General features: G+C 42.3%; 3 protein-coding genes and 2 long non-coding RNA genes across 12 annotated transcripts; all 5 read right to left on the bottom strand.

Moving 5' to 3' along the window:
- Positions 1-398: 398 nt before the first annotated feature.
- NSG2 (neuronal vesicle trafficking associated 2) lies at positions 399-65,473 on the bottom strand. The gene is made up of 5 exons (XM_020897960.2): positions 65,293-65,473; positions 64,230-64,385; positions 48,605-48,688; positions 5,727-5,837; positions 399-2,211 (listed from the first exon to the last, which is right to left on the bottom strand). The coding sequence occupies exons 2-5, from the start codon at positions 64,356-64,358 to the stop codon at positions 2,020-2,022; spliced, it is 516 nt and encodes a 171-aa protein (XP_020753619.1). The 5' UTR covers positions 64,359-64,385; positions 65,293-65,473; the 3' UTR covers positions 399-2,019.
- A 9,863-nt stretch (positions 65,474-75,336) lies between these two features.
- On the bottom strand, positions 75,337-115,145 carry C14H5orf47 (chromosome 14 C5orf47 homolog). Of its 5 annotated transcripts, XR_011491273.1 has the most exons (7): positions 114,931-115,145; positions 105,466-105,551; positions 103,599-103,698; positions 101,664-101,702; positions 89,384-89,457; positions 86,042-86,123; positions 82,791-83,660 (listed from the first exon to the last, which is right to left on the bottom strand). XR_011491273.1 is itself a non-coding variant. In XM_070476825.1 (5 exons), exons 1-4 carry the CDS (start codon positions 115,115-115,117, stop codon positions 101,683-101,685), a joined length of 393 nt encoding a protein of 130 aa, XP_070332926.1. In that variant the 5' UTR covers positions 115,118-115,145; the 3' UTR covers positions 89,288-89,457; positions 101,664-101,682. The 5 variants fall into 5 exon arrangements, 2 of the variants coding, with proteins under 2 accessions (XP_070332926.1, XP_070332927.1); XR_011491274.1 differs by lacking the exons at positions 82,791-83,660; positions 86,042-86,123 and adding an exon at positions 75,337-76,542; XR_011491275.1 differs by lacking the exon at positions 103,599-103,698.
- A 23,001-nt stretch (positions 115,146-138,146) lies between these two features.
- Positions 138,147-206,714, bottom strand: CPEB4 (cytoplasmic polyadenylation element binding protein 4). 3 transcript variants are annotated; one of them, XM_020897895.2, is made up of 10 exons: positions 204,153-206,714; positions 186,438-186,519; positions 166,721-166,771; positions 155,521-155,544; positions 153,642-153,815; positions 148,700-148,789; positions 148,221-148,339; positions 146,496-146,610; positions 145,194-145,375; positions 138,147-142,543 (listed from the first exon to the last, which is right to left on the bottom strand). In XM_020897895.2, exons 1-10 carry the CDS (start codon positions 205,275-205,277, stop codon positions 142,316-142,318), a joined length of 2,190 nt encoding a protein of 729 aa, XP_020753554.2. In that variant the 5' UTR covers positions 205,278-206,714; the 3' UTR covers positions 138,147-142,315. The 3 variants fall into 3 exon arrangements, with proteins under 3 accessions (XP_020753554.2, XP_020753562.2, XP_020753568.2); XM_020897903.2 differs by lacking the exon at positions 155,521-155,544; XM_020897909.2 differs by lacking the exons at positions 155,521-155,544; positions 166,721-166,771.
- Positions 206,715-215,532: 8,818 nt separating this feature from the next.
- On the bottom strand, positions 215,533-219,520 carry LOC139038208 (uncharacterized). The gene is made up of 3 exons (XR_011491136.1): positions 219,408-219,520; positions 217,631-217,767; positions 215,533-215,966 (listed from the first exon to the last, which is right to left on the bottom strand). It is a non-coding gene; the product is annotated as an uncharacterized lncRNA (long non-coding RNA).
- An 853-nt stretch (positions 219,521-220,373) lies between these two features.
- On the bottom strand, positions 220,374-226,348 carry LOC139038209 (uncharacterized). 2 transcript variants are annotated; one of them, XR_011491138.1, is made up of 4 exons: positions 226,180-226,348; positions 225,613-225,683; positions 224,858-224,999; positions 220,374-220,418 (listed from the first exon to the last, which is right to left on the bottom strand). It is a non-coding gene; the product is annotated as an uncharacterized lncRNA (long non-coding RNA). The 2 variants fall into 2 exon arrangements; XR_011491137.1 differs by lacking the exon at positions 220,374-220,418 and having other exon boundaries at positions 224,732-224,999.
- Positions 226,349-280,251: the final 53,903 nt, after the last annotated feature.

Here is a 280,251-nt window from a genome sequence, read left to right on the forward strand (position 1 = left end):
ATCAGCGTCCTTCTCAATCTGTTGGCTAACGGCCAGATGGCACTGTCAGACTCTTCAAATGCCAATGTCTGTTTCCACATCTGACTCTACCTCCAGACTTCAGGGGGTGAATACGTGTCATCTGGGGCGGGGTGCCCCATACCCAGCACAGCCTGGCCCTCTGCAGGTGCTCAGCAGATGCTCACAGGATGAAGGATGTTGGGCTGCAAGACAAGAGCCAGCTGCATCTCTTGGTCCTTGCCTCTGACCTCAGCATCATTTCAGGCCCCACAGGCGGAGGATGGAGGTCCCCCCATGTCAGTTCCAGCCCCAGCCTAACAGGACACCCTGCCCCCTGCATCTTCCCCACCAGGCTCACCGAGCAGAAGATGAAGAAAAATGCAAAGGAAGGTCAAGACTCTCAGACACATCTATCTTTATTTGTTTCCTGTCAGAAAAGTTCAAGAATTACACCAAAAAATACTTCAGCCTCTGCTACCTACTGACAAAAATACACCACAAAATTATAAAGCGCTCAGCAGTTTCGCTAGGGACAATTTGTTGTTCCACTTTAGATGACAAATGAATTTACAAGTGACTCGAGGTGACTGGAGGGTGGGGGCGGGGAGAGGAACAGTCAAATGATAGCTTTTAGCAGAATAGTTTGAGCTATGCTAGTCTTATTACCCAGCTGTTGTGTAGGATGATTTCAGCATCATAGCAAGCCACTAAAAAAAATGCCCTTTAAATGGCCTGTTCAAGCTTCATGGGAAAACAGAATCATATCTCAAATAGCCAACTCTCCCAGCCAGTTCTGGCTCTGCTGGGCCCACAGCCAACACCACACAGAGGGGGTCTCCCCAAAACATTAGTGGCAGAGCTGTGTGGGAGTGCCTGATGTGGGTGCAAGGCAATGGGTGGCCTGGGCCATGCCAGCTGTCGCCTCCTGGTCAGAAGCTCCTAGAAGCAGATGGGAAAGTGTGGCTTGTGCCCCTGTCAACCCAGTGAAGTGTGCACGAGACGGCCACGGTTCTCAGTTTCCCTTAGAAAAAATGACTTAGCATTGCTGAGACCCAATCAAAAACCTCCCTGGCTGTCACCTGGTCACGACCCTTCCTGTTCTTCCTGGTCATTATCATTTCAGGAAACAACAAACCGACAAAAACGTTAAACTTGGGTGCGGGGCTTACAGCTTGGCCAAACGTCACCTGCCCGTCCTGCCTTCTTCATCCTGCAGTCCCTCTTTCCTCCTCTTTCCACCCCTGCCATCTCCTAAACATGGGCAGCACCCAGTGTAGGGCTAGAAACTCAAGAGAAAGGCAAAGAAAGCCTGCCCGCTGTTCAGTGTTTGCCTCTATCCTCCGCATCCCCAGACCATGCAGCCCAAGCCCCGTGCCGATGCCCATACAGACAAGTTTATCCTCACTTTGCAAAATACACATGGTTGAGGCTTTTCTCTCTGGGTTGTGTGCGACCCTGCCTTACAAACGCCAAACTCAGTCTTCTTTCTAACTTGACAGTTCCTAACTTTCAGCGTTCCTCCTCTGCAGGCCAGAGGCCAAGCGAGCAGACTGCCGGCCTCACCCGCATTCTGCACCTTCCGAAGCCCACCCTGAAGCAACCATCCCCCCCAGTCTGAGCAGCCCGGAACGTCTGTGCTCTTCACCACCCTTCAACACACTCCAGATGCAGCCAGTCTACAAATTTCATGTTCGTTTTCTTTCTCTCCTTTCCTGTTTTTAAGTTTTCCTAACAAATAATAAGCAGTGGCTTTGAAAATATCTTACATGGGAACAGTCAACACGAAACATGCCTTTGTACATGGGCCTGACTCGGGGACGAATCAACGATACCAAAGGACAAAAAGAAATACTGATTCAGACAACTCCAGTGCACGAGATTTTCGGTGAGCTCCCCCCACCCACCCCGGCCCCACCCCCGCCCCCATATCCCAGGAGTACAGTGTTGTCTTGTAACTGGAGCTCGGCTTAGCCAGCGGGGTTCCCCTCCCCACTCCCCATGCTGGCTGGGCGGGGGCCTCTAATGGCCCTGGGTCTTGGGCGGCTTGGGCTCGTGGATGACGGCAGCTGCTGACAGCCACGGCCCGATGGCCCGGGCGGTGCTCTGCTTGGCCACGCTGTAGTGGCTGATGACCGTGTAGAAGCGGCTTCTGGAGCTGGGGTCCTGGGATGAGTAGTAAGCATCCAGGGAGGCCGGGATACAGCGCTTGTGCTGGGGAAGAGAGAGACAGTCAGGAGGAGCTCAGCGAATGCTTCCCACCTGCCCTGCAATGAGGCCACCCCATCTGGGGGCCCCAGCCAACCCCGGCTCGCAGCCAGCCGGCAGGGGATGGCATCCGGCCTGGGCCTGGTACTCGTCAGAACTTCCTTCATGTCATCACCATCACCATCATCAAAGCTGCCACCTACAAGAAGCCAGAAGAAACTAACCTGATGCTGGAATCGTTCCCAGAGGTGGAGAAGGGCTGAGAGAAATGGGTCAAGGGGACCAAAAGGTAAGAGTTTTCAGTTATAAAACGAGTATGTCCTGGGGGTGTAATGTGCAGCATAGTGACTACAGTTAATAATACTGAGGTGGATATTTGAAAGTAGCTAAGAGAGCAGGTCTTAAAAGTCTTCATCGCAAGAAAAAAATTTGTAACTATGCAGAGTGATGGATGCTAACTTACAGCAGTGCTTATTCTGCAGTATTTACAAATATTTAATCATTATGTTGAACACTTGAAACTAATACAATGTTATATGTCAATTAAACCTCAATAAAAGGAGAAGAAATAAAGGAAGGGAAGGAGGGAGAGAGAAAAAAAGGAAGGAAAAGGAGGGAGGGGAGGAGGGAGGAAACTGATGCCAATACTAATTCAAGGTCAACGCCTTCTGCTTACTAACTGTAGGGATACAGTGGACACTGTTGATAGCTCTTCACCTGGCTGATTCACTCAGCCCCTAACTGCTTCACTGGAACACTGCCTGTAGCCAATTGCTGTCCATTTCTTTTCTTTGATTGGATATTAATTACTCTTTCTTCTTATATCAAAGCCTTGGTTCCTAGCAACATATAATTATATATTTGCATTATCCTACAATATCAATCCAGTGGTCCCAAAATAACAGCAATATGATGAGTAACAGACTACTGAATTTTGACTACATCATTTCTCTGCAGCTCTCTGTGTCCTTAGAATATATTCCACTGAGGGCATAGAGTCAGTATACTATATTATACAGTCATTTGGAGCAATTATTTTCTTGGTAAGTTTAATCCTCAACTTGATATACAGCTGAATATTAGCTTGGTTTTAATTTCAGGACTTTTTTTTTTTAATTTAGTTTTTACAAACATGTCAAACAGTGACACACATCCAGGACAAATGCATATCAAGATAAAGCCAGAGAAGCCTTGGCTCCTCATTCCTATTTCTTCTGTTCCCTCCCTGCCCACCTGACTCATTATATTTCTTAGTTGGTTTTTTTTTAAATTTATCCTTCCAGAATGTCTTTCTGAAAATATAAGCAAACATCATTCACTTTCCCTTTCCTCACTCAAAAATAGCACCTTTTTTTCTTCACTCTTATCCCAGAGGGTATTCTCTCTCTATGTCTGGAGACCCCCTTACTCCCTGTTGCAGTTGTTTGGAATTCCACATGCAGACACATCATAGTTTATTCCACTGTCTCCTACTGACATCCCGATACTGATGGTGGTTGCTAGTCTTTCAGAACCCCAGCTTCTAACGCCTAAGAAGGCCATCTTAGGAAGTCATCTAGCAGAACCAAAGGACATGTGTTTTTAAGGCAGAACATTCCCATTTGATTCTCTCACTTTGGAACGTAACAGCAGTGATGTCTTGGAAAACTCTCAAGACAAAATGCTCTTAATCTCCATTTCCTCAGATGCAAAATGGGGGCAATGAAACCTCCTTTTCAGAATGGGTGGACAGCTCAACTGAGATACTATTTATGAAAATGTCTAGGAAGGAAGGTGACATCTAATTGGTACTCAGTAAGTGGTAACATCAATATTCGTGTCAGCTCTGAACTAGATTCTAGCTTTTTTACCTCTAACAGTTATTGCCAGCCCATTCTCTAGCAGGCCCTTTACTGTCTTGATTTTACTTAAATTCTCTCCAAAATCTCGTGGGCAGACATCATGGGTGCCCACTGCAGGCGAGAAACCTGTGGCTCAGAGGGGCGGGGGGAGGGCTGGGGGGTCCTGCAGTCAGTTCTGTCTTTCAAGGGAAGGCGTGCGATCAGACTGGGGGAGAAGGAGGCCCAGCTGCAAGACGGGAGAGACCACCTCAGAAGTTCTGCTCCCTGTCTTCACATCTCTGCAGGGACAAGGAATCAGCCATTAAACCAGGATCTCCCCAAGGCGCAGTGATCTACTTCTTTTTTTTTTTTTTCATTTATTTTTATTAGTTGGAGGCTAATTGCTTTACATCATTGCAGTAGTTTTTGTCATACATTGAAATGAATTAGCCATGGATTTACATGTATTCCCCATCCCGGTCCCCCCTCCCACCTCCCTCTCCACCCGATCCCTCTGGGTCTTCCCAGTGCACCAGGCCTGAGCACTTGTCTCATGCATCCAACCTGGGCTACTTCTTCTTTTTTTTTTTTTTTAGGTGTAAGAAACTTTTTTTTTTTTTTTTCCATTTATTTTTATTAGTTGGAGGCTACTTCTGACTTGTAGTCCCAAGCCGGCCTGCCTCCCTTTCCCACACTCTGGAGAGCGCCCTCTACTGCCTACTGGAGACCAAGTGCTTCATGAAAGCGCGAAAACTTCCTGCCACACACAGGACTTTTTCATTGTGATTTTATAATTTCACACCAAAATGTATTGTAAATACACAGCATTTTAGAGAGTGAAAATAATTTTAGATTGCCACCATCAATTTTGCTTTGATGTTACTTCTATATTTCTTTACACTTTTTAAAAAAACATATTTCAATGCCTTTATTGAGTGCATAAAGTTTTCTTTTTTACTGAGGTATACTTGACTTACAGTACTTCATAAGTTTCAGGTGTATAACAACAGGAGTCACAGTTTCTAAAGGTTATACTCCATTCATAGTTGTTATAAAATAGTCTCTACTCCCCATGCTGTACAAGGTATCATTATAGCTTATTATTTTATATACAGGAGTTCATACCTCTTAATCCTCTACCTCTATCTTGCCTTTCTCCACTTCCCTCTACACACTGGTAACTGAAGTTTGTTCTCTATGTCTGTGAGTCTGTTTCTTTTATGTCACATTTACTAGGCTGTTGTATTTTTTAGATCCCACATATAAGTGATATCATACAGTATTTGTATTTCTCCGTCTGATTTATTTCACTTAGTATAATGCCCTTCAAGTCCATCCACACTGCTGTAAGTGGCAAATTTTCTTCCTTATTTATGGTTGAGTAGTATTCCATTGTGTGTATAACAGGTATAAAACGTGTGTGTATATACATCACACACACATGACATCTTTATTCATTCACCATTGATGGACACATAGGTTGCTTCTATGGCTTGGCTACTGTAAATGGTGCTGCTATCAACATTGGAGTGCATGTTATCTTCAAATGAGTGTTTCCATTTTCTTCAGACACATACTATGTTTTAAACAATTTGCAGGGAGGTTACCATACCCAGAATTTCAATGCCAATGAAAAGATGTTGACCCTCGAACTGAATTGGACGGTCATCAGGAGCCACTCCCCTGCCAGAAGCCCCTTACCTTGTAGACAAACCCCTCTGGGCAGCTGTGGTCATAAGTGAAGGCTTTGTAAACCACCAGGAACACGATGCAGGCGAGGAAAGCTAGGGCCAGGCTGACGAGGATGGTGACCTGGAGAAACACAGAACAGAAGGCTCCAGCCTCAGCTTGCCTGCTTTCTGTCCACACATGCAGCCTTTCAAACCTAGAGCTGGTAGGAAGCCTGGTATGTTAGAAAAGGTAGGGGGTGACCAGGGACCCCAAGAACCAGCTCATTCTCAGCTCTGTCACCAACCTGCAATCTTTGAGCCTTGGTGTCTCCGTCTTCCGATACTCTCGGAAGCTCCATCTTGGCCCCATGTGTGAGGTCCGCTCCCCTCCCCATGTACTTTCCCTGTTAATTTTGTGTTGGCAGGGGTTGATCATGAAGCCATCACTTTCAGTAATTCTGCCTTTGATCACCACCTCCCTGCCACTACTGAGTTCCAATCTCAAATATCAAAGCTTATGCTGCCTCCACTTGGATGTCCAATACTCACCTGAATTGCATTCTCAAACCCCTGCTCCCCTCCCATCCTGCTCCACCCATACTTTCCCATCTCAGAAAATGTCAACGCCACCTTTGCAGTCACTCAGGCCAAAGAATTTGAAGTTCTCTCTGACTCTTTTCCTCACACTCTACTTCCCAGCCACCAGCAGAAGCTATCATTTCTGCCTCCAACATGGATCGCTTCTTACGCTCTCAGGCAGCTTCCCGGGGGCCAGAGCCATCATCACCCCTTACCGTGGGACTGCAACTGCCTTCTCAGCAGCGGCCTCCTCGACCCCTATGTGCATTCACACAGTAACCTGAAAACTCCATTCAAAATCTAAGTCAAGTCATATCCTCTTTCTGCTCAGAAGCATCTAATGGTCTCCAAAATTGCTCACAGTGAAAGCCCAGCTCTTGACCATTATCAACAAGCTTTAAAAAAATACAACACCAAACCAACCAAAGGCACCATCAGGTTTACTGGAAAGGATGAAGTGGTTAATTTCAGAGGCACCGTCAGGTTTGCACTGGCCCCATGCCACCACCTGTGTGCAAAGTGGTGGGGTAACCTCCCTGATGCTGGGCTTTGAGTATTATATACTGAATTTTTTTCTACATTACTTTCAAAGCTGGTAGCCTTTTGAGTCAGTTGGCCTAGAAATATGGCAGAATTCTTGTCATGGAGAGAAGGCTTATTTTGATTTGGAAGAAAAATAAAATCATCTTGGGGTGAGGGGAGGTCCCTATCCTATCTCCTTCCCACCTCAGGTCATGGTTTATAAGGACAAGAAGAGATGGGATTCTGCATTGCTCCCAAAGGAGTCATATGTTAGCAGCTATAAATCCTGAAAGAAAGGAATATGAAGAGGAAAAGAGGAAGATGGATATGGGATGCAATCATTTGAATCCTATGGGCAGGCACTGTCCATGAAATTCCTCTGCATGTGGATATGAAGTTTCAGGTTAGCGGACTATTGTGATATAAGAAACACATCTATTTGGTCTTGTTCCCAGCTCCTGACACGGAGTTAAAACCCTTATAATTTCCTACATGAGAAGAGAAGGGTAGCAGAATCTTTTGCTCTAATATTTGGTTTTTGTGACCAGTTCCTGAAATAATTCCAATTCATAAAAGTGAAAGGCATAAAAGTGAAAGGAGCAACTTTTATTATTCATAACAATCCCTTTCAACTATACCTGAGTTAATGCTATATTATGTTATGAGGTGACTTTTGGAAGGCCCCTAAGACTGGGGAAGAAACCACTGATAGGAAGGTTGTAACTTAACTGCCTCCCTCACCTCGGAGGGAAGAAAGAGGGGCTGGAGAGCAAATTAACCACCAGCGGCCAATGCTTTAATAAATCATGAAGGCTTCAGAAAACCCAACTGAAGAGGCTCAAAAACCTTCCAGGTTGGTAAACAAGAACACATCCATGCCTCTGAGGGTGGTGCACCCCAAACTCCACTGGGACAGAAACTTCCTGCTCAGGAGCCTCACCCCATGTATTTCCTCATGAGGCTGTTCATGTGTATCATTTAATATCCCTCACAATAAATCAGTAACAGTAAGTAAAGTGCTCTCCGGGGGTCTGTGAACCATTCTAGCAAATCATTGAGCCGGTGGGGGAAGTGGTGGAGAGCCCGTTTATAGCCTGAGATTTGCGAGTGGCATCTGAGTGGACGCGGGCTTGTGGGACTGAGCCCTTGACCTGTGGGGTGTGTGCTAACATAGGACAGTTAATGTCAGAATTGAGTGAAGTCATAGGGAATTCAGTCAGCCTCCACCAAGAATTGGAGAATTGCATGGTGTGGGGAAAAACCACACGTTTGGTGTCAGAAGCAAGGGTACAGAGAAAAAGCATTTTTCCCTTTTATATGGTGACAGGTGAAATTCATTTCCAAATGACTGCACGCACAACATGCTGTCCGCCCTCTCCACCGACCCCTCTCCAAGCTCTCTGCTGCGGCCTGTTGCTCACTCGCCAGCCTCCTGGCCAGGGCCGGGGTGGTGGCAGCTGACGGGGGAGACGGTACAGCGTGCAGACTGGAGTCCCCCAGCAAGTTGTGGAGAGAGAGAGGTCAGGGGCCAGAACTGGAGCAAAAGGTGCCCCAAAGATGCATATCCTACTTAGACCCCTAGGAATGGCATGACTACTACAGGGACAGAGACCCCCAGACCACTGCCCAACACTGGGGACCTAGGAGCACCCAGTGAGCAGGCGTCTGGGGCACAGACATAATGGATTTTAAATGCGCAGTCTTCCCAGTAACCAAAAGGTAGAAATAGCCCGAATGTCTATCAACCGACAAATGGATACACAAACTGTGGTCTATCTGTACAACAGACTATTATTCGGCCATAAAAAGGAACGAAGTTCTCATACAAATGCGGGTGGGCTTTGAAAACATGCTAAATGAAAGGCCACATACTCTATGGTTCCATTTATATAAAATATCCAGAATAAGTGAATCCATAGAGACAGAGTGCAGACCGCAGGTTGCCGGGAGGATGGGAGATGACTGCTGACGGGGACAGAGTCTCCTTTTGGGGTACTAAAGCATTTCAGAACTAGATGGAGGTGACAGTAGCCCAACACCGTGAATGAACTCAGTGCCACTGGGGTTTTCACCCTAATGCTCTTAACTTTACGTCGTGTGGATTTTACCTCAGCGTTTTGCTTTGTTTGGCTGCACCGGGTCTTACTTGCAGCACATGGGATCTTCAGTCTTTGTTGTGGCATGTGGGGTCTTGTTTTCTGACCAGGAATCAAACTCAGGCACCCTGTCCTGGAGTGTGGAATCTTAGCCACTGAGCCACCAGGGAATTTCTCCTACCTCAACTTTAAAATACATGCCCCGAGCTCCGGCTGATTCTGTCAAAGGGACCTTAAGCTCCTGCAAGCTTCCGTCACCTGAGCTCCCCCAAGACTGGGACAGACACGCTCAGAGACACCTCCACGGGCGTGCAGACCTTGAACTTGCAAAGAAAAAGTCAAGAGCTTTTGCGCACCCTGCCACCACCGCCAGCCTGATGCAGGGTCTGGGAGAACCCGCGGACAGCCCCCTCCTAATGGCCATATGCGGCTCCAGCCTGTGAGCAGAGAGCCGGGCCTCTCTGCGACTCGGGGGCAGGACAAGACTCCAGCCAGGGGTCTCCAGCGGTCCTGGCCCCCGGCAGCCCGGTGAAGCTGCTGGGAGCTGGAGAGGGCCCTGCAGGCTGGCCGTGGGACAGGTTCCCTTACGGTGGGTTTCTTTTTGTGTTTGGGTTGGAAGGGGGGGCCTCTCTCATTCCTAACGGCCCTGAGCTAACAGCCCTGAGCTAACAGCCCCACCAGCAGGGGCAGTGTCTGACTCACCGCAGCACTCAGGCTCCATCAGCAGAGCATAGCACATGTTTCTGGAAAAGGACAAGAGAGGGAGGGAGGAAGGAGAGAGGGAGGATCCTACAGAATTCAGGGCAGATGGCTGGACGGCCACCACACGGTGCGCTCTGATTTGTCGGGTCAGGGATGGTGGACCCAAGGCGCTCTCCAGGTGACATCAGTGTACAGCCAGACACGAGAACCACTCCTCCAGGATGACTGGGTCTGAGGGGTTTTGAGCTTATGATCACCTGGGCAGTGCTTTAAACCATCCTGACCCGGCTCCGTCCAGACGATTTCAGAGTTCCGTGGTGTTTGCCATGTGCAGGCAAGCGTCAAGAAGGGTTGGCACAGAGCGGGGCGGGCGTGCGAGGCACGGCCACAGGAGTCAAGGGTCTGACGCTGGCCGGGACGCCAGGAGAGCAGCCCACCCCAGGGGAGTCTCCCGAGCAAGGCTCACTTCTGCCGTGCCTTCCGCAGCCCAGAGTGAGGGGATGGGAGGCTGTTTTAGGCAAAGACAAGCCTGCCTCCCCACACTGAACCTTGGTAACTTCTGAAACAAGTTGAGGTTGGTCATCGCTTAGGGGCCTCTGGAGGTCAGCGAGGTCAGGGCTGTGAGCTGGGCACGAGTCTTCTCTCGAGGTCTCACAGGCCACAGGGTGAGGGAGAGGCGGCCCCAGGACAGAAGCCCTTGGAACACAAGCGTGGCGCCATGCGGGAGGGCGCCAGCCCGGGGGGCCACCAGACCTCACCAGCCTGGGCGCCGGGGGTCAAGGAAGGCCTCCTGGGGGAGGTGACTCTGGAAATGACTTCAGGGAGGGATGCCAGGGCAGCGGAGGAAGAAGGGTCTGAGCAGCAGAAGCCGCATCTGCCACAGAGCAGACTGGAGCTGTTCGAGAAACACCATACGGGGTGTCACGGCTGCTCCAGAGGATGGACGAGAGGGGGAGATGGGCCTGGGGCAGTGGGTGGGTCGGAGAGAACAGGTAAAGAAGGACCAGGCTAAAACTTAGGCTTTAGCTCCAGGCTGGCAGAGGGCCCCTTAAGGTTTTAAGCAGGAAAGTTGACAGGATCAGAAAGATGGTAAAAGGGGGAAGTGAACACAGAGGCATACATAATTTGGGAGGGGCAAGGCTGGAGGCAGGGAGGCTGCTGGGGAGGCTGATGTACCAGGGCATGGCCTAAACGCTGAGACCAGACCTGGCGTTGTGAGGGTGGAAGGGGCCGACAGCTTGAGGAGGCCTGGGAGGTGAGGAGAGTAATGTGAAGAGGGAGGAGGAGGGGCTGACTCTGCGGAGGAGCTGCATCTGGATTCTTATCCTGGGGGGATGGGGACACCACTGAGGTTTCTGACTGGTGCCAGGCTGAGATTTTTCTGAAGGCGGGTCTCCACAGGGCACCCTGCAGGCAGCTACACTCTCCGTTTCAGAGGGATCAACCTCATGGAAGGGGGAGGTCCCAGTGCCTGGTCCCGGGGCTGGGGGGAGACAGAGGGCCTGGGAGAGGAGCCCCTCCCCTTCCCCACAGAGAGCCTCAGAGCATGGAAGCCGGCCATACTTCAACATCGATTGGCTCGGTTTATGCAACTTCCCTGCTTGCAGATGGTGGAAAGCCCTTGGCTTTACGTCTCGGATGCAGCAGCCCAGGATTAGAAATAAACAAGTTCCTGGCGCTGGATTTGAGTTTCCTTGGAGATGTGAACCTCCTGCTCCCCGTCTCCCTGCTCATCCGTTCGTTCCCTCAGCACGTGGGGAGTGCAGAGCAAGGAAGGGTCAGACGCTGAACAAGCAAATCACCTGATTAAAAAATGACAAAACCAAACTCGAGCCGGATCTGGATGGTGAACAGGAGAGGAGCCTGAATAAGGGGGCGGGGGCAGGAGGGGGAGCCCCACACAAGAACCCCCTGGGCCAGAGCCGCCTTTGAGGCTCAGCCTCAAAGCCTGAACAGAAGAGGAGCTCAGGGCCTGGGAGGAGGAGTTGCCTGAGGTGGGGAGAGAGCCCTGAGGGGCGGCCAGGGCTGTGGAGACCACGATCACTCTCCGACCCGGGAGAGCAGCTTCCTCCCGCTTCCATCGGCTGCTTTCCTGGACACATCCGGTTCAGCCTGGCCTTCCCTGCCAGGCTCTAGCCTCCTGCTGGGAGGGCCTCGGGCAGCCAGCAATCTCATCCTTTTCCTCTGTGCCTGGCACCTTGACTCCATGAGGGGACCGGCATTTCCTGAATAGAAATGCTGAATTGAATTAAGACCCAGAGTGCACACACACACACACACACAAACGTGTGCACGCACCCCTCTCCCCAGACACACACCCAAAGATATGTAACCTGCCACAAATCACACTGTATGCGCATGGGATGGGATGGGGCACTGAAACATCTGTTCTTCTCCAGTCACTAGTCTCAACCCCTTCCACCACCCACACACAGGCTCAAACTAAAGACCCTTAACCTTGGAAAGAACCAAGGTGTGGGATAGCTTCAACTAAGACCTACGCCAAGATTCCTCCTCCAACTTCTGACCATAGGTTACGGAGAGAACCACTTCAGTATTCTTGCCTTGAGAACCCCATAAACAGCATGAAAAGGCAAAAAGACAGGACACTGAAAGATGAACTCCCCAGGTCGGAAGGTGCCCAATATGCTACTGGAGATCAGTGGAGAAATAACTCCAGAAAGAATGAAGAGACAGTCAAAGCGAAAACAATACCCAGTTGTGGATGTGACTGGTGATGGAAGTAAGGTCTGATACTGTAAAGAGCAATATTGCATAGGAACCTGGAATGTTAGGTCCATGTTTCAAGGCAAATTGGAAGTGGCCAAACAGGAGATAGCAAGAGTGAAAATCGACATTTTAGGAATCAGCAAACTAAAATGGACTGGAATGGGTGAACTGAACTCAGATGACCATTATATCTACTACTGTGGGCAGGAATCCCTTAGAAGAAATGGAGTAGTCATCATGGTCAACAAAAGAGTCTGAAATGCAGTACTTGGGTACAATCTCAAAAATGACAGAATGATCTCTGTTTGTTTCCAAGGCAAACCATTCAATATTGCGGTAATCCAAGTCTATGTCCTGACCAATAATACTTAAGAAGCTGAAGTTGAATGGTTCTATGAAGACCTACAAGACCTTCCAGAACTAACACCCAAAAAAGATGTCCTATTCCAGTCCCTAGGGGGCTGGAATGCAAAAGTAGGAAGTCAGGAAACACCTGGAGTAACAGGCAAATTTGGCCTTGGAGTATGGAATGAAGCAGGGCAAAGGCTAATAGAGTTTTGCCAAGAGAACGCACTGGTCATAGCAAACACCCTCTTCCAACAACACAAGAGAAGACTCTACACATGGACATCACCAGATGGTCAACACTGAAATCAGATTGATTATATTCTTTGCAGCCAAAGATGGAGAAGCTCTATACAGTCAGCAAAAACAAGACCGGGAGCTGACTGTGGCTCAGATCATGAACTCCTTATTGCAAAATTCAGACTTAAATTGGAGAAAGTAGGGAAAACCACTAGACCATTCAGGTATGACCTAAATTAAATCCCTTAAGATTATACAGTGGAAGTGAGAAATAGATTTAAGGGACTAGATCTGATAGACAGAGTGCCTGATGAACTATGGATGGAGGTTCGTGACATTGTACAGGAGACAGGGATCAAGACCATCCCCAGGAAAAAGAAATGCCAAAGCAAAGTGGCTGTCTGAAGAGGCCTTACAAATAGCTGTGAAAAGAAGAGAAGCGAAAAGCAAAGGAGAAAAGGAAAGATATACCCATTTGAATGCAGAGTTCCAAAGAAGAGCAAGGAGAGATAAGAAAGCCTTCCTCAGCGATCAATACAAAGAAATAGAGGAGAACAATAGAATAGGAAAGACTAGAGATCTCTTCAAGAAAATGGGCACAGTAAAGGACAGAAATGGTATGGACCTAACAGAAGCAGAAGATATTAGAAGAGGTGGCAAGAATACACAGAATATACAAAAAAGATCTTCATGACCCAGATAATCACAATGGTGTGAGCACTCGCCTAGAGCCAGATATCCAGCAATGCGAAGTCAAGTGAGCCTTAGGAAGCATCACTGGGAACAAAGCTAGTGGAGGTGATGGAATTCCAGTTGAGCTATTTCAAATCCTAAAAGATGATGCTGTGAAAGTGCTGCACTCAATATGCCAGCAAATTTGGAAAACTCAGCAGTGGCCACAGGACTGGAAAAGGTCAGTTTCATTCCAATCCCAAAAAAAGGCAATGCCAAAGAATGCTCAAAGTAATGCACAATTGCATGTCATATACTAGTAAAGTAATGCTCAAAATTCTCCAAGCCAGGCTTCAGCAATACGTGAACCATGAACTTCCAGATGTTCAAGCTGGTTTTAGAAAAGGCAGAGGAGACAGAGCTCAAATTGCCAACGTCCATTGGATCATCGAAAAAGCAAGAGAGTTCCAGAAAAACATCTATTTCTGCTTTACTGACTAAGCCAAATGCCTTTGACTGGGTGGATCACAACAAACTGGAAAATTCTGAGAGAGATGGGAATACTAGACCACCTGACCTGCCTCTGGAGAAATCTGTATGCAGGTCAGAAAGCAACAGTTAGAACTGGACATGGAACAACAGACTGGTTCCAAATAGGGGAAGGAGTATGTCACAGATGTATATTGTCACCCTACTTATTTAAATTATATGCAGAGTACATCATGAGAAACGCTGGGCTGGATGAAGCACAAACTGGAATCAAGATTGCTGGGAGAAATATCAATAACCTCAGATATGCAGATGACACCACCCTTATGGCAGAAAGCAAAGAAGAACTAAAGAGTCTCTTGATGAAAGTGAAAGAGGAGAGTGAAAAAGTTGGCTTAAAGCTTAATATTCAGAAAAGTAATAAGATCATGGCATCTGGTCACATCACTTCATGGCAAATAGATGGGGAAACAGTAGAAACAGTGGCTGACTTTATTTTTCTGGGCTCCAAAATCACTGCAGATGGTGACTACAGCCATGAAATTAAAAGACGCTTACTCCCTGGAAGAAAAGTTATGACCAACCTAGATAGAATATTTAAAAGCAGAGACATTACTTTGTCAACAAATGTCCATCTAGTCAAGGCTATGGTTTTTCCAGTGGTCATGTATGGATGTGAGAATTGGACTATAAAGAAAGCTGAGCACCAAAGAATTGATGCTTTTGAACTGTGGTGTGGGAGAAGACTCTTGAGAGTCCCTTGGACTGCAAGGAGATCCACCCAGTCCATCCTAAAGGAAATCAGTCCTGAATATTCATTGGAAGGACTGATGCTGAAGCTGAAACTCCAATCCTTTGGCTACCTGATTCGAAGAACTGACTCATTTGAAAAGACTCTGATGCTGGGAAAGATTGAAGGCAGGAGGAGAAGGGGACGACAGAGGATGAGACAGTTGGATGGCATCACCATTTCAATGGACATGAGTTTGAGTAAACTCCAGGGAGTTGGTGATGGACAGGGAGGCCTGGCGTGCTGCATTCGATGGGGTCACAAAGATTCAGACATGGTTGAACGACTGAACTGACTGAACTGAACTAAGTAGAGAAGAGGAGAAGAGAATGGCAACCCACTCCAGTGTTGTTTCTTAGAGAATTTCATGGACAGAGAAGCCTGGTGGGCAGTCCATAGGGTTGCAAAAAGTTGGACACAACTGAGTGACTTTCACTTAAGGAGAGAAGAGAGGAAGAGCTTACAGCAGAGCATGCAGCCAGGTGCTCTGGCAAAGGTGTGCTGACGCCTCAGTCATCACGCCCATTCTCAGTGGTCCACACTCCAGAGACTGATAACAGTAGCAGTAGTGGTTGTCATAGTAACAATAGGTGCTGGGAGTGACTGGGAAATTCAGTCAGTTCAGTTCAGTCACTCAGTCGTGTCTGACTCTTTGTGACCCCATGGACTGTAGCACACCAGGCTTCCCTGTCCATCACCAACTCCCAGAGATTGCTCAAAGTCATGTCCATTGAATCAGTGATACCATCCAACCATCTCATCCTCTGTCATCTCCTTCTCCTTTGGCCTTCAATCTTCCCCAGCATCAGGGTCTTTTCCAATGAGTCAGTTCTTTACATCAGGTACCCAAAGTATTGGAGGAATACTGGGAACTTACTGTATATTAATAGGACCACCATCATATGAAGAAAATAGAATTCTTAACCCCATTTTGCTGATGGAGAAACTGAGGCTCTAAGAGGTAAGGTGACTTGCTTAAGGTCCCACATTTAGTAAAAGATAAGTCTGGCCAATGTCCTCAAGGACACCTTGAACTCACCATGCCAGAACCAGCCTGGTGTCTTTGCCTCAGCCATGGTGGGAAGTCACTCTGCCCACCTGCCTCCGGAACCTGCCTTCCTGCAGCCGATCCTGCCATCACTCACTGGTCTCCTTGAACCCCACCCTGGTCGGCCACCAGCTCCCGGAGCTTCTGCCTCCAGCATGGTGTGTTTGTCTCTCTCCACTATCTTCATCATAACTTACCTGGGTGGGACCAGCATCCATGCAGCGGCTTCCTCAATGCTTCCCTGACCTTCACCCTCCTGGCTTCCCAACCACCCCAGACTTTCTAACAAACCAACCTCGGCATGTGGCTTTCACGTGAATGAGCTGTCACAACTACAGGGTCAAGTCTGAACCCCTTATGCAGCAGACAAGCCCCTTCCTGGTGGAAGCTCAATGTGCCCCTTCTGCGCTGACCCCTCCTCTATTGCCTGATGGCATGCTCATTTCCCCACCTCCAAGCTCTTGCACCTACTGGTCCCTCTGCCCTGAATGTCAGCCTCCCCTCCCAAGTCCATCAAGCCCCTGTTCATTCTAGACCTAGGCCAACTTTCTCCTCTTCCCCAAAGTCTTCAGGTGATATTTAGCCACAGCTAAATATTTAGCAGATATTTATCTGCTCACAGCTCCTGAGACACTTCTCCCAGAGCACTCTACTTAACCACCACCTGTATGCCTCCCCTCCCTAGAGACAAGGTACAGTAATACTTCACATTTCCGTTTACTAAGCACTGATGTCCAGGCACTCTTCTCATCACTGTATATGATTTTATTCTTACAACAGCCCCATAAGGTAGTACCTTTTCATTTCTTTTGACTAAAGTGCAGAGAGGATATACTGTTTTCACAAGGTAACACAGATAATTAAGTAATACAGTCAGGAGTCTATCTCTGTGAAGTATGGCCTAGGTTTTTAGTCTATGATATGTTCCTCATAAAGCATGTATTCACCAAATACTAACTGAGCACCTACAACGTGCCAGAGAATTCCACACGCTGAGAGCAGAGTGCTGAGAAAGGGACGTCCCTGCTCTCCTGAAGTGTACCTTTAATCTGTTTCAACAAGTGTCCACTTCTGTTCAGAGGACTAGTAATTGTATCTGCCCCTCAGAGTTCTGAGGATTAAATCAGATGGTGCATGGGAAGCCCTGTAGTGTGCTGATGACCTCTTAAAAGATAGGTCCACATATTAATTACCAGAATCTGCAAATATCATCTTACTTGGAAAAGAGGTCTGTATGGATGTAGTGAAACTAAGGGTCATGAGATGAAATCATCCAGGGCTGTCCAGGTGGGCCCCAAACCCAAGGACAAGTGCCCTTATGTGAGACACACAGAGGGAGACGAACACAGGGAGGGGAGAAGGGCGTGGGGCTAGAGAGGCTGAGAGCGAAGGGATGCAGCCACGAGCCAAGGGATGCCTGGAGCCTCTAGAAGCTAGAAAAGGCAAGGACAGATCCTTCCCTAGAGGCTTCAGAGAGAGCTTGGCCCTGCCAGCACCTTGATTTTGACTTTCTGATCTCCAGAACTGCAGAAGAATAAATTCCTGTTGCATTCATCTAGTGTGTGGCAACTGGCTGTGACAGCCCCAGGAAACTAACCTGGTGTCTTCCCACACTGCCTGGCATAGGGGTACAGATGTGTGCTCCCCTTTCTTGCCGTGTCATCTGCCACGCTCTTCAGCACACACTTCAAGAGCTCCAATCACTCAGGAAGGCTGCCATTTCTCAACGCAGATTTCTCTTGTATACATGTCCAGCGCTTTTTCCCTTGGAGAACTCCTATTCATGCTTCAAAACCCGACCCACAACATCTCACCTCCTCTAGGAAGCCTCCCCTTGCTAGCTTGTGTTCTCACGACACTTTGCTCTCCCGTCATCACAGAGCACTCAGCCCACTGTACCATGACTATCCAGACTGTATCCTGTTTGCCTCTGTGGTCCAGTGTATGACTTGGCACAGATCAGATTTCCCATCCCACATTCTGATTTTACACCTCTTTCTTCATTTTTGGCACAAAGTACCACCTTGAGTGAATTTTAGGGCCCCTTTTAACTGTTCCACACCTTACGAGTAACCGGATAAAATCACTGCATTGAGCCATCTGAGGCAGTCTGTCTGATGCTGGGAAATGGTTAGCTTTTCCCATGAAGCAAACTCCTTGTCTGCCTGTTGTGCCCTGAAAAGATGAGAAACTTCTCTCTGATGGCTGAGAGAACTAGGTTTGTCATTCTAGGCAATGTCCATGCAGTTTTCTGCTGTAGCTGTGGCCCCATCCCAAGAAGGTTCCCATTCTGCTTCAGATTCTGATAAGCTGTGTGACCTTCCACAAGATGCTTCTTCTCTCTGAATTCCTATTTCCTCTTCTGTTGAATGGAAACAAAAATTCCACCCCACAAGATTGGTGTGATGATTGCACGAGATGATGCCTGTAAATTACCTGGTCTTGTCCTGGCCTGGGCTTAACCGATAATAGCGGTCACTTACTGACTGCTCAGTAAGGTACTGGGTACTGTGTCAAGTGCCTCCTATATAATATCTCCCTTAATCCTGATGGCCCTATAAGCCTCATTATTACACCCATTTTACAGCTTTGCACACTGAGGCACAGAGGCATTAAGGTACTTGTCTGAGTTCAGGTGGTTACTGAAGTAACAGAGCCTGATTGGAATTCTGGAACATCAGCTTCTGAAGCCCTCAACCCTAAACGCTACCTTAACAGACCTTTTGATTTGCATTTGTTTGTAACAGTGCAATGAAGCAAGATGATGTGTATGGTAAACTTATTCCAGGAAGATAACGTCACAGCAGACATGAAACCCCAGGAGTGAGGAAGAGAGAAGAGAAAAACAAAAAACTCTTCCACTGTCTGTCAAGCCACGGCGCTGATCTAGGACCCTCATTATGCCAGGAAACATGAACTTCATTAACATTCATGTACTGCACCATCTCAGCACCATGATACCTAATAAACCGTCCTTCTTTATGAAGAATGCAAACCCTGGAAACCTCATACTAATAGAATCACTCACATCAGAGAAATAAAACTTTGTGGAGAGATAAAAACAGAGCTGCCCAACAGATATTCATCTTCCGTATGTGACAGCTGGAACCTCTAGAGACAGAATTAGGCCGCCCGGCGCCTTGCTCCTGGCTCGGCCCCAAAGATCCTGACAAAAGGGCTTGAGTAGAAAGTGTGAGAGGATCGCCAAATCCATAAATTCTGCCCAAATGACACCCTCTCCTACCCCTCTCCCTAGCACCAAACAGTGAATGGAGTAGAGTCTCCAGATAGTCTCGTCTTAAAGTCCAGATCCGACTCTTACTTGCTGTGGCCCTGGGCAAGTTGACTGCCTTTTCAAATCTTCAGCTTACTTCTTTCCACCAGCTGTTGTGAAATAGAATTTGATCGTGCCTGAAGCCCTAAAGCATAGGCCTAGCCCAAGCCAGTTTTCCTGGTGGCTCAGACGGTAAAGCATCTGTGTACAATGCGAGAGATCCCGGTTCAGTCCCTGGGTCGGGAAGATCTCCTGGAGAAGGAAATGGTAACCCACTCCAGTACTCTTGCCTGGAAAGTCCCATGAACAGAGGATCCTGGTGGGCTACAGTTCATGGGGTCACAAAGAGTCGGACACGACTGCGCGACTTCACTTCACTTCACTTCAGCCTAAGGTAATGACCGCAGTTAGCATCCAGAGCAAACACACACACATCACTTTGTTTTCTGGCAAATCTGCGGGGAAGGTATGAACACTAACTCAGAAGCCAGCTACCTAACCATATGTATTCTGCCAATAAATCTATAACTGCGTTAGAGTTTATTTTGACTAAAAATGTATTGTGTTATAAGAACAAAATGGGAGATCCAAGAGGAGAAACACCCGTTATGATGCTGCCACCATCTCAAGTCCATTTCTATGTGCTTGCTATTTGTTTCTGTCCACATGACTCCCTGCATAAGTCCTGAACCCCCTGCTCCTTCTCATTTTACCCATTCGTGGTCCATCCAACTTTTTCTGATCATGTAGAACTTCATCACAAGCTGAGTCCAGGCCATCCCAGAACAAGACAGGTCTCTCATCTACAGAATGACTCCAAATCATTACACTAATCTGCACAAAACTGCAGGAAGTATGCAACAAAGATGAGTACTACAAACGACAAGTCACTCATGTAAAGGCAAAAATGATAAACTAATGCTTCTTATTGCCACCAATGCTGTTGCTATGGTTGCACGTTACTAGAGTTAAGTTTAATTCAGTTATTTCCTCAGCACAAGGACCACTGTGTGTTACACTGCATCACCGTCACCTGGGACCTGACCTCCCAGACTGACAACAGCCCCTCAAGAGTGGGCGGTGCTCTTTTAGCTTCTGGGGCCCTGAAAGTAGGCATTAGTCCTGGGCCCTGCACCCAGAGATCTGGGTTCCTTTCGTCTGTGCAACACTCAGAAATCAGCATTTCAACCTAAGTCCAGGAGGTTTGGATGCAAGTGACCTGGAGCCTACAGTCAGATCAAGACAAGGGCCACCATCCTCTGTCTGGCTTCTGAACAGAAGGCAAGGACCGTACATCCTTGAGCGTCAGATATTCAGCACAAAGAGGGTCTCCCTCAGTCCCACCCAGGGCCCTGTAAAGTGGGTACTGCCCACATTCCTGCTTCTCAGACGAGGAATCGGAGGGCTGTGGAGGTTGTACAGCCGTCAGGACCTCCAAACCATCAGTGGGAGAGCGAGACCCGGAAGCTGGGTCTGAATGGACCTAAAACACATTTTCGTCCCTTGGCACTGCACTGCCTTGATCCTCTGGTCCTGCTTACCTATCCCACAACACCAACCACTGTGACCCTAGGAGCCCTCTCCCACACACACAGCGATGCACAGATACACAGATACACACACAGGCAAATACAGACACACAGAGACACATGCAGACAGAGAGACCGTAGACACACAGACATACACACACACACACACGCAGACACACACACATGCAGACACATACACACACGCACACACATACACATGCAGACACACACACATGCAGACACACACACATGCAGACACACACACACCCCAACACCCAGAGACAAAGAAACACAATCACACAGACACACACAGACACACACAATCCCAGGCTCTCTGCTGCTGGCACACCCATCCACTGTCTTCCCCTGGAGGGTGTCTCTCCGACACCCCAGGAAGCCATCCCAGACCTCTCCCTCAGGAGGGGGGCCTCTCTGGGCTCCCCCAAACTCCATCCTGGCCACTCTCATGTGCTGCTCCATGTTATCATGACTTCTAACCCATCAGCCTGCCCCACCACACCATGAGCCTCTCGAGGGCCAGGACTGTGCCTCACCAGCCTCCAGCCCCACTCTCAGCCGGGGCTCAGCACCAAGAGCACACGAATGAGCTTTCAAGGTCTCACACCGCTTTGCTTTTGCCAGCCCAGAGCCAGGCCCAGCATGGGCAGGCGGTCCCCTCCCCCAGGGTACCGGCCACACACATCCTGGCCACAATCAGAGGTGCATCACTGCCTCACTGCAGCCAGCTGAGCCTTGTCCAGACACAGCCTGCATCTTCATCTCCATGGAGCCGCCAGCCCTGCAGCCCAAACAGCCTGTTCTGTTAAGCTACTTTCATTCCTCAATCCTCTTTCTTGGCAGAAGAACTGATAAAAAAAAAAAATCAGGTCAGCAAAATTGGTTTGGAAAATTAGAAATCATCTTCTCCAAGTTCCCATGTGTGGCACGGCTTGGATGCCAGCGGGGGTTCTGAGCCAGATAAGCTTCTCCACGTCTTCCTGTAATTCCTGCAAGGCTGAGTGCCAGTGCCTGCCAGTAACACAACAGCACACGCAGAGGGATCGCCTCTGTGCAGAAGGTGGCCACGTTTGGGGGAGGCAGCATTTCTGCCTCCATTCAACTCGCTACTTGTGTCCATGAGAAGGAAGGGATCTCTACCCAATCTTCCACCTCCTCACTCCTCCCGCCCTACATATATACATGCGCGCGCACACACACACACACACACACACTCCCTACCTAGGAGGAGTCCTGGAGGAGTTTTCACAGAACACAGTTAACATAGCAGGCCTGAGACTGCTTCCCTTGTGAAGGTCCACTTGCTAGTTGGCACCCAGGAATTTGGTAACAGGAGGGTTCCCATGATGTTCCCCTCATGGCTCAGATGGTAAAGAAACTGCCTGTAATGCGGGAGACCCAGTTTTGATCCCTGGGTCAGGAGGATCCCCTGGAGAAGAGAATGGCAACCCACTCCAGCCTTCTTGCCTGGAGAATCCCATGGGCAGAGGAGCCTGGCCGGCTACAGTCCACTGGGTTGCAAAGAGTCGGACAGACTGAGCAACTAACCTTTCCCATGAGTCCCAGAACTAGTAAGAAGGACTCGCTATGCCTACACTCTACAAACAACATGGTTTATGCTGAACACCGCGTTTTCCGGAGTTCAGAACTTGGGTACATGCAAGTCTGCTGATGTGACCCAGCTCCCAGCAGAAACCCTGGGCACTGAGTATCTCGCTAGTTCCCTGGTCCACTACTCTCCATGCGTGTGCTCACAACCCCTTGCTCGGGAACGTGAGCATCTCCCGTGTGACTCCCTTAGGAGAGCCCTCCACCAGCTCCCGCCTGCTTTCCTCTGGCGTGATCCCTGCACCTTTGTCCTTTGCCGCCTATGCTTGTATCCTTTCACTGTAACAAATCACAGCTGTACTATAGCTACACCCTGAGTCCTGTGAGTTCTTCTGATGAATCCTCCTCCGCAGTGACCTCTGATACGGCTCCCTTGCTGTCCCCTTTTTGGTTTCCCTGGATCTTATTTTTCAGAGCCTTGCAGCAAAGGTTACACATTACTGCAGATGCGCTGCCTTAAAAGCAGCACCAGGTTCCAGCTGTAAACCTTTCCCTTCCTTCCCCCAGCACCCAGACCCCATGAACATCTCTTCTTTGACTCCTTGCCTTATGGGTCAGGATGGAGGTAAATTCTCATTCTTCCTACATGGGAGGAGCCTGTGCCATCTCTTTTCCATCCATCCTTCCCCTCAGCTGCAGCATCTTGACCAAGGTTATCACTGGGTGAGACCGACACTCAGAATTAGGAACAAACACTCTCTCTCCTGACTTCCGCCTCAGTTTTCTCTCCAGGGACAGTGAGTATCCATCAGCATGAGATCCCCCCCTGGGGTGAGGGTGGGAAAAACAGGCTGAGAAGCTAGAAAACCACCTGCGCCTCCCATCCTGAGCCTCAGGCCCAGCTGTGCTCAGGGGTGAAGCTGTCTCTTGGATTATCGGATGCCTGGCAGGTGAACATGGTAGCTCTTCATCTGCCGTTTGGGGTCCATCCTTATGTTCAGATCTCCTTGGCAGGAGCCTCAGAAGGAAAGAGTGGAAGGATACTGCACTAAAAACTCTCTCCAGCCCTTGTCAATCTACAGCTGTGGGCGTGTAGGCTGACCCCTTCAGCCAGCTGACTAGGTCAAGGCTTCACCATTCTCACATTCCAGTCGCACCTAGAAGCTGAATCTACCCTCCAAGTACAAACGTTCAAAGGTCAGCCAAGTACGTTTCAGTGTGGCCTCAGATGGAAAGTTTTCCATCATCCTGTTCTGTCTCAATAAAGAGAGAAAAATGGGGTAGTGGCCAGAGCCTTGAGTTGGAAGCCAGAAGTGCCAATGTTGGTATTCTAATCCCACTGCCTCCTGGTTCCCTTTTTACATTTCCTGGGTTTCAGCTTTCTCATCTGGAAACTGGGATCCTAATAACTACCTTGGAGCATCAGTGTAAAGATGATACGAGATCACTCAGTGAAAACACACCTGGCACAGAGCCAGTGCCCAGAGATGCGTGTCCTGAGGATCCAGAGAGAAGGAACACATCTCAGGATATAAAACCGTGTGCCCTCTGACTGTCCCACTGGTCCACGATTTCAGCGATCTTTTTTCATACCAAACAGACACATCCACTCAATCAGTGCTAAGGAATTCATTCTCCTATTTGGGACTCATCAGACTCACACACATAGCTACGAATGGGAAAAAACCAGAAGGACCAAAACAAAGATGTATGGTGTTTTTTTTTTGGATGTTTGAACTAATCAGAAGAAAAGAAACTGTTTCCTTTGGGTTTTATGAAACAGGCAACCATCACTGCTAGCCAGAGCCAGACCAGCGCCAGCGCAGACTCTGAGAACACACACCTTCTCCACTGGCAGCTCCCACTACTGCTACCCGGGTGACTTCAGACAAGTTCTGTGACATCTCTAAGGCTCAGTTTATTCATCTATGAAATGGGAGTTACAGTGATCCCTAGTTCCCAGAGGCTTTGAAAGACAACATGAGGTCATACAGATCACCTGCATGGCTTTGGTCTGAAGCAGTGTTCAGCAAGTGGCTTCTAAGTGAATGTATCAGAATGCTTTCTATTGAAATGTTATCTCTCAGGTAGAAATGCCAGCCATAAAATGGCAAGACAGGTCTGGAGGGTGAACATCTGTTCTATTTACTGCTTGTATTCTGTTTAACTCCTCAGTTGGGGTCAGTTCCTAGGGAAGGAGTTGGTTTTGCTCCCATGAGCAAGATGATTTCATTGGAAAGGGATAAGATAAACAGTAAGAATGAATGAACATGGTATATATATATATATATATATATATGAACATGGTATATATATATATATGTAATTTATTTCTTATTAATAATTTTTAAAACCTAGAAGATAGGTCTTATCATTTTTTCCTGTTTTATAAATGAAGAACCAAAGATCCGAGGAAGTGAAGTCACTTGCCTAAGTAAATTCAAATAGTGAATGAAGTAGATTTTGAACTCAGGTATCAGTCCCAAGGCTGTGTATGCAACTCACTTCCTCTGGAATGGATGCTACCAGATTAGCTGTTTGGAATACAAGGTTCTATCCCAAACCAAAAAGATTATGTATCATACTGGTTAGTCAGTTCCCCATGAAAGCCCCCCAATATCCATTAAAGAAGCCTATTATCTAGGGCCCCAGTGGATCCCGTTGAGTAAATTGCCTTCTGAAAGGAAAGGGAAAATGAAACATCTGTGGCCTCAAACTTTATACAAGCAATAATTCAAGGGTCTCTTTCAGAACGCAGAGAGGACAACTCCCAACAGAGGGAGGGGCAGTAAAGAAGCGTGAACCTGGCCAAAGCCAGAAATTCATTAATATCAGCGGAACCCTTGAAAGAAAAAAAGCACAATTTAAATTGGAACATTCCAAAGCAATAACTCATTTTTCAATTTAATTTGCTATTGGCATAATCATTAGAAAGAAGAAATGGGGGCCTGGGGCCCAGTTTACGTAGGAGATAAATCTCTGACCTCCTGAAGCATGTTTTCATTTTGAAAGTGCAAACCCTTGCTCAACTTGGATCAGAGGACATTAAGATCTTTGAGAGTAAACTTGTTACAGGTTGGAGAAGCTGAGGGCTTACTTCACAAGGTTGGGTCTTTATCAGTCAATTAACAAAGGCAAATATAGAATATAGATCTTAACCAGTATGCATGTGTACATGCTCAGTCACTTCAGTAATGTTCAACTCTTTGTGACCCCATGGACTGTAGCCTGCCAGGCTCCTCTGTCCAAGGGATTCTCCAGGCAAGAACATTGGAATGCATTGCCATGCCCGCATCCAGGGGATCTTCCCAACCCAGAGATTGAACCCATGTCTCTTTCGTCTCCTGCATCAGCAGGCAGGTTCTTTACCACTAGCGCCACCTGGGAAGCCCCTTAACCAGCGTACCTAGATTGAAACAACCTAACAAAGGGAGGAGTCGATGTTTCCTGGTCACCTGCTCTGTGCAAGCCAGGTAACTGAGGGAAGAGGGCCAGGTGTGGGGACTGGAGGGAGAGGAGGGGACGTGCCGCATGCACATGGGGCAGCTGCCCAGTCCCTGACGATTGTCAAGGATGGGAATGAGGCCCTCGTGTGACTGGTGTTCTGCTTTTTCCAGAAAATACGGAGATTCTGTCCATAAGTAAAATGTCTCAATCTTCAAACTGGGGGCAGCTGATACAACACTATGCTTCCTTTCATTATTCATTGTAAACCTTTCAATGACTCCGTAAAGTCAGTCTTTTAAAACCTATTCTACAGGAAATATGGTTCCAAAAAGTGGTTGGTCCAGGGTCAAACAGACAGCAATGGTTGAAACCAGCACATGCTCCCAATTTGTTCTGAGAGGGAGGTGCCCAGGTCTAAGGGGATGAGCTGGGGAGTGTGACTGGTCTGGGGCTGAGTGGAAAGTCAGTGAAAGTGGAAAGTCAGTGCACCAAAAATATCTGTGACATTGTGTCAGGAAAGGTGGGGATTAGAGGGGTCTAGAGTGCATTCTAGAAAACAGCTGAAAGTACTATCTATGCATGGAGGAAGGATTGGGGGTCATGGAGAAGGAGGACCTAATATTTATTAAGCAACTACTAGAAGCTGCACCCCAGGCTCTATATGCATTGCTTTATTGAATCTCCACACAAGGCCGTATATTGCCACCATGCTTATTTAACTTATATGCAGAGTACATCCATCATGAGAAATGATGGGCTGGAGGAAGCACAACCTGGAATCAAGATTGCCAGAAGAAATATCAATAACCTCAGATATGCAGATAACACCACCCTTATGGCAGAAAGTGAAGAAGAACTAAGGAGCCTCTTGATGAAAGTGAAAGAGGAAATTGAAAAAGTTGGCTTAAAACTCAACATTCAAAAAACGAAGATTAAGGCATCTGGTCCCATCACTTCATGGCAAATAGATGGGGAAACAGTGGCAGACTTGATCTTTTTGGGCTCCCAAATCACTGCAGATGGTGACTGCAGCCATGAAATTAAAAGACGCTTGCTCCCTGGAAGAAAAGTTATGACCAACTTAGCATATTAAAAAGCTGAGACATTACTTTGCCAACAAAGGTCCGTCTAGTCAAAGCTGTGGTTTTTCCAGTAGTCATGTATGTATGTGAGAAGTGGACTATAAAGAAAGTTGAGCACCAAAGAATTGATGTTTTTGAACTGTGGTGTTGGAGAAGACTCTTGAGAGTCCTTTGGACTGCAAGGAGATCCAACCAGTCCATCCTAAAGGAAATCAGTCCTGAATATCATTGGCAGGACTGATACTGAAGCTGAAACTCCAATACTGTGGCCACCTGATGTGAAAAACTGACTCATTTGAAAAGACCCTGATGCTGGGAAAGATTGAAGGCAGGAGGAGAAGGGGATGACAGAGGATGAGATGGTTGGATGGCATCACCGTCTCGATGGACATGAGTTTGAGTAAACTCTGAGAGTTGGTGATGGACAGGGAAGCCTGGCGTGTTGCAGTCCATGGGGTCACAAAGAGTCGGACATGACTGAGTGATGAACTGAACTGAACACAACTACTTGAAGATGTTATTATTCCTGTCTTCCTGCGGGCACTTCCCAGGGCCACACAGCCAGCCCAAGGTGAACCTCTTCATTCTAACATTTACTCGAAACACCTGGGCTTTAGGCAAGGAGAGGCCTGGAACTTCCACTGCCATGTGGTCAACCACCAGCATTTTGTGAAAAACAGTCCGGGACAGAAGGCCTCACAAATCTTACCAGGGTTATTTTGCACGTAGTAAAACTGTGTAAATTAAGATGTCGCAAAAGCCTTGCTATTTCCAAAGGGAGGGATTGTAGCTACAAATCTGTCCCAACGTGCAGGCAAATGGGCTCTGAGCAGACAGATCATGAAGTTTGTTTACTGCTGCAATGATTATGACTTTTATTTATTATTAAGAAATGAAAGGCATCCAAGGGTCCAGGGTCCACGGCAGGTGACAGTCCATTCGTGGCTCTGCAGAGACTGGGATACAGGCATCTGACAGGGAAGCAGTTTCAGGCAGTGAGACAGCGAGCCAGGCGCTAGCACCACACTGACCTGGATCCAATCTCTGCTCCACCACGTACTGGCTGTGTGACCTCAGCAGGTGAAGCCACCTCTCTGAGCCTCAGTCTCCTTATCTGCAAAAATGGGATTGATTATAATACTCACTACCAGGCACATTGGTAGGACTCCCAAGGACACTGGGTGTAAAGCTCCCAGCAATGCTGGATATCATCACTGCCATCGTTACTGAAGTACATTCCATATACAGTTGCCCATAAAGCCACCTGCTTGACATCCTGTCACTAAAATAGCAGGATGCCTGGACCTCTTAATTTCATCAAAACGGTCTGTTGAGTCACAGCTTTAATTAACTTTCCCATGGTTTCACTGGGAAACCATGTTACAGGCCCTTGTCTTTCGTCCCTTCTCCCTGGCTCCACATAATGGAAGTTCATGTCTCTTATAAACCATTCTGACTCTACACAGATGAGTAAATCGCTCATAGAGCTACACACGCAACCAGCCTGCAACACTGCAAGGCTTTCCACAGAGCATTAAGGAGGCAAAGGCTTGGAACCTAAGGAAATCACATTCCTTCAATAGTTCCCTACAGTGGCTGCAATCTGGGTCCCCGCTTTGAGAGCTTATTCAACTGTGACCTCAGGCCGTGTCTTCCCAGCACCCCTGGCAGGGTGAGCTGGGCTTGTGACCCAGAGCAAAGAGTAGGTGTGCTTCACATATGTGAAGCTGCTCTTTGCAGGGTTGCTGGAAACCATGGGGCTGGGGGTGAGGTTCAGGTCAGGGCTGCTTCCTGGATACAGAAAATAAAGCAAGACAGGATATACCGAGAGGGCAGGATGCTCTGAGCTACAGGCTCCGTGGTGGGAAACCGCAAGCCAGCTGAGAAAGCTTGTGTGGAACTTGAATTTTGACTGAGCTGTTTGCTCCTTGGGAATCCCAGCCCTTGAGGATTCATCTTGGTAGACCCTGCGTTTGCCTGCAGTGGGTGCAAGATAAATCAGTGCTTAGTAAATAAATGCCCTTAACTAGTTTCATTCATCTTATTTTCATTACACTCCTATCTTTTTCCAGAAATAATTTAAGGCAGCTTACAGGCTACATGATTAGTAATCACTAACATTTGCTAAGTGCTGCCAATATGCTAGGTTCTGCCCTAAGCATTTTATATGGTTTCCTCATTATGTCTTTACAGCAATCTTTTATGATAGGTATTATTATTATTGTCCCCATTTTACAGATGAGGAAAATAGGAACACAGTAAATGGAACATCAGGAACAGACCCTGACGCTGGGAAAGATTGAGGGCAAGAGGAGACGAGGGCGGCAGAGGATGAGATGGCTGGATATCATCATCGACTCAATGGACATGAGTTTAAGCCAGCTCTGGGAGATGGTGAAGGACAGGGAAGCCTGGGGTGCTGCAATCCATGGGGTCACAAAGAGTCAGACATGACTTAGTGACTGAACAACAACAACAAAATGGAACAAGGATGGGTATTCATCGGAAGCAGGTGTTATAACAGTGCCTGTACTTGCTGCAGGGGGCAATACATTGGTGCAAGGCATTTTAGAAGCCAGGCCAAAGGCAGGAACTGGATTCACAGTAACATTCAAGAGTTCAGAAGATAGAAGCAAACTGATTGCTCAGAAGATGCACAAATTGCTCCTATCTAATATGTGTGGCCATGGGGAAGTCACAAGTCACTTCTTTTTCATCCTCTGGCTTCTTGGTTTTTGGTTGTTGTTTTTTTTTTTTTTCTTCTGTTCAAAGAGAGTGATTACAATAATGTCCCCATCACAGAGCAGTTACAAAGGTCAAAGGAGATGATAAATGCAGCAAGCCCAGTGCCTGGAACCCAAAAGCTGTTCCATCAATTACTCACCCTGTCATATTTCTGGCCTTCTCTCTCCTTCCACTTATTGAAGGAGGCATCTTGGAGCCTGGGTGTTTAACTGTAAAGTCATTGGCAAGACTGCCTAGCCAGTTCATTATTGCCTAAAAAGAAGAAAGGAGCTGTGCAAGGCTTTTCAAGCATCCCTGCTCCTATATTTCACGAGCAGTAGGCAGCCGAATGGTTCAGTGAGTTCCAGTCTGGGCCCTGCTTAAATCCACGTTAAAATGGAAGGTGCCTCTTACTCCCCATTATAGCGCTGTGCCCTAGGATGCTCAGGAAAGTCATGCTTTCCATAGTCTCCTGCAGCCAAGAAATGCAATTGATTTTCCTGGCCTCATTTTCATATTTTAAAGAACTGTGTCCCCAGAGCTCCTCAGAGAACTGAAATGGGGAAAATCTCACCCATATTTTACCGTGTAACCCAAAGACTAATCATGCACCCGACAACAGATCCTGGTGGGACACCTGGTCCAGAGCAGGGCCAGGACGAGACTAATGGGATGCAGGATGACACATGTGTGGCCTCTGCCCTTACGGGAGGGCTCAGGAGGCAAGGCGAGCACTGTGATGGGGAAAGCACTGTGATGGAAAAGGGGATCCTAAGCCAGCCTGGGAGGAGATGGGGAAAGTAATTCAGGCAGAGAGGACAGTCTGTGCAAAGATATGGAGGTGTGGGCGGTACATGAAAGATGAAGCTTAGAAGGTAAACAGAGCAAGCTCAAGAAGGAGCATGGCTGTCAGACTGAAGAGTTTATTCTGAGCATTGGAGAGCTAACAGCTATTTCATATCTGGTATTCACTGATATGGCTCCACTGTTTTAAAATGAAATTGAATGGATGGGTGGAGATTTAATTGGAGGGGATGAAACTGCAAGGTAGGAGAACCAGGCAAAGGCTCTGAAAATAGTCCAGACCTAAACAAGTATTCCATGAGTGTCTTCTTCACAGCCCAGTACTGAGTTACTTTGGGAAAAACCAAAAATAAAGAGAGAGAGATAAAATGACTGGGTGCCAAATGTATTTCAATACTTTACATATCTTGTCACATTTAAGTATCACAAAACAAGATTAGTACCTCTATCTTACAGGTTAAAAAGCCTGAAGTTCAGGGAGGTAAAGAGAAGTGGTTCATACGGGGAAAGCCCACGATAAGGTAGGTCTAACAGGCTACACGCACTTCTGGCCAGAGTCAGAACTGGGGCAGGCTCAGATACAGAAAGTGTGTTAGTCGCTCAGTCGTGTCCCACTCTCTGCAACCCCATAGACTGTAGCCCGCCAGGCTGCTCTGTCCATGGGATTTCCCAGGCAAGAATACTGGAGTGAGTTGCCATTTCCTTCTCCAGGGGATCTTCCCGACCCACAAATAGAACCTAGGTCTCCTGCATTGTAGGCGGACTCTTTACCGTCTGAGCTACCAGCCTGCTGCTGCTGCTGCTAAGTTGCTTCAATCATGTCCGACTGCGACCCCATAGACGGCAGCCCTCCAGGCTCCTCTGTCCCTGGGATTCTCCAGGCAAGAATACTGGAGTGGGTTGCCATTTCCTTCTCCAATGCATGCATGCACGCTAAGTCGCTTCAGTCATGTCCGACTCTGTGCGACCCCAAGGACAGCAGCCCACCAGGTTCCTCTGTCCATGGGATTCTCTAGGCAAGAATACTGGAGTGGGTTGCCATTTCCTTCTCCGAGCTACCAGGAAAGCCCCTCAAAAACAGAAAGGAAAGACAATTTGTTGCATCTCTGTGTGCAGCTTGGAATGAGAAGTTATAGTCTCGATCCAAAGATGACTAATGTGTGCCTAAAGGGTGATCTGTAAACACAGCGCCCCGAGCTCTATTAATATTCAATGATAAATGATGTTGCTTTCAAATCAAATTCACACAAATGGAGGTTTCAGCTGTGTGCCAGCATCCCAGGAACATTAGATTGGGGGCCGTGCCTGGTACTTCCATGAACCACCTACATACCTTCCTCAAGGATGGGGACATGGTGGCTACTGTCTACATGTTGACTGAACGAGGCCACTACAAGAAAAATTACTAAAGGGAACCACAATTAGGAGACTGTCAATGAGTGCACTTCATATGTCACCTTTTAAAGCTTTAGAGAGATAGCTGGGTACAAATGGAATTTGTTTATTTTTAATAACTCTCCACTTATTTACTGAAAATGACCCACGCCCTCCCAATAACACTAAGCCAAGTGATTTTATGGGTTAACTTTGTTTTATAAAAGGCTCAATGAATCATTATTTCTTGGCCTCTTCCAATTTTCTAGAGCATGGAGAAAGGAAAAGGTATGTACATTCTCTTTACAAAAACAGCATAACTCTAATAACCTTAACTTGACAAAAATGGCACACACACACAAAAAAAGCTCAACAAAACTTTACATTATTATTAAAGTAACAATTTTAAATAATGTATTAGCAAACAGAATTCAGTGATACACAATGACCAAATAGGAAGTGTAAGAGTGAATTAATATTCAAAAGTCTATCAGTATAATTTGCAAGATTAAAGAAAATGAACCATATGATCATCTCCATAAATGCAGAAAGGGCTTTTGAGGGGAAAAAAAAAATCATCAAAATTTATATGGTGAAATGCTAGAAACAGTAGATCTAAAGTACTGACCAGTGTAATTAGATAAAAAAAATGGCATTAGGAGCCTAATAATTTCAAAGAGGAAATAACATAAGAAAACTAAATATACCAAAAAGGAAGCAACATTAATATTATGGGCAGAAGATACAATTATATATGTATAAAAGAAAAAGAATCAAATTTTTAGAAAAATTATTAGAAATGATAAGAGAAATTGGTAACTGTGTGGTAGCAAATAAAAGTACAAAATATAAAGCATCTTTATTAAATATAAGTAATAACTAAGTAATATAAGTAATATAAGTAATAACTTAATAAAAATTAAGTTAGCAAATATAACAGAAAAGGGCCTTTTATGATACCAACAAAAATTAGGTAAAATACTTTGGAATAAATTTAATACGAACTGTAAAGATGATTTTAAAGTTTAACTGAGAACCTCAAAAGGAGATTTTAACATATGCAAAATTAAATCTTATTTGATATCTCATGCATAGAGTCTAAAAAATTGTACAAAACAGAAATAGAATTATAGATGTAGAAAACAGTCATGGTCACCAGGGCTGAAAGTGGGGGGAGGGATAAATCGGGAATTTGGGATTGACATATATGCACCACCATATGTAGAAAACTAATAAGGGCCTACTATATAGCATGGGGAACTCTACTCCATACTCTAATGACCTATATGGGAACAAAATCTTAAAAAGAGTGGTTATATGTATATGTATATGTATAACTGATCTACTTTGTTGTACCACAGAAAGCAACACAACATTGTAAATGAACTATAGTCCAATACAAATTTTTTAAAAATAAATAGACTAAATAAAGATGTAGTCCTCTTCAAGTTAATCTTTGAATTCATGTAACCCAAATTTAAAAGTTAACAGGAGTTTTGGACCTAAAGATACATTAATATGTATCTGGAAAAGTAAGTGTGCAAGAATGGATTAAGAGTTGTTAAAAAGTGGAAGAATACAGATTTTTAAGAAGTATTATAAAACTATTAATTGAAATAATTTGGCATGTCTCCGTTATTGACAGCAAATAATTGTCAGATCCATGGAAGAAAAGAGCAGAGAAGTAAACTCAAATGCATGTGCAATGTCTAAAAAATGTGACATGTCAAGTCAAAGGGAGGAAGGATTAAGGAATAATCATAGATCAACTGTCAAACTGCCATTCAAAAAGAAGTAAAATTGGACTGACTCCTACTCTACTGTTTACAAATTCCAGATGAATCCAAACATTAACATAAAATCACAAAAGTAGCAGAAGAAAACATGAGTTTATGGTGAGAGAAGGCTTTAATTTTTATAGTGTCAAATGTACCCATAATTTCCTTTAAGCCCTGTGGAGTCTATGATTAATTTGAATTAAAGCAAAAGTAAGAAATACTGCAGGCTGAAGAAAGAAGTTGTACCACAAACAAAACAAAAAGGCAAAGGACAACTGAGACAATACTAAGTTAAGTGAGAATGACTAAGTTCTCAGCTTCTGGAAGAGGCCATGCAAATCACTAGGAAGTGATTTGCAAGTAGTCTGACCAAGCAGGATGTGTTCCAGGAAGGATGCATCAAACAGTCAATTGGTATGCGGGAAAAGGCACGCTCTCACCAGTAATTGAAAGACATACAAACCGAAGCAAAGGTGAAGAGCCATTTTCTACCCATCAGATTGACGAAACTTTCTTTAAAATTTAATTTAATTTTTGAAGTACAGTTGATTTACAATGTTGTGCCAATCTCTGTTGTTCAGCAAAGTGACTCCATTATACATATATAGACATTTTTTAATATTCTTTTCCATTACTGTTTATCCCAAGGAAATATATCCAATCTTCCAGTGAAACTGTTAAACTTAATTAAAACAGATGCTGGCAACATGGGGAAAAACACATTCGTAGGCACAAAGGAGGGTGTGTAGATTCTTGGGAACTTTTTGGAAGGTAATTTGGCAAAATTTATTAAAATTGAAGACTCACATTCACTCTGGAAGCTTTTACAATAAAGATTCTCATACCTTACAATTATACTTGTAAAAATATATGAAAGATGTGTGTGTGTGAGTGTGTGTGTGTGTGTGAAAACACACATACTAGGAAATCTATTGAAGCAGAGCTCTTAGCAGCAAAAGACTGAAAGCTAAAACAATGGGGGACTGATTGAGAAAGATTGCAAAAATCCTCAGTCTACAGTCACTAACAAAAATAAAAAAGGAGCCCAATGTTCTGATGTGGAAAGATATCTGAGATACATTATTGAGAGAAAAAAAAAAGCAAGGTACAGAAGAATGTATATAAAATGGTCTCATCTGAGAAAAAGAATATCAAATGTGCATATGCACATATAAATATGTATGTATATGCTGGTGTGTAAAAAATGCCTCTGGATAGAAACATAAGGAGATGTTCCAGGCTATTCAATAGAGCTTTCTACAATATGGTAATGCCCTGTAAAACTGTCCAGTATGGTAGCTGTTAGGCTCAGGTGATTATTGAGCACTTAAAATGTGGCTTGTGTGACTCAGGAATTACATTTTGAATTTTAGTTTATTTTTATTAATTTAAATATATATAGCCACACATGGCTAGAAGCTTTCAATTTGGATAGGACAGACATGGACAAGGGATAGTTTGGATGCAAAGGATTATGGAGAGAACGGGAGATTTTTTTTTTCAGTTTTTGTCTTTCTATGTTGGAATTTTGTGCATGTACTATATGTATTACTTTTTTATAGTTTAAAGCAAATTTTAATTATCTTCAACTTCTTATCTGTGTAAAGTTTTCTCTACCCAGCAATCTGAGTCCTCTTCATTGGGCATTTCCTACACAAAATCTCCAAAACTTTTGCTTTATTGATTTCTCCCAGTTTTATTATATCCCAGAGATATAATTGACATATGGCACTGAATAAGTTTCAGGGGTACAGCATAATCATTTGACTTATACACCTTATGAAATGACTGCTACAATAAATTTAGTGAACATCCATCATCCTGTGTGAATACAAATTAAAAGAAAAAGTTTCTCCTTGTGATGAATACTCTTAGGATTTACTCTCTTACCAACTTTCATATATAACATACCACAATGTTAATTATATTTATCAAGTTGTACATTACACCCCTAGTATTTATCTTTTTATAAATGGAAGTTTGTACCATTGAGTACCTTCATCCAGTTCTTACTCATATTTTAAAAGTTACTGACCCCTAAGGTCCCAGGGTCAATAGTCATAGTAGAGGATTCAGAAGTGAACCAAGGGTGGTGTCTGTCCTCAAGAGTCCAGGCTTTCATAGGGCCATAGAAAACACATGTAAGAAAACAACTTCAAGGAGGAGATCAAGTTGACAAACTTCCCAATGAGTGAGGTCCTAGAGGAAGAAAGGGCAGGCCCATTGCTGACAGTGGGGAAGAGAAGAGGGGCTGTTAGAACAGGCTTCACACAGAAGGGGATGCGTGAGCCAGCCTCTGAGTTGGAAAGGTGCATGCTAGACCACGGCAGAGAGAAAAAGCATTCAGGGTGGAAGAAACAGCTGTTTGGAGGAGTGGACGCAGGATAGGACAGACCGTGTCCAGCATTCCATGAGTAATTTAGGTTGGTGGGAGGGGTGTGAAGTGAGAAAGGAGAGGAGGCTGAAGAGATGAGAAAGAGCTTCTAAGGCCCGGGGACAGGAGACTAAGGAGATTAGATTTCACCCTGAAGACCAGGGGAAGCCTCAGAAGGGCTTTAAGCAGGAGGGAAAAGTGGTCACATGTGACTCTCAGAAGAGACAGACACTGGCTAGGGCCTGGAATGTCAAAATCAAAGACAGGCTGAAAAGTGAGGGATACAGTGGAAATATATACATGACTTATTTTTATCCTACCTATAAAAACAATAAAGCTACTTATGGATTTAAAATTGCATTGTGTACATTTTACTTTGCCTGTGAACAATCACCTTTGATCCATTAAGTGTTATGCAGTACCAAGGGAAAAGAAAATTCAAAAGAATTCATTTTGCCCACAGAAGTGACTATCTCGTATTTTATCAAGTCCCTTAGGACCTTGAGAGGTCTTGTTTTTACCTTTACTAATTTTTCTAGGGCTTCAAATCTCCAGGAGACAGCTAGGATAAGAAACTGAATATTCAACAAATCTGACATGTCATGGTGGGGTGACAGGGGTGTAATTCCCATTTTCAGACCAATAAATACAGTGATAAATCCTGGACCAAGTTTTTCTCAGCCTCAGCACTATTGATATTTTGGGTAGGGTAATGCTTCATTGTGGGGAGCTGTCCTGTTCATCACACATTATTTAACAGCATCTCTGGCCTTCCTTAACCCACTAGATACCAGTAGCACAGATACACGCAGACACACACACAGTCTGGTGACCACCAGAAATGTCTCCTGGGGAACAAAGTCATCCCTGCCGGAAAGCTCGGTCTTTAACATCTCAGACAGAAGAGCCTTTGGGGACCACCCCACTCAACTTCCTCATTTTACAGACGAGAAAACTGAAGCTCAGAGACTGAGGCTAGAAACCAGGTTTCCTTACTCAGGTTAGAATTTTTTTAGAGATCAGATATCTTTTTTCTTAGCCTCAGAGAAATGCAATTTTTAAAAAATGTTGGAGGAATTTTAAATATCAGTTTCACATGGATGGACCTAGAGATTATCATACTAAGTGAAGTCAGACACAGAAAGACAAATATCATATGATATCACTTATATACGGAATCTTTAAAAAAAAAAAAAACCGACAGAAATGAACTTATTTACAAGGCAGACTCACAGACTTAGAGAAGGTACTGGTTACCAGTGGGGAAGGAGTGGGGATAGGGCGAGACTGGAAGTGAGGGATTGATGTGTATACACTGCTGTATTTAAAATAAGATAACCGACAAGGACCTACTATACAGCACAAGAACCTACAATAATAGGTCCTTGATGGTTATCCATTTTGAATATAGCAGTGAGTACATGACCTTCCCAAACTCCCTAACTATCCCTCCCCCTCCAGCAATCATAAGTTCATTTTCTAAGTCTGGGAGTTTCTTTCCGTTTTTGTAAGTAAGTTCATTTGTGTCATTTCTTTTTAGATAAAAGAATTTGAAAAAGAATAGATACATCACTTTGCTGGATACCTGAAGCTAAAACAATATTGTTAACCAACTATGTTCCAAAGTAAAATAAAAATTAAAGAAAAAAGATAAGAAAAAATAAAGCAAATTTAGCTTCATCTAGCTGAATATTCATTTGTTTTTTCTCGCTCCCCTCTGTTCACCTCTCTCTCCTTGATATAAATTATTCAGCCTAGAATTTCTATTTACTTGTTTTACTAGATACAAATGCTAACAAAATTAATAATAATAAAAAAGATTATGAAAACATCCATACTTCTCTAATTCAATACTTTTCTTTTTTCATTTGCTAACAGTGAAGAGGTCAAGGGGAAGATGTCTAATATATATATCTGAGTGTCTGTGTGCCAGGCTCTCTGCCCAGCACATCCTAAACACAGCTATTCAACAACCCTCAGAGGGGGCAGTGGCAAGCTCACTCGTATGCCTAAAGAGGAAACGGAGGCTCAGGGAAGTAAGGTGACATGCTCACACAGCCAGGGAGTTCTCAAACCGGCGTTGGGACTCAGGTCTGCCCGACTGTGTAGTGAGACCGCGCTCAGGGTGTGGAGACTTAGAACGGGTTCACGATTCCTGCCCAAGAGAGAGCTGAATCCCTCCGGAGAAACAGACTCCCCCGCAGCCGCTCGGATCACAGAGCTGAGGAGCTTGCCAGCATCTCCGGGAGGAAGCCAGGCCTCTGTGGCAGTTGCTATGACGACTAGTTTTCCTATAATTACAGAACATGGTGGTGACACGACAAAGCTGCACAGACAATCACTTTGTTAGGACCTGTCTTCCTCTGACAGCTCCAGGAGCTTAAATATCATAATTTTTTTTAAGTCCCATTTAAAACAATCATGCATTACAGCAGCAGAGGCCCAGAGAGTGAGCAGGCCGGGAGATTAAGCCTCCCACTGTGTCAGGGGGTCAGGAGGCAAGCCTCATGGCAAGCCATGGGGAAAACAGCATTCTCCCCTGGGAAGTGTTTGCTTCTCTTTTTTCCTTTGGATCAATGCTTTTAGGCCTTGGCCAAACAGGGTATTCAAAGAGAAGGAAAAAAGAGAGCCAAAGAAAAATTGGCCTAATGCTTGGCAAATAACAGGGATAGGCAGCAAAATGTTAGTATTCTAGTAAACCACTTTTCAGTTTAGTTTAATTTAGCCAATTCCCCATATGTGCGGGGTTTCCTGATTTGGAAGCTGATACAGACAAAAGAACACACATACAAACATATATGCACATCATAGACAAACATACCCCTCTGAGCCAGAAAGCCTGACTCTGTACCTTATTAGCTGTGTGACATTGAGCATCTTAACTAACCTCTCTGATTCTCAATTTCCTTACCTGTACATCAAAAACAATGCCTACTTCATGAGTTAGGGTAAAGATAAAATGGAAAATGACTAGCAAACTACACAGCACATAATAAGAGCTCAATAAAATCAATCAAGTAAAAATAATAATTTTTTAAATCTTGTTTTACTTTCCATGAACATCTATCTTCCTTTTATTATCCTAGAAGGGGATGTGAGAAAGCTTTATGAAGCCCTTCACTACTTTCAGCAACCCAGTCAGGTGTCACGGGAACTCCAGGTGAAGTCAATGTACCATCTCGGGGAATGATGGGTGCAGGAAAGGCTGGGACTCTAGGGCTCTGGGTGAGAAAGTGATGTGGGGAATCAAGGGCAAGTTTCAGAGGAGGTGAGGTCTGGTTTGGGTCACAGGCCAGAGGAAACTGCATGGGCAAAGGCCAGGAGAGGTAAAAGGAGAGGGGGCTTTGTAGAACTGGGAGAGGTCTGAACGCTGAGAACGCAGGGGGATGCAGCAAGGCCCGCCTTTGGAGAGCCTGCAGCGCTGTGCTAAAAACCTCACGCTGCTGCCGACAGGAAGTGGGTGCCACCAAGGATCTCTCAAGCAAGATCTGGTGACCGTCCTAACTGCACAAAGGTGGAAAGGGGAAGGTGGGATGACACTGGAAGGCCAAAAGCTGGTCTGGTGGAAAGGGTGGGCAAGAAGAAAGAACTGAGCCAGGGTGTTGAGGCAGAGGGCCTAGTGAGATGGAGCCAGGTGTGGCTCCCCACTGCGACCCACCCTCGGTGGAAGCATTCCATCCAGTCGCATGACCGGCTTGCCAGAAATGAAACTATCATGATGACAGGAGGAAATTCACGTTTCTGAAGCTTCTGTGGGGCTTATGTTATCTCATTTTGTCCTCAGGCCAGGCCTATAATGCAGACAGCATTGTTTCATTTTATAGCTTGGGAAATGCAGGTTCAGAGACATGAAATGACTTGCTGTAGTTCGTACAAACCCACAGTGTCAAACCTCCAACTCACGGATTTCCCCTTTTCCATATTGCCCTTCACACAAGCGTGCTGGTTAATTGCCCTGGGCTGGGAAAGGAGGGTGATGCATGATTTAGTGTTTGCTCACTTCCATGGTATAAATATTCCCCCAAAGCTTGGTTACAAACTTCCAACAGTTTAACAACTCGTGTGCAGACTTTAAATCGGCCAACTCCCTCAGGAGTCCCACAGGAAATAAAAATACTCACTAAATTCTAGGAGTCTTCTATACTAAACTTACTAACGAGTCACTCGCTTTATTACAGCATTTACGTGCCAGTGTTTGAATCACCGAGAATGAGAACCTGGCAATAAAAGCAGCCCAACCATTAAGCTCTGGAGTGGAGCTGTCATTGAATCACCCAGTGCTTGCGTGTGCCTCACACCCTGAGCACAATCCACCTGAGACAGCGCCACAGACGTTTTCTCTCCCAGGGAAATGTTTTGTAAAAAAATAAATAAATAAGCTGCATTTGCTTTTCAATTCTCAATAATATATGTTTCTCAAGGTTACTCCAATAGTACAATTTCATGAGGCCAAGAGAAAGCACCCAGCCATAAACACAGGCTTGCATCTTTGTTCTGATTTTCAATAAAATCCTAGCCAGAAGTGCAATAATAAACATCAAACACTCTTGCAGCCTTTTTTTTCCACCAAGCACTCACATGCAAATTCTCTTCGTGCCAGATAATGACTCTGCTCCTAACCCAGCAGGCAGTGTTTTTAATAACTTACCTAAAGTGTTTCTCAAAATTAAAAAAATAAGAGAGCAATAAAAACCAAGACAACAGATAATAAAGTAAAATCGCTTATCTCCATTTGCTGCTGTCAGCAAATATTAGAATCCCGTCAATGGAAGGCAGCCCCTGGGATTTTGATGAAAAACTGGAAGAAGCAAATGGCAAAGCTATAAAAGAGGTCTCACCTCCCGGGGAATGTGATATCAAGAAGAGGACATCTATGAGAATGTGTCATCGGCAAGAAGCTTAGAAGCAAAGATATGGCCCCAATTTTAAATAAAGATATTGAGAATGAGGCAGCCAGAGCTCTGGTGTTTATCAGCATGGAGTTCTTCCATCAACCATGGGGATTTTTTGTTTGTTTGTTTGTTCATTTACCTGCTCATTTATTAAAGATATCATTTGGTGCCTAGGGTGGCCAAGCATTCACTAGGCTTTTGGGGTGCAAAGATGAAGAACATACCCTTAAGTCAGTGGGAGACACAGCAGGTAAAGTTGATGCTAACACTGTGTCACTGGAGGGTTATACAGCAGGCGCGGGAACCCCGAGGGGGAAGGGCAGACTGCGCATGGGTGGGCAGGCAAGCCTTCCCAGGCAGGGCCATTTGAGCTGGGTGCTGAGGGATGAGAAGGGAGTTTGCCCAATGGTGGAGGCGGGCAAAGATGGGGAGGCATACGACGTATGTTACAAGGAAAGGACCAGGACTTTGGGCAGGTGAGGGTGCCTGTGGAAGCCGGGAGATGGTCAGAAGGACGGCAATGTCGTCACAGGATACACGCATTAGGAAGAATCTTCCTTTGGGGAGAGAGAAAAATGGGCAGGAGGGGGCTGAGAAAATAGGCAGAGGGAGCTGGAAGGAGGCTGGGCCAGGAGATGATGAGTGGAGACAGAGACCAGAGCAGAAAGCATGGTTCCCAGAGTCTTGCAGGGGGGAGAGGGGCCTGGACTCTGCCGACTGTCAGATGCGGCCACCCTCCTGGGGAAACTGGTTCTGGAATTTCACTGTGTAGTACTGGGGGGAAGGTGAGCAGAGTTGTGGCCTGAGACAGAGTGCCAACATCCCCAACCTTTGGCCAGAAGAGGAAGAGAAGAAGGAAAGAGGTGACTGGCCGCTCAATGGGCCCAGCAGCAGCCCCTGGCTGTGGTAGCTGGGCTCCCCTTCCCTAGGCAGCAGCTTCCCTCGCCCCTTACACGCAGCCAAGGCCCCTGCTTACGGCCTGCACGTGCAGCCTGGCTCCACAGCCTCCTAGGCATGGAACTCGGGGAAATGCCTGGCCTCTGTGAGCCTGTTCGCCTCACCTGCAAGCAGGGTGACAATCTCACCAGCCTGCTGTGCTGGGGTCATACACTGGGATATCTTACATAGTGCCAACCACGGGTCAGGTAGAAAGCAGAGCACAAGTCTCAACGCTGAGTGCATCGACAAATGGATGGAACAGTAAGTCAATATCCTATTAGTCCTGAACCTTCAAATGGGTATGTTTCTTTCTGTTTTGTTGGTGTGCTGTTGCTGCTTGTTTTTAGTAACGGGCCACAGACACCAACTCTTTAAAAACTGCTAACTTCTCACTTCTAACTTTCCCCCACCAGTTTCATGTTAATGTGTCCATTCACCTGACAGGAATGGTGAGCTCTGGTCCCTTTGCACTGATGCATCCCTTGCATTCTGCATGCTCCCCACTGACTGTGCTCAGGGTCTGGTCTGCAGGAGCCCTCAGGATCTTTCCCCATGTACCTGGACACCCTCCAGTCTGAGTTTGCCCAGGACATACTCACCAGGGGCAGGTTTTCTGAATCCTGACTCAGGATGCATTATCAAGTATGGATGCTGTTCAGTTCAGTTCAGTCACTCAGTCATGTCCGACTCATTGCGACCCCATGAATCGCAGCACGCCAGGCCTCCCTGTCCATCACAAACTCCTGGAGTCTACTCAAACTCATGCCCAATGAGTCGGTGATGCCATCCAGCCATCTCATCCTCTGTCATCCCCTTCTCCTCCTGCCCTCAATCCCTTCCCAGCATCAGGGTCTTTTCCAATGAGTCGACTCTTCACATGAGGGGGCCAAAGTATTGGAGTTTCAGCTTCAGCATCAGTCCTTCCAGTGAACACCCAGGACTTATCTCCTTCAGGATGACTGGTTGGATCTCCTTGCAGTCCAAGGGACTCTCAGGAGTCTTCTCCAACACCACAGTTCAAAAGCATCAATTTTTCAGTGCTCAGCTTTCTTCACAGTCCAACTCTCACATCCATATATGACCACTGGAAAAACCATAGCCTTGACTAGATGGACCTTTGTTGGCAAAGTAATGTCTCTGCTTTTTGATATGCTATCTAGGTTGGTCATAACTTTCCTTCCAAGGAGTAAGCGTCTTTTAATTTCATGGCTGCAGTCACCATCTGCAGTGATTTTGGAGCCCAGAAAAATAAAGTCTGACACTGTTTCCACTGTCTCCCCATCTATTTCCCATGAGGTGATGGGACCAGATGCCATGATCTTAGTTTTCTGAATGTTGAGCTTTAAGCCAACTTTTTCACTCTCTTCTTTCACTTTCATCAAGAGGCTTTTTAGTTCCTCTTTACTTAATGCCATAAGGGTGGTGTCATCTGCATATCTGAGGTTATTTATATTTCTTCCGTCAATCTTGATTCCAGCTTGTGCTTCATCCAGCCCAACATTTCTCATGATGTACTCTGCATATAAGTTAAATAAGCAAGGTGACAATATACAGCCTTGATGTACTCCTTTTCCTATTTGGAACCAGTCTATTGGTCCATGTCCAGTTCTAACTGTTGCTTCCTGACCTGCATACAGGTTTCTCAAAAGGCAGATCAGGTGGTCTGGTATTCCCATCTCCTTCAGAATTTTCCACAGTTTATTGTGATCCACACAGTTGAAGGCTTTGGCGTAGTCAATAATGCAGAAATAGATGTTTTTCTGGAACTCTCTTGCTTTTTTGATGATCCAGCGGATATTGGCAATTTGATCTCTGGTTCCTCTGCCTTTTCTGAAACCAGCTTGAACATCTGGAAGTTCTCGGTTCACGTATTGCTGAAGCCTGGCTTGGAGAATTTTGAGCATTACCTTACTAGTGTGTGAGATGAGTGCAACTGTGCGGTAGTTTGAGCATTCTTTGGATTGCCTTTCTTAAGGATTGGAATGAAAACTGCTGAGGCGGTCCCAAAAGACTGGGTGGGGCTCAAGTTGCAACACCCCTGACACTCACTCTATACTCTACCCCTTCTGAGAACTGAGAACACATGAGTGGGCCACTGTGACGCTACCCTCCAGGACCAGAGGCTGAAGTGGGGCTGAAGGTACCAGAGCAGCGACAGCACAGTAGTATGCATGACCCCCTTATGACCTGCAGAGCTCAGAGGGGGCATCAGACTTGGAAGATCAGGGGAGGCATCTCAGAGGAGGTGACCCTACAAGGACACAGACAAGAAGTTGGCTGGCATCTTCTTATCTAAGCCACACGTTTACAAGCTCCTCCAGAGCAACGCTTTTGCCTTACACTTCTGTGTGTCTCCCAGCAACACATCCAGTGCAGCCCAGAGTAAATTTGATAAAGACAAAGAAGAAAGGGGAGAAAGGGCAGAAAGGGAAGAAGTCAGGCAAGCCACAGCTGGGCAGGGTGTCATCGAAGTTTAGCAGAGAAAATGGGTTATGGAGCCATAGTTCTGGGTTCTTATTTGTCCTTAAATGTCCTCACTGCGTGGCCTTACCAGACACTTCTTTGAGCATCAGTCTCCTCATCCATAAAACGGAGGTAATAATAAGAGTAGTGATAATATAATAATAAAAGTGGTACTGATAATAATAAGAGTAGTAGTACATAAGGTTGTTGTCAACCTGAAAAGTGGATATAAAGGCATTTTTAACTAGTACTAGGATTATTCATGTTATAACTGATGTGTTGAGAAGTAACTTACCAAAAAATACTGCCTGCATTCCCCAAGAGGCAAAGAGGAGGCTTCCGAGGTCACTGTAGAGAGCCCAAGGCAGCCCATGGGTTCTGACATTGAACTGGCTACTCTTTGAACAGTTCCTCCAGGTTTATCCAGCCACTTTCCCAGGAGGAAAAGTCAGGAAAGGGAGGACCAGGTCTGTCTCAACCAATTGTCAAAATCCAGCTAATTAGGCAGGAAGCTAAGAACCCAGGATGAAGGAACGGGATCTGAACAGGAAGAGAATAAAATGATCATTCGTTGAGAACTAGAGTGCTCCAAGAACTTACACTTCGGGCTATGTCAAGACTGTGTCTCAGTTCATTGATGAGGAATCAAGAGCTCAGAGAGGTGAAGAGAATTCCCAACGTCATGAAGCTAAGAGGTGACAGGGACATGACCTCAGCTGCCATGTGAATCTAGTCCCAAAGTGGAGGTGTTCCCTAGAATACCTCTCCTCAGCTTAGCACAGCTTCCAAATGCAAGACTCAAGTTTCTTCTTTCAGGTGAGCCTGGGGACAAACAGCTCCTTCCAGAGCAAAATCAGCTTCAGAAGAAACTCCAGCTCCCAGGACTAAGAAAGAAGGCGGGGCTTCTCTCTGCATGCTCCCATCTTCTCAAAGAAGCCTGGTGAAGGTTCTCGCAAGTCTGTGACCCTTGGCAATGACTGCAAGAGCCTTCAGGTTAAAAAAAAAAAAATCCAGGCAATTCTTTCAATCTTTCTCCATTCATCCCTCCCTCCCTGCTCTCTCCTCTCATTCTCTCTCACTGTACAATTGCTATGAGCTGATCTCCCCGGGTCAGGTTTGAGCTGTGAAGTCACAAGCTGTTCCACCTCCTCAAAGGTACTGGAATGAGGGTCGGATGCATGTGTCATCCCCATGGTTACTTCTGCCGTGGGTGATATCCTGGAGGGGGCGCCTGGCCATTGTTTATCAGCCTTATGATCTCTAAAATGAATTGGGAATTCTCTGACTTTAAGCTCCAGTTCCCTAGCCTCAATTTCCATCCTGAGCCCCAGACCAGTTACATCCAAGGGTGGCCAGGCTGCCTCCCCCACCCACCTCTCCCATGGTACCTGCATACCCTCCACTCAATGTGCTCCCCACTGTCCAGTCCCCCATCTCCTATCCAGTCAGCCAAGCCAAGCACCCAGGAGCTCCTGATGGAGCCCCTGATTCTCCAACCAGGAACAAGTCCTGCAAGTTCACCTCCATAATAGCCCACCTGGATGCCCGAGTCCCCCTGCAGCTGACGCTCAGACCCTCAGACTCCTCTCAGGCACCACAAGCCTCCTTAGACTGTGGCATCAACCATCACCCCAGTAGAAACATCCTCCATGCGGCCCAGGGGGAGCTCTCACTAAGGAAGTGAAAAGCTGGGCAAATGGATGCTCGCAGGTTTACAAAAGCAAACAAATTTGCTCCATCCCCCCACTTTGTTCTGAGTGGTGGGGCCCTCCACCCACACCAGTGCTGACAAAGGACTGACCCGAATCCCAGCACCCTTTTTCCCACCACCAGGACCAAATGAGTCAAGTTGTGGGGTGGGGGCGGGCTTCACAGGCCCTGATCCCTGATGAATTACTCATTTTTTCTCACTGGCTGACTCATTTCTGCTCTAACCCATAGTTACCTATGGCAGGCCGCATGGATGAACAGAAAGTCCCGGCCACTTGCTCCTGGGGGAGCAGGTTGCATTGCTGCTCTGAGCTAAAGTTCCTCTTGAAAAAAAACAGGACTATATCAGCCTCTCAGGGACCCGTGGGCCACAGGACTATATCAGCCTCTCATGGACCCATGGGCTGCATGCTATGATGTGATGTTTTACTGTATGATAAAACAGCCACATCACCAGAAGTTGTCAACAAAGAGGAAACAAAAACAAAACAACGTGTTCCCAACACCACTGCTGATGACACAGACACAGATGATATTCATTTCTTTCCTCTATATACTTGTGGTTTTTTCATAATTCCAATCATAGAAAACATACAGTTTTACTCTCTGCTTTTTTCACTCAACCTCCTCTACAATAAGTATCTGCCCAAATTATCACATGTCTTCATAACCATCATTTTAAATGATTGCTAAGTAAGGATTAATTCCATCAAAAACTGTAACACTCTATTTGGTAAAACGAGCAAAATTTTTAGATGCTTCTAATTCTTTTCTGATTATTGTAACAAGTCATGCTCTTGTGGAATTGGGAAAGTAAAAGAAAGAAGAAAATATCTCATAAGCCCATAATTCAGAGTAAACTACTCACCCTGCAAAAGTGGTTCTTAAAAAATTGCTGAACTAGTCCATCCTATGCATATGGTCTTACATATGGAATCATGAGAAAGTTGCTGAAAACCTAGCATTGTTTCAATGCTTTGAGTTTATGAAGAACACTGCAGTAAACATTTGTGTTCATATATTGTGTACCAAGATACTCCCACCCTCCCCACATGGCTACCTGCTGGCCCTTGCAGGTAGGTACCTGCACGCAGTTCAGGCCAGGTCCAAGTTCACTGGGCCCATGCTGTGTGCCAGACACTAAAGCCGCAGTCCGAAATAAAAGCAATCCTTGCCCTATAAGAGGGGGTCAACACCCAGGGAAGCCCCACATGCTGGGGGATGTACACAGAGGCGCCGTACTCTTTCCCAGGCTCACACTCCCAGCTGCTCTAATATAGATTTAGCAGGGAGAAAGACAGGGACCAGAAGCAGACCAGTATATGTACCCGCATACATACTCCAATCCCCAGACAAGCAACCAAGGATGGTTTTCACGTCCAAAGCCCCGGAGCCACAGTTGACACAAAATAGCTGTGATTAGTCATGTATTTCACCTGCTTTGCATGTATCCTGTACATCATCCTCACAGTAACCTTCTGGTATCTCCCTTCGATAAGTGAGGTTTACTGACTTGCTTGGACTTCCCAAGTAGATCAGTGGTAAAGAATTCACCTGCCAGTGCAGGAGATGCAGGAGACGTGCATTTGATCCCTGGGTCAGGAAGATCTCCTGGAGAAGGAAACGGCTACCCACTCCAGGTTCTTGCCTGGGAAATTCCATGGACAGAGGAACCTGGTGGACTACAGACTATGGGGCTGGAAAGAGTCGGACATGACTTGGCAACCAAACAACAGCAACAACTGACTTGCTTGTGGCCACATGGCTGGTATGAGGCAGAAATAAGAGCTCAAACCCAGCCAGACTGCTCCAGCATCCATCTACAGAACCACTTATTCTACTGCTTCCATGGCAGATTTTGCCTCCAAAATATCTTTTAGGTCTCTAATCCACTCACCATCCTTCTCTAAGCCACTGCTGGTGTTTGAACTTGGACAAATGCAGTAGCCCAACAGTCTCCTCATGCTCCCTCTTGCCCACTACATTCTGTCAATCATGTAAAAGCCAATCTGTGTTTTCTAAAAACCAACTGTAATAATGTCCTTCTGTTACCTGAAGTCCTTCTAAGATTTCTTCAAAAAAACCCAAATTCCTCCATACAGCATACGAGGCCTAGGATTGTCTGCCCTCTGCCCATTCCTCCTGCCTCCTCTCTGCCTGCTCCCCACGCCTCTCCCAGAGCCCTGATTCACCACCCTTATGCCTATTCAGTGTTGGGTCCAACTCCCCTCCAGCCTCAGGGCCTTTGCACAAGCTGTGCTCTCCTCAGCCACCTAAGCCCTACGTGACTTCCCCACGGTACTCTCCTGAAGTTCCTCCATACATCCTTGCAGAGCAGGTTTCATGGCTCCTTCATGCAATTCATCACAGTGATATATACTCCTCAGTTCTCCTAGTAACCCCTCCACCAAGAAACAGAAATTCAACCATCCAGTTTTTACCACTAAGTCAACTTTTCTCTCCCTTTGTCTTTTTTGTATTTGTTGCAATCACCCACTGTCTACAATTTGCATTTCTTTACACATTTCCATCACATTTCCTGGAGGCTGTGACAGAAAGGCAGAGACAGGAACCAGAAGTAAAAGAAGAAATGAGACACATTTAACAATTATCAGCTTGTCTGAACATTTCTGGGCAAGAGAGAGGCTAATTCATTCATCCTCAAGAGGCAGAGATTTGTTATTTGACTAGACTCAGTGACTGACATGCAGTCATTCTGTTACACCATCAAGACACTGACCGTAAATTCAGCAATTTTCGGCACCCGGAACTTCCCTTTGTTCTTCTGTTCAGGCTGATATTCTGTTCTTGTCTTCACAATGACCTAAAATGATCAACCAGTGTTAGCACACATAAATACTTGGAAGAGTTTTCTGTTCCTTTTTTTTTAGTAATTAGAACTTACTATATATTGCATAAAGATCAGAAAACACATACTTCCTCAAACACACACAAGAAAATTAAAAATTCAGATTATCCATATTTTCCCATTCCAACAGAGACAACCATAGGTGACAATTCTGGTCACACTTTTTCAGACGTTTTTACATGCATATGTATGCATTATATTGTATTTATGTATTAGCTATTTATACAAATATACTTTTGTGAAATGGACTGGCACTTCATTTTATCACACAACACTACACTAACATTTTTTTCCATGTTGACAAATACATGATTTCAGTTTGCCTTTTGATGTTGCTTAATATTTCATTGTATGTGTAACTATAATTACTCTAACCAGTATTGACTGCTGAACATGTAGGTTGTTTCCACAATTTGGATTATCTAAGCAAGTTATGATGAACATCTTGTAGCTAAACTTTTGCACATATACTTAGTTCCAAATTAATTTAGAGACTTCCACAAAATGAAATATAAAGGTCTATTGAATCTATTGTATCATCTTATTTTTCTTAAGTCTGAATATTTTGCAGAGGTGGCTAATATCTTTTTGTGATAAGCTGTCAACCTGCCAAGACATTTATGGAACTTCATCCCACTGTGTAGGCAAAGTGGAAGAAAAAAAGAAACTTCACAGATAATCAATAACTATTGCTGCGTGCCACAGTGTTATGGGGAACACAGGAGCTGTCTGAGCCTTGGGGTCTCATCTGTAAAGTAAAGACAATGATCATAATCATAACCCCTATTTAACAAGATTGTTTTGAGGGTTAAATGAGATGATAATGGGCAATATTTTTGGAATAATTTATTATGTGCCAGGGCTAGATCAAGCTCTCCATATACCTTATCCACAAACCACTACTATTTCCATTCTCCTGAAAGGGAAACTGAGGCACAGAGCTGCCAAGTCACATATCCAAGGTAACACAGCTCTAAGGAAGCAATCTTGTAACTGTGATCAGTCTTCTCATTAGAGCTTAAATTAACGGAATTTTCACTGAAAATTTCACTCCGAGTTTTCCTAGAAGTGAAAGTCAAGTGTATGGACTCCTGCAAGAATTCTATGAAGAATGCTCTTTAAGGTCTCTGAGGCATACTGTGGACAAAATACAGCTCAAAAAGGAAGGGGTAGGGGAGGAACTTCCGTGATTGAACATCTCCTGTGTGGCACTTGGAAAACACTGCTCCCTCCCTGACCCATGGGATTCATTTGCAGATGTAAATTCTGTACCTGTGCCCTCTTTCAACTCTGCTCCTCCAAATAAAAAGTGATCCCTGGCTTCCTTAAACAAAGAAATTATACAGTCAAACAAGGGTGAGGGGTTTGTGGGGAGAATGGGGTCAGAGAATGTTTGATTTTTTTCTATCTCCTGCTCAAAAGAAGAAGAAAACAGAAGCCTCCTTGCCACAAGTAAAAAAATATCCCTCACGCTTTGCAAATGTACTATACGGCAGGCACTGGGCACTTGACAGGTACCATCTCACTTAATTCTGTGTTGTGGGGCAGACACTGACACTGTCACTACTGTAGGGAGGTGAAAGACCACACAATGTGTTTGAACCCCAACTCCAGCACTGAGCCTGCTGTGTCTTGGTTTTCTCATCCACTAAATGGGAAAATAACCATAACTACCTGGTTGGGTTTTTAGGAGGCTTAAATGAGTCACTATAAGTCAAGCACTCACATCGTTTATTCAATAATAAATGCTTTTTTGAACACTGCCTCTGAGTGCTGCCAAATGTTTTTCCAATAGATGTCTGAAGCAGATGCAGTTTGGGCCTGACTTGCACATGTCAACCTGTAGGCCCTCCCTATCCAGTCCTTACACAACAACACAAGGATTTCTCAAGAGTGATGCTCTTCAAGCATGGTCTAAAAAAGGGGGCTTTCAAGGATGAATATAGTTTTCCTGAGTGAACAAGCCAAGACATTTTATGCAAAGTGAACCACATGGTTTAAGAAACAAAAGTGTGAAACAGCATGTAGTCTACATGTTTGGATGCTTTGGTGTCACATGAACTTCGATGTGTAAGTAAGAACTGAGAGCTAATATAACTACAAGAGCAAATGCAAAAGCACAGCCCATAGCCTGTGCTGTGTACTTAGTCACTCAGTCATGTCCAACTCTTTGCAACCCCATGGACTGCAACCCCACTAGGCTCCTCTGTCCATGGGGATTCTCCAGGCAAGAATACTGGAGTGCATCACCATGCCCTCCTCCAGAGGATCTTCCCAGCCCAGGGACTGAACCTAGGTCTCCCACACTGCAGGCAGATTCTTTACTGTCTGAGCACCAGGGAAGCCCAAGAATACTGGAATGGGTAGCCTATCCCTTCTCAAGTGACTAAACACAGCACAGCACATCCCTTCTCCTGGGGATCTTCCTGATCCAGGAATCAAACTGGGGTCTCCTGCATTGCAGGTGGATTCTTTACCAGCTGAGCTACCAGGGAAGCCCTTTAGAGATGGCTGTGTGGCCTCCATAGGCTAGCTGTTTCTATTAGAAATGCACAATATTCCGGGAAGGGCCAAATGAAATATATTAGTGTTTTGTGAACTTAAAAGACACTCTACAAATTGTAGTGATTAAAAATTGTTGGGATAGTACTAGATCAACTGGCAGGTTATGAAATGTATAGAAAATTTAGATGTCTGATCATTTTAAAAAATATTTACATACTGGAAATTAATTTCTTCTCCCAATTCTTCATGTTATATGTATACATACATGTATATATTTATATATACATGTATTATAATACAACTCAGTATCTATTTCTAAGCTTAGTGAATTTCCTGGTCAGTGTGCTATGTAACCCATACAACTTGGGGCAGTAATAGCCTTTGCCTTTTATGCTAGACAGCATTCGAAGGTAGTCCCCAAACTTCGCACCCTATCCCCTCCCCCATATAATCTCCTTCCTCAAGAGTGTGGACAGGGCCCATGAATATGATGGCATAGTCACTCCCAGGAGTATGTTATGCCATCTAAAACTCCATCACAGCAGACTGGAGAGAGGCTCCTTCTGGCCTTCAAGAAGTAAGTCAACACGCTGGAGAGGGCTATGCAGCCAGTGCGTGAGGGTGGACTCTAGGAGCTGAAAATGACCTGGGCCATTAGTAAGGTCATGCAAGAAAATGGCACTTCAGTCCTACAACCACAAGTAACTGAATTCTGCCAATAATTGGCATGAGCTTGGAAAAGGACCCCAAGCATCAGGTAAAATGCAGCCTGGCCAATACACTGACTCCAGAACTGTGAGACCCTCCTGAGCAGACAATCCACCTAAACTGTGACTGGACTTCTGACCTATAAAAACCTGTGAGGTTTCTGACCTGTGACATGATAAATTTGTGTTATTTTGAAGTACTAAAGCTTTGGTAACTGGTTACATAAAAACAGAAAAACTAAAATTCCTCCCCACATTATCAAGTCCATCTCAACCATCTCTTAACTAGACTTCTTCATTTCTAGATCCTTAGCCATCAGAGTCATCTCGAGCATCACACATCAAATATGAAGAAACATTTGCTGCTTAGTCTTCCCCTCTGCCCTTCTATTTTATAGACATCTTTCTCAAAACTTCTCAAAGAGCTCTAGACCATTTATATCATTCCATGTAAATTTAAAAGACCTTATGCAGCAGTCAACATGTTGAGACAGGGACAAAGCTAAACAAATATTACTGCTGAAATGAGACAATGAATAACCATTATAGGCATACCATTCTGCTATAATTGCCATAATAAATATTTTGTGGTTCCTTCTCTTGTATCCACTCCCTTCTTCAATCAAAAGCCCCCAATCCTCCTTTCAAGAGCCCTGTCCTATGTGATGGCCATGTGGTTTGGTGGAATTGTTGACTTCCTTGAGGGTAGGGATGGTCCCTAATCAGATTGGGCCAATCAGAACATACTGTTCTATTGATCACAAAATTTGATTGGCTCAGAGATGCACATGTTATCCAATTTGGATCAAAGTATATGAGGCAATACTGACTGGGAACTTGGGGGAAGAAGCCTCCTTACTCTTTATGAGTGTTCCCTAAAGAGTATGGTCTTCCTCCAAATTGTACAGTGAGAACCTCATTCTGAAATAGTTGATACACTTGTTGCTACTATGAGGAAGAGCCAGGATGAGGTCAAAGGCAGAATATAAAAGAGGACAGAGTCAAGAGGAACCTGGAGAAATGGATGTGAGCCCTGATGACATCTGCCCTCTGGATCATGCCATGCCTGAAACCAGACCCACAGTGAACCCTGCAGGCATGGGGCAGGGGTGGGGGAGTCAAATCTTACTCTTTGGGCCTTAATCCAATTTATGCTGGGTTTTCTGATACTTGGTGTGAAAAGCTTTCTGTCTGATACAAGTGTGTTCCAAGAAAAATGAACTGAAAAACTATTAGAATTTAGTAAGATGGCCAAACACTAAAATCATAACAAAAGCAATAGATTTTCTTGGCATCAGCAAAAAAAAAAAAAAAATCACCTCAGAAAATGATGGATCCACCCAAAGATACATACAAAAATGTTCACAACCACTTTTTTTCATGATAGCCCAAACTGAGAACAACTCAAATGTCTATTAACAGGAGAATGGATAAATTGTGGTTTATTCATAAGATGGAATGTTACACAGCAATGCTACACACATGGGTGAATCTCACAGGCATTACATTGAACTGAAGAAATCTGATGCAAAACATTTTTTATATCCTGTGTGATTTCATTTATATCAAGTTCAATATAAATAAAATAATTTTATATTATCTAAACAAATATATATACTATATATAGTACATACATATAACACACACACACACACACACACACACACATAGTATCCCAATTACCTTTTACAGTAATAGGAGAGATGCTGAGTTTAGTAGAATTGGGGTCATAGCCCTCCACATCCCGCTTTGCCCTGAACACCTAAGTGATGTTGCTTATGCTCTGAATGAGTCTCTAATGAAAACACTTCTTTTGGCTTCAGAACACTTCCCAAACCACCAGGTTCAAACTAGATGGACAGACAAGGGGGCCCCTGACCCCATGTCCATCCTCAGTTATCTGCTCCTCCCTTTAGCTAAGTCATTCTTTGTCCAAAAGCAATCCAGGTGATATTTTACCTTTGCCCCAAGGAAATATTAGCTTATCAGAACCCCTTCTCCACATCAAAAGCAGGTCGGTGCCTGTTTGCCTGGAACAAACCGGCAGTCCTCTGCACTGGTCTTCTTTGAGCTCCTGGCTAGGTTTGGCAGGCGTGCTCACTCACTCCCCCACACAGGTCCTCCTCCCAGGCCCCTGGTCCTCTTCCTGCTCACTGACCATCCCTCCTCGGCTTCCTCCTCAAGTCCCGCCCACTCTGCTTAACCCCTCAGCGCTAGAACCTCTCAGGGTTAGGTCGCGGGATACTTCTTTCCTTCAAATTCCTTCTGAAGCTTCTTACTCCTATCACTTCAAGCTCCATCTTTATTCTCGTAAGTCTCAAATTTACATCTCCAATTCCGACCCTATTCAGCATTCAGATTACCCTACTGGCTGTTTGCCCTTGGACAGACACACCTGAATTTATCACGTCCACAGCAAAGCTCTTGGGTTCCCTGACTCACCTTCCCCAACCATCTTGCCCTTGACATTATCTTCCTTGTGTAATCCCTAGCTAAGAAAACAGCAGCATGATAAGCCATGTTTATGTCAAGTCATATACAGGAGTCTCCCATGATCCCTCCCTTCCCTTCAGTCTCCAAACCCAACCCACCACTAGTCTCCGCTTCTTCAAAACTCTCTCAAATAAACCCATTTGTCCAGTTATACTGCCCTAGTCCAGAGCATCATCCTCTCTCCATGAGCGTTTGCTCTGACCATCTTCCATGCTTCCATCCTTGCCTCCCAAAATCCAAACAAAAAGAGCTTTCTAGACGATGAGAGCATCAGCCAGCAAACATTCAGAAGACACCCAGGAGGCTGGACCTGGGAGGACCACAAAGATGCAGTTTAGAGTGGACCGGGAGAAGCAGGTGAAGTGAGGGGCAAGCCAGGGCTCTGCATGCCTTGCCTCACGCATTAAAGGTGGACTTGTGATAAGTGAGGAGCTAAGGAAGGTTTGTAAACCGGAGAGTGGCTTTCCAGGCAGGCATTACAAGCAGAGGAGAAGCCTCTGGCACAATGGAGATAGACTGGAGAGATGCAGAAAGCAAGAAAAAACAGCCCTACAGTTACTGGAATCAACCAGCTATTGGGCATGTCATGAAGCGTGGTGTGCTGTTCCCGTGGACTGGCGCCAGAAACAGATCCTTTCTATAAAAGGAGACATAGTAACAGTGACTTTTTTTAGTACTATGAAGGAGAAAGCATAAGAAATGTTAGCCAATCATTATTAATTGTACCTTGGAGGAATCAGCTTGCTTATGCAAAAAAGAGAGAAAAGAGAAAACAAATTTGGTAAAAGGTTCTATTTTCTGCAGTTGAAAAAAAATGGAGCAAAATGGAGCTCTGAGCTAACTTGATTAATAAATGAAATGTAATGAAAAAGTGGGGAGAGGGGAGGAAAAATTCTTTCTACTTGTTTTTATTAAAAGTAGGATTTTATAGATACTTGGAAGAATGAAACTCCTGGTTTTCAAATATGGTTTTGAATTTAGGCAAAGGAATAAATTTGTTTTCTTTTCATATCAATACATCAGCCCCTATTGTTCTGTTAGCAGTTCATATGAAGAACATAATTTAACATAATTGGCATTGTGAAAATGGGATAAATTATTCATCCCAAAAGGACCCCTTGTCTGGATATATTCCCCCTTCTCTGGCAAGGCCAGATAATACATGGTGGTTCAGATGGCGCAAAGTATAGATCATAAAAATTTAAAATACTACTTCCCAGGATTATCAATAATGAAGAGGTTCCCACACAAAGAGGCTCTAGGATTGGCAGGAACAATAAATAAAAGTGCAGAAGTGCTGACAAGGAGCATAATTGTATTTTTATGAGCTAGACTGGCACAGGCCAGAAATAGATCTAAGCTGTACCTTTCAGCTCATTCTTTCAGCAAAGAAAGAAGTTAGGAGCAGGACAATGAAGGGCTAGCCACTATGCCAGACACAGTGCTACTCATGTGTACTCATAAAGTCTCATACCCATCCCCCTGCTTGTAGCATTCTCTCTGACCCTCACATCTCTCCTTTAAGATCATTATTATTCCCATCTTTCAGATGAGGAAATTTAGCCTCAGAGATTTCAGTCACTTGCCTATGATCAAATGATAGGTAAGTGGTTGAGCTGGTATTCAAACTGAAGAACATGATGCCCTTTTCTATAATTTTTAAGGTACCGTTATGTGCCTGGCACTGGACCAAAGGCTTTACATCCTATATCTCAGCCAATCCTTTCAATCACTCTGAGGAAGGAGAGAGTATCCCCATTTAACAAGAGCCAGAGTCTCAGGGAGCAGAAATGACTGCACAACCTCACATAACCACTAATGGGCTGACTCAAGGCTTGAGCCTGGGCTTCTGGCTCAGATCAATTGCCACCAGTAAGGTCATCATTCAAAAATCATAGCACTCAAACTCTGATCCTGTGGCACCTGATGCTCTATCAATGCTACTGAATGAATGCCTTAATGAGTGAATCCTGCACCTAAAGAGACAAGGTAAAGCTACCCCAGTGGGGCCTGGGTACATAGCTGGGAACCTTCTCCCATTTACCACCTCGCTCCTCAACTCATACTCCATCTCTGGGTTTGAGTCTCTCCCTGGGCCCTTGAAGTTTGGTACTAGGCCCAGAACACAAGTAAGATGTCGGTGTTCAAAGAACATTAGTGGTAGTACTGTCCCATCCCACCAATCCACAGACGGGAACATGGCAGCCCAGAGAGGGGAGGGATTTGCTGCCGGTCACTCAGCAAGGGCTCCAGTATGGACTTGCTGACTCCCAGTCCAGGGCGCTTTCTGTGGGCTCAAATCTCTTTTCCTTGCTGGGCCTTTGATTTCTCAGGGCAGAATGGAATATTGGCCAGGAAGGCCACATATGGATGGACTAGCCCAGAGAGTCTCTGACTCTTCAACTCTATGACAAGGCATATAGCTGGGGAAGATGAGGGACTCTTCATTGGGTCCCACAGGGACTGCCAGCTCCTGCGCTGAGCAGAGGCTAGTTGCCTGGGCTGGAGTCCCTACAGCAAGGGCCATAGCTCTGCCATCCAGACCCATTCTCTCCAGGGCAGAAGCCCAGCCCACCTCACTGTTCAACCCTTCTTGCACCCCTGTGCACTCCAAGAAAAATGACCCTGCCTATGGGACTGAACTGATGATGATGATGGTAACAACAATCATGACAACAACCTTGCATTAAGCACTTACTCTGTGCCAGGTACTGTGATAAACACTCGACATGCATTTTCTCATTTTACCCTGTAAACACTTCTTAAAGGAAGATACTACTGTCCTCATTTTAACAAGAAAACAGAGGGACAGAGCGGTTAGTAAACTTGCTCAGGGTCACACAGCAAGTAGGCGGTAGAATTAGGATTCGAATTCCAACTGCATTGTTACAATGCATGTGCCTCTATATAGGCCACCCTTTATTTTCAGGGACACTGGCTCGCTGTCTCTCTGTGCGTGAACCTAAGCAAGTAAGGCACTTCAGCTCCCCGAAATCGCTTCACCATCTGTGAAATGGAGGTGATTTTTAAAAATATATATATATATATATATAATTTGATATATTTTCGTGGTAAAAAAAAATAAGTATGAAACTTGTAGAATTATATATATACATACATATAGTCTTCAAATAGGCCCCAACCACCCCATCTGTAGTCCCTAACCATTCGATGGTTTTTTGGGTGTCTTTTCAAGACTGTTTTATGAGTTATAAGAATGAAACATACACCCCTATTTCCACAAATGGGGCTCCATGCTACATTCTTCCAAGTTGTTTTAAAGGAGCAATGTGTCTGTTGCTTTTTCCACATTAGCACAAACACAAGCAAATCTGTCTCATCCTTATAACAATTGCTTACTTTTCCACATCCATGCACTATAGTTTATTTAACCACTTCATTCTCATGGAACATTTGTTTAACCACTCCAATATCCACATACATATATGGCTTTGCAGATTCAAAAAATATATCCATAGGATAAATTTCTGCCACCAGTAGCAACATACCCATCAAATGGGATATGCAGTTTTAATTTATAAGCAATGTCCAAATACTAAAAACCACTGCATCAAGTTATATAACCAACCAGAGTGCAAGAAGATCTGCTTTCCCCTAGCATTAGCAACACCAGGCATTATCACTTTATTTATTTATTGCCAATCAGATATGTAAAATGTTATGTTCCATTTAAAATTATTATGTTTTAAATTACAAACAATTTTTAATCTGCTTATTGGTCACTTTCTGTCTATTTGTTAGAATCACCTAGTCAGAGCCTTTGCCCCAATTTGGGGGCACAATCTGTCTCTTGTGAGCCCCTGAAGAGCAGAACAAGGGGGCTCTATCACCCTGGAATCTGCAGGGATGAGCATTTTCTGCTTCCCAGGGAAAAGCTGATGGTTCTCTGATCCTGTGTATCAGGGAGAAAAATAAACCCTCTGGTAAAGCCAGGACAAAGTCCAAGAAGGCATGCAGGACTCAGTGACAGGAGCAGTATCTCCTTTGCTCCTTTCTTTCCAGATCTGCCCCATCGAACCCCTGAACCCCCACCATTATCCCATCCTTCTCAGCAAGTTTTACTTTTATAGTCATCCTCCAAAAATGTCACTTTAGGGAGACACAGTCTGAATATCCAAGGAGAGAAAGGAAACTATCACTGAGCCCCATGTTTGTATCATTAGATAATTTTCACTTGTTTTCTCTCAGTAACCCTGTTAGGTAGCTATTATGCTCATTTCACAGAAAGAAAAAAAAGGCCCAGAGATACCAAGCAACTTGCCTAAAGCCACACAGTACATGAATACTGTAGCTGAGATTTGAATACAAGTCTCTAGGACAACAAAGCACATGTGGTCTACCACACAAAATGTGAAGTGTGCCAAACATTAATAATTGATCTTTTAATGTCTGCATTCCTTTCCTCCCACAAGCAGGTGAGCCAACCTCCTGTGGGACGTGTAAAGATTTAGTAATGAGTAGAAAGGAAAGGAACAAACTGCCTAGAGCCTCACAGCTGGCTTTGCTGAATACATGATTCATCTGAGCCTTTGCCAAGGAGGGTTGTGCCTATCTGGCTTGCTTTCATGGGACTAACCATCCTTTAGCTGGCATTTCCCAGACTCCTGGGTACAGATCTTGGCTGCACTGTTTTCTTTTGGTGTGTCCTAGGATAGTATTTTACTTCTCTGAGCCTGTTTTCATATGGACATACTGGTCATGACCTCATAGAGGAGTTGTGCAGTTATCTGGGTTATCGTGGTCACGTAAATAAACCAAAGGCCCATCCTGGAATTTGGTTTCTACAGATTGATGTTCCAGCTTCTCAAGAGTTTGCTCCCATGGCCTGGAAAGAGCTACCAAACTGCTTAGATTTAAATGGATTAACTAAGCCTACTTTTACACTAGGCAAGGGGCCGGGGGTCTCATTCAGCCATCATTTCCAGTTTCCCACCATATGCCAGAACCAAGGCTACAAAGATGAGACAGAGCCAGGACCTTCAGGCCTAGCGGGAAAAACTCCACAGGGCTGACCCAGCACTGTCATAATCAATCTGTCCATCTCCCCATTTCTATCGCCAATCACAAACACAGCAGAGACTTTCCAGTTGATCTCCTGCCCTCCACTCTTTTCTTCCCTGACTCATGGAGGGGAGGGTACAGCTAGAAACCCAGTAGCCTCTCTTTGGGGGAAACTTCTCTTTTCCCATTCCAACAGAGACAACCATAGGTGACAATTCTGGTCACACTTTTTCAGACATTTTTACATGCATATGTATGCATTATATTGTATTTATGTATTATCTCATTTGGAAGATGGATTGGAAGAAAGGAGGAAGAAGAGACCAGGCTGTAGGGTAGCCCACAGCAGCCTGAGGGATCTCCCTAAAATAGAAATCTGATTCTGTTACTCGACTTCCTTAAACCCCTTCCAAAAATGTACCACGTGAACCGCTGTCCACTGCACCTCATGCACCACATCCCTCCCCCCTCACTCAGCGCACCCAGGCAAGTTTACCTCCTGACCACCCTCGGGGTCTGTCCGCATGCTGACCCCTCTGCCTTACCCCCCTCACCTACCCACTCTCCAGCTCTCAGCCAGGGATCCTTCTTCAGAAGACTTCCCTGACCACTGTTCCACCATAATTAAGCCCTCTTAAGTCTTAGCCTTTACAATCTAGCACCTTACTCTTTTCTTAGAAGCCCATCTTACAAGTTGCATCTCTGAACTTGTATTTGTGTGCTGGCCTGTTTGAAGACCCTCTTTCCCACTGGGACTAGAAGCTCCATGAAAGCAATGATCATGCCTGACTTTTCCTGGCTGTGTATGTATAGCCTAACATAGTGCCCAGCACGTAGAAGGTGCCCCATGGAAATGCTGGATGAGTGAGTTCCTTCCAGCATAGTGAGTATAACCTTTGCTATGATTATGAGTGGCCAGGGAGGGTGTCCAGGAGAGCTGCCACGAGCACTGGCTTATCAGACAGGAAAAGGGACAAGCAGGGCCTTCTGGGCAGAAGGAATGGCCTGGGCAAGGAGGAGGGAGCAAGAAACACCCTGGAGAGTATGGAAAATTCCAGGGCTGGTTTTTCAACTTCAGCACTGTAGACATTTTGGGCAGGACAATTCTTCAGGGGGGGGGGGGGGATTTTGTGCATTGTAGGGTATTTACCAGCATTTCTGGCCCAGAGCACCCCCTCATTGTCACAACCAAAAAGTGTCTGCAGACACAGCCAAACGTCCCTCTAGCGGGGAGGGGACTCACCCCCTGGCTGAGAACAAAGGCTCGAGGTAGCTCTGCCACGCTGGTGCTCAAGGTACCAAGTGAGAAGTGGTAGGGATGGAAGCCGGTGCAGCAGGTGGTGGAGGACCTGGAGTGTCAAGGTCAGGACTGGAGGACTCTACCCTGTGGGGAGCACTGCAAAGGCTTTCCAAGGGAGAAGGACTGATCACAACTCTGGGGGCACTACCACAGGTGTGGTGTGGAGGACTGCTCAGAGTGATGGAAGAGGTGGGGGAACAGCCACCTTAGGAGGGGCCTCCTCTCCCAAGGCAGGCACAGCTCTCCAGCATTGGCGGGGGGGAGCACTGGAGTCCATGATGTCCTCTTTCCAGGATGGCCCCAGGCCTCACCTGCAGGTCCAAGGGAGCACAACAGGGAGCCTCGGCCAGGGATGAAGGGATGTAGAGCCTGAGGAAGCACTGCCTGGGGTGGGAAGCTTCTCGTTATTGAAGGCAGCAAGGTGCAGAAGGGGAAACCGAGGTGTCAGGGGCCCTGGACTTCCAAACTCAGCTCTTCCACTCTCTCTGTGAAGCTTGGGCAAGTCTATTGATCTGAGCCTCAGTTTCCCCACCAGTGAAATGGGTGCACTAACACCCACCTCATAGGGTTGCTGGGAAGATTAACTGAAACCATAGCTGTGAATGCCCTGCATGGCCCATTTCTAGCCCAGAGCTTCAGACATACTCATCCTCTCCACTTAGCCTCCAAAACCTTTCCCCCAGAAGCTCACATTCCATACAAAGAGTATTCAGTGGACAAATCTAAAAATAATTGGCAGTATTACACGCCAAAGCACACTCTGTATTCTACGTTTTCAGGAAGAAAATTCATTATATTGGGGTCTAATATACGTCTTTCCAATAACCTTTTAGTTTTAAACCCTCACCATCTGGCTGGACCTAATGAGAGAGCTGACAAATGTGCCAGAACTCTCCTCGCCTGCTCGAAAGCCCTGTAAGGTTGAGTGCCCCCTCTACCCATGAGGAGGCTGAGGCTGAGCCAGCTGGCCCCCTATTCCTGCTGAGGTGGAAGTTTCTAGAACAGGACTGCCTGGGATCTGGGTTCTCCAGAAGGCTTACCAACTCTGGGATTTGGGAAGTGACTTTATCACCATGCCTGAGTTTCATCATCTTTAAAAACTGGATTAAAGGAGCAATTCCCTTATTAGATCCTATTAACTACTGAAAGGTTGAAAGAAAATTCCGTGTGTGTGTGTATGTGTGTACCTCTGACTTAGAATCTAGCATAAGCAGCACATGAAAATGATAGTTATTATTCTCTTACGGTTAGCTTTGTGCCAGGCACTGTCTATATAAGGCCAGATCTAACACTGCCCCGACTAGCATGAAGTAGGTGTGGTCCTCCTCACTTCACAGAGGACACTGAGGTCCACTTGGCATGAAGACTCTGTCAAGAACACCTGCCAAAGTCTGAGAGGTGCCCCGGGGGATGTGTCCATTCACGGATTCTCACCCGTCAGGATGCACTGGTTTCCCTTCCCATGCATGCAAATCCATAATGTACTTTATCTTCTTCAGGCTTTGGGGCAGTTTTCTAGCACATCTGGACTGGCTTAGTGGTTATCAGGCACATTTCTTGTCTCAAGGAGAGAAAGAAGTCCTTGGAGGTGGGACATGGGGTGAGGAGTAAGGGGTGACAGAGACCATGATATCTCTGGATGACCCGCAGGTGTGGGTAGAGTTAAGGGCAGAGGTAACCTCACCACAGTCCCTTTTCCCTGCATGCTTCTCAGGGACGTAAAGATCCTTGAGACTAAAGGGGAAAGATTCTTCCTAAAACTTCGCAAAACCTTGAGTGAATATCCCCTCTGTTTCTCCTCAATTTTCACTACATCTGCAATTAAATTCCAGCAATGCCACTTACTCCTCTGTGGGTTTGAATAAATCACCAAATTTCTCTGATCCTCCTCCACCTTTTGCCTGGGAACGTGGATGGATGTATAATCCCTGGGTAATGTGCATCTAGCACAGTGGTTCTCAACTTTGGCGGCACACAGGAGTCCACCTGGGAAGGTTTGATTCATAGTGATGCTTGGGTCTCACCCCCCAGAGATTCTGATATAATTGTTCTGGGGTGTGGCCTAGGTATCAAGATTTTCAAAGTTTCCCCAGTTAACTCTAATATACAGTCACAAACTGAGAACCTCTGCTATACAGGTAACTAATACCCAATTAATCTTACTCCTTCACATTTCTTTAGCACTAACTGCCTGTTAACAAATTTTATTTTCAAAAGGCCTTATCAGTTTCTCAGGATGGCTCAGTGACTCTTTATTTCTGGAACCCCTATGCATATTTTCATATTGACAACCTCTGCACTTTCAAAACAGATGACTCAGCCCTCAGCCAATCAGCCAGGCCCTTTATCTAGCTTTGGCTTCTCTTCTGTTCATTGGATAGAGCCAATTGGTTAAGACACACAATGCCCTCCTGGAGATGCCAATGAGAAAATCAAACAAATGGAATGATCCATTGTTCACTCTTCAGCTAGGGAACTTCATCATTTGCCTCCTAATCTATCTCTTATGGCATGCAAAAGCTCACATTATAAAACCCCAAGTTCTCTCAGAAGGATCTTAATATCGCTTCTCCCACCTGTGCTCATAGAATAACTCCCCCACTTTTGTATAAATGCTCACCTCCATTCTTCATAGACTACTCCCATGTCAGGAGATGTGCCATCAGCCAGTCACTCATTTCCAGCCACGCCTCCCCAAAACACACTCTGTTCCAGTCATGCTATTTCCCAAATGCCCTCAATGCTTTGCACACTTGTGCCCTTTGCCTTAAACGCCTTTCCCTCCAATGGCCTACCTGGGAGGATTTCACTCACCTTTAAAAGCCAAATTCAAATGTTCCCCTCTGCAGTGACCTAGCCTGTCCTCCCAGTTCCCTCTCTGCCACAACAGAATTCAGTTGTTTTCACCCCAGTGATCTCACAGTCTTCATAATGCTCGGGCATTGCATTTACCATGATGCTTTATATTAATTTAAGTCTTATAATGATGAGGGATTTTGTAACGTGTGTTTTTATAACCAACTTCCAGGGTAGAAACAGGGCTTTAGCAGGTGCAAACTAAATGCTTGTTGGACTGTATCCAATTCTCTCTCCTCAGATTTGTAACAGTCAATTTTTAAAACATCTTCCCCAAATAATCAAGACCATTTTCTTTTTCTTCAAATTTAGAAGCGTATTAGTATTCATTCACTATGATAAAACTTTTAAAAAGAAAGATTAATTTTTTTGCCTGCGTATGTGAACAAAAACATGAACAAGCACTTACCATAAATCTGAAACATCGTAAGAGGTGTCATGTCTCTAGGAGGAATAACTACATTTTACAAGAAAGGGAACGGATCTGGCTGATAAGGGAATGAAAGGGTTTGAGGGAGGTGGAATCTTTTTTTTTTTTTTTTTTTTGCTGCTTTATTTCCTGAGATGAGGGGAGCACGGGGACTGCTGATGAGGAGCAGAGCACCTGCTTTACCTTTTCCGGAGCAGGCAGCTGTAAGTGATTAACCTCCAGGGGAGTGATGAGAGGGACGGTCTGGAAGCCATCCTCAACCGAAGGTGGTTTGGCTCCCTTCTCACTGGGGTTACTGTTCAGCTTCACCATTCTGACGCCTTTCTTCCCAGACCAGACCTAAGACAAGCAGGAGAATTCTAGTTACAGTGGGGAGTGAGGCAGGAAAGAGGGCTGACGACAGAGAAGACAGCGCTGCCCTCAACAGCTCCACTCTGGCGGCTTCAGCATAGACATCAGGCATGGATCTTCCACTAGATTTCCTGACATGATCCCTATTATCCAGGAAAACTTCTTTAATCATCAAGAAATGCCACCTGCCAATGGCACTTACCAGCTTTCAAATTTGAGAAACTCAAGGAGAATTCCAGTCTTACACACAAAATATACAACCTTAAAAAATATAGCCAAGACACCACAGCTAACATAATCACATAATCTCAGTGGAAAGCTAATTCTTAGCGAAAAAAAAAAAATCCTATTATTCTGGGTCATCCTGCAGTATGATAAATTTCACCTTACCATCTTGATTGCTATTTTATTATATTTTGGGTTTTTTCCCCATTAATCTCCTGAAAATACAATAAATACATTCAATGCCTCTTGTGTAGTATACCCTTTTACACAATATGTAGGTTGTACAGGAGATACAATTTCTTAAAACAAAAAAGGACTGGCTGGAACCTGATCCTGTTATTCAGCCATGGAATGCCTCCATTTCCTCAATAGCAAAGGGCCATATTTTTTTTTTTTTTTTTTTTTTTTTGTTCCATGGAAAGTTAGCAACCCCCGTATTCCAAGATTGCCAACTAAATAAACAAATCACATTTATTTCTTTACAGCTCCCTTGGAAGTCAAACGGGGTTCTCACCCCACCCCCAGAAGCCCAGCACAACTGAATTTTTCTTGTCAATCCTGCTGATTAGAACGTTATTAGACAAAATAGGGTTGTTGTCGGGGTGAAAGGGATGGGCAAGGGTTGGAGGATATTGGGGAGTGGCTATAGCAAAAACGAATGCCTACTTACCGTGCAGCACTCTTGGGGGTCAGAGCAGATTCAACCAGTATGAAGAGGAGGAGGACGGCCAGGAGTCCTGCCTCCTCAGCCGGAGCTTGTGGTGCTGAAAGGACAGCGCCTTGCGTGCGTCTGGATAGGGAGCTTCTGAGAGCGAGGCGCCAGCGAGCGGGCTTCTGGCAGCTGTCTGCCCGCTTGCTCGCTCGCTCGCTCGCGCCCCCTCCCACCGGGAAACGGGCTCCCACACCATCTGTCATCTGGCACCACCTGCTGTTTCTCATGCATGGCCACAACCACAGCATGGGACAAAATGGTTTCAAGAAAGTGGGAGGGATTCTGGCCATTAAAAAAAAAAAAAATTAATGAACACCGTAGTATTATACAAGCAATCCTTGAGCCTTTAGAAAAACTGGAGGAGGCGGCATATTCATTAGGAAAAGGGACCACTCCGAAGATTTTCCAGGACAATATTATGAAACACAGACTTGTTTAGGGCTTAACACCGTGCTCTGATCTGTATATGGGAAGAAGGAGAACTAATATTTATTGAATATCTCCCATGCGTTGGGCCCTTTTCCAGGTTATTTCAGACTATTTCTCTCATTTGCCAATTGTGATTTATAATAGTGCCTACATGATGGGGTTAGAGTGAAACGTGAATGTGATAACTTGCAGAAAGCATTTAGCTCAGAGCAAGGTGCATGACTAGCGGTGCATAAACATAAGCACCTTTCCTCACAATGCTGTGATCATGCAGGTCAGCTCAGGTCACAGAGCTAGCAGAGCACCAGGGATCTGAGCCCTGATCCACCGCTGTCAAAGTCTGTATGCAGTCCACATTACAGAGCTTCCAGGCTGGTGTCTGGAATCAGGGAGGGCAAAGTGCTAGAGTCAGTTCTACGAAGTTCCGGCTGTGGGGACATTTTGAATTCACTCTCCAAGCCCTCTTTATCTCTGATGTGGGTATAATAACATCTCACTCGCCAAGCAGTTGTGAACATGAGAAGAGATTGCACTCAGGGAAACCCCTTTCAGCTCAGGGACAGGATTCTGAATGGTTGAATTGTTTCATCCCTGGAGATTGCTCTTACATGCCCTTTCAATCCTCTGAGGTCAAGACTGTTTCCACTAGTTTCTCCCAGATGTATCCACATCACCATTGGCCATTCATTCCCAGCTGAAATGCTGTTTATGATGTGCTTCATAAGGTCTTGGTGTAAGTAATAGCCTCCTCTTTCACTGTCAAAAGTATCCCAGCTTGCACGATAAATTATTTGGTCACCTTGGTTGGTGTTCACATATGGAGCATAGCATACACACTCCTAGTTAAAATGCCAGGAGAAAACACATATATTACCTGTACTGTTTAGGAATGAAGTGGATGTATGTGTGTGTGTGTGTGTGTGTGCGCACGTGTGCACACGCACGTGTATTTGTGTATAGAGAAAGAGATGTTTCTGAGACAATAGAGGCTATATGACATCAGAGCTGAGTAGGACACTTTTATTAATAGAAGAATGCACACATATGAGAGGGAGGTATTCCAATAAATGTGAGTCCTCCATTCCCTGCTTGTCCAAAACCCTGGTTGATTTTCACGTGCAGGCACTAAGGACAACATAATGGAAGTAACTGTGAACATGTGTACTTGATCCTATTACTGCTGCCTCCAAAGGAAAAGGGAAGTCCCTTTAACACAGCTTGTGACAGATTCACAAGCAGAAAGCCACAGGTCCTGAGAATTTAGTAAGGTCCAGGATAAGGACCTGCCTCATGTAAACTCCAGGATTCCTGATATTTGAGGCCAGGAGAGAGGGTGCAAAAAGAAATAGGGGGCTGGAGTGATGTAGAGAAGCCCCTTGTTGGAGAATGATATGAGGGGTGCTTAATATAATGGACAATTATTCTCTTGTAGAGCCCTGGAAAAGATGTTTGACAACAGACAACAAAAATAATGACATTTTGTCATAAGGTTCTCCAAGTATGTATATGTAGATATAGTATATGTCAGTAAGTGAAGGGTAAAGGGACCAATCTGATGGTATTATTTCTGTATTCCACTTGAAGTGGTAAAGTATTGATTCCAATTAAACTGTAAAAATTTAATTATGCTTATTGTAATCCCTAGCATAACCAAAATATACAAAGGTAAAGCCCAAAATGTGATATATAATTTAAATGGAATACAAAAAAAAAAAAGTTCAAATAGCCCCAAAGAAGGCAGGAAATGGAACACAGAATACTGGGTCAGGCTTTGGCTTTCAGCTCAGAGGAAGTCACAGTGCAACTCTCTTCTCTCCTCCCACATCTGGGTCTGTCTGACACCAGCTCCCTCTGTCATGCTGCCCAAGTTTGACCCCAATGAGATCAAATCCATGAAACTTAGGTTCAACAGTGAAGAAGTCAGAACCACATCTTCCCTGACCCCCAAGAAGGATTTCTGGGTCTGTCTCCTAAAACAATGTTAGTGATGACATCACCAAGACAACTGTTTACTGAAGGGTCGAAAGATTACAGAGAAACTGGCCTGACTCAAAAGAGACAGGTGAGATTACATCTCAGCTCTGTCACTTGCTATATTTCTGATTTTAGATAAAAGTTACCTAAACTCTCTACTCCTCAAGGTCCTCATTGTAAATTGAGAGTACTAGCAATAATTCACAGGGTCATTATAAGGATTGGATAAGTATATATATATATATATATATATATATATATATATATATTTAAATATATGGGCTTCCCTGGTGGCTCAGATGGTAAAGAGTCTTTCTGCAATGCAGGAGGCCTGGGTTTGATCCCTGGGTTGGGAAGATCCCCTGGAGGAGAGCATGGCAACCCACTTCAGCATGCTTGCCCAGAGAACCCCACGGACAGAGGAGCCTGGTGGGCTACATTCCATGGGGTTGCAAAGAGTCAGACATGACTGAGTGACGAAGCGCAGCACACACACGCACTCACACTCACACTGCATAGAACAATACCTACAAGTGAAAAACAAGTATTTATTCTTATTATTCAATTATTAGATAATCATGTTTTATAACTATCTTTCAGGGCTTTTTTTAGTGTTATAACCTACCAATTTATTTTTAAAAATTATTTTCTTATTCTTAACTCCCTTATTTTTATCCCATTTTTCTGTTTTGAGCTTCCACAGATAAATATCTAATTTTGATTTGCTTTCTGTTTTATAATGAAAGAAATTAATGCTATTACTTTCATGTATCTCTGATTAGAGATGCTTTTTATTATCCTCCTTCAAATAGTGTATAACTGAGTATTTGCTTCTTTGACTCAAGTCATTCAGTAATATAGTTTTGTTTCATTTTAATTTTTAAATGCTTGACTTTCACTGTTGCTAATTTACATCTCTTGAGACTAGTTTCTGGTTTCACTGCATGTAGTCCAAGACTGTTTTCTGTACGTTTTCTGCTTTGGGGAATGTATTAAATTTTCTTTGTAGCCTAATGTATGAACTATTTCAGCTAAAATCCTCTGAGCATAAGGAAAGAAGTCATATTCTATATAAATACAGATTATTATACATAACTATTAAGTCAAGTCTCTTCTTTCAGTTATTTAAATCTATATTCTCATTGATTTTTTTGCTTATTTATCTATCAAGAAATGAGGGGTGTTGTTATTTTCCATTACTGTTGTGATTTTTCTCCTTGATGCCACATCTTATGGGTTTTGATTATAGATGTAAAATAACCTATTAGTCATAATTAATGTTTCATGATTTGAATTCTTGTCTGTATAAAATGTAATTGCAAACCTTTCCTTCTGTAGTTTGTATTTTACTCTTCCAAACAGAGGAAAACAATAGAATGGGAAAGACTAGAGATCTCTTCAAGAAAATTAGACATACCACAGGAACATTTCATGCAAAGATGGGCACAATAAAAGACAGAAATGGTATGGACCTAACAGAAGCAGAAGATTAAGAAGAAGTGGCAGGAATACATAGAAAAACTATATTAAAAAGATCCTAATGACCCAGATAACCATGATGGTGTGGCCACTCACCTAGAGCCAGACATCCTGGAATGTAATATCAAGGGGGCCTTAAGAAGTATTACTACAAACAGAGCTAGTGGAGGTGATGGAATTCCAGTTGAGCTATTTCAAATCCTAAAAAACAATGCTGTTAAACTGCTGCACTCAATATGCCAGCAAATTTCAAGAACTCAGCAGTGGCCACAGGACTAGAAAAGGTCAGTTTTCATTCCAATCCCAAAGAAAGACAATGCTAAAAAATGTTCAAATTTTTGTACAATTGCACTCATTTCACATATAGCAAGATAATGCTCAAAATCCTTCAAGCTAGGCTTCAGCAGTACATGAACTGTGAACTTCCAGATGTACAAGCTGGATTTGGAAACAGCAGATCAAATTATCAACATCTGCTGGATCATAGAAAAAGCAAGGGAATTCCAAAAAAAAATCTGCTTCATTGACTATGCTAAAGAATTTGACTGGGTGGATCACAATAAACTGTGGAAAATTCTGAAAGAGATGGGCATACCAGACCACCTTACCTTCTTCCTGAGAAATCTGTATGCAGAACTAGAAGCAACAGAACCAGACACAAAACAACAGACTGGTTCAAAATTGGGAAAGGAGTACATCAAGACTGTATATTACCACCCTGCTTATTTAACTTCTATGCAGAGCACTTCATGTGAAATGCCAGGCTGAATGAAGCACAAGCTGGAATCAAGATGGCTGGGAGAAATATCAATAACCTCAGATATGCAGATGACACCACCCTAATGGCAGAAAACAAAGAGGAACTAAAGAGCCTCTTGATGAAGGTGAAAGAGGAGAGCGAACAAGCTGGCTTAAAACTCAACGTTCCAAAAACAAAGATCACATCATCGGGATCCATCACTTCATGGCAAATGGAAGGGGAAAAAGTGGAAACAGTGACAGATCTTATTTTCTTGGACTCCGAAATCACTGTGAATGATGATTACAGCCACGATATTAAAAGACACTTGCCCCTTTGAAGAAATGAAACTAGATGATTTGATGAAACTAGACAGCATATTAAAAAGCAGAGACATCATCTTGCCCACAAAGGTCTGTCTAATCAAAGCTATGATTTTTCCAGTAGTCATTTATGTATGTGAGAGTTGGACCATAAGGAAGTCTCAGGGCCAAAGAATTGATACTTTTGAACTATGGTCCTGGAGAAGACTCTTGAGAGTCCCTTGGACTGCAAGGAGATCAAACTAGTCAATCCTAAAGAATATCAACCTTGAATACTCATTGGAAGAACTGATGCTGAAGCTGAAGCTCCGACACTTTGGCCACCTGATGCAAAGAACTGATTCACTGGAAAAGACCCTGATGCTGGGAGAGATTGAGGGCAAGAGGAGAAGGGGGCGACAGAGGATGAGATGGCTGGATGGCACACTGACTCAGTGGACATGAGTTTGAGCAAGCTCCGGGAAATAATGAAGGACACTTAAGCCCGGTGTGCTGCAGTTCATGGTGTTGCCAAGAGTCAGACCTGACTTAGCGACTGAACAAGTATTTTATAATTGAACACTCTTGATGAGGTCACTTTAAGTAACTTTTTTAATATGAGAATTTAACTCCTTATAATTAACACTTACCATGATGTGTATTGTCTTATACTTATTATAATTTTGATAGTTCCTTTTTATTTCCTTCATTGTTTTCCTACAATACACTTTTGCTACAGTAACCCTACATGAACTTTTTTCCACCAGTGATTTGGAAGACACAAATAATTCTTTAAAATAATCTCTTCAGTTGTTTTTTAATATGTCAAAAAAAATCTGAATAGACATTCATCTCCTAGTCTTCAGAATAAAACAAATTATTTTGATACCCACTACATGTAAAATGAGATAATTAGCTCACATGCATTTCTTCTCCTTTCCTGCCTCTCAGTTCTCCCATATTTATCAGATCTTAAACCCAAGTTTTTATTTTCACTAATGCATATTTTCCTGCTTTATTTCCATTTCCTGTGACACTCTTGTCAGAATTGGAAATGGAAGAAAACTGAATACAACGTGAGCCATTTTCCAATGGGCTCGATGATGATTTATCTGAAAATAATAATTCTACATACATAAGTTTCAAAGGATCTGTGATGCTTCTGTGATTGGCTTTCAATATATCTTAGCACTTAAGAGTTTTGTTTGGTTTCCACGCATAGATACACCTCCAATGAAAAAGATGATAAAAGCACTTTAGATGTCTCATTATAAATCGTGTTGTCAGTTTAAGAATGTATTCAAAATTTAATAGTATGATAGGAACATAAGCTTTTTAGAAATCTAAGAATCTCCCAGAGGCAAGTATAAAAGGGAGCTATGCCTATATTATTGCTAGGTGCTCTACATTTAAATTTCAAATAACGGCAGTCAGAAAACTATGAAACGCTTAAGATTCTCTTTCTTCTTAAAAAGGGAAGGGGACATTGCCTACTTTTGATTTAAAGGGAAAAAGGACAATGAAGAGGCAGAAAGGCAAATGGCAGAAAGGCCAGCCCACATTTCTCCTCTGATTGGCTAGAAATAGACAAAGGAGACACTAAAGGAGGCAAGCCCTGGGGATGAAAATTGACATCAGCTTAGTTCAGGCAGGAAGGCTCACAAAGAACCATTCCAATTAAGGTCTGGGGATCCACCTAGAAAGAAATAAGCTGATAAGAACAAAGGCTTTTTGAGGAAGTTTTTGAATTTTGCCTGGAAATCTGTCTTTAGAAGGCATTCCATGGGACTCTTTTCCTATTAAATGATCGATCCAGTTGTCCATCTCTTCCAACAAAAGCTTCCCAGTCTAAGTTGTAAAATTAGTCCCAATCAAGCAGAGTTGTGGGACAGATTCCTCCAAACGCTGATTTTCAGTTTTGAATGCAGAAATTTTACTCAGGAGTGCTCTCAGGAAAAAGAACAGAAGGGAAGAAAGTAGAACTGGTTAGAGAGAGAAATTGAACAGTGAGACAGTCTAGAAGAAGCCCTCAGCCAACATCAACACGTACCTATAAAGCTGGGATAAGCCCTTTGCAGTTGTGCTGAGTTGAGATGCTGATGAGCGCCCTTCCCCAAGAGGGCAGGACATTGGCAAGGTGTCACTCTTCAGCCAAGGGAAATTTCTGGAGAGGGTTAATAGTTAAGGCTGTTAGCTAGCAGATGAGGAACAAAGGCCGGACTTCCCAGCCTGAAGGGGGGATCTATCTGGGAGCCTGGCATCCACCACAGGCTCTGTCCTCGTCTGTCTTCACATCATACTTCCTCATGTGACCACCACACCCTGAGACTTCAAATGCCATTCATATATTTCTAACTCTTACATTCCAGCAGACAGATTTCTTCTAGACTCCAGACCCTATCTACAGCTATTTTCTTGACATCTGCACTTGAATGGTACACAGGCACCTGCATCTCAACATGTCCAAAACCAAACTCCGGATCTCTCCCTCAGAACTGCTCCTTCTCCTGTATTGTCTTTCAGTGAATTGCCCCATCGTCCCCATTGCTCCAACCAGAAAACTGCGAGGAATTCCTGATGCCCTCCTCACCTTACATGCAAGCACCAAGCCCTGACACCTCTCCCCCAAGGGTTTCTCCCAGCAGCCCACCCTTCCCTCTGTCCATGAGCATCCCCAAGTGCACTCTACCTTCCCACCCAACAAGCTTTCCAACAACCGTGCTTTCCTCTCCACCCACCTGTTCTTTAGACAGTGGCTCAAGCAACTTCTGTAAAATAACATTCTGGTAGTGTTACTTCCTTGCCTAAGGACCCTTGAGAAGTTTTTCTTTTTCTTTTTTTAAATAAAGACCCAAATCTCAAACTTAAGACTGTAAGGCTATTTTATGATTTCTCCCCTGACTACTCCACAAACTTCACCTGCTGTCAGTCTTCCCCTTGAAAATGAATTTCAGCTTTCCTGAACTTCCAAATATACACTCCTTTCCGACCCAGGTTTTCCAACCCAGGTTTTATTTTTCCGGGCTCCAAAATCACTGCAGATGGTGACTGCAGCCATGAAATTAAGATGCTTGAACCTTGGAAGGAGAGTCATGACCAACCTAGACAGCATATTAAAAAGCAGAGACATTACTTTGCCAACAAAGGTCCGTCTAGTCAAGGCTATGGTTTTTCCAGTAGTCAAGTATGGACGTGAGAGTTGACCATAAAGAAAGCTGAGTGCCAAAGAATTGATGCTTTTGAACTGCAGTGTTGGAGAAGACTCTTGAGAGTCCCTTGGACTTCAAGGAGATCCAACCAGTCCATCCTAAAGGAAATCAGTCCTGGGTGTTCACTGGAAGGACTGATGTTGAAGCTGAAACGCCAATACTTTGGCCACCTGATGCAGAGAGCCGACTCATTGGAAAAGACCCTGATGCCGGGAAGGATTGAGGGCAGGAGGAGAAGGGGACAACAGAGGATGAGATGTTTGGATGACATCATGGACACAATGGACATGGGTTTGGGTGGACTCCAGGAGTTGGACAGGGAGGCCTGGCATGCTGCGGTTCATGGGGTCACAAAGAGTTGGACATGACTGAGCGACTGAACTGAACTTCCAACCCAGGTGACTTCCCACCTGATGTACCCCCTGTGGTTTGCTCTTGAGGGCATGCCCTTTCCCACTCCTTTAATTAACTTGTTGTGAGTCTTCAGAGTCACTTAAATATTACTTCCTCAGAAAAGCCTCCTCTGAGACGCTAGACTATATCAACTCCTCTTGTGCTCCTTCCTCTATGCCTAAATACCTTTTCTCAAAAATACAACATATGATTATCTACGTAAATATGGTTTAGTGAGAGTAGGGACTGGGTTCTTGGAACCTAAATAACAACAACCAAGGGGTGAATGGGTGAATCTTGGTTCATCCCATATTGTGAAATAGTACCCAGTCCTTAAAAATGTAATAGAATAGTGAATAACATGGGAAGTGTTTATAACGTTGAGTAAAAAAGAGGAATCAAAGTTGTATTAGGTATTATGATTTCAACCATGTGAAAACATAAACACTGAAAAAACAATTACTAAAAAGCAAAAAAATTATGTAATGGGATAGAGGTGCTAATTTTTGCTACAATGACAATCATATTGCAATATATAAATGCATCAACCTAACATGTTGTACATCTTACACTTACAGTGTCATATGTCAAATATATTTAAATTTTAAAAAAGGACTGAAAGGAATAAAAATGCTTATAGCTTTTTTTCTGGATGGTTTATGGGTGATTTAAATTTTAATACTTTTTGTTCATCTCACCAAAACACATTATTTATTTTTAAATCAATCTTAAAAAAATGAATAATTTCCTGCTAGAGAAAAAAAAACTACCAAGTTCTAGAAACATAAAACACTTTTCAAAACAGTGAGTGTACAGAGAGACTAGTAAGCCAACATGGTGAAATCAAATGGCTAAATGTAAGTTCACTTGGTGTTATGAAAGACCTATGGGAAATTTCTTTTATTCCTCTGTGATGTACCAGAGAGGAGTAATGGATTATAAATATCTATTAATATTTTTTTCTTCCAACTTTATTTATATATAATTAACAAATAAACATTGTTCATATGTAATCAATGTAGTGTGTTAACATATGTATACATTGTGGAATGAGCACCACAATCAAGCTGATTAACATATCCATCACTTCATGTAGGTTCCATCTGTATGGGGGGGATAAGGACACTGAGGATCTACTCCCTCAGCGTATTCAAAAACATGGTACAGTATTATTGACTGTAGTCACCATGCTCTACATTGTATCTCCAAAATGTATTCATCCTGAATAACTGAACTTTTTATGCTTTGATCAACATATCCCCATTTTCCCCTCTTCTCAGCCCCTGACAAATACCATTCTACCCCTATTCCTATGAGTTTGACTTTTTTAGATTCCACATATAAATGAGATCAGGCAGTATTATCTTTCTGTGCCCGGTCTAATCAGTCAGACAGTTCCCTTTTAAGGTAGGTAGATAGTGTAGTGAACATGAGAGTGCAGACATTACTGCGAGATATTGACTTCATAAGTGGGACTGCTGGATCATATGATAATTCTATTTTTTATTTTATTAGGAACCTCCACACTGTTTTCCATAGTGGATGAACATTTCCATCAACAGGGCACAAGGGTTCCCTTGTCTCCACACACTTACCAATATTTGTTACCTTTTGCCTTTTTGATAACAGCCATCCTAGCAGTGTGAGCTGGTATTTCATTGTGGCTTTGATTTACATTTCCCTGATGATTAGTGATGTTTAGCAATTTTTCATGAACCTGTCATTCCTGAAGTGCAAGAAGAATTTGAGTGACCCATCCCAAAAGATGGACTATGTATCTATCTACACCAAGGAGTGAGAGCTTATATTTGCAAATTCCAATGAAAAGTTCCTTTTTGTAGAGAAATTTCACTTGCTTGACTTTTTACATCCATATTAAAGAATGGAAGAAAAACTGTCCCTGTCTCATATAAAAAAGGCCTGCCTCCTTCTAATCCATTCTCAAAGCAGTTGCCAAAGTAGTTCTGTTAAATGTTAGTCCAGTCTTGGCAATTCTCTGCTCAAATCTTTTTAATAGCTTTCCATCTATGGGAAGTCCTCAAAACAGTATACTTCACTTCTCTCCCCTCTCCCCTCATCTTCTACCTTACCTTTTTTACTCCAACAGAACTCTTCCTATTTTCCTTTCCTAATCTCTAGCCTCTCTGGTCCTTGAGCTCTACCCAAACGTTCTATGCTGCTTCTGCATGTCTGACTTTCTTACTTTGTGCTTTTATCTAAATGTAACCATCTATGTGATGTCTTCTCCTCATCTCCCTAATTAATAGTGCATCCCTTGACATAACCTCATCTCCTTGATTTTTCTCCATAGCATTTTTTTCTTACACTGTACATTTTAATTATTTTATGTCTTTCCCTGCAGATATGGATTTTTGCATATTTTGTTCACTTCTGTTTCCCCAGGCCTAGAACAGAATCAGGAGCATGATATGGATTCAGCAAATATTACATAAATGAATGAATGAGTGAATGAATGAATGTCTCACTGCAGTGAGACTCATATAAGTTAGGGCTGATGTCACCACTCTCCCACAAGCTCTGCCCTAGACCACTATATACTGACAGTTGAAGATTCCCACCTTCAGGCGGGAGTGGGTAGTACGTGTCTGGTAATGATCTGGTATGACTATTGTTGAGATAATTTCAGTTTTCAATTGGTCTCTGTCTCTTGATGTCCAGAAGACTGCATTTCATGGTGACTTTTTTTAAAGAAATTAAAAGATCAGGGTCAGAGAGAGTATTTCCTCTCTGGCATATACATGACTTTTAGAAAGCTCAGAATAAAACAAATGAATCTCAATGACAGTCAACAGTATGTATAATATTTTAAAAGTAATATTAATGGAATGTTAAAAGTCTAAAAAGATTATATGCAACATAATGTCCTCATTAGAAAACTAAACACATAGATTTATAATGCAAGGTTTAAAAAGATATATAATTGCAATAACAATAAAAATCCATAAAAAGCAAAACCCATATGCATGGATTCAGTATGATAGTTATCTTGAGTAGAAGAGGTAAGAAGAATGGGTTGGGAGGTACTGGACAAAATGATTAGTGTAAGTTATTTTCAAGGTAATATTTTGATGGTAGGCTCACAGTTGCTTAATGCATTATTAAAATAATTAAATTTATAAACAGTGCTGCGATGAACATTGGGGTACATGTGTCTCTTTCAGATCTGGTTTCCTCAGTGTGTAGCACTGTTTATAACTGCCAGGACATGGAAGCAACCTAGATGCCCATCAGCAGACGAATGGATAAGGAAGCTGTGGTACATATACACAATGGAATATTACTCGGCCATTAAAAAGAATTCATTTGAATCAGTTCTAATGAGATGAATGAAACTGGAGCCCATTATACAGAATAAAGTAAGCCAGAAAGATAAAGACCAATACAGTATACTAATGCATATATATGGAATTTAGAAAGATGGTAATGATAACCCTATATGCAAAACAGAAAAAAGAGACACAGATGTACAGAACAGATTTTGGGACTCTGTGGGAGAAGGCAAGGTGGGATGCTCTGAGAGAACAGCATTGAAACATGTATATTATCAAGGGTGAAACAGATCACCAGCCCAGGTTGGATGCATGAGACAAGTGCTCGGGCCTGGTGCACTGGGAAGACCCAGAGGGATGGGATAGGGAGGGAGGTGGGAGCGGGGATCGGGATGGGGAACACATGTAAATCCATGGCTGATTCATGTCAATGTATGGCAAAAATCACTATAATACTGTAAACTAATTAGCCTCCAACTAATAAAAATAAATGAAAAAAATAAAAATAAACAAAAAAGATAAAATAAATTTATATAAACATAATAATTTTTAAAAATATAATTACATACACAATTATATGAATACACAAAATTATATCTAAATTAAATATTTTATTATATTAAATATAATAAAATTAAATATAATTTTAAATTATAAATTTAATATAAATATAATTATTTAATTATATTTAAATGTAATTTTAATATAGTTAAATTAAATATACTTTTATGTTTTTATAAATTAAATATAATTTTATCATAGTTAAATATAACTGTTAAAAATAACTAAATAAAAATGGGCCATGCACTGATCATTAGAATGTCATGAACCAAAGATTAGTGATGAGTCCAATCTCTATTTTTGAGATCCATATATCTGACAGGGAAGAGATTAAAGTGGTTATAGCGACATCATAACATGAAATTAATTATAATCAACTGGAGAGTCAATGGACCAAATTTCTGAATTCAACTTAGTATGTACCAGATTAGAAAGATCATCACTCCCACTCTTAATGGAAAGAAAGCTGCATATCTGCAGAATCACAGTTTTTCTTTAATTCATCAGATTTCTGAGGTAGCCATCCAACCTACTGTCAGGGAGTGTTTGACGGAGGATTCCTACGTGCTCTCTCTCATGAGTCCTGTGTCCCTCTTCAAGCGGAACAGCACGCTGCTCCCAGGGACTGAGGTCATTGTGTGAGGCAGGCTTGGGTCTCCTTTAGTAAACATTCTCTTTAGGACAAAACTGCTTAGTCTTGTTCCCCTTTCTTGAGATATGGATTGTCTCCTGACCTTGTGACTAACATCACCCCTTGTTCCCTTGGTAACGGTTGCTGTACATTTGGTTTTCTGATCTCTATCATTCCCGAAAGAAGTTTCTTGTACCACAGCCTATATATACTCATAGAAAAATGACTAAAGCACCTTTGCTCCATCAGAGCTTAGGTCCCCGGGTCTTTTTTTTTGTCTCTCTCTCTTTCTCTCTTTTACTTTCTTATCATCGACTCCATACCACCAGGTTCCAGTCCATTAAAGGACCCCAACAACCTACTTACTCGAAATCTGAGGAAAAACAGGCACGTCCAAGAAGAGACAAGATGCCAGCATTTTCTTACTTAGGGTAAATGCCAGACATTGTACAAGTTGGCAAGAATAATTCAGCTTAAAAGTGAAATGGAAGCTAAAAGCTGAATGTGAGCCAGTGTGAAAGTACAGAATCCCCAGAAACCACATACAGGAGAATTTTCACCTACTCAAAGGTCTTCTATTCACATTTTCATTTATTCATATATCTTACCAGGTGTGCACAAGAAAGACTTTAGTCAGAACAGAGATCACAGACTTAGCAACTAAACAACAATATGGTATAGAACTTGGACAGGAAAATAGCAGCAGTGCAAGAAAGGCACAAAATTCTGTTCAGACCCTTTTATCCTGTCTTCCCTCCAAGCAAAATAATTCTGCACTGGTTGATCCAAAAACTAAGAGACACACAAGCAAGCAAGGGAAAATCCCACACACAAACAAATCAAAAGAAAAAGATTCATATGTGATACTGATGTTGGAATTAACAGACAGAATTTAAAATAAGTCTGATAAACAGGATAAAGTCTCTAGTGGAAAAGATAAGAAATCGCATTGCCAGATAAGGAATGTCATCAGAAAAATAAAAAGTAGAAGAAGGAATCAAGTGGAAATGCTAGGAATTTTTAAAAATGCTAGAATTAAACATGTTTAATGAATGTGAAAGAGGAGAGTGAAAAAGTTGGCTTAAAGCTCAACATTCAGAAAACTAAGATCATGCCATCTGGTCCCATCACCTCATGGGAAATAGATGGGGAGACAGTGGAAACAGTGTCAGACTTTATTTTTCTGGGCTCCAAAATCACTGCAGATGGCGATTGCAGCCATGAAATTAAAAGACGCTTACTCCATGGAAGGAAAGTTATGACCAACCTAGATAGCATATTAAAAAGCAGAGACATTACTTTGCCAACAAAGGTCCATCTAGTCAAGGCTATGGTTTTTCCAGTGGTCATGTATGGATGTGAGAGTTGGACTGCGAAGAAAGCTGAGTGCCGAAGAATTGATGCTTTTGAACTGTGGTGTTGGAGAAGACTCCTGAGCATCCCTTGGACTGCAAGGAGATCCAACCAGTCCATCCTAAAGGAGATCAGTCCTGGGTGTTCATTGGAAGGACTGATGCTGAAGCTGAAACTCCAGTACTTTGGCTACCTCATGTGAAGAGCTGACTCATTGGAAAAGACCCTGATGCTGGGAGGGATTGAGGGCAGGAGGAGAAGGGGATGACAGAGGATGAGACAGTTGGATGGCATCACTGACTCAATGGACATGAGTCTGAGTAAACTCCAGGAGTTTGTGATGGACAGGGAGGCCTGGCGTGCTGCGATTCATGGGGTCTCAAAGAGTCAGACATGACTGAGCGGCTGAACTGAACTGAACTGAATGCCAGTAACAGAGATGGAGAATGCCTTCTGAAGACTCATCAGTAGACTTGACATAAATGATGGAAAGAATCAATGAACATGAAAATAAAGCAATAGAAATTACACAAACTGAAAAACAAAGGTACAGAAGAATGAAAAATTAAAACAAGAGCATGCACAAGCTGTGGGACATCACATCTCTAATATATGTGTAACTTGGATACCAAAAGAGGGAAGAGCAGAACTGAAGAAATATTGAAAAGGTAATGGCCGGGACTGTCCCTTAAATAGAAGGAAACTCTTGACGGCAGCCAGAGACAAAAGAAAGTTCCTAAAGGAACAAACACAGAAATAACAGCAGACTTCTCATTGGAAACTATGCAAGCTAGAAGACAATGGAGTGTCATCTGTAAAAATGCTTAAAACAGAAAGTTGTCCCAGAGTTCTATACAGGGAAAATATTCTCCAAAAATGAAAAGAGAATTTTTTTTCAGAAAAACAAAAAATAAGAGTAATCACTACCATCAGACATATAAGAAATGTTAAAGGAAGTTCTTCAGTCAGGATGAAAACAGAAAGAAACTTAAATTTCTTCTTGATAAAGATCAGTAGAAATGCAAAAATGACTGTAAGCATGTAATTCACATTTTTATTATTTTTAATTGCTCTAAAAGATTATTTGAAGGTAGGAGGAATAATTTAAGATGTATATTGAAAACCCTAGAGAGATCACTAAATTTTTCTGAAGAGTTAATAAATAAAAAACTGTGATAGGTACACTTCTAAGATGGTCACTAATGATCTCCACTCTGGCATTCACCTCCTCAGGTAATTGCTTCCTCCTGAATACAGGAGAAACATAGAGACTTGCTTCAAACTAATGTAACTTTTAAAAAGTGATGAAATATCACTTCTGACAGGCTATAAAAGACTATGATTTCCACATTGCTAGCAATACTTTCTGGAGAAGGCAATGGCACCCCACTCCAGTACTCTTGCCTGGAAAATCCCATGGATGGAGGAGCCTGGTGGGTTGTGGTCCATGGGGTCGCTAAGAGTCGGACACGACTGAGCGACTTCACTTTCACTTTTCACTTTCATGCACTGGAGAAGGAAATGGCAACCCACTCCAGTACTCTTGCCTGGAGAATCCCAGGGATGGAGGACCTTGGTGGGCTGCCGTCTCTGGGGTCGCACAGAGTCGGACATGACTGATGTGACTTAGCAGCAGCAGCAGCAGCAATACTTTCACTATTTTGAAGAGGCCCACATTACAAGGAATTGAGGGTGGGACAAGAAGGGGACAACAGAGGATAAGATGGTTGGATGGCATTATCAACTCAATGGACATAGTTTGAGCAAACTCTAGGAGACAGTGAAGGACAGGGAAGGCTGGTGTGCTGCAGTCCACGTGGTTACAAAGATTTGGATATAACTGAGTGACTGAACAACAACAATAAGCTAATAACTAAAAAGGAACCAAATGCTGCCAATAACCAATGAGTGAACTTGGAAGTAGATCTTTCCCCAGTCGAGCCTTCAGATAAGACCACAGATGCTGAGCTGATACTTAGAGGCCTTGAAAGAGACCATGAAACAGAGTATTCAGTTCAGCTGTGGCTGTATTCCTGACTTATAGAAATTGTAAGATAATAAATGTGTGTGTTTTTAAGCCACGAAATTTGGGGATAATTTGCTGTAAAGCAATGGACAACTAATATGTAAGCCAATAGTTGAAATAAAATGGAATAATAAAAAAACTCCCAATCTAAAAGAAAACAGAGAATCAAAAGAGACCGAATCACAAAAAATAGCTACTTAGGTGGTAGACTTTAATCCAATAACATCAATAATTGTACTTATTCTAAATGGCCTAAACATACCAATTAAAAGCCAAAATTTAAAAACAGTTATAAGCTTTCTACCCAAACCATACTTTAAATATAACATGGACACATTGAAGGTAATAGCATGGAAAAAGACACACCATTCAGTGACAAGCAAAAGCAGACTGATGTGGCTGTGTTAACATCAAACCAGACTTCAGAGCAAGAAGCATTACCAGGAGTAGAGATACTACCTAATAACAGAGTTATCAACTGACCTTTATCACAGGTCATTACAGTTCTAAACATGTATTCACCTTACATTTTATGAGAATAGCATTACTGTGATACCAAAACCAGACAAAACATTGCAATAAGAGAAAACTATAGATCAACACCCATCATGAATATAAAGGCAAAAATTCTCAACAGAATAATAGCAAGTCAATTCTAATAACATACAGAAAAGGATATCACATCATACCCAAGCAGAGTTTATCTCAGAAATGCAAGGCTTGTTCAACATTTGAAAATAAATCAATAGAATTCATATTATAGTTGTATGCACTTCTCTCAAGCCCCCAACTCTCCCTTAATCTCTGGAAACCACTCATCTATTGTCCATTTCTATAATTTTCCCATTTCAGGAATGCTATATAAATAGAATACAGTATATAACCTTTTGGGACTTTTCGCTTGGCATAATTCTCTGGAGATTCATCAGATTGTAAGTATCAATAGTTTGTTTCTTTGCATTGCTGAGTAGTATTCCACACTTGTTTAGTTATTCATCTGCTGAAGGATATCTGGATTGTTTTCAATTTGGGGCTATTACAAAGCAAGCTGCTTTGATTATTCATGTACATTTTTCTAATTTGATGAAATCAAACTTACTTGCTTTGAATTCTTTGCTTAATCCTCTGTCATGAAGATTTTCTTCTATATTTTCTTCTAAACATTTTATGGTTTTACATTTTACATTTAGATCTATGATCCATTTTGAGTTATCCTTTTTTCTTATTGCTTCATTATTTTATTCACTGGATCATTTTACCTGGAGTATCTTTACACCTTAACATGTAATTAACACTTGAAAATAAGCCAATTGTACCAATCTTTATTTTTTTTCAAAATCATAGACCATTGTTAAAATTTGATGACACTGCTCCAAATGAGATGGTCAGGGCCTTGCCTGCACCCCAGGAATCCATATATTCTCACCACGAGTCACTTCTATAATAAATGAATGATTGGGTGTGCTGTTTTCAACTCTGCTCTTTTCCCTTTCCAGTATCTTTCATGGCCACTCTGGAGGAGGACTGCCATGCTACCACCACATATACTGGCTTGCATTCATGATCAAACCAATGCATCCAAAAACGAGAGCTCAGACTTTTCCTGCTCTTCCAGCTGGTTGTACTTTATGAGACTGCCCATGTGGCCATGAGCTGCAAGGCAGGGAGTGGAGCTAATGCAAATGATGCAGGCGACCTACTTGCTCACGAGCCTTGTGTTCTCCAGTCCTGCTTAGTCTTCCTTCCCAGATGTGGTATTTCCATCTGATGATAGTGTGCTGCAGGTATTCTGATTTTTTTGACTAGATAGGTTCAACAGAATTCTTTTCATAAAGTGAAGTTTCAGATTCAGTCTTTGGTGCTTCATTACCATGCAGTATCTCTCTTCCAGAACCCCGAAACATGTTGGAGCTATTTCTCAAAAGGTATTTTATTTCATTCTGTAGATATAAATGTATAATTCTATTATAGTTTATATTCCTATGATGGCATGTGTTAAGCTTTTCATAAGCTTCACACTACCTCTCTTCCCACTGAAAGTATCTCCAACACCATAGGGTCTTTCAAAGCTTAGGACCCAAGCAACATGACTGCTTACACCACAGCCTGGACCTACTGCAGAGCTCTTTCCCACACTGGGTCACGAGGTCCTACTCAAAGTTGGCAACCCTTCTACGTCACTTAATACATGGACCAGGTCAACATTCCTAGGTGAAAAATATATTTCCTCTAGAATCAAAGCCTACCACCCATGTGCTTCAACTTCTGTGGCAAAGGATTCAGTATACATTTTTATTTTTTTTCCCTTTGTTAGGGATATCTTGGCATATTTCTGACCACTGGACCCTAAAAACATCAGTGAAGTTTTCTTCATTGGAATCCTAAAATCTTCACTAAAAATTCAAGAAAGTCTTTGAAACTTTGCAGTTTATTTTACACACTCTGAAGCACAGGTGCATTGTCAAGGTTTTCAGAGTACTAGCCCTGTTTGTTTGACTTGCCTGATCAGCATTATTAATGTTAATGAATCACTGTGATGTTTTGTGGGATGACCAAACAGTCTGGATCCCTTTGTATTATAATATAATGAAAGGCAGGAAAGTTAACATAGCCCTAAGGCAAAACTAAATGAATCCTGTCTGCCCTGCATGAATACAACTGTCTCTGACCCTTTCTGATTGGGATGGAAAAAAATTCATTTGATGCATCAATAGCTACATATTGTGTTCCTGCTCCACCAAAGATACTTTTCTAGCACAGCAGCTGCAAAATGGGCTACTATTTGGTTAAGTCTGAGGTAGTTTACAATTATTCTCCAGGATCCATCTAGTTTCTTCAGGGGTAAGACTGGTAAATTTAAGAGGCATGATAGGAATCACTATCCTCGAATCCTTTAGATCTTTAATGGTGGCACTAATCTCCACCACTCTCCCTTCATCCCACAGAATATAATCTTGCTTTTCAAATTTAATATCTTGGCTGGGGAAAGGGGGATGTTCCAGACATATCCACTTGCCGTTCCCCACTATGAGACCCTTACCACAAAGGACAAGTATTTGGTATGGAGATTACTCCAACTACCAGGTATATCAACTGTATACCTGAGGACTATGGAAACCATTGAGTAGTTTTTCAGATCTTAACCAGGATTCCTGGTCCTGAGATGCCCCCACTCTTTGGAGTGGCTTTGAAGATGTTTTGGAGCTCCAGAGTTCAAGTAAACTCAAAACATGTCCAAGAATCCTGAGTATTCATCTTTCCCCATTTACCCAAAAAAGTTCCCCCATGTCTATGAATTCTTTATTAAGTATAGTCTTATGTTTCAGCCCCTTTGATCAGCACCTTCAAAATCCAATCCCTGGGGTATGCTCCTTTCTCATGACATTGCATGCTAACTAACTCTTAGAGTTCCTTCTGTTTGTAATCTCTTCCCTGCCTTATCTGGCCTAGCTCTTTTTCAGTTGGCCTAGTAGCCAGGAGAGGAGGTGAGAGCAGCTCCTGAGGAGGACACACACTGCCTTGAAGAGGAGGGGCTTCTACAACACTTTGAAGTGCAATGAAAGGGTAGACTACCTTACAAACTCCAGGGGTTCAAGGGAATCTGCAGAGCCAACACCTTCTGGGAAACCCATCTAGATAGGGCAATTATATATTCCAGGGCCTCAGATTTCTCCAACCTGGGCCTTGACTTTGTCACAGGTCTGGGAACATCATCCGGATAGTGCCATTACATGTTTCAGGGCCTCAGATTTCTCCAACCTGGGCCCTGACTTTGTCACAGCAGACCTGCCTTAACTATTTATTCATCTATGGAGCTCTGCAATTTTAGCTCTAAGATCCTGTTTGCCACTTAACAAAGTTTGCTCTTCCACTGCAACAGACAAAGACTTTTCAATAAACTACCAGAGAGATGCACTGGTCCTTACATTTATTCTTTAACTGTTTGTTAATGGACATAGAGTTTCTTACGATCCTGTCTGTAGGGTGTTAACACAGCATAGCAGTAACCAGACAACTGAGCTATATTTGAAGCATTACTCGCCCTGTATCTTTCAAACGTTTGGATCAACACACCTGCCAAGACATTTACTTCACTGTGAAGTTTTTCGAAGAGACCTCAGGTGAAATCTTTAAGAACAGGACCATCACCATGTGCCAGAGACTCTCCATATTGCACACACCATTCAAGGAGTGTTGCCAGATTGATGGTAAGTACACCATCCCAGTGCCCCATCTCACTGCCTACTTTATCAGACCACTCCTGACATCACCACTTCTCAAAAACAGAAACCAAGACGAAATTAGATGTTCAAATACTTACTGAAGAAATGCCTGTGAGGGAAAACTGAGAGAGTGTCAGGGGAGGCTAGGAGAGCCATCCCACCATGGCGAAGGACTGATCTCTGCAGGAGAAAGGGGTAAGGAAAGAGAGTTGGGTAGGAAAAGTCTTAGATTCCCTCTCTCTGCTGTGGTTCTAAGAGACTTTCAGCAAGGCAAATGCGGAGTCAAGGCCCATTTCACAGAAATGTGCCTGCCTTAATATCCCCTCCATGCTTAATGACTGGCTACAAGCAAATAATTGGGAAACAAGGGCCTCATGCAAATGCAGCACTCAATTTGCAATAAAGTTCAGGTAGGCCATCAAGTATGTCCTCCATGGTAGAAAATCTTTGCAGCATATTTACATAGGTGCCATGGATATATGGTCCCTGGCTTAGGAACTTATGATGCTATTCCAGTGGTATACCACTGCCCTTCAAGCGTCCTCTCTGTAACAAAAGGAGCACCAGTGTGCTTCCACCTCCATTTCCACAGGCTTGGCTCCCAAACTCAAATCTCGTCTATCATCACTGTGCATGCTTAGTCGCTCAGCAATGTCTGACTCTTTGCGACCCCATGTACTATAGCCCACCAGGCTCCTCTATCCATGCGATTTTTCAGGTGAGAACACTCGAGTGGGTTGCCATTTCCTTTCCCAGGGGATCTTCCCAATCCAGGGATCAAACTTGTATCTCCTGCACTGCAGGCAGATTCTCTACCCACTGAGCCTGAGGGAAGCCCTTACTCCGTGGGTATAGAACAGAGAAACAAACTAAGCTTGTATTCAGCACTAGGCTCATGTGATCTTCCCAACCCAGGGATCGAACCCAGGTCTCCCGCATTGCAGGAGGATTCTTTACCAGCTGAGCCACCAGGGAAGCCCAAGAATACTGGAGTGGGGAGCCTGTCCCTTCTCCAGCAGATCTTCCTGACCCAGGAATTGAACCGGGGCCTCCTGCACTGCAGGCGAATTCTTTACCACCTGAGCTATGAGGGAAGCCATGTCGCATAAATATTGACACACTTCATAAATTAAAACAGACTACTATGTCAAGTAGTATAACTTACATAAATATAAACCTACATTGAAGTGAATCTAACATCTTCATTTACATTCATCATAAAACTTTATGCAACATAAATTGCAGTGTAAACAAGTAATTGTCTCATTTTACAATGATTTAAATTGTATAAACTAAAATTTGAAGCTTTACCCAAGAATTTAGCAGCCAGAACATTTGCCCAGTACACTCCAAAGAAGTTGCATGACCCTCCCTGCTAGGGCACCTTTGGACACTGCATGGCAGGCAGGACCCATTTATTCAGGCAATGTGTCCTTCAACTGGAAGTAGTCGATTTGGTAAAGACGCAACAACCCTAGGCTGGTCTAATCTCATGAAATAGTCAACTTATAACTAACATCATGAATTATCTTACAACCCTTACATCTTGTACCACTTCATGAGAATTCTATATTTTTGTCACTCTATAATGTCATTGTGAGAGAAACGAGGAAGCTCACTCTCTCAGTACACTCAAAAAAATGCACATCACTGTTATCATCCTGGATTAAAAAGGGGGACCTTTAATGCAGGGGTAAAGCAACAGTTAGAACTGGACATGGAACAACAGACTGGTTCCAAATAGGGAAAGGAGTACATCAAGGCTGTATATTGTCACCCTGCTTATTTACTTATATGCAGAGTACATCATGCTAAATGCTGGGTGGATGAAGCACAAGCTGGAATCAAGATGGCTGGGAGAAATATCAATAACTTCAGATATGCAGATGACACCACCCTTATGGCAGAAAGTGGAGAAGAACTAAAGAGCCTCTTGATGAAAGTGAAAGAGGAGAGTGGAAAAGTTGGCTTAAAGCTCAACATTCAGAAAATTAAGATCATGGCATCTGGTCCCATCACTTCATGGCAAATAAATGGGGAAACAGTGGAAACAGCGACAGACTTTATTTTCTTGGGCTCCAAAATCACTGCAGATGGTGACTGCAGCCATGAAATTAAAAGATGCATGCTCCTTAGAAGAAAAGCTATGACCAACCTAGACAGCACATTAAAAGCAGAGACATTACTATGCCAACAAAGGTCCATCTAGTCAAAACTATGCTTTTTCCAGTAGCCATGTATGGATGTGAGAGTTGGACTATAAAGATGAGTGCTGAAGAATTGATGCTTTTGAACTGTGGGGTTGGAGAAGACTCTTGAGAGTCTCCTGGACTTCAAGGAGATTGAGCCAGTCCATCCTAAAGGAAATCAGTCCTGAATAGCCATTGGAAAGACTGATGGTGAAGCTGAAACTCCAATACTGTGGCCACCTGATGTGAAGAACTGACTCACCGGAAAAGACCCTGATGCTGGGAAAGATCGAAGGCAGGAGGAAAAGGGGATGACAGGATGAGATGGTTAGATGGCATCAGCGACTCAATGGACATGAGATTGAGCAAGCTCTGGGAGTTGGTGATGGACAGGGAACCCTGGTGTGATGCAGTCCATGGGGTCGCAAAGAGTCGGACACGACTGAGTGACTGAACTGAACTGAATTTACTCAGGGAAAGAAACAACGAGTGCACATGGAGCTTGATGATGAGAAAACATCCTTTTGTCTCCTTCCTCCTACATTTTTAGCTCCAGTCTTTTATACAATTTAGGGAGAGAGACTGCATCAGTAAAAAAGCAGAACTGCTAATAGGCACTAGAAGATTACTACTAACATTGAATAGAAAAACAGGGACTTCACTAAAAAACACTTCTAAATTATTTTCAAAGTTCTAAATCTCTCATTTATCGACTTAAAAATGTATCTAATTAGGAGCCTAGAAAGGAGAAGAATGTCTTTGATCTCTATCCAACATTTCTCCAAAATACTCCACATTATAATATAGAATTTGCATAAATTTACTAACTTTCCCTCAGATAAAAAGATGGCTTAAATAACTATTAAACACCTCAAACAATTTCTATGTAAATGGTAGGTTTTTATCATAATTGAGGAATTTATAAAAAGTGAGGAAGCCAAAAATAATTTAAGTGAATCCAAATTTAACTTAATTAAAGCTATATGAAGAGATAAATAAACAGCGGCTGCAGATTCATTATTAAAAGGGAAAAGTTGACAATTTAAAATGCATGCAATTATACTGATATGTTAATTTAAATTTTATGTAAAATATTAATTTTAATGAGTATGGAATAAGTATTAATTCTCAAAATAATACCTGTATGCATATAACAACATTTAAAATTTTTATTAATTTTAAAAGAAACACTAATTGATAAAAAGCATAGTTTCTTCTGCTCAACTATTAAAAGTTTTAATTCCAACAAACCATATAATTATGACAAGTTAAAATTCCATCTCTTCATAATCTTCTTTGGTAACAGATCCAGAAATAGGTTAAACCTAAATAAAAGAGGACAAAATTGAATTCTTGTTAATATAAAATGTCACAATTAGTAGTTACTGAAAAATTGTAACATTTCTAATACAGCAAAGCAACAGTTTGCCACTCCCTGCACTTATTGTTTTGATAGCTTTTACTTTCTCTGTGTGGGCTCATTTGCTCAGTCATGTCCAACTCTCTGAGACCCTATGGATTGTAGTCTTCCAGGCTCCTTTCTGTCCATGAGGCTACCCCAGCAGGAATACTGGAGTGGGTATTCTCAACAAGGGATCTTCCCAACCCAGGGATCAAATCCAGGTCTCCTGCATTGCAGGCAGATTCTTTACCATCTGAGCCACCAGGGAAGCTCCCTTTTCTAGTTGACCATAAAAAGCTTCTGAGGGACTCAATGTGTAACTCATATTTTCTTCTCCTCCCCAGTTCCTGTCAATACCCTTGGTGACTTCAACAGTCCTAATTACAAGAACTGTGCCACAAAACACTATGCTACAGGCCTTTATCACCAGGCCACTCCAGCCACTCACAAGCAAAGTCGTTGCAAGGATGGTCACTGTCAACACTTGGAATTTTTGCTTTACTTCTAAGTGTTGGAACTCTTAAACAAATGTTTACAGCTTTTCATACTCCTACACTGTCACTGAACAAGGTCAATGCCCCCCTTTGAACTCAGTCCCTTTGAGATCAGCCCCTTGATCTCCTGCAAGCTTCATTTGTATCCCCTCTGTCAATCATTTCTCTCATTACTCCTAATTATGCCCCTAGGATCCCTCTTCAAGAGCCTGAGACTTCCTCTTCATCCAAGGCATTGCCCGGCATTGTTCTCAGTCCTCTCCTCTCCCTCCTTCCCCACGCTGAGGTTTCATCTGCACCTACTTCTAGAACTGCATATGGCCTTTTTTGCAGTATTAGTATCACACAGGCTCCAACACTTCCAATTGCTTACAGTTTTCACCTGAGTCCCTACTGTTTGAAAATCCTACACGCCAAAATAAAACTAAGTAGGTTCATAAAATCAATTCTTTCTTTTGACTTCCTTATTTCTTACCTACTCATTCTCAAACCTTAGTATCATCTACATATTTCCCTACATCTAGTCACTTGTCTCCTCTCCACTTTTCTAGTGCATTTCACTTTTCCCTTGGACTGCTATTACAATCCCTAGATTTTCTTTTTCACCTTGTCTTGCCTCCATTCCACTTTTTCACAAAATGACATCAGATTCTTTTCAAAATGCACACCTGATCAACCCACTGCTTTGAAACGTCCTATACTGACAATGTACAAGATATTTGCATAATTTCTTATCTTTTCATAAAATACTTACTAATTATAGAAAGAAAAAGAGTAATTATGTATAGTAGAGAACTGTACATCTTAACAAATAAATCAAAGTTAACATCCTCAACAAGAGATAAATGAAGACCACATGACTCCTGATGTGAAGTTCTGAGAAGAAAGTAACATTACTTATATAATGTACCAACCAAAAATGCAAAATATGAATCAAATCAGGAGAATGTATCAGCAAGCCCAGATGGATAGACTGAAAAATAATTGGCCTCAGTTCAGTTCAGTTCAGTCACTCAGTCATGTCCGACCCTTTGCCACCCCATGAATCGCAGCACGCCAGGCCTCCCTGTCCATCACAAACTCCCAGAGTTCACCCAAACCCATGTCCATTGAGTTGGTGATGCCATCCTGCCATCTCATCCTCTGTCGTCTCCTTTTCCTCCTGTCCCCAATCCCTCCCAGCATCAGGGTCTTTTCCAATGAGTCAACTCTTCACATGAGGTAGCCAAAGTACTGGAGTTTCAGCTTCAGCATCAGTCCTTCCAATGAACACCCAGGACTGATCTCCTTTAGGATGGACTGGTTGAATCTCCTTCCAGTCCAAGGGACTCTCAAGAGTCTTCTCCAACACCACAGTTCAAAAGCATCAATTTTTTGGCGCTCAGCTTTCTTCACAGTCCAACTCTCACATCCATACATGACCACTGGAAAAACCATAGCCTTGACTAGATGGACCTTTGTTGGCAAAGCAATGTCTCTGCTTTTTAATATGCTATCTAGGTTGGTCATAACTTTCCTTCCAAGGAGTAAGCGTCTTTTAATTTCATGGCTGCAGTCACCATCTGCAGTGATTTTGGAGTCCAGAAAAATAAACTCTGACACTGTTTCCACTGCCTCCCCATCTATTTCCCATGAGGAGATGGGACCAAATACCATGATCTTAAGTTTTCTGAATGTTAAGCTTTAAGCCAACTTTTTCACTCTCCTCTTTCACTTTCATCAAGAGGCTTTTTAGTTCCTCTTCACTTTTTGCCATAAGGGTGGTGTCATCTGCATATCTGAGGTTATTTATATTTCTCCCGGCAATCTTGATTCCAGCTTGTGCTTCTTCCAGCCCAGCGTTTCTCATGATGTACTCTGCATATAAATTAAATAAGCAGGGTGACAATATACAGCCTTGATGTACTCCTTTTCCTATTTGGAACCAGTCTGTTGGTCCATGTCCAGTTCTAACTGTTGCTTCCTGACCTGCATACAGGTTTCTCAAGAGGCAGGTCAGGTGGTCTGGTATTCCCATCTCCTTCAGAATTTTCCACAGTTTATTGTGATCCACACAGTCAAATGCTTTGGCGTAGTCAATAAAGCAGAAATAGATGTTTTTCTGGAACTCCCTTGCTTTTCTGATGATCCAGCAGATATTGGCAATTTGATCTCTGGTTCCTCTGCCTTTTGTAAAACCAGCTTAAACATTTGGAAGTTCTCGGTTCACGTATTGCTGAAGCCTGGCTTAGAGAATTTTGAGCATTACTTAACTAGCATGTGAGATGAGTGCAATTGTGCAGTAGTTTGAGCATTCTTTGGTATTGCCTTTCTTAGGGACTGGAATGAAAACTGACCTTTTCTAGTCCTGCGGCCACTGCTGAGTTTTCCAAATTTGCTGGCATATTGAGAGCAGCACTTTCACAGCATCATTATTCAGGATTTGAAATAGCTCAACTGGAGTTCCATCACATCCACTAGCTTTGTTCATAGTGATGCTAAGGCCCACTTGACTTCACATTCCAGGATGTCTGGCTCTAGGTGAGACTCTTCAAAATTGTCAATATCATAAAAGACAAAGAAAGACTGAAGAGTTGTTACAGATTAAAGAATACTAATCTGCCTGCAGTACGGGAGACCTGGGTTTAATTCCTGGGTTGAGAAGATCCCCTGGAGAAGGGAATGGCTACCCACTCCAAGAAACTTATGGACAGAGGAGTCTAGTGGGCTATAGTCCATGGGGTTGCAAAGAGTTGGACACAACTGAGTGACTAATACATTACATTAAAGAGACATTACAATTAATATGATACATGACCCTTGATCAGATCTTCTGTAAGAAAATCCCATTAAGGACATTAATGGCACAAGAAAAAATTGGAATACAGACTATAGATTTTATAAAAATTTTATATCCATGTTAAATGTTCTGAATTTGATAATTATAGTGTGGTTGTAAAAATAAAGATATCCTGGCTCTTAGGATATACACACTAAAGTATTAAGGGGCAAGGCTTTACACACATACACAGAGAAAGAGGAATGGGGAGTAGGATAATGACAAAGCACATGTGGCAAGATGTAAAAATTGGTGAACTCAAGCAAAGTGTATTCTGAAGGTCTGTGTATTCTTCTTGCAATCTGTATATACATTTGAAATCATTTAGAATAAATCATTTAGAATTCATTAAGAAACCATTCCCTGTTTCTTCATTGCCTACCGAATTAAGTACAAATCCTTGGCCAAGTATCCAGGTGAGTCAACTTGAAACAAAGTTTCAGTATACCGTATACCCTTCTTTACTATGACTACTTTAAATAAGTTTAATAAAACTGTACATTCCTAAACACTTTCTTGGACTCCATGAATTTGCTGATGTCCATATACTCCCTTCCCCCACATTCTCACTTAAAAAAGTCTAATTTCTCTTCACCAAAGCCCGTCTTACTTACCTTCTCTACTACTTCCAAAACCCTACCAAACTGGGTGTAACCTATCCCTAAGAATTGAAAGAGTCCAGATGATAAGTAAACCAGGGCACAAATGGAAAAAAAAAAAAAAAACTAAGGGGGATGACATGATCAGTTTAAGCCATATGCCATTTATTTTTTTTTCCATTTATTTTTATTAGTTGGAGGCTAATTACTTTACAACATTGCAGTGGTTTTTGTCATACATTGAAATGAATTAGCCATGGATTTACATGTATTCCCCATCCCGGTCCCCCCTCCCACCTCCCTCTCCACCCCATCCCTCTGGGTCTTCCCAGTGCACCAGGCCTGAGCACTTGTCTCATGCATCCAACCTGGGCTGGTGATCGGTTTCACCCTAGATATACATGTTTCGATGCTGTTCTCTTGAAACATCCCACCCTCGCCTTCTCCCACAGAGTCCACAAGTCTATTCTATACATCTGAGTCTCTTTTTCTTTTTTTGCATATAGGGTTATCGTTACCATCTTTCTAAATTCCATATATATGTGTTAGTATACTGTAATGGTCTTTATCTTTCTGGCTTACTTCGCTCTGTATAATGGGCTCCAGTTTCATCCATCTCATTAGAACTGATTCAAATGAATTCTTTTTAATGGCTGAGTAATATTCCATGGTGTATATGTACCACAGCTTCCTCATCCATTCGTCTGCTGATGGGCATCTAGGTTGCTTCCATGTCCTGGCTATTATAAACAGTGCTTCGATGAACATTGGGGTGCACATGTCTCTTTCGGATCTGTTTCCTCAGTGTGTATGCCTAGAAGTGGTATTGCTGGGTCATATGGCAGATCTATTTCCAGCTTTTTAAGGAGTCTCCACACTGTTTTCCATAGTGGCTGTACTAATTTGCATTCCCACCAACAGTGTAAGAGGGTTCCCTTTTCTCCACACCCTCTCCAGCATTTATTGCTTGTAGACTGTTGGATAGCAGCCATCCTGACTGGCGTGTAATGGTACCTCATTGTGGTTTTGATTTGCATTTCTCTGATAATGAGTTATGTTGAGCATCTTTTCATGTGTTTTTTTGCCATCCATATGTCTTCCTTGGAGAAATGTCTGTTTAGTTCTTTGGCCCATTTTTTGATTGGGTCATTTATTTTTCTGGAGTTGAGCTGCAGGAGTTGCTTATATATTTTTGAGATTAATCCTTTGTCTGTTGCTTCATTTGCTATTATTTTCTCCCAATCTGAGGGCTGTCTTTTCACCTTGCTTATAGTTTCCTTTGTTGTGCAAAAGCTTTTAAGTTTCATTAGGTCCCATTTGTTTATTTTTGCTTTTGTTTCTAAAATTCTGGGATGTGGGTCATAGAGGATCCTGCTGTGATTTATGTCGGAGAGTGTTTTGCCTATGTTCTCCTCTAGGAGTTTTAGTTTCTGGTCTTACATTTAGATCTTTAATCCATTTTGAGTTTATTTTTGTGTTAGAAAGTGTTCTAGTTTCATTCTTTTACAGGTGGTTGACCAGTTTTCCCAGCACCACTTGTTAAAGAGGTTGTCTTTTTTCCATTGTATATCCTTGCCTCCTTTGTCGAAGATAAGGTGACCATAGGTTCGTGGATTTATCTCTGGGCTTTCTATTCTGTTCCATTGATCTATATTTCTGTCTTTGTGCCAGTACCATACTGTCTTGATGACTGTGGCTTTGTAGTATAGTCTGAAGTCAGGCAGGTTGATTCCTCCAGTTCCATTCTTCTTTCTCAAGGTTACTTTGGCTATTCGAGGTTTTTTGTATTTCCATACAAATTGTGAAATTATTTGTTCTAGTTCTGTGAAAAATACCGTTGCTAGTTTGATAGGGATTGCATTGAATCTATAGATTGCTTTGGGTAGTATAGCCATTTTGACAATATTGATTCTTCCAATCCATGAACACGGTATATTCCTCCATCTGTTTGTGTCCTCTTTGATTTCTTTCATCAGTGTTTTATAGTTTTCTATGTATAGGTCTTTTGTTTCTTTAGGTAGATATACTCCTAAGTATTTTATTCTTTTTGTTGCAATGGTGAATGGTATTGTTTCCTTAATTTCTCTTTCTGTTTTCTCATTGTTAGTGTATAGGAATGCCAGAGATTTCTGTGTGTTAATTTTATATCCTGCAACTTTACTGTATTCATTGATTAGCTCTAGTAATTTTCTGGTAGAGTCTTTAGGGTTTTCTATGTAGAGGATCATGTCATCTGTAAACAGAGAGAGTTTCTTCTTTTCCTATCTGGATTCCTTTTACTTCTTTTTCTGCCCTGATTGCTGTGGCCAACACTTCCAAAACTATGTTGAATAGTAGTGGTGAGAGTGGGTACCCTTGTCTTGTTCCTGATTTCAGGGGAAATGCTTTCAATTTTTCACCATTGAGGGTGATGCTTGCTGTGGGTTTGTCATATATAGCTTTTATTATGTTGAGGTATGTTCCTTCTATTCCTGCTTTCTGGAGAGTTTTAATCATAAATGGATGTTGAATTTTGTCAAAGGCTTTTCTGCATCTATTGAGATAATCATGTGGTTTTTATCTTTCAATTTGTTAATGTGGTGTATTACATTGATTGATTTGAGGATATTAAAGAATCCTTGCATTCCTGGGATAAAGCCCACTTGGTCATGATGTATGATTTTTTTAATATGTTGTTGGATTCTGTTTGCTAGAATTTTGTTAAGGATTTTTGCATCTATGTTCATCAGTGACATTGGCCTGTAGTTCTCTTTTTTTGTGGCATCTTTGTCTGGTTTTGGAATTAGGGTGATGGTGGCCTCATAGAATGAGTTTGGAAGTTTACCTTCTTCTGCAATTTTCTGGAAGAGTTTGAGTAAGATAGGTGTTAGCTCTTCTCTAAATTTTTGGTAGAATTCAGCTGTGAAGCCATCTGGTCCTGGGCTTTTGTTTGCTGGAAGATTTCTGATTACAGTTTCGATTTCCTTGCTTGTGATGGGTTTGTTAAGATCTTCTATTTCTTCCTGATTCAGTTTTGGAAAGTTATACTTCTTTAGGAACTTGTCCATTTCTTCCAAGTTGTCCATTTTATTGGCATAGAGCTGCTGGTAGTAGTCTCTTATGATCCTTTGTATTTCAGTGTTGTCTGTTGTGATCTCTCCATTTTCGTTTCTAATTTTGTTAATTTGGTTCTTCTCCCTTTGTTTCTTAATGAGTCTTGCTAATGGTTTGTCAATTTTGTTTATTTTTTCAAAAAACCAGCTTTTAGCTTTGTTGATTTTTGCTATGGTCTCTTTAGTTTCTTTTGCATTTATTTCTGCCCTAATTTTTAAGATTTCTTTCCTTCTGCTAACCCTGGGGTTCTTCATTTCTTCCTCCTCTAGTTGCTTTAGGTGTAGAGTTAGGATATTTATTTGACTTTCTTCTTGTTTCTTGAGGTAGGCCTGTAATGCTATGAACCTTCCCCTTAGCACTGCTTTTACAGTGTCCCATAGGTTTTGGGTTGTTGTGTTTTCATTTTCATTCATTTCTATGCATATTTTGATTTCTTTTTTGATTTCTTTTTTGATTTCTTCTATGATTTGTTGGTTATTCAGAAGCGTGTTGTTTAGCCTCCATATGTTTGAATTTTTAATAATTTTTTTCCTGTAATTGAGATCTAATCTTACTGCACTGTGGTCAGAAAAGATGACTGGAATGATTTCAATCTTTTTGAATTTACCAAGAATAGATTTATGGCCCAGGATGTGAACTATTCTGGAGAAGGTTCCGTGTGCACTTGAGAAAAAGGTGAAGTTGATTGTTTTGGGGTGAAACGTCCTGTAGATGTCAATTAGGTCTAGCTGGTCCATTGTGTCCTTTTAAGTTTGTGTTTCCTTGTTCATTTTCTGTTTAGTTGATCTATCCATAGTTGTGAGTGGGGTATTAAAGTCTCCTACTATTATTGTGTTACTATTAATTTCCTCTTTCATACTCGTTAGTGTTTGCCTTACATATTGCGGTGCTCCTATGTTGGGTGCATATATATTTATAATTGTTATATCTTCTTCTTGGATTGATCCTTTGATCATTATGTAGTGTCCATCTTTGTCTCTTTTCACAGCCTTTATTTGAAAGTCTATTTTATCTGATATGAGTATTGCGACTCCTGCTTTCTTTTGGTCTCCGTTTGCGTGGAATATTTTTTTCCAGCCCTTCACTTTTAGTCTGTATGTGTCCCTTGTTTTGAGGTGGGTCTCTTGTAGACAGCATATATAAGGGTCTTGCTTTTGTATCCATTCAGCCAGCCTTTGTCTTTTGGTTGGGGCATTCAACCCATTTACATTTAAGGTAATTATTGATAGGTATGGTCCCGTTGCCATTTACTTTGTTGTTTGGGGTTCACGTTTATACCACCTTTCTGTGTTTCCTGTCTAGAGAAGATCCTTTAGTATTTGCTGAAGAGCTGGTTTGGTGGTGCTGAATTCTCTCAGCTTTTGCTTCTCTGTAAAGCTTTTGAGTTCTCCTTCATATTTGAATGAGATCCTTGCTGGGTAGAGTAATCTAGGTTGTAGGTTATTCTCTTTCATTACTTTAAGTATGTCCTGCCATTCCCTTCTGGCCTGAAGGGTTTCTATTGATAGATCAGCTGTTATCCTTATGGGAATCCCTTTGTGTGTTATTTGTTGTTTCTCCCTTGCTGCTTTTAATATTTGTTCTTTGTGTTTGATCTTTGTTAATTTGATTAATATGTGTCTTGGGGTGTTTCGCCTTGGGTTTATCCTGTTGGGGACTCTCTGGGTTTCTTGGACTTGGGTGGCTACTTCCTTCCCCATTTTAGGGAAGTTTTCAGCTATTATCTCCTCGAGTAACTTCTCATGGCCTTTCTTTTTGTCTTCTTCTTCTGGGACTCCTATGATTCGAATGTTGGGGCGTTTCATATTGTCCCAGAGGTCCCTGAGGTTGTCCTCATTTCTTTTGATTCTTTTTTCTTTTTTCCTCTCTGCTTCATTTATTTCCACCATTTTATCTTCTAACTCACTTATCCTATCTTCTGGCTCTGTTATTCTACTCATGGTTCCCTCCAGAGTGTTTTTGATCTCATTTATTTCATTATTAATTTTTAATTGACTTTTTTTTATTTCTTCTAGGTCCTTGTTAAACCTTTCTTGCCTCTTCTCAATCTTTGTCTCCAGGCTATTTATTTGTAACTCCATTTTGTTTTCAAGATTTTGGATCATTTTTATTATCATTATTCTAAATTCTTTTTCAGGTAGATTCCCTATTTCCTCTTTTGTTTGACTTGGTGGGCTTTTTTCATGTTCCTTTACCTGTTGGGTATTTCTCTGCCTTTTCATCTTGTTTAGATTGCTGTGTCTGGAGTGGGCTTTCTATATTCTTGTGGTCTGTGGTTCCTTTTTATTGTGGAGGTTTCACCCAGTGGGTGAGGTTGGATGATTGGTTTGTCAAGGTTTCCTGGTTAGGGAAGCTTGTTTCAGCGTTCTGGTGCGTGGAATTGGATTTCTTCTCTCTGGAGTGCAATGGAGTGTCCAGTAATGAGTTTTGTGATGGGTCTTTGTGTTAGGTGTGACTTTGGACAGCCTGTATGTTGACACTCAGGTCTATGTTCCTGCGTTGCTAAAGAATTTGCGTGGTATGTCTTGTACTAGAGCTTATTGGCTCTTGGGTGGTGGTTGGTTTTAGTGTAGGTATGGAGGCTTTTGGATGGTCTCTTATTCCTTAATGTTCCGTGTAGTCAGGAGTTTTCTGGTTTTCTCAAGTTTTGGGCTTAAGTCTCCTGCCTCTGGATTTCAGTTTTATTCTTCCAATAGTCTCAAGACTTCTCCAACTATACAGCACTGATAATAAAACTTCTAGGTTAATGGTGAAAAGATTCTCCACCGTGAGAGACAACCAGAGAGGTTCACAGAGTTACATGAAGAACAGGAGAGGGAGGAAGGAGATAGAGGTAAGCAGGAGGAGAAAAAGGGGACTCAAGAGGAGAGAGACAGATCTACGCAGTTATCTATTGCCAAAGTGTTCTCTGTAGCCCAGACACCCACAAAGATTCACAGAATTGGATTGGGAAGAGAAGGGGAAAGGAGGAAATAGAGGTGTTCTGAGGTAGAAAACAGAGAGTCAAAAGTGGGAGAGTAATCACCACACTCCTGAATAGAAATGGGAACTGAATATTGGATTCTTAAATATCCAAAATTTATATCACATACTGAAAAACAAAGATTAAAAATCTAGTGTAGAGGTTAGACTCTTTGAAATACAATATTTAAAAACAAAAACAAAAACATACAAAAAAATTAGAAATGTATATGAAGTTTGGTTTAAAAATAGGGTTTCTCTCTTTTTTTTTTTTGGCAAGGTTATAGTGAAATGAAAATGAAAATTAAGGAATAATAGAGGAGTATTAGAGGACTTTAAAAGGAAATAGAAGAGAAAAACAAGAAAAAAAATTTTTTTTTCCTAATTAAAAAAATCGTAAAAATATATGAAAATGAAAGTTGAGGAGTAATGGGGGAGTAATAGGGAATTTTAAAAGAAAATAAAAGAGAAAAAATAAAAAATAAAAAAAAAGGAAAGAAAAAAAATTTTTTTTTAATAAATTAAAAAAAAATACATATATATCTAGGAATTCCTCTGGAGTTGTTGCGGTCAGTGTAGGTTCAGTTCAATTTCAGATAGCTCCTCTTTCCAGCTTACACTTCTAGATAATCTATAGGCCCCTTCCGGTGTAGTCGGTGTTACCTTCAGGGATTTTAATCTGTTGCACCGGTCCTTTCTGAAGCGGTTCCCTTTGTTTGTTTTGGCTTCTCTTCGGTGTCTAATTTCCGCCCTGACACAGGCGGGCGGAGGTGATCTCTTATTTAGGTTCGCTAGTTCAGTTCAGTCCTGCTACTGGGAGGGCGGGGCGCTGCAGACAGATACCGCTCCGTGTGGGTAGCACTCACCAGCCACACTGGGTTTGCCCCGCTCACGGGTGTCAGTGCTTTCCCCGTCTACACTGCTCAGGCTCCCGGCTGTTCTATATGGAGCGGGCCCTGCGTTGAGTGCGGTTCCAGTTTTCTGGTACTCCACAAAAGCGCGGATTCGGTTGCACCTGCGTTTTGTGCCTTTCCTGGCCTGAGCGGCCCAGGCAGCCAGAGGCTTGGGCGCACTCTCTCCGGGTACGGCGCACTTTTCCCCTCTGCGACCCGAGCGCGCGCCGCCAATCGGGTCTCAGGAAGTCTTTAGATCAGCCATATGCCATTTAAAAGTAAATGCAGAACAGCCTAAAGAAATTCAGAGGGACTTGACCAGAGGTCAGAAGTGAAACAGATATTTAAGGGTCATACACCCAGAAAGAGTAACTGAGCTACAAAACAGGTGAATTATCTCAGAATAAGTATGTGAAGAAAGAATGTGCATGCTAAGTCGCTTCAGTCATGTTCAGCTCTGTGTAACCCCAGATGGATAGACCGAAAAATAATTGGCCTGCAATCTTCAAAATTGTCAATATCATAAAAGACAAAGAAAGACTGAAGTGTCGTTACAGGTTAAAGAATACTAATCTGCCTGCAGTACAGGAGACCTGGGTTTGATTCCTGGGACTGTAGACCACCAGGCTCCTCTGTCCATGGGATTCTCCAGGCAAGAATGCTGGAGTGGGTTTCTATGCCCTTCTCCAAGAGAGCTTGCCGACCCAGGGATAGAACCTGCGTCTCTCATGTCTCCTGCACTGGCAGACAGGTTCTTTACCGCTGCCTACTGCCACCGGAGAAGCACATGAAGAGAGAATGGGACCAATCACTCCAATAGCAGCATTTGTTATTAGATGGAAGCAAAAAGGACAAGGAAAAGACAGAGAGAAATACAGTGAGAAAGGTAGAAAGAGAACCATGACACAGTCTTTAATATTATAAGTAAAAAAAAAATTTTTGAAGGAATAGTAGTAAAATAATATTAAATGTGACAGTATGTTCAAAAAGAAAACAGAACTAAGCAGATACATGAACAAAAATAAAAAAACAAAAAAAGTTGGATCATAGAGAAAGTAGTTTCAATAGCACTGTGAATATGAGGCCTGAATGAAGCTTATTAAATTTCAATAAACATTTAATAAATGCCTTCTAGGTGTCAAACACTGGGTTTAAAAAAGCAAACAGGCTGAAATTAGGCAATGGGTATACACTAAAGGTTGGCGATGGTAGAATGTAAAGGTGAAGGGGAAAGTCTATACCTTTTAATTTTTATTTAAGTGTGTTCTTACCAGAAGATGACAAGAAGATTCATTTTGTATCTTTTGAATCTAGGAACAAGATAAAGTATAAGGAAAATTCAAGTTGGTCTCTGGCACTGGTTTTTCCATTAATAAAAATATATTAAGGAACAAGAATTATAATACATTTAAAAATATAATTATTAGCTTCTATAATCCTATTTAAAATTGTAATAAAATAATGAATTATCAAGATACTTTTCATTTATAACATGCAGCTTCTGGAAAATACAGCATATCAATTTAAGTTGCTAAATAATCCTTACAAGACCATTAGATCATTTGATGTTTAATAGAGGGCCTATTGTTGCTTAGTCCCTCAGTCATGTCTGACTCCTTTGTGACCCCATGGACTGTAGCCCACTGATCATGGGATTATCCAGACAAGAAATACTGGAGTGGGTCGCCATTTCCTTCTCCAGGAGATCTTCCCAACCCAGGGATCAAACCCACATCTCCTGCTTGGCAGGCAGGTTCTTTGCCACTGAACCACCTGGGCTCAGAAGGCCTCCTGCTGAGGCACAGAAGAATTTAACGAGTTCAAGGGTATGGCCAGAGCAAACTTAGATGCAATCTAGTGTGTTTATTAGAGTAACTGGATCTGGATTAACAGAACAGTGTCGATATTTCTGCACATTTTTCTGCCTATACAAGCATCCTTGTCACCTAAGAAACCACTGACAGCTTTTTCCTCCTAATTCCCTCTCTTGCCTCATTCTCTTTCTTAACTAGATAAGAAAAGCAAAGCAGAGTATCACTAATGTGAACATTAGTATAAATACCATTATTGCAAACAATTTATGCTATTATGAATGCAATATTATAAGAATAGTAATGAGTTTCCAGTGTTATATTGCTTACAACATTGTTTTAATTATCTTATGAAAATATTTCTCACAAAATCAAACTCTGCAGATTTATAGACTGTCAAAATAAAAGTTGTCACTGAGTAACGATACTAAAAACCTACAGAAACATTCAGCATGGTAATATATGTATTAGGACATGCATGTGAAGGAAAGAAAATCACTTATGATTAAGCAATTCATGTGTCACTATTTGTTACATAAATTTTATCCAGCTTAATTGTTTGAGAATCCAGAACTTCCAATTACTTTAATAAACATACTAAATAACATCTAATTTTGCTCTGACCACAACATCAACTGATGCAGTTTTAAACATGGTTTAATTTATGAACTGTTTTCCAGGAATGAAATAATGACATCAAGGCTATAACTCAAGGGCAGATTTTGCTAAATGCATTAAACTGGACTGCAGCATCATGAAAAGGAAGTGACTGTATGAAATAACACAGAATATACACTATAATATAGTTAAAATGTTTTTCTTCATCTATATGGATGAGTTTTGTGACCCGGCTTTCCCGGAGGCTCAGACAGTAAAGAATACATCTGCAATGCAGAAGACCTGGGTTTGATCTCTGGGTTGGGAAGATCCCCTGGAGAAGGGAAGATCCCCTGGAGGAGGAAATGGATACCCACTCCAGTATTCTGACCTGGAGAATTCCATGGACAGAGGAGCCTGGCAGGCTACAGTTCATGGGGTATCAAAGAGTCTGACAAGACTGAACAATTTTCACTCACTCATTCAAATTCAGATTTAACAAAAATATTTCAGATTTAAAAGACAAGCATGTTTCCTTGGCTCAGGAAGTTCCAGTCACCATTCACTTTCTGCACTCCTCCACACATACCTATACCTGTGGTCTACTCTACATTTAGAGCTTTACAATGCTTTCTACTTTTAATTATAATGAACAGTGATAAAATGGTAGCCTTGATTCTACAGTTCTGTGCATTGAATATGACAATGAGGGAAACTACTGGTCTAATGTGATCCAAGGGAAATAAAGTATTAGAGAAGCCAGCTCTCTTTAATACAATGAAAATTGTGTTTACTTACTTTTACTAGACAACTGTTGGCATTTCAGCCTAAGTCTGTATTTCTCATTTTCTTTAAGCATTTTTGAAATGACTTTGTACACTCCATTCCATACTAAAACCTTCAAAAGATAAGCACAGTTAAGGAACACTGAGCAGAGAATGCAGACTACAGTGTGATGCAGACAGCTAGGAGTAAGTCAACTGTGGTGACTCAAAGCCATTCAGGCGTGTCCAACTCTTTGCAACCCCATGGACTATACAGTCCATGGAGTTCTCCAGGCCAGAATACTGGAATGGGTAGCCTTTCCCTTCTCCAGGGGATCTTCCCAACCCAGGGATCGAACCCAGGCCTCGCGCATTGCACGTGGATTCTTTACCAGCTAAGCCACAAGGGAAGCCCCAAGGCAACCATGATATTTGATATCTGATTTGATATTATCATTACAAAGCACTCAGAGACCTAAAAATTAAACAAAATTTCTTTTCCATATTCACTGAATTCTCTGATATCCTTTTCTAACTTCTTAGTATTTCCTCTCTGTAGTACTTCAACTAACTTGTCCTGGGGACTTCCCTGGTGGTCTGGCGGTTAAGACTCCATAGGAGGCAGTTTGTTCCCTGGTTGGGGAACTAAGATCCTACATGCTGCATGGCATAGCCAAAAAATTAAAAGTAAATAATTGGGGAAATGTATAATAAATAAATAAACTTCCCTGGATGATGTCAAGGTCTTTCAAAGGCAATGTCTAGTAAGTTCTATGGTTCCATCACGCTCAATTTTGTTTTGAAAGGTAGTAAAAATAATAAATTTCTATTCCTATGTCTAAACCACTGGGCCATGATATGATTTTTAGTGCATTTTATTCTAGTTAATAATTAAACATTTCTCCTAGGACATACCAAAGCAAACTTACTAGAGAGCATGAATATACTAGAATAGGATGAATGGAGACCACAGAAGCAAACATAGAAATCTAGGCTCAAATCCTAGCTTAACCACTTAACCCATTGCTTAATATCAGGCAAGTGTTTTAATCTCACCTAGGAATAACTTCATACACTGGATTATTAGAAATCATGAGAAATACACATAAAGCATTTACACCTAGTGTCTGGCCCACAGCAGTTATAGGCAAACACTGGCTACTGTGCAAGAGGAATTGGTTCTTAGAAGAAAAACTTCTCAGTATAGTGGGAAGATTAAATGCTCACTCAAAATACACTTGCTGAAAGAGTTAGTCACTTTGAATGCTATTCTATACCATATACGGATTAGAAATCAAACAAACTTAAAATTCAGAAATAATATAATTTATGTGTCATTATCAACTAATGATTTCTTTAAACTGAAATGTAAAACATATGGTGGTAAACAAAGATTAGTACAATAACTGATCTTGAATATGTTTAAAACACTGAAGTTACCATGACATGTGGACAACTAGACAAGAAAATGGTTCAGCATAAAGGTCCATGCTTGCCAGATTTCCTGCTAGAAACAGCGTATATCCCTTGTCCTTAAAAGAGCACTGTGACAACAATATAGACACCTTTTACTTTTCTGTGAAATCCATGATTTTCTTATGTTACATTGAGTTTGTTATATTCTATGGAATATGTACTTTCATGCTTTGAAAAAGCTTGCAGTTATACTTTGATTAAAATGTATTTTATATCTTCAAAAACAGGAAGGGATATTCTTCATGGTTAATACATATTTTCAAACCCACTTTCATTTCTGACAATTCTAGTTTTCTCATTTCGGTAAACTAAATTTTTCAAAAGATGGAACTATTTTTAATGTCTTGAGTTTCTTCACACATTTGTATTTAAACAGGTTAATCTAAAATTCAAAATATCACTCATTCCCCTGTGCAAAAATATACCTTTTTGTTCTTCTTCATTATTTTGGAAGTTTCACTCAAAGGTATGGGGAAGTCAAACTTTTTAGCTAAATTCTTCTGGGTTAAACCTAATTTTAAAAAAACAGAGAAAGAGAGAAACAAGGTAAAATATCAAGTCAGCACATACTTTAAAGAATTCACTATCCTGATAATTAACTACTATAAATGTCTCAAGCTTTCTTTGGGGATTTTTACACTTGTTGATATATTTCAGATGACTAGATAATAGCAGTTTACCAATTAACTAATACTATACTAGAAAAAATAAAACAAGAAAACTAAGGGTAAACTATCTAATGGCGCCTAGATCTCCTTCCTTTTCTAATTTGAAAGGTGAGTCCCAGAAAAGTTTGCAAGAGAGTAAACAAATACCAGAAAACCACATTTTTCCCCAGGCAAGTGCACGCGCACTCTCTCTCTCTCTCTCTCTCTCTCTCTCTCTCACACACACACACACACACACACACCCCTGTGAGGCAAATATCTACCTGCTCTTCAAGACTCAGCTCATATGTCACCACCTTTCTACAGCCTCTCCCCTCAAACACCCACAGCCCTTGCTTCCAGAGACACTTTGCTCAAGGTACTTAGCCCAATTTTATAGCCTATGTTTATACTGTTTCCTTCACCATGAGGTGACCTTCTGGTGGGGCAGTGTCCCTGTGGGTATTATTCATCTATCTATGCTACCAGACACACAGTAGGTTCTAATGAAGGTTTGTCAGAGTGATAAGCTTCCTGACTGTACACAATAAACCATACTGCCTTCCCAAATATTAACTGAGAAGAAAGCCTAAGGGTTTGTGTATCCAAAGACAAAACTGAAGCACAATGAGCATGTGTTCCCGGAAGTGTTTATGTTTGTTCTTTTGCCTGCAACACCCTGTATGTAGCCCAACACTTCCCCACCTTATTCCTGCCATGCCACCAGTCTCTACTTGGGCTTCTTCGACTCATCCAGTATTTAGCTTTCCAGGGGCAGAGGGCCTTCTCTGATTTCACAAAGCACCCTATGCTCAGTTACCACAGGATTTAGCATGCTGTTTCCCTGTGAAATGTGTTCTATTCATTAGAAGTCCAGTAGTATAGAAGTTAGATACACAATAAATATTCTATTTGTTGAGTGAAACAGAGTACGTCCTAAACTGGCTTGTCCCCGTTTGTGAGGAACAGACCCCTGATCCTGAGTGGGGCATAGATAGAGCACTAGCGAACATGAACTCACATCAAGAGAAACTCTCTCTTTTGAATTCTTTTTCAATCTTCTGATTATATCAAGGAGAAAGTCTGAGTTTGGAACTAGTATGTCATTTAAACTTTTCTAAGACTTGCTTATCTCTCTTTATGACTGCAGCAACTTCCAGAAGACAACCTATTTGGCTAGAATTTAATAATATTGTTTTCCCTGTATTAGATTGTTTTTAGTTAATTTCTATTTATGGAAAATGATACATGCTTTCCACTGAGGTAATGATGTAAATGTGTTCTAAAAAGAAATTCAGTTGGGAGGGAAAAATGCACCTATTTAAATAAATATATTAAGTAAATGACAGTACAGATGTACAGATATAACACAGGAAAAAAACTTAAGTTTGGGAAACCCTGCTCTTCATATACCCACGTGTATCCTTCCCTCTAAGTGCCTACAACCTTTGCAATACTGTACTTGTCTCATTTCCAAACATTTTCTGTTTGTAAGTCTTACCTAACCTAGATGTATATACTCCTTGAGGTCAAGATAGGCACCCTCATATCTATCTGCATTAGTTAGGAATATAAAATACGTCAAGGAGCATAGAGAAGAGAAAAGGAAAAAAAGGCAACATCATTTCTTCTACTTATTTTGGGCACTTTACTGAGACTATGGCTCCACTGTATACCTAGATTTTATTCCAACTTATGCTTCAAATCTGTCTCTACTCTTTGCAAACACTCTGATCCAGTCTAAATATATTTTCCTCCTTCCCTAATCATTATCATCACTGATCCTTACTCGGAGCTTTGCTTACATGTTTTCCCACCTATAATCCCCTACTATCTCAGGAACATGGGTAAATCTCACAGAGCCACATCCACCACCAAAAAGCTTTCCTCAATTCCTTCATCCCCCAATTATTCACCACCTCCACAGCATTTATTTGTACCTCCACAATAGCATTCATCATCCTCTACTATGTATAAGTGAAAGTCAGTTGGAGACTCTTTGAGACTCCATGGACTCTGTCCATGGAATTCTCCAGGCCAGGATACTGGAATGGGTAGCCTTTCCCTTCTCTAGGGGATCTTCCCAACACAGGGATCGAACCCAGGTCTCCCACATTGCAGTCAGATTCTTTGCCAGCTGAGCTACCAGGGAAGCTCTACTATATATAAATTATGGCCATATCTCCCAAGTTCTGGAGAACATAGAACCAGCTTGACTTATGAGTCTTGCCTGAAGCATTAAGAAGAGTTACTGACTTGCCAGCCCCTGGATTTCTAACGGGCTTCCCAAGTGGCACAGTGGTAAAAAAAATCCATCTGACACTGCAGGAGACAGAGGAGACACAGGTTTGATTCCTGGCTCAGGAAGATCCCCTGGAGGAGGAAATGGCAACCCACTCCAGTACTCTTGCCTGGAAAATTCCATGAACAGAGGAGCCTGGCAGGCTACAGTCCACAGGGTCACAAACAGCTGGACACGACTGAGCACACACGCACGGACTTCTAAACTACAATACATCTCACATACAGCTTATAATGGAGAAGGAAATGGCAACCCACTCCAATATTCTTGCCTGGAGAATCCCAGGGACAGAGGAGCCTGGTGGGCTGCCGTCTATGGGGTTGCACAGAGTCGGACATGACTGAAGCGACTTAGCAGCAGCAACAGCTTATAAGCTTATCTTCCAGAAGTATATGGTGTGTGTGAGTAGCTCAGTCATGTCCAACTCTTTGAGACCCGATGGACTACATCCCACCAGGCTCCTCTGGCCATGGAATCCTCCAGGCAAGAATACCAGAGAGGATAGACGTTCCCATCTCTAGGGGCTCTTCCTGATCCAGGAATCAAACTCAGGTCTCCCCCATTGCATGCAAATTCTTTACCATCTGAGCCACAGGAAAGCCTATGTGTTTCTGATAACGTCACTCCACCATTCAAAAATCTGCATTAATCATAAAATGAGTCTCCAAGGCATTCTACAACGTGATATAAAGCTTATTTCTCACTCTTTCAACAAATATTTAGTGTACAGACACTGGGATGATCACCGTCTCTTTCCTCAAGCTACTTCCGCTGAATGTGCCAACATTTACTGGCATGTTACTCTCTATGTCAAACCCTGTGCTATGGACTTTGCATGCATTACTTCCTTTAATCGTCACAGTTACTCATTAAGGTAGAAACTATTATCCTGATTTTATAGAAAAGGAAACTGAACATCAGAATAGTTAACTAACTTAGCCAATATTACACTGCTAGTAAATGAGAGAAGCAAGATTATGGCTTTATGACTGCAAAGTCAATGCTCTTGAAAATACCTACCATCCCACTAGCAATTTCTCCATTCATATATCTTGATTTCTTGTTTGTATGTCTCTATTTTCCTGAACTATCAAAGACCTTCCAAGTTGTCTCTCTCACAGCACTGATGCCTGCTAGCTTGCATTTCCATTATTCACGAAAAGTCCTTTGAGAGTAAAACATTTGCCTGAGTCATCTATGCCACTAGCACCTGACCTAGTGTCTACAATATGGCAGATGTTAAATAAATGTTACTGAATAAATCATTTACCTTTGTTCCTTACAGAGAGCCAGGCCTAAGTATTCAATGAATGCCCACTTAATGTTAATATTAAATACACCCAAGAATGATTAAGACTTAAAACACTTAAGCACTCTGGCTTGACTGAAACACAAGTCTACCTCAGGACCTCTTTCCCTTGACACTATTCTTGGTTTCAAATGCACAGCAGAGTGGTCACCAAAGTTAATGGGTTGATCATCCAAGCAGCTGCCCAGCACGGAAACTTCAGACTTGGCCTTTTCCCTCTTGCAGTCAGTCGTCAATCCTGTTCACACCACCTCCACCGCTACTGTCTTAGTTCAGGCCTTTTATACTTCCACTTTATCACTGTCTCAAAACTGGTCTCTGGCTTCCATTCTCTCCCACTCTCACTCACTCATAGTTATCTTTCCCCCAGCTCTGATCATGTCACTCCTGCCACAAAGGAGCAGCAAAAAACTTCAAAATTTCAGAACCAAACTTCAAAACAAAATCGAATCATTGTCATCTCCTACCCCAGCAGGGCAGCCAACTAGAGGAAAGCCATTCTAGCTCAGCACAGAACAATTACAAGAGCAGAGAGTTGGTTTCACAATCTCAGCTCTTTGCCATCCTGTCGTTTCTACCTAACTTATGTGGGGATCTCCAGTACTAATTTATGCATCCTTTCCCTTCTCCCATGAGCTTCTTCATCTGTTTTTCAATATTCTTCATTTCCAATCCACTGTCTTAATGCTGGCCTATTATTTCTCTCTTTGATCTGCTGGTGCTAATGCAATACTGGATCCATTTTATTCTTTCCTCTCTTCCTGCTCTCTCCTTTTTAAAGTTGAAGAGCTCACCACCATCACCATACTCCTAATTTCTAGAATGAGTCTTTTATCTGTTTCTATTATTCAAAGAAACTGGAAACCTAATGCTAAAATGTCTTACACTAGTCCTAATTTTTTAGATCACCAGTATAGGGGCCAAAAAATAAAACTCCAAAACAAAAAACCTGAGCACCTTTTAACAATGGGACCTTTGGAGGGATATGAAGTCTAAAATAGTGCCCCTGATGAAGAATCTCTGAAGGTTTCCCATCATAGCTGATTCTCAGGAAGTTACACACAGTACAGTTTTATACTTCTCAGTTATCAAAATTAAGTCAATTAAATTAGCAAAGTAAAATTAAGTCCTGAGTAAAATTAAGTCCTGAAAAGATAGCAAACAAAATATTCGTGTATTTTTCAACTTGGGCTTTAGTCTTGCCTGCCTGCAACTCAATCTCCTCTACACAGCATGAAATAAGTAAACCTGTTCCTACTATTTCTCGTGTTCAAAACCTTTCAATGCAGAACTTCTGGGTAGCTACAGTCAATAGCGGGGGGAAGGGAGAGAGACAGGGTATAGTAATAAACATGCCAAAATTTCTCCCCAAAAAACTTTACAAGAATTCTTCACAAAACCATACCCCCAGCATTACTTGAAGAGAGAGAACGCTGAAAATGCAAAATTAATGTAAGTAAAGTGAGAAAAAGCATTAAATCACAGCACTATGATTCTATTTGTTTAAACCTCACCCTAAGCAAGGCTTTGTGGCCATCAGGAAAGACAAAGGAGAGACACTAGAAAAGGTGCCTGCAAGAGAGCTGGAGCAAACAGCAGAAAGATGAAATCCACCCTAAATCTCAAAATACTATTACAGAAGATAACCAGGCAGATCACAGCACACACTACAGGAAAGAATTTCAATGTGTGATTTAAAAGGCCAGACACCACATAAAGGACCAAAAGCCTGCAATTTAATGGGACTGATTTGGTTAAAGCGGCAAGCATGATTTAAAGGAAGAAACACCAAAGGATAGTCCTCTCTCTTGCCTTTTGGAGGAGAAAAAGAACCAAAAACAGAGTTCATGAATTGGGTCACAAAATAAACATCAGTAACATTCATAAAGTAGAGACATTACAAACAACATTCTGATCACAATGCAATAAAACTAGAGCTTACTAGGAGAAAAGAAAGAAAAAAGAAAAAGATCTGGAAATTTTTTAAAAAATTAAATCTATTAAGCAACTCTAGAGTGAAAGTGGTAATACAAACTGAAATTACAAAAATGAAAAATTTTTAAGTGACAATAAAAACATTATATATTAGAATCTATGAGATTTAAAGTAGTAATTAATTCCTTTCAAATAGGAAGTCTGTCCCTAAGTCGTGTCCGACTCTTGCAACCCCATAGACTGAAGCCTGCCAGGCTCCTCTGTCCATGGGATTCTCCAGGCAAGAATACTGTAGTGGGTTGCCATTTCCTTCTTTAAGGGATCTTCCCAACCCAGGAATTGAACCTGGGTTTCGTGCATTGCATGCAGATTCTTTATCAACTGAACTAGGAGGGAAGCCCATTTATTAGAATCTATGGGATTTAAAGTAGTAGTCAGAAAGAAAACTCAGGCGCTAAATACTTTTATTGACAAAAAGGAAGGAAAAATTAAATTTTTTGCTCAAAAGCATAAGGACAAAGTAAACCAAAAGAAAATACACATAAGGAAATAATGAAGCTTTATCTTTATTATTTATCTTTATTATTGAGAAAGAAATTAGAAATATAAAATACCTAATTAACAAATCAAAATCCTCTGTTTTAAAAAATTAACAAAATAAACAAAACACTGGTGAACTTGATCAAGAAAAAGAAAGCATATACATCAAAAAATGAAAAGGGGGAACTAACCATTGAAACACAAAGAATTTTTAAAAATCAAAAGATGCTACTGAGCAGACCTCTATGCAAATAAATAAAACAACGAAATCAATAATTTCCTGGAAAAATACAGATTAACAAAATTGGCCCAATCCAATTTGAAAATGTACAGAGACCAATTTCCATAGAAGATACAGAGACAATTATTAAGGAATTATCCCATAAAAACTAGACCCAGGTGTTTTCACAAAAGAATTCTACCAAATCTTCAAATACCAAATAATCTCAGTGCTCTATAAACCATTCCAGAGCATTGAAAAGAAAGGGAAAGTTCCTAATTCCTTTTATGAACTAAGTTTAACTATGATACCTAAACTAGATGAAATAAAGAAAGAAAAACTGTCTCAAATTCCAAACCAAAAATCCTAAACAAACTGTCAGCAAACGGACTCCAACATCATATTAAGAAAAAAAAATGATAACCAAGCAGGATTTATTTTAGGAAGACAAAGTTGGTTCAATCTTAGGAAATCTATTATCATATACTATATTAATAAATCTAAGGAAAAAACATTATCTCCAAAAATCTAAGAAAGTCTTTGACAAAATGCAACATCCATTCCTGGTAAAAACAATGAAGAAAATAAAAACTGAAAAACACATTTTAATGTTTTAAACATACAGGCCTTAGTCTTAAAGCCAATACTCTATTTAATGGGGAAAAACTAGAAGCATTTCCCGTAAAATCAGGAACAAGACTAGGATGCTCACTATCCCTACTACTATTCAACATTCTATTCATGGTATCAGCCAGAGCAATTAAACAATAATAATTTAATAATCAACTGTGGGCATAAAAATAGGTTAAAAATAAATAGTTATATCTATTTACAAATAATATAATAGTATACCCAGAAAATCATGAGCATTAATGACAAAACTAATTCAAATAATAGAATTCAATGAAGTACTAGGATCAAAAATTAACATACAAAAATCAACAGGCTAGGAACTTCCCTGGTGGTACAGTGGATAGGAATCCAGCTGCCAATGCAGGGGACACAGGTTTGACCCCTGATCTGGGAAGGCTCCACATACTATGGAGCAACCAAAACCCTGCACCACAACTACTGAGGCCTGAGTGCCTAGAGCCTGTGCTCCACAAGAGAAGCCGCCACAATGCAATAAAGACTCATCTCCACTCTCTGCAACTAGTGAAAGCCTGTATGTAGCAACAGACTCAGTCCAACCCAAAAATTAAAAATCAATTAATATCATTATGTTACTTGAAAGAAGCAAATCACAAAAGTGCCCATACTGCATGATTCCATATATACGAAATGTCCAGAATAGGTAAATCTGTGGAGACAGTAAATAGTTGAGTGCTCGCTTAGGGCTGGGGTTAGGTGCAGTGAGAGGAAATGATGAGTGACCGCTAAAGGCTACAGGGTTTGTTTGGGTGGAGGTAATAAAAATGTTCTAAATTGATTGTGATGATGGTAGCACAACACTATAAAAAAAATCATTGAATTACAGACTTTAAATGAGCAAACTCAGTCGACTGTGAATTATATCTCAATAAACTATTAATTTTTTTAAGTACAGCTAAAGGGATGGGCTCTCAAAAGAGAAGCAGGACTTACTGAGGTGATGTGCATGTTCTAGATTATGACTAAGGTGGTATACTACCCAGTGTATATCACAGTGTATGTCAACTCTCCTCAAACTTTTTTTGTTTTTTATCAAGAGGTCTTACATACACAAAAAATGAACATTCAGAGGACATTATGGAAGAAATCACATTCACGACCATATATAAGATCAAATACCTAGGAATAAATTTAACAGGATATATGAAAAACCAATAGAAGAAAAAACGTTTGAATATAAAACATTCCTGAAGGACACAAAGTGAAGAGAAAGTTGCCCAGTCACGTCTGATCTTTGTAACCCCATGGACTGTAGTCCATGGAATTCTCCAGGCCAGCATACCGGAGAGGGTAGTCTTTCCCTTCTCCAGGGGATCTTCCCGACCCAAGAATCCAACCCGGGTCTCCTGCTTTGCAGACGGATTCTTTACCAACTGAGCTATGAGGGAAGTCAGGTACAGTGCGGAGAAGGCAATGGCCACCCACTCCAGTACTCTTGCCTGGAAAATCCCAGGGACGGCGGAGCCTGGTAGGCTGCGGTCCATGGGGTCGCTAAGAGTCAGACACGACCGAGCAACTTCACCTTCACTTTCCTGCACTGCAGAAGGAAATGGCAACCCACTCCACTATTATTGCCTGGGGAATTCCAGGGACGGCGGAGCCTGGTGGGCTGCCGTCTATGGGGTCGCACAGAGTCAGACACGACTGAAGCGACAGCAGCAGGTGGAATGAAAATATAAAGACATCCTCTCCTCTGCTTTCAAGGAGGAAGAGACAGCATTTTAAAGATGTCGGTTCTCCTTCGGCTAATAAATTCAATGAGTCCTAAAAGGAATACGGACACTTAGGCCCAGGCCCCCCATCATCCTGAGAGACATTAGTGGCTCCTTCCAATAGCCTCCCCTCTCGGATTCGGATCTCAGACTTATCTCAAACGACCTTCATGGCACTTCTGCGGCTTCTCGGGGCAACGCCGACGCACAGTTCGGACTCGTCTCTCCGTCCCCAGACTGACAGGAGGGCCGTCCATGGCGAGTGGCCCACTGCCCTTGGCCTAACGGCCGCAGAGCAAAACGACGAACCCGGAGCCGCCCACGGAGGGGCGGTGGGGCCGTAGTGTGGCGGCGGGGGAGAGACTGAAAAGCCGACCGTTCAAATGACTCGAGCCCCCGGCAAGATGGCTACTGAGACGGGTGGAGGGATCAGCGGCCCGCGGGCCCCGCCCACCCAGCCAGCCGCTCCCGCGGCACGCGCCACCCGCCTGCGCCTGCTCGGCTCGCTCGACGCCGCGCGGGGGAGCAGGCCGCGAGGGCCTGAACCGGAAGCAAAGGGGCAGCTCCGCAGCACCTGGACTCGCCGGCGCTGCCGCCCGCGGCTTCTCCTGGCTGTGGCCGTCCTTGAGCCTGGCGTGCCTCGGACCCTGGGCCCTGCGGCCGCCCAGCGGAAGGACGCCGCCACACTGGTGCGAGCCGAAGCGGGTCACGTAGACGAAGCGCGCCCGGTCCCGCTGCAGCTCCCGGCGTGCCGCTGCCATCTCTGCCTTCGTCTCGCCTCGCGGTCCTCAATGACCGGCTCTGTGAGTCCGGGGAATGGACCACTGGGTGTGTGAAGGAGGGGGGGGCGGACCTGACGGAGCGGACCACTGTGTGCGGGTGGGGGGGGGCGCAGAACCGAGGGACTCGATCGGCAGTTGTGCTGGGGCTGGGGGCGGTTGGATGAAGCCTTCGATCACGGTGCACCGCACAGGAGATGAGAGGTGAGACTCGGAGGTGGCAGGTGGGTTAGGGAGGGATCAGGGTGAAGAGAGACCAGAGAGCCCGGTCCCTGGATGGGCGGCGGGGAAAGGGACGTTTGGACCACTTTGCTGGGACAGGGGCACAGGCGGGTCTTTGGTTGGGGGTTGATGGTATACCACTCATCTGAACAGTGGTGTTAAGAGTTTGGAGACCAGATCACTTGGGAGTGGGGAGCAGACCATGTAGAGCGGGCTTCTCTGAGGAAAAAAACTGAATCAAAAACAGGGTTGGGGAAAGGAAAGATACTAAACCAGTGGTGCACCCCTCCCCGTGGTCTGAGGTTGGGCAGATTTCAGAGTGAGGAGCTAGCCCTGAACTTAACTGGTCTGGAATGTCAGCCAGATGAAGATGGGAGTCTTGGGGGAAAGGTGGAGCCGGGAGACAGTACTGTTTGATGCCAAAGAATTGTAGTGTGGCCTTGGTCTGGCATGTGTTCTGCTGGGCCATGAGCTTCAAGAGACCCTGTGCAGAGAGGTGATGGGCCTGAGGCCAACATCTTACTCAGGTAGTCCTGAAGCCTGTCAGGGTTTAGCTGCTGACCAGCTGGGTTATTTGGGCAAGCCACTGTCCCTGTCTGAGCTTCTGGTTTCCTCAGATGTAAACTCAGGATAATCTGGTAAAGATATACCAAAATGAGGCATATTAAGGACCTGGCACATAGTAAGAGGCAATTCCTTTAGATTTAATATTCAGTTCACATTTATTGGGACTTCCCTGGTAGCTCAGATGGTAAAGCGTCTGCCTACAATGTGGGAGACCCAGGTTCAATCCCTGGGTCGGGAAGATCTCCCGGAGAAGGAAATGGCAACCCACTCCAGTAGTCTTGCTTGAAAATCCCATGAACAGAGGAGCCTGGTAGGCTACAGTCCACAGGGGTCGCAAAGAGTCGGACACAACTGAGCGACTTCACTTTCTTTCTTTCTTTCATATTTATTGAGTATATACCCTCTGAAGTATCAGTTCAGTTCATTTGCTCAGTCATGTCCAACTCTTTGCGCCCCCATGGACTGCAGCACAGCAGGCCTCCCTGTCCATCACCAACTCCCAGAGCTTGCTTAAACTCACGTCCATCGAGTTACTGATGCCATCCAGCCATCTCATCCTCTGTTGTCCCCTTTTCCTCCTGCCTTCGATCTTTCCCAGCATCAGGGTCTTTTCCAGTGAGTCAGTTCTTCACATCAGGTGGCCAAAGGATTGGAGTTTCAGCTTCAGCATCTGTCCTTCTGATGAATATTTGGGACTGATTTCCTTTAGGATGGACTGGTTGGATCTCCTTGCAGTCCAAGGGACTCTCAAGAGTCTTTTCCAACACCACAGTTCAAAAGCATCTATTCTTTGGCGCTCAGCTTTCTTTATAGTCTAACTCTCACATCCATACATGACTACTAGAAAAAGCATAGTTTTGACTAGATGGACCTTTGTTGGCATAGTAATATGTCCGCTTTTAATGTGCTGTCTAGGTTGGTCATAGCTTTTCTTCCAAGGAGCAAGCATCTTTTAATTTCATGGCTGCAGTCACCATCTGCAGTGATTTTGGAGCCCAAGAAAATAAAGTCTGTCACTGTTTCCATTGTTTCCCCATCTATTTGCCATGGAGTGATGAGACCAGATGCCATGATCTTAGTTTTCTGAATGTTGAGTTTTAAGCCAGCTTTTTCACTCTTCTCTTTCACTTTCATCAAGAGGCTCTTTAGCTCTTTGCTTTCTGCCATAAGGGTGGTGTCATCTGCATATCTGAGGTTATTGATATCTCTCCTGGCAATCTTGATTCCAGCTTGTGCTCCATCCAGTCTAGCATTTCTCATGATGTACTCTGCATATAAGTTAAATAAGCAGGGTGACAATATACAGCCTTGGTGTACTTTTCTGATTTGGAACCAGTCTGTTGTTCCATGTCCAGTTCTAACTGTTGCCTCTTGACCTGCATACAGATTTCTCAGGAAGCAGGTCAGGTTGTCTGGTATTCCCATCGGTTTCAGAATTTCCCACAGTTTGTTGTAATCCACACAAAGGTTTTGGCATAGTCAGTAAAGCAGAAGTAGATGTTTTTCTGGAACTCTCTTGCTTTTTTGAAGATCTAATGGATGTTGGCAATTTGATCTCTGGTTCCTCTGCCTTTTCTAGATCCAGCTTGAACATCTGGAAGTTCACAGTTCACATACTGTTGAAGCCAGGCTTGGAGAATTTTGGGCATTACTTAACTAGCATGTGAGATGAGTGCAATTGTGCAGTAGTTTGAGTATTCTTTGGCATTGCCTTTCTTTGGGATTGGAATGAAAACTGACCTTTTCTAATCTTGTGGCCACTGCTGAGTTTTCCAAATTTGCTGGCATATTGAGTGCAGCACTTTCACAGCATCATCTTTTAGGATTTGAAATAACTCAACTGGAATTCCATCACCTCCACTAGCTTTGTTCATAGTGATGCTTCCTAAGGCCCACTTGACTTTGCATTCCAGGTTGTCTGGCTCTAGGTGAGTGAGCACACCATCATGGTTATCTGGGTCATTAAGATCTTTTTTGTATAGTTCTGAGTAATCTTGCCACCTTTTCTTAATATCTTCTGCTTCTGTTGGGTCCATACCATTTCTGTCCTTTCTTGTGCCCATCTTTGCATGAAAAATTCCCTTGGTATCTCTTATTTTCTTGAAGAGATCTCTAGTCTTTCCCATTCTGTTGGTTTCCTCTATTTCTTTGCATTGATCACTGAGGAAGGCTTTCTTATCTCTCCTTGCTATTCTTTGGAACTCTGCATTCAAATGGGTATATCTTTCCTTTTCTCCTTTGCTTTTTATTTCTCTTCTTTTCAAGTTATTTGTAAGGCCTCCTCAGACAACCATTTTGCCTTTTTGCATTTCTTTTTCTTTGGGATGGTCTTGATCCCTGCCTCCTGTACAATGTCATGAACCTTCATCCATAGTTCTTCGGGCACTCTGTCTATCAGATCTTATCCCTTGAATCAGTTTGTCACTTTCATTGTATAATCATAAGAGATTGGATTTAGGTCATACCTGAATGGTCTAGTGGGTTTCCCTACTTTCTTCAATTTAAGAAGAAAATGGTCTACTGGAGAAGGGAATGGCAAATCACTTCAGTATTCTTGCCTTGAGAACCCCATGAGCAGTATGAAAAGGCAAAAAGATAGGACACTGAAAGATGAACTCCCAGGTCGGTAGGTGCCCATTATGCTACTGGAGATCAGTGGGGAAATAACTCCAGAAAGAATGAAGGGATGGAGCCAAAACCAAAACAACACCCAGTTGTGGATGTGACTGGTGATGAAAGTAAAGTCTGATGCTGTAAAGAGCAATATTGCATAGGAACCTGGAATGTTAGGTCTATGAATCAAGGCAAATTGGAAGTGGTCAAATAGGAGATGGCAAGAGTGAACATCAACATTTTAGGAGTCAGTGAACTAAAATGGACTGGAATGGGTGAATTTAACTCAGATCACCATTATGTCTACTGCTGTGGGCAAGAATCCTTTAGAATAAATGAAGTAGCCCTCATAGTCAACAAGAGTCCAAAATGCAATACTTGGATGCAATCTCAAAGACGACAGAATGATCTCTGTTCATTTCCAAGGCAAACCATTCAGTATCACAGTAATCCAAGTCTATGCCCCAACCAGTAATGCTGAAGAAACTGAAGTTGAACTTGTAGGTTCTATGAAGACCTACAAGACCTTCTAGAACTAACTCCCAAAAAAGATGTCCTTTTCATCATAGGGGACTGGAATGCAAAAGTAGGAAGTCAAGAAATACCTGGAGTAACAGGCAAATTTGTCCTTGGAGTACAGAATGAAGCAGGACAAAGGCTAATAGAGTTTTGCCAAGAGAACTCACTGGTCATAGCAAACACCCTCTTCCAACAACACAAGAGAAGACTCTACACATGGACATCATCTAATGGCCAACACTGATATTAGATTGATTATATTCTTTGCAACCAAAGATGGAGAAGCTCTATACAGTCAGCAAAAACAAGACCAGGAGCTGACTGTGGCTCAGATCATGAACTCCTTATTGCCAAATTCAGACAATTTGAAGAAAGTAGAGAAAACCATTAAACCATCCAGGTATGACCTAAATTAAATCCTCTGATGTATACATGATAATAATTAATTTATACTTTACAAATAGCTTTACCATGAACCATCTCTTTAAAGCCATGCAGCATTTTACAGCAGAGGAAGTGGGGGGGTCCAAAATGTCGAGTGACTTCCCCAAAATAAGAGACAATGACAGAGACATATACACTCTTAAACTTTTAAAAACTGAATTATAAATATGTGCAGAAAAATGCTCCAGTCAACAGTGTATAAAATGTATAGATAGATTTTCACATAGTGAATACATCTACATAATATCCACTGAGGTTCAGAAATGATGCACAGCAGAAACACTTCATGTCCTTACCCAGTCCCAGGTAAGGACTTCTTTCTTGACTTCAAACAACATCAATTAGTTTTTCCCATTGTGTTTAATTTCTCTTTCTTACCTTCATACAGGATCAATTAGGTTTGCCTGTTGTGTTTGATTTCTTTCATCTGTTATATTTATGAGATACAAGTTATTGCAAAAGTTTATATGTTATTTGAATATACTATCATTAATTCAGTCATTCCACTGTTGATGGACATTTGGCTGTTTCCAGTTTAGGGTCATCATCAATCATGCTGCTGGGAACATTATATATTAATATATACATATATAGCAGAATATATGTTATAGGATATATCTTAGTGTGGAATTGCTTAGTGTTTTCATATTTTCAGCTTTAGCAGCTACTGCCAGAGAGGAATCTGAAGTGGTTGTACCAATTTTCACTCCCACTAGCCAAGTTTGATAATTCCAATTGCCCCATCCCTTGGGGTTGTCTGTTTCATTTTAGCCATTCTAATGGATGTGTTTATTAGGACTCTGCAGAAGCAGAACCAGTAGGGTGTGCATGTACATGTGTGTATGTGTGTAGACAAGTCCAAAATCTTCATGACAGGTCAGCAAGCTGGAGACCCAGGGAATAGTTGATGCTACAGCTCAAGTCTGAAGGCCATCTGCTAACAGAATCCTCCTTTCTTCAAGAAAATTCATTCTTTTTCTATTTTTTCTATTAAGGCTTTCAACTGAGGCAATAATGAGTACCATCCATATTATGGAGAGTAATCTGTTTTGCTCCAAATCTACTGGTTTAAAGAACTTCCCAGGTGGTGCTAGTGGTAAAGAACCTGCCTGCCAATGCAGAAGACATTAAGAGATGCAGGTTGGATCCTTGGGTCAGGAAGATCCCCTGGAGGAGGGCATGGCAACCCACTCCAGTATTCTTGCCTGGAGAATCCCATGGACAGAGGAGCCTGGTGGGCTACAGTCCACAGGTCACAAAGAGTCGGTCACAACTGAAGCAACTTAGCATGCACTGGTTTCAATGTTGATCTCATCTAAAAAAATATCTTCACAGACACATCCAGAATGTTTGACCAAATATCTGGGTACTGTGGACTAGGGAATTTGAGACATAAAATTAACCATTACAGTGTGATATTGCTTTCTTGTAATTTGCATTTCCCTGATGATGTATGAAGCTGAGCTTATTAGCCATTTGGATATTATCTTTTGCATTTTAATCTCTTGCCTATTTCCAAATGGGGTTCTCATTCTCATTCATTAAGAGGAGTTCCTTATATATTCCATAATTTGTTACTTGTATATATTGCAAATTTGCTTCTCTTCTGGGCTTCACCTTTTTATTCTCTTTATATTATTTTCTTCCATAGAGAATTTACTTGTTTCTGGCATGCAGTTAAGGTAGGGGGATTTCATCTTAATCCTATCAGGAATTGGGTTTTTTATAGGTTGGCTTCAGTCTTTATACAGGAAAATGTATGTCTTGAAAGAGAAAGTGTTAGTTGCTCAGTCATGTCTGACTCTTTGTGACCTCATGGACTATAGCCCGCCAGGCTCCTCTGTCCATGGAGTGGGTTGCCATTTCCTTCTCCAGGAGATCTTCCCAACCCAGGGATCAAACCTGGGTCTCCTGCATTGCAGGTGAATTCTTTGCTATCTGAGCCACCAGGGAAACCCCAAATGTATGTCTTATTTGGTCTTATTCTTTAGAATAAAGCTCTTCAGGTGTCCCAACTTAAAATCTAGTGCATTTACTAGGACCCTGGACCTGACTGGCCCTGGACTCCAGGTTTTATTCCTTTAGTCCATTGGACTGCCTGTAGTTCTGCTCAATGCCTTAGCCTCTAGGCTGCCACATCTATTTCGGGAAAGCTATGCTGAATATTGAGTCATTGCAGTGTCTTTTTGTCCCTGGAAGCTTGGTTCCTCAAAGTCTTAGCACCTCACTAGCTTTCCAATTCTTTTGAACAGATTTGTTTCCTTTTTTCATTCAGTGTTTGATCTTTTTCTTGGTGGAAGAGACAACAAATCTAACACAAATTATTTCCCCCTGGCAAGAACAGGGGTGGGACAACTATAGGGAAGTCTGCAGTCATGGTGCCTTGTGAAGCTAACCACATGAAACAGTCACAGAGCTCACAGTCACTGTCCCTGTCGCCTGAGGCCTCCCCAGGGATCCACTAGAGCTCAGCATGGATGGATACTGATGAGGTGACCAGCAGGATGACAAGAGTGCCTGGTGGGTGAAAGGGCTTTATACAGTCAGAACCTTCTCACCATTCAGCTCTCAGCCTACAGGCCCATTCTGAAAGAACCCACCCTGGGACCCTCTCTCCAAAGCATTCCCTTTCCCCAGTCTCTGCCTTATACATGGTCTCTACCATGACCTGAAATTATCTTTTTCATATAGTGGCTTAAGTGTTTATTGAGTACCATACCCAAAATTGCTACATGAAAATAAGAACCTTGGCCATTTTCTTCCCACATCATGTTCTCAGGTGTGTAACACAGTACCTCATGCACACAGGCATTCCCCATTCATTGGCTGTATTAATGAAGAATTCAGGCAGACCTTGAAGATATTGTGGATTCAGTTCCAGACCACCACAATAAAGCAAATACAGTGATAAAGTGAATCACATGAGTTTCCCAGCGCATATGAAAGTTATGTTTACACTATACTGTGGCTTATTAAGTATGCAAGTCTTGTGTCTGAAAAAAGATGCACATACTTTAAAAATACTGTCTGAAATTTTCTAATCATCCAATCTGTCAACAAGTTTTAGTAGTAACATCAAAGATCACTGATCACCATAACAAACACAGTAATCATGAAAAAAGTTTGAAATATGACAAGAATTACCCAAATGTGACACAGAGACAGGAAGTGAGCTAAAAGGGCATAGATAGACTTGTCTGAGCAGGGTTGCCACAGACCTTCAATGTGTAAAAAATGCAATGTCTGTGAAGTGCAATGAAATAAATTGCAATAAAATGAGGTGTTTCTGTAGCCAAATGAACGGCCAGACAACTTATAAAAGGACAAGAGCAGAAGGAATGAAAGGCAAAAAGTCCCGTGGGAACCATCTCTCACAAAAGACCTTTGCGAAGAGCATGTTTCCTCCTGCCCTGGCTTTTGCTCTTGCCCAGCCCCACCCCACTTGCCTGCAGCCTCCTCCATTTCTCCCAGAACTCACCTCCCTCAGAAAACCTCACCCTGCCCATGAGGGGCTCATCCCTCTTCTCTTCTTGTGTCTTGGAATCCCAAGCAATATCTTTGATGTCCACCAGGTAGGTGATGGCCTTCTCTGCTCTGTCCACCTGATAGAGATGGTGGTGGGACTTGAGTCCTAAGAAGGAAGGTGGATATGAGTGTCCCAATCCCAGCTGGGTCTGTCAGCAAGGCAGTTTCTCTTTACTGAGTTACTTAGTGAAGATAAACCTTCATTTGCTGTGGCTACATACAGGTCAAAACTCTATGGAGGAGGTACTTCCCTGGCAGTATGGTGGTTAAGGCTCTGCACTTCCAGTGCAGGGAATGTGGGTTCAATCCCTGGCTGGGGAACTAAGATCCCACGTGCCTCATGGCCAGAAAACAAAACAAAACTCAGTGGAGGAAAAGCTGGATATTTCTCCTGCTAGCCTTAGAGGCCAGGCCTCTAATTCTCCCCTGTTCCCCATCTCACCTTGTTGCTGCCATCTCAAAAGAAGCCATCCCTGATGTTATCCACTGTGTTTCCAAGGGCTGGCACCAGTTTTCCCCTATCAGTTCCACTGGCTTTCTTTGACTTCAGTCTTCTGATCACAGGTAGGGAGAGCATGCTGACTTATCCCACTGATTACAGAGCCACGTATCCTCCTACATACAGCTAGTAGTCAGCCCTTTGTACCAGGGTGTTCTGCCTCTGCCATTCCACTGCCATGAAGGCCCCTTACAAAGTGCAGTCCCTTTCATGGGTCCTTGGGGAGCTGACTTCTGCCTGCATTTGCATCCTCATCTCAGCTCTCCCTTGGCCTCCAGCCCTAACCAACCTCTGTCAGTTCCTCAAAGGCATTGAGTCTGATTTCTCTGTGAGCCATTGCGAGCAGCATTTGAACTATTCAAATTCTCTCCTTCTCACCTCGGTTGGCTGCTCTTTCTCACCCTTCAGAACTCATCTCATAGGTCCCTTCTTCAGAAAACATCCCCCTCAGCAGACGACTGAGTTGCCCCTTATGTCTTCTTATGGCACTGAGGACCATTGTGGAATAAGCTTATTACAAATTATAATCACCCATTTACAGTTCTAACTCCCTAGCTAGACCCTGGACAGGGACCATGCCTATTTGCTCTTCGAGCGGCTGTTAGTTTGCTCATGCCTGTCTCCCTCCAGACAATGCACTTGATGAGACCGAGGCAGTGTTTCTGCTCACCTTCATATCCCGGTGCGCTGCCACATGCCCGGCGTGTAGTAGGTCCAGAGGCACCCACAGCCCCATGTCCTCCTCCATGCCAGCTGCTGGCTTTTACTGAATGTTTTCTATGTACCAGACTTCTGGTAAACATTTGCATGGGGTGTATAGTTTATTTCTCACAATCACTTTGTAAGATAGGATTATCAGCCCCACTTCACAGTTGAAGAAATGTAGGCACAGGAGAGGTTTAGCAACTCAGCCAAACTGACAATATTAAAGTCCTAGTGAGTGAGTGAGTGAGTGAAGTTGCTCAGTCATGTCTGACTCTTTGCAACCCGCATGGACTATAGCCCACCAGGCTTCTTCGTCCATGGGATTTTCCAGGCAAGAGTACTGGAATGGGTTGCCATTTCCTTCTCCAGGGGATCTTCCCAACCCAGGGATTGAACCCAGGTCTCCCACACTGCAGACAGACTGTTTACTGTCTGAGTCACCAGGGCATGCCATTAAATTCCTAGAGCAGAGATCAAACCTGGGCCATGTGGCTCCCGCACCCATGCCCTTAACCCCTGCTCAGCACTCTCCCTATCACGACTTCTATCTCTCTGCGTGATAGCTGGCCCCTCCTCCACTCCAACACCCCACCCCCTGCCCGCCCCGGTCCCAAGAGCTTCTTCCCATGAAGGCAACAGCAGAAGAGGGACCAAATGAATGAAGGGCTGACTTAAAAGTGAACAGCCGTTTTAGCTGCTCAGCTAACATTTTCCACCAGGTGGCAGTCGCAGCTCCCAGATAAAATCGTCTCCCTTTACTTCCCTCCACTTGGAGAAATAAAGAACTCCATTTTTATTTTTTTGCCAAGGAATGAGTAGTGTGAATTCAAACCCCAGCTCTCTTCAGTTGAGCTTTTTGAAAATGGCACTTGGAGAAAGCGGGTTTCCCATCCCTAGGCACCCTGGGGTGCGTGGCCGGGGCTGCTCAGCCAGGGCAGGTGGAGAAGTTCAGCACCTGCTTGGGGGGCGCCCTGCATAGAGAAACCGGGAGCAATTGTGAAAGATGTCGTTTCAGCACGAAAAAGAGAGGACTGCTCCTCCCTCCACCGCCTCTCATCCAACAGCTGCAGGAGCAGAAAACCGAAGGATGCATATTCCTAGTCATGAATTTCATTTGGCCAGCAGCAGGCTCGGGGACATATGGTCCCCCGAGGAGATAGCCGCAGATGACTGTCAGAAAAGGGCCTTTCCACCTCGTCTGTGCCTGAAATGTTCCTTTGCTCTCCAGGCTCTGCCGTGTGCTTCTGGCAGCTTCCACTGTGTTCCTGTGAGTGGGATGGGCTGGCGGGCCAGAATGGTCCTTGATGCCAAGCCCGCCCCGACTTTCGAAAAGCTAACCCTAGGACATCGAGAAACAAAGAAACCCAGGCCCATTCTATGGCAGAAGGAGGGATGCAAGAGAAAATATTTTTTTTTTATGAAGAAATTGTGATATGTTTAAAATGTTTACATCAAACCAATAAATGGCATTAACCCCCAAAATACAATGTAACAGAATTATCCTTTTCTCCAGGAAATTCCAGGAATTATTTTTAAGACTGAATTCTTGGTGTGTGTAAGCAGCGGGTGTGATAATGGCACTCAAGCTTAAAGGTGCGTGATGGCTTGACGTGTTCCCATTCCTGTTGCTGGATCTCTGCGGCCACAGTTTAATGTCAACTGTCTCCATTTGGGGCCCTCTGTGTCTGAAAGGACTTGGATCCCTGGGGGCCTAGACTAACATTGAGTTTGTTAAGAGAGAATGGATGGGAAGACCTCACCCTGTGGGGAGTGGAGAGAGAAACTCTAGACTTGATAGTGGGGGGACTGAGCCTTTTCCCGTTCCCTTGCTGCCTTACCACACTAACCCGATACACACACACACACACACCCCTCAGCACCCGGCTTCTGAGCCCGATCCCTAAGATTAACTGAATTGTCTACATCCTCCATCTATCTCATCTTCCTTTCATATACCCTCTCCGAATCAAAATAACGCTTAATCAGAATTAGAGCCTGTTCAATGCTGCTAAGTGCCACTCAGTACTTGTTAAAGCAGGATCTCTGCGCCCTTTTAAACAAGGCAAGCATTTCAATGAGACTTCAGAGGACAAGGAGGGACTGGGGTAAAGACCATCCTTTGTAATCGATACCCTCTTTCCGAAGCTTCTGTGTCTCCTGGTAGGATTAGGACAGGCCTTGCTTCCCTCTACTTTCACGAAGGTTTTATCTTTGCTGCTGTGCTCCAAAGAAATGGGGTTAGTGCCGCAGGGTCAATTGTGTCTCCTCCCAAAAGAGTGCAGCATGTGGGGTTTTGCCAAAGCCCACATCACTCGTCTCCCTCCCTCCCTCCGCACACTCCCTCCCACACACAGCCCTCACAAGCCCGCTCTGTCCTCTCTCCTGCCGCCATCCTAGCTCAGGCTGTTGCAGGAAAGAACGTGGAGCCAGAGAGGATGGTCACACCCAAGTCTCCGGCGAGCCCCTGGAACAGCCACTGAGTATGGGTTCTTGGCTCCGCACAGGAAAGATTTCAGGAGTGAGCCACAGTCATGTGAAAGGTTTATTTAGGGAGGCACATACTGCACAGAGTGGGGCCATCTCAGAAGGTGAGAGGCGCCAGGGTCTGGGGCTGTCAGCTTCTATAGGGTGGGTAATTTCACAGGCTAAAGACTGGGAGGATTATCCCAACTATTTTGGGGAAGGGATGGACACTCCCAGGAGCTGGGCCAGTGCCCACTCTTTGGCCTCTTACGGTGAGCCTCGAGACGGCCATGGCACCTTTGGGCGTGTCACTCAGCTTGCTAACCTGTTACAGAGTACACTGAGGTGCAAGGTCCGGTGGAAGCCAGTTGTTTGCCATCTTGGACCAAGCTGGTTCTAACCAGTTTATGTAGTGTTCTCAATGGCTGTCATTCTTTTAGAGATTGTGCCCTGTCACTTTCCTGTCTCAAAGGCTCTGTCACCCACCAACATCATCCAGAGACCCACCACCATCCCCTGCTAAAAGGTTGTTCTGTTCCCATGCTTCTTCCCCTACAAGCTATTCTCCATGCAATTTCCAGTTCAGTTCAGTTCAGTCACTCAGTCGTGTCCGACTCTTTGTGACCCCATGAACCGCAGCACGCCAGGCCTCCGTGTCCATCACAAACTCCCAGAGTTCACCCAAACCCATGTCCATTGAGTCAGTGATGCCATCCAACCATCTCATCCTCTGTCGTCCCCTTCTCCTCCTGCCCCCAATCCCTCCCAGCATCAGGGTCTTTTCAGTGAGTCAGCTCTACGCATCAGGTGGCCAAAGTATTGGAGTTTCAGCTTCAGCATCAGTCCTTCCAATGAGCACCCAGGACTGATCTCCTTTAGGATGGACTGGTTGGATCTTCTTGCAGTCCAAGGGACTCTCAGGAGTCTTCTCCAACACCACAGTTCAAAAGCATCAATTCTTCTGTGCTCAGCTTTCTTTATAGTCCAGCTCTCACACCCACACGTGACCCCTGGGAACCACAGCCATGAGCAGATGCAGAGCGGCCACAGGTTAGCTCCCGTCACTCTGCTTCCGCTCCTCTCCAGTGGCTCTCCATCTGATTTAAAGATAAAATCCAGTCTGCACCCTTGCTGGGGATGCCTTTCCTTAGCTGGCCCCTGGCCATCTCTGGGCTCATCTCCTGACCCTTTCCTCCTGTCACTGAGCCCAGTTGCAGTACTCTGCCTTGGATGTACCAAACCCAGTACTGCCTCAGGACCTTCGCATATGCTGTTTCCTTTGCCTAGAATATGTTTCCCTCAGATTTTGGCATGGCTTGTTTTTTCTCTTACTATTCACATCTCAGCTTAAATCTCACCTGTCAGAGATACCTTCTCTAATCTCCCGGTTCAAGTAGCCCCATTCTTAGTCTCCACCATATTATCATTTTGTTTCTCTCATAACACTAACAGCACTATTTTTTTCTGGTTTGTGTATGTGCCTGCTTATGGATTGTCTGATTTCATCTTCTGAAATATAACTGCCAACAGATAGGGACTTTACTGGCTTTGCCACCCCAATATTTTTAGAGCTTAGAACAGGGCAAACACTTTTATAAATGATTGAATGAATAAAAAAATTCCTTGCTATGATTCTCCTTTGCAAATTGCCACCTTTGTTTAACAGAATGCAAGTTCAAACTCGAGGTTAGTGGTTCTGTGAACAATAATAATCCCTTATCTTTGTAAGGCATTATCTCCTAAGATCCACCCAACAACTTCAAACACTAGGTGTGGGCATCTCATTTCACCAGAGCTCAGACTGCTGAAATGAATCACCAAAATCACATAGACACACACATACACAGCTGTGGGCTCAAAATGTAGGTCTTTGTTTCTAGGATGTAAATGCCAAGAGGACAGAGATTTTTGTCTTATCCCCAGGTGGCGCAGTGGTAAAGAATCCACCTGCCAATGCAGGAGACACGGGTTCAATCCCTGGGTTGGGAAGATCCCCTGGAGGAGGGCATGGCAACCCACTTCAGTATTCTTGCCTGGATCATCCCCATGGATAGAGGAGCCTGGTGGGCTACAGTCCATGGGGTCACAAGGAATCAGACGTGACTGAGCACACACACACACACATCCCCGCAGTATCCTTAGAATAAATAATATGAAAATAATTATTGAATGAGCAAACTTATGGATAGCATTCTCTCTCTGGGGCTAAGGCAGATTCTGAGACACAGCTGCTCCCCTCCTCTCACTGTATCTGACCGGTCTGTTCCGGCATCAGAGGAGGCCAGGTCTCTCTCGTCCTCCACCCTCCCTTCCAGGTCCTGGGTGCCCCCACTTCCAGTCCGGGAGCTGCACCCACAACCCAGTCAGACTCTCTTCTCCCAGCACCCACTCTTGTTTCTCCAAGGTTTCCACAGGGACTAGGTTCTGCCTTCTCCAGCATGTTCGGAGAAGCTTGTTAGAAATGCAATCTCGGGCTCTCTCGGGGCAAAACTAAAACCCGCATTTGAACAATATCCCCAGGTGAACCTGGCACCCACTGGCATTTGAGGACTCTGAGCTGCCTTTATCAAGCATTCCCATCTCTATCTTGCCTGGGAAATACCTGAGCCTTGAGGCCCCACTGCAGCCCAGCCGTCCTCTTAGTGGCAGTTTTGAGAGCTGGTCTTGAAAAGAGAACGAACGTCAGGATCCTGTGAGTCACCCATTCGGCAAACATTTAATAAGCACTTATGGTGTGCAAGGCACATGACAAGTCCTGAGGACACAAATAGGATTCAGGCAGCACTTGTCTGCCTCACCTAAAAAAGCAGGTACACAAATTATATATCGCGATAATTAGACACTGTAATAAATGCCAGTCAGAAGAAGAGCTTCTGATAACAAATCAAGTGTGATGACGGTGAGTGCAGGAACAGAGGGCGTTTAGAAAGAATGACTCAGGAATTTATCTTAGAGGAGGTGATGTTTAATCTAAGCCCCAAAGGGTGAAGAAAGAGCCAGTTCTGTTCTGAGTTGAGGGTGGAGAGGGTGGAGCAGGGCAGGCAGATGATTTCTTATTGGAGGTAAAAAGGAGTGGGAAGACCTTGCCCATGAAAAGTGGCTTGCACTGGAGGAAAGAGAGAGGTCTGTCTTGTGCCGGGAAGGTTTGATGGAGAAGGGTTAGGAGAGGAAGTTGGGGTGGGAGCAAGGCTAGATCATTCAGGTCACCCACACCTGGGAAAACATGTTGATTTTATTTCCAGGGCCTTGGGGAGCTGTTGGAGGGTTTTATCAAGGCTTGGCGAAGCCAGATTTCTGCTGTACTCTAGCCGCATCGGGCAAAGCACTAGACTTTCACAGCACCTGATCCAGTCATCGGAGCTGAGGATCACTGCCCCTCTGACCAGAGATGGGTGGGGTTGGGTGTAATATCACAGAGGGGAACGGACTGGCCACAATGTCAGGACCTAGGATAATAATGGTCATGATAATAAGAGTCACCAATGTTTATAGTTTGTGGGTTTCTTTTTTTTTTCATGATTGCCTCATTTAATCCTCATCTCAACCTAATGATGGAGACATTATTATTTGCCCCTTCCAATGGATGAGATGACCAATACTCAGAGGTTTCCTAGTGTGGCTGAAATCACTCAGCCAGGCGTGGCAAAGGGACAGAAATCCTGGGCGGTGGGGGAAGAGGGTCTCACCCCAGAGCCACACTCTTAACCCCACGGATCCCAAGCGGCCTCTACTATCCCACACCGTGCCTGGGTCACATTTGCCTGAAATTTGCTATTCGTGAGGGCAAAACGGAAATAATTGAGGAACTGAAAATCATATTTCCTCAAAGGCAGGATAATGGAGTGGTCAGCTGGGAGACAAAAGGCCTACTTTCAAGCTCCCACTCCTCTTTTCCTGCTTCTTTCCCTAAAGTGGAAGATTCCAGAAAACAAGTCCCAGCTCATGGCCCCTTGGAGTTCTGCTCACCTTGGTAGCGGAGGCTCAGCTCCTCTGCTACAGTGTATGGATTCCCCAACCCCCACCCCGTAGGAGGAAGAAAGCAGGAACAAGGCGATGCGGTGCTGGGCCTGGAGTCTCTGCTTTCTCTGTCACCATGGCAACTCTGCCAGTCTAGATCCGGTGGAAATGTGAGACTAAGCAGGAGGTGGGAAGGCAGCATCAGAGGGTTCCCCCTGCTGCCAGTGACCCTGCCGCCCACTCCTGCCTCCCACCCAGCACAGGGTCCTGCAATCTGTAACAGTGTAGATAGTCATTATTATGATACTACTAATCATACATCATTATGTTGCTACTAATAACAGGTAAATGCATTGAGTACTTACTCTGTGATAACACGGCAGTAACTCTTACCAGAAACAGACATGTATAACCCCAACTTTTGAGAATTACGGCACTCCACTCTCCATGTGTATTAATAATTTAAAGAAGAAAATACAATGATATAAAACAAGTATGCGTGCACTGTTCCTCACTGAGTCATGTCTGACTTTCTGTGAGCCTGAGGGCTGTAGTCTGCCAGGCTCCTCTGTCCATGGGAGTTTCAGGCAAGAATACTGGGGTAGGTTGCTGTCTCCTCCTCCAGCACTGTGTGGATTGTGTAAGTTGCTCAGTCGTGGCCGACTCTTTAGGACCCCATGGACTGTAACCCACCAGGCTTCTTTGTCCATTGAATCCTTCAGGCAAAAATACTGGAGTGGATTGCTATTCCCTTCTCCAGAGGAACTCCCCAACCCAGGGATCAAACCCTAGTCTCCTGCCTCACGGGCAGATTCTTTACCGTTTGAGCTACAGGGAAGTCTCCTCCTCCAGGGGATCTTCCCAACCCAGGGATTGAACCCAAGCCTCCTGTGTCTCCTGCATTGCAAGCGGATTCTTTACTCGCTGAGCCATCGAGGAAAACAAGTATAAGGAAAGCCAAACAAGTTTCCAATTTCCCCCCTTTATGGGTGACTACACTACAAAATTGCCTCACCCTAGGAGAAAGAGAGATGAGATTTTCAACAGGAGTGTGGGAGGCTACATCCTGGTTAGGGTGTGGTGTGTGTTGAGGGAAGTACCATTGGCTTCTGGACACTAAATTGCACTTGACAGCTGAATTCTGCTGTCCTTCTCTTCCTGTCCTTTCCATTCCCTGCATGCGCCCCTTCACGTACCCTCTTCCCCACCACCTTCTGCTGCCCCTTGTAGGGGCTGCTGATCCTGTTTGAAGTGGGACATTTCAGGGCAGTAAATTTGAGTCCCTATTTGCATCCATTCCAATTGCAGAATTTTGCATTTGGTCTTTGTTAGATTTGAAGACTTTGGGTGGCAAGTAAAAAGGAAGTTGCTGATGACTGTATTTGACTATTGCCTAATGTCTCCCTCAGAAGGACCTTTTTGCAAATCTATGTTCCAGAATTCTAAGTTGATTCTTCCAGGCTCCATAGCATCACATCTGTTCAGGAACAGCTGTTCAGGCTGCAGCGATGATCAAAGCCCTGCATTCCACAGCTCTGGTGCTCTAAAAATGGCAAACATTTCTTCTTTCTTTACATATATATATATATATATATATGTATATATATATACACACACATACATATATATATATGGAACATAAATTCTCAGTAGAAATCTATTTTAACGATTCTGACATCTTGGCCCAGAAGCAAAATATTCAAGTGCTGTTTTGAAATTTGACAGGAGACAGCAGTAAGAAAGCCTCTCCCTCTCTCCTTTGGATTTTCAATACTATTTTGGTTCTGATGACAGAGATGGTGCAGAGTCTCAAAGGAAAAGATTCACAAAGAGGCTTGATTTCTATATAGAATGTGTTCAATTATAGCTTTATAGAAAGAAGTAAAACCCTTTCATTTTGGTGGGATTTTCTTTGAATTTTAAAAAATGATTTATAAATATATACAAGTATATTTAATCTGTGTTTGTCTGTCTGCGTACTTACCTATCCATTTATCCATTCATCCTTCATCTATTCATCCATGTGCCCCTCCATCCATCTACCCATTGAATCCATCCAGCCAGCCAGCTAACTAGAGATCCTTCCTTAGCACCCATGTGATCAGGATTGGTTGGACCACTTCTTAGGCTCATGACAATTTAGCAGACAACATAATAACCACAAAGAATAGCCATCACTTTATTGTTAAAGACATCCCTGTCAAACAAAATGAATTTTTTTGATAGTAAGGACTGATGCTGAAGCTGAAGCTCCAATACTTTGGCTATCTGAGGTGGAAGAACTGACTCATTGGAAAATATCCTGATGCTGGGAAAGATTGAGGGCAGGAGAAGGGGATGACAGAGGATGAGATGGTTGGATGGTATCACCGACTCAATGGCCATGAGTTTGAGCAAGCTCCAGGTGTTGGTGATGGACAGGGAAGCCTGGCATGCTGCAGTCCATGGGGTCGCAGAGTTGGACACAACTGAGTGACTGAACTGATGTATCCTTTTAGTATAACTTCTTGGTGACTTCTTAGTTAATGCAGTGGGGAGGGTTGGAGGATAAAGGTTTAATAAAATTTTTCTTGTTAGAAACTTACAGGGGGTAAAGTGAAACAGCACCTGTGTGTGAACCCTAACTTTGCAAACCAATGAACCTTTATGAGTGTTGACCACCTTTAAAATGAGCATGCCAACAGTACCTGCCTCATCGGGCGGTGGGGGCAGGCAGAGAGGCACAGTGCCTGCACCTGGTGAGCACTCCATCTGTGTTAGTAGATGTTGTTATCGGTACCATGACTCTTACTCTCACAGCTGTGGATTGCTTGTGTTTCTGAGATTGGGGGTTCACTGCGCTAGAGAAAATGTCCTTCCTTTTTCTTTGTTTCCTGCCCTCAAACTGATATGTGTCTTTTTCTGGTAGTGAAGTCAAAGAGAAAAGATATGCACTAAGGAATCTGGAGTTCTTTGACGTAAAAGAAATGACAAGGTTTCAATTCCTTTGCCCCTACTCCTGGAAATGTATAACCCAGTCTGACTGCTGAATCACAGAGACACTTTTAAGGAAGGCCAGTGGGGCAGGCAAGAATTGTACAGGTGAATGGGAGTCACCCAGGCTTGACAGAAAATATTTGGCTTCCTTCCCTGGCCTCTGCTACCCACCTATATGACCTAAGAAAATCCTTAAACCAAGAACTAGTTCTTGAGGAGCAAGCGGCCTCATGTCTGGGTTCACAATCAAAACTCACCTTCGCTCTAGAGAACTGCTTAATCATCCTCCCTCTATACTTTCAAATATGGCAGCTTGCACCCAGATTATGTTTAGGAATGAATTTTTTTGTCTTAAGAACAAATAAAAAAATTCTGTCCATCGCTATTCTAGGAGCAATGAGGGTTCAATTCAGTCACTCAGTCGTGTCCAACTCTTTGTGACCCCATGGACTGCAGCATGCCAGGCTTCCCTGTCCATCACCAACTCCTGGAGCTTGCTCAAACTCATGTCCATTGAGTCGGTGATACCATCCAACAATTTCGTCATCCTCTATTGGCCCCTTCTCCTCCTGCCTTCAATCTTTCCCAGCATCAGGGTCTTTTCTAAGGAGCCAGTTCTTCCACATCATGTGGCCAAAGCATTGGAGCTTCAGCTTTAGCATCAGTCTTCCAATGAATATTTCAAGACTGATTTCCTTTAAGATTGACTGATTTGATCTCCTTGCAGTCCAAGGGACTCTCAAGAGTCTTCTCCAACACCACAGTTCAAAAGCATCTATTCTTTGGTGCTCAGCTTTCTTTATAGTCGTAACTCACATCCATACATGACTATTGGAAAAACCATAGCTTTGACTAGACAGACCTTTGTTGGTAAAGTAATGTCTCTGCTTTTTAATATGCTGTCTAGGTTGGTCATAGTTTTTCTTCCAAGCAGCAAGCATCTTTTAATTTCATGGCTGTAGTCACCATCTGCAGTGATTTTGGAGCCCCCCAAAATAGTCTGCCACTGTTTCCATTGTTTTCCCATCTATTTGCCATGAAATGATGGGACCAGATGAGGGTTATAGGGGAAGAACTGGGGATGTGGTAGGTGGGAATTGGAGCCCAGGCTTTACCACGCACTAGCTGTGTAAGCTTCTAGGTCACCCAACCGTTACGGGACAGAGTTTTCAGTATTTTGTTCAGTACCTCATGGGCGAGGAGTGGAAGTGTGTAACCTGCCGACGTATGTAAGTGCCTGACCCATCACAATTGATGAGCAATTGCTCGTTTCCTCTTCCCAGAACCAACCGCCATCGTTGCAGTCATGAAGCCATTCCACATCCATTCCCCACCCCTGCAGTTAAGACACACAGAGGGCCGCCTGGCTTTTCCCTCCAATGAGAGGTGAATTATGCCTCAATTCGGTCAAATAAGAGGACTCAGGTCTTTCCTGGATTCTGTCTAAAACCTTATACTGCTTCAGAGACATATCACTGCCAGTTCTCTTCCTGGTAACAAGTTAAAGGCGCTTGAGTTTAGTGGGGATCCTTCATGGATATGTTTGGTTCTTTTCTTGCGTCTTTTGGTGTTGGGGGTGGGGTTAGAGAAATGTTGAAAATAGTCTCTTTAAAAATGGTGACATCTGCTTGACTGCATTGACATTTTGATGGTGTTAAAGCCCTGCTTACTGAAATAGAACTCCAGTGAAAAGGATGAAGCAAGCGGAGGCTGAATTTCTGGCACTGTATTCACTGACTCACCACACTCTACCTCCCACCTATCCACAAGCAGGTTTTTACTGACACTTAGTCAGATTGTATGCAATAGAAAATACTGTGTGTTTGGGCACACACTGGATTTTGATGCTGCTGTTCATTTTTAACTTCTTTGAGACAAACTGTACTTTTCCAACTCTGGTCACCATAATGAATCACAGTGACACTTTTTTTTCCCCCCAGCCTGCCAACAATGACACCTGATTTGACTAGAAAAAGATTCGAAGTTAAAAATCACCAAAAAAGACTCAGGCATGCCAAAACAAAATGTTCTCTAATAAAAGAGGCTGAATGAGTGCTGCCAGATAAGGAGTTCATAGTGGGGCACAAATGTGCATGTTCTGATTTCGCCTTTATCTGAAGCTTGTGGTCCCTATTCTGAGCATGGGGTGGGACTGTGTACTGAGGGAAGTTGGCAAAGGACATTTTTGAAGGAGAGAAGTGATAGGCATTCCCAGAAAGATAGACAGCATCCCACAGAAGACCAATTCAGAGCACAGGTTTTGTGGGTGACACGGTATTTGTGGCACTCATGAGCCATAAGGCTTGATCTGAGCCAGAGAGTATAATCAAAATAGCTTTGCAAGCTGACAGTTCATGCAGACTAATCTCTTTTTCCCCTGGGGTGGGAACAGAGGGAGGAGGGGAGGAACTGGGAATCGGACAGGGGTTAGAAGTTAGGCAAGTACATCGAATCCCAGTTAAGTTCAACGCAGAACGAGGTGACAGCCAAGGATAAGACTCGGCCAGGGCAGGAACAAAGGCTGACGCCAGCAAACATACTAACACGTAAAGCAGGGTACCCCAAAATACCCCAGTGCCAGGAGATCCTGTTTTACCTGGAGACAGTGTTCCACAGTCTGAGCAATTTTGGGGAAAAAACATTTGAAACAAAGCAAATAGGTTTTCTTCACTGCAGAATTTCTCAAAGCCAACCCAATTGCCTATTTTCTAAGAAACAGGATGCTTTACTTTCTAAGCTAATTTAATGACAGAATTTTTTGTTGTTGTTGTCCTTTTCTCACAGTAAGGACTATTGGGAAACAAATATTAAAAGTTTGTTTATTATTCTATCAGTACATACTTCAGAAAAATAATCCCTTAAGTGTGTCTGACTCTCTTCATTGACATCTTCAATGCTCCTTAATTTTTAAAATCAGGGATTTACTTTCCCAGACTTTTGAGCCAACTTTTAAGTATTTCTCAAACTTGAAAAAAAAAATTCCTAACAAAATGACTTATTTTCCTTCTGAACTGGGTGTGAATACAAACCTGTTACCAAAGAAGTTATGAAATGACTTCGTTGTTAAGGACAGTTAAGAATGGAATAGAGCTTTTCTTGTTGGTTGGATTTAGGTAAGTGACCAGTGAATAAAATAAGAAAATACAACCCTTATAACCTTGCACACCCTTTCCAGAGTCACCATTCTGTGACTTAGGACAGCAGAAGTATTGCACCTATATATTATTTCAAGATATAGTTGCTACATCACTTATAGTTGATACAGCATTTGCCTAAAATAAGTATTTCCTGAAATAAGCTAAATCTACCTATGTCTTCCCCCCTACCCTACAGTGCTGAAACCATGCCAGAAAGTTCAGGGATACTGCAGAGGTGGCAGCCAAACATCACCCACATTCTCCTGCATCCCTGGGGCTGTCTCACGGGCATGGCACGGAACTCTGAGCATACTGTCAGACAAAGCTGCTGTGACCCAGTATTCTTGGGGGGTCCTATGCACTGCTGGGTTTGGTTACTACTATCAGAAACTCCTACAGTTGAACGAGTTGCATACTGGGAATATTTAGGCAATTTAGAAGCAAAAGACCTTCAGAGTCCATTTGTCTAAGGACAAGAACTGCTTCTTCCAGGCTTAAGAATACTATGCTCAAAGTAAGAAGGAGTAGAAATTAAATTTTACACAATGGGATATATTTTAGGTTTAGGTTCTAGGTATGTGGTTTCAATCCCTTGGTCAGGAAGACCCCCTGGAGAAGGAAATGGCAACCCACTCAAGTATTCTTGCCTGGGAAATCCCATGGTCAGAGAAGCCTGGTGGGCTATAGTCCATGGGGTCACAAAGAGTCAGTGACTAAACAACAAAAACAAAAACCCTTAAAAGTTTGAAAATGCAGTCTTAACATATAAATGACTAACACACCACAGTACTCAGTAGTCCACATGATTTATGGACCAATCCAAAGATAACACTTTCAGTTCACATGCTGTAAAGAATATAATCCCAGAGGCCACGTCCTGTGATGTGAGGGTATAGGGAGGAACTGGAGGGTTAAAATTCAAGAGAGACTTGTTAACCCAGATCCTCTTGCTGGCATGGCCAGAAATCAAGGTTCTTCACTGACAAAGACTCAAAAGTGAACCTCTCAGACACCGACTTTCCCTATTAAATAAACACATGTTCCCCTACTTTCATCGGACATTTGGCCTTAAGCAGATGACTGAACACTGGGATCGCGGGCTCAGGCCTCACACACATGCTGAAGACTACAGATAAAAAGGTCTCTGCAGGGCAGCGTGTAAGTAACTGTGCAGGCCAAAGACAACAACCACTGACATTTAGGTGTTTGCACAAGCAAGGCACATCTGCCAGGAGCACTTAATACGACCAACATCTTTTCATTTCAGTTTCTTCTGTTTTGGCCAAAGAATATATTCCTAATATTTTTTTAAATGTTAATATATTCCCAACCCTGGAAGCACAATCTACTTATGTTGAAAATAAATAAGTATATTAAAAGAAAGCTGAGTTAAAAGTTTTATTCATTCAACATCTCACATTACAAATATTTAAAAATTATACGCATACTGGTATAAATAGTCATTTGCAAACTATTTAATAACATTAATTTTCCACTAGCACTTCAACAAATGAACTCTTTTAAAAAAGGAACTGTGTTATATAACTTAAGAGTAGAACATACAAAAATAGGAACTTAACGTGAAAATGACTTTAATAAAAAATGAATTACCCTTATTTAAAATGCTATAATAAATACTACAACCTCCCCATACACAGTAAAAACTATATGGAAATTCAGCCAAGTAGTACAATTAACTGACATACTTAAATAACTTTTCCTTCTGATAATATGAGCAATACACTGGAAAAAAAAACATTAGGGATTAGTAAAAACTAGACACCCACTTGCTAAAAGTTTCACTTCCAAAAAATATAACAAAAATCTGATGAAAATTATAAAAACTAATTATACTTTAAATTTTAAAAATATAAAAAATAAAACAGTTGAATACAATATTGTCCCAATTCTTACAATGCTATCAATCACAGTAGCTTTAAAATAAGATAATAAAATAAAGCAAATGACCAAAACCTCTTTTATTCCATTTTTAAAAATAATCTCAAATTTACATTAGTAGAAAGATTGATTTCTGATTCTTTTCTTTAGAAACACCAGCAAGAAAGAGGATTACTCTTAACAGTAGAAAATGACATTTTTAAATGTCTGCAATTAAAAACAAAGAATTACACTGCAAAGATCTTTCAAAAGTTTGAAATAAGTATTGCACATAACTTGAAGTTAACTTGCCACAATTCATCACATTCAAGTTTTAAATCACCTTTTAACAGAAGATTCAACTCTTCAAAACAAAAAGGGTGAATTATCAAGTCTTTCCAACAGCACTCTCATAAAATGCTAAATTCATTCACTGCAAGTTTTATTTTGCATTCTGCAGAGGTCTGTGTATGGAGAAGTATATATATTATACCAAAGCGTGGGGACCAGAAGGGGAAGGGAGAGGGTTCCTTTACATAGAAAATAATCAGAAACACTTTATTTTACATTGCAAAAATAACCATGTAATTACTCTGTAACTACATTGTAAGTACATGGCTGGTGCCATGCTAGTGCGCTAGAACTACATGCTTGGTAAATTGAAGTGATACCCTAAAATCTGTAAACTAATTACATGTTAATTATGTTTTGAGTTACATGGTAACTCCCAACTACAATCCCATGTAATCTGAAGGACATTTAATCAATAAAGTTCAGAGTAATAGATAATAATTGTTTATGCCCTGTAAATTGAAGTGTAACCAAATAATCTGTAAACACGCTTGTCACACAATCACAAGTAAATATTAGTAGAATAACAATTTCTTACATTAGTCATGCATACTAACATTACACACCTGTCCCACGGCAGGCTATTTTTTTCTTTATATATAATTTAAAAGAGCAGACATCTCTGAATCAAACACTTAACATCAATTTATTAATATTAAAAATGGCTAAACATTCACCAAAAATGTCTGCATTATGAATAATTTTAAAAACTTAGTAAGAAGCTGTAGACAATTTTGTTAAATTTCTACCCTATGCTTATGCATTTAATTTTTTTTTTAGGAACTACAGTGTTATCTGTCATTTTCATGCGAATTTTTTTTCATTAATTTGTTACTTTACATAGACTATCTCTTAAATTATAGGTACACCAATAGCTGGTGCTGGGGAAGGATGTTTAAGCAACATGCTTTCTCTTCTCTGCAGACTCTAAAATAGCATTGCCAGTGCACAACATTCATAATTTAAAATGTATGCAGAGCACTGAAATGTATAAAAAGCAGAATATAAGAAAATAAAATTTATTAAAATTATTTATATTAAAAAATGAAGTATATGAAGATCTCTCAGTAATAAAAGTACAAAAAGCTACTCTTTGCAATATGAAAAATTGAGGTATTGCATAAAGAGATATCCCGTCAGTGAAAAGTGTGCCTAAAAATGTTCACTGTTGGAAAAACAAGATATACAAAAGTAGTGCATAACAAATATACATTATGTGCATGACAAAATAAGTTAGCTACAAAAACACTGTACCGAAATTCAGCAGGTCATGTACAAAGGGAAAAATTATTATTCAAAGCTAGTTCTCAAACAGTGTTATTTCTTGTTAGCTCATCACACCTGTTTACTGAGTAGGAACAGCACGGACAGCACACCCCAAGCCACCTACAAGCATTGAAAAGAATAAAAAGTGGCAAATGAACATTCCAATTAGAATTATGTCATTCAGGAGAAAAGAAGAAAAAGTCCCTGACCAGCTACACAAGAGCACCCTCCGTTCACATGACCGCTTTCAATATTTGCAGGGGATTCTTTAATAAGCAGCTCCCTTTCTTGTGTCTGACTGTTAAGACAGCAAATGCCTCCATTTTGACCTTTGGAACTTAACAGGTATACAGTTCATTAAAGCCTGGATTAAAAATAAAGGATTGCTTTTCCTAAACATGATCAGTAGGGGTCATCAGTCAGGTGGTTCCACCGCAGTGCTAGGGCAAGTCTTTGGTTTTGAAGGATCCAAGATGGTACTGTTAGGTAGCACAACTAGCAAGATTGCCATTCGATTTTTGTTTTTAATGTTTTGCACACTGATGATAATAATCTTTTTCATGGTGGATAGGGCATTTCATAAGAGAATGTCCACTAAAATAAAAGTTACTTCCAATGACCAGGGCTTCAAGAGACTATTTTTCAATTTACCCCTGAAGCATACTGTTCAACATATAATAACGCCTTTCAAAAGCTAGAGTTTTATTTATAATAAAGCATGCATTACTTGATGAAGTTGGCACTTCAAACACTGACTATGTCCCATGCTAAATTCTGAAACTGTAATGTTATTTTATTTTATAGGAAGAGTAAGATAAACATACGTACCTTTGCACAGATTTACACAGTTACTTAGTTCAACAGTGCAAAACACTTTGCAACTACTTTTTGTTTTCATTTTCTATGTTACAACTAAATTACAGGATATCCAAAGTAACTTTAAATCTAAAAGTAAGCCAATCAGCAGCCAATTTGAATATTGGTTTTGTCTTCCAGTTTTGGCTACACATGGTAGTCTAACACAAAATCAAAAATGATATCCTTGAGGTATCTCTTGATCTGTTTGCTTGCTTTTTTTTAATGTCAAAATGGAGAGCAAAGGCTGACACCTGATGAGTGTTAGGAAATTAGGATATAGAGTTTATATATAACATCAAAAATAAAATTTATACATTTGTTCTTTAGGAGAGGAAATGCTAGTTTTCCCACCAGTTGTCGTTAACTCTAGCTTTGGTAGGTTTCCTGGGGCTGTGACCAGATAAGTAAAAATAAAATAAATAAGTGCACTCCCCTCAGAAATAAATGTACCCAACTTTTACATTCTAAATTTAAAAACCTGTTTAAAAGAAAATAAATCTAGCTCTGCCTACTTTTTTTTTTCTGATGTGGTAGTAACTTTGAGGCATAATGAAATAATATTCTGCCTCTAAACCCTTAAAATTAGTTATAATGCTGCTTCAATCTTGCTCATGCATTTGTGTTTGCTTTAACATGCTCTTTCCTGTTAAAAATTGTTAACTTCCTCCACTGCTATTGAAAGAACAGAAAGGGAATGGGAAAAAAAGAGAGGCAAAAAAGATGAAAGAAAAGAAAGAGAAAGGCAAAAGCACTTCCCTGGGGGAAACCCCGCATCAAGAGAGACTGATAGTGTTATTGTTACGTGGTTATTTTAATAAAAGTATTCTTATCTGTTATATTAACAATAATTTAATTAAAAACCCAAAATACTCTATTGTTTCATTTTTCTTTTAATATTTCTCTCTCTCCTCTAAGAAAATGCTGCAGGAAGTTTGGATCCTCTTAGTCTCCAGCAAAACAAGAGAATGAAACTTCCATGCAACATGATGGCAATACAAAAAAGGAGTTCATACATCTTGTTTTCAGTGACACGGGAATCTACAAAACACCTATATTATAGGTCATTCTCTCTGTTAGACTACTGTTAAGTTACAGACTGCACAAAAGGACATGCCAGCGTGAAGAGGTTGAGGAAGGGGGCAGAATTAACAGAAGAGTGCACTTATTCTGAGGCCTGAAAATGAGCACTGTAGTTATCCTTTAGTTCCAGCGGAATGAAATATGTCGAGGACGGTCACCGCCTTCCTTCACCAGGGGCTTGTGGAATTCCCTGCCAGCACGAGAATGAATAGCAGCCCAGCAATATTCACAGTAATACTGCAGACAGGTAACATTAGCACAGAAAAATGGAGCGAATTTCCCCCCACAACGGGCCCCCTGACATTCATCACACAGCTGATCATCCAAGACATATGGCTTAACTTCCACCTGAAATCAAAAATAAAAGAAAGGCGTTTAACACTTCTCAGTGAATGGACCTAACAACTCAGACTGTGTGTGTACATTTCCATCCACTGTCTGAATGAATCTGTACCAAGGTGTCCAAAAGGAAGGGTCAATAACTCCTTTACTGAAATTAAATTATCATCTTTTAAGAAACTAGTAAGGTTTTTATGCCCATTATTTTATATTTTTGTCTTATTAATTAAAGAGTTTTCAAATGAAAGACAAGGTTCCAGCATAAATTTAAAAGTGAAGTCAACTTAATGTTTAAGAACATTACAAGGTTAAACCCACGGGAGAGTTTTCACAGACACAAACCATCACTTTAATTAGTGGATCTGGATTCTTGTCATATATGGAATTATAATTTGCACAGGACCAACTAAGAGATTCCCAGAGCCACAAAATAGCACTTCAATGTACAAATGTACAAATCAGGGGGAAGCTTCCTGACTTCTACACCATAAGCCTCTGAGCTGTAAGAAGGCTTGGGTCATGGTTTCTATTTACAGTGTACACATCCTGGGTATTATAACAAACCTCAAACTCCAGGAAAACAAGACACAGCCATAGTACTCATAATCTAAAACCTTGCTTTGTTCTTTGTCAGGAAGAATGGTTTACTTCAGTCTAAAAGTCAGAGGTAAATTTATAAAACTGGGTCTGTTCCAGTGTTCAATAGGCCGATCTGTCACTTGAGCCTCTCGAGCATTAAAAATAACCTGGCTCTTAATTCTCCAGTGAGAAAAAGAGTTGGTTATTTTTAGTCTTGGAGAGACTCACGATTGAAACTCCCTTACACCAGGCTATTACTACCACTGCTGCCATCCACTTCTGACAAGGAAGGCCAGAAGAGCAGATCTAACAAGAAGATTAGGCTTCTGGCCCCAAGGCCATTCCATAGCATCTACAGTGTGGCAAGAACACTGGCCAAAGAACTGGAGATCCTAGCAGAATACAAGATAAGTCTGAATTTCTAATGGCTAACCTTACAACTCCTAAACCGATGATGGAATGAAGCAATGAGGTGGGGGAGACTGTTACTCAAATGTACATATTTTTTTAGTGTAAATAAAAATCAAGGAGATATGTTAACATGTACAGCAACTAATCCTGCCCCCTTCCTCCATGTTTATTAACAGATCTATACCTTTCTCTTTAACATATTCACAGTATGATGACCACTAGGATGAGAAATTTTCAGCTACCACTTTTGTGGAATATACATGAAATGGAACATAAGCAGTAAATGTAAACCACTGCTGCTGCTAAGTCGCTTCAGTTGTATCTGACTCTTTGTGACCCTATGGACAGCAGCCCTCCAGGCTCCTCTGTACCTGGGATTCTCCAGGCAAGAATACTGGAGCGGGTTGCCATTCCCTTCTCCAAAGCATGGATGCATGCTCAGTCGCTTCAGTCGTGTCTGACTCTGTGCAACCCTATGGACAGCAGCCCTCCAGGCTCCTCTGTCCACAGGATTCTCCAGACAAGAATACTGGAGTGGGTTGCCATTTCCTTCTCCCATGTAAACCACTAGTGACTGATAGTTTTTACATACTAAATTGAGAAGGTCACAATACGGTCAATCAGTAAAGACTTTTTTGAGCACAGGGCTTTGGAGTGCTGGATATCTCAGTCAGCCCTAACCAAAGTACCAGTCTGGCATGAAATAAGGAGCTGACACCAGAATGAAAATCAATGCACTGCTTTCTTCATCAACAAGGTCTTTCTGTGAAAAATTCAACTGAACTAAACACTGTGCTTCCTAGTGCAGTGGATTCACATTCTAGGGTAAATTTCTACCTTAACACAAACAATAGCAAACCATTTACTGACTAGCAGTTGATTCACAGGCCACACTCCATCCACCAGAACATAAACCCTAGGCACTGAAGTATTTGTTGAATGCATGAAACACAAAGCTAAGAAATTTGTGAATGCAAACAAGACACATAAGGGAACACAGAGTCTCAAATACAATACATTAAAAAACAGAAGAGTTATCTCAGAGGTTTTCTCCAGCCTTTTGATACAGAGGATAAACACAACAAACAGGAATTTAAAGTGTGAAAATAATTCTAATGAACTACCACCAAATTTCAGGTGGTAAAAGAGATTACAAATAGAAAGATTCTGAATTCTTCTACTTAATTTGTTATAATGAAATATTATTTCTTAGACACAGTCCTTGAAGTGAATTATTCAATCATTTGTTACATAGTGCATAGGAAAATAGGGCTTGCTGAGGTATTCTTGATATCCCAGGTTAATAAAAAAAGGTGAGGAGATCTCAAAGGCATTCAAGTCTATACACTTAATATAATGAAGTACGAAGGATCTGGTGAATATTTACTGAATGACTAACTGAGCAAATGAATGGATGCAGGTGACAGCTCAGGAAAGATTCAGTGGACTCAGCAAAGTGCCTGGAGTGCTTTGTCAGGCTCCTCAGGACACTGAGAGGCAGGGGAGGCCACAGGAGGCTCTCAGATGTGCTCTAGAGCTTGCATCTAGTGGATCCAACGGGCATACGTCAGCTGTCACCTTGCTGTCATGTAAGTCTCACCCACTGCGCACTTGGGCACGGCACGGAGGGCCCTTCTGAGAACTCCGCAGAAGGCAGTCCGGGACTTACCCGTTTATCTATTTCTCCATGCTGCAGCTGCACGAAGCGGGCACTGATAGCAGCTATGTAACTCTGTTGATTCGAGAACGCGACTCGCCCAGCTCCTTTGGGGTATTTCAGCTCAGGGTCAGTATCGATCCCAGCATAGCACACGCCTCCATACAGCCGGTCCATTATCATGGCGAGCTCCACTACATATGGAAGGAGCAGAGAGGACATTTGAGGCCAGGAAACATCATCTGGCTCACCAAAGGTTTCATCAAAAGAAGCTCATCTGTCCATCATTATAGTAATTATTACAATGAAACTAGTTATTATAATCAGTTGTCCGCTGTGTTCGTTTTCGTCTACTGTGACTAAGGACAGGGACTCTGCTGAGTGGTTCACATATAATCTAAACAACCCTATGATGCAGGTAGCAATTTCCTGGGGAAACTGAGGCACAGAGAGGACGATCAACCTGCGCAAGGCCACGGGTAGTAAAGTGGTTGTGCTGGACTTGCTACCCTAGTCTATCTGCTCCATACCACGATGCCACTGTAAATTTACCATTAACAATGTAATGCTTAATAATCATTTAACACTAGAAAGCTAACTGGTAGACTCTCTGGGAGTCCTTTGAGAAGATTTCCATTAAAACCCTTTTACCTTTCCCTATAGTCTAGCTATTTGCCAAATTTCACACAGAAATTTGAAATAATAAATGAATCTTATTCTCCATGAAATGTTACAATTTTGAAATGGCATTCTTGTTTATTTTATGTTCTTCATCTCACCTATAATATTAAAACTCATATTATTTGAAGTTAAGGATGAAATTTCTTCTGTGAGTACTGCTCTAAAAACAGGATGCACTGCTGAGAACCTTGTTGTAAATTTCAGAGCTCAGTAAGTAGCTGTTGCGCACATGGGGTCATGGGAACAAACAGTGAACATCTCGATACCTAACCCGTCCCAGAAAGGCTTTCTCTCTTGGATGATGATGAGAGTAATGAGCATGAGCATGACGGGACCCTGCACTAAGCACCAGGCATCTGTTACCTCATTTAATCCTCAGAACAACTCTACATAAAGGACATACTTATAATTCCATTTGACAGATGAGCAAACTGAGAATTAGAGAAATCAATTTGTCCAAAATTACTCAGCTATTATTAACTGGAACAGAGCACATGAATTCAAGCTAAGACACTTGGAGTCCAGGACTCTCACTATTAAGACATTACGGAAAATTTATCCTAAAAAAGTCTGTATAAGATATTTCTTATGCTAAAGTATAAACAGAGTTTTTGTTGCTCTGTTGAATCATACCAGCTCGCAATGGTCGGGGAACACCACCAACAAATATAGTTTTTCGTGGGTCAAGAGGCTGTGAACCATCCATCACGAAGTCACTGTCACTGAGATTCCAAGGTCGAATCTGTACCTAAGGAGTGTGCAAACCAAAATGTCTCAGTCTCAACACAGGCAATTTATGTGGAAATGAAGTTTACAATTATTACAGAATACTTAACTTTACAAAGTTGTAATTTATATAATTAAAAATCAATAAAACTGGAAAAACCAAAAAAGATTTAAAAGCATATCCCAACCCTTCATTTCATTTTTAAAAGTAATCTAACCAAGGCTAGAAAGTTCAATTTAATTGCCTATTATAAACCAAACTGCTTAACAGTAACACAACTTTAATTATCTGTAAGTTAATTAACTATTTTACAGCTTATTTGGGCCTTGATCCTACCCAACCCCTCAGCAGCCATATAATTTAAATTTAGCATGGTATTTTATGTTGATTAGTATACAGTGCTAAGAAACTAGGATTGTGTGTCCAAATCTATGTCCAGGAAATGCAAACTACTCCTAATATTAACAAATCTATTGCATTGTAAAGCATTTCAAAATAAAAATATTGATATCTGCAGTAAATGTTTTATGATAAAACACTTCAGTGTGTCCATTACAACTAATCAATACTCTGGTTTCTCTTCAGGTCATATAAATCTTTCACCTTTTTCAACACCAAGAATCAAGTACCTTTATTTAACTGTTTGCATTATATAACCATTACAAATGCCCACACCAAAGGCTAAGGAGTTAACAGCAGGGTATTCCCAACAGGTACACCAACCAAGTCCCAAGGCCCGAAGTTTTCAAAATTAAATACCTATGGGGACCAGTAGGGGGACAAAAAAGTCAAATAGAAAGAGTCTAGCCACACTGAAAGCTGGCAACAAACCCAAGACACTAAGAGGAGCTCCACAAATTACTGCTTGAGTTAAGCCTACTGGAGCCTCATCCTGAACTGGACCCTACCACTACGTATAAGTCAAGGGATAAAAGATTGTGGTTTGCCAGATTTGTCAAAATAGGCCAGGTGCTATTGCTACTATTCCTAAAGACTGTGTGAGCGTGTGCTCAAGTCATGTCCAAATCCGTAACCCCATGGACAATAGCCTGCCAGGCTCCTCTGTCCATGGCATTTTCTAGGCAAGAATACTGGAGAGGGTTGCCATTTCCTCCTCCAGGGGATCTTCCCAAAAGACTAAATTTTATAATAAAAACTCTTTTAGAAAGAAACAATATGTAATGGACATTTATGTATATACATAATTTATTTTATTAATATTTGGCAAGAGTACCATATGTAGCAAGTTATTTGTATAACGTAACTTGCTGCATATGGTATTGGGTAAAATCTTGACCAAAAAGAGTAAGGAGAAAGACAGGTATATTTGTGATTCTGAGTTCTATTATTCAGAGGAAATTCAGCTACTTTATATTTATCAAATACATACTAGGTGACATCTTTTAATAGAAAGATTCACCAATATTTTAGTTAACCAAAAATTCAATGTCAAAATAATGTGCACAAATATACAGAATCTCAAGGTTAGGAAAATGACAACAAAACTTTTTCATTTTGATCCTACCTACAAATGTTTCAATTAACAGATAAATTAAGATGTCTGGGTATTTTTCAGGAAAAATGAACAGAGGCAAAAATGAGAAGCTATTTTCATACTAGATTGCACTTACTGGCTTGTCCTTGATAGTGGGACTTGATACACACAGGTAGAGTTTTCCATCTTCTTCAATACATGCATCAATGAGAGCCTGAACAGAGCTTTCATCTTGAAACAGCAGGAATGCATAGCCTAATAAAAACAATTTTGAAAGACTTTTATTTTTCCCATTTTTTTCATAATTCTTCAAGTGAAAGGAAGCATAAAAGTAAGGAAAAGGTTAGAAAAAATGAAACAAATAAACAAAAACCCCGAAAACTTAATCTCACCCAAAGTCTGACAATATCAACATTAAGTTCAATTTGTTATTATCATGAAACCTCTTTTAGAGTAAAATCAAATTTGAATTAAAAGTATATATTAAGTAGAAATTTTAAAGACACATTTGGGAAAATATTAGTTTAGCAACGAAAAAGTTGTACACTGAAGGAGAACATTTATGAAGAAAATACAAGAATAAACTACACATGTATTTGAATCTTGAGAAATTACCTTTAGGAGGAAAATAGGATTTGCTCTCTGCTTTATGAGGCCAATCCACAATCAAAGGGCCAAAGCGACGAAAACTAGCTGTGATCTCATCTAACGAACAACAAACCAAAAATGCAGATGTAAATATTTTTATGAGCATTTTGGGAAATCATTTAGAAAAAAGTTTCAAATCTACTATTTACAAGAACAGTACACCAAGACCTCCTGCATCTCCTTCATCTGGATTCCCCCACTGTTAACATTTGTGCATTTGTCTTCCCCCTCTTCCTTCTTTTCCTTCTACTGATGCACGAATCTATCGAATGATCTACCATCTTTTTCTGATATGATGTTCTAGTACCACAAAATACAACTACTGGTAACTGCTCAAAGCAAGGTCACTCCCTTATGTACCAACATACAACTCTCCTCCAATAAGGAAATCAACAGTGATACAACATTCTCCCAATTCACAGACTCCATCCAAATTTTTAACTGTCACAGTAATATTTCTTTTTTCCTTTCTGATCCAGAATCCTATCTAGTATCATGCTACATTTTAGATGTCATGTTCTGAGGGTATCTATTTATTTCAGTTTACAATAGTTCCTCATTCTTTCCTGCCTTTTCTATAATTGACAGCTTCAAAATATACAGGTCATTCCTTCTGTAGGATGGCTCTCAACTATGTTTCCTCATGAACTATGTATTCCAACCAGGAAAACTATCATAATGATGCTATGTCATCCTGTCCTTCACAAGGTATGTTAATCTTGATCTGCTAGTCAAGTTGCTAAGTGTCTGTATTTCTCACCAAAAAGAAACCATTCCCTTTGGATACGATCAATATTTTGTGGGGGAATACTGTGTTAACCATCAATATCCTGTGCCCTCATTAGACCAGGCATTTACTGAAAATTCCCACCTATATCAACTACCACAATGATAACTGCCAAATGCTGGCTATCTATTTCTATCAATCCTTCTACATGTACTAGTTAGTATAATTCAATAAGGAAGAGTGTTCCCCTCGCCTCCATTTATTTAGTCATGCATTTATTTATATCAGTATGGACCTATTTTATTCAATGGGCTATAACCTGATTCTGGAGAAGGAAGTGGCACCCCACTCCAGTACTCTTGCCTGGACAATCCCATGGACGGAGGAGCCTCGTAGGCTACAGTCCATGGGGTCACGAAGAGTCAGACACGACTGAGTGACTTCACTTTCACTTTTCACTCTCATGCATTGGAGAAGGAAATGGCAACCCACTCCAATATTCTTGCCTGGAGAATCCCAGGGACAGAGGAGCCTGGTGGGCTGCTGTCTATGGGGTCGCACAGAGTCGGACACGACTGAAGCGACTTAGCAGCAGCAGCAGCAGCAGAACTTGATTCTCTATCAATTATTCAGTTTGTCCTCAAAATTGTCCCTGATTTGGCCAGTGGGTGTTCCTATATCCTTTGACTTACCTGCCCCCCCCCCCAACTGCCAAATCATTCTTCAAGTGCTTCCATACTATCTGACCCAAGAAGATACCCCAGGCTTTCATCTTGTTCTTTTTCTGCCCTAGCCCCAGAATCAGCCTTTTTCCCCTCCAAGATATCCTGGATCCTTTCAGTGACAGACGATACTTAGAAACTCAGATTTGGGTATTCCCTATAGTCATTGTTGATGGGTATTTATTATTTCTAAGTCTTCTCAGAGGACAAAGCTAGGAAATACATGAACATACACAGACATATTTATAATTGTTTCTGTATCTGTGTACATTTATAAAACTGAGTTCATATTGATACTTGTAAGTCCACTTCAACATCTCATGTCATTTTCTAGCCTTTCCCCTTCTCCTGTTTGTAAATTCCCTTCTCACTATGAGAAACCAAGCTCTCACTGGCCTCATTTTTTTGCTCAACGTAACCCATCTTTCAGCGAGCTGCCCTGGCAGTCTCCTCTGCCCTCTACCTCTGCACATAGCCCAGGCTGGCCTGATCTACTGGTCCCACACACACTGCTGCTGTGGCCTCGGCACAGGCCCCTCCACGTGTATGTCTAGGACACACCTCCGCTTGGCACCCTCTTCCTGCTCACCAACAATCCTCCTTGGATATCAACATCTCTGAGTCTTACAAGGAAGGAAAAAGGAAGGGGATATGGGATGGACAAGGAAGACTTAATCATATTTTACTATTAATATAAATGACACCAGTCATGCTGTACTATATATTTGGACAACTAATGAACAGACTTCAGGAAAATAAATTTCCAAGGAACTTCTAAGAAAGAGTAGGTGAGCATGTGCAGAGAAGATCTGGGAGTAGGGCGGGACAGGGGAACAGAGAAGAGAGATGAGAAACATTTTGAAATTCCAGTCTGCTAGGACTGTCCTCACCTCCTCCAGTTTGTGAAGCAGTAGTCTGTATAAACTGCTACAATGCCTGTTTCTACATTCAGCCCCTGTGAGATCACTAAATAAGGGAGTGATGTCAGTGTAACCTAGAGATAATGGTTCACAAATGACTCTTCCTAAGCAAGGTGAGCCAGCCTAGTAGGAGAACCATAATCTTCAGCAGGAAAGAAAAAAGCGTCCAGCAGGCAGGAACTCCCTCAGATCTATTACAGAAAATTAAGGTGAGCACAGCAAGCAAGGCTCTCTAGTCAGAGGTGTCCCTGCAAGCTTTCAGGGCTGCCTCCTAAGAGTTTGCACTCCTCAGGGCCCCAAAGGTCCACTTTCATCTGTGCTGCCTCCAAGCTAGCAAGCCAGAATTTCTGCTCTATTGGTTTTGTGCTTTTCAATATTCCTTGAGGCAGCCTCGAGTAGGTCGTACAGTGAGCTACTTGCTTAACTGTCCAAGTTATTTTTCAAAGTATTAGCTCTCTTTTAGTTAGTGCTTCTGGTACAAAATTCATTAGGTTCTAAGTGATCTGCCTCTAGCCCCACCTGCCCCATAAACTCTGTGATTCTTAGCATATAATTCTACAGAACACAGTATTTTTCAGAAATTCACATTTCAATTTTAATAGAAAGGCCTGTCCACCTAAACTGCTACTGACTTATCAACATATGTGGTATGAGGCTAATACAGGAGGACTAACACAACCCCCATTAATTCTGCTCAGTTTAAATCACTTCCTGTGCCAAAGTGGTCAAATTTACCTGGGCTGCCAAGAATTTTAGGAATGATTCATTTATGATCTCTTGGTAATTTTCCAAAAAGATACAGGCTATCTAGGCCAGAGAAGAAGTCTATCCTAAGCAAGGTCAGATAAAATTCAGTCTTCTTTTCTTGCATAAAGCATATAGTTTCCTCACTGAAGACCATCCAGGGCTCAAGAGTGTTAAGGATTTGACCTATAAAGGGTCATAAAACCTAGAATTCATAATACTAAGGAAACTGAGGATTCCAGCTAGAGAATGAGGAGGCTGCATCTGGGAGCTTAGTGGACAACATCGTGATGAAGTGTTTAGCCCCAGATGAACACTCTGAACAGAAGATATGCTTTCTGAGGAGAGAATGGAGACTGAGTCTGTCTGGCCTGAAATCTCAGCACGCTTCCTCCAGGACATTTTATCAAAGAGGAAAAAAAGGAAAAAAAATCGTTTATTTCAATCTTTGGCTGTTTGGAAGCCATTTTGCGTCAACCTTCCAAAAGACTGATCATTTTAAGGAAAATGTAGTGGCACAGTAAATTAAATCTCAATCTAAATGGGACATTATTAAACCTCATTATTAGACCTTACAGGTTTTTAGAGAAAACCTTTCTATCCTCCATAACGTTTCTATTTCCATTCAGGAAACCAAGACAAAATAGATAAGGGAAAAAAGCAAGCAAGGATATATGGTTGCTATATGGTCTGCTACTTTGATTTCTGTCAGGGTCACTTAGACCCACAGTTAAATGAAATACTTCTGGATAACTAGTTCTCTGTATTTTTTGCACGACTGGCTTCTTATTCAGCCATCAGCTCAAGTATCACATCTGCAAAGAGGATTTACTTAACCAACAAATCTCACAAGTCTCTTCTGAAATTTTGCATATCATATCATCCTGCTTTCTTTTCAGGACTTATTTTCTAACATTTTCACACTTATCTCCCTTCGCCCACTAGAATACCAACTCTGTGTGAGCAGGGGCTTTCTTTCACAATCTTATTTACTAAATAATCCTAAGAACAGTGCACAGCATTCAGAAAACATAAATATTTGATGAACGAAAAAATATTCAGAAAATGATATAACCCTTAAGATTCCCTACAACTCTAGTTACATTTTTCAAAAATTCAGAATTAATCTAAGATTTTAAACTTATAAACAATTAACTGTACACTATATAGCCCATGGAATTCTCCAGGCCAAAATACTGGAGTAGGTAGCCTTTAGCTTCTCCCAGGGCACTTTCCAACCCAGGGATCGAACCCAGGTCTCCTGCATTGCAGGTGGATTCTTTACCAGCTGAGCCACAATGGAAGCCCAAGAATACTGGAGTGGGTAGCCTATCTTTTCTCCAGCGGATCTTCCCAACCCAAAAATCGAACCAGGATCTCCTGCATTGCAGGTGGATTCTTTACCAACTGAGCTATGAGGGAAGCAGCAGTCATAAAAGGTAGGAAATAGGAAAATGCATAACTGAATTTAGCCAAGGCAGGACACACAGACAACAGTGCAGTTAGCAGCTATTTTCCCACAATAGAAACCTAGAGTTTTCCAAATGATGTTTACGCTTTTTGATTTAGTCCAACCACTTGCTTCAGCTGGTTTCCAAAGTCCTACTCCCTTTCCTTTTGAGAACTAATTTTATACGCTGTACTAGGCAGACAGGACAAGGGAACAATGCAATCACAACTGAACACCTGGAGCCAGATAATATTATTATTATACTAACAGCAACCATTACCTATGTGTTATCTACTATGTGCCACAGTTTGGGCACTGCGCTGTGAATGGCTCTTTCTAAACATACCTTCATCGATGTCAGGAGGCAATCCACCCACAAACACCTTGCGAGAGTATCGCTCCACCCTTTCTCCATTCTGGTGAGTGAAGCAGTGGGGCGAACCCAGACCGCTGTGAAGAGGCTGATCCCCACGGCCATCATCCAGGAATCCATCTTCCATTGGAAACAGTGAGGACTGACCTGGAAGAGAAAGCAGGAAGGAAAAAAAAGCTAACAGAAAACGCTCCGTGCCATTGATTATCTTACACAAGAAATAAGGAAAACAGCAGATCCAGTAATACCGCTGCTTTTATCTTTCTCACTGAATAATAAATCACTTAGATATGCTCTTGAATTTCCATCACCTTAAGGTCCCAACTGAGTCAGAGAGAAAGTACATGGTTAAACAGACGGCTGCTCAACCATCCCACTGGGATCCAGAAACTTGAGAGAGGTGAACTGGAAATATAGTAGGAGAGAGCAGTCTTTTGAAAGTAGTTGGCAGAGACTGCACTGCCTTGGCAGGGCCCCATGGCCACTGGCAATCTAGATATATATACTAAGTATTAAATTTGACCATCCGACGCTAGATCACTTAAATTTCTTTAAAACATCATACAATATAGCCTGCCCAATTTCCTTTAAGACCGCCCCTAAAATGAAGAAGTTGATTTTTAAAGTAAGCACTCATCTTGGTTTACCTTAACTAATGGAAGGTCATGAAAACCCATTTATGCTGTTTCCTAACTTCATTAGCTACTCTGACAGAATTTAAGATTTTTAGGTATGCTGAAGATAAATTTTCTTTTAGTTGAGTAATCATCAGCTGGTACAGGTGGTATCTAATTCTAAAAACTAGTCATTAAATTTGCTGTTAGAAAATCCTATCATATAGAATATAAAAGCAGAAAAGATCAGAGATGCCAGTTGTAGTTAATATTCTTGCCATACTTACCTGCCAGCAAAATACAAACTTATAAATCATAAGCAAAATAAAGAGCTACAAAGAACTGCAGAATCTCTCAAAAACTGTTTTGTCACTTTTCAGGCTGCCAATTTACTTTTAGGTTCTGCATAAGGAATTTGTTAATGGATCCTGCAGAAATATATCTTAAGTGCTCTTCCTTCACTGAAACATTCCAATGTCTTTCTGTCACACTTGCCTTCCTTAACAGTATATTTAGTACGAATTTACCCTATAAAATCAACAGTTCAAAAGTTACATAATAAAGATAAAAAATGACTCTAAAATTGGAGGTTATTTCTGAATTTTCAAAAGTCACTTTTATTTTAAAGCTACCTTATTTAACTGACTTTCTTATAAAAAGGCAAAACTAATACAGGAGGGAAAAGTAAAGTTTATTCACATACCTCTAGGAAATGATTCTTCAAAAAATTATTCAAAATGTCTAGAGCTTTTTCCCCCAATGTCTGAAATCTATAGCATTAGGTGTCTACTTAATCTAATTTTAAACAAAATGCAGAACTATGCTTAGTAATAAATAGATAAATAAATAAATAATTTTGAAAGTAGATATAAGGTATTCAAGCATAACTTATACCTCCAATATAATCAGGTATTTTGAGACTAGTCATACCATATTTTCCTTTTTAAATATTCTTAATTTTATTCTAAGATACTCCTTTCAGAAAGGAAAAAGAGAAACAAACCTTTAGATATAAATAAAATGAGTTTGAAATTATTTCAATTCAAATCCAAATCCTACCATTCCAACTCCCTTAGTTAGAATGTCTGTGATGTTAACTATAACACATAAAGTATATATCGATCACAGCTATATTTCACTCCCCCTCCCCGCTTCCCAATAAGGGTTAGAAATTGAGCAAACTTGGGTCCTCTCCAAATACAACTGATACATTCAAAAGTTAGAAATAATAATGTTACCTCTCCTTCGCCCATATGTCCTTGCTGCATGTCAAATGAGAAAACAAAAAAACAAAAAAAAAAACCTTTCAAACATTGTCAAAAGAATCAACTGTGATTTCATCTATCAGCTTAAGAAACTGAAAAAAAAAAAAAACAAAAAAACAAAAAACTGGCTATATTCCTTGTTTCCTGGTAAATAGCTCAAAAAAATATTGAATTCTGATGCCGAGAGGTCAATGAATTTTAAGTTCTTCAAGGACACTGTAAAAATCTATCAAGTCTTACTTGTATTAAGGGGAAGCTTTCTGCTGTAACTGTCACCTGAGGTCCAAACTAGTATGAAACTAAGAGAGTAACAGGGTCTAAATCAAATTCCACCAAGTTGATCTTAATTTCCCTCAGAATTCCCTGCTAACTAGCCATTTAATTCACGACTTTTTTTTACCATGACAGGATAAAGAGCAATTCTGTACTATTTCTCAATTATTTCCTAATCAAGAAACTCATAACGAATGATATCTTTAGGCAATTTATAAACTTTCTTTTAGCCAGTTTCTTGTCCCTAACTAAATCTTCCACCATGACCCAGAAGTTGAAAAGTATTAAAAAGTTTGGCATTTTATCATGAAGTAGAGTCCAACTAACAAGAGAAGAAAAAGAATACAAGATAATACAGACATATAATTATAAGTATATATCTGAATACTTGGGAAATTGCAGGATAAATTTCAAATCAGGAAACTTTTGATAAAATGTTTTCCTCAAATGAACTGGAACTTGGTTGTGTAGTTACTCTAATTCTATTCAACATACACTTCCTGAATGCCTGACCTTGCTAATCACTATAACACACTGCTGTGACTGCAGGGAACTTATAGGCTATTCAGCCACATAAGCAAATAATGATAATGTGACTATTACAGCAATAAGCCTGTTAAGTGTCAGGTGCAATGGGAAAAGAGGAGGAGGAGAAACTCATTTTGATTAAACAGTCAGAGAGGAGAGGGTATGGCTCTGAGATAGATCTTAAAGGTAAAATAGAGAAAGGGCACTGCTGACCTGGCAATGGCACAAATAGGGGTGCTATAATACTCAGGGAAAGATGCCCAGAACAGAAGAATATGGAAGAAGTGAGGTCTCGGCTAGAGAGTAAATTTAAACAGAAAGCCGGGATAGGTTTTCCAGTTAGAAACTGTAACCTTTTAGGAGATCACTATATAAACTGGTCAAGGTTTTTACTCTTAGCTCTCTAGATAAATGCTAAGTACAACTCAGTTATAACTGAGTTATAACTTAGAAGTGCCATGTGCCTATTTTCCAAAATGAAATCGTGTCTCATACCAAAGTAATTTCTAACATTATTAGACAATATTGAATTTCACCAAAGTACTTGGGCAAATGGATTAAAACCAATAAAACCTCCCTCTGCAGTTAGGTTTTTCACTTTAGTAATTCTTAAAATTGGGGTGAGGGTGGAGGTATTTTCTTCCTTAGTGAACCTGACACAGGTTAGGAAGAGAAAGATATCACAGAAGTAGATATTTGTTTAAGAATATTCTATTCTTAAGACTGCTTCAAAGACAATGGAGTTTGGGGAAACAAATGATTTGAAAATCTTGGTTCTGTTAATCTTAAAAAGTTGATTGATGCTGCTTGGATTTCCAAGAAAACAGTTATTTGAAAAAGAGTAGGCATTTAGAAGCTACAAAAGTAACATTAAAAACTCTCATGTGCATGATGCTTGCTAAGTTGCTTCAGTTGAATCCAACATTTTGCCATCCCATGGACTGTAGCCCGCCAGACTCCTCTGTCCATGGGATTTTCCAGGCAGGAATACTAGAGTGGGTTGCCATTTCCTTCTCCAGGGGATCTTCCCGACCCAGGGATCAATCCCACGTCTCTTATGTCTCCTGCATTGACAGGTGGGTCCCTTACCACTAGCCCCACCTGGGAAATCCAAATAGTTTTCACTATTTTAAAACTAAGTTTCACTATTTCAAAAGTAAGATTCAAGAACAGTAAAGCCTATGCATCAAAAGCAAAAACTGAAGACACTCAAAGTCTTCAAATGTGTACTTTCAAACTTTCACTCTAAACCACAAAATTAAGCTGGTTAATACAAAAGAATTCACTTAAATTCAGAGATTAAATGCCAAAAACAACATTTTCCCACATTTAGGTTATAGGCGTATAATGCTTAAAGCAACAAAAACTGCCCAATAGGCAAATCAATATAAACTAATACCAAAAAATAAAAACAATGACATTCTGGAGCACAGAAAATAAGAATGCTTAAATTTTTTTTCCACTTATTATAATGATATACATTATTTTAATGTAGATTTGGATGTATGATATATATGTGTGTACTTTCATATATATATATATGTATATATATATGTGTGTGTGTGTGTGTGTGTGTGTATATATATATGTATGTATGTATAGGATATCATAAGCATACACTTCAATGAACTTTCCATAACACGAACACATCTATGTAACCAGAACTCAGGTATGAAATGAACAGTAAGTGATGTCACTTCATCTATGTATGAAAGAGATACTAAAGCATTGTTCTCTCACTAGTTTCAAATTACACTTGGTGCAAACTGTATTATGATGAAATGCTTATAACACAGATCTTCATCAGTTTCCTGAGGAAAATGTCAGACAGATTTCCAATCTCAAGATTATCAAGCGTTGCACGTTATTTCATATTTTACAAACACCAGAGGTAGTGGCAGTTTAAAAAATCACTTAAATAATGTTTAAAGAAATATGTACTTTGGAAAACTTCTAGCTAAGTCAGCAGAAATAAACTCTGCTTAGAATTTTCCTATAATTACGATAGAATATACACTGTTAAGACTTCCCCGGTAGCTGAGCTAGTAAAAAATTCACCAGCAATGCAGGAGACCCTGGTTTGATTCCTGCGTTCAGAAGATCCCCTGGAGAAGGGAAAGGCTACCCACTCCAGTATTCTGGTCTGGAGAATCCCATGGACAGAGGAGCCTGGCGGGCTACAGTCCGCGGGGTCCCAAAGAGCCGCACACGGCTGAGTGACTAGGCACACCACAGCATGTACACTGTTAGTTTTTAAAGGATGTATGTTAGTATTGAACACAAATCCTCTGGCTCCCATCAGAGCTAACATGAAGACTATTTATAAGCTTATCACTTATATTACTTGGTTTTGATCTATATAATTTGGTGTTCAGTACTAAAATGATTCAAGAATGTTCTAAATGGGCTGGAAACATAATGGCTATAAATTTTTATAACTTTTGGGTGAATGTTGCTATTAGATGTATTGATAAATACATTATTTCCAAAATATCTTTACAAGATTGCTTACAAATGCCCTATATTCATCAGTAAATTTCCTCTAGTAAAATATTTCAGTAGTCTGGCATTCTAGACTTGCAAAAATGTACAGAAAGACTCTTACCAAGTCTTTTTCAACACATATTTTATTTATATATATATATATATATATATATAAAAAATGAAAATATTTCTCTCTTAAAAAATATCTTTTTCTTATTTGGTTGTAACGTGTTAGGAAAGGACCAAATTAAACATAATAGTGGTATACTCACAAAATATATCACAAAAAATACAGTCATTTAAAAAATATGGTACATATTCATGTGCTGATATTAAACATCTCTAAAATGTAGCTTGCATGAGGTACCTAAGTGTATATTGTATGATTCTTATTGTATGAACTTAACAATAAAGGAAATATAAATAGATACATGGGAATAAATATTTTTTCTAGAAACAACCACAAGAACCTTTGAGGACAGGAACTGGAATGATGAAAGAAAGACTGATTCCGCTTCTTGTTTTATCCTTTTCTGTTGTATTCAAATTTACACTTTTATGTGCACTATATTACCATATTTGTTAATGGATCCTTTTGAGTTTTCTTCTTGGTACTTATATTAAAAACAAGACTTAAACAGACATTTCTCCAAATAACAAACATATGAAGATGGCTAACAAACATATGAAGAGATGGTCAACATCACTACTTCAATGCAAATCAAAACTATAATCAGGTATCTCCTTCACCCCAGACAGGATGGCCATAATAAAAAAATCTACAAACAAGTGCTGGAGAGGGTGTGAAGAAAACGGAATCCTCCTACACTGCTGGTGGAAATGTAAATTGATACAGACACTATGGAAAACAGTATGGAAATTCCTTAAAAAACTAGGAATAAAACCACCATATGACCCAGCAATACCACTTCTAGGTATATGCCCTGAAGAAACCAAAACTGAAAAAGACACATGTACCCCAATGTTCACTGCAGCACTATTTACAATAGCCAAGACATAGAAGCAACCTAGATGTCCATCAACAGATGAATGGATAAAGAAATTGTGGTACATATATACAATATAATACTGCTCAGTCATAAAAACGAATACATTTGAATCAGTTCTAATGAAGTGGATGAACCTAGAGTCTATCATACAGAGTGAAGTAGTCAGAAAGAGAAAAACAAATATTGTATGTTAACACACATACATGGAATCTAGAAGGATGGTACTAACAAGTCTGTTCGCAGAGCAGCAATGGACACACAGACACAGTGAACAGACTGATGGACAAGGGTGGGGGAGAAGAGGGAGAGGGTGAAATAAACAGAGTAGCATGGATGCATATACACTAACATATGTAAACATACAGCCAATGAGAATCTGCTGCATGACTCAGGGACTCAAACGGGAGCTCTGTAATTACCTAGAGGGATGGGAATGGGTGGAAGCTGGGAGGGAGATTCAAGAGGGAGGGCACATATGTACATCTATGGTTAATTCATGTTGATACATTACAACCAATATTGTAAACCAATCATCAATCAAGTAAAAATAAATAATTTTAAAAAACAAATGATATATGAAAAGCATCCTTTCCTACATGAGGGCATCTGATTCTGTAAATAGGACTTTAATGAAAAGGAAAGAATTTGAGCCAGTTGAACTGAGGTGAATGAACCTAGAGCCTGTTACACAGAGCGAAGTCAGTCAGAAAGAGAAAAACAAATACCGTATATTAATGCACATTTATGGAATCTACAAATATGTCACTGATGAATCTATGTGCAGGGCAGGATAGAGACGCAGATGGAGAGAACAGACTCGCAGACACAGCAGGGGCAGGAGAGGGCAGGACGAATTGAGAGAGCAGCCCTGAACACGCACACATCAGCATGTGTGACACGGAGAGCTGGTTGGAGGTTACCGCACAGCCCGGGGGCTCAGCTCAGCGCGCTGACGACCCAGAGGGGCGCGACGGAATGGCGGGGTGGGGGGGGGGGGGGAGGCTCAAGACGGAGGGGACATGTGTATACTTACGATGACTGACGTTGTTGCACGGCAGAAACCAACACAACATTGTAAAGCAATTTTCCTCCAATTAACAATAAATTTTAAAAAAAGAACAGGACTTTAGGCTATAAAGGATAAAATATGGCTAGCTTTTAGTGGGCAATGAAAGACCTATACTACTTATGCTACCTCAGGCTGGTCTACCTTCATTTAGGCTCCCTGTTGAGAAGGTAGATAGCAATGCTACTTGGAAAAACAAGGGGAGATGGGTCAGAGTAGAAGATGTTATCAAATAACTTGTTTTTCCAGTAGGACCAAAAAAAAAAGTATGTGGGAAAATCAGTCAAATTAGTAAACCAGTTAAAAAGATATAAATCAAAGACTGGACGCTGAAAGGAGTTAATTTGTAAACAAAAGAATAAAGGTGGCAAAACCAAAAGCAGACAATCATCACAAAGGCCAAAGTATATAATTCAACCAAGATGCAAAGAATCATTTTAAATGATTTTATAAATCATCCCCTAATTTCTTAATGGGTTCACTGTCACAAAATTATTTTAGATATATGCTTTATGGGTTTCCCTGGTAGCTCAGCTGGTAAAGAACCCGCCTGCAATGCAAGAGACCCCAGTTCGATTCCTGGGTCAGGAAGATGCCCTGGAGAAGGGATAGGCTACCCACTCCAGTATTCTTGGGCTTCACTAGTGGCTCAGCTGGTAAAGAATCCACCTGCAATGCAGGAGACCAGTGTTCGATCCCTGGGTTGGAAAGATCCCCTGGAGAAGGGAACAGCTACCTACTCCAGTATTCTGGCCTGGAGAATTCCATGGACTGTACAGTCCATGGGGTCGCAAAGAATCAGACACGACTGAGCAACTTTCACTTTCATATGATTTATAGAATTTCCTATGTCACATTGGCTTGTGTTTATACTAGCTTGCTATACTAATTCAAAGAATGCTGACAAGATATAAAAAATATATGAGAGGATTATTTAAATTGCTTACAGAAGAGCAGAGACTGAATGTAATTCAGTTTCTGTATTTCCCAAACCCTCAGTTTATTATTCATAAAAATGGAAAAATGAATAACAAAAGATATCACATATATATATGATGGTCTGACAGACACTCAGTAAATAATAATTTTCTTCCTTCCTCAAAAGTAAACTCATATGTACATATTCTTAGGTTGATCTTCAACAGTTACTTTCAGCTCTTCATGACTATTCCAAGGCTAACAACTGTAGAGCACTTTAGAGTTTACAATAGGTTTTCGTGTTGTCTTTTTCATGAAAGGATCTTTCAACACGCTCCTTCCTGGAGCAGCTGTGAACCATATTACACACATTTTCAGCAAGTGACTACAATCTACACTTCTCCTGGGCAAATTATGCCCTCCCTTTCCACAGATATCTGTCCCCTACCCTCCCTAAGCAAACAATCTTCTCCCTTTAAAAGAACTATAATTAAGAGATATTTTTCTATGCTAACTTTTAAAAGATTTCTTACTAATCTCTTCTGGGACAAGCAAGTACTTTAGCTGATGCTTCTAAGTGAGAGACATTCACAGAGGAAAAGAAATACATACACACATCTGTTCAAAACTAGTATTTGTTGCTGCTCTCTAACTTTCCCTGCCAGAAGCTTCGTTTTTGAGGCAGCTAACCCTGAACTACTAAAGCTGTACAGCGGGAGGCTGCAGAAAGAAGCGCCACACACAGGTACTTTCACACAGAGGTGGTGGTAGTGGTTAGGTGTTGGCTTTCTTGCATAAAATAAAGTTTCAAGTTGGATAAAAGGAAAATCAATCATTCAATCTGATATCTAGCTTGGAGCTAAACCAAGACACACCAGAGACATATGAGATGAATCTGACCTATGCTTAGCACTGCTTTCTGACTTAGCTGAGAAACTGTTTCAGGGTTGCTTTTCATAACTATAAAATGAATACTCTTAACTATATTCCTACTATGTAAGATAAACTAGGAAATGTTATCCGTTAAGGGATGAATAGTGGTCCCTCCTCAAAATCCATATGCTAAAGTCCTGACCCTCAGAACCTCAGAATGTGACTATTTGAAACAGGGGCTTTAAAGAGGTGGTTAAAATAAAAGAGGTCACCAGGCTGGCCCTGATCCAATATGACTGGTGTCCTTATAAGAGATTAGGACGTAGACTTTCACAGAGGGGAAAACCGTGTAAAGCCAGGGAAAAGACAGCTATCTACAAGTCAAGGAGGGAAGCCTCAGAAGAAATCAACCTTGCTGACACTTTGATGTCAGGCTTCGAGCTTCCAAGATTAGAAATAAATTTCAGTTCAAGCCATCCAGTCAGTGGTACCTGTTATGGCAGTCCTAGAGAACTAATTACAGTATCCAAAATGTAGCCAGAAAGTTGTTTTGTTTTTTTAGTACATTTAAAATCCAAGAATCTCCCCCTAAGGATGCCCCTCAAAAAAAATCTCTACAACTAGTAACACAACAATAATTCCCTAGGATACACAATTAATATTTGTTGAATTATACTGGCAATGTCTCTTAAAAGTCATGAGTGGTAATATGAAGGTAATTGCATAGTCTGAAAACTGATGATTGAGTACAGCCATGGGGAAAAAAGAAAGTAATCTGATCTGCTGGGTAAGCAAGCCCTTTTTTATCTTTGTACATGTAAATACTGATATTATTTCAATATAACTGCTGAAGCTAGTAGACTAAGTATTCTGAATCTTTTTATTTATTTAGAATTTAAACCCCACTTCTTCCCCCAAACCTTTGATTGCTTGAAAATTTCAAGACAAGTTATACAATAAAAGTCACGTTGAAATTCAAAAGTACATATAAGTTAGGAAACAGTTCTTTCATATGTTTATTCAAATAAAACAAGAAATGGTTCTCAATTTAACAGAGGTTTGGAAGAAAAAGCTGAAAGTTATTAACTGAAGCAAAGTAAAGTAGCTATATAATCACCTTTCTAAAGGTTTTTAAAAGCCTGAACAGACTACTTGTGATGGACAGAAAAGAACAGCTCCTGCTGGTTTCTTTAAGTCTCAAAGTTGAATAATGAATACAAAGCAACACAACATATTAGGCTTATTTTCAGCTTTCAGAAAAGGCTGAATGGATGTAAGATGTAAAGAGACTGCATTTAAAAGTAAATAAATTAAATTTCAGGTTATCTATCTTAATAAGAGACAAAGAAAGCATGTTCAATATTAGATAATTTTTTCAACTCATCATAATCTCCTGGTTTGTGTTTTTTTGTCCCCTTGCAAATCATTAGCACTAATATTCCCAAAATGACATTCTAATTAATTTAGTTTGACTACATACCAGGTGCTATGCTAAATGATTTTACATGTACTTAATCTCCCCCACAATCCTACAAGATGGGTATCATTTGTGATTTTTGAGTTTATCTTCATTAAACACAAGTAATACACTAAACTAGCTCTGCAATACAGGAGCCCCCAAAACTTGAGCTATAGTGAGAACAAAGTGCTACTAAGAATTATCATATGAATGAGACCAATTTATCTATATAAGCAATCCACCATGGAAGATGTTTCAAAAATTTGACTGAAGAGAATGGGCAATTTGTTATTGCTGCTTAGTTGCCCAGTCATGTCCAACTCTTCTGCGACCCTGCCAGGTTGCCCTGACCATGGGACTTCCCAGGCAAGAGTACTAGAGTGGGTTGCCACTTCCTTCTCCAGGGGATCTTCCCGATCCAGGCATCAAACTGGAGTCTCCTGCATGCCCAAATCAAGGTGACTAAAGAACTGTCTTAACATCCCTCCACCTCCACCTTGCGTTAATTTCAAGATTTTTAAGCAACCTTCTATACTCTGGACTCTGCTGTCAGAGAGGGAATGGGTCTATCAGTAGACTCCAGTATCTAGAGATACTGGAAGTATTTCCCCATTATGAATGTATAAACTGGCATCCAGTATAAGTCAGCTTGTTATTAAGAACTAACACTTGATCATACTGACAAAATCAAGTTCTGGGACCCTACAAAGCTGAATACTGGATCTGAGACCATGGCAGCCATAACCCCATACTCTGGGTCTTGCCTGAGGAGGTAGCAAGTTTCCCCTCTTTGACATCTCTTTGTTCTTTATCTTCCTATCTTTCAGTTTGAGATAGTGTTAACCTCAATCAGTTTACTTCTAGAATAAAATTTCCATGTATACAACAGTAAAAAACCATCTAGTCTACTTCTAGAGGGTGTGGGCAGTAAAATTTTAAAACACAAATTTTTTTTTTTGGGGGGGGGAGTTACCTTTATTTTTCCTTTGCCAAGTGAGGGTCATTAAAAAATTACCTAATCTTAAAAGAAAGGATATTAAGGGGGGTGGGGAGGTATAAGAGGAAAAAAATCTTATAGTAGACGTTAAAAAACTAAGTGAATTTGGCTTTAAGGAAAACCCAGCAGAGAATGTTTTTCTCTCAACTCAACAGAGATACTCCAGGGACAACTGACCTAATTAATAATTTAGCAGTAATGAAACAATTGAGAGAATGAAGAGTTGATCCCTTTGCCTAAGACAGAACAACACTATCTCAGATCTTGGTTGCTTGCAATTTCCAGCACCTGACTCTGGAACTCATTCCACAGGAAAAGATGAACCACACTACAGTGGCAACCCTTATACTCCTCCTCCTTACCCTGATGCCACTGTCACCAGTTTGGGGTTTCAGTCTATACACACTTATGCTGAAATACTGTATTTTGGCATTATTTCTGGCACTGTAGCATGTAAAGACCAAAGACTGATGGACAAGGGAGGTTTTTACAAGCCACATGGTCTCCAGAGGATCTAATACATGCAGCAACTCTCATAAATCAAATCTCCTTCTAACTTTTCTTGGCTCAATAATTCTATATTCTACAGAACACTGATTTTTAAACACTACAGAAAAAGAAATCCAGTTTAAAAAGTAAGTTTCAACTCCTAATTCATACTAGACCATGGACAAGGAGGATTTTTTTTTGGTTTTGCTTTGTTTGGGGAATGTGGAGAATATGGTTATTTGGTCAAGAATATTTCACAGAAGTGGTGGGACTTAAAATGAGTTTTAGCAACTCATTTAGCAACTCATTCATAGTAGATGGCACTATGAATACACAAATTTGAAATCCATATACCAATAGTAAAAGAGTGAAAAAGAAGTAAACAAGACTTCTGTATTCCACCCAATTATTTTAAACTATAGTCTTATAAAAAACTTTTTAAAAATTCTTTAATTCCTTCTGTGAGTAGATGGCCCCTCCTTCCTTAATAAATATAGTTTGCTTCAGAACACACATATAAAAAGAGAACGGCTCAGTGGTAATATTTAGAATAGGCAAAGAGAATTTACTAAAGGCACTGTGAAGGCTGATAAAACTTCATTTTTCTCGTTGTCATCAGTTAACAGTGAATGACCGTGTCCTTTGCAAGGTCAAGCTCTGTGGTCTTAGGCTGTTTTTCCTGATTTTAGATCTCTGATTACCTTCCCTTTCCTTTTCCAACTACACAGAAATGGTTTTCGTGTTGACATTTCAAAGGTCACTCTACAGAAGCAAACATTGAATTAAGCCATTCTTTATGTGTCATTATGGGATCCTCATTTATTTCCATTGTCACCAGTTTTAAGACAGCAAATTAGTTGGCTCTCATAGTTTAAAAAAAGTTTCTGCTCTAATTTGAAGGACTAGTAATTATTCATAAAGTATCTGACAGATTAATAGCAACTTGCAGTTATCACTGCAGGGCAAACTAATGTCATTTCTCCACCTGCTGAAGCACAACTACTGCATTTTATAACAGTACTAACTTGTTTCAGTTCTGTGAATTTCACTAGGGTGAATCAATTATTATCACTTACCATTAATAAGCAGAGAGCTATCGGATCCTGGATATGAATAGTTTAGACGACCTAAGGGTAGAAGAAGGCCATTACTGTATTTTTTTCATAGATGGTTTAAATGTATTCAACAGCAAAGCTGAATTAATTGCTTAATAGGCATTTTAAAAACCATATTATGGGAATAAAACTTAGCTGTGCTAATAAACACACAGAGTCAGAGGACATACCAAACAGCATGTTCACAAACATTCAGAAGGGAAAGCCTGAAAGTGGGAAAATAAAACATCCTTATATTTCACTATTCAGTCATTCTGATTTCCAAATCCCCATCCAAAGCAATCCTAACACCATGATGTTCTCATATCAACTCCTAATAATAATCTTCATGTTTTTCCCCCATAAATGTGCAAGTTTTCTTTCATGTACAGTTCTTTACTGCTTTTTAAAAGTATGTAGCTAGCAGTAGTATTTTTTATATGAATCATAACAAAAGTGCCAGTTTTATGCCTACATGTATAGACATGCCAGTAGGTTTAAATTCACATCTAGGGGAATAAATACAGAAAGTAAAGGAACACATTTCACTGTACTTACACATGAAGAAAATAGAAAAGCACACAGCAAAATGCACAGAGGCAGAAGAGCAGTCAATAAATGCTGGGTTAATTTTCTCTGAATATTGAACCTAAAATGGGTACGCAAGATACCCACGAGAAAAGGGCTTATGAAAGTCTAAAATTTTTGGAGGATACACCATCTTCCACAAATAAAGGGGGGAATGCATTTCCACTCTGGAAGAGTTTCTACATGTAAGTTGAGTATCCAGACTGCACATACTATGAACCTAGATCTATGCTATAAATTATAAAACTCATTATTACAACATTTTTATGTCTCCATATTCCACATGCCCTTCATACGAATGGTAAGGAACCCTCAAGTCTTGCTCATCTAAGCAATGGAAAGGGGAACTTGATGGTTAATTACCTACCAGAGTACAGCACTCTACGCATCAGGAGTAGTGTGAGAATATAAAATTGACTCAGAATTACAAACATTCCAATTAGGAAACAGCAGTTTAAACTCTGACCCCACAGAACCATAACAGACTCTCCAAGACAATAAAAATGGTGGGTAAGCAGAGCTTCTCCCATGACGAGAAAGCCTTTCAGGATGCCGGGAAGACTCCAGACTCCAGACCCCACCTAGTTGCAATGAGCACTATGGGAGCCAGTACGCGGTCCTATTCACCACCAGCCACACATTTAAAAGTATTTAGAAAGGAACTTTAGACCACAGCTATCCTCCAATCTCTCAAAATCCTCTTTCAAATAGTCTCCACAGAAATAAACTCATGCTAAGAAAAGAGGAAAGTGTTCTCTGTTGCTAATAGCTTTAATTAATCCACATGTGAAACTTGGGAGTCTAATATAAAACAAAATCTGAAAGTTTTTCTACAATTTAAAACCAAATACAAGGATTTTTTAAATTGCAAATTGATTCACTTAAAATTTCAGTGTGTTCCTGTTTAGGGAGGAAAGGGAGGGATGGAGACAGGCAAGGAGGAGGTGAAAATTAACTTTGATATTTCAATTTCTTCCTAAAAATTGGCTTTGTTATTTAATGTTTATATACACAGCCAAGTATCTAAATCCAGTGAATTCCAGCTTAACTGCTTTAACTGAAAGCCCAGATCATATGACCTGTCACAAGAATATCTTTAAAAAAGCACAGACTTGAGATGCTGGAACAAGAACATGACCTTAACTGTTAAAAACTTGGGAGGGAGGGAGGGCGCGAGGGAGGGAGGGGTAGTGTTTCTGAATCACTTAACTCAGAGCAGCAGCTGATTTTCTGTGATGAAACACCTGCATTACTTTTGTAGCTGTAAAACCCTTTAGTCAATGAACTAATAGTTATCACTCATACCATTTTTATCATAAAACACTTTTTAAACAGATGATATAAATCAACACAGAAACAAAAATATTTAATGATATTAACTGAAGTTAAGTTTCTGCTATTTCTAAAAAGATACTCTTAACTTTTTAAAAAGGTAACATTAATGAAACCAAGGCTGTTCTGTATGAACTATAATGCCTCTTATTTGATACTAAAAAAGGATAATTAACAATGAGAATCCAAAGATAAATTCCCACACTAGCTGGCCCAATTTAACTAGTCAAGTTCCATCTTATCAGAAACTCACTTTGGGGTACCTTTTAAGGAGAAGGAGATAATATTTCAACAAAACAGGCACCAAAATACCCCCTCACTCAGTTCTCTCAGTCTGCCTCAACACACACCTCCTGAGATGCCACCCTGCACTCACTAAGTAGGTATCCTTTGAGACTTTTTCTGCTCCTCAGACTTCTAAATACTGTAATTCTATCCCTTAGCCAAGACAATAGGGCACTGAAGAATCACTGGCAAAATTTACAGTTTAACTCTGAAAGTGATACTTGTTTTTTTGTTTTGTTTTGTTTTTATTTTTTGACCTGTTCTTATGATGAGTCCTATTGGGCTGGAATCAGTTATGCCCTCTGTATAGAAAATACACCTGTTAAATATTTTGGTAAACAAATAGCAATACTTTCTATTTCAATTTTAAAATATTAGCTGTGACATGAGAAAACTTTTGGAAAAAAACTTTCATAATGCTTCCCTACCCTACCTACCCTATCCCATAAATTCTTTCTATAATTAAAATATTTAGAATCACCCATTCATGACATCTATGATGAAGAGCGCAGCCCCCTCCCTTTCTGGAAGCCCTCTGGAAGCTCGCATTATAAGCTCCATGTTACTCTAAAGTCTTCTACAAGCCTTTCACATTCTCCTGTGTCCCTTTCATTTCTGCTCTACTGCTGCTGCTGCTAAGTCACTTCAGTCGTGTCCGCCTCCGTGCGACCCCGTCCCTGGGATTCTCCAGGCAAGAACACTGGAATGGGTTGCCATTTCCTTCTCCAATGCATAAAAGTGAAAAGTGAAAGTGAAGTCGCTCAGTCCTGTCTGACTCTTCACGACCCCATGGACTGCAGCCTACCAGGCTCCTCCGTCCATGGGGTTTTCCAGGCAAGAGTACTGGAGTGGGGTGCCATTGCCTTCTCCATCATTTCTGCTCTACAGATGCCAATTTTCACCAGCATTTTTGCATTTTTCTATTCCATGGCTAGATTACTAACAACCCCCTCCCTCCCTCCAAGACCTCTTTGTTTCCAATGGAGAATATTTTCAAATCTTTTTTGTTTGTTTACTTGTGTTTTTTTCAATTATTTTCCCTAGGGCACCTTTCCCAAACAAGAACCCCCCTTTTCAGATTAACTCACCAAATTTTATTTCTATCTATATTGCAATAGGCAACCATCTTAGGTAATCATTTCAGCTACTCACTAACTATCTTATCTCTTTTAAGTAATAGCCCCTCTCTTTAAGCGCTAGAGCTTCGTTGTTGCTGATGCTGTTATTAAACCTAGGTATCTTGAGTTTCCTGTTGGGGCACCAAATAAGCATTCAATGAGTTTATTCCACTGAACTTAAAACACCATCATTTCACAAATGAATACACTGAAGTAAAATAAAAATCTAAACATGAATATAACCCAGTGTGAGTTTTGTTTTTTGGTTTTTTGATAACTCATTTATCTATAAACATAACCCAGGCTTTGGTACATTTAGAATTGAATTCCTCAAGGGAGAAGGAAAGCATTAAGATTTCTGGCAAGTGAATCTATTTTGTGGATAAAATTCAGTCTTTGGAGGGTCTTACTACTGATTATGTTATAAATACAAAGAAATACTGCCAGATCAGCAGTCCTAACCTTAAGGGACGCTATGACAGGAAAAGTAGTTGTCCCTGTAGGCCAGCTGTGGCATTTGGAGCCAGAAGCCTGGCATACATCATGCAGAAGGCATAGACTATATTTGGTGACATGACTCAACCTAGCCAAATATAGGCAACTGATACAGTGAGACTCTGGGGAACTACACTACCAAATTCTACAGCTTAGAGAAGATTCAGATTCCAAGGAGGCATTTGTGAGTTGGAAAGAACCAATATTTACCAACCAGAATGACTAAGAATTACTGGGGGGAGGAGGTGTTCAAAAGAACAGTATGTACTATCATAACTATCATATTAAGATACTAACTAAAGTAACCAAGTTAATAAGATGAAAGAAGGGAAAAAAAACGAGGAGGAAATACTCTAATAAATTAGTATCTCTTATTTTCAAAATTAGGTAAAATAAGTTATTTTCTAAAAACTAACCCAGATAGTATTGCTACCAATGAAACCCAGATAGTATTGCTACTGATGATGCAGCAGGAAATGATATAATAAATGCTGCCATTTCAAACACACAAGCAATAAAAAATATCAAATGTTCTACAGTGCTATTAGATTTCATGCTATGACCTTCTCTTTTTCAGTCATGCGAGCATTGTTGGGAACATGGTATAGGCCAAGGAAGGATAACAGGGGACAACTCTGCAAGGCTGTGTAAAATACATGCTGACCAAAACAGTGACAAACAGCCTGGAATTCTGAGTTAATTTTGTTAGACATCAACAAAAAGGGAGAGGTTTCAGTGCACAGGCTTCCCTGACGGCTCAGACAGTAAAGCATCTGCTTGCCATGTGGGAGACCTGAGTTCCATCCCTGGTTTGGGAAGATCCCCTGGAGAAGGAAATGGCAATCCACTCCAGAACTCTTGCCTAGAAAATCCCATGGACGGAGGAGCTTGGTAGGCTACAGTCCATGGGGTTGCAAAGAGTCAGACACAACTTAGCGACTTCACTTTTCTTCCTTGTCAGTGGACATCACTAAAATTTCTCACAGGGAAAGGATAAGCATGGACTTAGGTCCATTTCTAAGACATATCAAACAGTTTACGAACACAGCACAACACTCACACAAATATATTCATACATATACATACACATTATTTGTTGTTGTTTAACTAGAGATGTTTCTCCTGGTTCTGCTCTTACTGCCATAAATAATTGTTTAAAGGAGGTGCTGTTCCTATCTTTCTACATTTGCTGTTTTTACCAATACTGTCAGATTTGCAGCAAGATGGCACTGTGGGGGCCTGCACAATGTAAGCAAGGCCCAAGAAATGATAAATTCAATTTCTGAATACTAACTTTATACTTAAATGCAGAATACATATCAATATGAACTGATTAAAATGTGCTCATTATATTCTATCACTTAATGATACAAAGGTCATTTTGTGTTTTATTGTTGGCATGTGGGAATATTAATTCTTCGACCAGGGATTGAACCCACTGTGATCCCGGCATTTGAAATTCAGAGTTTTAACCACTAGATCCCCAGGCAAGTTCCCAAAGATAATCATTTTTAATAATTCCTTCCACTGACCTAAAAGTAACTCCACAAAGCATAATCAGTAACCTTATTCTACCTCATGACCTATCTGTGATACAATCAACTTCCAGTAAAGATGTTTCCATGCAAAATTATGAAGGAGACACCAGCTGGGACTGACATCAACTGGATGAAGGGTCTTGCCTCCCTTCCCTAAAAGCCATTTAAATTACACACACACACACATGCATACACACACAATTCAGACTACACAAAACCCCTTTCCAGGATAGATTTGACTTTCAGTTTAAAGTCTGGAGCTTGTAAAAAATACTTTAATTCTCTTGCTTAACTCACTGCCATTTCTCTTCGAGATACTCTAGATATTCAGAACTACTGGCCCATTAACTTTCTCATCTGGGTCCCTTCCTCTGTCTGGAATGCCTTCCTTTCTCTCTGCCTCCAGTGTTTCACCACTCAAGCCCCCTCCCTTTTATCCAGGGGGCGTCTTTCTTAGGCCCCACATCCTATGGAAGGTACCTGCCCAAAGCCACCTGCTCCTTGGTTCAGACAGCCCTATCAGCTCCATACAACACTCTTTACACTTACTATATACTGTATTTAAATCACCTATTTCTAAACTCTCTTCCTCTAGGACAAGAAAATCTTTGAGGACAGGTTTTGGGTCTCACATCCCAGAGCTTAGAGCAGAGAAAGGCACTCAATAAAAAGCTGTCAAGTAAATAAAACAGAGCTAGCAGCTAGTGGTCTCTCTGGCATGCAACAGGCAGTGCAACGTGTAGAGCTGGACCAATCTCATCCAGTGAGGCAGGTTCAAGTCACTTAGCTTCTCTGAAGTAAAAACGGAGATATTTCCATGCACATGTGAGAAATTCATAAGATAACTTTTTCAGAATGCCCAGAAAAGTCCCCCTGGATAGATTATGTGTTCAATTAATAGTAATTCCTTTCCCTTCAGTAACTTAAAAGTCAGAGACAATTAACAGTTTCCCACTTGTGAGAGAAAGAAAGAGGAAGGATTCCTCCTTGCCAAGTAAGACCCAAACTGGAACCCTGAAGAAGGGAGTGGCCATCTGGGGGATTTTTCAGCTTCAGAGAAATGAGAGTTTGCTAATATTCTAACTTACAAACAGGGATATAATTCTTCTTTCAGGAGATGAGAGAAAAAAACCTAACTCTTTTCTTTTATGATGGCCAAACTGGCAAAGTAGCAGCAGTATTTTAGGAAATGAAAACTCTAGAAATTCAACTTAAAAATATTCTTTTCAATAAAAGCCAAAGAAGAGCTTCTTTTTGTGCCAAGAGCTCAGATTTAATTTTTCAATTGTGATATGGTAGCTGAAAATCAGAGTATAGAGGGGGAAAAAAAAAAAGACAGAGAAAATAACATTTTATCTTTAAGATAAGTAAAGTCAATGGGCTATGTTTCTACAGATTAAAGAAGGTTTCATAAGGGCTGCTTTAACTACAACCAAGGGCAGGTATAAAGGTGGAAGATCTAAAAGCATCTAAGAATTTCAGGCAGAAGGGAATGTCTAGAGAGACACCAGCAAAGAGCTGACCCAATTAAGGAATTCAAAAGATTTCCTACTGCCAGTAAACCTAACAACAAACCAGCAAGCAGGAAGGCTATTTTTACCCTTGCCAGAGGCCTTCTGACTCTGGATGCTACATCCAGAGGACACAGCAACAGGATAACTTGCCTTAAGAGGATGTTATGATACCAGCGATTAATGGCAACTTTTCAAGCTTTAAAATATTAGGCATACTTTTTATTCAGAGTAAACCAGCCAAAGCCAGTTAAAAAAAGAAAAGATAATATAACGGAAAGAAAAGTGGTAAAACAGACCGATGGGTAGTAAAAAAGTTTTAAGCAATCTAGAAACAAAGCCAAGGCAGTTAAAATTAAAATTAATTAAAATTAATTAAAATTCTATCTTGTAAAAAGGTTGACTAAAACAAGCATGTGTTATAAGAGACATATTTTAAAAGAACCAGTGGTTAAAAATAAATAATTGTAGAACTGACCTGAAGGTAAAGATTTTGAGAAGTGGCTCCCTGCACTGACACGAAGATCAAGACAAATTTATGGAGTTCCTAGGGACTATAAAATAAGCTTGCAAATGACTGAGAACTTTAGAGACAAGCCACTCTTAACATTGGTTGCATGCATGCCACGTCGCTTCAGTTCTGTGACACTGTGGACTGTAGCCTGCAGGCTCCTCAGTCCGTGGGATTCTCCAGATAGGAATACTGGAGTGGGTTTTCATGCCCTCCTCCAGGGGATCGTCCCGATCCAGGGATTGAACCCAAGTCTCATGTCTTCTGCACGCACAGGTGGGTTCTTTATCACTAGTGCCACCTGGGAAGCCTCTTAACACTGGTTACTGAAGTCCAAACCCCAAAAGCAATCAGCAGTCAGTAACTGGCATTCTGCATACGCACCTATCAGCAACACTAATCACTTACTGAATATAAATTCTGATGACTTGATTGAACCTTAACATTCACTTGAATTTCATATCTAATTTCATTTGTTATTTCTCAAAAGGCCCTGTTCTTATTTTCCTTTATTAATACTAAAGGCACTTAGTCTTCCTCTTATTCATTAGTCTTCAAAACTAAATAATAAACAGGCTGTTCGAAGATGTCTGCAAGTTATCTGGAGGATAAGCTGCATGAGGTCAAGTCTTATTTTTTATTCCCTGATATATCCCAACAGGCTAAAATAGTGTTTGGCACTATCTGCTTGATAACATATTTGTTTTATGAACAGCCTCTCATAACTTTAGACTTTACATATATATTCAAAGTGGTTCTCAAAGCAGAATGAGGGTGGGGTAAGGAGGGAAAGCAGTCTATCTGAATCACTTCTGGAATAAACATGCTTAAGTCTCACTACAGACCTGGTGAATCAGAAAGAGGAAAAAGAAAAAGCCAGCTTGGAAAAGTTCCCTCAGTGATTCCAGACCTTCACCCTCTGAAAGGTACCCTCCAATAAGAAATCAGCAGGTGTGTGAAATCTGAATTTTTACAGAAGATTATGATAAAATACAGATTTTAAATTTTGTCCCAAGTTTCCTACAAAGAAATTAAGACACTTGAATGCCTAAAGTATACTAAAATAAACATTTTTAATGTTTGTCTCCTCATAAATGCCACACATAAATATCTATTGTGTGGCTACTGGACCATCAGCCGGAGGCTATGTGTTCCCATCCTGATTCTCTAGGCACCAGTTAGTTGACTGACTTCCAAAGCTATTGTATCTCTCGGAACTATAGTCTCTTCAGCCATAAACTGGAGACCACAAAACTCACATGGAAGGTTATTGTAAGGATTTAAATTAGAGATAATTTTCAGAAGGGGCAAAGCATAAAAGTCAGAGAAATGGTATCAGAAGTAATTGCCCTTTGACTTGAAACTTGTTGTTAACACTGCTTCCTATAAAGAATGTCCAGGTCCACGTCAAAAAAGAAATATATAGACCAGCATCAAATGTGCACTGTGGTTTACTGCTACCCAATACATGGAGCGGGAATTTAAGCTGAAGCTAAAATGTAGAAGTACTACATGGCTTGAAGAAGGCTCTCTCTCCCTCCTAACAAGGGCGCTGTGTTACCCCACACCAGGGTGCACCCCCGTTGTCACAGGGCTCCCTGTGCCCCTGGCACTCTGCCAGCTGTAATCTGAACAGTCCACACCCCTAGCCATGCTTCAAAAAGCAAAAAGATGGCTACAGATGCCCCCAGAGACAACATTCCAAAATGCTAGTAATACGTGGTGGAGATGATAAGTTAGGATAAGGTAAGTGACTCCTTACTCCCCCTTTGTCCTCATCCTCACCATTTTCCTCTATGGAATTCCTTTTTCAGTTATGTTCTTTTTGGTAATGGGGAACATTCTAATGGCAGGAGTTTAAAGCTGCACAATTAGAGAAGTTCTCCACAGCAGTGTTTCGTAACATTTCATAATTATTAAGACCTACACTAATCAAAATTTTTGCAGAGGCTCCCCACCATAACTGAAGCCCTCAAGCCCCACTTCAGTGGATATTACAAGTAAAACCATCACAAGAAAAGCCCTTAATAATAAAAGGCTACTGTGAATTCAGCAACACCTTTAAATGTATTTTCATTGTATTACATCAGCATCTGCATGCTTTAAAAGATAATCATGCAACATACACATAACAAATCTATCATCTAACTGGAATGCTTGGTTCTAACAGTGTCCTGAAGTGAAGTGAAGTCTCTCAGTCGTGTCCGACTCTTCGTGACCCCCATGGACACCAGGCTCCTCCGTCCATGGGATTTTCTAGGCAAGAGTAGTGGAGTGGGATGCCATTTCCTTCTCCAGGGAATCTTCCCAACCCAGGGATCGAACCCAGGTCTCCTGCATTGTAGACAGACGCTTTACCGTCTGAGCCACCAGGGAAGTCCAGCAGGTTCCTGGATCCCACCAAATAATTATCACAGTGGAAGAGGCCCCATGATCCACAAATTAAGAACAGAAACATTACACAAAGCCAAGTGTAAACAACTGCTTTCTAGACACAGCATTTTTAGCCTGTCTCAAAAAGAAAAAAAAGCACTCTAGAAACAAAGCCTCCACCCAAATGAGCAGATTTGACTGATTTCTGGTTTATCCCTTCTTCCAAGCTACTCAACAGTAAACGCTCACATGAAACCCATATGCTGTTTTCAGTCATTAAACCTTCAACCTTGACATTTAGGAATACCATGCCAGAGACTGCGAGGAATTGCTGATAGTAATTTAAACTTCACTAAATTCAATCCCTTCACTTCCTCTTTTAGGTGAAGACACCAAGATCTAGAGGGAAGTGACCAACTTAAGCCATGTAACTGCTAATGGCAAAACCAGGTCTTAATACACTCCTCAATGCTTCTCTTTATTTCTTACATTTTGGGAAAGTCTACTATAAGCTAACAACTTCTGATCTTTTACAATAAAGACATCAAGTGGCCAATTTAAGTATCTCCATTTAATTCACCATGACAGACATTTACTATTTGGAATATTATAGCCAGTAGAAGTAAAGACTTTATTTTTAGATTCTTTATACAAATTAACAGTAATTAATCATGGCTGCTCTTCAGAAGATCTGCACTTCAGTGCTGGTTCTCAAGAATTAAAAAAAGTTCCTCTAATTGGTTGATTCCTCCTTCTCTTTCCCAATGTATAGCAACTGGCATCAGCTCAACTGGATGGATACCAAAGAGATTATGGAACTACTTTCCCTTCAGAGTTTCACTAATGTTCTTAATTTACTGGTTACCAGGTAATAAGCAGAATAAAAAAGAGATCTGCTTTTAGAATGGAGTGCACTGATGTGGGACTGAATTCAGACTCAGTCTGTCAGACAAATCAGACAAAATAATGAAGCCCAGAGGCAGCCAGGCCATCTCCATACCTGACCTGAAAAGTAGTAACTAGTTTAAAAGTGAAAAAGGAGAGTGGAAAAAGTTGGCTTAAAACTCAACATTCAGAAAACTAAGATCATGGTATCTGGTCTCATCACTTCATGGCAAACAAATGAGGAAACAGTGACAGACTTTATTTTGTGTGGCTCCAAAATCATTGCAAATGGTGACTGCAGCCATGAAATTAAAAGATGCTTGTTCCTTGGAAGAAAAACTATGACCAACCTAGGCAGCATGTAAAAAAGCAGAAACATTACTTTGCCAACAAAGGTCTGTCTCAAGGCTATGGTTTTACCAGTAGTTATGTATGAATGTGAAAGTTGGACCACAAGAAAGCTGAGCACCAAAGAATTGATGCCTTTGAACTGTGGTGTTGGAGAAGACTCTTGAGAGTCCCTTGGACTGCAAGGAGATCCAACCAGTCTATCCTAAAGGAGATCAGTCCTGAATATTCATTGGAAGGACTGATGCTGAAGCTGAAACTCCAATATTTTGGCCACCTGATGAGACGAGCTGACTCATTGGAAAAGACCCTGATGCTGGGAAAGGTTGAAAGTAGGAAGAGAAGGGGACAACAGAGGATGAGACGGGTGGATGGCATCACCGACTCAATGGACATGAGTTTGAGTATACTCCAGGAGTGGTGATGGACAGGGAGACCTGGCGTGCTGCAGTCCATGGGGTCGCAGAGTTGGACACGACTGAGAGACTGAACTGAAGTGAACTAGTTTAAAACTAGTTAAAAGGTACTCCTTTTGCAAATTTTTACTGCAGAACAGCAACAAGTTCATCAACACTTCTCTCTCTTCCCTCTTTTAAATTTGGTAGTGAGGAGAGTGGCAACATGAGGGGAATAAATAAGGAGTAGCAAATAAAGAAATTAACAAATCAGGTATACACAACTGATAAATGAATAACTGCCTACAATATTTAGGTTGAGATTCCATACATTTCAGGAAGAAATAATTTGTGGCACAGTTATGCAACTGTTCTGCTTCCTGTTGTTAAATTGAATGCAAAGAGAATCTCGGATATTTTTATGAGAGCTATGAATCAAGTGGCATGGCTTCCCCTCCCTCAATGTCAGCAAATGACATTCTGGGATTATATAACAGGATTAAGGAAAGTCTTAAACCTTCACAGACAACTCACCATTGTATTACTCCATAATCAAAAGGGCTTTCATTATGCAGATTAATAGCATATAGAGCTGTTCTAGTAGCTATCAGGAAATGAAACAGCAAGTCACCTCTCTACAGAATTTTACCATATAGAAGGAAAAAACAGAAAAATAATAAGTGACACTATCAAAAGGTACAATATACTATTGTTAATTTGGACATGAGGCATGAACAAAATGGATCTCTATAAATGTTCTGGACCTCCTTCTACTTTTTATACATTAGGGAGATCCCTAATATTTTGACACTGACAACCTGCTGACAAAGTCTGAAAACCTTACTACTTAAATGCTATTCAGATTTCACTTCTGAATGGAAAATAATATTATTATCTGTCCACGTTGTAATATCTATATCTATTAAGTTTTACACAATACTTAATGTGAAAATGTACATTATAGAAAAGCACTCATAAAATTGTTACCTGATTGCTGCTTGGGTTTTGATATGGTATTTCTAAAGGTAAACTGTCACATATATTTATTTCTTTACCAATAAATATTACCAATTTACCAAGAAATTTATCAACTTCTTTACCAATAAATATTACCAATATTTATTTCTTTACCAATCCCTGCCCTGAATGTGAGTCTAACAAAATTAAATCACAACAGCCATAAAGTATATGAGCTTTAATATAGCTGCAAAAAAAAGAAAAAACTGTGTGAGTGAAAAGCATCTTTAGAAATAGTTAGGCTTTTTAACTTTTTAAATAACATAAAAAGTTTATTGTCACTTTCCCCTCTGGCCCCCTTTACCCTCACTTCTCAACTGGGTAAAAACAGTGTTACAATAATGTTTTAAGATGCCTACTCAATTTTCCTGGACTCAAATAAGATTCTTTGTGTTCAACGTTCAGAATTAAGATATGGAGACTGCTTGAGTAATTATGGACCGATCACGGATGACATAAGACAAATTCCCCTCTTGTGACACCTACTTATATGATTTTCAGAACAAACAAGAACAAGGGTCAATATTTCATCACCAACACGTGGAGGGCAAAGGATCACTACTTTGTATTTACCAGCACATGTTATATAAAAAGTCCGGCAGATGAGGATCTGGCCAAGGCACAAGGGGCATTTAGTATGAACCAGGTTAGTTTCAGTTTAGAGCTTAGAATAAGGAAGACTTCAGTCTCAGGTTACCAGCACATCAGTGTTCACAGACATCCCATTCTGTTCTCCCAGGAATTTCCCTTTCCCCTCCTCCCCTTGAAAAATTTAAAACAAAACAAACCTGAAACAACAGCAATCCTCCAACTTGGAAAAGTACAGTCACACAGTTTGAAACTCACACCTTTGTAAACTCTGCGTACACAGTGCTATGAGGAATCAAAAGAATCCTGAGCAACACTGAACCAGAAAGGAGTGGGTCTGAATTCAGAAACCAACCTGCACCAGGAATAGAAAGACAATCATGGCCCACCACTTTGTCCCCTCCTTCCTCACAAAGGAAGTTACCTCAACACAGAAGCCCAGGTCCTATCCTTCAGCACAACTAAGCAAAAGAAAGACTGTTTAGGATGTTCCATTTCAGCAGTCAGGAAAGGGAGAGTGTAGAAGGAGAGGAAATCACTTCACTTCTCAACAGCCACACGCAAAGTTTATTATAACCAAGTTTATAAACTGTATTCTCTGCTGTGTGCCTTACTCCATTACTCAAGAGGCTTCTAAGAGTAAGGCAATTTTCTCCTCCTGAGAGCCCTCTGCTACTCACTCCCCTGCTAGGCTGCTTTGAATTATTTGGTATCATCCAAACTGAGGAAGAAAGAACCAGCCAGGTTTGCAGGGCAGCTGCCTGTAAGATTCTTGAGTCTTCAAGGCTTGTAGTATTTAAAGATATTCCAATTCACCAGAAGACATGTGATACCACATAATGGTCATTTGCTAGGAAAGAGAAATTTGACTATGAATCCAAGTATAATTTAGTTGCTCTTCATTATCCATATCTTCTCTATGGTACTTTTTATCATGCACCATTAAATATGGTGCATATTTAAGAAAAATATGCATTGAAGAAAATATGCATTTTTCCTTGAAGAAAAACGTCCATCTAATCCTTTAAAAAGGTGACTGGGGACTGGGTTGCATAGTAGTACATAGCTGTCTTTCCACAAATTGCCACTGATTTAAACAGAAAATGATGAAACACTATAAGAAATTATATCCCCCCACCACTATTTCAAATAATTCATTTTAATAGTGTAGCAAGAGAAATTACTTTGTAAAAGTTCCTTTCATATTTAAAACTGCATGTACTCTGAAACTCACATTTATAACTGAATATAAAATTTAGTCCTATTTTCAGAAACTCTGATGGAAGGTTTCTAGAGCTATCTCAGTGTACATAAAGTCATATACAATATCTGTTCAAAACATCTGTATCAGTATATAACACCTGTTCTTGAAGACACAGAACTACGTGACTACAATTTTATGTATAGGAATATGAAAAGAACTGTGGATCCAAGGAAAATTTAAGGTTTTCTGGTTATTACTTATGATATCTTTTTAAAGTAGCACTAACTTTACTCCTTCCACTGCTGTAGAGATACAGAATTTAAGTAATTATTCCAACAGTCACTCTCTCTCTCACAGTGACACAAAAAATCTTACTCAAAATTAACAAAACTGGCTTTGTGTACTCAACTTTCAACTGACTTCCATGATTTTCTTCTAGAGAGATTATTTTAAATGGTTTTTCTTAGCAACAAAGAAAAGAGGCACAGATGGAATCATCACTTGTGCACTCGTTTAAGCATTTGTTTCAAACAAATTCACACATATGAAAAATAGTCGGGGGAGAGCCCTCTAATTTAATGTGCAGATAAAGAAAAAAATTCCCAGAAGTTATTTTAAAATGCAAGGTCACAATACCTTAAGCAGTCAGGAGTTAAAATACATAGCATTTGGGGGATAGGTCCAGCTCTTCAAATAAGTTCTTATTAAATGAATATATGACGCAAGTAAGGCACTAAGGTTTAACTGCACAACACACTCCCACACTTACTCAACATATGCAATAGGTTTCTCGGGCACCAGGGGAATATGTAAAAGACTGGCACTTTTAAATAACTTCCATTTCTGAATGCAATCATCATTGCCCACATGCAAATTAAGTATTTTAAAATGCCTGAAACTCAGCGAGACTGGGGTAGATAACACTGAGCTCCCCCTTCCAAAACCTGGAAGCAAGATGCATTTTGTAACAACATGAAGAGTAAAAGACTCTAATTTCACAATATTTCCAGGAAAATTAAAATGGTATTCTGATCATAACTTAGTTAATTAATATCTGAAGAACAACTATACATTGTTTTGACAATTTACAGATTGCCTTTGTTCACTCAATAATTTTGCTGTCTCATTAGGCTTTCCAGTGAAATGAAGCAAACTGGATATTAAATTGTTTTCATATATAGGATTTAAAACACTCAACCACTAATATGAAACTATGGATTGTTCAACTGTCTGATATCTGATAGTTTTCTTTCTGATAATTTGTCTCTTTATTCCAGTGCTGTCTCCCTCTGCTTCCAGTAATAACCATAAACCAGAAAACTGGTTTATGCCTATATTCCTTTATTCCATTCACATACAGAAAAGAAAAAAAAAGCCCCTTAATTTTTAGAGGACTCTCCTACATATACTGAAAATAATACCATTTCATGAGTCTTTATTTCTCTGTGTCCACGCTATGCTTCAGAGACTGAAAGCAGATGCACTGGCACGTGATTTTAATCTATTTCATGCTGCTCCATTTCTAAACAGTAAGTACCAATTTCACAGGCAAGAGAAAACACAAATAGCACTAAGATACAATATTTCCCAAATAAACATCTCAGCATCTACAATGGTAAAAGACTCTCCTGTCCAGGTGAAGGAATTACTTGATAAGCCTAATAATCATTGTAGCAATGTGCAAGCTGCCATCTCGGAGATAACTCAAAAATTGGTGTACAGCGCAGGTTCTTAGCTTATGAGACTGGGTATACAATGAGGAAAATGAAATCAGTCTCTGGGGAAGAACTGCTACAGATTGTCACTGGTGTTAGCTATGGAGAAGGCAAAACATAATTTCATGGGTAAAAATAACATACAGACTTGCCAGCTGATCAGTGAAAGGACCTAGAGATAAGGCAGAGGGAGGACCTTTTCCTCTCAAAGAGGTAAACCTCTGTACATGGAGAAGATGATAAGAAGCCTTAAAATTCTTAGAAAAACTATTTTTAAATAAACTGTAGAAAAAAAACCTAATGTAAATTATGAAATGAAAGCTAGCTATTCCGTTTGCACATTTCTTTTATCTTTTTAAAGGCTGCTAAACAAGCCAACTGGAATCAACAGCATATTCATAAAAAAACTGAAAAATTATATTTGAAAGTTAAAAGTTTTTAAACATAGACATATTAACATCTTGTCTGTTGATGGCAAAAATAAAATTTTAAATCCACTTTATTAAGGGAGTTTCTTTCCCCCCCCCAAAAATAAGCAAATTGAATTTTTTTAATGTAAATAAATAATACAGCCTTACAAATTCATTCAATTGACAGATATTGTATAAACTTTAGGCTTTATTATTTAAACATATACACACAAACCACATATCTATGTGGGATTGCAAATGAAAATAAAAATAAATGAAGTCATTCAAAATACATTTTATAAAATCATTTTAAGATAAAATGAACCCAAATATAAAATCTGCCTCCACATGATAGTTTTTTAAAAATAATTTTCATTAATTCTTTTAATTGCATCTTTATACCATCTTTCTGAAAGCCATATTGTTCTACACTAATCTCACAGAAATAATGCCTATTTTCTGTCTACTCTATTTCTAAGGAAGCAAAGCACATGAAGAGTCCACTTATTTCCCTTAAAATGGATAGGCATTATTACTTTAAAAGGAAAGAGGAAAGTCTGACAAGAAATAAAGTGTTACCATGAGCAAAACTGCATTGCAATGGACTACAATGGTACAAAGTTCATCATATTGGTTTAAAAATAAGTTACCTTGGCACCTTATATTGAAACTGGTTTTCTCATTTGATAAGCATGAAAACAGACAAATAGATGTTTAGTAATAAAAATCAATACCATATATTGAGTGTTTTCTCAATGAACTGGGCAGTATGCTAGATTTTACAGACATATCATATCATTTAACCTTCAAAATCACCACAAACCAGTGGCAGAACAGCAATTTAAATCCCAGTCTATCTGGCTTGAAAACCCATGGTCTTTCCATTCTTGCTTATTTCCTCTTATAAATCACAATTTTACAAAATCTTTGTGTTCCCATATTAGATCAATCAGGTTTAATTCTGTCACCAGACTTCTTTTATCTCTAGAAAATTAGTCTAGGTGATTATTTAGGTAAATATTGGTAATAAGAAATTTAAAAGGGAATATGGTGACTCAGATAGTAAAGACTACCTGCCTGCAATGCAGGAGAGCCATTTTCAATCCCTGATCAGGAAGATCTCCTGGAGAAGGGAGTGGCTACCCACTCCAGTATTCTTGCCTGTAGAATCACATGGACAAAGAAGCCTGGTGGGCTGCAGTCCATGAGGTCACAAAAAGTCGGACATGACTGAGCAACTAACACTTTCTTTTCATAGAATAAAGGCAGAAGTTTATACAATAAGCACTTAGTGAACTAGAAAAGAAAAAATGAATCTGAGTTGTCCTGACTATATCTGATAAACCAAGCAAATGTTGTTAATCCTATTGGAAAAATGTGTACAAACTCTTATAAAAATACTAGAGGCTTACTTCTTAGAAGTGAAGTGAAGTGAAGGTCACTCAGTCGTGTCTGACTCTTTGCGACCCGATGGACTATGCAGTCCATGGAATTCTCCAGACCAGAACACTGGAGTGAGTATTCTAAAAGGAATACTGGAGCCTTTCTCTTCTCTAGGGGATATTCCCAGCCCAGGGATCAAACCCAGGTCTCCCACATTACAGGGGCATTCTTTACTAGCTGAGCCACAAGGGAAGCCCTACTTCTTAGAAGCATGACATAATAAAGGGTTTATGACTGTTTCTCTGATAAAAGACACAGGCACTTATCATGAAAATGAGTTCTAATTATTATCCCTAGTATCTACAACATAAGAGAAGAGGCTCTTAAAAGAAGTTGCTGATTAAATCTATTTAAATCAATTAAGGAAACAACCACAGATTCACAGCAAGTTACAAAAAGTAGTACAGAAACTCTGTGTACCCTTTACTCAGTGTCCTTAATTGGGAACACCTTATGTAACTATAGTACAAAACCAGGAAAGTGAGACTGTACAATCCACAAACTATATTCAGATTTCTCCTTTAGCTACTTTATTTTAAAAAGTGTGCAGTTCTTCTGGTGCTATGAAGAGCCTTAGACTCTCCTCATTTTTCTGCTGGGAAAACAAACGGTCAGAGAGGCTGAAGGACTAGCCAAAGTCAGAGTGCTAAGAAGTAACAAAACAAAAAGCCAATTCTGAAAGACCATCTTTCCTCAGAAACAAAGCATACAACCCCACTGGAGAACATCAGAAGTCCATAAGGAATTCAGTAAAGACATTCAAAATAATCCTATTTCAAAATCAGAGAGATACATATTTTTTCACATATTAGTTTTCATCTTTCCAGACTTAAAAAAATTTCTCATTAAAAAATTTACTGTTATAGGTCTGCTGAAAAACAGTTTTACTGCATCAGCAATATGGTAAACCAAACAGAAAGAAAACTAGGGCAAGATAGTTACCACTTAAAAGTCATAGGCTCCGTGTCACCTTCGATCCTAGTATAAAGCTGTCTTGGCAAAAAGCAGGCTCATAAACATTGAATGAATGAACAATTTAAGTGATAGGACCAAATATACCAAACAACCCAAATGTTTTTAAAAACAAACAGGAAAACTTTGCAGTATAATAAAATGAGAATTTTTCCATAAAAGTATCTATTTTGTGGGGTAGTTTTCATAACATCAGAGCTAGAATGGCCCTTAAAAAACACCTAATCTGGTCATTCTCAACTCTGGCTACACATGAACATCATCTGAGATATTAAAAAAAAATCATAAGCCCCATCCCACACTTGGAACAGGGCCCAGGCATCTATTTGTATCTTTAAAGTTCCCCAATATTAAGTCCCTTATTATAAAAGTGGTTCTAAGTACTTTATTAGAGATGAAGAAATTGAGGCCTAGTCAAACTGCAATATCTTATTCAGTAAAAGAATTGAGACCAGAATCCAAGTGGGAATAGCATGATTTTTTTAACATAATATATAAAAAGGATTTCAAGAACAACAAAGTTTCATTTTAACTTTGACACTGTTGGCCATTTAAAAAACAAAAAACAAAAAAACGTGAAACTAGGCCAAAAGATCTATCAACATTTGAACTCTTCCTAGTGTATAGTTATTGTCATTGGTGAACAGACATACAGGTGAGCAATACTAAGCAGGTTTTGCCTGAAAGACAAAAAATGAGAAGCACGGTTCCCATCCTTCCAGTTAACCGCCCTCCCTTAGCAATTAGCACTCTTGTAGTTCCCTTAACTGGTGTTGTAAAGAGCTTGCACTGGATGTCTATCAAGTAAGTTTGATTTTTGAACAAAATGAGATACATGTATAAAATAGATGGAACTGGATCTTTAAAATGTGAACCTATAATATTTTCCATATTGCTCATCAAGTTACACAGATAATAATACACATTTTACACTATTTACTAAAATCAAATAGTTACATTTGGGAAATTACCTTTAATCGAATCATTTTCAGCTCTCATTATGTCAATGAGTGAACTCTCCAATGAGTGCATGTCAAAAGTCCTGGGGCGATCCTGTAAACACAAACAGCCACAAACCACTTTTAAAATAGCATATAATTATAAAAGAAAATAATAAGCTGCATCTGATGGGACACAGATCAAAAAGCAGGAATTTTCTTCCCTCTCCATGTAAGGCACATTATTACTACACTTTATTTTTAACACTTGCGAAACACCAAAATCACAAGTACCCAGGACTCAGCAAAGACTGACTTGATTTCCAATAATAATCATCAATAAAAGCATTACTTTCAAGAACAAAGCAAAAACTATTCTCATATGGTTAAGAATATTAAATACATATAAAAATAGAATTCATAGTCTTTCTCTGTCACTTAGGATTTCAGTAATGTGGCAAAGTTTACCAAACTTGTTCCAGCAGTAATCTGTTAAGGTGACATGTACATGTGCTATTCAGAATAGCTATATTTACTTATAAGCCAAGATCTGAAAATAGTCATCAAATGTCTACAAGACCACTAAGTGACCAAGTAGTCTTGATTTTTCTGCCATTAGAATAAAGGGAAGACAAGATATGAAGAACACTGCTGGTCTCAACCTTTAACAAAAGGGACTTCATGAGTGGGTGAGGAATCTGAAAATATACAACCATGCTGATGCTGCAGCATTCTTCAGGGTATTAGAGATCACTAAAACCAAAGTTTAGCTTGATAGTGAAAAGGAGATGAAAACATTTTCAAGTTAAATACTAAAGGGAAAGCAGTACAATACATGTTTCTGACCTACCTTGAGAATAAATATACACCTACAAAGATTATTAAGGTTATTAAAGAAAAAGGGGCTTCCAAAGGAATTTTAGAAGCATAATTTCAGAACTCACTCTTCAATGATATTTTTCTCTCATTACTTTTTAATTCAAAGTTTTGGCCTACTTTTATCCCCCCCACCCCCTTTTCTTTCAGACTTGCTAGGATCTCATTTTCCACATTCCAGCTAACTTCTAGAACTTTAAGTTTGATAGAGTACTTCCTCCATCTTTTGATCATTCTGACATTTCTCCTTTGTCCTTCTATAACACTACTCACCCTGTACTATTCTTCTTCTTCCCTGAAATAGGGACCACTCCTCCTGACCCCACCCACCAAACAGATATCCAAAAATGTTCACTGTTATGGGACACAAACTATTTTTTTTTAAGTTCCACAACCTGAAGGGTCCAAGGGTAGTTATACTTGGATATAATCTATACTTAAAGTAGACAGTGTTACAGGTTTTTTCCCCTGTGATGGCAGGGGATAAAGATGGGAAGGGGAGTAGATGTCTTAACATGCTCTTCTGCTCTAAACTAGTATGGTTCCCCCAGAATATCTTTCCCACTTCTCCTCCTGATTCTTTTCTCACTGTCCTCATCTTCTCAATATGGTCAATAGAGAGAGGCAAGAGGACAGGTGGCCAGAATAAGAACTTCTAAGTGTGTTCACAAAAAGGAGAAACTCTTCTGTTTTTAGCCTTCCTCATCTCAAGCACTGAATTAAATCAAAACTTTATTGCATATTCTTTTGGAAGTCAAGTGGATTTGAGGCATAACTGGAGAAAGAAGTTAAGAACAAATTCCACTATCTCATTCTGCAGTCACTGGATCTGTCCTGCCTTCAACAATCTATAAGTCACACCCAAAATCAGGCCAGCCACTATCTCTATTTCCACAACAAAATCAGTCTTGGAGACACTAATGCTCAGCATCTTCACTTACCTATGTCCTCTGACTGTCAGTTTCCCAAAGGTAGGAAGTATGTCTTACATCAAACGTTCCCCATGTGTACACTTCCCAAAGGGTGATGGTGTGTTGAGATGTTCATCTCCTCAACACACAGGACTGCCCAGAGGGCCTGATATGGCAGGAACTCCCTGGCAGACGATTTCTGCTTCTATATTTTCATTTTCTACGTATGCCATGATGTGAAACAGGCTGAAAAGCCTTGTTCCACGTGTCTGTTTATCACTGTGCCTCACACAGGGTCTGGCAGCTTAGAAAGCACACACATTTCCTCAACTGATGAATGAATGAATTCCTCTGAGTAATTTTTATTAAATGTTGAAAGTATTTTTCCTCTCCTATTTCCTTATCTTGAGCTTTGTTTTTTAAATCCCCTTTTAGAGCTGGGCGGGGTCAGGGGGTAGGTAATCAAAATAAAACTGTAATGGCTGTGTGGGAGATGTAAGAGGAGACCTCAGCCTATTTTTTTTTTTAATGCAACTACAGTAGTGAGCAACCTGTGAACTTTCAGGACTTACATTTTGCCAATCACTGAATGACAAGAGCACCCAAGAGAATCAGTTGGGAAAAAAAAAATAGTGTTTTTGTTTGGTTTGTTTTATGACAGCTGCTTCTGGTAAGTCAAGAAGCATCCTTTTCACCTAGAGGTTTCCAAATGTGGTAGTGGAATTCAGCAAAGCCACTTCATACCACCCCACCCCAGGACTCTCCAGACTATTGTCTAAAACATAAAGATTTTTGCTAAAATAACAACCACTGACTTATGATTGGTAGAGTACATTAAAACTAAAATCCTAAATGGGTATCTAAATTTTCAGTAGTGCTTGGTGGAATTAAAAAACAAACAAAAAACCCTCTATCCTTTTTATACTTTTACTAGCCTTCCTTTCATTTGTCATAATTTAATATAAATCTGATAAATAAATACCAATATACAAACTCTGACTCTCAGATGCAATGTGTTGAGAAGAATTTTCAGGCTCTGAATGGATTTAGAAGAAAACAGTGCCTCAAAAGACACATGGAAATGCAAGATACAAGTCCTACTGGCACAAGAACCACATTTTTGCCAACCCTGGTCTAATATGTTCGCTTTCCTCGTAGCTCAGTGGGTAAACAATCTACCTGCAATGCAGGAGGCCTGGGTTTGATTCCCTGGGTGGGAAAGATCCCCTGGAGAAGAAAATGGCAACCCATTCCAGTATTCTTTCCTAATATGTCTAACATGTACTTCTCCCCACAATTCAATCTTATTTGAAATTATAATTATTACAACTACTTTACATTTATATAACACTTTGTTTCTTATGATGCTATAGTAATTCAAGCCACATATTTTACCAAGCAAATGTTCTGTTCTCAGACAGGTCCAAAGTTTATCATTTTTGATTACTCTCTCATTGATTTTTTTCTATTTTAAATATACAATTTTACCAAAAGGATTAAAGTATAAACATCTGTGCCATTAAGAAGTAGATGGAGGGGGACAGACACAAATAAACCCAAGAAATAAGAACAGACAAACAATGCTGGTTTTTCTGCCCAAAAATCAGAGTGTCAAATCAAGAATGTTCTGATTTCTATGTTTCATCCTTCGATTTTGCCGTTTTGGTTTGCTAATTGAGCCAAACATCATAACCATTTATTTATTTTCTAAAATTCATTTCCCAGAAAGTAAACTAACTATAAAATATAAATTGTTAAGTAATAGAATTTTCTTCTAATCGAACAGAAGAAAATTTCTTCTAATAGAACAGAATCTTCTCAATTTAACTTGAGATGGTGACCAAAATATGGACATCAGCCTAAATCCGTGGAGCTTTATAGACACTAGGAAGTGTGGCATGTCATGTGAGCTTGGGCACTTTCATCCTCTAGACCTCATTCCTGATCTGAAATAGAAAAGAGTCTAATTAAACCTCTAAGGTTCCTTTCCTAGCAACAAAATACATTTGTATTTTAGCTTTCCCATATCCTAAACCAGTCTGTGCTCTTTCAAGATTTGCAGTTTAAATTATAATGAGTTTGACAGGAATCGAAGATGTGAACGAGGATGACTGATGAAAGTTTATAACTTCTTGCCCACAAAAAGGTGGGAGTTAATTAATTTTATTGATTAATAAGAAAATGAACTCTTATAAGTCTTAAAAGGACAGTCATTATGTTTTCATTATGCTATACATAATGCAAAATAACAAGATTTATTAAAAAAAAACACAATTTATTGAAGGGGGAATGTTCTGATTTCCAACAAAAGCTCAAAATAAAACAAAAACACTGATGACTCTATTTTCTTCAACCCGCCACTGCCAGTTTATCTTGGCAACCCACAGACAAAAGCAGATCTATTCTTTATTGAGAATCTACTAAGTATCTGACAATATTCTAGGTAGTTTTTAAATACTGTCATTAGTAATCTTCAAACCTCCTTATAATTTAGATTGTATTATTCTCAATTTTGGAGAAGGAAATGGCAACCCACTTCAATACTCTTGCCTAGAGAATCCCACGGACAGGAGTCTGGGGGGCTACAATCTATGGGGTCACAAAAGAGTCGGACACAACTGAGCAATTAAACAATAATTCTCAACCTAATGATACAAACTAAGACCAGGGGAAAACACAGTTTATTGCACAGATTACTGCTTAGTTCAGCAGCTTAGTCTGGATTCAAGAACCCAAGTTTCACTCCAAAGCAGGTGGCGCTACTCTGGGTAAAATAATGGTCATGACAGTCAAAAGACCACACTAATTAAGATACATATTAGAATAAATGAGACACTCTGCCTGCCTTAAGGGTCCTGGGGTGAGGAACATGCTGGCTAGTACCTAGCAAACAGGAGGCACTCAAGCATCACTCAATAAATGAAAAAAAAAATGTATATAGGAAATATAGGATAATATAAAACTAGAGATACTAAAAACATAAGAGATAGAGAAGGCTTATCTTCCTTCTTCCTGTTGAGATGACAGATCGATGTGGTCCACAATTTTAAGAGACCTAACATGCATCTCTGATGCTTTTGAACTGTGGTGTTGGAGAAGACTCTTGAGAGTCCCTTGGACTGCAAGGAGATCCAACCAGTCCATCCTAAAGGAGATCAGTCCTGGGTGTTCATTGGAAGGACTGATGCTGAAGCTGAAACTCCAATACTTTGGCCACCTCATGCAAAGAGTTGACTCATTGGAAAAGACCCTGATGCTGGGAGGGATTGGGTGCAGGAGGAGAAGGGGATGACAGAGTATGAGATGGTTGGATGGCATCACCGACTCAATGGACATGAGTTTGGGTGAACTCCAGGAGTTGGTGATGGACAGGGAGGCCTGGCGTGCTGTGATTCACGGGGTCGCAAAGAGTCAGACATGACTGAGCAACGAACTGAACTGAACTGAACTGAACATGCATCTTTAGGTTAACTAGAGCCAACCACAGGAGCAGCAATGGTAGTAGTGGTAGTAATATCAGCAGATAACACTTATCAAGATCTAATGCTTTACACGCATAATCTCATTTAATCCTCACAAAATTCTATATAATAAGTGTTCAGTTATTATCCCATTTCACAGATGAAGGTGTAGCTTAGCATGATTAAGTAACTTTATCAATATCAGGTTAAGCAGAGAATGCAGAACGAACCACCAGCCTGACTTTAGAAATGTGAGCTTAACAACGACAAATGAAAATAAAAGACCACCAATTATTTTCAAGGCTCAGTAAACTTGATTACAATGCGGAGATGATTTTTTTATTTTTTTTTTGGTAACCTCAATTGTTGTATTTAATATATTGAGTTGCATCAGTAACTGGTTGGTTTCAGTTTATGTCATCTCCACTTCACAGGGCAATTTCTAAAGAAAAAACCACAAAAGCCACTATGAAAATCAAAGTTGATAAAAATAACCTTCTGACAAAACAAATTAGCATTTCAAAGAGCAAGACCTGTCCTTTTAATATACACTTGAATAATTCTGACTGCCACAGCCAAATAGGAAGATTTACATCAGCAAGTAACTGATGACATGGCTTTTTGTAACATCCCAGAAGTAGCCACAAGAAGCACATGAATCTGTGGGTCTATTACTACCAGAAGGAACAACCTGATTGCAATTATGCCACAAACCAAAATTACAATTTCATAGACTTTAAAAAATATATCCAGATGAATAATAAAAGCCAGTGTTACCCATACTTAAGAGAATATCAGAATCATTTGGAGGTCCTATTGAAACAGCCTACAGAGTCAACACCTAAAGTTTTTCATTCAGTAGGTTTCAGCAGGTCCAAGAATTCACATTTCTACTAAGTTTCCAAGTGAAGATGGGGACCACACTTTGAGAACCACTGAGTTAAGCAAGTCCATTCCACAGGTTAATTTCATTAGATACTTCAGAATGTGATTTATAGCTTACACCCTATTTAACAATTATGATGCAGTCCAGCTTAAATATCAACTATTTTACAGTCTCCTTATGAAGAGAAAGCTTTTACTCTCAAAATCAAAAACAAAGTCCTCTCTTCCAAGCTCTAAGATGCAATTTTTTTTTTATAATTAAGTTCAATTTCAACAGAACCACCACTATAACCACTCCATTACTAGTTCTTGTCTTGTCATACTTGAGTTAGTGTGTTTTAGCATTAGTAGACCTGACTAAAGCACAAGAGTCCCTTGGACTGCTAGGAGATCCAACCAGTCCATCCTAAACGAAATCAATCCTGAATATTCATTGGAAAGACTGATGCTGAAGCTGAAACTACAATGCTCTGGCCACCTGACTCGAAGAACTGACTCATTGGAAAAGACCCTGATGCTGAGAAAGACTAAAGGCAAGAGGAGAAGGGGACAACAGAGGATGAGATGGTTGGATGGCATCACCGACTCAATGGACATAAGTTTGAGTAAACTCCAAGAGTTGGCAATGGATGGGGAGGCCTGCAGTGCTGCAGTCCATGGGGTTGCAAAGAGTTGGACACAACTGAGCAACTAAACTGAACTGAACTGACATTCTTAAGAATCAAAGCCAAAATTCAGCTATACCCTTTACTGTCTTCCTATAAAGACACACATGACTGTGAGCATCATTCTCAGATTGCTATGTATCTGTACTAGCTTTTAGAACTTTCTCTCTCTGGCTTACTCTGGAAGTTTCTCCCTGGTGAAAAAGGGAAAGAAAAACATTTTGATCTGAAAGGCCAAGTCTGTGCCAGTATAACAGTTGCCAAAATAAATACGAAATTTGAGATGCCAGCAGAACCCATAATTAATCAAAGGTAACTATGACAGTTTTAATCCAAAATTTGCCAAAACGTAAATATTTCCTTGGATTAAATATTTAAGGCCACAGACATCAAAAGCTGACAATATAGTCAACTTTCAAGATTCCACTTTCAGATGACCCTCCCATCCCTATGCAAGCACAAGTCCCCTTTTCCCATATCTGCCAAGCACACTGACAGCCCATATTTATGAGTAAGTTCTGTGATGGCTACCCACTCCCTCCTTCCCTGGACTGTGAGCTCCACTCATCCCCAAAGCCACAGACTGCAGCAACTGTGCAGCCCATAGTAAGTGCCTCATCACTGCCGCCATCATTATTAAAATGGCGAACATCCCTTCTGGCTCTGTGTTGTGTCTCAAATAAAAGATGCATGATTTCTGTACATTAGTTCCTCATGACCATCATGTAAAGTGGGTACAATTATTGCCCCCATTTTAGGCTTCTCATGAAGCTATGAGAAGTTAAGTACTTGCACTCAAAGTCACCAAGTAAGTGGTGGAGTCTACTTTATAGCAGAAGCTCAGAAAAGTGGTCTGTTACTAAATGAACTTTGTCACAACCTAGAAATTTCAATCTCTCAACACCTGCAAGGTATGAAATCCTTCACTGTATACAGGGTCTGAATACAGAGAACAAGTGTCAGAGGTTAAACTGAAAGAAGTAATTATCTGAAGTAGGATACTTCAGTTACTAGCATACATACAGTTACTAGCATCTCATATTTCTTAGCAGGGTCCCTCTTCAGTCAGTGTTTTCTCATTATGACCACTTTATAATGAAGCAAACAGTCTTACAGATCTTACGCTACCAAGTGCTTCCTAATAGAATAATAAACTATAACAAAACGGATCAATGTCTTTAGTATATTACCCTGATTGGATCAATAGCTCGATTTTCTCCCATGTGAACTGATGAACCAGATCTCTCCAGAAAGCCTTTGAGAAAATTTGCTTTTATTCCACCTTCACTAAATAAACCACATTCATGTTCAGTATTAGAAATCCTTAAAGTGATAAATATTTCTTGTCACCACTTGACCATATTAAAAAAACAACTTGGCATTCTAGACTTGATTAGTCAGTTCCTAAATCAATAGACCCCTTCTTCTTGTTAACCATGTGTTCATTTCCACTTTACCTGGCAGAGGAAAATAACTAAAATCTATTCTAAGACTTGTGTTTAAATCACCACTTACTAGACAAGTGGTCTTGACACCATATCATCTCTGAACCTTGATTTCATCAGTGAAATAAGGATCTCCCTTATTTCACACATCTCCCTTATAAAACTAGGCTGAGGAGAAATGAAATGAAGTCCATGATAGATCATGCACAATACCCACCAGTTAGGAGATCCACTCAGCAAACATTTCCTCTCCAGTGCGATGGCAGAAGAGCCCCAAACCAACATATTAAATTAGGCATTGTTGGTATGTGGATAATTCAGCTGTTCCATGCTACTTCCTATAGCTCATTTTCAGAGGGAAACAAAAAAGGGGGGAAAAGATCTTTCCTACCTGATACACTATTCAGGGCAAGAGATCATTAATTCAGGAAAGTGAGTAAGTTCTACTAAAACTCAGGCCTACCTCTATCTTTGGCTGCTTACTGGCAGTCAGCATTCCTCTGCTATGTATCTGCTGGGTGTGATCAGGGTCCGGAGTCATGAGAGAATGGTCACCCAAATACACAATCTTTATTCCTAAACTGAGGCTTGTATCCTGTACCCCATACAATCCATAACATTTCTTCTCTTCCATGAGCCTTGACCATAACGTCAAAAGGCAGCCTGTGCCCATTGGCAGCCTCTGGGCTCTCATAGCTACCACCCTCACATTCTTAGCTCTCCAATGTCTCCTAAGCAGAAGGCACTTCTCAATATTCAGGCACAAAGCAAGAGGTTACCGACAGTTCAGTTCATAAGGAGGAGAGTGTGTCTACCTTGGTCATGTACTCCCACCATATGGTCCATAGAAAGCATAAAACATTTGCGTGTTGAAAAACAAGAGATGAAAAAGTGTGATGCAGTCCAAAGGCCTACAAAAGATCCCAAACCTTTAAATTCCCCTTAAAAACAAAAACAAACAAACAAAAATACAGCCAAAAAGCTCTGAGTCCTGTCCTCTCTCCTTTTGGAGAGCCTTCTCACAGAAATATAAACCTAGGAGAAAGCTGAGATGGCGTAGAGAAAACTGGACAATCCCCTCCCAGATACCTGGTCATCAGCTGATATTCAGTGTTTTGTTGGATCTCTCTCCCTTTTCTTTGACAGAGATGTGACCCCCAGCACCCTTCTTGTCTGAGAAGGGAGATGTGGCCAATAGTGGCTTTTTTAGAGATTAGCATCAGATTGAGCAGTAAAACAGGCTGGGCAGGTACAACAAAAATATGGGCCTTGCCTCAGTTTCTCACTGTCTTTTTTTAAAAAAAAACAACTAGAAGATATCTTTGTATGTTTTTAAGAGGGAAAAAAAGACTATCTTTTAGAAACACATACTAAACCATTTACAGATGAAATGATACAGTACCTAGGAAATGCTTCAAAATAACATGAAAGCAGGAAGAGAGGGTTAGGAAGATAGATCAAAGAGGACTGTCAAGGAGCTGATCATTGTTGGAAGCCAGGAGACACGTACATGGGATTTTGCTATATATTCTATTATTGAATATGTTTAAATTTTTCCATAATAAGAAATTAAAAGACTTGGGGATGGGGGGAGAGACTTTACCCAAAGAGGAAGCAAACAAAAAAGCCAGTTGGTCACTAAATTTTCCAGCAGTGTTCAAGAAAATGAGAGCATCATCTGGGCTGATTCCCTAGTGCACTGAGTTTACTAAACAAAACTATAGTTCAGCTTATAAAATTCTTCTTTAAAGTTAAGCTCAAATTACCACACAACAGTTAAACAACAGTTTTCACATTTTAAGAATCTGTGTGATTTCCAAATTTTGAATTAGTATTTCTAGTTGATGACCTTCTTTCTTATACCAACAGAATCTTTGGGAAGCCAAATATTAGAAATACTTCATCTTATTTCAAAAAAAAAACAAGACAAAAGAAATGAGAAAATGAAGACTCAGGAAAGCTGAGTAGCTTACCTTACGTCACAGAGCTAGCAAGTGGCAGAGCCATAGCTGAAACTCAGATCTGAATTCCATACAATAATTAACAGCTTTTTCTGAGTAGCAATGTTCTTGCATCAACTTTTTTTGTTTGGTTCTTTTTAAGGTTCTTATAGACAGTAAGGCTACAGCAACTATTTTACTGACCAGCACCAGATGCACTCCTCAAAAATATCTGCAAGAACTGTTACTAAAAATACGTTGTATAATGGGGCTCCCCTGGTGGCTCAGACAGTAAAGAATCCACCTGCGTTGCGGGAGACTTGGGTTCAATCCCTGGGCTGGGAAGATCCCCTTGAGGAGGGCACGGCAACCCGTTCCAGTATTGTTGTCTGGAGAACTCCCATGGACAGAGGAGCCTGGCAGGCTACAGTCCATGGGGTCACAAGAGTTGGACACGACAGAGCGACTAAGCACAGCACAGCACATGGTGCATAATATTTAAGTACAAACATGGCTTTAAAATGTATACTGAGGGATTAACTATAACTCACTATAGATCTGCAAGAAAACAATGATTGGGATACGTGTGTGTGTGTGTGTGTGTGAGTCATTCAGTCATGTCCTACTCTTTGTGACCCCACGGACTGTAGCCCACCAGGTTTCTCTGTGCATGGGATTCCCCAGGCAAGAATATTGGAGTGGGCTGCCCTTCCCTTCTCCAGCGGATCTTCCCGCCCCAGGGGTCAAACCTATGTCTTCTGCATTGCAGGTGCTTTCTTTACCAACTGAGCCACCAGAAAAGCCTGGCTGGGATATACCTGGCAACTATTCAGCAAACAGTAACTGCCTAATCTAAATATTCTACAATAGGAAAAATATGTGTTTAGCTTAAGACTTTGCACTTTAAAAATTCAGTTTACAAACATGAGAGAGGACCTGTAAGTGGTCCTTGACATATAATGAGATGTGAATTCTGTGACTCACAGGTTAAAGTTTGCCTTTTGTGGTACCATTTTGTCACAGAATTTTTAAAAAGCACATGTGTATAAGTGTATATTTATAAATGTAACCATTAATAAAATATTTTAAAATGTCCTTTATACATTGTTTCTGCTATACCTAAAGCTTAACCTGTTAGTTTTCCTTAAAGTTTAAACAACCCATGGTTTAAGATGAAATATGTATAACTACTGGGCTAGCTGTTAATATTTTTATAATGAGAAAAAAAGCAGGTTCAGTATCATTAAAAGATTAGAACAGATCAGAAATAATTACAAATCAAATCGAAACCATTTTTATGAGATATCCAGTCCTGTGCCTAATTCATAACATAGCAAGTTCTCAATAAATGTGTTATATTTGCTCAGTTGCATCCGACATTTTGTGACCCCATAGGCAATACACTCCATGAAATACTCCAGGCCAGAATACTGGAGTGGGTAGCCTTCCCCTCCTCCAGGATATTTTCCCAATCCAGGGATCAAACCCAGGTCTCCTGCATCGCAGGTGGATTCTTCACCAGCTGAGCCACCAGGGAAGCCCATTATACAAATTAATTAAAATATATATTAAAAAAAAAAACTTAATTTCAGAATAAAAGTTAAAACATATCCAATTTAAATCTATCGTGCCTTTCCTATCTTTTAACCAACCCCATCAAGGTACAGCCTCCTTTAATGTATACAAAAAAATCAAATGTTGTAAATTTCTTAAAATTAGGCAAAATCTTTTAGACTACTGAAAGATGCAGACTGCTATTGCTAACAAAAGTTTAAATACATAAACAATTTTAAACTCTTCAAAGAAACAGACAATTCTGCTAAATGTTTTATCTGCCCTGGGTTGCATCTAGCTTATTTAAAAGGAGTATTCTGATGAAATTTCCTGACAGTTCAGTAGTTAGGACTCTTCCCTTCCATTGTAGGAGGCATGGTTCGATCCCTGGTCAGGGAATGAAGTTCTTGCATGCCAGGTGGCATGGCCAAAAGAAAAAGAAAAAAAAAAAAGACGTATTCTGAGAAGTGTAGAATGTATGATAAGATACAACACTAAGAACTGCTCAAAAATCTGTCATAGATACTGAAGCTTTTTCTGATTACTTTAATTTCAAGATTGTACTCAATATTAGAAATTTTAATTTTATTTTAAATTAAACAAAAAAATCTAAGCTACTTAATATGGCCACATAAAGTACCTCACAATAACCCTTCACTTATAGGTACTAATATCTTGATGAGGTACTGTCTTCCCAAATTTCAGTGACTTGTTCAAGGTCAAGCTAAATAAAGATAAGAGTCAAATTTAAGTCTGTTTGGATTCAGGACCTGTGCTTGAGTATACTGTATTTTTGGCCTCACATGATGGCCCTTCTCAGTAATTATCCAAGTGTCAGTTTCAGAAACTGATTAAAAATAGGAGCTATACCTATATATTTCCATATACTAAGAATTTTCTAAAAACTTGAAAGTGGAACTCCTTCTAATTCTATAAAGTATTATAATATTATAAACTCCTTCTAAAAAATTATACATTACTATAAATGTATCATGGCAAAAATACACTTTAATTTCTGCAAGAACAATTTTCTCTGAACAACATAAAATGACTTCTGTCAGGAAAAGTTAAAATGAATGCTCATGTTACAAGCTCCCTGAGAAATGCATTATATATACTATCTAGTTGGGACCAAAAACTAAAGTACAACGTAGTGCTGAAAAAAATGTGATAATGGTACTTCAAGCTTATTTTCCTTATAACAAGAGAGAGAAAAGTCATACGGAAAATAAATTTAGACTGCAAAATTCAAAACAGGCATATGTTAACTTTAAGCCTACTTTTCCATTTCTTTCTTATGAATACCAACAAAAACTATTCTCAAAAGCATAAAATCATAAACTAACAGCATCTTTCCAACTGCAACTAGCAACACAACCACATTCACTAGGCTTGCAATAAACAGGCATTTCCTGAAAGATGTTGAACAGTGTGCTGATCATATTCCACGGCTTTTCTGAAGACACAACAGAAAATAAAAATTTTCAAAACTACCCTGCCCAAGTTTTGATTTCATCATAAAAGCAATTAAACCTAGTTAAAAGGCTTTCTACAAAAAGGAGTAAAATTGTATCTGGTAGATTTTTCCCAAAGTTTTCCCAATATATCAATTCTGCTCGAGCCAGAATCATCTAACCCATGCTTTATAGTTAAAAATAATGAGTTTCCCCTCTTCTAATATAAATAAATATAATAAGTCAAAGAAAATGTTTCCTATGCAAAGATCTCTCTTAGGACTACATGAAAAAAAAATGTAATGTAATAAAGTTGCACTTTAGATAATTTTAATAATTCACCATGACTTTTGAACATAAAGCAATGCAGTAACTTTGTTTTCAAATATAAGATGCCATGTAGAATTTGTAGATCAATAAATTGACAACACAAGGAGAGTTATTAAAGTGACATGAATTATTTTGCCTGGTTAAGACAACTTAACAAATCCATGGTGACCAAAGCAAATGGACTCTAAATCCTAAAATGTCTTCCTAACAACCCAGTTTTAAGACCATCTTTGTGACAGATTTTGTCTCCCCTCTTTCTTTTTGTTTTCTTTTTCGGCCTACTTCTTGGTTCTCAGCTAATAGAGACGCGGGCATAACTGAGCTGAATATAACAGAATACTAGAATCTATAGCACACAATTTTCATTTACTTCCTGTAAGGACAGAAGATCTAGGCACCCCTCCAAAAACGTGCTATATTCAAATATAATTAATGGCAGGTGCCCAATACATTATTTGGTTTGCACATCAGGATTCCAGGATGTGTTCGGCAGGACAGGTAGGATTCTTTTCCTCTTGAAGTAAGGGTCAAATCATGCCTTTAGTCACAATATATGGACCTTGTTTCTTCATTTTGAAATTAAGACAATAAAACTAAACCTCACAGGGTTGAAAAATCCTATATAGGAAGTGAGATGACAAATATGAAAGCAGCTAGCTCAGTGTCTGATATCTGGCATGTACTAAAAACAAAAAAATACTCATTTGAGGGCTATTATCTAAGTTTAATATTTTGAAGTTGACAAATATATTCTACTACTTTCCACTTTCAAAACTTTATAATTAGCTTTTGAACATCAGGTATCAATATTTCACTGTAAAAATTTTCTTCTTACCTACATGCTTCTGGAAGGCATTTCCTACCCCCACCCCCAACTCCTCATCTGCATCATGTCTATGTGAAAAGATACTGTAGTATAACGGTTAAAAGCCTAATCTCACGTGTGAATAGTAATAATAACAATAATATTTACTTCATGGGATTGAGTGAAATGAATTAATACATGTGAAAACAGATTATCATAAGCAGGCAATTATTAAATATACATTAGTTATCTGAAAACTGGATTTGAGGCATGTTATCTGAATTCACGTAATGAGAACTTTAACTCGCTTCGGCAGCACATATACTAATACAAAGAAAATGTTAAGATATAATGCCTGTCATATCACTTATTTAGAAGATAATTCAGTATTTTCAATCTTTGCTCCTGGTTCCATAAAAGAGAAGATTAAGACTGGCCAAAAAAAATTAATTTAAAATGCCATAATGAATTTTAATTCACTGTATGTGCCCAAAACCTGTGTTAAACAAATGTAAAAACCATTCTGATTCATTTCAAACTAAAATAAACATTACCCAGTATTAGTTACATTTCAGGTAAATTATTTCCTTTTAATAATTCCATGCTAGACTTTGAATACCAATATTATAATATAACCATGTAAATTCTATCCTGTAATTTCTGTAGTAAATTTTAAGATCTCTCTGTAACAACTAAGGAATTCTTTTTAATAGCGATTGAAGTACTAATGTCTAAAACATCTTTCCTAAAATTAATAGTTTAAGTTAATAAAGTTAAATAAGATAGCAGTGTTTAGAAAAAAGTATGGACTGTGAGTGCAGCAATTTAAATTTCACAGTAGCTTGCTTTAGGATCAAAAGGAACTTAGAAATCACCTAGGTCACCCCCATGCCAATTTTATGAAGCAACTGAGGCCCCCAAATGCTATGACTTTGACAGGGCGAAGACCACAAACTAGGTGTCTGAGATCCCAGTCAAAGAAATGTTCCTTCAAATATTTTCATATCAAATTTAACCAAGTAATTCATACCAACTCAAAATGGCATTTTTTTTAGCCAAAAATTTTTTCTAAAGAATAATTCTTTAAACACACACCTCTGCATTCATTTAAGTAAGCACCAAAGTACTCAGTTTACTAATTTCTTATATTTTCAAAACTCAATTAGGAATTTTTTCATAAAGAATTTTTTCAGATCACTTATATTTATTGTGACTTTCAAATCACCCTTCTCTCAGCTCCCCAACTCCCAGCCTCTCTCTCTCTCTTCTCTCACACACAGAAATACACACATTCTCCTAAAAATGGTGGGAATGGTATACAGAAATCAACAACTTAGTTCCTAATCCTACCATATTTGAACCAGGTACATTGACTCATTGTTTTTTCCACCCTCAGCATAACAGACAATTCTAAGGGAAGAGCTGGTTTCTAACAATATCTTTTAGTATCAATCTTAGTCTACTACATTATTATTTCATACATCAGCTTAATCTCTTAAGAAATCACCTGACTGAAAAAATCTCACGTTAAACACATCTCATCAGCCCCATAAAAATATTAATAATGTGTATATACATATAATTTAGTCACTTTTTGAAATTAATTTCCCAAAGCAAATCTTTATAAAAAGTCAGTAAACTGAGAATGGAAAACAAACTATGCAGTTACACAAATCCATTCTGTCACTTGATTAGTAGCAAAATAAAAAAGAAAAGTATTTTCAATTGTGAGCTTAACCCAGTTAAAATGTTGAGAATGCCATCTTGGATTTTTAATTTGGAATATATGAATAATTTGCAAAAATTACCTTTGCATTAAACTTCCCTTAAATTTATGTTCAAAGGACTATCAAAACCAACTTTTTAAAAACAGACTTCATGGAACTGCCAATGTATTAAACAGCCTTTTACCTGATCACTAGAGCATGAAAATTGCTCTCTTCAGTTTGAGTGAAAACCCTTTTTAAAAACAAAAGCCAACATCTTTTTTCAAACTGGGCAAAAAAAATACTAAAAAAAAATTTAAAAACAGGTTTCACCAAATATTTTGATACATCCTAACTATTATACCTGAATCCTTAGAGAATGGATATTTAATTCTTGGGAATGACACTGAGTTCTCTTAGCAAATTTTCCCTCCCTCTGAGCAAATTATTAATTAAAACAGATAACTCCACTTGTGCTGACATCACGTCTGGATACAGTACAATTATTTTGAAATCTGTTTTAGCCTTTACAGAAAGATCTCTAAAATAACTTTTAAGATATAACACAGTATGTTTTAATCCTTGCTTTTTAGCCTAGTATATCAGCTGTGTGCTTTTGGGCAAGTTATTATATCTTGCTGATGCTCGATTTTCTCATCTCTAAAATGGGGGTAATAATAGAAATTTCCTTGTGGGGTTCATTGTGAGGACTGATTCAGTGTTAGCTTATAACCCATATAAATTTCCTAAACACTTATAAATGATCATACCCCCAAAGAAAACAAATTTAGTAGGGAATCTGATGCTCAATTAACTCTGAAACTCCCTTTATATTATATCTATCAACTAGACTGGCTGCTCATTAATTCAAAAACATCAAACAATGTGACTCTTGGAGAATAAGAATACACTAGTGGCAAAAAAGACAAGTAATCTTTGGACCTATTTTTAGGAATGGTTTAATTATCTACACCCCTAGTGTTAACACTGGGAAATAAACAAATGGGTGAAAAGGCATCATAAAAGAGACCAACAGTTTCATAGTATTCAAAAATAATTGGGGATCAAGAAAATATTTACATCATTTCTCCAGCAGTCCTTACTGACACAAGGCAAGCCAGAATTTGCAAAAAATGTTTAATAGGAATTTCCAAATTGATGAATGCAAACTGTTCAGACTGCATGGTTCAGAGAGGTTTTGGGTTTAAAATATGACCAGAAAGAAAACTGTATTTCAGTAGTTGGTTTTCAGCGAATCACTACCTTACAGTGGTGAAAACAAATTTGGGAGGGTATATAGTTATGCATATGGGCAGAAAATGTTGATCAGTTTCCATAATGAAATATATTTATATCTACATTATTTATTCTCACTTAAATAAGTAGGAAAAAACCTACCACGATTTTCTTGTCAGGCTAGAAAGGTACTGCAGTTAATAATCATGACATCACTAGCTACCTGGTATTCACAATTATGCTAATTTATATGGTTATCTATGGAAAGATTAACAATTAGAAAATTACAAAAAAAGAAGAGCTGAATATTTTGTTCCAAATTACACTGCTCTCCTGCCAAAATAATGTCTGACAATGAACTCTTTTTCTAAGAAGAGCTCTGATATGAATACAGACAATTCAAACTCTCTTAGTTACATAGATATTACACCATGCCGTTTCCTTATTTCACCTTAATCTATTAATGGAACATAATCTTACCGGAAAAGGAAAAATGTTGTCAGCCCTGTTCAAGCTATCTTCCATCCAGGATTTAGGAGCAAAGGCAGAGCTGGGGCGAGCATACTTCTGGAGCTGAATATGATTGCTTGCAAAATTCTTCTTCAAAGGCGAGATGGAGTTCAGGGGTGTTATTCCTCCGTTCAGCCCTCTACGGTGATCCCGGCCTTGGGACCCTCCCCAGCCACCATATCCACCACCTCCTGGGCTCCAGGAAGAAGACGGTGTAGGAGAGGGACTCTGGTAGCTGCTCCACGGAGAAGGGGGCTTGCTAAGATTATTCGCCAAATGAGGCAGCTGGTTAAAAGCAGCATTTCTATGTGTGAAAGGTGGGGGATGGGGACTGGCAGGAGACCTCCTTTGCTGCTGATGCTGGCTGTGATGATGCTGGAAATGAGGGTGATGAGGGTGGTGCTGTGAGAGAGGCCCAATTTGAGGAGAGAAGCTGCCTCCGAAGCCAGGGCTGACATGATGGGGGAAATTTTGAAACAACAGAGCACCGTTATTAGCCGAAGCAGCTGGGACCCCTCCCTGGTGAAAGAAACTTGCATCTTCATTGATGATTGTAGAGGAGGAAGGCGCTATTGCTGCTGACCAGTTACTGAAACCAGTGAGAGACGATGCGCTTGATGTCAAGGGTTGGGTCGAAGTACCTAGCCCCGTGGCTTCTTGATAATCAAACCCTGTCAACACTGGTGATTCGATTCTTATTTTCTCCTTCCCGTTGCCATTTTCTGAAGAATTGTCCCCTTGATTTTCTTCAGGTTTAGCCTTCTCAGTTTCAGGCAGTATTCCAGCTTCCTGACCTGGACTGGGGGAGAGCTGCTGCTTTTCCAAAGGGTCTTGCGGTTCCTGTTGCTGACTTTTTGCTTTTTCTGATCCCAAGATCTCATCCTGAATGTTATGGGTAGCCGGAGCAGGAAACAGCCAAGCTGACCCGGCACTGCTGCCATTGGCAGCTGTGTTATTATTTATAAAAGCAGCAGGGCTGGGGGTGGCATTTTGGTGATGGTGTGGAGGCTGCAGATGTGGATGGAATCTGACTGGAAAAGCAGATTTATTCCCAGTATTGCTTTGCACTAGCACTCCAAACCCGTAATCCCCCATTTATTATTTTTAGGCTCAGAATCTTAAGATAAAAAACAACAACCTGGTATCTCAAGCCTTTGTATCCTCTACTCCAAATGTAAGTTGCTTGTTTGAAACGTCTTATTTTAGCTAGCTCAAAGATGCAGCTTATCACCCTAAATAGTTCAGATTTGGAATTCTGGTCTCTGAAAGAAAAAAAAAAAAACTAAAAAAAAAAAATCTTAAAACACTGACATGAATTCAACTAGGCTTATTTCTAGGAGGGAATAAAAACGAAGAGGGTAAAAATCAAGTCTTTGGTTAGTAAAATAGGCGCTTTCTTTTTCCAAAGGAAAACGTACATGAATGACAAAAACACGGCTTCTCAAGCATCTATGGATGTAGAAGAATAAGCATTGCAAGGAGTAAAAATATATATATATAATTTAACAATCACATATGGTCTTCTTCAGCAGTTTAGATTCACTCACATAAAAATTAGAATAGGGCTAAGAGGAGAATAGGTTCTTTTCTTGGCAGCTTGGTTAAAAAAAAATCAGGAATAATTTAAGAACATTATATATTATATATTTATATATATAGATTATATTAGGTTATCTGGGATAGGGGGCAAATTCCTGGTTGCGGGAGAGGAAATCAGCATTGACTAATGGAAAGATGACTGCAGGGAGGTTTCTGCTCTTCCTGGTCCTGTTTCTGCTCTTTCACGGGGTGCAGTTTTGGCCTCTGGGGCTGTTCCTGAAGCTCCGGGTGCAGATCTTGCTGCGGTCGCTGTTCCTGGGCTCCCCCTGGCTTCCTCTCCCCCATGAAATGGTTTGGAAACACACCCGTTTCTCCCTCGTGGGGGTGTCGCGATCAGGATGGATTAGGGAGACTCGACGAGGACGAGCTGGCGGCCCGGGGGTGCGGGGACCAAGGGGGCGACCTGGAAGGTCCTGCGGTTTCGGCCTCTTCCCCTCTCTGCGGCTCCGGGGTTTTTTTCCCTCATGGGACCCAGGGGCGGTTTGTTCAGTTCTCTCAGTTCGATTCTCCGCGGGGGGAGGGGGGAGGTGGGGTGCGGGGGGGGGGTGGGGAGAGGGAAAAAAAGAAAACCCCACTAGCTTAGTTGTTCTAAAAGAGAAGGGCCTCCCCCCTTTGCTCTCTCTCTTTTTGCCCCCAGATTTTTTTTAAAACTATAATTTAGAAGGCTTTTGTTTCTCCTCACGGTTGCTGGGCCGTCGTCGTCGCCGCTGCTTTACCCCGGTCCCGCAGTCCCCACTGTCGTAGTTGCGAACTCCGCCTGGCTGTTCTTCTTCTCTCCTTCTTCCTCCTCTTCCTCTTCTGCTGTCGCCGCCGCTGCTGCTGCTGCTGCCGCTGCCGCTGCCGCCGCCGCCGCCGCCTCCCGGTGCCCGGGTCCAGCAGCCGCGGCTGAGTCCTTCTCCTCAGGACCTAGCCGAGTGAAATGACAACCAGCTGGAAAGACCTAGAGACACTTCCGGTTCGAAAAGGGAGGGGTGGGTTAGGGCAGACACCCCGCCCACCTGCCTAAAGGCCAATAAGCTGCTACAATTCAGATAAGGCCACGCCCATAATCCAGGTGCCCTCCCAGGAAGGTCGAAAAGTTACGTCGAGAGACGCCCCTTCCGTCTGCGCCTCGCCCAGTGAGGCCTGGAGCCTGGAACTCGCTCTACTACCCGGAGGGAGCCCAGCGAGTCGCCATCTTTAGTGTGGGCAAAGGGCTACTGCGCTGTTTATTTCGCTTAACCACGCTCTGCAGGAGGAGCGTTCAGGGACGCGCGGAAGAGAACGGCTGGCCCTAGCACTGTGGAAAAGAGTCCAGGAGTAGGAGATCGGAGTGGCTACCCATGAAACCGCGGATGAACGAGAGGCCTGCCCAGAGTAAACGTGGTTCCCCAGGCATCTCGTGCTTTGGCTCGAGCTCCGCCCCAGAGGGATCTGGAAGAGGAGGCGGGTTTTACCAGCTGCTGTAAGGTGCCTAGAATTGCGTACGTCCTTGTCCTGAAAGAGGATCTTAAACGGGACTCTCCCTTCACCTTCCTTCCCCCCACCCCCACTCCTGCTTGCTTTAGGCTCCCGTCCGGTGCAGGGTTTCAGGCACAGAAATACAGCTGCTTTAGGCGTCCGTGGCCGAGCCCTCCTTATTCCCATCCGCTCTAATGGACCCTACCCGCTTATTAGGGGAACATTTCCAAAACGAAGAATCTTAACCAGGATCCTCACCTGTTCTGCCCTCTCTACGGCTGCCCACTACCTCCTTGAAAAAGACCAAACTTTTTATCCTGATATTCAAGCGTTTTGCACTCTGGGGGCAGTATGTCTTAACATCTCATCTCCTCCAAACGCCCCACACCAAGCTCCTCGAAATATAATCTCAGTTCCTTTTTACCTTCCGTTTCCTCTCTCCTCCACCTGGTAAACCCTTACTTAGTTTTAGGAATCGGTTCAAAAGCTACCAATTCTGTCTTCTGAAATCCCTCTTGAATGAATATCCATGGCCCAGTATATTTCTCATGCTTGTCACCCTCTACTGTAACGGTTGCTTATGTCTCCTGGACCTGTGGTCACCTGTGGGCTCTTTGAGGAGAGGACCTTGTATTGATAGATAGGAATCATCAGCGAATGGATGCTGAAAAAAAAGAGTGAACAAACCAACTACAGTGATATCCTTCCTGAATCCTCTTTTCAGGTCTGCCATTTGGTTTGGGGCTAACGTCTCTCAAACTTTCATCATTTAGGTTATTCCTTTGCTACCAAGGGTTCCTTGTCTTGTTCATATTTGTACATACCCACCACTATGACCACCATTAACACCTCGCTCTCAGCAAAGGTTCTAAAGATTTTGAGTAGTGAGTAGTGTCTTCCTTTAGTAGAAAATGAAAAATGAAGAAATCAGAGTAAATCCACAAGTAACTATGGCAAAAGTAGTGAGTAAAAAGGAGAGAGATCACAGACTTTTAAGAAAGATCTCATGAGAAGAAATGACTTCCACTTCCTTTCCCTAGCCTTTCCTCAATGGCCCCAACTTCTGCTGCCTCAGTTTATCAATCCTCCCATACTTCCATGTAGAACACCTGTTTGGGATCTTCATCAGTGATTTTATTTATTTATTTATTTATTGTCTTATGTCCTGAACGTGAGTCTTTGTGATTCTGCTTTGAGTTCCTTGAGTGTTAGGGATTGGGTCTTATTCTGCTGTTTATTCCCCATAACTAGTCATACTTTGAGACTGAGCTGATTCAATTAGGTGTCCTTTCCTCCAGCATGGTTTCCCTGACTCTCCTTTCTGTAGCATTTTGTAGATTCTTCTCATTTAGTTACTGCTGGTTGTCAGTTTTTTTTCACAGGCAGATATTTTGTCTGATTTATCTGTGTGTCGCTAGTGGCCATCAGAGGATTTGGCACAGAGTGGACTCAGAATATGTTTATTGAATGAATGAATGTTCAATGTTCAGTAGATGGTTGAGAGTCTTTTGGGGCTGCCAATTCTTAGTGGCTGAAATGGCTGCCATGCTTGAAGGAAAGAGGGTTATCTTTAGGACCAAACTGGTTATTTGAATCCTAGATCTACTGCCTAATTGTAGAGCTCTGGGCAGGAATCACCTCTACAAGCCCCTGGTTCCTTATCAATAAAATGTGAATGATAGTTCCTCCCTGGCTAGAAGGTAGTAAATTACATGAGATACAAGTGAAGTGCTGGGCTCGTAGGAGGTTTTCAAAAATGTCAATTCCTTATTGACATACTAAGCATAGAGAACTACTTCGCTAGTGTCTTTTTCCCAGATGCTGCATGCATGAGTGAATCTAGGAACATAGGTCACTTTGTAGAGGGAGGAGGCACACCAGCGCCATAGTCAGGATGCTGGTTGGTTTGGGCTGGGCTGAAGCTGAGATGATCTCTGTAGACATCAGACTTCTGGGTAGCAATTAAATTAAGAGCATGGGAGAAGGAAGAGGGAAACAATTCTCTTGAGTTAGTTGACTACTCAGAAACCCAGGATACCCAGCTCAGGGCTGCCTTCCTTGAGAACATTCTGGCTCAGAAACTGCCCCAGGTAACCATGACAACAATTCAGCAGCTCTATTTAGGATTTCCAAAGAGATCAACAGTTGCAGATGAGTGCTGGCGCGAAAACTCTGTTAGCAGAAGAGAGCCCCTCCCATGAAACATGCTCACTGGGAAGCTTTCAGGTTGCAGAGAAAGGGAGCTGTGCCTGAACATTAAGGAGCTACCAGATTATTTTTTCTTAAACCTTAAAAAAACAAACTCTCCGCTCCTGTCCATTGAGAGCCGACGCACTTTCCAAGAAGTTGTAGGCTAGTGAGTGGACTCTGCTGGCCCAGCCCCCTCTGGGGTTTGAGGTCAACCAGACCCAAACTCAGAGCCCCCCTAATATTTCCTTCACCAGCCTCTTTGAAACTTGACAAGTGGTGTAAACCTCACCCCATAATCACACAGCGTGAACTCTGCCCCATGCTAGCTAATGTCTTCCACCGCTGCCCTTGAAGCAGACATGATCTTCTCCCAGCAGCACACACCCAAGCTCCTCAGGGGGCCTGTCTGATGACTCGCAATCAGAGCCACCGCCCAAGGTTGCCTAGGTTGTGCACTGTGCAACTCCATAAGGCACCACAGACGATGATGTGAATGCCACTCCCCTGGAGTTGCACAATGCAGTCTGCTGTGGTTCATTTCCATGAGACACCAAGGCACATTATGGAAATATGACATGTACACAAAGCCAACAGAAACGATCATATCTTACAATAATCTTTCATGCTCATCACATACAGAAATATGTAAAGCAGTTGATCTTTTTAAATTTGGTGGCCCAGTTCTGTAATGGAACTGAAGGACACGGTGTCCTTGGTGTTGTCCTGGGTGGGGAGCTATAATGAGAAGACAAGTCCAGGCAAGTATATGGTCCAGTCCCCTAAGAGATTAATACCTAGCAGTTATTTTGCCTAGAAGCATTAATAAGCATTCTAACATAGTAGAATGTATGTTACTGAAACAAAAATATATATAATAATTACATTCAAAACCAGGTCCTATGAGGTTAGGGGAAGAGAAAAAGGTGAAATTACTTGTGGAATATCCTCTTTTCCAAGAGTAGAAGCTCACTACCAGAAGGCAACTTGGACAGAAATAGAACAAGGTCCTGAAAGCAGATTTCATTAAACTCACTTCTGATCTTCACCTTGTTTCAGTATTGGAAGGTGGGTATATTTACTTGGAAAGCACCATTTTATTTTTACAGTTAATTGCTAGGTTACAATTTCTCCTTTTGTTTGTTGTTTTATAACCTGCACAAGCCCTCTGCATTTTAAATACTATTTTCTTCCCACTTTCCCATTTCAGATATTATCATTAATATGAGGTCCATAGTTAACAGCCCACTGTGGTGGTGACTGATGAAGCCAGTTCTTCAGTGCACTGTCGCTGAAGGAAAGATTTGGAAAGGTCTCGGACAGAGTCATGCTTCACCTGAAATCACCAAATCCCGGCAAAGATTTAGGTGAGCTGAACGGAGGGTTGACCTTCCAAACTGTGACTTGTATCACATGGAATGACTTGGATTCTTCTGTGGCTCCAGTCACCTGTGTGGATGGGCAGTTGACCTAGATTACCCCTGGCTGTTTTGATTGGACACACTTCACTTCCCTGTATTAAAACCACAGCCAGGCAGCCAAACTGCTGCCATCTCACACGCTGTGGCTAGACTAGGGGATTTTCACCTGCAATGCTGGAAAAAGAAGAGCTTTTTGGAGCTTGCAGACAATCTGCAGAGTCCAGAGGTGAGAGATCTAGGAGTCAGAGACCAAAATTCTAGTCCCAGTGTAGCCTTGAACCCACAGGCACTGGTCCAGTTTGATGATTTCCTTTCAGACAGGATATTTACCACCAAAGGAATTTCATATTGGAACTGGTAAGCAATAAAGTTTCAAAGAAAGTCATCTATTAATATATTTTTTACAAAAGCACTAGAGATGGCAATTTTCTTTTACATCCGAATTTCTTGATTCTCTATTCTTGGAGTGTATATATATGTATGTATATTTATATGTTGTGCCTGCCTAGTCATGTCCAACTCTTTGTGACCCCGTGGACTGCAGCCCGCCAGGCTCCTCTCCATGGAATTTTCCAGGCAAGAATACTGGAGTGGGTTGCCATTTTCTCTCCAGAGGATCTTCCTGACTCAGGGATTGAACCCACATATCTTGTGTCTCCTGCATTGGAAAGTGGATTCTTTACCATTGCACTGCCTGGGAAGGGAAGCCAGATTCATAATCATCCAACCTTAAACTATAATCAGTCCCCATAGGAGCCCATCAAATGCAAATTCTCAGGTCCTGCCCCCGCAATGTTCTGATTAAGTTTTTTCATAGTATTTTCTCATAAAGTTATAAAGTACAAAAGATTTTCTCATAATGTAAGAGGAAAAATCCAGATGAAGAATAATTAACAAAAAGTGTCTTGCTCGCGTAAAAGAACTTTGCAAGAGTCAATAATAGGGTTGGTGAGGTAGTTTCAGGAAATCATCAGAACCAGCATTCCTTTTATTTCATTGCTCTTCCCTCCTCGGTATTTAACTTCTGCCTGGGATCTAAGATAGTTGATCAAGCTTTTGCCATCATATCTGTATTCCAGACCAAAGGAAAAAAGAAGAACGACACAATGCTCCTCTTTGAGGAAACTTTTCAAGAGACATACACATGACTTTCATTCTCTTCTCACTGGGCAGAATTTGACATATGGCCACACCTAATGGCAAAAGAGGTTGGGAAATGTAGTCTTTATTTCATGCTGTATGTATGAAGTTAGAAAGTGATATTTTATTACCAAGGAAGCAAAGGGAGGCAGATATCAGGGGTGGGGTATGTAGGCCCAGAGAGGTTTCATGACTTGCTTTTGGTCTTAGAGCCAAGTCAATGACCTCATTCTGCAGTTGAGGAAACAGGTCCAGGGAAGGGCCTTGTCTAAAATAACTCAGTTATTTTGCCCAGGTATCTTGACTCAAAACTCCTCCCTCTATTCAGTGGTCCTCAAATTTTAATAAGCATCAGAATCACTTGGTAAACGAGTTAAATCAGAATTTCTGATTGAATAGGTATGGGGTAAAGCCATGAATCTGCCTTTCTAACAAGTTTTCAGGTGATGCTGATGCTGTTGGTTTCTTGAAATCACTTTGAGAGCCACTGGTCCACAGGCCATCTCTATTTGAATTTAACAAGCCCCTTCCATTGAATGTGACTAACTGAACCCTTCACTTCACTTCACTGCCCCGCCCCGCCCCACCGCCCCAGCCCTGGTGCTCGTCCCATCTTCTCTAGCTTACTCAGCGGTGCCATGATTCCTTCTCTGGGTTGCCTCAGCCACACTTAGGAGTCATTCTAAGCTCCTCCTCCTACTTCTCCATCAGCTAATAATTGGTCCCGTGTTTTCTTCATTTTGCTACGTCATCATCTCCCCTTTCTCCCCACCTTCTGCTTTGGTTCAAATCTGATTATTTCTCACCAGGATTTTACTTTTTTTTTTTCTTTTTGCAGAAGCCAGGTTTAATACCTGGCCTTGCTCACTGGATTTTTCTAAATAGTCTACTGACCTTACTGTATTGCTTAAATACTTTCAGTAGCTTCCTGATGTATTCAATTCTGTTCTTCAAACTTCAGCGTTTCTCATCCCAGCCTTCCAGTTTTTGCCATATGGATGTAGTTCCTACATTGTCACTCCTTTAACATTTTTATAAACTGGCTTTAAAAGGCAAACAAATATACAGTCTAGGCAACTTGATTTGCCACCCAAAATCAAAAGGTAATTATCACATTTAAAACAGTGAAAACAAAATAATGGTATTGAATTGCTCCTAGATCCTGTAATATATATATATATCAAAGGCCATAAGTCTGAGACTTTCTTTCTCTTTGTTAAAAGGGAAGATTAATAAGGTTAGAGAGAGGTGCTAAAGACTCACCAACCCAACCTGGAAAGGTCTTCTTTACTTGTGAAAGACTGAAAAAGAATTGAAAAGGAACTAAATTTCTCATTGTGTGATTCAAGATTATATACTGTCTTGTCTGTGTACCATTTACAAGATTATATACCATCTTGTCTGTGTACCATTGTCTCATGTACGCCAGTGGGAAGGGAGCCTTTGTCTGAAAAGCACTGCCAGATTCCTGAATGTGGTACCGCATGTACCTGATGAACCTGCATGACATTTCAGCATCATCACCTGCAACTCTCTGAGAGCACTGTTCTAGCCATTCTGAGAAATCTGAGGTTCCATGAACTTACAATGTCAGGAATACTATTTGCTGAAAGTAACAGAATGTATGAGTAAGGCTGACAATAAGAGGTGATTTTCCTTGCACATGAAGAAGTCTAGAGGTGAGCAGTTGCTGATGCTGGGTGGTCAAGTGTGACAAGGCTCTAGGCTGGAATCTCTGGATGTTCTTGCCCTTGCTTTCAGGGTCTTAAGATGTCTTCCACAGCTCCAGTCATCATACCATGGCATTCAGAAGCAAGACACAGAGGGCTTCTAAGAGCTGAGCATTTCTGGTTAAGAGCTGTCCTCTGATCAGGGAGAAAAGGTCTTTCTTAAGGACCCTCCAAGCACACTTCCTATTATATCTTTATGCTCAAGATGGGGTCACATGCTTTGATCTAGACCAGACCTGGGCCAGCCTTCCCTGAGACCCAAGGACCCCAAGGTAAAATAAACAAAATCAGAATTCTCCTAGAAAAGGAGTAGGAAAGTTTCTGGAGGAATCAACAAATGTATCCTATGCTTACCACACAGCTTCTTAGGCAGACACCTACCAGGGAAGCTTGGACTCAAGCACCCTCACTTCCTTCCTTGAGCCCACCTCCCCGCCCCAGCAGAGGTGGGCATCTTCTAGGCTGGCACAAACACTAGGTCACATAACTGAATATTATGTAATTGACTAGATCACACCCACTGGAGTTGCTCTTCCAAGTCAGGAAATTCTCTCCTTTGTATCCCCTGAGCCTGGCATTATGCCCAGCACACAGTAGGCCTTTAATGAGTGCTTGTTGAATTAAGGTTTAATTAATCGATTTTCTTTCTTCTTGATATATGAGTCATAACAAAGTTCAATGTAATGAATGTTAGGTTGACTTTAACAACAAGCCTTGGAAAATTTGGGAAATTTCCTAATAAGGTACATCAAGTTTCTATTGACATAAAACTTCTAAAATGCTGCTCATCTTACAGTAAATCCATCACTGTAAATCCTGGCAGATGGTTTTTATAAACAGTAAACCATTTCAGTCTCATGTAAAACACATTATATAGGGTAATAGCTTCATTTGGCCAAGTCATCTTAGGTGCAGTTCCATGATTGCATTAAGCTAGTCTTTATTGATACACCTTAGTGTTAAACTGCCTCTTAATGAAGCAAATTGCCTAGAAGCCATTGAATAGTGCACATACACACATGTACACATATAGAAAGGTATCACCACCTGAAAACAACAGCAGAGACAGTAATTATGTAATATTAATGAGCAATATCCCATACAATTGAATGTGTCAGTTTCTAATGTAGCTGAGTTGATTCTCAGTAATGGGTTTCTTGAAATGACCTAGCCCCTACAGAAGTAACTTCAGGTTCAACAGCCCATGTAAAATATAATAAATGCATAAATAATTTAGTAAGGGAAATAGGTAGCATTATGGCTTCACTTCTGTGCTGCTGTTATTTAAAAGCCTGGCAGCTTGGTAGTTAGAAACCACTATGTCCAGGGGTGTTGTAATTCACCATTTGCTCAGAGTTGAAATGAGGCAGAGGAGAGCTCCAGACCCCTAGCTCATTTTTTATTTAGAGGCAGTTTTTTTTTTCATCCATTTGGCTATTTAAGTTCCAAAAATAGAAAGAGGAAAAAGAAATAAACACGCTTCAAATTTAGAACTTTAGAGGCTAGTTGGAGTCCTCTTAGGTAGGCTCTGGGATGTGTTTTTTAAGCAACATTCTACAAACTTGTAAGTGCATGGTGTGAGTTTAAAAATTAGTTTCATTGTATGTGTGTGTTTCGTCCATTTATGCCAGTTTATGAGGCAGTGTTTTTCAAGTTTTAGTCTTTATATAAACTCAGACACATAATTTCTGCTTTATTGTTATATGATCCATCTTACTTATTACTCACCCAACATCATTTGTAAATGGACTCAGTTTTTTTAGAACTTAATAAATTTAAAAGGAAAATCCTGTATCACTAACGTAAATAGAAAAATCAACACACCTTGCCATAAACAGATGCTGTCATTTATTTTTTTCCTAACACACGCTAAAATAAGTACATATTTGAGTCCAAAAAATGCCTAGTAATTGAAATAAGAGTTCCTCTGTGCTGTCTAAAAACATCTTGAGAATGGTCTGTGGCACTTTTAAAGAAGCCTGGCTTACTGGTTGAGTAACAGTACTGCTAAGGAGGATAACCTGTGTCCAAGGCGTGGCCAAGACAAAGCTGGGGAAGGGGAGGGGCTAAAACTTGAATGCGCAGGTCCTGGGGGCCATCCACCTGCACAAAGTTCCTTTCAAGTCAGGCAAGATTGGTTCAAGTTGACCTCTGACGTTTGTCAGCTGAATGTCCATTTTATTTGTTATTCACCCAACATCGTTTGTAAATGGCCTCAATTTTTTATCTGTTTATTTCTTCATATCTCTGAGCCACAGTTTCTGTATCTGGAAAATGGAGATGACAAATTAATTAGTTGAGAGGATTATATGAGGTAATACATGTAAAGCTCTTAGCATGGTGCCTACCTATAGCAAAGAACCGAGAAATGTCACCTATGATGATTATTCATTTGTGATTGGGGAGATGTGGGTCATCACAAAGAAGCAACCACCAATGAATTCAGTCCAGAACAAACAAATGTGCTAGGAGTGTACCATATGACAGGCTCTGTGGTAGGCCCTAGGGACATGGAGGTAACTCTTCAAGTGACAGGTGTGTATAGAGCTAATGACAGTGGCATAGGGAAGTGCAGTGAGAGGTATGTGCCCAGGTTATTATGGCAAGCCAGAGGATAACATGATGAAAGTCAGTGTCAGGGGGAAAAAAGTAGAGATCCAAAAATCAGGCCTTTCCTGATAGCTTAAGGGGACATACATTCATCAGTACTAGGAGGTACCAAGTAAATTAGATTTCTACTGGGGAACAGAAAGTGCATGAAATGCAGACATATATATATGGTGATGGAGGCATATCATTTACTTATGGGCTAAAGTGACATTAATGAATTGGTGAGTATAATTTTCAAAACCAAATGGTGGTCAAGCAACTTGTGAATGGAATTTTAATTTTCTTTGCTTTCATAGAGGTCACAGTGGTTCACAGATATTTTTAATTTGACCAGCAGAATGATTTTTGTGTTTTCTTAAATTATTATCACTACTTGGTAACGTAAAAATTAGGCAGTTTCATAAGAAAGCCCAGATTGGTGTCCTGTCTTTTAAAAAAGTGGAAGAGGTAGCCATCTGAATCCATTTGCCACATACGGCAATTTAGGGCTGGCATTGCATAGCTGCTGCTGTTGTAAGTGGGGCATTTGCTCTACAACACAATGTAGTCCCGACCTTCCCAAGGCAACAGTGCTGCCCTAAGGCTCAGGCAAGTGGGACCCCTGCCCTTGACCCCACGTAACCAAGGGATCCCTGCACTACCCCTTCTAGACCTGGAATTCCCTCCCCACATGACCCAAGCCTGCTTCCAGAGCCTACAGAGATCTCTTCCTCAGTTATTTCTCCCAAGGGGTGGCCAAGACTAAGTTGGGTGGAGGCAAGGGACCGAAGCTTGAATGCACAGGTCCCAGGGTCCATCCACCCATACACAGTTCCTAGCTACAGGAGATGAAGTCAGGCCTGAGAAGAGAAGAGCAGACACGCTGTGTTGAGCGGGCTTGGGGAGGCCTATGGCATGGGTACCAGTGTTCTCCATCATCTTCAGGTAAGGAACTCTGAGGAGTCTGAGAATTCTACATTTGAACTTGGCCTTCCAGGTCATTATAAAGGTACGTTTGTCAAGGGAGGAGGCTAGAAGTTACTTCAATTTGTTAGCTTGATTTCTGACTTAAGTATTGAGCTATCTGGTAAATGGACTTCCGTTTAAACTTTTTCCCAGGGCCTGTAAATGTTAGCAAATATTAGAAGTGGGTCCACTGGTGGCCTTCACTTCTTTCTCCTTGCTGCCTGGCCCCCGTTACTGCCCGAGTTTGCGGTCCCCACTAGAACTGTGAGCTTCATGAGGGTGGGAAGTGTACCTGATGTTGCACCTTATCCCCTCATCCCTAGCATGGTGCTCGGCTGTGGTACCCGATTCATACTGAATGACTGACTTGTCTAACCTGAGAGGTTAGTTCAGGTGAGTCCTCTTGGAATTATCTTCTTCTGTCATAGGTATCCACACATCACAAATTATTTAAAATTGTCTTCTTACAAACTTCATTAATTGCTAGAAGTGGTTGTGGTTGTTTCTGTGTCTCTGACATAAAATGAATGTACATATGTGATAACATAATCTGAAAGGCTTTTAAAAAAGAGTAAAAAGATGAAGAAAGTCACATCACACATCACCCCCTAACCCCACTGGTGCGGCCATTATTAACATGTTGATATATTTGTTTCCGTCTTCTTTCATGTTTCTTTTCAATGTAAAGATCTTACCTAGAGATTTATGACAATAAGCTGCCATACTCCAACTATTTGAACGGCTTTCTGGCTGCTGTTTGTCACTCCCTGTGATGCACTTTAAAAGATAAATTGCATAAGAAAACTTCTAGATTTCATGGAGAAATACTGATGTGAAGAGAATTATAAATGTTTCCCAAGAGGTGAATGACATGGTTCTACATTTGTGTGTGTGTGAGAGTTTGTGATTTACCCTACTTACCCACCATTCATCATTTTTATCAACATATTCACTGGTAAGGGTCAATTTCATCATCTAATTTTTTACAACCCTTTGCTGTTAAGCTTGATATGAAAAATACTGTATACACTTGGCCCCCTCTCTTTCAAAGCCAACAGCTACCATGCGGACAGGCTTGTTCTGTCAACAGTCCACAAACACTGATCAGGTGATGCCTGAGCGTCATGCGCCACTGAAATCCTGAGGTGACCTAGTGTAACAGGGATGAGGTGAGTAAATCCCATGCTGCAGTAAGCACAAGTCAGTAAATAAGGGTGCCACGGGGCATGAGAGAGAAGCTGCCATATTCAGTCTGGGCTCCAGGGAGGCTTTCCAAGAAGAGGGGATGTTGGAATGCTATCTGGAGAGATGAGCTGGGGACTGGCAGCTGCAGAAAGGAGCCTGGTGTTGGGTTGAGGCCCCTTGAGGGTGTGATGGTGCAGAGGAGAGGACCTAACTGGTATTTATGGACTCTGCACTATGTATCAGGGGCCATGCTGGATCCTCAGAAGACAGAGATGAGTAGGCTAGTGAACGAATACATGAGCAGACCTTTCGGTGACACCCTACCTGATGAGACACTTCAGAACTACATCATGATAACTAAGCCCCAATCCAAGGCATTCTAGAAGATCCTTAATAAAAATAATTTAAAATTTCCTCTACAATTTGGGAATATCTATTAAAAAGAAAAAGTGTGCATACCACATGACCCAGAAATTCTCTTCCTTCATTTCTACTGTAGAGGAAAATCCTATTCAAATCACTTCTTGTATAAAAAGGTGTACATTGCAGTATTTTGTGTCAAAATGAAAAATTGTTGGATCAACCCAAATATTTATGCACAGGTGAATGACTGTCAAAACGAGGCTGAATCCATCCCACAGAAATGTATGAAAAGTTAGAAAGAGTAAGGGTGGTTTATGTAACATATATACAGCAAGGCTATGGAGAAAGCTGAGGAAAAGGAGTCACATACTATACATACAATATGATATCATTCACATTAAAAAAATCCACACACAAAACCATGTTTTGCATAGTTACAGAGAGATGCAAATTTATATTAGTTTGTAGACACACATTTTATATAAGCACATTCATTATAAATGCATATATAAATGCATTGATTGAGGGCTTTTTAACTGAAAACCATGGCTGCTGCTAGGGGTTCAGGGACTAGAGGAAGTGGTGATAAGAGATATAGGACTTACCTTTTAAACCCTTTTACAAGGAGCTTGTATTCTGTGAATGACCTGCAATTAAAGGTTAATTGAAATGATGAAAATGTTCTTTCAGAGTAAATCAGTACCACTTATTTACAATCAAATTGGGCAACATGAAACAAGACACTAAAATGTTCCTTACCCTATGACCAGTGATTTTCATTTCAGGAGCCCATCCAAAGGAAATAATCCCAGAGAGTTGCAGAGATTTTGACAGAGAGATGTTCAATGCAGTATTATTTACATAGTTAAAAAAAAAAAGAATTATCTGAAATGTGCAATAATGGGTAAAACTTAAATAATTTTACATAATGGAATACTGAGTAGCCATCAAAACTTACTGAAGAGGAATTTTATTGATTTATAAAAATGTGACCAAAGTAATGTTAATATAAAAAGTGAAGGTAGAATGATCTCAAATATGATATAAGCACAAATACACACAGGTAAGACCCATGGGGGTGAGGTAAGGGACCCAGGAGAGCGATTTGACTTGGCCTCACATTCACTGAAGGTCTCAAGTTTAGATTTTTGACAGGATCTCTAAATACAGTTCTATAAATAAACACAGGGATACTCTCATAGTCACACAGTCACAGATATACTCTTGCTAATATCATGTGACTCTGATTGTTGCATGTAAATATTTAAAATACAGCACAGTGTTTTTCCATCCTGCCTTTAGCATTTGCTTCACAAATAGAGGAAGCCCAGAGTATTCTCACTGGCTGAAGGGACCTGTTCTGCCATAGGCAGAAAAGATCAGAAGGAAATACCCCCAAATGGGAATATAGAAGCTTTTGGCAGTATGATTTAGATTATTTTTTAATGGAGTATTTTCTGTTTTTCCTAAATTTTCTACAATGAGCATGGTAAATTAGGAGTTTGGGATTAACATATACATGTTCATATGTATATGCTGTATATACCATGTATAAAATAGGTAAACAAGGACCTACTGTACAGCCCAGGGAACTATATTCAACATCTTGTCATAACCTGTAAAGAAAAACATATATGTGTATAACTGAACCATCCTGCTGTACATTTTGAAACTAACGCAGCATTGTAAATTAACTAACTTCAAAAAAAAAGATAGCTCCTAGAGTTAAAATTTTTAACACGAACAGGAGAAAAAACAAAAACATGAAAAAACAGAAGAGGAAGTGTCCTCCTTTAAAACACAAAAGCAGTGCCTGGCTGGAGAATAGGCCACTTCAGGATGTCCCGGGGCGGGGTCCTCCGGCAGACTGGCACCAGGGCTGGGCAGAAAGAATGCGGCTGGACCGTGCTCCAGGGTGTCACGGGAAGGCCAGCACGATGGGCCCGCCCGGCCCTCCCTACCTCTTCTGGGTGAGGCCAGAGCAGTTCCGCAGGCCAGAGGGGCGAGAAGATTCGGGTTCAAAGCCAGACCCGGAGGGAGTGGGGTGATTATACCAATAACACAGGGGAACCTGCATCCCCGGTTCTAAATCGGAGTGCACAAGAGCAGGGAGGAGCAAATTTGCAGGAACAAATGGGACACTCAGGTCAGGCTGATAAATAAATCCCTTTATCAGGGGACTTCAGAACAGAGGATTTATTTGCATGGCAGACAAGCTGCACACGAGGAAGACAAGAATTACTAGATCACAATGGAATCTCTTATTAATAGATTTAGGCCCTAACTCTTCACAGGTTACGGTCCAGGGGCGGGGTGTGTGTGTGTATACACTGCTTCCCACTGTGTGTGTGTGAACAGGGTGGGGTGTGTGTGTGTACACGGCTTCCCACTGTGTGTGTGTGAACAAGGTGGGGTGTGTGTGTGTAAACAGGGTGTGGTATGTGTGTGAACAGGGTGGGGTGTGTGTGTATACTGCTTCCCACTGTGTGTGTGTGAACAAGGCAGGGTGTGTGTGTATGAACAGGGCGGGGTGTGTGTGTGTGTACACTGCTTCCCACTGTGTGTGTGTGAACAAGGTGGGGTGTGTGTGTGTGTGAACAGGGTGTGGTATGTGTGTGAACAGGGTGGGGTGTGTGTGTATACTGCTTCCCACTGTGTGTGTGTGAACAAGGTGGGGGCTGTGTGTGTATACTGCTTCCCACTGTGTGTGTGTGAACAAGGCAGGGTGTGTGTGTGTGAACAGGGCGGGGTGTGTGTGTGTGTACACTGCTTCCCACTGTGTGTGTGTGAACAAGGCGGGGTGTGTGTGTATGGTTCAGGGTCAGGGTATGTGTGTGTGTACACTAGTTCCCACTGTGTGTGTGTGAACAAGGTGGGGTGTGTGTGTGTGTGAACAGGGTGCGGTATGTGTGTGAACAGGGTGGGGTGTGTGTGTGTATACTGCTTCCCACTGTGTGTGTGTGAACAGGTGGGGTGTGTGTATGTGAACAGGGCGGTGTGTGTGTGTGTACACTGCTTCCCACTGTGTGTGTGAACAGGGTGGAGTGTGTGTGTGTGTGTGTCAACAGGGTGGGGTGTGTGTGTGTATGGTTCAGGGTCAGGGTATGTGTGTGTGTACACTAGTTCCCACTGTGTGTGTGAACAGGTGGGGTGTGTTTGTGTGTGTGTGAACAGGGTGGGGTGTGTGTGTGTATACTGCTTCCCACTGTGTGTGTGTGAACAAGGCGGGGTGTGTGTGTGTGAACAAGGTGGGGTGTGTGTGTGTGAACAGGGCGGGGTGTGTGTGTGTGTACACTGCTTCCCACTGTGTGTGTGTGAACAGGGTGGGGTGTGTGTGTGTGAACAAGGCGGGGTGTGTGTGTGTGAACAAGGCGGGGTGTGTGTGTGTGAACAGGGTGGGGTGTGTGTGTGTGAACAAGGCGGGGTGTGTGTGTGTGAACAAGGCGGGGTGTGTGTGTGTGAACAAGGTGGGGTGTGTGTGTGTGAACAGGGCGGGGTGTGTGTGTGTGTACACTGCTTCCCACTGTGTGTGTGTGAACAGGGTGGGGTGTGTGTGTGTGAACAAGGCGGGGTGTGTGTGTGTGAACAAGGTGGGGTGTGTGTGTGTGAACAAGGCGGGGTGTGTGTGTGTATGGTTCAGGGTCAGGGTATGTGTGTGTGTACACTAGTTCCCACTGTGTGTGTGAACAGGGTGGGGTGTGTTTGTGTGTGTGTGAACAGGGCAGGGTGTGTGTGTGTATACTGCTTCCCACTGTGTGTGAACAAGGCGGGGTGTGTGTGTGTGAACAAGGTGGGATGTGTGTGTGTGAACAGTGTGGGGTGTGTGGGTGTGTGTGTGTGTGTGTGAACAAGGCGGGGTGTGTGTGTGTGAACAGGGTGGGGTGTGTGTGTGTGTACACTGCTTCCCACTGTGTGTGTGTGAACAGGGTGGGGGGTGTTTGTGTGTGTGTGAACAGTGTGGGGTGTGTGGGTGTGTGTGTGTGTGTGAACAAGGCGGGGTGTGTGTGTGTGAACAGGGCGGGGTGTGTGTGTGTGTACACTGCTTCCCACTGTGTGTGTGTGAACAGGGTGGGGTGTGTGTGTGTATGGTTCAGGGTCAGGGTATGTGTGTGTGTACACTAGTTCCCACTGTGTGTGTGAACAGGTGGGGTGTGTTTGTGTGTGTGTGAACAGGGTGGGGTGTGTGTGTGTATACTGCTTCCCACTGTGTGTGTGTGAACAAGGCGGGGTGTGTGTGTGTGAACAAGGTGGGATGTGTGTGTGTGAACAGGGCGGGGTGTGTGTGTGTGTACACTGCTTCCCACTGTGTGTGTGTGAACAGGGTGGGGTGTGTGTGTGTGAACAAGGTGGGGTGTGTGTGTGTGAACAAGGCGGGGTGTGTGTGTGTGAACAAGGTGGGGTGTGTGTGTGTGAACAGGGTGGGGTGTGTGTGTGTGAACAAGGCGGGGTGTGTGTGTGTGAACAAGGCGGGGTGTGTGTGTGTGAACAAGGTGGGGTGTGTGTGTGTGAACAGGGCGGGGTGTGTGTGTGTGTACACTGCTTCCCACTGTGTGTGTGTGAACAGGGTGGGGTGTGTGTGTGTGAACAAGGCGGGGTGTGTGTGTGTGAACAAGGTGGGGTGTGTGTGTGTGAACAAGGCGGGGTGTGTGTGTGTATGGTTCAGGGTCAGGGTATGTGTGTGTGTACACTAGTTCCCACTGTGTGTGTGAACAGGGTGGGGTGTGTTTGTGTGTGTGTGAACAGGGCAGGGTGTGTGTGTGTATACTGCTTCCCACTGTGTGTGAACAAGGCGGGGTGTGTGTGTGTGAACAAGGTGGGATGTGTGTGTGTGAACAGTGTGGGGTGTGTGGGTGTGTGTGTGTGTGTGTGAACAAGGCGGGGTGTGTGTGTGTGAACAGGGTGGGGTGTGTGTGTGTGTACACTGCTTCCCACTGTGTGTGTGTGAACAGGGTGGGGGGTGTTTGTGTGTGTGTGAACAGTGTGGGGTGTGTGGGTGTGTGTGTGTGTGTGAACAAGGCGGGGTGTGTGTGTGTGAACAGGGCGGGGTGTGTGTGTGTGTACACTGCTTCCCACTGTGTGTGTGTGAACAGGGTGGGGGGTGTTTGTGTGTGTGTGAACAGGGTGGGGTGTGTGTGTGTGAACAGGGTGGGGTGTGTGTGTGTGAACAGGGCGGGGTGTGTGTGTGTATGGTTCAGGATCAGGGTATGTGTGTGTGTACACTAGTTCCCACTGTGTGTGTGTGAACAGGGTGGGGTGTGTTTGTGTGTGTGTGAACAGGGCAGGGTGTGTGTGTGTGTGTGTGTGTGTGTGTACACTGCTTCCCACTGTGTGTGTGTCTGTGTGTGTGAACACTCCTTCCCACCACCCTCCACCCCATGCCCGAGGCCTTTTCCCCCGACTAACAAAGCAGGTATAACTGGTTCCATCAGCAGAACAAACACAGGCGTCCAGTTCCCCTGGCGCGGAAATGGCTCCGCATCCTCATCAGAGGAGCACGTGCATGCATAGGTCAGGGAGCACGTGGAGCGTCTGGTGATGAACAGCTGGGACCTGGAGCCAACACCCTCATTAGAGGAAGCTGCTACTATTTCCAGCCTGCCTCTATTCACTGAAAGCAGGTCATTACAAACACAGGGTGTTTTTTGCATATTAACCAAATTAAAAGAATAATATGTTCTCTGCTTTCATGTGCTATACTGATAAATCCCAATTTATGAATGAAACATGCTGATCAGTTAGTTAAAAAATAATTAGTCCCAGAATGTGTTTCAGAGTAGGGGACTTAATGAATGCACACACAAATACGGCTTCCTGGGTCCTCCGCACATTAGTCTTTTAAAGAAAAATATTCATAAGGTACGTTCATGAGAGACTAATGTTGAAGCAGCCTGATTTTATTTTTATTTCTTTCTTACCATGTAGGGTAAAATTTGGATGTTATTTGGTGCCTGTCAGTCTGAGTCACTTTGGAAATATGAGTCCAGGTGATGGCTGTTAATCCTGGATTGAATTTTGATGTTCAGATTGTCAAGAGAGAGTATCAGCCCAGAAGTACCTTCTTGTCCTGGAGAGAATCTTCCGATTCTTTTAAGGAGACTTCATTTCTGAGGTCCAAAGGTTAATAGCAAAAAGACTGCAGTGGAGAACCGGGGGTAGCATCCAGGTGGGATTCATTAGGTTTTCATTGTATTTCCAAGCTGGGAAAACCAATACCAGGTTTCAGACAAAATCTTCCAGATACTCCAAGACAGGTAGGATGATCATCAAGCCAAGGACCCTTAACCCAATACCAGCTGACCATGCCTAACCCAGGAGGCTGTACACGGCACAACTGCACCTTAACAATACGTGACAGTTTACACTGCAGTGTATGTTGTAAAACCACCCAGCAAACGCCTTCACCTGTGTGTGCTATGGTAAGATGGCTTAGCTTCCATTAGGGTGCCAAGTCATGGTTTCTTTGATTGAGCCCCAGATGGAGTATAGGTTTTCATTTAGGGGCTTGTTGTGTAGAAATCACACTGAACTGCTTTGGCCATGAGAGGCCTGTAGGAACAGAGATGAGTCAGGCTTCTACCCCATAGATACTCAAGGGAGCAGGCCATTGAAAATTAAAATGTTGTTGTTGTTGTTGTTTTAATATGTATAGTACAATTCACATAAGTGAAACAGTCCTACTGCAGGGTATGGGCTAAGAGAATGGGATTTGGTGTCAGACAGGCCCGGCTGTCCAGACTGTCATCATATTTCTCTGTTTCCACATGTGTATCTGAAACTTTGGAATAGCAATAACACCAATGTAACACTTACTATGTGCCAAGGACTGTTTTAGATGTTTCATATGTATCTTCACTCCTCTAATCTTGGCGCTTCACCTCCCTCTGACAGGCAAGACAGAACACAGTAGACGACAATAAATGAAAGTTCCATTATTGTCTTGGGCTCCCCTGGTGGCTCAGACGGTAGAGAATCTGCTTGCAATGCAGGAGACCTAGGTTCAATCCCTGGGTTGGGAAGATCCCTTGGAGAAGGGAATAGCTACCCACTCCAATATTCTTATTGTCTTATTGATGCTCTTCAGTATCATCCTCTATGACTGCCTACCCCACTGCCTCCACTTCGTTTATTCAACAAATATCTCCTGACCACTCTGGGCCTCTAAAGGACCAGAGATAGAGATCTCAGTGGTGTTCTCCTCAGTCTCTCTCCATCCTCACTCTTGAAGTATGTTTGTCTAATGACCAAGCTCTCACAACTTGGTCAATACCAGTTGTAAAATACCATGAAAATCCTCCCCCCGCCACCCCCCACCCTCTCCCTCCTTCCCTTACCCTTCTCTGAGCCCCCACAGAACTCTGCATGCATCTCCATCTTTACCTCATCATCCTGCATTTTCATCATCAGTGTTTCCTCTCCTGTCTCCCCTATATAACCGTGAGCCCCTGCAGGGCAAGTTTGAAAGTCATGCATCTGTAAAGCTAGGCCAGGGCTGGCCACTAGAAAATACCAGTAATGGAGATGGAGGGAGAGGAGAGAGGGAGATGGGTAGAAGATCAGAAACCTGGGGAGAAAGGGAGCTGCTGCGGTGTGTATTTTTGGCCATGTGCTGATCACCAGGAGGAAGTGGCCACAGGCTAAAAAGCTGTCTTTATAGACACCTCCCCCAGCCATCTGCCCCAAAACTCTGGCACAAGAAATCTCTGCCTTTCCTATAAAAATGTCAGCTCGCATGCAAATTGTATATGCGTTTTGTATTCTCTGAGTTTTGCATTTGGAAAGGAGGAAAAAAATCTCTTGCTCTCGCCTATGTCTGTTCCATTGTCCAGCCCTTTGAGGCGCTGGTCTGTGGGTATCTGTGCCAGTGTGTGTGGCTGAGAATGGATGCTTTATGTGCAGAGGAAGCAAGGCTTTTCTTTGGCTGCTTCTCTGAACCCAGCTGCCAGTCACAGAGCTGGCTGTCTCGAGCCGCTTCAAGGAAGTCTCCCGTCTGTGCTTTAGCTCTGTATTGAGGAGGTGGCTGCCTTTCCAGGCAGGCCTTTAGAACATCCCTCATGTCAGGAGTGTCCCTGGGCCATGGACGGTCCACAGCCCAAGTGCCAGGCAGCATAAGGCAAGGCACTGAGCCCTCATAAGCCTTCTTCCCCGGGAAGCTGTGTGATGCAATGAAGAGGAGTCAGGCAGCAGCCGTGGGCCTGACCTGTGCTCACGGAAGCCCCAGTGGCAGCACAGAAGGGCAAGGAGGGACATGGCCCATGGCGGGTCAGGGATGAGAAAAGTGGGGGCCGGGTATTGGGGCCTGGGGAGTTGTTACACTCAGAACAGCAGTAGGAATGTCAGCCTGGGGACTTTGTGAAACAGATCCTCTCCTGAAGGAAGTCCTTGAAGGCCGAGACCAAGATAGGTACTGGCCAAGTGGAAAGCTTGGACTTGTCATCATAGACGGTCTAGCAGAAGCCTTTCCAGAAAACCTGGGTGTGAAACTGTCAACCTCAAACATCTATCAGACTCAGAGAGGGAAACACCAGTCTTCGACAGCACCAAACCATTGAGAACTTTCCTATCCCCTTCACTTTCCTTCTCTGTCCTCTTGTGATCCTTGGAGGGACCAGAAATCAGGTTAGTCAGCTAGGGGAGGAGCAGATAGACCTGACCAAGAGGATCCTGCTGGCAGCAGGCCCTGGTGGAAAAAGGAGAGAAGCGATGAATTAAGGCAGTTGCCCTGACTTGAAGTGACCACAGGAGCTTTTTGTTACCTAATAGTCATTAGAAAACTCATAAGACTGCTCATAATCTGATTCTAGAGTGAGGAACAGATTGCATGCCGTGAATATGTTTAAAGGGAAATTGGAGACAAAAATCAAATTACTTTTATAAGAATCCTGCTTGTTCAATGTATTGGATACATTGTTTTTACTTAGCACTAACCATCGGCTAAGTACTGTGCAAAACACTATATTTTCAAAACCCACAATGAAGTAGGTCCAATTATAATGTCCATTTTGCAGGGGAAGAAACGGTTTCAGGAAAGTTAGATAATCTGATGCAGGTTGCAGGATGGATGGGGAGGAGCCAGGGCTGGGAGCCAGGCAGTCAGGCTCTAGAGTGCCATCACGCCTTCCCACCTCCCTGTCTCAGGAGGCAGATCAAAGGCTAAAGTTGTCGAAGTATCTGCAGCTAAAAATACTTCAAGAGTTCACAGGAATTTTCACCAATCCCTTTGGGGAAGGACTTCAAGGGGACGTGCTGTTTGGGTTAGAACGACTTGGTTTTAAATATCAAGACCCACTCAAGCTAGCTTAAGGAGAAAGAGGGGAGGGAAACATTGTCATAGGGATACAAGGATGTATTCTGGAAGCCTCTTCGGCCACTCTCAGCCTCCATCCCTGCTTTCTGCTTCTTGCTTCTCCTCCTTTTCGCACTGCACAGTCCTTAGTCCTTTTGCAGATCGTAGCTGCCTGATTCCAAGTGCAGAGAAAGATTCAATTCAATATATACTAAGTATCTGTGCCTGGCATAACCTTAGGCACTTGGGGTTTAGCAATGCACAAAATAGGGGGAAAAGAACCAAAACAAATGCTGCCCTTGTGTATGTTGGCAGGGGGAGTGTCCCTTCCAGTCAGATTCTGATTGGTCTATCTTGGTCAGCTGAACTCTCCCCCTAGACCAACCAAACATGCCCAGGCGCGGGGTCACAGAGAGCTGAGTGGAATCCAGAGCTTCCGGTGCCTAAAGCCAACCCAGCCGGAAGATGTCCACCCACTTTGGGGCTGGTTCCAGCAAAACTCCAGCCCTCCATAGTGGCAGCTGCCCGCTGCTGGGTCCTACTGGCATTCCTTTTCAGGAGGGCCCTTCCCTTATCAGCCTTGTCCCAGGTCTCTTTCATGCTGGGATTGACACACACCATCCCTCTTTTGTGTTGGATGAAGCCAGATCTTATTTTCCTGTTGGTTTTTGTCCATCTGTCCTCTGTGACTGAAGTCTTTTAAGGAGGACACAGGGTCATCTCCCCCTTCCCTGGTGCAAGCAACCAGTTCAGGCAGGCAGAGTGGGGTGATGACAGCACATGCAAAGGACGGACTCTACACTGGGGCGCTTGTCCCCTCAGATGGCCCCCTCTGAGCCAGTGATGCTCCTCTGTACAGCTGGGCCTGCCTATGGGCTCCCCGCTGAGCTGGGCCTTGTCAAAGTGTCTTCATCCTTCATTGTCCCGCAGGGAGGGATGGTGATGAGCTCGGCAGTTAGGGTTCTCCCCTGCTTCCTGTTTGATGGCCATCATGCTCAGCTTGGATAATGCCAGCTGCTGCTCTGCAATTGGCTGGGCTCTGGGCCTCCTGCCTTCCTAACATTTCTACAGCCTTTCTTTTCTTCTGTTTTTTTTAACGTGAGCTTCTGCACATTCAATAATGGAATAGATTACATCAGATGCTGTGTTTGCCAGCCGCGGTGCTAAGCTACACAGCAGAGGCTGATGCCAACCTTGTTTATGTTAGGATAGAGTTTGCAGGGCAGAATCCCCCCAGACAGGCTTCTGGAGGATCCCTGAGTTTTGTCAGTTGAGAAGCGTGGTACTGTCATTTCTTGGTTAAGAACATGAATGTCTTGAGTCAAGGGAGACAAGGGTTCCATCCTGCCAGAGCTGCTTAATATACATGACCCTAGATGTGTAATTTAACCCTCGGTGCCCAGTTTCCTCACTTAAAATGAGGTTAATAATGGTTTCCTGGTTACAACATTGGAGGTTGAAATCAGGATAACATATGTAAGGTCCTTAGCATGATTCCTGGCAAGCATGGTGGAGCAGCCATTGTTAATATATTCATTACATCTCTCCCGGAACTCTGTTCCCAAAGATAATCCCCACAGCTTCATAAACAGTGTGCTATCACCAGGCTTCGGAGCCAGGCAGGTCTGCAGAGCTCTGACAATCACACATATCTCTCGGGTGGCTATGAGGATTGAATAATCGTAATAAGCCCATGTGAGTTCTTCTACACACTAACTCACTGAATCCTCACAACAAATCTAAGGTTGGGACCCCTATTGTATACACTTTACACATGAGGAGACAGGTTTTAACAGGGGCCTTAAGTAACTGGCTCAAGGTCACAAGTTGGTAAATGAGGCAGCAAGTGGGTAGAGCAAGCATGTCTAGTCACTGTCAATCCCACTCTACCACAGGAGCTCAAGTAAAAGTGAATTATATTTCTACATGTTGCAGATGTAAAACAACAAGGCGACAGAGCAGAATGGATGTCTGAGACAGTATCTGTGTGAATCTGTGAATCGTCAGGGAGTAGTCAAGCCAGTGATACAACCAAATCAGGTTAAGAATGCCTACTGTTTACCAGGTGTTCTCCTGAGGGCTTGGCATGTATGATTGCAAATTAATTCTGAGAACCTCCGTGCATGGTAGATGAATAGGCCCCAGTGGTTCATGTGAATTCTGTCCACACATGCATTTGAGGTTCCTAATCTCAGATGAGGCTTGAAAACCACTTTTCCTTAGAGCTGGGAAGAAAAGAGACTGTGGCTGGTCCAAACCAAAGAGCAAACAGGATGTGCAAAAATTTTGAAGGACAGCTTCATCGTGGCCAAATTTCCAACCTTATTTTCCACTGGGCCAGAAAAATATATGCGCAGAGCAAAATGATCTCCAGGCTGAGAACCTGGAGGTGTCAGGGGCTGGCAGGAAACAGACGGCACTCTCAAATTAGGCAGTTGGAGGAGAGTGTGATAAAGGAGCCATCTACAAAGGCGTGGGGGAACCACAAGGATAGTGCAATTCCCCGGAGGCTGGGAATAGCTGAGGGCTGTCACCTTCCCTAGGCCTGAAGGGAGAGGGGACAAAGCGGTGACCTGAACCCTGAGATAGAGTCCTTTGTGGGAGTCCCACCTGGCAGGAGCTGTGGCCTTGGATAGAAGGACTCACCCAACCCACACAGCCCAGCAAGGCGGAGGCAGGGGAATAAATATCCCCAACCTCGACTTGCTCCTGTCTCCCCATCCCGTCTTCAGACTCCCCATTTTTGGAGCCTAAGCAGAGGATGAGGCGCTCATTGATTCAAATCCACCAGGTCAGCCACCTGGAGCAGGCGTAGAGCAGGTGAAAGAGCGTGGAGTGTGGTCTGAATGGGCAGATGGAGGATTTCAGGAGAACTAGTTCTCAACTGGCAACACATCAAGGCTGTTGCCCCTTACCGCCAGGACTGGAGATTGAAAGGCAAAGAATAGTTTAGGACCTGAATGGCCTGTTCCTGGGATTGTGGAGGTGGATGGCTGGCACATGACTAGGCTCCCGCTGGCCAGACTGGGGACCTGACCTCACCTTCTGTCCCTCATATTTAACCAGTTCAAACTGAATCAACTATTGAACCTCATTTTTTTTCTCTACAGCTGTGAGCTCTTAAAAGCTAGAAGTTCCCGAAAGCACAAGCAGAGCAGTGTCTCTGACCACAAACCCATTCGTGTCCTTCAGCCCGGCATAAACTTCACTTCTGTGATGTCTCTCCTGATGCTTTTGTGCGTGTGTCCCACTGTTTAAAATATAGACCCCACGATGGCATGTTTTATTCATCTCCATATGCCTGGTACCTGACAGGAAACTGACATACAGTTGGATCTCAACAATATCCGTTAAATCTGTAGGTCCTCCTCCTAGTCGTCAGCGCCTTCCAATTTAACTGGCATTTATTAAGTCTCTGCCACTTTCCAAGCTCAGTGTTAGGTCATCTTCATAGCAATTCTCTAATTTAATATTCTCTACAGCCCCCATTATTATCTCCATTTTTACCGATGAGGAAACTGAGGCTTAGGGGGATGAAACAGGTAGAGCCTGGATTTGAACAGACTTCCACTTCCCCGGCCTATGCTCTTTCCCTTCCTGCTCAGAAGATATCCTTTGATTGGTCATTGAACAGTAGCTTCATGCATGTGCATGAGCTGACTGCTTGAATGAAGTCGGTGGAGCGTGTGTGTGTGTGTGTGTGTGTGTCTGCCTGTGTGTGTGTGTCTGCCTGTCTGTGTGTGTCTGTATATGTGTGTGTATCTGCCTGTCTGTGTGTGTGTCTGTGTCTGCCTGTCTGTGTCTGTGTGTGTATCTGCCTGTCTGTGTGTGTGTGTGTGTCTGCCTGTCTGTGTGTGTGTCTGTATGTGTATGTGTGTGTGTGTCTGCCTGTCTGTGTGTGTGTCTGTTTCTGCCTGTGTGTGTGTCTTTGTGTCTACCTGTCTGTGTGTCTGTGTGTGCATGTCTGCGTGTGTGTCTGTGTCTGCCTGTCTGTGTATGTGTGTGTGTGTCTGTTTGTCTCTGTGTCTGCCTGTCTGTGTGTCTGTGTCTGCCTGTCTGTGTATGTGTGTGTGTGTCTGTTTGTCTCTGTGTCTGCCTGTCTGTGTGTCTGTGTCTGCCTGTCTGTGTATGTGTGTGTGTGTCTGTTTGTCTCTGTGTCTGCCTGTCTGTGTGTCTGTGTCTGCCTGTCTGTGTATGTGTGTGTGTGTCTGTTTGTCTCTGTGTCTGCCTGTCTGTGTGTCTGTGTCTGCCTGTCTGTGTATGTGTGTGTGTGTCTGTTTGTCTCTGTGTCTGCCTGTCTGTGTGTCTGTGTCTGCCTGTCTGTGTATGTGTGTGTGTGTCTGTTTGTCTCTGTGTCTGCCTGTCTGTGTGTCTGTGTCTGCCTGTCTGTGTATGTGTGTGTGTGTCTGTGTGTCTCTGTGTCTGCCTGTCTGTGTGTCTGTGTCTGCCTGTCTGTGTATGTGTGTGTGTGTCTGTGTGTCTCTGTGTCTGCCTGTCTGTGTGTCTGTGTCTGCCTGTCTGTGTATGTGTGTGTGTGTCTGTGTGTCTCTCTGTCTTCCTGTCTGTGTGTGTGTGTGTCTGTGTGTCTCTCTGTCTTCCTGTCTGTGTGTGTGTGTGTCTGTGTGTGTGTCTGTGTGTGTGTTTGCCTGTCTGTGTGTGTGTCTGTTTCTGCCTGTGTGTGTGTCTGTGTGTCTGCCTGTCTGTGTGTCTGTGTGTGTGTGTCTGTGTGTGTGTCTGTGTCTGCCTGTTTGTGGGTGTGTCTGTGTGTGTGTGTCTGTGTGTGTGTGTGTGTCTGTGTGTGTGTCTGCCTGTCTGTGTGTGTGTCTGTGTCTGCCTGTCTGTGTATGTGTGTGTGTGTCTGTTTGTCTCTGTGTCTGCCTGTCTGTGTGTCTGTGTCTGCCTGTCTGTGTGTCTGTGTGTGTCTGTGTGTCTCTCTGTCTTCCTGTCTGTGTGTGTGTGTGTCTGTGTGTCTCTCTGTCTGCCTGTGTGTGTCTATGTGTCTGCCTGTCTGTGTGTGTGTGTCTGCCTGTGTCTCTGTGTCTCTGTGTCTGCCTGTGTGTGTGTGTGTGTGTCTGTGTCTGCCTGTGTGTGTGTGTGTGTGTCTGTGTCTCTGTGTGTGTGTGTGTGTGTCTGTGTGTGTCTGTGTGTCTCTGTGTCTGCCTGTCTGTGTGTATGTCTGTGTCTGCCTGTCTGTGTGTGTGTCTGTGTGTCTCTGTGTCTGCCTGTCTGTCTGTGTGTGTGTCTGTGTCTGCCTGTCTGTGTGTCTGTGTGTGTGCTTTGTTAAACTCTGAACATTACTGATGCTGCTGGCCTGTTGATGGTGCTCACCCCAATTGGACGGCTGCTGCCAACTACAGCACTTGTGGGGATCCTCCTGTTTAGACTCCCAAAACCCACCCTGCAATATGATGATCAGATCAGGTGAGATGGATGCTGGATTCTGCCCCCGAACTTGGCTCTAAACTGGATACAGGAGTCTGGCTGTCTGATAACTGGCTTGCTCCCATTGATTCAAAGCACACCTGTTGCTGACAGTTTCCTTTGTCAAATACTGAAAACATGACATTGTCAAGTATCTACCCTTTAGTTGTCCTGCAGTGGAGCTGCCAAAATTCTAATCAGCCGAAAATATCCACCTGTCTCAGAAGAGGCCCAAGTACACCCCACTCATCAAAACCAGAGCGAAACATGGTCCTTGTTACAGATATTCCATATGTGCTGAATTTGCATGGAGCTCTCGCAATCCTCATAGCAACCCTGTAGGTAGAGCTGTTGTCGTTAACTGTGCTTTACAGGTGATACACCAGGGGCTTCTGGGTGCTGGGCTGTTGGTCTAACATCACACAGCTAAGAGGTGGCAGAGTGGGGACTCGGAGCAGATCTGGACTTCTGGCTCTTGCCCATGGATGACACCAGCCCGAGGGAGCTTTCTGCTGCTTCTAAACCTGCTGGCCCCAATCACAGGTAGGATCACCTCGATTCCTGCTCATTACCTTCTGCCCTATTTTACAGAGGATTCAGGGCAGATTTGAATCTGGCCTAGAAAAACATCTTCCTGACCCCTCAGAGAGGAGAGAGAGAGAAAGAAGGTATGTGTTTCTAGGCTGTTCTGTAGAAACTGAGGCATTTCCACGAGAATGCCTGCTAGTCCTCAGGACACTTTAAGTGCCTCTTCTTGGCCCCTGTGACACTCTGCCGTGTGGATCTCTGCCCTGTCTCCCCTTCAGGCAGGGAGCTCTTCAAGGACAGCGTCTGAGTCTGACCCTGTGTCTCCTCTCACACCCAGTCTCGCTGTCCATCAGCATGCGCTGAAACTGGTTGCTCACCACACTCCATATCAGATACTTTCACAGTCACAACCAGCTTTCCTGTTTGCAGCAACCCATGTGGAGTCAATTGTACAATTAACCCATCTTACAGATGAAGCTCCTGAGGCTGGGAGTGGGGCGGCAGGGAGGGGGAGAATTGGCACAAGGCCGCAGAGCAGGAAAGAACTTGCCCAAGGTCACGGGCAGAGCTGGGAGTGGAGCACTGGCCGTGTAGCCCCACTATGAGTGATCTTTGCTCAACACTGAAGCTGCTGGCGAGGAAATGCTTTGTGAATGTCTTCGGTTGAATGAGCAAGAAGGCAAGGGAGGAGAAGAAGGGGGCGGGTATTGAAAATAGCTGAAGAGAGCAAAATAAAGAGAAACAACAAACTATTTCAAAGCAGTAAATTGACAGAAGTTTAGAGAAATGGGTCTGGGGTCTAACTTCCTTTCTTCTAAGGCCAGGAAAAGACAGGCACACCCCAAAATTAGAAAAACAAAAACAAGGAAGCAGCTGGAATTTGAGCTTCTGAGTGGATCTTTCCCTGGGCTTTCTGTGGGGATGGACACGCTCACACAGTTCACCTCACAGCCTAAGAATACATATCCTAGCTCTGTGTCCGAGCAGTAAGATTCTTTTCAACGAACTTGTCCAATTTATAGATGTGATAGGCATCTACCTATAGAAGTTAGAGGTTTCTTCCCTTGGAGTTAAATAACCAAGGCCCAAATTCTAGGTCTGTTCATTCCTAGCTGCCCAATCTTTGATAAAACCTCTTATGTCTCTTACCCTCAGTTTTCTCATCTATAAAATAGACATGGCAAGATTCTTCATTTCACAGAGGGCTAGTAACTCAAATTAAGTAATGAATATTAGCCCCTAACAGGAGCCTAGCTAAATATTTCCCACATTGTTCTATCTAATAAATTCATTTTTAATGAGGAGAGACAAAACAGTCCCCACTGCTATGAGTTCCAGCTCCCCACCTGGGTTAGCACATGGAGACAATTGAGAGCAGGGGGCTTGCAGGGACTCTGGAGCCAGACTGTCGGGATTTAAACCTGGCTTCGCCATTTGCAAGCCAAGTGACGTAGAAAAACTTACTTTACCGCCCTTTGCCTTAATTTTTTCACCTGTAGAGTGGGAATAATTATAGAGTTCTTAACAAATCTGTGGCCCTGGGAACCCTGCCTAGCGCACAGCAAGTATTCAGAAGCTGTTAGTTATTACAGTATTGTCATTGGTATTATTCTGTTCTGAGGATTTCCTTGTGGCTGTTTCACCGCCCCTTCCCCCTCTACCCCCATCTTCCAACTGCAGATTTGGAGGACCCAGATCTGCAGGGCAGAGAGGCACTACTTAAGCGAGAAGAGAGCTTCGTCATCTTTCACTGATGGCAGGAGGACTCCTTATCAATAATTGAGCAGTTTTTCCAGGAACCCAATCTAGAGAGCGCAGTGACCTGGCTGCTGCAGAGCCTGGCTGGCTGGGGCTCCCGGAAGGCTCTGGGCACCGTGGGGATGGTTATCTGCCTGCTCTGTGGGCGGACGGGTCTGGTTGCTACTGGAAGGGCTCCCAGGGCAGGGTGGGACTCAAAACTCAAGCCTCCCAGCAGGGCCCTTGATCTTCCCCAGCCCTGCCCTCACCGTCCCATCCTGACAGCCCCAAAATAGAAGGTCTATTCCGCACCTGGTATGCTTGAGCCCAGAGCCTGGAAGTCATTCTGAACACCTCCTGCTCGCTCACGGCTCACTTTCAGACCGTCCCTAAGTCCTGATAATTTTGTTTTTAAGTGTGACCCCAGTCTGCCCCCTTCTTCCAGTCTCGTTACCGCCACCCTAGTCCAGACGTGCTGGGGCCCCCAGAGCAGCCTCTCTCTGCCTTCTCTGACACTCGCCTGCAAACCCCAACCCCAGCACACATATTCACGCACATGTGCGTGCACACACACACACACACACACACAGCAGATAAGAGTACTCTTTCTAAAATGCAAATCTGCTCATGTCACCTCCATGCCTAAAATCTTCAGTGTCTCTGTGCTGCTCACAGGACAATATCCAGCCCCTCCCTGTGTCCTCAAGCCCAACTTTCACCCCAAGCCCTTCTTGTCTTCACTCATGACCTTCTGGACACACCACCTTCCATCAGTCCCTGTCACAGAGCCTTCCCACCTTCAGGCCTTCCCCCATCCTGTTCTCTCTTCCATATCTGCCTCCTACTTATCATGCAGTTCTCAGATAATGTCACCTCCTCAGAGAAGCCCTCCCTGACCTCCTGTCCAAAGCAATTACCCCACACCCTCATCCACCCCACCCTTCTCTCCACAGCCCCTGCATACTTCCACCATGAAACTCATCCCAACCATAGTAATTGTCAGTTTATCAGCTTCTTTATTTAGAGTCCCCCTCCCTTGCTAGAAGGTGAGCCCAAGAAACACAGACCCTGTCTGTCTTGCTCACAGCTGCATTCTCAGGACCTCCCATAGACCCTGATGTTTGAAAAGTGGGCAGCAAATATTTATCACATGAGTGCATGGAAGCTAGGATGTCGTGTAGTGTTATGGGGTGAGTGCTGGGCCCAAAACTAGAGCCCTGGGCTTGAGGCTCAGCTCCCTGTGTGCAGTGAAGCCCTGCATTGGACCCTCTGAAGCTGCAGTGGAGTCAGGAGACCTGGGGTCTGGCCTGGGCTCTGCCACTGGCTGGCTTGGTGAGGTCAGACCACCCACCTTATCTCTTTGAGCCTCCTTTTCCTCATCTGTCCAAGGGGTTGGCACTGTCTAACTCAAAGGGGACTTGTCAAGATTGCTTGAAATGGTGAGTGTGGAATCTGGGCAGGTGGACAGCGACTGACACATTCTGCGGCTGATGGGAAAGGAGTCTAGGGTCTGTCAAATCAAATCCTATGGGCAGTCTGCATGGAAGGGGCAGACAGACCCCATCTTCACTCCACAGAAGCCACAGCCAGAGGGGTAAGAAAGCAATCAACCATCCCAAAGCCTGGTAGATGGCGCCCACTTCAAAAGAGCCAAGACGAAGCATCCACACTCTCCGGACTTCACCAAGTTTCCCTTTGGGAAGGAGCTGCTAGGGAGCTCAGAGAAACCTTGGGCTAGCTCAGTCACAGACTTCTCTCCTACAGCTAAGTGTCCATTGTGCAAACTGGCCATAACCGGATGGATAATCTAGAGTATACAGTTGGTCTTACAGGGCCCCCTGAGGGAACCGCAAGGGTGATGATAGGTGAATGGCTTTGAAGTTGTAACCTTTGCCTTGAGAGACTTCACCATAACACTGGCTGAGATAGATGATAAAGAGGATTAAAAAATACCTTGGATGCTTTGCCCCAGTGTCAGAGCTGATGGCCGGCTGTCAGAGGAGTAGCGTGTGACCCAGCATCGCAGGAGCTGCTGACATTTAGATTTTATGGCTGTGAACTCCCGGCTACAGAAACACTTTCACTGCTGGGACTCCAGGAGGAAAAATTATTTTTGTTATTGTGACTCTAAAGCTCTCTAGTCCAAACCCCCTTATTTTTTTCTGCTATTGAAACAATTTATTTTATAACTATGACCCTGAACTCAGGATTTCACTGGCATTAAAGCAAGAAATGGGCCACCATTGCTTAACAATCTGTGTTCACTTGCTTGCTGGGGTGTTCTTTTTTTTCTTTTTTTTCATCTTTGGAAAAACATTAATGACGGTAAGGCACTTAACTCCAGACCTGGTATCTAGTAAGCACTCTGTAAACACAGGTTGCTCTTATTCCTACTCCTGTTTTATTAACAAAGTGTGTATAAACACACTTCATAGTCAATAGCCTCAGATCCTTTGTGGGGGATGAGATAAATGGTAAAGAAATCCTCGGGGTATGGGGTAAGTTCCAAGTGTCTGGATGGAGTGAATTTGGTTCCATTTCCTGGGGATCCTATATCCATCAGGTAATGCCTGTCTGTCTCTTAAAGCTGACCTAGATAAGCCCCAAATTGGATGGGAGAAGGAAATTTACATAAAGAAGCTACCAGGTAGCTCCAAATAACCTTATCACTTTGAGGCCTCATGGCAACATTGGAATATAAGCCTTGTTTTCCCTGACTTACAGACAGAGAAACTGGGTCTCAAGTACAACTCAATAACTTACCAGGGGAATGGAGATAGAAAATGGCCAGGCTGGATTTGAACCCAGATTTTCATGACTCTTAGAACTGCAGTGCTCTGCTCTCCAAAATCAGCTCTCAGGTCTCGGCCAATGCTTTAGGGGGCTTCAGCAAGTTTGAGCATACAAGGTCTACATTTTTTGAAAAAGTAACATCCTAAGTTGCAATTTGCTTTTTAGTGTTCATTCTCCATATTGTATGGGCTTCCCAGGTGGTGCAGTGGTAAAGAATCTGCCTGCCAAAGCAAGTGAAGCAAGAGACACAGGATAAACCCCTGGGTGGGAAGATCCCCTGGAGAAGAAAATGGCAACGCACTACAGTATTCTGGGAAATCCAGAATTTCCTGGAAAATCCCATGGACAGAGGAGTCTGGTGGGCTGCAGTTCAGTGTTGCAAAGATTCAGACATGACTGAGCGATTGAGCATGCACGCACACACTCCAGGTCGCAGGTAGCCCTGCTTTAGCCCTCTGACTTCTCTTAACTGGTCAGACCTCTCCTCTGTAATCCAATCCACAATGCTGGCAGAATCCAGTCAAAATAAGTTATCAGCTGTCAGAGCTGCTTAAATATTTCATGGTGGCCCGGATCAAGCTGGAGGCCAGATCTCTCTGCTCTGGGGACGGGCAAGGAAGCTAACAGGTCAGCACTGGCACCAGATGTCCTGGAGCTGGGAGAAATGGCCCATCAGATGCGGCAAGCTGACAACGGATGCTTGAGGATAAGCATCTTTTAAGGACAGCGATGCATGTTTATAGAAGATCAAATTTTTAAATGCCTGATGTAGATGGACATTGAAACTGACCTTAAAGAATAAGCTGCTTTGGTGTTTATATAAACATTATATCAGTCCTTGCCTGATATTCTAAGAAACATATACACACACAAGACCCATGAGGCTGGCTGAGCGTACCAATAGGCAAATGGGTAAATAGAGGCTCACAGAATTTAAATGACATGTTCTCGGTTACCCCGGAGGTAATGGCAACTTGGAGTGTCTGATCCCAGTTTTCTCTGTCTCCATCTAAGAAAAGTAACAGGTTATTGAGAAGATCTTGGAATCCAAAGAGAAAGGAAACCAAGATTCTCTTCCAATCACTGCCTGTAGCAAGAGCACTTTCTTAGTCTGAGCTACAGTTTCCATCTTCTGATGGAATTCTTGGGACTCGTTGCCTATGCAGTCTTTGTCCCTCCGCAGCAGATCAGGTGGGGGCCTCTGGAGAGAGGGCAGGGAGATGTACCGAAGGATGAGAAAGCCATTCCAGTCCTGGGCCTGGAATCTCAGCCTAGGGATCACAGACATCATGGGCAGAGAAACCAACTGCAAACCAGGAAGCTGCTTATGTGTTGGTTGTCTGTTTTTTAAGGGTTTGAGTGCAACGACAGAATGCTGATGATTAGGGTGAAATATCAGTGAGATTAATCAACTTAGGCTTGCCTCCTAGAGCTGGTGGGCCCACACTGCTAGGGAAAGAAGGAACCTGAATCTGAACAGAGGGAGGGGAAGAGTTCCGAAAGGTGGTGGCTAACAAGTGAGAGATGCCTCAATTTGGAATGCCAGCTCTCCACTTCTCATTCACCCAGAAATTATTTCTTGAGTGCCTGCTATATGCCAGGCACTGGGCTAGGTCCTGGAAAGTGAGATGATGAGTAACCCTCATGGGACCTGCATTCCAGTTTGGGGGAAAAGATTGCGGTCCATAAACCAGAGGTTTCATGAATCCCAAGGGTTCTGCAGGAGACAGGACAGGATGCGATGGGGTGATTGGCAGGAGGTATGTCCAGTAAAGTGCTATTGCCACAGGAAGGTGACAAGGAGTGACTTCAGAGGTGGACTTGAAGGATGGGCTGGAGCCAGCCCAAGGGAGAGGGTCAAGCAAAAGCAAACAATTTGAGACTGTGCACACATTTCCAGCTGAAGATAACAGAAAACCTGACTCAATGTGGCTTAAATAATAAAGAAGTTTCTGACTTCCATGACTGGGAGTTCTCAAGTACAAAGGCGAGGAGTGGGAGACAGCAGTGCTCAGCCATGTCATTAGAAGGGGGGGTCTTCCACGTGACTGCTCTGCCAGCCCCAGCATCCCAAGGCTGGATCCCTTTTATTGTTGTAGGATGGCTGTCAGTAGTTCCAGGTGTATTTGGACCTCTGTCTAGGAGAAGGAAGGAAGAAAACTTCTCATATGTCATTTTGAAAAGGGAAGACAATTTCCCTGGGACATCTTCCCCACCACAGGACTCTTTTCTTAAACCAGAACTGGCTCACAAGCCCAGTCCCCAACCAATCACAAGTGAAAGAAATGGCACTACCCATGGTTAGACTAGAGATCTCTTCAAGAAAATCAGAGATACCAAGGGAATATTTCATGCAAAGATGGGCACAATAAAGGACAGAAATGGTATGGACTTAACACAAGCAGAAGATATTAAGAAGAGGTGGCAAGAATACACAGAAGAACTATACAAAAAAAGATCTTCATGACCCAGATAATCACAATGGTATGATCACTCACCTAGAGCCAGACATCCTGGAATGTGAAATCAAGTGGGCCTTAGGAAGCATCACTAGAAACAAAGCTAGTGGAGGTAATGGAATTCCAGTTGAGCTATTTCAAATCCTAAAAGATGATGCTGTGAAAGAGCTGCACTCAATATGCCAGCAAATTTGGAAAGCTCGGCAGTGGCCACAGGACTGGAAAAATGTCAGTTTTCATTCCAATCACAATGAAAGGCAATCCCAAATAATGCTCAAACTACCAAACAATTGCACTCATCTTACACACTAATAAAGTAGCACTCAAAATTCTCCAAGCCAGGCTTCAGCAATACGTGAACCATGAACTTCCAGATGTTCAAGCTGGTTTTAGAAAAGGCACAGGAACCAGAGATCAAATTGCCAACATCCGCTGGATCATTGAAAAAGCAAGAGTTCCAAAAAAAAAAACCTATTTCTGCTTTATTGACTATGCCAAATCCTTTGACTGTGTGGATCACAATAAACTGTGGAAAATTCTGAAAGAGATGAGAATACCAGACCACCTGACCTGCCTCTTGAGAAATCTGTCTGCAGATCAGGAAGCAACAGTTAGAACTGGACATGGAACAACAGACTGGTTCCAAAATGGGAAAGGAGTACGTCAAGGCTGTATACTGTAACCCTGCTTATTTAACTTATATGCAGAGTACATCATGAGAAATGCTGGCCTGGATGAAGCACAAGCTGGAATCAAGATTGCCGGGAGAAATATCAATAACCTCAGATATGCAGATGACACCACCCTTATGGCAGAAAGTGAAGAAGAACTGAAGAGCCTCTTGATGAAAGTGAAAGAGGAGAGTGAAAAAGTTGGCTTAAAACTCAACATTCAGAAAACTAAGATCATGGCATCTGGTCCCATCACTTCATGGCAGATAGATGGGGAAACAGTGAAAGACTTTATTTTCTTGGGCTCCAAAATCATTGCAGATGGTGACTGCAGCCATGAAATTAAAAGACACTTACTCCTTGGAAGAAAAGTTATGACCAACCTAGACAGCATATTAAAAAGCAGAGACATTACTTTGCCAACAAAGATTCGTCTAGTCAAGGCTGTGGTTTTTCCAGTAGTCATGTATGGATGTGAGAGGTGAACCATAAAGAAGGCTGAGTGCCAAAGAATTGATGCTTTTGAACTGTGGGGTTGGAGAAGACTCTTGAGAGTTCCTTGGACTTCAAGGAGATCCAACCAGTCCATCCTGAAGGAAATCATTTCTGAATATTCACTGGAAGGACCAATGTTGAAGCTGAAACTCCAATCCTTTGGCCACCTGTTGCGAAGAGCTGACTCATTTGAAAAGACTCTGAAGCTGGGAAAGATTGTAGGCAGGAGGAGAAGGGGATGACAGAGTGTGAGACAGTTGGATGGCATCACCATTTCAATGGACATGAGTTTGAGTAAACTCCAGGAGTTGGTGATGGACAGGGAGGCCTAGTGTGCTGCAGTCCATGGGGTCGCAAAGACTCGGACATGACTGAGCAACTGAACTGAACTGAATGGTTATATTGGGTATCTAAATGCAATGGGGTATAGGATAACCGTTCTGTCCACCTCCACAAGTGGACACATCAATCCAAATCAGGGTTCTGTTGAGGGGGTGGGTGAGGAGTATTAACAAGACAATCAAGGGTACCCAATACAGAGTGGCATGAGCTGGGGTTGAGAGGTGGGAAAAGAAGGCACGTGGTACAAGAGGCAGGTGTCCTCGGAAGAGGGGAGGTCAGGGAGATGGACAGGAGACCCCTGATTCACTTGTGAGCCAGGCTATTACTCATCCATGAGAAATGAAGGTGATAATCATACATTTCATAAATAATGGCACCAGCAATTATAAAGCAAGCCATTATTTAATAAACCACTAAGAAAGAATCGCCACTATCACACTATGACATGCTGTTAATTGTAAATTATGCTCTGGTTTCTCAGGTGTTAAAATGTGAAATAGAAATATGTGTAAATTCAAGTCATTGAAATATGGTGGTAGCAATCTCTGGGGCAGAGGCTGAACTGGAATTTAAATCCAGGTCCCCTGTTTCTCTTGCTGTGTGGAGGTTTGATATCTGTTTTTTCCCCACTGTGGTGGTGTAGTTCCTTGGGGGTGGCTGTTAAGCCCAGACCTTACATCTAGGGCTGACATGTTTGATTCCTGATGGGGTGGGAAACATACATGGCAGAGAGTGAAACAACCTAAGTGTAATTTTTCTTGGGCCACTCGGCTGTGACAGGACCTTGGACAAGACCCTTGTCCTCTCTGGGCATGTTTCCTCTTCTGCTTTTCCACGTGCCGTGGGGGTTCTAGGAGCCGCCTAGCCCATTACCCAACACATGTGCAGGTACCCAAGAAAAGTTGCTCTCTTGCAACTGGGTAAAGATTCAAATATAATTCCCCAGAGCCAGAAAAAGCCTTTGCTCTCAACCCCACTTCCAAACCCACTGGCCCTAATGTTGCATCTAGAGTCCACAGTGCCTGGAAATGGACATCACCATGGACTCCTCTGGATGGTGGCCGAATATGCTCTGTCCAGCCCATCACGTGCCACCAACACACTTGCTATTTCAGTCACAGTCACGAAGTGCTCCCATCTAAACCTCTTGAGGCTACAAGGTACCAAATGTTTTGAATTAATTGGCTTCTATTTTCCTTCCCCGTACATGTGCCTCGGTGCCTTTTTAGGGCAAGATTGACTAGAGGAATCCTTCCTGAATTCTGGCAGCCCTGATTCTACTTGGAGTTAATTATCTCTAATATGCTGTACAATTCCCTCTGTACTTTTTATGACACAGAGTGGAGGCATAATTTATCCGAGTCGATCATTTGAGACCTTTTTCTACAAAAAGACAATTATTATGTGTGTGCCTTATAAAAATATTCATTCTGCCATCATTGTGTATCTGTGATATGTTTATGCAGGACACAGTTCTGTGCCAAGCATCACACTACATCCCTTATAATTCATTACCAGGCTAACTACTCACATGTCTATCAGGTCAGTAGTCCTACCCCCCAGTTGACAGAGAAAACTCTAAGTTCAGGATGAAGAGGGAGCCCCGCCAGGATCTGTGTCCTTCCATGACTTAATTTTCCATAACCTCTAGTAACTCGATTTCCTCCCTTTGTCCCCCAGCCCTAGGGCTGCTCCTGGCTTCCCTCTGTGGCTGCCACTGCTTATCCTCTAACCCCTTGCTGTGAATGACCTTTCCTCCAGGGCTCTGGCTGGCTGGTCCCACCCGTCTAAGACCACGCAGCCGACAGATGAGGGGTGACTCTGAGACCTCGTGTTCTCCCTCTGTCCACCCTCTGCATTGTTCTGCCCTCCAACCCTGTTATCCTGATAATTTATCTTTTGAGGATAAGAGAGAGAGAGACATGTTACATCTTCTAATGTCTCTGTATTTTTCATAGGACATTTAGAGGAAGGCAGGCCTTTTTAGAATCTGGTGAAAGGTCATGTGTTTTGCCTCCAAAATTCTATTCAAACTGAGCCAATTGACATCTTACCACCTGGTTCCTTTTGACTCTTGTTCAGAGGTAGAATCAAAGATGACTTTGGGGGGCTGTATTGAGTTCCCCAGTTTCCCATAACATAGCACACCCTCTGGGGGCTTAGAACAACAGGAATTTGTTCTCTCTCAGATCCAGAATACGGAAGACCAGAGTCGCAGTGTCAGCAGGGCCCTGCTCCCTCTGAGACCCTTGGGGGATCCTGGGGATCCTTCCTGGTCTCTCCCCAGCTTCTGGTGATAATCGGCAATCTTTGGTGTCCCTTGGATTATAGCTGTGTCACCCAACCTCTACCTTCTCCCACGTGTCTGTGTGTCTCCTCTTCTTCTAAGGCACCAGTTTCATGGGATCAGGGCCCCCCCACTCCAGATTGACCTCATCTTACCTAATTACATCCTGAACAGCCCCATTTCCAAATACGGTCACTTTCTAAAGTCGGTGCAGGGGAGGGGGTGAGCCTGGCTTCCAGCGTATCTTTTTGAGTGACACCATTTAACTGATAACAGAACTATCACGGAAGACTGAGGGTCAGCTTCGTGGGGGTCTGCCTGCCACCTGGAGGTGGGTTTAGAAAAGAAGATTTAAGAGCAGAAAAAGATGAGGAGCCACAATAAACTCTTATTTTTTAATAACTTTATTTATTTATTGGCCCTGCTGGGTCTTTGCTTCTGCCCGGGCTTTTTCTCCAGTTGCAGAGAGCAGGGGCCACTCTCTAGTTGCGGTGCAGTGGGTTTCTTGTTGCGGAGCACAGACTCTAGGGCGCTCAAGCTTCAGGGCTGTGGCCCGTGGGCTCCTAGCTGCCCAGGATTCCCAGGGCTCTCAGGCTCTAGAGCACAGGCTCAATAGCTATGGCACACAGGCTTTGTTGCTCTGTGGCATGTGGGATCTTCTCAGTCCAGGGATTGAACCCACGTCTCCTGCATTGGCAGGGAGATATCTTTACCACTGAGCCACCAGGGAAGCCCCCGCGATAAACTTTTAAGGGCAGCCTTTAAAAAAAAAAAAAAAAGGACGGTAGGCAGTATTTGCATACTTTGGCTCACATCCATTTCAGTTTCCATTTGGAGAGATGAGGATGGTGGTGGTGGAGACTCAGAGGTGGGTGATCAGACAGATCATTTCCATAGAACTAACAGGACCTGCAGACGCAGGCAGTGTGTGCATGTGTGGTGGAGTGGGGGGATGATGGGGGATGATGGTAGGCTTTTTAAAAATCCCCTTTTCCTGTGCTTCAGAGAACATGTATTGATCTGCACCAGTCTGTGTAATATGCAAGAGCGGGGGACTGCAAGGAGAGAAGGGGCAAGGGAGACCTGCAGCAAGTAGCAAGGATCTGGAGGAGGAGAGGCTTTGGAGAAGAGTCTGCAAAGATGCTAGGATCAGTCCCCTATCCCCCTCTCTCCCTGTCTCCTTCTTTCTTCTCTTCCATCCGTATTTCTTACAGGCCTCCTCTCTCCTCCTCAGCTGACTTTCAACATATCCCACATCACGTCTTTCCCAGTGGCTCAGTGGTAAAGAATCTGCCTGCAGTGCAGGAGACCCGGGTTCGATCCCTGGGCCAGCAAGATCCCCTGGAGGAGGAAATGGCAACCCACTCCAGTATTCTTGCCTGGGAAATCCCATGGACAGAGGAGCCTGGTGGGCTACAGTCCGTGGGGTTGCAAAGAGTCAGACACAACTGAGCACAAGGCACATATCCCACATCATGATCTTGCTTTAAAAAAAAAAAAAAAGATCAGGCACTAGGCCACCTGAAAGTCCCAGATTAAAGGTCTAGCCAGGCAGAAGTCAGGGCTCCTGAAGAGGGTGTGTGGCGAGGAAGCTGTGGATATATAGATGCAGCATCTCCAGCAATGATGGGACACGGCCTGTGCTGTCTGCAGTCTGAACAGGCATTTAATGAACAATGCAGAAGCTCCCCAGGGGAGTTATAAAACAGTTTTCCCTTTTTATAACTTTATTTTCTGTTTAAATAGGCTGGAGTTCCTTTTTAAGTGTGAATATTTTTCATATTTGGTTTCTTTGGTTTTACACATGTAATGTATGCAAATATAGTATCACATTTACTTGTTTCCTTTAATCAAGTAATTTACATGTAACTGACTCATAGTGGGATCATTATTGAAGATATTGCCATAAAATAACAGTTCTGACTGATTTTAACCAAAATATTAGAAGTGAAATAGAAAGTTGTTAAAACCCTCAAAACTCTTATCTTACTAAGCTATCAGTAAGATAATGTGCCATTTTTGATTGACCATCAGAATCCTTGGCTCAGTACATGCATATTTTCAGATGCTTTCTGCCAATAGATTAGATTTTAGAGTTATAAATAGGCTGGTGTTCTGATTGCAGTAGAAACCTGACTGAGAGGAGCCGCTGCCCTGCAGAATTAGAGGATCTGGGAGGAAACTGAGTCTGGTTAAGAGAAAAGGACCTTGGTAGTCCCACTCCATGCGCTCTTTTCAAGACTTCTTGTTACAGGAAAAATGGAATTGATCCTCTTTGTGTTTAACTACGAGTCGTATCAATGACCAACTATGTGCTCATCAAAATAATTGTGACCAAGAAGAAACTCTTTCAACATTTGAATTTCCCATGTTTAGATTCTTAATTTTTTTAATGATAAACACCACATGCACATTAGAACAAAATACTTAGACAAAGAGTAAACTGTGAAGCATAGACTTTTCCACCTACCTCTGATTCCTGGTCCTCCTAGAGGCAACCTCTATTTTGGGCTTTCTTCAATGAACAATCTTTATAAAATAAAAAGTCAATGTCTTCTTTGCTGATAGTGTTCTGACTGTTCCAAATGGAAGTGCTTTAAAGTAACGCAAGAGGTTTTTCAATTTTCCCCTTCTTCCCCAAAATAAACTTGTTTCTTTGGAGAACGGACTAAGGTTTCTTCTAATTGGTCAGACCAGCTCAAGGTTAACCAAGGCTAGGACATGACCAGTGAAACCTGGAGATACCTTGTGATATGGCTGTTGTCACTCTCACTGGTAGGCATGGTTGTCCCATAGTTTGCTCATTTGACTGAGGAGCAAACTGAGATGCAAGAAGACTAAGGGATTTACCTAAGGTCGTAGGAGAAATGAGGTCTGACCACAGGTTTGACAGGCTCTCTTCAGCACATGGAGCTGCCTTCTCACATATGCCAAGACTGTAAATCTGTTTCAAGGTCAATGATTCCCAAATTAATAAATAAGTAAATGATGGAATCAACTGATCAATCAGTTTCCAATCCTACTCTGTATAGATGATTTAGGAGGTTATTCAGGTAAGGTGCATTCAAAGATCCTGCACCTTTTTTCTGCCCCTTCTCCCACGAAGAGGTAGTGGTGGTTTACTCACTAAGTCGTGTCTAACTCTTTCGACCCGATAGGCTGTAGCCTGCCAGGTTCCTCTGTCCATGGGATTCTCCAGGCAAGAATACTGGAGTGGGTTGCCATTTCCTTCTCCAGGGGATCTTCCTGACCCAGGAACCGAATCCCAGTATCCTGCATTGCAGGCAGATTCTTTACTAACTGAACTATGAAAGAAGCCCTCTCCCACGAAGAGTCTATTTCAAATCTGGATTGACCTGTGACTTGCTTTGACTAAGAGAATTCAGCAAAAGTGATGCCATGAAACTCAGGAGACTGGGCTTTAGATTTGCAGCTTTCACGTTCACACCTTGAAAATGCTTTCTGTTGGAGTCCAGCTGTCCACGCCACATGGAGATACCACATAAAGAACAGAATAGTCAGGTTGACAGCCCCAACTGAACTCCCAGCTGACAGCCAGGAACAACGACCACCCACCGTGAGAGCAAGTCATCTTGGCTGAACTGAGCTTCTAGACGAAAGCAGCCTCTGTTGACACCATATGGGTCAGAAGAACTGCTCAGCAGAGCCCAGTGAGACCTCGGAGTCATGAGAAATCATCTCAGGTTGTGGTTGTTTTAAGCCACTAAGTTTTGGGATGGTTTGGTACCCAGCAATGGATAGACTAAGATACCTAAGTCACGTCCTTTGCCATGTGATAGCTTACAAACTTCTGGTGATCTCATATGCTGCTCTATACCCTTTTTATACATTTATCATCTGTGTAAATAAGCTGGACTTCTGATGGGAGCCACTGAAGGCATTTTTGCTAAGCAATGTCAGGGTGTCTGAATTTTGCAAAGACCCCTTTGGCTGTGACTTGGAGAACATCTGGGAGAAGGAGAACATGGGGAGGCAGGGAAGCCAGTTAGGAGGCCACCGAGGATGATGGTGATGTCAACTTGCAGTGGCAGGGAGGAAATAAGCACATAAGGAAGATACTGAAGATGTAGCTTTACACGTCTTGGTGATACAGAGGTGGGGGTAAGGAAGATGCCCAAGTTTCTGACTTGATCAACTGGATGGATGGAAGTTCCGATTACAGAGATGAAGAACCCTGGAGACAGAAGGGTGAATGTTAGCTTCCTTCTTTCCTTAGTGTGAGATAGTGCTGAGCAGTTGCTGACTTCAAATCCAGCCTCTAATTTATCCTCCATCCTTAGGAGACGTGAAGTCTGGGTGGTCATTCCAATAAGCACATCTGATCATGACATATTGCTACTTAAGACCTTTCATGGCATCTCCATTTCTTAAAGGTGACTCTACAGTCCCCCGTGACTTGCTCCGTACTCTTCCAGCCTCCTCCAAAACCTTTTTCTGCAAGTTTCAGAAACTCGTGGGTCCCACCATGCACCACGCTCTTGTCTGTTTCCAGACCTTTGCTCCCACGGCTCCTTTTACTTGGATTATCCTCTCTTCTTTGAGATTATCTTCTCTTCTTTGTTCTGCTGAATCTTTTGTCAAGGTCCTCCTCCAGCAGCTTTCCCATCTGAGAGCAGACGTCAATCCTCCAATATCCAAGAATACCCTCTGTTTACTTCTGGAGCCGGCCTGCTCAGATTCCATTGTAATGGCCTGTTTATGCATCTGGCTCTCCCTCTGGACTGAGAATTCCCTGAGTATTTGCATCCTCAGAGTTGGCGCAGAGCTGAGTGAGGGCTTTTCCCCTGCATTACCTCATTTCTTAACTATACTATAATCGTCAGCATTATTATTATTGTTCTTGCTTCTGCTTTTGTAAGGGAATCCTCTTAGGGCAACACTGTCCAAACAAAATCATACATGTACTTAAAAGAAAACAACAAACAGCATTTCAGAACTGAAAAACTAAAGAAAGAGGCCCAAAGTTTGTACACAGCTTCCCGTGGTAGTGGTTTCAGCGAGAGGACAATGAGTCTCCAAGTAGTGTTCTACAGCTCCAACAAGTCCCAGGGGACATATGCAAAGTCTAAGGAGTGTGAAATTGCACAGAATTGGAGAGCTTCACCGGAAACCAGCCTCTGGGAGCTACAGCAGCCTGGCTTATCCCCACCTCTTCAATCCCAGACCTTTTGCCCAAACGGCTGGCAGGCTGGGGCTCCCCACCCCTGCCATACACCCTGGGGTGATGTCTCCAGCCTCTCTCCTAGGGCCGTGTTGGGTGGCAGAGCAGTGCCCAGAGAGAAGTCCCAGAGCACCAGTGCTGCTGGTCCCATGGGAAAACTCAGATTCTCTCCAAATGCTCCCAGGGTCCCATCCCTGCCCTTCCTCAAGGACACTTGGCTGCAGATTTAGGCAGCTGGAGTGGCGAACAGATGCCATGGGACCCCACTGTCAGCTATGCAGGCAGCAGATCTGGAGGAGGCTGCAACCTGCCAAGGGGACAAGGCCAGTGACACAAACAGGTGAACTGGCAAGGGTATGGTGGTAGGGAAAGGAGGAAGATGAGGCAGATCAGGGGGCCCTGCTCCATCTCATGTCATTTGCTGCTTCCCAGGCCCCACTGACTTTTTTACCATGAGAGAATGTCAGGCCAGAGAGGCCAGATTGTCTCATGTTTCTTCAGTTGTACCCAAAAATAAGAACTTTAATGTGAATCTCTCCCAATATTTAATACCAAACATGGATAGATAAAATTTTTTTAAAAATCTCTTGCGTGAATCTCTCCCAATATTTAATACCAAACATGGATTGATAAAATTTAAAAAAAAATCTCTTGCCAAACAAAGCACAGGCAAGGTGGTCTCTTTTCTATTGACAGCATGTGTCCAAATTAAGATTCATATCTGAATGTTTGCCATAGCAGGGACATTTCCAGGTCCCTGGAAGCCACAGGTGGGATGAGGTAGCAGAAAGATTTAGGGTGTCAGAAATAAATGGGTTTGAATCTCAGCTTCACAGTTTTCTAGGTATGTGGTCTTTACTGAGCTTTATTTTTCACAACTGTAAGATTGGTGCAATAATCGTTTACATTGCAGGCTGTTGGTTGCCTGCAAGCAGTCACTCCCTATCCCAACCCTCTGATTGATTCTTTCTAATAATTCTGTTCAGGCATTGGAGAGGCAGCAGTGAGCTTACTGCACTTATTAGAGAGAGGATAATGCCCTTTCACAGAGATACCTTACCTGTCAAGCAAAGTCAAAGTGTTCAGGTAGACCTTTCATTCTGTCTCTATTTTCATTTGAAGACATTTGAAAAGGTACTGTTGTCCAGCCAACCCAACCTGACACGGGTCCTGCCTGAACTAACAGTCTAAAGTATACCTGGAGTGCTGTTCTCAAAAAAATATTCATTAAGCAAACAGAAAGGACAGTGAAATTGCCACCGTGTAATTTCCCATAGAAGTTACTTCTCACCTCCAGCGTGTTTGAGGAACCTCCTCAAAACGTGAATTATGGTCTGGCTCCTGTACAAAATGTCAACTCAAATCTTTGATAAATGTAATCGACTGAGACACAGCTCTGGTTTTGCAGTGGAAGGGTGTGTGATCAAGAATTTCCCTGTACAATCTCCCACATGGGGACTTTAACTTACTTACTAGACACTCACCTAATCGTGGCCAGAAATTGGTGTAACTATCTACCACTATCTCCCATCAGAGTGGAGTCCCTTCAGAGCTTCCCCAGAACTTCCTCAGGGACTCGTGGTTTGCTCTCCACTTATGATCATGCTTTTTCTTCTTTTTCCTTTTCATTGACATCTCTAGCCCTATTTCCTAAGAATCCTTTTCTTATTCCCTGAGCCTTCTGCATTTCCCCTGTTCAGGCTGTGCTGATCTTTTCGGCCCAACTGAAAGGGCTCAAGGGGACACAGTGTGGATCAGTAGAAATAGCGCAGCAAAAGCTCCCTGAAAAGGCAGCACCCCCTGGCTCCTGCCCAGCTCTGTCCCTCTCAGGGGAGTCAGCTGGTCTAGGAGCCTTCAAGAGCAGCCAGCTTCTCAAACTTCAACGTACATATCCATTGCCTAGTGATCTTGCGAAAAGGCTGCTTCTGTCTAGGTTGGGGCCTGAGATTCTGCAGGTGCCGTAAATTCTGCTGGCCCCCAGGCCACACTTGGAGTAGCAGTTCTAGACCTGCACTGCCAAACAAGACAGCCGCTAGCTGTTGAGGGGCTGTCAGGCATCCGAGGGGAAGCTGGACTTAACTGAGATGGGTGGTCTGGAATTCAAAGACAGTATGAGAAAGCTGATGTACAATTTCTCAAGAATATTTTTTTATATTGCTTACAAGTTAAAATGATAGTATTTTGCATATGTTGTGTTAAATAAAATGAATTACTAAAATTGATTTGACCTGATTCTTTAAACTTTTTTCTTTTCCTAATGTGATCTAGGAGTAAATTTAAAATTCCACACATGGCTGGCACCTGTAGCTCCTGTTGTATTTCTATCAGATAGCACCTTTCTAGATCACACACTAAGCACACATACTAGGGACCATGGAAACCTTGCCCAAAGAGCCCAATTCTAGAACCTGCATAGACTTTCCCCTGTTTGTCCTCCTAAAGGCTGAGCAAGCTGCCCTTGTGCAAACCTGAAGGCCCAGTGGAGGCCAAAGTTCAGCTGTTGGAGGGGAGAGGGTGTAGATGGTGGGGCTTAGACATGAGGCTGGGGTGCCCTTGTGCAGGTTTGAGGTCTGTCTCATAACAGGACAGGGCCCAGAAGGGGGCAGGGCCCAGGCCTGGGGCTGGGGCCTATCTCTCCTATGTCACAGAATTCTGAGGCATCTGAGATTTCTCAATTCCATCTTAGCCTTCCAGATTGTTAGGCAGATATATTTGTAAGGTGTGTGGACAGGCCGTATTTTATTTAGCAGTTTGTTAGCTTGATTTATAACTTTCAATATTTAGACCTATGATATGGGGGTCTCTATTTGTGCTCTCGCCCTGGGCAAGGAAGGTAAATAGCACAGAGCTTTGTAAAGGCCGATGCAGGATGTCTGTACTGCAGTGGAAGCCCAGAGGAGGACCGTGCTCTCTCTGCTTCACAGGAACCTTGAGAAATGTTGAATTCAGAAGAAAAAGTCATAGCCCACGGACCTCTAGTAAGTACAGTGAGAAGAACTTGAACCTGCTTATTTTTCCATGACCGAAAAACAGGAGGAATGTGCTGGGCATCTAGCTGCTGGGCTAGGGAATCCCAGTGAGCAACACAGCCAACCTGCTTTGCTCGTCTGCACTGACTCACATTTGCAGCCATGGAGCATCTGAGTCCAACAGCATCCATCTGCTTCCTTGGGAGAAAAAGATGATTGACTGAGTACTGTGCGGGCCCAGGCTGGGAACTTAGTTCTTTTAAGCCTCTGAAACCAGCATCACATGGAAGATGCAGGACTGCTGGGATTTGGAAGCCAGATTCCATGCTCTGAGTCTCAGTTTCCTCATCAGTATAAAATGGGCTTGACAATACAGACAAACCTCAGAGATACTAAGGGTTTGCTTCCAGACTACCATGATAAAGCACATATTGCAATAAATAAGTCGCACAGTCAATTCTAAAGGAAATCCACACTGAATATTCATGGGAAGGAGTGATGCTGAAGCTGAAGCTCCAATATTATGGCCACGTGATGTGAAGGACTGACTCACTGAAAAATACCCTGATGCTGGAAACAATTGAAGGCAAAAGGAAAAGGGGTTGGCAGAGGGTGATGTGGTTAGATAGCAGCACTGACTCAATGGACATGAATTTGAGCAAATTCCAGGAGATAGTGGAAGACAAAGGAGCCTGGAATGCTGCAGTCCATGGGGTCTCAAAGAGTCAGACATGACTAAGTTACTGAACAACAATATGAATTTTTATTTGTTTTCAGAGCATATAAAAGTTCTGTTTATGTTATGCTATACTCTATTAAGCATGTAATAGCTTTCTGTTTAAAATAACAATTTACATACTTTAAAAATACTTTGTTGCTAAAAAATGCTAACCATCAACCGAGGCTTCAGCCAATTATAGTAGTAGCATCAGTGATGGTGGATCACCCTAACAGATATGATAATAATGAAAAACTTTGAAATTTTGTGAGAATTACCAAAATGTGATACAGAGACACAAGTGAGGAGATGCTGTTGGAAAAATGACACCAATAGCTTGCTTGACACAGGGTTACCACGACCCTCCAATTTGTAAAAAGAAAACCAAAACACGGTATTGGCAAAGCTCAATACAGCACGGTATGCCTGAAACAACGCCATAAGAAGGTTCTTAGGAAAATGACTTGAGATGCTATTTATAAAGGACCTGAGACAGTGCCTGACTCCGCCCAAGCACTATGCCAATGCTGGCTGTTAGCAGCTCCACCCTGCAGGTGGGACACCAAGGTGGAGAGCCGCCAGGGAGTCTGTCTTAAGGACCGCACCTGGCTCTGCAGCAGAGCTGAGGCTAAGACCAGCTCTCCTGTGCTCCAAAGCCCGCGCCGTTTCCTGCTGTCACGTTGCGTCTCCCATGTGAGCATTTCTCAACCACACAGATAAATGCGTCTTCTCTTTCATGTGGGGCACATTCGCCGAGCTGGACAGAAGGCTAAAAATACTGCTGGGTGTAAATCCGATCCAGTGAGAAGGGCTGAGCTGTGGTCTGGTTGTGCAGAGAATGAACGGCCTGGCAGACAGTGCAGGGGACCTTGTGGCGGCCCCTGCATCCCCTTCAGCCTCCTCTCTTGCAGCCTCCTTCCAGCTCGCTCCTGGGCCTCAGCCCGTGGAGCCCATCCCTGATCCTGGAGCAAGCCCAGCTGGGGTCCTCTCCTGGACCTCACACCCATGCCCAGACCCAGACCTCCCCAGGGCTGGCTGCCGGCTCAAATGTCACAATCAAAGAGGCCCTCACCACCTTCCCTAAAGTGGCCTCTGCCATTTCCCCACACCAACCCTTCACTTTGTAGCTCTTTGTAGACTGTGGTGCTTAGCACAGTCTGAAATCCCATTGTCCACCTTCGTTCATCTGCCCCTCTAGAATGGGAGCTCAAAGCCGGCAGGCACTGTGTTCATCTCGTCCACTGCTGCATCTCTGGAGCCTGCAATATGCCTGATGCCTATTCATCCTCAAAAATATTTGTTGAATAAATATACATGTGCCTATAGGAATAAATGAACAAAGGGATGAAACCTCAGCTCTGGTCTGATTGTGCCACTCATTTGCTGTGTGATCTCAGGAAAGTTCCATGATGTCTCTGAGTCTCAATTATAAAATGAGAGCATTGTACTAGATTAAAAAGTTCAAAGGTTACTTTGTGGGTAATACTGGGATTCAATAAAAGTGGATCAAAGATGCCCATTCTGGATCCCAGGGAGCGGCCAGAAGGCGGTGACAGATGTGCAGGCCAGAGAGAAATGAGTCAGCCAGGCTCATCAGAAGATAGCAGATAAACATCACAAGCTGTCACCAGGGACCCAAGCCTACTACAGACTATAGAATCATACGTGCCGCTGTTGAAACTTCTCTCTGTGTCTCTCTGTCTCTCTTCCTCTCACTCACACACACATAAAACCCTCTTCTGCCACCAACTTGCTTAATCAACTGGGTTTACAAGATTATGTGGTGACAAAAGGTGTTTAAGATCTTAACATTTTGATAAATATCTTCCCAATGACAATTTGTATGTATCCAATTGACCCCTTTCCATATGCATCTTATAATAACACATATGGTATTATATATGTACCATGATACTATAATAGTACAGAAGAGTGGTTTATGAATGGAGACCAAATCAAAGTTAGGGAGGGCTTCCCCGGTGGCTCGACAGTAAAGACTCTGCCTGCAATGCAGGAGATGCAGGTTCAGTCCCTGGGTCAGGAAGATCCCCTGGAGGAGGGCATGGCAACCCACTCCAGTATTCTTGCCTGAAGAATCCCATGGTCAGAGGAGCCTGACAGGCTACAGTCCATAGGGTCACAAAGAGTTGGATATGACTGAGTATGCACACATGCATGCAAGATTAGAGAAAAATAGATTAGATTCAGACCGAGAACCAATTCGGAACATAAACAAGCAAACAGAGGAGTCTAGTGTTGCGTTTTTAAATCAATTCTTCCTCTTGGTAGAAAAATGAATGAAAAGAGCTAAATTTATTGAAGCTTTGTTATATGCCCAGCACTATGTTGAGCAGGTGACATAAATGAGCCCAACCTTCCACCAGACCTGAGAGGAAGGATTATCATCCAACCAACGATGAGTTTAGGAGGTTCTCATACCTTGCTAGAGATCAGACAGTTCTTAAACACTAGTCCTTTTGACCCCATGTTTCTGCCCTGGAGCATGAGACTCTTCCTCTCTGGGGAGTCTATGACATGTGCTGAGGATGTGGATATTGGCCCAAAGCCAATGTTATTTCATAAACCCAAAAGGAGATTCATCCCTAGATGAATGCACAACAATGTCCACAGTCTCAAAGGGAGAAACTGATCAGTCCACTGAGATACACCAAGAGCCACCAGATTGCTACAACACAGTGACGTTTCATGCACAAAACATAAAATGTTCACTATCATAAAATGGCCAGTATGTCACCCTCACAGTTGCTGGTAGCAGAGAGAGGGGGACAAGCCCCAGGCAGCCAAACTGTCCAGTTTCCCTTGATATTGTCCATATTACGCCTTAGTACTGTTCTTACTAGGGGCTTACCTGGCGGCCAGATGGTAAAGTGTCTGCCTGCAATGCAGGAGACCAGAGTTCATTCCCTGGGTTGGGAAGATCCTCTGGAGAAGGAAACGGCAACCCACTCCAGTACTCTTGCCTGGAAAATCCGACGGACGGAGGAGCCTAGAAGGCTACAGTCCCTGGGGTCGCAAAGAGTCAGACACGACTGAGCAACTTCACTGAAGACAAATATGAGGATGGAGTTTGGAGAAAACATCCCCAGAGCACTCCGTGTCCACGCTCATCCCCGGAGCGCTCTGCGTCCACACTCTCACTCAAGTGTGAGCCTGGGTTCTGGCATCTGAAAGAACTGATCTCAAGCTCTGGATGTGCCCTCACTAGACTCCTTTGGCCAGTTATCTACCTCCTCTTATATTAACAGCACTGAACCCATAGGATTACTGTGCAGGTGAAGGAGTGAGATGCTGGCTGTTAGGTGTTTTGTCCCACATCTGGCACACAGCAAGTGCCTAATAGATGAGAGTGGAAGGAAAGTTATGGCCAACCTAGACAGCATATTTAAAAGCAGAGACATTACTTTGCCAACAAAGGTCCGTGTAGTCAAGGCTATGGTTTTTCCAGTGGTCATGTATGGATGTGAGAGTTGGACTGTAAGGAAAGCTGAGTGCCAAAGAATTGAGGCTTTTGAACTGTGGTGTTGGAGAAAACTCTTGAGAGTCCCTTGAATTGCAAGAAGATCCAACCAGTCCATCCTAAAGGAGACCAGTCCTGGGTGTTTGTTGGAAGGATTGATGTTGAAGCTGAAACTCCTTTGGCCACCTGATGCAAAGAGCTGACGCATTGGAAATGACCCTGATGCTGGGAAGGACTGGGGGCAGAAGAAGAAGGGAACGACAGAGGATGAGATGGTTGGATGGCATCACTGACTCGATGAACATAGGTTGGGTAGACTCCAGGAGTTGGTGATGGACAGGGAGGCCTGGCATACTGTGATTCATGGGGTCGCAAAGAGTCGGACATGACTGAGCGACTGAACTGATAATTATTCAGTAGCTTAGATTACAGCCCATCCCTGGACAGTCATGCCAGTTAGGGGGCTGTTGTACTCTCATTGGCCTGGCCTGGATCAGAGAGTTACATTCTAAGAGATGGTATTGATTGCAGCATGGGCCTGAACTTGGGGTTGCAGGAAGGAAAACATGGCAAGCAGTGATTAGGAGACTATGGCAGGGATCAAGGCACAAGATGGTGGTGGTTTGAGAGAGGGTGGCCACTGCGGCGCCAGAATTGAGGTCCAGGCATTTCGTTCCTGGTAAGCTGTGGGTCGTGAGTAAAGTTTTCTCCAAGCTATACTAGTAGCTCTGCTTCTTCTTATCCTTGTGCACATGGACAATGCCTGAGGGACCCAAATGAAGCCACACATACCGTAGGTATATCTGCAAGGCTGAATAACAGCCTATCCTTCCTATATCAGGTCATCAGATAGTGCCCTTCTCAGACTTGGATTTTTATAAAAAGGAACCCCTGGAGGAAGGGCATACTGCAAAGCCAGAAGAAAGCTCAAGAGCTCTCTGCCAGCCATGCTAACCATGGGTGATGGACAGCCCTTATGTGTGGGGCCTTGGGAACTGTCTACCCCACACCACCACTGCTCATCCTCGATTGCAAGCAAGTCCCTGGGTTTCAAAACAGGAAGTAGCTCAACTTGGGTTGCTGTTCCTGGCAGCTTCCCTTCCCAGCATCCCCTCCTGCAGACAACGAGGCAAGGCAGCTGTTCCGCAAAGAGTGAGACCACACCCTACAGAGGACTCTGGGGCAGGGGACAGGATGTACATGGCCCTGGAGAGGGACCCTGGGAAGCATGGCAGAGCTTCAGCATGGTCCACTGCATCTATGCGAGACATGCTTGGAACTGATCAAGCAAGAATCACACGAGAGGGAAAGGGACACGATAGGAGTGCAGAGCTAGCCATGTGCCAGGTAAGAGGTTAGGATATTTTATTTTGGAGGTGGCTTTCAAAGACCACTGAGAAGGGCGTGTTGCATCCCTTGTGGGACAAGCTCAGGGTTAGTGAGTGGTGCAGCCAGGACCTACCTCTCTGTTTTACTCCAGATGTCCATTACTTTCTCAGTCAATCACCTGGTCATCTGTATCTCCACAATGAACCCATGATTCCAGGAGATTTTTTTCCCCCCACTGAGTTGGAGAAGCATTCAGAGCAGTCAGAGACTGCCAGCATCTACTGGCAGGAGATAAGAACAGCCTCATAGCTGTGTATACATACATATATATGCACACACTTTGCATATTGCAGAGGGTAATGAAAACATTAGGGCTTATCACTATGAGCAGCTCTACTGTTTATCACACTGATTCCCCTCTTAAATTAGAACAGTCTAATTTCCTTGAAGTCAGGAAGCACCTCTATCAGTTTCATCTTGTTCATCCAAAGGATGGTGCCCCATCAATATCTCACACATGGCAGGCGCTGGCTGTATTTTGCTTAAATGAAAATGAATTGAATTGCATGTTTTATCTGTGCTTCACAGTTCTTTGGAATTTAAAGGGAGCTGGTAGTCCACAAATGTTATTGCCTTGTCAATGGTAAAGAGCTTTTCAAAAGGGAACATTTTCTTTAAACTCCAAGAGATTGGTAAACATGGGTTTGGAGGAGTGTAAAAAGGGGCTCATTGCTCAGAGAGGTCTCATGTCTCATGCATACACAAGTGAGCTATGTCCAAAGCTCTTATTATGCTTTTCAGTTTGGCTTTGATGAAAGCCTGACCAACACCCTAGGGCCTCTCCAGTTTGTCTTGCCAGAAACCAAAGTTCCCAGCCATTAATCAATGTCTGGTCCCAACCAGGCTAAGAATAGGCCACTTGCCTGTAAAAATGTTCAAGAAAATGGCGTGGCTTCCGGCAAAAGGTGGTGTGAGTGGGAAGGACAGAAATTAGCAGAGAGGTGGGGTTGAGTGGGTAGACAACGAGAGACCGTTGTCAATGGTTTCATCCAAAGCAGGGTGTGATTTTAAGAAAAATGAAAGTAAGACAGAAGGGATGAGCAAGGTCAATGTCACTTTCTAGTTCATCCTGGGTTGGGCTTCAAACAGTAATTTTTTGTGTTAAGCCTTTTGTCTGAGGCAAGATGTGATTGCAACTGAAGTACATTGATTAAACCAAAACAACTTTCCCTCAATTTGCTGGTTGCTTGAGAATACTCTGGAGACCTCACTTTTGTTTTGAGTTAGCCATTTGGGAGCTTGGCGCCGATCCTTGTACAACCATTCAAAATGAGTGAACCAGAAAAATGTCAGGAACTACACAAGGACATATAGTACAGTTTAATTAGTTTAGAGAGAGGGTAGGTCCCCTCCCCTTCTCCCTAAACATCACTCAAGTAAGTTGTTGTTGTTTTTTTTTTTTTATGGTCTTGTTAAAATAATTTCATGGTTGCAGTTTTGTTCTCATGCTAACTGAGCAGGACCGCGTGGGTTATTAAAAAGGGCAGTCAGCCTGGTGAAGGTGGGTGCACGCTCTCTGCTTTTAAAAAACAGAGGGGTTTAATCACCTGGCTTGTGCAATGGCATATGAAAGAAACCAATCTTGAATGTCAGCACAAGGCTGAAGCGCCTGTTAATAACAGTCGCTAGCTAGGAAATTCTTCTGCTGACTTTTATCAGGAATTTTCCATAGTAACTAAGGCTGCCCACGGCGAGGCGGCCAGTGGGATTTTCATTCCATCACACACATTTTTCTGTTCATCGTGGTATGGAGAACATTACTTACTGGAACATGTGACCAGAGTTATGCTCTCTGGGAGTGGAAACCTTGCTGTTCCTCCTCCTCGGGGCAATTCCTCAAAAAGATTGGAGAACTGTTCTCTTTAAAGGAAGACATGCCACACTGGTTTCAAAATATTGGTCTGGTGCATTCATTCCCAGCCCCAGATCACCCTGTGTTGCTCCATCTCGTCATAGACATCTTGCAGTCACAAGGGCAATCAGAGCAACCCTCCCACCTGACGTGGGAACCAGGCTCTGATGGCCCAGAACCATCACTCCTTTATGGAAGAAACTTTCATGGCTCCCCAGGACCCATGGGATAAAATGAGGTCTTCTAAAGCCTGATGTTCAAGGTCATATCAATCTAGCCACAAACCACTGCTGCCTTTTTTCCCCTTCCCCCATACTGCCCCAGCTGGACCTCAACCTAAATGAGTGACTCTTTATGGCTTCCTTAACACAGACTTTTCCCAATCTCACTTCCCTTAAGGTAGCTACCCTAAAATAAATAAATAGAAACAGAAATAACAAGTATTGGCCAGGTCGTGGAGATTTTGGAACTCTTGTGTACTGTTGGTTAAAATGTAAAAGGGCCCAGGAGCTGTGGAAAACAGTATGTCAGTTCCTTTGAAAATTAAAAATAGAATTGAGCAATTTCATTTCTGGGTTTAAACCCAAAAGAGTCGAAACCAAGATTTCAAAGAGATGTTTGTATATCCACGTTCATAGCAGCATTATTCATGATAACTAAAACATGGAAGCATCCCATCCATGGATGAATGGGTAAGCAAAATGAGGCATATACATATAATGGAATATTATGAAGCCTTAAAAGGTAGAGAGATTCCACAATATGCTACCACACAGATGATCCTTGGAAAGATCACGGTGAAATAAGCCAGTCACAAAAAATCAAATGCATGCATGCTCAGTTGTTAAAGTCATGTCCGACTCCTTGCAACCTTATGGACTGTAGTCCACCAGACTCCTCTGTCCATGGGGTTTTCCAGGCAAGAATACTGGAGTGGGTTGCCATTTCCTGCTTCAGGGGCTCTTCCAGACCCAGGGATAGAACACGTGTCTCTTGTGTCTTCTGCATTGGCAGGTGGGTTCTTTACCACCAAGCCACCTGGGAACCCTACTTCTATGAGGTACTTGGAAAATGATCCTGGGGACAGAAAGAAGAATGGTGGTTACCAGGGGCTGGAGAGAGAGAGGAATGGAATGGAGATTTCTCATTTAATGATACAGAATTTCAGTTTTAAAAAATGAAAAGAATTATGGGGAACAAATGGTGGTGATGGTTGCATAACATTATGAATGTATGTAATACCACTGAATTGTACCCTGAAAACTGGTTAAGATGGTACATTTTATTTTATGTGTATTTTATCACAATTAAAAAAAGATATGACAGAAAATCAAAATTCTGTAAAGCAATTATCTTTCAATTAAAAAAATTTTTAAAAGATAAAAAATGTCCTTCTCCATGTCTGTTGGACAAAACCCTTTTCATCTATTCTCTTTCAAGACAAACACAAATAGCATCTCTTGTAGGGCCTTAAAGGCTGTGCAGTGCAGACAGGGAGGCTGCCTCAACAGCACTGTTTAGACCCACCTCCAACTGAGCGTTTATAGAAGGGCATGTGTGGGTTTCTGTGTGTAATATACAACTGCCTTTTGATATATATACAACTCCATTTACCATGGAGACGATGGTGACTCCCTAAAGCTTTGCTATTCCAAGTGAAGTTTGCAGCATCAGCCTCACACGAGAGTTTATTAGAAATACATAACCTCAGGCCTCACCCCAGATCTACTGAATCAGAGTCTGCACTTTTACCAGAGCTTCAGGCAAATCATCTATGCATTAATATTTGAGAAGCCTTGGTCTCCAAGAACCCAACTTTATGAGAGTCATCTTTCATTCCTCCATGGTACATGGTTCAGTATTCAGTTCAGTCTCTCAGTCATGTCCAACTCTTTGCAACCCCATGGACTGCAGTACACCAGGCCTCCCTGTTCATCACCAACTCCCGGAGTCCACTCAAACTCATGTCCATTGAGTCAGTGATGCCATCCAACTGTCTCATCCTCTGTCATCCCCTTCTCCTCCTGCCTTCAATCTTTCCCAGCATCAGAGTCTTTTCAAATGAGTCAGTTCTTCACATCAGGTGGCCAAATGATTGGACTTTCAGGACTGATTTCCTTTAGGATGGACTGGTTGGATCTCCTTGCAGTCCAAAGTACTATCAAGAGTCTCTCCAACACCACAGCTCAAAAGCATCAGTCCTTCAGAAAAGCTCAGCTTTCTTTATAGTCCAACCTTCACATCCATACATGACTACTGGAAAAACCATAGCCTTGACTAGACAGACCTTTGTTGGCAAAGTAATGTCTCCGCTTTTTAATATGCTGTCTAGGTTGGTCATAACTTTTCTTCCCAGGAGTAAGCGTCTTTTAATTTCATGGCTGCAGTCACCATCTGCAGTGATTTTGGAGCCCAAAAAAATAAAGTCTGTCACTGTTTCCACTGTTTCCCCATCTACTTGCCATGAAGTGATGGGACCGGATGCCATGATCTTAGTTTTCTGAATGTTGAGCTTTAAGCCAACTTTTTCATTCTCCTCTTTCACTTTCATCAAGAGGCTCTTTAGTTCTTTGCTTTCTGCCATAAGGGTGGTATCATCTGCATATCTGAGGTTATTGATATTTCTCCCAGCAATCTTGATTCCAGTTTGTGTTTCATCCAGCACAACATTTCTCATGATATACTCTACATATAAGTTAAATAAGCAGGGTGACAATATACAGCCCTGAAGTACTCCTTTCCCAATTTGGAACAAGTCTGTTGTTCCATGTCCAGTTCTAACTGTTGCTTCCTGACCTGCATGCCGGTTTCTCAAGAGGCAGGTCAGGTGGTCTGATATTCCCATCTCTTTCAGAATTTTCCACAGTTTGTTGTGATCCACACAGTCAAGGGATTTGGCAAAGTCAATAAAGTAGAAATAGATGTTTTTCTGGAACTGCTTTCTCAATGATCCAGCGGATGTTGGCAATTTGATCTCTGGTGTCTCTGCCTTTTCTAAATGCAGCTTGAAAATCTAGAAGTTCACGGTTCATGTATTGTTGAAGCCTGGCTTGGAGAATTTTGAGCATTACTTTACTAGCGTGTGAGATGAGTGCAATTGTGCAATTTGAGCATTCTTTGGCATTGCCTTTCTTTGGGTTACATGGTTACACAGCAAAATTAGTATGGAACTCTTTAAACATCACATCCACTTAGGCCTTACCTGATTCAGTAGGTCTGGGGATAAGGGAGCTCTGATAAAGTGTAGATTTTTAGAGTTCATGGGTGATCAAGATACACAGGTAAGGTAGAGAACCAATGGCTTAGCCCAGTGGTCCTTAAACTTGAATGTTTTATCAGAAGTATTGAAAGGCTCATTAATTCAGGTTGCTGGGTCTCACCCTGGAATTTCTGATGGAGTAGATCTGGGCTGGGGCTTAGAATTTGCACTAACAAGTTTCCCAGTGATGCTTCTGTAGGGATCACACTAACAGCCATAGGTTTAACACACAGAAAACCTTTGTTGGATGTACAAACAGAAGGGACAATTAGAAAAAAAATTAGATTCCAGAAATGTCCAGTGTTTTATTTACCAGTGGTTGTGTAACTAGCCATCCCTAAACATAGGGCTATAAAGCAATTATAAGGTATTGTTTTTCAAAATTCTGTGGGTTGACTGGGCTCAGCTGGGAGATTCTTTTGCTCCACATGGTGTGGTTGAGGGCACTCATGACCTGCCTTCCACAGGAGGCTTAGCTGGGCTACACTGCCCAAGGTGGTCTCTCACCTTCAAAGTTTCTCTCCATTTGGTGGCTTCTACCCTTCAGTAGCCTGGCCCAAACTTCTTTAAAGCATGCAGCTGGCTCCCAAGAGGAGAATGAAGTTGTCAGTCTTCTTTTTAAGGCCTGAGCTTGGACGCGCCAGACCATCACTTTTGCCATGTTCTGCTGGTTATTATAAACCAAGCCCCACGGCCAGCGTTTATTCAAGGGGAGGAAATCTAGACTTTCATCTCTCAATGGGAAGAACAGGGAAAGAGTTGTAGCCGTCATAACCCCCTCTTCCCAACCCCAGGATCGAACCCCGGTTTCCGCAAAGAAGACAGGCACTTTACCATCTGAGCCACATGGGAAGCCCCAGATTTTCTTTACAGAGGACAAATTAAAAAATACCTAAAATCCCATTCATCTGTCAGTTGGTCAGACCAACAATATCTGTCTATCCCAGGCATCTCTTGCTCTCCATGATGGATCTCCATGGCTGAGAGTTCAGCGCTGGCTGTCAGCTTTGCTCAGCATTCCTACTTAGTCAATCTCTCTTTATGATGTCTTTTTTTTTCCTTTGACCTAGGCTTTCTTCCTGTATCATCTATTATGCCAAAGATGGAAGGGGCATGGGAGAATTGGCCCATGGGTATAAAACCACCCTATACAGAGGGTTCTTCTATAGGACTCAGATGCTCAGGTAGCGAAAGCTCCTAATTAGTGCAATGAAACACTGATGAATCTCTTAACCTTTGATCTTCAGATGGCAAAAAGGTAAAAATATTTGGGGAAATGAATGAAAACTTGAAAGAATCTGCCTATGGTCCATTCAAGTGGGAGGTTTTATTAGTCGTATTACTATTTTGGCTTTTCTTCCTCGAGTAACCATCCTATCTGGACAGTCTACAGAGCCCTGTCTCAGGGCTATTATCTCATCACCAGCCATCAGGTAGTACAATTTACCTCACGCTGCCCACAAGGAAGCTGTGTTTCTAAGAATGGAAGTTGCCTAAGATCATTATAATAGCTACTGGGGTTCACATCCAGGACTCCTAGCCATGAACCCTCTCCATGAATTTATTTCAGGAAATTCCTTCCAGGAAAGAACTTAATTGAACAGCCTGTTTTCAACCTAACATACCTGGGAAATATAGTACAATTTTGAGCTGTTACTTAAAGTGTGTACTCAAGTCAGCAGCATCACCACCCTGTGAGGGTTAAATCTTAGGTCCTAAACCAGAGGCTACATTTTTAACACAGTCTTTGAGCGATTTGTGTGCCCTCCAATTTGGGATTTGACACAATTTTGGAGTCAGAAAGGCTGAGGTCAAATCCTGCCTAGCTTATTTACTATCAGTAATTACATGACTAAGCAACCGTCTCTTTATTTGTAAAACAGTAATTAAAAAAAGCACCTGCCCTCCCAATGTTATTGTGAACATTCTACAAGTTAATGAACAGATAGTGTTCTTGCAAACCGCCTGGCTCATAGTAAGTGTTCAGCAAATGTGAGCTACTATTATTATTGTTAAAAATAATCACCTTCCTGATTACAGATGGCTCATGACTCCTTGCTGTGAAAACCAAATTCTCCACCCATATTCAGAAACTGCAAAAGAAAGAAGAGACAGAGACTTTGCCCTTGAGATGCTCTTGGCGCAGTGAGAAGGAAAAGGGCGGCTGTGTCAGGAAACAGGCAAGCAAACTTCTCCCAAGGAAATATCCCCATGGAGCCTGCACCCACACTGCCTAGATGGACTGTCTGATGAGGCGCCACGGGGAAGAGACATGGCTCTGGAGCTTGTTAACTAACTGATGAGTCAGGGGCGACGGCCACCGGAGCGTGAAGGTGGAAATACACAAAGAAGGCCATGCACAGCTGGGCCTGCCAGGGCACATGTCCCCTCCCTCGCCCCTCTCTGTTGAGAGCAGAGCAGGGTGGCAGGCTGGGGGTGAGTCTGGAGGGGACGAGGGTAGTGTGGGATCTGGGCTGGTCCCGCTTGGGGCAACAGGGGACACTGGGGCCTGAGGGACTGAATGAGCCTGGATCTATAGGGGATGGCTGGGCTCCAAGTCCTGGGGGCAAGTACCTTCATTGATTCTACATGCAGAGCGGGTAATGGCAGGATGGATGTGCCCAGGTGGGAGTACACAGGCAAAGACTCTGGGTATGTGTTCTACAAACACTAGGAGCTGGAGAGGGTTAAAGTGAGGATCAGGGTCCTGAGGGCTGCCTTGAATCATGATACCATAATAGTAACGGCTGACGTAACAACAACAATAATAATAAACCATGTATCAAGTGCTTAGTGTGTGTCGATGTTTTCTATGTGTTACCTTATTCTCACAAGTATATGAAATCAATACTTTCTTAAATAGATGAGAGAATTTAGAAGAAGAGATGGTAAACTATTTGCCCGTAGCCACACAGCTAGAAAGTGGCAAAGCCAGGCCGTTGGGCTCTGAGAACTGACTCTCTTAACTGTCAAACTGGACTGAACATCAGCTGGTCTTTGATGATATTTGGGGGGGGGGGGCGGCAGGGAAGGGCTGATATATGAGTTGAGGGCCAAAATTGAGATAAACCGTGATACTGCTTTTTGAGGAGGTGGCCACCCTAGAGATGAGATCACTCTTAATTTTACTTTGTCTTAAGTTTCGGTCCACATGGGGCAGATGCTGATAAATGACACACAGATCCAGGTTCTGAGAGACACATCTAGGTCCGGCATGCCTGTCTCAAACATCTCTACGCAAACTACATAGAAGCTGGAAAGGATGCTGTGGCTGTGACTTTCTTCCAGCCAATGAAACCAAGATGGTGGAAGGGTTGGAACCATTCTTTCTCTTTCTGATTTCCTCCATGCCCTGGGTGTGTGCAAGTCTTTCCCCAAGCCCAATTTGACTTTAAGTTGCTCTACCTTCTCATCTTCTCTGATTTCTCCACACACTTCCTCAAGCCTCCTTATTTATGAATTTCATAGATGTGGTCCCCCAAAAGGAAGAAGGTTTGGAAAAATCCCAATTTATCCAGTATGTGGTTAAATGACCCATGAACCAAAACAGCCCATGAGCAATGCTCTCCTATAAAGACTAGCTAAGACCATTCAGTTGAAGAGAAAAATGAAGCCGTGGAAAGAGACTTGGTATTGGCTTGGAAGATCTCTGTGCAAATTCCAGCTCTGATTCTTACTAGCAGTGGGATCCTGAGTAGTGACGTGCCCTCTTTAAGCCTGTGTTTCCCTCTCCTATGCAAAATCCTTGACTTTCCCCTATTTCCCTACATGACATAGACCCCACTAACCTTGCCAGTCTCACTCCTCACAATTCCCCATTAGTTAGGATACTTTTGGCTTCAAATTACAAATGAACAGTCACTTAAGTCACAAGACGTATATTGTTTACTTAGCAAGAAGTCTGGGGGGACTGCTTCCAGAGTTGCTTCAGCAGCAGCCTAAGGTCCAGATATTTGTTCCATATGTCCCCAGTTCTCTTGACCTTCCCCTTATGATCACAAGATAGTTGCCACAGCTCTCGGCATTACACTCACACATGACAGTGAGGACCTCTCCTCCTTGACTTCTTTGCTTTAATCTGAAGTTCCCCAGGAAACATCTCTTGATATTTTTTGGATGATACTGTTTCACATGGCCATCTCTAACTGCAAGGGAGTCTGTATATCTTGCTTCTCTCTGTACTGTAAAGCTGGTAAGAGAGGAGTGGATTGTAAATGGACATTGAGAGACCAAATAACATTGTCTGCTATGTTGTGTGGCGCTGTGCTCTGCTTAGTCGCTCAGTCAAGTCCGACTCTTTGCGACCTCATAGACTATAGCCCACCAGGTTCCTCTGTCCATGGGGATTCTCCAAGCCAGAACACTGAAGTGGGTTGCCATTCCCTTCTCCAGAGGATCTTCCCAACCCAGGAATCAAACCAGTGTTTCCTGCATTGCAGGCAGATTCCTTATACCTAACCCTAATCTTGTCCCTCTAATGTGCTAATTCACTCAGGGTTCCCTAAAAGAGCATATAATTTCAACTTCTATTTCATTACATATGCCGGTTTCTTCTGCCTGGAAAGCCTTTCCTGACCTTCTTCATCTGGAAACCCTAACTTACCTTCCAAGACTCAGCTACACAACATTTTCCTTCAACATCACTTCCACTCTAATATCTGAGTTCAGTGGACCTCCCCTCTATGAATGTAAAGCTTTTCTGATTTATTTCTACATCCTAGAATGTAGCATATTACCTAACAGAATACAGGAACCCATTAAATGTTTATTGAGTAAATAAATGAGGATAATAGTTACTGCCTCATAGTCACTATGAAGTTAAAAATGAGATAATTTATGAAAAATAGTATACATTTTTATTCACAATTGATAAAATGATATAACTAAATTCAGGTAGCTTGCATTGAGTACTTTTCAAATGCCTGCCGTTATTCTAAAGACATTACACATCTAACTCATCTAACCCTAAAAACCCTAGGAAGTAGGTGGATTAGTTAGCACAAAAGCTAAGTTTTGCTGAAGCAACAAACAATGCTCATATCTCAGTGGTTTAAACACCAAAAATTTCTCACCCATGCTAAATATCATTTGTAAGTTGAGGGGCTCTCTATTCATTTTAAGCATTTGGGAATTCAACTGACATCCTGTAATGACAGCATCCAGCGCACATGGCCTCCTTGGTCTAAGTCACAGAGAAAGACGGCATGGAAACCCAACCCAGCTCTACATGCTCCTGTCCAGAAGAGATGCACATCACTTACACCTACATTTCACTGCTCAAAGCAAATCCCTGGGTCACGCCTAAGTGCAAGAGCATGTGTAACTGAAGGAGCTGGTGAGAGCTGGTAGTATCTGCCACTCAGATATTTAATTAACAGATGGAGAAACTGAAGTGGAGAAAGAAGGTAATTTGTGCAAGATCACACAGCTGGTAAATGGTTGATTCAGGATTCAAACTTGGTTTATATGAATTAGAGCAGAGGTTGGCAAACTTCTATCAAGGGGTAAATAGTGAATATTTTAGGCTTTGCAGGCCACCTAGTTTCTGTTATCAGACCTCACTGTTGTTGTGAAAAGGCGACCTCGAACAATATATAAATAAACGGGCACAGAAGCAATCCTTTGCTGTTGTTCAGCCGCTAAGTCGTGCCCAGTCTCTGCGACCTCACAGGCTGTAGTACATCAGGCTTTTCTGTCCTCTGCTATCTCTTGGAGTTTGTAAAATTCATGCTCATGTCCCCTGGGATGCTATCTAACCACCTCATCCTCTGCTGCCCCTTCTCCTTTTACCTTCAATCTTTCCCAGTATCATGCTCTTTTCTAATGAGTTGGCTCTTTGCATAGGGTGGCCAAAGTACTGGGGCTTCAGCTTCAGCAGTAGTCCTTCCAAAGAATGCTCAGGGTTGATTTCCTTTGGGATTTACTGGTTTGATCTCCTTGCAGTCCAAGGGGTTCTCAAGAGTACTCCTAGGAAACTTCATTTGCAAAAATAGGGGGGTAGGTCTGATTTGGCTGGTGGCTGGCCTTGGTTTGCTGACCCTTAAGTGAGAATTCTTGCTCATGACCTCAGGTTACCCTGATCTCTGAAGATTGTGAAATGATGAACAAATGTGAGTTGTTATAACCATCTACTGAATATCTGCTGCATTCCTCCCTAGCTGGCCAGAGTCAAATGACTTCACACACTTTAATGGGTCACTGAGCTTTCATCCAGCCAAGGTTAAAGGTGACCAGCTTCTCTTTGGGGCCTGGCTAATTATTACTGTACAAGTTTAAAGGGAATGACAGATCATTTTCTTACTGGAAACAAGAGCAGGAACCATACCAAGGACCAAGAAAGCCAGTATTAAACCTCCATTAGCTGCGTGGGGTCATTTCTAATGGCACATTCACCAATGGGACAATTATTCTGCTGGCCTGTGCTAACCAGCAATTGAAATCAATGGGAGGCTCTGGGCACCAAAGCAGGTTTTTTTCTGGGCCACCTAACCCAGACCTTGTTTTTCCAGCTGACACTCTGCCTGTGTCAGCTCATTCCTGCTTTGGAAAAGGCATCCCAGGGCTCATAAAGACTAAAGTCACGGTCTTTTCTCACCGTATTATTAAAACCCCAATGGCTTTGCTTCTTCCTAATATGACCAGATTTCCTGACTAGCTTAGAAAAATGGCCCGATTGTCACAGAATCTGGGTTTCCAATTGGAAAGACAAAGCCTGGGGTTTATTCGTGGATTAATTGTTTCTAAATAAGTCAAGCACAGCGATGGGAAAAGAATATGGAGGAGGCAATTTTACAAAATTGCACGAGTGTTTGAAAATCCATAAGGCAGGATTCAGCTTCACTTACTGCCTGCGGGAATCCAGGCAAGTCACTTCAACCTCACTGAGCCTCAGTCTCCATGTTCATAAAATGGCAACAAGGAGACCCATTTCTCAGTCTTGTCGCGAGGCTGGCAACACGGTCAGTGCCCAGGAGGACCTCCCAGAGTGACAGCTCCTGTGGAAGCAGGAAGGCGTGGGTCTGGCCAGGCCAGAAATAGCCCAGGCCTGGCTCTGGAAAGCTGGCAGAATCTGACCCAAGCTGGTCTTCCTGGTGCTAAATGGAAATTAATCGGGAGGAGCAATCACTGGCCAGAACAATTAGGGGAATATGCTAATGGCGCCTGCCCACCCCAGCCCTGCTCACTGCAGCTGCCGAGGGAGGTAGGCTGCACGGGGGCAGAGGGCGAGCGTGCCTTATCTCAGTGGCTACCGTTATCTCCTCCATCAGCTCTCGAAAATGAGGTGGTGAGCTAAGCTCACCAGAGACGGCAGCCAAGGCCATCCTTCGGAGGCCTGGGGAGGCTTGTGGATGTCCCCAGCAGAGCAGGTCACCGAGGTGCAGGGAAGGGCCAGACGTCGCCCTGGGCCCCAGCTCTCCCATGCCTGCGCTGCAAGCAGGGGGCCAGACTAGAAGCTTCAGAAGCATGGATGGGCACGTGCGGCTCACTCAGACTTCACACACCCCTTTCTCAGATGAGAAAACTGAGGTCCAGAGAGAGTTAGTGATTTGCTGAAGGTCAAGCAGCAGAGTTGTAGAGTTCCATACTAGGAACATAAATCTTTTCCTAGTGACCAATAGGCCTTGAAATCCCTTTAGAGATGGGGCAGGCACCAAGATTAGTTGGAGAGGCTGAGGCTGTTTGAAGAGGACAGTGTGAGGTCAAGAAAACAGATTTCCCAATTATCTCTTGATAACCTATAACAGAAAAGAATCTGAAAAAGAATACATATATATATATATGTATGTATATGTATAACTGAATCGCTTTGCTGTACACTTGAAACTAACACTGCATTGTAAATTAACTGTACTTCAAGTTTTTAAAAGATGACATGGTGAATAAATAATAAATAAGCAATGACCAGATTTTTAAAAAAGAAAACAGCTTCCTAAAATTCTGAGCTAGGTAAAAGGAAAACTATTTCCCCACCATGGTAAACAAGGGACTCTTTATATCCCATCACCCCCAGATTGTATTCAAGTCAAGCTAATCCCTAGCAAGAAGGGTTTAGCTGATGAACTAGTTGACTGAACACAAACACTATTTTTGCCCAATCTCCTTTTAGAAAATTTTCTCATCCTAGTCCTGCTGTTTCCTGGCTGTGTGTCCTTGGGCAAGTCCCTTCCCCTCTCTGAGTTCCAGTTTCCCTACCTGCAAAACTGGATGGTACTAGAATTAAGAATCTTTTGTAAGCTGCCAAGCATGGGACGAACATAAAGCTTTGGCCAAGAGGCTTTTATTTCTGTGTAAAGCAGATTGACTCAGAGAATTCCCAGCTGGTAGCAGGTGTCTCCATTCCTTCAAAAGGGGTAGAGAAAAATGCCAAGCAGTCATCCTGCAGAGCCTGGATGCTCCTTCCTGTTTTAACAGCCTCCCTGTAAACTGTCCAGGGGGTGACCAGCTCTCCTCCACAAAAATTTATCTGCAGTAAATTGCATTCCAGGCCAGCTCACCAATCATTAGCCATGCGATCCTGTTTATCCTGCCCCAGCCTGGAATTTAGCCTCTTACAAAACCCTTGCTCACAAAAGGAGAACAGGTCTGACCAAAACTGCATAGCCAGTGAGGGAAGCCTTCCAGAAAGCTCAGGGGTGTTTGTGAAACAGACACCAGGCCGGGGCCCACCTGAAGTCCCCGCTAACCTTTCTGTTGACACTGATTTGAGTTTGAGGGTATGATCTGACCCCCAGAAAGGACAGCTCCCCAATTCAGATAATCATCTAATTCTGGGTTTTTATTGCAGCAGCACCGTAAATTGTTTGCTGGTCACCTTCAGTGGAGCAGGAATTGTGTAATTCTACAATTTCTCTAAGAAGGTTTCACAAAAGTGGAAGTCGGGCTTCTGATCCATTGAGTCACTTGCTCAAGTTGACTGAGCCAGGAGGGTCGAGCAGACAGACCCGCTGCTGCTTGTATGTTCTGGCGCCCTTCTCTGCCTTTCCCCCTTCCTAGGGTAAGAGACCCAGCTACCTGTCCACCTGGGCTGGGCACAAGACCTAGGCTGATCCAATCACAAGACCACATCCTCCCAGCAAAGTGGGAGCGGAGCATGGGACCGAGCAGAACCAAACAGACCCTGTTTTGCCCACTTTGCAACTCAATATCTTTGTGCCTTGTAAAAGCACAGTGATACTGATTGCATTTCACAGATGAATAAGCTGAGACCCAGCAAATTTAAGTAGAAGATGTGACCTTAAGTGGAAGGCTTAAGAAACAAACAGGACAGTCTGATGCCAAAGCCCATACCGCTGAGGCCGGCCTGATATATGCACACATGCATGCTCAGTTGCATCCGAGTCTTTGTGACCCGCATGGACCATAATCCACCAGACTCCTCTTCTCCATGGGATTATTCAGGCAAGAATACTGGAGTGGGTTTCCATGCCCTCCTCCAGGGGATCTTCCTGACCCACCGATCGAACCCAAGTTCAGATTCTCTACCCGCTGATATGCTTGGGGAGCTGGAGGCTGAACATATCTGGAGAGCGACCTTGGTCTGTGTGACCAGCGATCAGCTGGCTGCTCTTTAAGCTCCACTGCTCTGCTTCTCAGGGCTTTTGTTTTCTGTGAGACCTCCTAATCCTTCCCCTACTCTGCTTCAAGGTGTCATTCTAAACAACCTAATCAGGCCATTCTGCCTCTCATAGCTTCCGAATCACTCTGACTCATGCAGACTCAAGTCCAAGTACTTAGCCTACCACTGGGTCTGCTCTGCCTCCCCTCAATGTCTCAGCTCCATACACACACAGCATTCTTGCAGATAGACCAAACCACCTACAGTTTCTGCAAAATGTTAACTTTTTTATCTAGAGCAGCCCTTCGCGTACACATAATGGGAGCCATGTATGCAATTTTAAATTTTCTAATAGCCACATTAAAAAAGAAAAAAGAAAGCAGTGAAACTAATTTTAGCAGCATATTTAATATACTCAAAATACTAATATTTCAGGAGGCAATCTATATAAAACAAATTATTAATGAGTTTCTTACTTTTGTTCTAAATGTTTATAGTCTGGTATATATTTTACACTCATGGCATATCTCAGTTTGTACTAGACACATGTTTCTAGTGGTTACCAAGTTGGACAGTGCAGCTTTAGACTTCAGTTCAGTTCAGTTCAGTTGCTCAGTCATGTCCAACTCTTTGCAACCCCATGGACTGCAACATACCAGGCTTCCCTGTCCATCACCAACTCCCAGAGCTTGCTCAAACTCATGTCCATTGAGTTGGTGATGCCATCGAACCATCTCATCCTCTGTCGTCCCCTTCTCCTCCTGCCTCCAATCTTTCCTGGCATCAGGGTCTTTTCCAGTGAGTCAGTTCTTCGCATCAGGTGGCCAAAGTATTGGTGTTTCAGCATCAGTCCTTCCAACGAATATTCAGGACTGATCTCCTTTAGGATGGACTGGTTGGATCTCCTTGCTGTCCAAGGGACTCTCAAGAGTCTTCTCTAAAACCATAGTTCAGAAGCATCAATTCTTTGGTGCTCAGCTTTCTTTATAGTCTAACTCTCACATCCATACACGACCACTGGAGAAACCATAGCTTTGACTAGATGGACATTTGTTGGCAAAATAATGTCTCTGCTTTTTAATATTCTGTCTAGGTTGGTCATAGCTTCTCTTCCAAGGAGCAAGCATCTTTTAATTTCATGGCTGCAGTCACCATCTGAAGTGATTTTGGAGCCCCAAAAAATAAAGTCTGATAACCCCATGATCAGCATTAGAGTAAGGCTTCCCAAAGATTTTTAAGCCCTCTAAGTGACCCCGATGCTCTCTAGGTCCAAAGTAACAGTAATAATAGCAGCAACAATACTTTCCATTCTCTGAATGCTTTCTGTGGCCGTTCACTTACTAAAAGACTTACAGGTGATCCTACGGTGCTACAACCAGTCCCGTGTTACAGAAGAGACAGAGGCATAGAGAGGAGTGACTTGGTCACACAACTATCATCTATTTCACATCCATCTGGACTGACTGGAAAAATGACCTTTGGGGGGCGTTGGTTACAAAATATCAACTGACGACAAGCACTTAAGTTAGCTGAGTAGATTTTAGTGGAAATTTAGGGGTCAAAGGCGGGAAGATGACCTCACACGGCCTTCCGCCATCCCGCTGGCTTTTGAGTCATCTCTTCACTTCTGTTATGGCCTACATATTTTATCCCCCAGAAGTCCATGTGTTGAAACCCTAACTTCCAATGGGACGGTATTAGTAGGTGGGGCTGGGAGGCGATCATGTCATGAGGTTGGTGCCCGACGATAGGGTTAGGGACTTGAAAGGAAGTGGGAGAGAGCTAGTCCGTTCAGTCTGCTCTCTGCCATAGAGGAGGACCCAGCAAGAAGACGGGAGACCCAGGAAGAGGATCTACATCAGAACCTGAGCATGCTGGCCCCCCAGTCTGGACTTCTCCACCTCCAGAGCTATGCGAAATAAATGTTTGCTGTTTAAGCCACCTGGCCAGTGGTCTTCCATCACAGCAGTCAAGCTATCTGAAACATCCTCCCAGTCATCTCTGTTACTTTTTCCCTCCTCCCTCAAATTCCTGAAGTTCAGAATTTATAGATGCTTTTCCCTCCATCATGCAAACTAGCTCAGCATCCTCTGCCAAACATGGGGGGATGGAACAGCAGTGGATGTCAGGGCCGACCGGGCCTTGTAAGACGTGCACCTTCTGAGTTCTTCTTGGTGCCCACTCTGCTGAGGACTGCCTGCCTCAGTCTGGTCCCTGGATCGGTGCCTGCTGAGAGTAGTTACTCTGACTGGCCACTGGGGCAGCGGGTGGCTACTGTCGCTGAAGTTCATGGTCCAGCTGTCTGCCTCTGGTTTTAAGCCCATTCACATCAGCCCTTTTCAGCGTCCCAGCGTCCCTCACTGGGCCGCCAGGGAGCTTGCTGAAACCTTGCACACCTCATGCTGCCTCGGGCTCGTTTCCTCAGCCTCCCACACCTGCACAGGCCGCTGCTGGCCCAGCACAGCTGGACGTGACCTTGGGCAGCATCTCCCTTCAGTCGTGCTGCCTGCTCACCATCCCCCGGAGTAAGCCATCTGTCCCTGCCCTGTTCTCAGCATCCCCTCTCCTACCCGAGTGGGCCCACCACGCCCTCCTCTGGGGCTCCTCTCTGACCTGGGAAAACCAGACATGCCTCCTCCTGGCCTCTTCTTCTCCATGGGGCACTCACACGGGAGCAGAAGCAGCAGGTCTCCCCTTCCCCGCCTCCTGCAGTTCAGGACCTGATGGCCATCTACTCTTCCCCTCTGTCCTGAGATGACCTTCACCCTGCTCCTTCCCTGAGGCCACAGTGGGCAGGCAGCAGGCAGATAGCAACAACACTTCCAGCAAGTTGCCAATCAATAATGGAACATCTGCCAACATTATCCGGGCTTCAGTTGCTTTTCCAAACTTTCCCAAGTGCTCTGCAGAACAAAGGGTCCCTATTCAACAGTCACCACCTTCCTGAGAAGGCAATCATGGTTAGAAATGACAATTCTTTTTCATACACCGTGATGATTACATACAGGAGTGATGATTGCCATGATAATGATTCATTTAGTTCGCCATGGAAGAGAGGGAAAATACAAACAACGCAATTGAGAAACACAGTCAGTGTCAGCTTATAAGCCTCTTTCTCCTCCTCCACCTCACTGAGGCGTGGCAGAAATCCATCTCCCAAAGCCGGTCCCTGCAGTCTCAATTTCCTGCACTCTCCCTCCCTTAGATCTATCCAAGATAGTCATTTTCATTCAGTTTCCTCCACCAAACAACTCAGCACAGAAATGGAAACAAAAACAACATCGAAATACCAACTTTACCTAACCTGACAAAACACATAAAATGATCATACTCAGTACATAAACCTTTTGACAGTTTGGCAGGGAGTTGCCAGAGCTGTTGAACAATGTTCATCCCCTTTGACCTAGAATTTATCCTACAGACATAATTCCTGAAAGGAAAAACTGTCACACGGATGTTCATTGTGGTGATATCTCTAATAGCTCCAAATTGGTAACCTCAAAACCAAATGACAGGGGAAAGGTGAGGGAAAATACAGTCCTTTGAAGCACTGTAATACTATGCAGTCTTTAAAAATGACGGGAAGATTAGGGAGCAGCATCAAAAGCACTTGTAATTTAATGTTCAGCATAAAAAGACAGAATACCAAACTGTCTCTCTGCAGGTTCTCCTCGAGCCCTCACAGCCTGCGTTAACCAGATCCTCACCAGCCTGATCTTCCTGTCTAGCCCAGTTCAGGCCTCGTCATTGCTAGCGTGCATGCAATGGAAATTCTCACTGTCTGTCTACATGTCCACCTCTGGCCCTAGAGGATGCCTTTTGGGAAGAAAGGCCAATCTTTGTGAAAAAAGTTAAAGTACTAATCCATCAGTCCTGTTCGACTCTTTGCCACCCCATGGACTATAACCCACCATGCTCCTCTGTCCATGGAATTATCCAGGCAAGAATACTGGAGTGCGTTGCCATTCCCTTCTTCAGGGATCAAACCCAGGTCTCTTGCATTGCAGGCAGATTCTTTACTGTCTGAGCTACCAGGGAAGCCTGTCTGGGTTTAATAAATGTTTATTGAATTAAATAATCAATGACAGTAACTTTGCCTATTGTTTATTGAGCAAGCATTTTGTGGCAGTCATAGTGATCAACATTTCCCATGTATTATGTCACGTTAATATATTCTGAGATGATCTTGTGAAGTTGATGCTATTATCTCTTTTGTACAGATGAGAAACTGGAGTTCAGAGAAGTTGTCATATCATCAAAGTCATGTGTTTGGTAAGGGTAAAAGACAGAATTTGAATCCAGCTCTGTCTGGTTTCTGACCCAGTCTTCTATTTAAGACATGTGTGTGTGTGTGTGTGTGCGTGCGTGTGCATCTATATAATCACGTCATCTGTAGAAAACATGGGGTAAATTCTAGATTATTTACTTGGTTGGAGAGTAGTAAAATGAGGGGTATTTTTTTTTATTTTATATACCATTTCTTTAAATGTTAGGATGGACTGAAAAGAGAGGAATCCACCGAAGTTCCAAGCCCTTCTCGAGTAGAGTCTGGGTAACCTAAGAATCTTAAAAGGGGATTCCCTGTTGGTCTGTTAACTCCTTTTCCACTGTCAGGGCCCAGGAAACATCCTTCCCTAAAGCACCCACCGTGTGTAAGACCCAAGCCTGTGAGGAGAGCCAGGAGCGGGATGCCCCGTGGCGCTGCTACAGAAGCCTGGCCTGCCTGTTGCACAGGGACAAGTATTTGCTCATCCCTCCTGCCACTCTGCTGCCTTGGGTGGGAGCTACCCAGCAGATGTTCTGGGGACCATCTCACCACCGGGGCGTGAGAGTTGGCTGAAGGTAAGGACGCAGGGTAGATGGGAGCATACACCACAGCCACCATATTCATGGAAGTCCTAAGGGCTAGAAGGCTGAAATTACCTCTGAGTTGAGATAGAATTCAAAGGAGATACTCATTGCAGACTTTTAAGCTTGTATCTAATTTCTGTAGCATTCCGTCTGTGTGTAGTGAGTTAATATATTTAATAAATCCTGCAATTATCTTGTGAATAGCATAATGATACTACTTTGTAATTTGTTTCAGTATTGAAAGCATGAGTTTGACAAATGCAAATGTTTAAAGTATACCCCAAGTTTCCTAAATTTTGTTTCAGCATATCTTCTTTTTTAAAAAAATGACTCAGAGATACTGAAAAATTTGAAGTGGCCCAGGGCTATTTTATTCCTTGAGAAATCCAGGCCCCTGGTGTCTGATTTCATATGGTATAGAGACAAGCTCTTATGCATTTTGGACTATTCAACATGCCTCTGAATGGAACCTATTCTTCATACTGAAAATAAAATAAGACAATGGGGGGGGCAGAAGATAAGATGAAAAGAAGCAAAATTTAGGTTTATAAAAGAGCAGGGGGGAACTTTCATCTTAACATGAAGATCAAATCTATTCATTTGTATCTGCTTCTCCCTCAAATACCACTAAAATGACAAAGGAATATAAAAGGTGTAAGTTTACCAAAAAAATAAGAACTCAGATATATCAATTAATTTTATGAAAAGGGAAAACTATACAGTAAATAGTAATCTGCTTTGCCAACCAGAGAAAGCTTTAACCTAGGCCTACAAAAGAGAAGCCAGAGGACCCCAGAGCATCTCAGGAACTGGGTAGTAGGTAGCTTGAAGCTGTAGTAAGTAGGGCTGAAAGTAATAGGAAGAGTTCAGGAAGTAGGAGAGAGCAAATACCATCATCTCCGTCGTCACCAATGTCACCACCACACCAGCACCAGCACCATTTCCTCCCTCAGCTGGCAAATGCAAACAGTAAAAATCTAATGCTTTTCTTTGGGGTAAGATGAATTGGAGAGACCCTCCTACAGCTCAAGACAGGTGCAAAAAAACTATTTTACAGAGATATTAAATGAAAGTCTCCACATTGAATACAGGTATCCATCCTGGGTATCAGGTAAGAGGGTGAAGGACTTCTTTCTAGGGACACTAACTAGCCTAAGAGCAAAACCAACTCACCACTTTTTTGCACAATAGCGAAACTCACCAATCAACAAGCCTCACGGATGAGCTTGCAAACAGCTTTTCAGTTCTTAACAGTGAACAGCAGTCAAAGCCTCTGGAGTGAATCAAAAAGAAAAGGGACCTAAAGGTGACAGAGATGATGCTAAGGGCAGAAGAAAACTCTCAAGGAGCAAGAAGATGAACAACAGCAGTGATATCTTCAGAAGGGAGGGGTGGCAACTCCATCCCTTAGACAAGAATCAGAGGCTATAAAAATGAAAGGCCAGAGGATAAGAAAGAGCCCTTTTGAAAAAGGAAAGCAAAATAGAGGGACGCTAAAGGCCTTTTCCCTCCCAGGGACTTGGGTGAGCAACACATCAGAAGACCAAGCCACAGCTTTGGGTAGCAGGACACCTTGTTTCCAACAATCTGTGTCAAAGATGCATTTGAAAACTGGTGAATTTGGCTACCAACCTAGGTCCCAGTATTTATCATACATTTGCACAAACCATCCTTTACGTATGAATTATTATTCTCATTTGATACACAGAATCTCAAAGGAATTTGAGATTTCAATTTTCAAATATCAAAAAGATAGAATATTAGGTCAAAACATATGAAATATTTTTGCAGATGTTTGCAATTTCCATGGTTAAACCTAATATCTGGCCTAAGGTCACACTACGACATTTTTTGGTCAAAGACGTAAAATGTTAAAATAGAAAACATCATCATCCAGGGTCTCAACTCACTGTTTTTCCTGTGTCATCTTTGAACCTAAAAGGAAAAAGAATGTTTATTTTGGTAAAGGTTGCTGAAATGCTCTTTGCTACGTTCACTGTGGCTGGTTTGCAGCAAAACCATAGTGTTAATGTTGAATGAGTCTGTGTATGCACTGGAGGAGGGACAGGGGGTAAGTGAAGAAATCAAATTATGGCATGGCCCAAAGTCACAGAGAGACAGCATGTGTGTTGGTGGGAGTGTGGGTTGGATACAGAAAGCTCATCGCTGGATCTTTATT

Source organism: Odocoileus virginianus, chromosome 14 (assembly GCF_023699985.2).
Source record: "Odocoileus virginianus isolate 20LAN1187 ecotype Illinois chromosome 14, Ovbor_1.2, whole genome shotgun sequence".
Taxonomy (NCBI): domain Eukaryota; kingdom Metazoa; phylum Chordata; class Mammalia; order Artiodactyla; family Cervidae; genus Odocoileus; species Odocoileus virginianus.

Coding starts and splice junctions, on each gene's coding strand:
- CPEB4 (XM_020897895.2), bottom strand. CDS start 205,277: ATGGGGGATTACGGGTTTGGAGTGCTAGTGCAAAGCAATACTGGGAAT. Junction 148,790..153,641: donor GCCTCCTGACATCGATGAAG/GTATGTTTAGAA, acceptor GTTGTTCGTTAG/ATGAGATCACAGCTAGTTTT. Junction 146,611..148,220: donor CCACTATCAAGGACAAGCCA/GTAAGTGCAATC, acceptor CACACTCCTTAG/GTACAGATTCGACCTTGGAA.
- C14H5orf47 (XM_070476825.1), bottom strand. CDS start 115,117: ATGGCAGCGGCACGCCGGGAGCTGCAGCGGGACCGGGCGCGCTTCGTC. Junction 105,552..114,930: donor GGCAGCGCCGGCGAGTCCAG/GTGCTGCGGAGC, acceptor TTTTAAAATTAG/GTTTAACCCAGAAGAATTTA. Junction 103,699..105,465: donor TAATGAAGAAGAACAAAAAG/GTATATTTTTGC, acceptor TATCTTTTGAAG/GTTTTAGTATGGAATGGAGT.
- NSG2 (XM_020897960.2), bottom strand. CDS start 64,358: ATGGTGAAGCTGAACAGTAACCCCAGTGAGAAGGGAGCCAAACCACCT. Junction 48,689..64,229: donor AGCTGCCTGCTCCGGAAAAG/GTAAAGCAGGTG, acceptor TGATCATTTTAG/GTCATTGTGAAGACAAGAAC. Junction 5,838..48,604: donor CGAAAATTGCTGAATTTACG/GTCAGTGTCTTG, acceptor GTGTTTCTCCAG/GTCACCATCCTCGTCAGCCT.